Genomic DNA, 288,358 nt, shown 5'->3' on the forward strand with positions numbered 1-288,358 from the left:
TAATTTGAACAAATTAAATATTAATATTGAGCTAGAGCTACTTAGGTTGTAATCAGAATCAGAATGGGGTTTATTCGCCAGACATACATGTAGCAACTTAATAATGATATTACAATTTGAACACGATTTTACATGAATAGCAATTAATTAAGGATAAACCTTAATGCCCATGTTAAATCTAGCTTGAACAGATTGAATAGGCTACACGCGAAACACCGTCTGTGGACTGTGAGTAGGCTAATACAGTTGGCTACGTAGGCCTGTACTGAACTGTTCTATTTTCTTTGTCATTATCCCTAATGCCTCTACTGGCATAAAATAGAACCACACGTTCGGATACCAGCAAATGATTATGAATAGGCTATGCATTCTTGGTTTGTGTTACTACCTTATGAATGCTTGTTAAAGCATTGATGGTAGCTAGCCTACATTGATTTCTTTATTTTTGCTAAGAGTTGTGTGCTATCCCCTTATCGTAGTGTTTCTCATGGTAGGCTATGTCAAAAACTGGATCCAATACTTTCATAAGACATAGGCATACAAGTTAATCATGTGTAGGCCTGCATACCGTGGGTTTATGCTATTTGCCCACTTTCAATCAGTCGTCTGGTTGAAAACGAATCGATCTGATTCCAACTCCCACAGGGCATTTTACAGGTGAATTTTCTAATGTAATTTCTTCTCAACATTGATTTCACCCTGTTTGCCACCATTTTAATTAGTTTTCTTTAAATGCATTTGGCAGCACATAGTTGCATTGCTTTAGTTAGTAGGCAAAAAAAAGATAGATAATGCATCCCCCCTCTACATTTAGAATATTATGAAATCTTACAATAATGTGTGTAGCCTATGTTCTGTTTTACTCAGCATTTGCATTTATCCCTAACGGATCGGATACGGATATCCCGAGTGATTAATGTAGTGCCTGTATAGCCTACTCATTTGAAATGATGGTAGGCCTATGTTTCGATTGATTCGCTATAGTCCTGCTAACATAGCAGTTCTGCAAGCATCAGTGCGCCTGTAGACGCGTATTGTCCAGGACACATAACACACTATCGGGGGTAATCGCTTCGTAATCTGAAGACAGGCGCTAAAGCTTCTGTTTAAGTTCTTTGACCTGTTCATAGCCTCGATTCGACCGAAACGTTGCCGACAAACACCGATTCGCTCGATGAGGAGGGATCCCCAAGGAGGGTATTCGGTCCACCCGTGGTCTGGTGGGTCCGGTCCTACGGAGAATATGTGGGATGAAGTTGATTTGTCTACACCAGCGAAGTATGGCGCTGTCATTGCTGTGACAGTGATCTGTAAGTCATGGCCTATGGCTCTCGCTTCTGTTGTGGTGTCTGATGATTTAAGTATCAACAAAAGTAGCTTATTACTAATAGAATGTGGACCAACGACGACTGAAACAATCACACGTAAAAAATGTATCGCAAAAAATGTTAAATAAAGTACAAAAATGGTAAAAATCAGGTCAGGTTTTTCCGGAGCATTGTTATTCTCTGTATTTGACCGTGTTTGCGTGTTTGGGCTTTAATGTGTTTTTCCTGCTTTTTACGATAATATAGAAAAGGTTGCTGTTATTTTTCTATACAAAATATATGATTTATATTATGTATTTAGCCTATTATATTACAAGGGGTCTTGAAAGTTATTTGCAATACATACAGATACTTACACACACGTACACCACTACTGTGCACACAACAACCAAAAGCAATATTTTATCTAACATTTCCTTAAGTTAAATTCAACCCAACATATTCAACATTCACATCGTGCTAAAGGCAAATTTAGACAATGCAAGCCAAAGATCACTGGACCCAGACCTAAATGTGCCCATGCACATGAATATAGTACACTAAACCACTCAGACATTTTAGTCTACCTATATTGCATAGAAACATCACACCATCCTCTGACCAATCATTCACTGTAACTACAATGACACTGATACTGTGAAAGAAAATCAATCGTTTTACAACCTCATTGTTTGTGGACCCTCTGCCCCAAGGCTTTATTCTATTGAGAAAATGGATAGCTGGTGGTGTGTGTCGATGTTCAGTCCGACTGGAGGGCAAGACAGTGCTCATCACTGGTGCCAACACTGGGATCGGAAAGGAGACGTCCCGTGACATGGCACATCGAGGTACAGTACAGGTTGGGCTTAGCATGGGGCCGTCAGACAAACTCTCTATAAGAGGTGTGTGTGTGGATCTGAGTGTGGGTGTGCATTTGTTTTCATTGTTTGATTATATCAGTGTGTGTGTTCATGTGACCATGTAGATCCCTACATTGTATAAGATTATGGTATTATGGGTTATCCTAACCAGGCAATAAATCCATACCTAGAACAATCCAAACACAACCATCCATTCGTTATGAATTATTTCAGCTATTATCTCCCAAGAGAGAACAGCATGGAACTGGCTTTGGAATCATTTTATCATCAGAGATCGCCATAAAGCACTCTCTGAGATAAACCTCAATGGACAAACCATTTCTCCATGACTAGATTATCAGATTATGTGTGTCCTGTGCCATATTTCTATCAGATTATGGTGTGTTGGTTTTTGCGGGGGATGTGGGGCACCTTTTGCAGGACCTGGATTTGATTGGGTGGTGTCCCTTAATGTGTTCTCAGTATGTCAGGGGTGTGTGTGGAAAATAAGTTGCATTATTTAAGTAAAGTTGAATGGATGTTTTCTGTTAGATTACTGTGTGTTTAGAAGGGTGGGAGAGAATGAGTTAATGTTAGTATTAGAGTGTATGCAGTCGTATGTGTGCATATGTGAGTGTTTGAAAACACTATCAAAAACCTATTGCTGTTGTGGTCCATTTTGGATGCAGGGGCAAGGGTGGTCATGGCATGCCGTGACTTGACGCGGGCTGAGAAGGCAGCAGAAGAAATCCGCCGTTCCACGGGAAATGGCAACGTTGTGGTCCGCCACCTAGACCTGGCCTCGCTGTACTCCGTCAGGGAGTTCACCAAGGAGTTCCTCGCTAGTGAGGAGCGTCTGGACATACTAATAAACAACGCAGGTGGGTTTCAAGAAAACATCAGGTGTGCCTAATCTTCAAGCAGGGGACCGATGAGATTTTTGGTTCATTTGGATACTGGTTTGTAATTGAAAGTCACACTCATGAGCCCATCTTAAAGGAGGATGTTGCTCAGTCATCATTGTACTAGATTAGATATAACTTTAGGTTAACAAGTATACACAGTGATAATACAAGTGTAGACAGTAAATTCACAGTATTGCCTACAATAAAACATTTCAATGCACAACAGATCTGTTGTGCATTGACCTAATAGTGAGGTCAGAACTAAGTGTAAGTGTACCTGCAGCACTGGCTCAAGGACCTGAGTGTCCAGTACACAGACCATTGTGCAGTCTGATGGCAACTGGCAGGAAGGACCTCCTGAAGTGAGTACAGTTGAGTACTGTAACAGAATGAGTTTGTTCTTGAAGGTGCTCCTGTCATCAACCAGGCCTCTGTACTCCTCTTCATGATCTTCCTTTACACATCCAACAATTGAGTCGTCCGCTAACTTCTGCAGATGGCATGTCTAACAGTTGTATGTGAAGTCCGATGTGTAGAGTGAACAGGGCCCCCTGTGGGACCCTTGTGTTGCTGTGTGAATATTGATGGGGCGGAAGGAGTGGGGGAGGTGGGGCATGATAATGGTCAGAGAGGGAGAAGGGGAAAGTGTCTTTAGGGTTGCAGACGCCCTTGAGTGAGGGTGTGGAATAAGGGATGGGGAGGGCGTGGTTGCGTGTGGATGTGAATCAAAGCTGTTAAAAATATGGTTCAGCTCGTTGACCCTGTCTAGACCCTCCTCCGCTGGTCGTTTGGTTTCTTTGTGCCGTACAGGTTTACATCATGGAATGTACAAGGACTTTAAAGGTTTCTGATGAAGAAATTGCCTTTATAAATTATTATGTACGGTGTATGATGTTTTAGATGAATGTCAGGCAGATTGAACAGATTAGCTATTGTATTTGCAGTGAGAATTATGTAGATCATGGTGAGTTTATCTTGTAACTGCTGTTCATCAGGTGTGATGATGTGCCCTAAGTGGATAACAGAGGATGGCTTTGAGACACAACTGGCTGTCAATCACTTAGGGCACTTCCTGCTGACCAATCTCCTTCTGGACAAGCTCAAAAGCTCCGCCCCCAGCCGGGTGGTGAATGTGTCCAGCATTGCACACCGAGGGGGTAACTTGATTAACTTTATTTTTAAAACATTCACAAGGACAGTATTTTACAGTATTTATTTGTTCTTGTTCTAGTCCAATGTAAACTATTGGTTACATCTGATTATTTATTTGTTCATTGAACACAGGGACATAGGTTTGTTTTCAAATGTGGGAGAAAAATAAATAACTTTTAAATAGCTGAGGATAGGGCCGTTAAACAAATTTTCCGGTAAAAAAAAAGGTGCTGTTTTCAAAAAGTGAGTCGGACACTTTGCCCCTGATTGGACAAAATTATAATATTTAAATTAATTTATAAATTGATCTACTGAAAAAGATGACATGAAGTCTCTGTTTGCTCCAGGAAAGCTCCAGTTTGATGATCTGTTCTTCAACAAGAGGCCGTACAACTCTCTGGTCAGCTACAGACAGAGCAAACTCGCCAATGTGCTGTTCTCCAGAGAGTTGTCCCGTAGGATGAAAGGTAAACACAAAGACGTCACACACTGGTTAGTGGATATCACTATAACTGGTTTCACCTCCTTTAATTTCACCTCTGTAACCCTCAATGTCACCACCCTCCTCCCTCACGTCACCTCTGTAACATGTCACCCGCCCCCACATCCATATCTCCGTATCGCTCTCCCTTGGCAGGGACAGGGGTGACATCCTATAGTCTGCACCCGGGGGTGATCAAGACGGAGCTGGGCCGTCACGTGGAGAGCTGGTTCCCCATGCTGAGGGCCATCCTGTCGGCTCCCTCGATGCTCCTGATGAAGACCCCCTCCCAGGGGGCCCAGACCTCCATCTACTGTGCTGTCACCCCTGGACTGGAGCCCCAGTCTGGCTGCTACTTCAGGTAACCTACTGCCTAGGGAGTCAGGTGGCTGAGAGGTTAGGGAATCGGGCTAGTAATCTGAAGGTTGCCAGTTCGATTCCCGGCAGTGCCAAATGAAGTTGTGTCCTTGGGCAAGGCACCCTGTACTCCCTGTACTTGTAACTGTAAGTCGCTCTGGATAAGAGCGTCTGCTAAATGTAAAAAAAAATGTACTGCCACATGACCTGCTGTGTTCACAATTTGCCCAGTTGTGTTTATTTGTCCAGTTGTGCTCACTTCACATTTAATTCATGTGGTGTGTGTGTTTTAGTGATTGCGCTGTGAAACAGACAGCCCCTGAAGGAAGAGATGATGTAGTGGCCTTGAGACTCTGGGAGGATAGCGCCCGCCTGGTGGGATATACTGAGAAAAACTGAACTTTGACCCAAGGAACTCAGGGTACCGCAAAAACTCTAGCCGACACGCCAGGACTGGAACCTGAATCTCAATCCTCTCACCCACTACTTTAATCCCAGATTACTGTAAACTATGGCTGAATTTACATATAAACGAAGACTCTGTGACACTTGCCTCTATATTGCTACAGGTGAGACATTTTCCATTCTGTTACATTGTAGGTTATGATTCAGATAAGGGATAGTATATACATTTTATTGTAAATACAGGATTAATGCTGCCTTGACATAGGTAATTTTTAGAGATCTTTGTGGGTATCAGGTTGTTAGATGCCATAAAAAAACTTTTTGACATTGTTGGTAGAATTTGATATGGAAATAAATGATTTGTTTACTAATTGGTCATTTAAATAACATTATGTTGATGGCCATTAAAATGTCTGTTTTGGTGTTCTGTGTTCTTAATTAATTTAATGGAGTTGACCCCAGGTTATGGTAGAACATCAGTTCCAGGGACTGTAATACTGTGTATTTGTCATGTTTTTACCACCAGAGGGCAGAAAAGTCTGCCAATAAAACAAATATTTTCCATCAAGATTTCTGCCAGAAAATAAGGTCCTGGAGTTAAGATTTAATGTTACTAGAATATCCAAAACAGACAGAAATGTTTTCACTCAGACAGAAAATTATACAAAGTAGTAGACATTTTTATACTTGACGGCCTATTAACCACTTTCAAACAAAGTATGCGATTTAATTTATTTGAACTATTAGTTCAAATTAACACATCAACACATCAATTTCAACTGGTTTTAGTTGAAATGGTCATGAAGACTAAATGTGAGAATTAATGAACAACAAGCAACAGAGAGGCAGTAGTGCTGTTACTGTTGTGCTGCTTCATGCTGAAGAGAGGAAAGTCCATGAACTGTGAACCCAAGCCCTAATCTTGTTAAACAATCAGGCTCTTTCACCTTCAGAGGCTTCCAGGTCCTGTGGCCACCCTAACTGAGGAGCTTGACCTGTCACGATTGGTTAACCAGCAACAGCTGACAGAGGTCAAAGCTCACGTCAAAGATGAGTGGTCGTCGTGGGGCAGTGGGGGGTTTACTCTGCAGAAACCTTTGTCAAAATATTTTTCAGAGATACTGGCCACTTGTATGAGGATGCCCGAAAGCGAGACAAACAGATCAACCTTCTCTACTATTTAAAACCAAATCTTAAGTATGGAAAGCTACAAGCCAATAGGCTGTGGTTCAGTTTAAGTCCAGGAAAGTCTATTACATCGGCTTTTCGGGTGAACAGGGTGTTTGTTCTGCTTAGAGAAACAGTTCTACAGTACATTAAATTGCACAGGCTCGGGGCAAAATGTAATTTCCCCATGACTGCCTGACTGGAAAAACACTCAAACAATCAACAGTAAATCTATATGCAATTCGCTGAGCTCCACTCAAAACATACTGTATCACCTCATTATCCAGGCTGATGCTTGAGACAATAGAAAAGCTCTTATGTTATATATCCGCTGTTGGGCATTTAGATGCTGACCTCAATGCCTCTTTGCTCAACCCTAAACGTATGATATTCTCATTCAGGACCCTGGACAGTAGCCCACATAATGGCCTCAGATCAATGACTGAGTGCCATGTGCGGAGCCCCTCAGAGTAGCTGTATGCAAGTTCTCTCTGTTTGCATCTCTCCACCTCTCTCTCCCTCCCTCAGCCCCAGAAGGCCTATGTGTTCTGGGCTAATGCAGTCTGGTGGTGTGGGAACATTGATCAGGCTGGGGGGCATTAGTGAAGGTAATGAGGATGGCACCAGCTAGCCACTTACCGCTTACTTTTATAACCTCCTGTCTGGCTTCTGCACTCACCCCAACTCACCCATGTCTCCCTCATGTCTCCCTCATGTCTCCCCCATGTCTCCTATGTCTCCCTCATGTCTCCCCCATGCCACCCTCATGTCTCCCCCATGCCTCCCTCATGTGTCCCTCATGTCTCCCTCATGTCTCCTATGTCTCCCTCATGTCTCCTATGTCTCCCTCATGTCTCCTATGTCTCCCTCATGTCTCCCCCATGCCACCCTCATGTCTCCCCCATGTCTTGCTCATGTCTCCCCCATGTCTCCCCTATGTCTCCCTCATGTCTCCCCATGTCTCCCTCATGTCTCCCTCATGTCTCCCCCATGTCTCCCTCATGTCTCCCTCATGTCTCCCTCATGTCTCCCCCATGTCTCCCTCATGTCTCCCCCATGTCACCTCATGGCTCCCCATGTCTCCCTCATGTCTCCCCTATGTCTCCCTCATGTCTCCTTCATGTCTGTAGGGAGTCAGGGGGCTGAGCGGTTAGGGAATCAGGCTAGTAATCAGAAGGTCGCTGGTTCGATTCCTGGCTGTGCAAAATGACATTGTGTCCTTGGGCAAGGCACTTCACCCTACTTGCCTCGGGGGAATGTCCCTGTACTTACTGTAAGTCGCTCTGGATAAGAGCGTCTGCTAAATGACTAAATGTAAATGTAAAATGTAAATGTAAAATGTAAATGTCTCCCTCATGTCTCCCCCATTGAAGATATGAGTAAGATACATTTAACTCCAGTCTTGCCTCTGTCTTGTTCAGAGTTCCACGCAAAATATTTTGGGAGCAGTCACAGTTAAGCCTGTTCTATGTGCTGAAAACCTGTGAAAGGTGAAAGATGTACTACCCTTCTGAACTTATGTATGCCAATACAGCTGACCTAAATATTTGTTTAACACATTTTTACTTTACACACACGCAACACACTCAACTCGTGAACACACACAACTCAAATTTTCATACACATATCCAGTCAACATGTATTGGTAGCATGCAAGTTTACTAACCCATGTTATTAAACAATGCTGAATTTGATGTCCAACGAACCAATAGCACTGACGAAGTTCTGAAAACAGACCTGAAATAATCATTTATGTTTCAGCCATTCACTTGTGTTTGTTCTCTGCTATACGCCACCTTTTATTGGTATATATCATTGTGAGAACAGCCAATCTGTCTCTGTACTTTTCCTATGCTGCTAAACTCTCTTCAGGGACTGAAGCCAACAGCATGCAGAAAAGGAGACAACCTTGTTAAAGCACTCTAGAAACCCTGTTAGGCTAATTAGCTGGTACAGCTGTGTGAAAAATGTCAACAAACGGCGCCTCCCTCTACTTGAATATACTCATTATTCTTCCTCGTTTAGCTATGAGTGTGCTTCAAAGAGATGAATAAAGGGACAATTTACTCAAAAACCGTTGTCTCTCAGAGGCTTTTCCCCGTCAAAGGTCTAACAGCGAGATAGACTAGGATTGAGCAATGAGGATCTTTTGAATACAGCTATTTTGAATGCTTCCACAAGCGTCTACGCAGTCTGGGGCTGCACTTCAGAAGTAGACAAAAAGAGAGGTTAAGGGTGACCCCTACACACAGTGGGTGAGTGTCTCTCACAAGAGGCTAGGGCTGTAGGAATGTGAGACTGTGACCTAACGGGAAGTTGATGGCGACTAATGACGCACTTCAGCCCAGACACAGAGAAAGGAAGGGTGAGGAAGGAATCATGAGCTGGTGAAAGGGACACGTCATTATGGCTGACCCCATGGTGTAATGGTGAACCTCCTGGTGGGTGTCTCTGCTTTCCCCAACAATACCCTCAAGGATTCACTTGTGAGCTCACAGAGACACACACACAGACCCACATGAACAAGCCCAGTCTCACTTATGCCAATAAGCATGGCAACATTACGCACATTGCCATATAGGCCCAAGTACATAGGACCATTACTCTGGCATGGTGAGATGATTTGCCATCCACCACCCATTATGGAGGTCTTAATTTGGGCTTGTGTCATTTACAAGCTCTCCTATCCTCACCCACCCAGATTCCAAGGCCTCAGGGCATGCAGGCGCAGTGGGGTGCCAAGATGAAAGAAGGCTAATAAAAATAGCCTGAGGGAGAAGAGCCGGTGTGTTTGTTTCAGTGTGCAAGTGCCTGGGCATGAGCACTTTTGTCATGTAAATGAAGCTCATTCAAATCTGAATTTGTGAGAGAGGAAAACTCAAGAGATATAAGAAGTGAAATCCGAGATAGAAAGATGGAGAAAAGAGAAAGTTTGGTGAGGGAGAGAAATCGAAACAAAAATAAAAGGAAAATTCAGGAGAAGTACCCGAATAACCGGACCATAAAGAAAAGTCTCTCATTCAAGGGGACACCAAACGGCCACCTGTATTCCTGTAGTCTGAGAATTGACATTTTATTAATTATGAATTTCAAGTGTGTTAAAGCATCAAGTATGCATCAAAAAAGAGAGTGTGAAAGAAATAAAGATAGAGAGAAAGAAAAGGGAGCACAACAGGCTTAAGGTTCAAACAGAATCCATTGGGTGGGCCTTATTTCATTACAGTGACCTTTCCCTCAAAGGATGTAGCCACTCTGGGCAATTGTCGAAACAATGTTTGGGGAGATTGGATTTGGACGACTGATCGATTGGTGCAAAAAACACTTCAAAGAAGCTGAGACAGGACAGCTGGCCATGGCCTTTCTTTCTTTCCTTCTTTTTTCTTTCTTGTGTTTATTTTATTCCTCCTCTCTTCCCATCTCCTCAGGGGAGTGTAGTGTGAAAGGAGGAAGGGAGGGAGAGTAAATAGTATTTTGGATTTGTCGCTCCGTCCACATTAGCCCTCTTCTAATTCTATCATTTCTCTCTCTTCTCCCTCTCCAATGCAAACCCTATCCTTCTTTACGTCCCAGATTACCCAGATTTGTGGACATCCTCCTCCCGTCTCTCCACCCCTCTCTATCGCCTTTAAATGCTGTGTAGCACAGTGGTTGGTCTTGGCATCATGTAGCTACACCAGATGATAGGAATCCCTCTGGGCTCAGAGCCAGTGGCACACAGAGAAGAGGGGAGAGAAAGAGAGAGAAGGAAATATGTGAATAAATGTAGAACTGATCCACACACACAGGTTCCACACACATACACACGCCACACACACTAACACACACACACTGCTTGTCTAGTCTAGACCAGGTCAAGGAGGCAGAGCTGTCCTACTGTTAGAATGTTGTGTTGGTTTCAGAAATATGTACTGTCCATGCTGTTACCTTTCGCTTCCACAATCCCCCTGAAGGTCAAGTACCCACCTTTCTTCCCCCTCCTCTCCTCTTATTCTTATTTAATGGTCAGTGATGTGAAAGTACGGTAAATTACATTATTTATCCCCTCCTACGTTCTCTCCCACTGTTCTGTAATGTCCCTGACTTACTGGGTCAGATGCCTTGCATTTGACACTTGCTAAAGCTGGATTGCGAGGTTGATGATTGTCAGTTAATGGGGGAGGATGAGAGATGGAGAAAGAGGGATTGGAGAGATAGAGCTGGAGATCATGTCTGATGTGTAATTAAAGCCAGTCTCTGAATCATAGCTCATTGTTGTGTGTGTGCATGTGTGCTGTGCGGTTGTGTTTGTTGTACACCCACTCATGCGAGTGTGTTACACTGTAGCTCTTCGTGAAACATACACACACACCAACACATACATAAAAAGCCTATGTTTGAATGTTCGTCAGACACATTTCTGTATTGAGAAAGAGGGGTAGTGAGAGGCCTTTAACAGCAGATAGCCTGGGAGCTGGCTCCTCTTGTTGACAAAGTCTGCCAGAGAAAGACGAGGCACAAAGGTGTTCTTCTCTTTCTTTCTATCTACCATCTGTCGTTCCCCCAAACGCACATGCGGCGTAGTTAGTTTCTGCACTGGGTATCTGACACTATGTAAGTGTATGTGTGTGTGTTTGTGTGTGAAAGCATTTTGTGGTGTATCTGTGTGAGTGTATCTGTGTCCTAATTAAACTGTATAGTTTGGCAGTCTGTCCAGTGCTGGCAGAATACTTACCTTTGAGTGTATGGTAGTTTCAACAGAGGGAACATTCTACTGAAATTCCCTCAGCTCTGCAGTATCAAGCTACACTAAAATGGCTTTCTAACCATTTCTTCTCCTCTTTATGTCAATGCTGCTACAGATTTCTGTATTTCTGTTAAGTCACCAAAGTGAACAAAAGTTGGATGAAAGAAAAACGACAAAGCTACAGAAAGTAATCATTTGAACCTGCATACGACAACAATTTTGTTTTAGATCAAGACAGGGAATGTCTTAACTGTACTGGATATAACCTGTGAATGTCGAATGAGAGGTGATATTTTGTAATGAAGGTACAGGAAATCAACAGGAAATCAACTACTTTGGTGGGGGATAGTATGATGCAGAGAGACAGAGAGACAGACAATGGTATTAGTACAATCAGGTTGCATGCAGATTATGCAGATTATACAACATAACATGGATTAGGGTCCATTTACAAATGTGTCACAGCTGTAATACTATGAGATAGCCTTAACTGTCAATATGGGTGAACGGTGTCGGACATTGTCACTCACACATTCACGTGCACACATACCAGCACACACACTCACACACATCCACAAACACACATGCACACACAATGCCTCTTTACTGTGAGATTTATTAAAGAAGTAATTGCCAGTCTGAGTTTACCAGTCTGATAAAAATCAGACAGTCTGAGTTTGTAGACAACAATATGTCTCTATGGACTCTCATCAGCCAGATTCTTGTTAAGATAAACAGTTTAATTTATTTTATAGCTTAGTCATGGCAGTTTCCATCACATGTAACCATTTCCTCAATGATCAGCAGTGATGTATTTTTAATTCCCTTCACTTACAGCTTCACAGGGGGACCAAACAGTCTGTTTGTACATGATTCAGGAAGCTAGTTTGGAGTGAGCAAGATTCATCACGTCATGGGAAAGTCCTCATCGGAGCGTTGTGTTTGTCTCATGTTTGGGGTCTTTTTGGGAGAAACGAAACACTGATGCATTTTTAACATGGAATCAGAGCAGCACGTGCCAGTTAGTTTGATATTTTCAGTGAGAGCGGGAGAAATATTGAGATGGAGAGAGGAACAGGGGTGAGAGGGAGAAAGAGAGACAATCGAGATTAAGTGAGAGAAAAAAGAGACAAAGGGATGCAGCCGCTGTATTGATTAAAGAGGTTGTGATTGGTTACCTAACATGAAATAGCTGGCAGACATTTCCAGTGGCCTACATTGTTCCCTTTGATGGAATAAAGCCTGATCTCTTGGTCTCACCAGGGCCTAGCCTAGCAAAAAAAACTGACATTGCGCAATGTCTTAGGTTAGCCAAGCACATTCGATGGGTTTTTCTGTAATGTAAGCTCTAGCATGCTTTACATGTTAGCATTTACATTGCAGGAAATGTGTTGCATTTTGTACTGTTACTGCCAATGTTTTTCATTTGCTGTAATCAGGACTATTTTGAAAAGAGATGCTGGTCTTAATTGGACATCTGGAATAAATGAAAGCTCAATAAAAAGTTTTGAAAGATAGAAGATAGTTTGAAGGAGAGATATTTGGAAATTCTAAACTAGCAAAGTGCCTGATACAGTTCATCAGTGTGCAAAGTATATGTGTGTATGTGGGAGCAGGGACTCTTCAAAACAACAGATTATGTAACAGTGTCAAAATATAGATTACCCCCTTGGGATAGATTGATATATCACATCCTCTTCTCATGTAATATTAAGGTCACAAACTTAATCTTTACCACTGCTGTGGTCATATGATTTTCAAAGGACCGGATTGAACCAAAATGGGGAGTAAAGTGAGCATCCGAGAGACCGAGCAATTGCGGAGCTGTTTGGGAGGAACATGGCAGGGGAGGGCATCAAGGCTGGCATGCTCCGTGCCTGCGGGACTTTGTGGCACCCCGTGAGCTGACAGGGCAACAAAAGAGACAGGGAACAGGAGAGAGTCAAAGGGTGGAATGGGGGAGAAAGACAGACATATCGCCTGTCCTGTTCTAAGCCATACAAGATAAATAATGGGTGAGCCAATAGAAGATGGTTTAATTATAGATGGATGTCCAAAGGGCACAACCTCTGTCCAAATGTAAAAATGGGCACATACACATTTTATTTGATCTATGGTCATGGGACCCATTATCACCTCATATTACGGTCAGGTCAAGCACTTTGTGTAGCAGGAAATTTATTGCACATAATAAATGTAATAACAATAAATTATGCAGAGAAAAACATTGACATCGACATTTTGTTCTAATGAAACCATAAAAGGGATTAAGATACCGTGTAGAGAGTGAGAAAACAATTCAACGTTCTCATTAGTAGTAGGGCAGTGTAAGTGTATGTGTGCCAAACAGGTGTGTGTGTGAAAAGTATACAAATTACTTGTGTGAAATGTGCAGGTGTGCGTGTGTCCTCTTCCTGTCTCTGTAAATGTCACCGAGGTAAAGAAACACTCTCTCCTTTACAGACACCCAGAACATCTGCACACAGTAGGACTAATCTGAGGGTGAGTGTCTAATCTGAACAGGGACCAGCCCAATCAGGACATTTTGTACAAAGCGCACCACTATCTAATCCACAAACCTCTCACACAACGCAGTAGTGTGAGAGGTCCCATTTGAACCAGGGTAGATTTGAATGCCTATTCTATTGATGTGTTTTGGAGCTGTGACTGGACCTTCACTCCAACCATCGCGGCCGAAAGCATGGTCATGCAGCAACAGACTAGAGTGTTAGGGAAGGGTAGTGTTACACTGAATGTTTTATTGGCCCGTGCTAGATAACAAAGCACAACTGAACCACAGGGGGACAGAGGGAGAGAGAGAAAGGAAGATCAAATAAAAGAGGCAAGGAGAAAGATAAGGTTCAAGAGAATCTAGTGATTTATTAGTCAGATTTGTTTTCGGCTAAGGTACACTCAGTATTCCAGGAAGTGAAAATCAAGCACCAATTAAATGTCAGAGAAATAAGGACTACACATTTTACCCTATCAAACATTCTAGGTTTTGACATGTGAAATAACCATTCAGAAAGCAGAAACACGTAAAAACATTTGCTAACAATTCAGGATTTCTTTGTTAACACTCAGACAGTCTTGCACGGGTAGAATAACAGTCACACAAACACACATAGTCACATGCTCTGTGGTGATCATTACATGTTGGTTCTTCAGACATGGCATTGTTGCATGGAAAAGGTGACACACATCTTCCTCTCTCTTACCAGTAAGTAAGGACAGAATGACTTGAAGAGAAGTCAAACTTAAACAAAAAGACCACAAATCCATAGTTTGCTTGATGTGTCAGAAGATAATGTGACGTGAATGTAATTCAATGGAGATCCATACACACACACACACACACACGCACACACACACGCACGCGCGCGCACGCACACACACACACATCTTTACACATAGTGACTACCAGCAGACATCCAGACCAAACCACACAACGCTCTTCACAGTACGTTCTTAGCATTCCACACCCTGGGCCCTTCTCTAAATCATCAGTGTTCCCTGGGAGAAGCTGTTTATTTTGGGTTTCTAAAATTACAAGTCGGGAGGAAACCAAAATGCTCCAGTGCAATTGTATTGACTGTTTACCGAGGATGTGAAGGGAGCAAAAACTTTAACTCGAGAGACCCTAAGCTTGGTGGGAAGTGATCAGTGATGACATGTACGGTGTGAGGAATAGCCTTATGAAGATATGACAGCCTATATACTATATTTTATTCTAAAAATCAGTTTGTGTGTACACTTACATACACTTATATATTCAATAGCATGAGAAGTTCCCATCTCCAAAGAATACAGTAGTGGATATCTAAACTGCGTAGTAGACTTTGTATCAAGATCTTTCGTGAGCAGTAAATAGATATTTAATTCTATATAGTAATATACACATCTAGTATACTGTGACTTTTGGAACACAGGAGCACTGTAACCAAAAACATTTGTGGCCTTACAACTGTCTTGCTTAGGCCTACTCCTAAATGGCCTATATATAAAAACCCTTATTTCTGTTCCTCCAGTTGTGAGTCCTCAGAGGAAGAAGTGGAGTATTGCCCAAACGGGCATGGCTGAGGGAGGGTGGAGGGGGGTTCAAACTCTCTTGTTTTTGCAGAGTCAGCCCACTTTGCATTGAATTGTGGATTTTGTGTTTTTTTCCTCTTGCTGTGAGTCTTAGAGTATGAGTCAAGGGGAGGATAGTTCAGCTCTGCAGTCGATGTACTCTTTGTCCTCATGCAGTTTGTACAAGACTGGTGCAGAAATGACACTTTTTAGTTTTACTTGTGGAAGATAATTATTCAATGTAATCAGTATTCTTGGAAAATGTGCAAGGATAAGATCTATAGTCTAGATCTTAATGCTCCACTGAGTAAATATTATTACATTGTTTTTTTAAATAAAATCAATTCAATTATATTCATGAATTCACAGTTCACACACCAGTTTCATGTTTTTATGTTTTGTTTCGAACAATGTTCGATGTTTTGAAAGTTGTCACATGTCCCAACACTCATCATTATCACTTTTGTCATGAACAACAGGCTATCTTGAAACATCAAATGTATGCGTCATGATCACCAATTCAACTTCACTTCCTCTTAGAGAAAATAGCCCAGCATAGATGGCCTAATGTGCCTTTGACAAAGTTCTCACATGCTTATTTTTACTAAATTTTGCTAATTAGAACAGATCAGATACAACTGCACAATGACACATTCAACACCTTGTAGGCTACGACATGACAACTTGCTATGCTGTTTTCTCACTCTCATTGTGGCTGTATCTGTTGCACATTGCTGTACATCTAACGTGCTGACAGAATTTGTGGTACACTACAACACCAATCTCTCAGCAAACCCTACTCTACCGACTGCAAGGCCGGAGGTAGGGCTATCACATGATGCAGACAGAGATGGGTTTTAACCTCAGATAAATACTCCATGGGTGGTTGAACAGCAAACGGCCTCACAAGTTCTGCCGATGTTGGCTTTATGGAGACCATCAATCTTGGCTGCGTTGGCTAATTTGAAGGAAAAGGGAGCAGCGAAGGTACTGTAGTGAAAAGCGATGCGTCCGCCCCCCACTGCACAGCATGACCTTGATGTGGAGGTGCTGGGTTGGGTGGGCTTGAAGCTGAGTTTAAAATTGGGTTTTGGGAAATGGAGAAATAAAAGTCAACACATACTTAAAAAGAAATCTATGTTGACAGTAAATGTTTTTCAACCCACATTGTCAACTCAGTTATTTGCTGAGTGGAGGAGACCATAGCAACACTGAAGTTTAAACTTGATTATCACCACCCTCCAACTCCATTTCAACGTCCTTGTGGACTCCATTTAAACGCAAGTGATTAACAAGTGACAAAACCCTTGTCTCTTCTGGCTTGCCACTGCATAATGAGTCAATGGGGGTGGGGTGGTCAGCCCCCCTCTCAGCATCTGTCTATGGTTTTTGTCTCAAGATTAAAGAGAATGAGAAGCATCTCCAATCGGATTTCACACTGCAGAATTCGCCCCACCCACCCTCTGAACTTCAACTTCATCTGTAACCACTGGCTGATGAGCGCAGGCCCTGCTCAACATGACAGGTTCGTGGTTTTGGATAAAGGGGGGTGTGGAGGTTGCCTGGTTAATCAGGTTCCATCGTACATGGCTTACTTACTGCCGTGATGACCTCAAAGGTCAACCCACTGACACAGTATTGGATGGCGGGGTCAGGGTTTTACGAATCTAATGCTTGACTTTACCTCCCACCCAAATCCCCTCGCCAAGGAGTGACCGCCTCTTCTCCCTACAACCCCCCTGAATCCCTGTCCTCTGGCCACCACCCCCATCACGTTCTCTCTAGGGACCGTCTGTTGTGTCCAAACCCTGGTGCCCTACATTGGTGGTTTACACCAACCCCCACCCCCTTGCCCACCCATACCATCTGCATACCTCTTCAGCACCCACAAAAATGATTCCCAGACTGGCGAGACCTAATCTCTGCCCTGCCCTTCCTAATCCCATTGACAGGATCCAGTGGCTTGGCATGATCTCGACAACAGGGGCTTCCCTCTTTAACCCTGTCTCACTTTCCTTTTGGTGTACTTTCCTTTTGAGGAACATGGGAATTGTAGATTTGCGGATCCTCCAGTTCCTTATGCAAATACATTACGATCTGACAGTCAAACATTTTTGGTCTGTTAGTATTATTGAAACTGTCAATTGTAAAATGACTTTAGAACAAGCAGGGGTAAGATTAGAGGTTTTATAGGATGTTTGAGAACATCCTATTACATTTGTGTATGTTGTGTTCAATTTGATTATAGGATGTTTAAGAAAATCCTATTACATTTGTGTATGTTGTGTCCAATTTGATGATCAAACATTCACTGTCAGAACCTGAGCATTCAGCAACTGTTCAATCTTCTTATGAGAAATAATTTAAAATCAACAATAGAATGTTGAGGATTGAAAAATATTGTTCATATTTGAAACTATTGCTTTCTGTTTGTTTTTCTGATCCAATGTCGGACATAATCATTTCGATTATTTCCTCATGAAGGGTAAGCTTAGTTTGGCAAACACCAAACCACTAAAACAGCTTTGATATGTTACTTTCTGTTGCAACAAGAAAGCCAAAGGAGTCCTAAACATTTTTGTTTGTATACAATTAGCATAAACTAATGCCTGCTTTGAATCTGAGAGTAACTGTTGACTCTTGTGATCATAAAGCTTAGTCGTAGGGTTTATGAACACGAACACAATGTCACTTACAATGTCACTTACTGAGGGACTTGTTGCACTTGTTGGTTAGTTGTAACTTGTTGGTTAGTTGTAACTGAGTTAACTACTTGTGATTATATTATTGTTGCTTGCTTTCCTACAGGTACACTCTTGAGGTTCATGTTGTTTAATTTGTAACTTGTTTAACTACTTGATCTTATGTTTCTTCCCATTGGCACTTGGTTGCTTATCACAGTGTATGCTCATGTTCTGGCTTCCCGCAATGTTTTTTTGTGGCTATCTCATTGTTTATGATCATTGACCTCTGCACTTTTTGTAAAGCTCTCTCTTGGAAGTCGCTTTGGATAAAAGCGTCTGCTAAATGAATATATTTACGTTCATGTAAACAAATGTATATTTGTTTTCATTTTTTTGACTTTATCCAAACAGATACCTATGTTTTAAATATGTTTTTTTCCCAGCACTCATTGGTACTTCAAGCATTCCTCCCCTGAACTCATTGCATAGCTTTAATTTGGTTGAGATCTGGTTGAGAATCTCTTAAACTCAAGACATAAAGAGGATGCTAAATGAGGGCCTGTGTTGCATGTACTTGAATGCACTTACTGTATGTCTGCACTTGTTTGTGCTAAACACTTCATGTCTATTACTGCACTATAATTGCAGCCTTTATGTCCAAGACAAATTTCCCTAGGTACCAACAAAGTCATCTTTAATCTTGAATCATGAGTCATTCGAATGCACCACAAAATCTCTAACACTGATGCTCACAGGCGGTCTAAACAATGACATGAGTTAATCATGGGTGAATCAATGTGCTATGATCCAATCAGTAGATAATGTGGCCCTAACACGTCAAGACATCCTATCTCCTCTGCCAACTAGAGTGGCCCTGTGGTGCCTCTATGAGCCAATCAGACTAAATGTTCTCATTATTGCAGGGTCATAATATACGTACATGCACACATGCATATTGTACAGACACAGACACATGCATTCGCACACTCACACACTCAAACACACAAGCACACACACCCACACACAGACTCTGTCAGTCAGTCTATTCTGTGCTTCTGAGCAACAGGCTGACACACACACACTTGACTTGGTGACAAGTGATCTCTATTTATAGGGGTGACCTTTTCCGACGCAAGAATGAATGTCTGAAGGTGATCACTTGAAGCGTGTGGGCTCTGATCTCATGCGTGTCTGGGGATTGTGGAGGATGAGGGTTAGGGCTGAAAGGGGGGGGGGGAGATTATTGCTAAAGAGATGAGGCAAAAATAGAGAGAGTACGGGAAAACACAAAAATGGAAAATAAAAAAATCTGAATACAATAAATTGTTCAAACACATATCCCAAAACCTAAATTGAGCCAAAAAAGAACCAGCTCATTAATTATGTTGGCTTCCATTCACTTTTTTCAGACAGTCAGTTTGTCTGGACACAAACAACATGGGTTGTTTCACCCAACAAGTCCACACATATGATCTCAAAATATAGTTTATCAAAGTGATTAAATTCCAGTTGCGGTCAAATTCGATTTTAAGGATGGATTAATGGTGGATTATTTTGAGATTATTAGAATGCATGTGAAGAGCTACAGTATAACATATAAGGGGCTTTGACTTTGGACATTTCTTTCCATTGCAGGGGTCATTACTACTGTGCACAATGAACATGCCACTCCCTTAAACATGCACACATTAATTTTAAAGAGCTTTAGGTGCACGCACACCACAAACACCTGAGCAGAAAACAATCCTTAATAAAAATATTTTTTACACACATGCACACAAACCTTTGTGCTCTCTCCCTCTCTCTGAACTACACTCTCACACACAGTATTTATTTTGTAGCCCACGTAAGGTTATTTAATTTCCAGTGTCATTGTGTAAGAGAGTGAAATGTATCCTATCACAATGACAGGAGCAAGTCTGTAACTCGACTGCTGGTCAGGATTAGCGGGACTGTTCGGAGATTACTCTGACTTCTTCTGTTTTTCTTACAAGCCGTGGCTTGTATCCTTGGAGAGAGTGAGAGAGAGAGAGAGAGAGAGAGAGAGAGAGAGAGAGAGAGAGTGAAAGAGAGAGAGAGAGAGATAGAGAGAGAGAGAGAGAGAGAGAGAGAGAGAGAGAGGGAGAGAGAGAGAGAGAGAGAGAGAGGGAGATGGAGATGGAGATGGAGATAGAGATGGAGATAGAGATAGAGATAGAGATAGACATGGACAGACTCAGACTCTCTCTCAGACCGTATACATCATGATCAGCCATCCCCAGAACTCTGGGCATCAGCAACTGCACTAGGCCCTCCTTTTTACAGTGGAGTAAAGAATCTCTCTCTCTCTCTCTCTCTCTCTCTCTCTCTATCAGTCTCGGTTCAGACACAACATTCTGTGAAGTGAATACAGATGCTAGGGGCGCCTGGCTTGAGACAGAGCAGACACACAGGCCCCATTGAGTGAGGCCACGCTCACTGGCTCTGACATGCAGCATTCAGCACATGTCCAGCTGTGTAAGAAGGAAGGTCATACAATATATTATTCAAATGCATCAGTGGCACTCACGCATGCATGCTCTCACACATGTACACACACATACATACACACGTAACTCATTAACTTAACCTCCAAATGCCCCACTTTACCCAGTCTCCACTAACTCCCACCTAATCCCTAAAATGCCAATAATAACACGAATGACAGATAAGTGACAGATTTGACAGATAATTCAATTGGATCATTTATCCGCAGTAAGTGAGAGGCAAAAAAATATTGACTTGATTCATTATGTGTTCGGTCAACATAAAAAAAAACAAGCCCAAATTGACCACAGACTAGCACAGAATAAAAATGAACTAAACGGGGTCGCCTGAGTTTGAAAACAACATTATTCTGTCGACTGTGGTGACTAATATAAATAGGTGGGCTACATTAATTTAAGTTTTGTTTTTAAAATGATACATTATTTAACATATTAGCCCAGTTTTATTATTTCATTTTCATAGTTTCCACCACTGCCAACCTATGTCTACCAATCCTCCCCATACACACTTTGTATCCAGTATAATTACCACGAGTTTTTGTCACGATTCCCCTAGTCTGTATTTGAAGTTTTTTTTCTGCGATGACATCACACCAATATTGCTTGGGCTATAGATGGAGCTGTCGGGTTACAGAGAGTACTCGCGCCACAGTTGCAAATTCTTCATTTACACGAGTCTCAGGGAGGAGAGAGAGACTTTGTAGGGAGGCAATGTACACTCATCGGCGTTATTAGACACTGCCAATTCACTTCGGTGTGCACAGACAAGGCAAGCGAAAACAAAGAACACTCATATTTTGTTATTTCTTAAGGTTTTGCGAAAGCTACACGTTTGGGAGGTGTCAGGAATAAGTGAAATAAATATTGAAGGGTTTCCACGGGGATTTCACCCCGTGTCCCGACTTCGAAGCCTACGTCGATTTGACACCCGAAACGCATTGTGCAAAATTACGGACTAAAAACTGGGATAAGTCCGAGATAGCTGTCGACAGTTCTATCGTCCTACACAATGAAGAAGAACAATTCTGCCAAACGGGTAAGTGCTTGAAAAACGTTATCAGGGTAACTGAGTAATCATCTTTTGTGCTATAGGCTACGGCGCTGGCACACCGCATGCAATTGCTTATGTCCACGATACTTGATACGTTTCTGACTCGGTTACACTGTGGCCTCAATGAAGTGATGGATTTGTAAGACATGCTTGTTTTGCTTTAATTATTTTTTTAACTAAAGAACATTCTAAAGTTGCACTATTATCTCAAGACTTGATAAACAATTGTCCCTGTCTTATTGTGTGTGTGTGTGTGTGTGTGATAGCCTACAGATGCGGAGGTCTAGCTGCTATTGCATTAGGGCTGATTAGTGTGTTTTTAAACATATTTCGTATTTGTTGTTGTTGTATCACTGTTGTTGCACGCAACTGATGTAGGATCCGATGACAAAACTCTGAGCTTGAGAAAAACGGTGCGCGCGAGGAATGTGACAGCATCTACATGACAAAGGAAATGACAAGGGGGTTGAGTCGCCTTCACAAAACCTCTCTCCTCATTTTCTTGTCTGTATAGCTCCCCTTTTGAATCTAAATGAAGACCACTTGCCATTTCGTTTCGTAACGACCACCAATTTTTTGTCCTTTCATTGAAAATGCAGGGGCCGCAGGACACAAACCAGCACCCTACCCAGCCTGACAAAATCGGATGGCTCCGCAAGTTTTGTGGAAAAGGAATATTTAGAGAGATCTGGAAAAATCGCTTTGTGATACTAAAAGGGGAGCAACTTTATATCTCAGAGAAAGAGGTGAGTGACTGTTGTTGATGCCATCCACTTTTTGAAACTTTGTTTTGGAACACGTTTCATGTTTGTCCATGTCTATGTTTCTCTAAACACCAACGCTTAACTGCTGAGGTGCACCTTACATAGAACCAAACATAATGGCTTATGATATCACATACATGCATACAAAGTGCATAGGTAGCTTTATTACACGTATACTACATAGGTCTAAATGTCTTTAAAGTTGAATAAATGAATGTAGCACCGAATCATATTAACAGAAAGAGGATGTTTTCAACGCCTTGGTCAGGTGACAGGAGATCTGTCAAAGCAATAACCCTACATTTACATTTAGTCATTTAGCAGACGCTCTTATCCAGAGCGACTTACAGTAAGTACAGGGACATTTCCCCGAGGCAAGTAGGGTGAAGTGCCTTGCCCAAGGACACAACGTCAGTTTGCATGACCGGGAATCGAACTGGCAACCTTCGGATTACTAGCCCGATTCCCTCACCGCTCAGCCACCTGACTCCCTGGCACCCTACATGGCAATATGTTGAGCTGCAACTTGTATGGTAAAAGAGAGCAAGGAAGACAGAACAGATTCTCTAAGCATAACAACTGGGATTTTTGTTGTGGTGTGTCGCCATATCAAGACCCCAATTATAACTCTGGTTACCTAGTGACAGAGACAACCTGCAATGTGTTGAGGTGATTGCCCTAGATTATAAAAGGGTTGTGGGGGTATAATTTAATAGGAAGTCAGCCTCACTTAGGTGTTTGGTTCAATGCAGAGAAAAACTGTTTCTATGCCACTTCATGAATTAAGAGACAAAAATGTTATGATGTGTTTTCATTAATATACTGTAGTCACATTACTGTATACTACTACATTATTTATATATGTTGAGAGGTTTAGGCTTAAGATGCCTGGTTTAGGGTTGCTTGACCCGATATTCACACATATTCACATTCCTCTCTATCAGTCTTGCACACACACACACACACACACACACACACACACACACACACACACACACACACACGCGCACGCACTCACACACACACACACACACACACACACACACACACACACACACACACACAGAGTCACACACCGTCAACAGTTCTCCTCTGGATTGTTGTTGCTGTAGAGGTGCATGGGTATTAGAATTCTGCCGAGCTCAGCTGCAGCTTACTGAGGGATGTGTCGGCCGCTTCTTAGGGAGAGCTTTAACACCTAGATCCAATTGTAAACAGGACTCCAGGGATCACAGCAGAATCTGACAGACATGGAAGATTCCAGGCCGCGATGCAAGCTAAGATGACATATTCACACCTTTGATGGGATGTAACCTCCCCCCCTCCTTCCACTTCACTGACACCCCCAGGAATATGAAGGCACACGGCAAAGAGATTGCCTGCTTTTCCTCTAGTCTGTCCTCTTGAACAGGGGCCCATCCTAGCTGATCCGTAAAGAGGTTTCGGCCATGGCGTGTTACTCATGTATCAAAGACACTCTGACGGGAATACCCCATACGAGTTTAACTAAATAGACTCAACCGTATACAGCCTCTGGGACTCCCCTTCAGAGCAGGGGTGTGCTTTTATTGACGTCTGATAGCATGAATTTATGACTTTTCCCCATTTTACATTTGTCCGGTTGCCCATAAAGGTGCATGACGTTAGTGCAGGTCATAAATTCACTCTGTTTGATTTTACTGGCCATGTTGTGTCAGCAGTCTTCTGACAGAATAGTGAATGAGGTAGTGTGAGTCATACGACTCATCGACTCAACCTATAGCATCCAGCTGTAGTAGCCCCTCCATGCCCCCCTCATAGACCTAAGAAGATCTGATAGGGAAAGCTGAATCTGCTTCTGGCTGTATGTGACGTCATGTGTACCTGTCCTTGCGCTTTCAAATCTGGGGCTCTGGGTGCTGTATTCACACTGTGTGGTGCTTCAGCAAATGAACATCTACCCCAAACACTCACTGAAAACCAAAAGCAATCTTGTTATCGCCGAACGAAATCGCATGATGCAGGGCAGGTCCTCCTCATCAGCACAATATCTGTAAAGCTATCTCTCTTCAGATAGGGTTTAAAAACAAGGCAGGCAGCTTGTTAAACTGAAACCGTGAAGCCCTGTCTTTAACAGGGTTTGTGAGCAAAATAGTATGTCCTGCTTCCATATCAAGTAGCTAGGAGGTAACCCTAAGGTAAACAGCTTTCAGGACCTTTTAGGGACAAATGTTAGGACAGACCTGCTGTTCTGTGCCAGAGTGGGCATTGCAAGGTCGGGTTTCTCTGAGATCTGAGTGGAAAGGCCTCCCCAGAGTTGGGACAGCTGTGAAGAAAAAGTGTTGGCAAGAGGATGAGCTCAAGTTTCATCCTGACCATAATGGACAGCCTGTCTCAGACTGATTTGCATGCTTTCTTCCTCATCTTCGCTCAGTAGTGTTCTTGAAGACGTGGAGGTAGACAACTCCTACCTGCTCTTAGGGATGTCAATGGGGAACAGAATGTGTTTTTCAGACCTATGTTCATAGTTTCCACTGCATGTGGTCAGTAATTTCAGTCTTGTTTTTCACTTTGACCAACCATATAACCCCTCTTCAGCAGTGAAAGATATGATTGTTCAAACTGAAAATATGGAGCAACGTGAAGTTCCTTTTTGACTATTGTTCACTGTTCATATGAGGAAGATTCAACATCCCTCTTATATTTTGAAACTGTGTACTGTTCTGCTTTTTTTGGTAGTGGTAAGTGGTTGTGAAAAGAATGTCTGTGGCGCTTAGCAACAAACAGTGCTTTTTAGCAACGTACTGCATCTTGATCTTGAATGCATGTTGTAATGTGATCGGCAAACCTCAAACTACTTATCATCTTTGTCCTAAAGCTAAATTACTAGATCAAACTTGAGTTATTCCAACATTGTAAGCCTGTTTTGTCTGTCAATTACCAAACCAGACAAAATAAACACGCCTGTGATGGAGATGCTGGTGACCTGGGGAAAGGTACTGTGGTCAGCTGAATGTCTAATAAAGAACCTAAGGGATGCAGTGGGGGCTCACATCATAACAGAATCAAGCAACCCTATTTTCCTGTTCCGACCGGCTATGTTGGATCATTTCACTTCCCTTCAACGCATCCCATTGGGGACGTTGAAAATACCTTTGGCTGGTTGGCCACCCTCAAACAGTATTATCAGCCAGCACACACCATAGTTCTGACTCTTCTCAAACCCAGTCCAACACCAACATCGTTCATCAGACTTTTTCCTGTCCAGGTTATTATAACTGCGTCCTCAGTGGCCTCATCACCGACACTGTTGATTTGAGTAACTTGATCAGTCTTGGGAAGGTATGAGAAAGCAAGCATGAGAAACGTCTGTCTGACTTGCAGGTGAGGCCCTTGCATTCTGAACCTTGAGGAAATGTTGACACATCGTGTATCCCTATAATTAACCACGAGCTTCCTGCTCAGTGGAAGTATGTGATGACACGGACACAATCCTAATAGTTGTCTCGAAAATGAAGGTTAGCATATACAGTATATTACCCTTAAACCAAACATTAGGAGTGTTGTGGAAGCTTGCCTCTAGTGAAAGAAGAAATTTCACATGGGAAGTTAATGGTTGGAGGAGAGTAAAATTAATAGTTTGACGGGTGGTTGGGATTTGTAAAGATCAGAAAAAGAAGGGATGCTTCTTTTTGAAGTCAACTTCTTTGTACAACATTGACAGGGAGCGTGCCGGCCTAACTTACGCTAATGTCTGCCAGAATGCAGTTCATGCTAGGTTTAAGCATGCCAAAGGCCAGATCCTGGAAAGTATGTCATTGGAAGGCCCCTTTTTAAACATTATAGCCACGATCCATGATACAAGCCACATCCAGCATGTGGGCGTCTTTATTTATATTCAAGTTGTGATCGCTCGCTGTGTGTTTGTCTTTCTCTCCAACTCTCCTCTCCATCTCTCTTTTTGACGGGACAGAGATAATTAAATCTGTCTGATTGTTTAATCCCCCCCCCCCTCCTCTCCTCTCCTCCCTGGGTGTTTTGTATGGGATCCATGGCCTTGTGCCAGTTCGTCTGCAACTGCCGATCAGGGGTGTGTGTGTCTCTGTGTGTGTGTGTGTGGGAGGGGGGCTAAATGAGGATAGGGAGGGCAGGCAGGGGTGCTAGTTTCCATGCCAACCTATAGAAAGCCTTCAAAGCCTGGCACGGGGCAGACCTTGAAGTCCCCCCCCCCCAACACTGTCGGCAACCCGCCATCGCAAATCTAATAATGGTCTGGACACCAGGTGTGAATGAGATGAACAGATATATGACTGTCTGGAACAGACTGTACAATGAAATTTAATATGCAACACTGTGCATTTGCATCTGAGAGATATTTTTCTTGACATAATTGTCATGTTTTGATTATTTCTGGCTGAAAAATGTACCAATAAAGAGATAAAGTCACATCCCATGATAAATCAAGCTATACATTGCAATTTAATCCTAGCATAACCGAAAATCTCATCATTGCTTTTATTCCACTCCAGATATCTGGACATGAATCTTGATCTTTATTTAAGGAACGATTTAGAAGGTGGATCATGGTAGTGATGGCTCTTCCTTGAAGATGACTCATTACTGTCAGGTTATTAAATCTGCCTAATGACATGCTGGCATTTGTATCTTTGCCATTAAACTCACAGGGAGGATGATGGATCCAAAAAGGCTGTAAAAAGCTCATGGCACTTACCCTCATTTGAATGTATTTAGGTCACACTCGCCCATAGCCAAAACGTTAACGCTGCATTCAAATGCATTTTGTTCCCTAACAGGAGAAGTTACAGGCTTCTGGATGTTTGTGTGGTTTTAAGTTAAAAGATCTAGAATAGTTGAGCATTTTGGGCGAGGAAATTTACTGACTGGTGTATAAGGCACTGGTGTAGGATTAGGAATGTCCTAGTGGGATTGTTTTTGGCATGTTAAATGAGAGTTGTTACTTGGAGAGTTCATTAGAAACCCCTTCTATTTGATTAAAAAGGACTCAGTCTTACAAAACGGGAAAAATGGAACCAAAACAACATGCTCATATTTTCATATTTTCTGTTTTGGAGAAGTGAGATGTTTGATATTTGAGGAAATGACTGAGGTTCGAGTAGCAGTCTGAAAAATGGTTCTCCCTTTGGATGACACTACAACCTACCCGCTCTAACGTTCAGTAGAAACCACATCAGTATGACTCGCTGTCCTCTGGGTCTAACTCATATTCCTGTAATTGGATTCTGCTGAACCTTCTGTGGCATTAAACACCAGTGTATTCCCAGCACAGGCTTCATTCACAGCCCAAAAACAATAGCACATGCACACTCACACAGTGCCATACATTTAGTTATGAGGTTGTGTTTTTGCTACAGGTCCGGGTAACCTATTGGCCAAAACATTTATGGATTTTGCATTGGTTTAGTTTTGCATGTCTCATTAACATTTAAATGTATTTCAGAAGTTTGTTTGTGAACTCTTAACAGATCGTTCTCTCATGAACTTTGCTTGGATCTTCTGTAATTAAGCTCAAAGTAATAAAATAATTTGTAACTAGGTATGCCATTGTCAGTAGAGTACGAAGACCTGTGGTTCTTCCTCTGCGATTAGACATTGCTAACTTACTAATTCTCTTCTTGAAGGACTGAAGGAAGTGAAACTTGCTGAATAGATCAGAATCAGGACTGCAAAAACCAGGGGAGGTAGTAATTGGTTTTGAGCTGGACATTACTCCAGCCACTGTCTGGGAAGCCGTCGCTTCCCCGCGATTCAGCCGAATACCTTGGTGATTCACAGGGATGCAGTGACTCAATGCGATTTGAGTAGGAGGAGAGTTTTCACATTAGAAAACACTGAGCAGAAACAGGGTTTTGGTTCATTCCAAGGCACACGCACTGCAAGCTGAGCGAAACATCTGTCAATTTGAGTGAATAAATGTAAGGAATTCTGGTATGTTCATTGAAAATGGCCTAGATGTGGTTAGCCAACTAGTAAGCACTTCCCCATATGAGGATGCTAGCTTGAACATGTATAAGCCTCATGCCTCAGTGGACTGTGTCTGTGAGTCTGTTGTTTGTTTGGACAAGGCTGTGAATACTTTTCATAACTTCGGAGAGAGGAGAGAAAGAGAGAGAAAGGGAAGCCTTGAGTAGGCTACTTCTCTTCCTGTCAAGCCTCTGAAGAAACTAATCTCTCCCGCTGTGCGTTCATCCTCTACGCCTTGCGCCTCTCTCCTTCTTTTCCACCTCTGGTTCTGGCACAGTGGGAGCTCACAGACACTTCAGCATTCCTCTCTGAAGCATCTCACACTTTATTTATCTATGAATGCAAATACTTTGAACTCAAAGCTTTATATAGATAGGAGATTACAGATTTGAGCCTTTCGAGAGTGTGTGTGTGTATTTCCGGGTTAGGGTTTAGGGCTATACCAATGAGGGATGGAGTAAAGCCAGTGGAACACTTACGGTCCAGGTTGTAGCTTGTGCAGTGGAGGATGATCCTATTATATGACAGCCCATGGTCAAGCTATGTTGGTTAGTGACATGGTCAAACCGAAACCTTGCCCCAGTGGAAAAAGCTATGACCTTTACAAATGAATTGCACAAACCTGTGAAACAATGTATTCCCTACAGACTCTTGACTCAATGATGGTAGTGTGAACAAACTATTATCCCCACTGTCATCCTCCTCAAATGATCGACCTGTTAGTCAAGATTAGTGTACATTCAGGAGCTGGTCGAACTCAGTACACCTCAGAGATTAGTGTATAAATAATATAAGAACTACCCAGGGGGGTTGAACTGGTCCCCTGGCGAGATGCAAACATCAATTACCGGGTTAGAGCCACTATGGACTGTCATTGCAGGATCTTCCAGGGCTTTTAAATGTATCCAGGATATGTTCCTGGAGTCAGATGTATTTGTAAGGTAAAGACTTCTTGATGGAAACATGTTTGATGCAGTTGCATTTTCAGAAGGCACTCCAGAGAACTGGACATTTAAAAAAGATAGGGCTACACAGAAACCTTAATTAGATGCAACAAAAATGTGAGACATGCAACCAATAAATGGTTCCCAGCCCCAAGCTGTTGTTTTACTCTTTTGCTGTGGACAGTACATGGTGTGTACTGCAAGTTGTGGTTAACTTTGACAGAAGTTCCTTTCCTGGCCTAGCTTCCTGTGACCACAAACGGTATATGTTGTATTGCACATACAGTACCATTCAAAAGTTTGGACACATTTTCCCATGTGTCCAAACCTTTGACTGGTACTGTATATTGAAATATTCACTCCCATTTATGCCAGATTTTATTTAGAAGACAACTTTCAGGAATCCGTTTTTTAGAGGTTGTTAGCATTTTTGGCAGTGGCTCATCCTTTTTGGGGTAAGTGTTTCCTGAAAAGGGATGCCCCTACTTAAAGCTTAATGTAATAAAGGGTGCTCATAAAAATTGCATGACACCCCCCTTGGTTGGTGCGCAACGGAAAAGGTCCCCTGTAGTTTTGTCCGCACAGCATGTCCTCATGCCAGAATTAGCATCGACCATCTTTTGTTTGCGATGGTGGCTACTTGGGTTTCTCCCACCCAAGAGAAGCGATGGGGATCTAAATGAAGACGGCCAAGCCTTGGAATAGTTGCATGCCACAAAAGAGCTCAAACAAAGCCTGACAAGATGCTGTTTTCCGATTTGTTTCTCTGTAGTCTAGTACCACAGGCGTATGACATGCTTGGATGTTTTTCCAGCCTACAAAGATAAACCTTTGACTTGACATTAGTTCTTCTTACAATTGAATGCAAACCATGCTTGACAAACCCGATGTTTGTACACACATTACTTGGCACGCAGAAAGGCGTCCGACGTTTGGTCAACACCTAAAGGTGACATTTGAGGGGTTAGGCTCTGGTATTCTATCTGTCATGAGCTTGTCAAGCAGGTGTCTCCAGGAAAATTCCCTTATTACTTTCGAAGTGTACCAATACTTGCTTGGTGTTTTGTCACTAGTCACCTGACCACAACGGAACTCTTGAAGTATTGTATGACTAACCACCCGTTGGGTCGGATGTCAATGAGAGGCTAATTGCGACCTTCTCTGGTGTGCTAAGTGACTGAGAACGCTGACCCAGTATTGTAAAGTGTGGTGTAGGCCTATTCTGTCGTTCTTAAAAATCCTATAGCTCTGTTACCCGTTAGCCTACCTAACGTCCAACCTTAATCCTAAACTTTTACTGCCTTCACTAAGAGAATGAAACACAAAAATGCACACAAACACACGCACACACAGAGATAACGTGAAATCTGTTCATTACATACAAAGTGTACCTGACCTCCCGCAAAAAAAGGCTTTGCCCTTAGCATCCCACTATGACCCTGTTGTTGTCTAACCATGGTTCCAGCCATGCATGCACACTGCACAGGGCCAACACAACAGGGTTTGATCTGGCTTTGTCCTGCTCCACTAATGGAAATTGATTGCCACTTAGCAAGGGGCTCTTTGTGCCCGGGGGTGCTCTGCATGATGTCAAAACCAGTCCCAATGTGCATTTTAAAGTCTGTAAAAAAAAGAAAACCGGTTCAGAGAAAGGTTTCTGCGTGGTAAACACACAAGGGTGGTGTTGCTGTCCAAGTGTATGCAACCTTTGTCTGGTCTCCATCCCTAATACTTTGTCCTGTTGTCAGATATTGAAAATTAGGAGTCAAAAGATCTTAGGACAGGCCACCAGTAAAAACAACGACCAGATCAAACAAAATAGTTACAAAATCCCTTAGCACACCTGGCAGAGAGAACATTCCATCCATGTACTTGAAGGACATCTCAAGACACTGGGAAGACATTGATGCTTAGATTGGGATTGTAGAAGACCTCAGTGGGGTAGCAGAGGAATGATCATTGAGAGGTTGGGGCCCTTGAGGTTTGCGTCTCCAAAACAACTCAGGTCAGAGAGAGACAAGTCAGGAGAACAGCAGGAGCAGCCACACCACTGTCTCTCTTTTGGAACCCTTCCCTCCTTCCAACTGCCATCCTTCAACGTGTCCACTGATGAAAAGTGACAGAGTGTGATGAGGGAAGGGGAGGGGCTGAAAAAGAGGAGAGGGAGGGAGGGCAGTGTTAGGCGAGGAGGCAAAGCAGGATTAAAAATCAGAGTGTCAGTGCTGAGGGGGACATTTGGGTGAAGAGGGGTTGGGGTGAGGGGGGGGGTCACGCGGGGGTCCAATATCTCCCAAAACCTTCTGTCGAGTGCCAGCTACTCTCTAAATCACAGGCCCTCCCGCAGCCCCCCCCCCCCACACCCCCACACCCACGGCACACTCATACACCCACCCAGAGTAACCAAAACATGTCCCTTAACAGCTGGCCAGGGTAGCTGTAATCTTATTGGAAGTGTACCTCAGCCAAAACAATTATGTTTATAGAAAGTCAGGTGGCAAGGCACTTCACCCTACTTGCCTCGGGGGGAATGTCCCTGTACTTACTGTAAGTCGCTCTGGATAAGAGTGTCTGCTAAATGACTAAATGTAAATGTAGAAAGAAGCCAGAGGACGTTTAAGTAACAGGACATGGAAGTGCTAGTGTTCTGTTGTTTTGCACTGAATGAGGGGATTAGGGTTCATATTGTTTTCGGTAAGTACTTAATGTAAGTAAGTGACCACCATTCTGTTTACTTTGCTTTTCTGTTTTCCAAGCACATCATAGTGAGATTCCATGTATTTAATGTCATTTTTGGTTGATTTTTTAAAGGTTTATATTTATGAGTTTAGGAACATGTGGTGACAATATGTCAGTATGATGTGGTAACTCCCATAGCAGACTGTCTTTTGGTGGGGTGGTGGGGTGGGGGGTGGGTTGGAGGGCAGTGGGGTTGTCTGCCACAGCTGTGCCCTCATGTGGCAACTGCTGCCCTGTACCTAACCTCATATGGGAGTTAGTGGAGTCAAACATATAACCTTACTTGGTGCTATAGACTTCAATTACTGCTTTTGGTTTGCTTTTGGTTCTTTGCCTTTTTATATAATCTGTTGTGGCCTCAGTACCAATCATTGCTTTGCTTCTTTTCAAATCAACAATCAAAATGTCCTCGTATTCATCACACATAGTTTGAGTAGTTGTAATTCTGGTGCAGAAAATACAATTTGACTAAACATTTTGTTAAGCTTTGGCTACTTTCTCCTGTAGTTGTTGAGGGTATGCAGCCGTAGTGATGCAGCAGAAGAGCTTCAGGATCAGGGTGGGCCTACTGGGCACCACGCCACGTCGGCCCACCTGGGGAGGCTCGGAGCTTGTGACCCTTTGTTTACCCGGCGGCCACTGTGCCAAACTGCTGGGTCATAGCCACGCCACTGAGCTTGATAGGATTAAGTTGCCCCAGGGAGCCTGCGGCCAAGCTACACTGTGCTAGGCTAGGCTAACTGAGGCATATGCCTGTATCTATGTCCGTGTGCCCCAGTTGGGGTGTCATAGTGGGACTGTACCGATGTAAGGGAGTGGGGGTGTAACACAGACGTAAAGCCAGAACTGACCTTAATCCAATTAGTTAGTCGGCTGGCAGTGGTGAGTGCCGGCGAGTGGGCTTTGTTATGATGGTGGTGTTTGTTGGCAGTGTGTGCGTTGGGGGGGAAAGGGGGGCACTGAGATTAATATCAGCATATCCTAAGTACACACGTCACCCAAACAAGAGCCTGGGAAAACAAAGAGTGCGTGTATGTGTGTGTCTGGTGTTTGTAAAAAGTCTGCGTTATGGTGGATAGGCAGATTAAGAACTGTACTCAAAGAGCCCTAGGGTCAAGGGAAACATAAACTACCACTTGGGATCAATCAAGTAACCTGACAGGCTGAGCTCATCAGGAATTGATGGGTTTTTAAGTTCACCTTGCAGTGTTATTGGTGAGCTTGGTTGTATATTCTGGGAGCTGCTCACTGTGGTCCCGCCCCTACCGTGACCTTAAACATGTTATTAGTCCTGTTGCTGTTGACAATGCTGTGTTTCGCTGTGAGCTCACAGCCGACTACTTTTCATCCCACTGCTAATTCTAGCTTGCACTGTAGTTATATAGTAGCTCCCCCTCAGGGTTGTAGGAGAGCATATTATGGTTAGGGAGACCTATAATAGCACTGGCATGGACAAAATGCATGCCCTGCTTTCCAAGAAAGGGCAGTTATAACTGACTGGACCATCCAGCTAAAACAAATGGAATACATTAGTTATCAGGCACAAAATATAAAGTCCTGTCTTTCTCTCCATTGTTTAAGTGATTCAATTGATGATTCAATTTATGATTTGATTAAGTTGATTTATAGTCTTTCTATCCCAAAGCTCAAAATGTTTTCTGTTGTCGTTGTTTCTCCTTCAGGTGAAGGATGAGAAGAAGACCCAGGAAATGGTGGACTTGACAGACTACGAGCGCTCCGAGGAGCTGAGAAAGGCCAAAAGCCGCAGCAAGAAGAACCACAGCAAGTTCACTCTGCTGAGGTCCAGGACGCCGGGAAACAAGGTCAGTCACCGTGGGACTGGAGGAGAGGGGCCGAGGCAGAGGGATGGGGGGTGGGACAGAAAGGACATACACTGGGCAGAAGTGCAGATAGTGCAGCAGTTCTAGCAGGCAAGATCAGGACAAGGAACTTCTGTTCATTAAAGGGATGTCCCTGCTGGACATTCTCAAGCCTCAACCCTGCCACAGAGCTGTGTTGTGTACTTAGCTATACTATCATGCTACGTGCAGGTGTGGACTCTGTGGCAAAGGCTCACAGGTGCGCTGTCTCTGGGTAGTGGAAGGGTAGGTAAGAGGAGATTATCAAGTCAAGATGGATGAGCGCAAATGACTATGGACAGGACACCCGATGAGCCTGGTCAGGCCATGACAAGCCCTGTCAGTCAATCTGGCTGACATAGCTGATGTAACATCACTTTGTACAGTATGTTCCAATACACTGTTTTTTGTTATATAACTATAGGGCCCCTAGTGCATTGGCCTGGGAAGAATGGAATCTTCTGTCTCTTCTACATTGCTCTGTGCATTACAGCTGTAGGTTTTAGCTGGTCAGGATGCACATGCAAAATAAAAGGCAAGCAGGCATGAAGACAGGCCATGTCACATACATGCACTCAAATACACACCGATTTTTCAGCCATCTGAAGGCAATTCCAGAAACGCCTATTAGCAACTGGAGGCAGGAGGGTAGGGTGTCATGACAGGCTGCCAGAGGCAGCGTCTATGTCAGTGCATCACACACACACACTCACACACACTAAAGGAGCCGGGTGAAAGAGCGGCATATGATCAAATATTGTATGTGTGTGTGTCTGTGCTGGTCTGTACACTGTGGTGGTAAAAGGTTTCGGACATTTTAGTAACAAAGAGGGGGGTCAGATGGCTGAGCGGTTAGGGAGTCGGGCTATTAATCAGAAGGGTGTTGGTTCGATTCCCGGCCGTGCAAAATGACGTTGTGTCCTTGGGCAAGGCACTTCACCCTACTTGCCTCGGGGGGAATGTCCCTGTACTTACTGTAAGTCGCTCTGGATAAGAGTGTCTGCTAAATGACTAAATGTAAATGTAACAAAGAACCAGGAAATTGAAAACCACCATTTTATCTTCCACTCCCATTAACCACAAGCTGTGTAAACACTTTGTTGGCTCACTTTGTGTCTTGGGTGCTCCAACGTGTCAAAAAAACATGTCAAATACAAAAATAATAGACATGAATCAGACCAAAAGCAAAACCTCCCACCCCCTACTCAACCCCTCCATACTGATCCTCTCTTCCCTGTCCTTCTCCAGGTTCCAAACCTCGTATTCCTGGCTGTCAGTCCAGAGGAGAAGGAGTCATGGATCAATGCCTTAAATGCAGCCATAACCAGAGCCAAGAACCACATTCTCGATGAGGTGAGTTTGTCTCCCCACCTCTCCACTGCTGATCCACTGCTGTGGTACACATTCATTGGCGTTCAGGTGCTAAATATAGCCCTGTCCAAGTTTTTGCATTTAGATTACTCTCACTACTTAAAACCATATTTAAATGTGATCTTTTTTGGGGAGCTGTGATGGAATGAATCACTCTCCCCACCACACACATATGTCTGTGCGGATGGAGTGTTACGCACACACACACCCTGTCCCTCATATTATATACACATATATATATATATATATATTTAACAGATTTCCTGTCGAGGGTTTTAGCTATTTTTCAAGCTAGCTCAAAACGCCATCTGCATCCTGGCCACTGCGGACACACAGGCACTGTCTTTCTCACACACACACACAAACACACACACACACACACACAAACACACACTGTATTAATGACCAGTGTAGAAGACAGCATGGCAGTGGCAGATGTGACACTCTCCTCAGCAGCAGTGGCTAATGCTGATCAAAGCATCTCCCTCCAAGCTCGGGCTCCTGTTTGGGAATGGGTATGGATTCATTAAATACTGGGGGGGGGTCCATCTAATTCAGCAGCAGAGATTGGTGACAGCTTGACATAGAAAAAAAGACCTGCAAAACCACTTTTGGTCTCACACTCGTGTCATGTGAGAACCATGTTGATATGAGGACATGGGATCACATTTGGAGGCTTGTTGTAGTATGAGCTGGAGGTATGCGCTCAAGCGTGTGAATGCAAACACACAAAGACACAGAGCATTGCCACACTTTTAGAAACACAAGTGTTGTTGGTCTGCTAAATATTCCCAGCAGGAAAAGGTGCAGACAACTCCCTCCATGACTATGGTGCCCTTTTGCAGCTTTTCCATCTCCACACAAATGGTTCTGTCTTTCGAAAGCATAAAAACAGAGCGAGACTCGCCCGTCTCGTAAAAACACGGAATCATTTGTGGGTGCAGCGGGGCATGAGCAACGCAGCGTTTCAGCCCGCGCATCGTTGCACCCGTATACGAGTCCATGTTTTTGTTTTAAGAGGGTCAGGTCTCGTTCGGTTTTCGTGGTTTGCCATGTTGCTTTGAGACGGCGAAGTCGAACTCTGTTTCGAAGACGCACCCACGCGGCCAAAGTCTTCTGCACGCTGGAACGTTGAGACTGAGACGGTATCGGTTACCTGCGGAGCTCGAGTGTCCTCACCGCTCAATGGTTGTCAACATCAGAGGCGTGACTGTACAGATGCATGGGATTTCTCTCTATTCAGTTGCAGGCTTATGGAGGGGGGGGGGACAGAATACAAGACTCCTGTTATTATCCTGCTTTTGTCCTTCACAGCATTTAGTTTCCTAGAGGCGTACCTGAACAACACAAGCGACACAGAGCGGAAACAGACGACGCCTGAAGGCCACGCGGCTCGCTCTTCTGTAGAATAGGATGAAGAATTGGCTGAATTGGTTCACAACAGATCAGCTATGTACTGAATAGAATGTGACCTGTGACCTGTGACCAAACGGTTTTCCTGTAACGCTACAGGCACTACCAGACATGTCCGATCTGGATCAGGATCATATACAAAGAATCTAGATATGGATAGAACAAGTTTAGATTAAAGAACAAGACCGGATTATTGTTACATAAAACCCACTGCACCTAAATTGACCTTTGTCCTCTTTCTCCAGACAAATTGTACTCCTAGATCCAGTCTGTTGTTGTACAATACAGAGGATGATACGAGTGTATCAAACCCCCTCCAAGCCTGCTTGGACAAATCCGGACATTATCCAGTCGCTTGCTTTACATCGAAATCTTATCAGATAAGGAAACATATGCATTAGGAATGTCATGCTTTATCCATTGTGAGCATTAGTGGGTAAGCAGGGGAATCCAAGAACTTTATCAATCCCCTGAAATTACTCTGGTGGGTGATAGAAGGGCTTACATCATAGATGACGTACAAATTCTATTATTGGCAAGAGACGGAGGGCTTATGGAGGCGAGCACAGGATCGTCTATGTTTGTGTGCACAAACAACAGCTGCATGCAGTAATTACTGTCAGACACAAGAACCCGCCGACATTCACGTTTACACACTGTACATATAGAGGCTGGGTTCACTGTCCAAATCAAGTAAATCCCTTAAGAGCTTGGAGAATAAGTGGCACTTGCTCATGAGGACTCCCCACTAGCTTGTGAAACCACAGATCCCCTCACAAAGTCCTGTCCAACTGCATGAAACACAGATTAACACGTGTTCAGATAAAAGGAATCCCAAATCCCACATTTAACCCTAAATGACACTGAATTGAGGACAAAAGTCTGGCCTCTTAAGGCACACATATGTCGTTCAGCTCACAGACCCTTATACTCTGTGGTCATTAAATTCTTTACGCAATAATGATTTGATACATTAGACGGAATATTTACATACGAAATTACTTAACCAGCATAAGGCTCACTGTCACCAACTCATCAAGAAAGTGAAGATTCTATTTTAGAGGAATTCTGTTGGTAGATAAAAGAATTGTAGAAACTCTTAGCATTTTGTTAGTTTAGATAATGGTGGGTCATTGAGCATCTGATTAGCATTGGGTTAGTTAAGGTTTTGGCCCCATGAGGGGTTACGCAATACAGTGGGGCTTGTTTGTCCCAGAGAATCACATGTTCACACATAATCTGGAAATAGGTCGATAATCTAATCCATAAATGTACCCAGGGCAACATACACACAGAAGTCCCTGATATTTGTGTTGGAAGTTCAACAGCTCTTTGTTTGACCATGTTTCTATTTCTGACCACTTTCTCACTCTGTTCAAGGTTACGGTTGAGGATGACAACCATCTGTCCCATCTCACGCGGGACCGGGCGAAGATCCCCCACACACGGCGTCTGCCTACTCGAGGTCACATCATGGCTGTGGTAGGTCTCCCACTGCCCTCCTCGATCTTGTGATGGGTTGTCACGCTGACCTCCAAACAGTCACATGACCTCTGTCTTCGTTATGAAAGATCATTTTATCCCTGTGCCAAGAATCGAAATATGAAATGATACAAAAAGAAAGAAAAGGACGAAATATGCTTCGGTAGATGTGTCTATTGCTCTCACAGTGGCAGTCGTTAATGCTTTTTTCCTCCTGGCCTCTCGTCCAGGCATCCCAGTCCTCCTCGGATGGCATGCTGACGCTGGACCTCATCCAGGAGGAGGACGGCTCCTCGCCAGAGGTCGGGGGCATCTGCGACAGACCCTTCCGCGTCGACAAGGACAAATTGCACCTCACCCCCGACTGTCCCAGGTCCAAAACCGACGGCGCCCTCTCCGCCATGACCGCCTCCGAGGCCTGTGGGAAGTCCCACAGCCTGCCTCGCGAGACAGGGGTGGCGTGGGAAGACAAGCAGCGAGGGGAGGAATGCGGAGGGGCGGAGAAGCCCTCCCTCCACACCCCCCAGCCGGGTAAGAGGCTGACACCGGCCGAGAAGAGCCGGTGTGCCTCCATGGACGAGATCTTGTCGCACTCAGAGACGCGAGCCACCAAGCCAAGGAATGCCGGGATGCCTCATTCTCCGGCATCGGCCCCCACAGGAAGCTTGGTCCCCATAAGCCAGCTCCAGGACCTCATTTCCCAAAAACTGGAGAAAACTCAGGAGCTGCTGACAGAGGTGCGAGGCATCCAGAGCGAGGGGGACTCGGCAGAGCGAGGGAAGGCCAAGGGGAAGGACTCACCCACTGGCTCGAAGGGCTCGTCCGAGGACACCCGCGCCGAGGCGGAGAGGCTGCTGAAAGAAGCGGCGTCAACGTGGGGCCAGGCCAAGGATGTCCTGGAGGAGGTGAAGGAGCTGAGGGCGCTGTATCGCCAGCTGGACTCACCGACGAGCACTGCCAACGGCACCCCCTCCTCCCTCTCGCCCCACACGCCATCACACAGCGCCAAGCAAACTCCCTACAGGAAGAGCCTGATGTGACGACCGGATTGCTGAAAGACTCTGAACATGAGCTGATGTGAAAAGGACAAATCCTGCAGCAAAAAAAAAACTTCAAAAAAACTATAAATCATGCAAAGCCACAAAATTGTAAAGAATGTCTGTTGTTTCTTCCCCTTCTCTGTCTTACTGTTTCATTTTACTGATGCTGGGACTTTGCAAGGACTCTCGTTTCTCTAAGTAACTGCTGTGCCAGTACACTTTGTGAAGGATATAGGATAGAATTTAAGGATAAGGTAAACACTGCATAGGTTTGTAGGGCTGTCAGTTCATGCAGATGTATGGTAGGGACATGGTAAAGAATGGCCACTGGTGTCAATAAATAAGTGGTGGTCAGAACTGACAGTGGTAAATACTGGATGCTAGTAAAGACTGCTTGTCCTACGAACGGTAATGCTAATGTTACCATAAAGAGAGTAAATGCTATTCTTAAGGTGATCATTAGTGCTCATAGTCAACTCAGTAGTTGGTTTGGAAGCCCAGAAACAAGGGTGTTGAGGGGAGTCTGGATTTGGGACACAGTAACCACCCCTCCTTGTAGTCCTCCTGAGTGTCCCAGTCCTGTTGGAATGTGAATGTTTTCCTTTTTGGGGTTTCATAACGCGCTAGAACCTCCATTAGATCCTACAGGTTCCCTAAAATAAACACCGGCCACAGCAGTGTCTTAGCTAGCTTCCTCCACTTCCAGTGATGGCTTAATACACTGGTGCTCCTAAGACAAATAGCTAAATAGTATCACTTTGAACGTTTCCTGAAGTCTGTGACCCAGAAGAACTTAATGATATTGTATTTTTGTCTATTAACTGAAAGGTACGCAAAAGGTAGCCTTTCTGTCCTGTCGCCTATTTTTCTGTCATGTTCATGTAAAACTTCTGTGAAAAGAATTACAGAGTGAGGACCATTTGCACCATGCTTGTGGTCCTCACAGCCATTCCAGCCATTCATCTCAACTACTCATAAAGACTTGAGCCAAGATGGCGTCCATTGGCATGAGTAACTTCAGTGGCTGGTAAGAAGTAGGACATGATGATTTGATGCGGTACTGAAAAGAAGCAAGAGATAATGAAGTAGAGAATAATAACATAATTGCACTATACAAAAGAAGTAAAAAAAGACAATATGGTTGGCAAATAAGTCTTTCTATTCATAAAGACAATCTAACTTGTAAGGGTTTACAGGCTGTACAGTTTTTATATTGTTATACCGAAGATGGTTCTTCCTGCTTTGAAAATGAATGCCTCAACCAATCAAATAAACAAGTGGAATCCCAACTTTCCCTGCTTGCCAGTTCAACTATGCTTGTTTTACATCAGTAGATGGGTATGAAAGCTGGCTAAATTTATTTGCACAGTGCTGTGGCAATATGGCTAACTCTGGATGGTCAGACAGACGTTATTAAAACAGTGTTATCATTATGTCACAGTTATTTGTACTATTTTATAATGCTGTTGTAGGAAGTTTTTAAAGCAGGACAAAATGCATAGTTTGTTTGAGGGATTGTCAAAGTTTGAGATGTGTGTTACCACTTTTTTCACTGTTCATTGACCATCGAACTGTTCATTCTCAAACACCAGAAACAGCAGTCAAATTTTTTGTGAATATTGTTATTTGTCCTGAAGAAGGGATTTGGGGCAGTCCAAAATGGAAAGAATGAAAGGTTCAGGTTCAGGTTTAACCTAAATACACAGTGGGCCATGAAATAACAACTTCTGTCAGGTGATCAGAGTTGTGGTGAGATCTGAGTGTCATACTAAAACCAAACATTGCTGAGACAATTGCTGTCCCTGTCTTCTCCGATTGGATAGTTTTAAATATTGAATTTTGCAATTCAATCTGGAGGGACTATGTCTCTCGGCTGGCCTGGGAACGCCTCGGGGTCCCCCAGGCAGAGCTGGTGGAAGTGGCCGGGGAGAGGGAAGTCTGGGCCTCCCTGCTTAGGTTGCTGCCCCCGCGACCCGACCCCCGGACAAGCGGCAGATAACGAACGAACAAACAATTCAATCTATCTCAAAACAGCAAACAGCAGATAACCATTGCTGATCATAGCTGTTATTGCTGTGCTATGAGATACAGTGCCTCTTGGAAGAGCAACAGTACTGTTTAGAACCTGTTGTTTAGTTTGTTCATGTAGGAACTAAATTTGAATGTCCTGAATTGGATAGTTCAAGCTTGCCTTCTGGCTCAATGGATTTTTACCTTCCTGCTTGATCCTACCCGAATCTTTCTAATTTACACAAGTTTTCTAGAGATGCATGGCTAAAGATTGTCTCTAAGCCACTGTTAGTACTGGTGCAAACAAAAATGGCTTTGCACTGAAATCATCACCTCTGGGCTCTCTCGAGACAACCACTTGTGCAATTATAACAAACCACCTCTCTGAACAACTATAGTACAACAATGAATGTTTTTTGTTTGATATTGGCAACAGTCATGCTGAGAATTTTAATAAATAGCTTATAATTGTGTACGTTCTGTATGAATGTCTATCTGAAATTTGGTAGGTTGTTATGGCAGGAGAAGATTATAAATGGCAGCAATAATAGCATCCAATGCCAAAGACATAACATAATTGTAAGATAAACTGCTACCCTTGAAATGCATCAACATATATAATTAGAGTTTTCCGTGGTGACCCAGTTACATTTTGACAACATTTCCTACTCAACACTCTTTTCAAGAACATTCAATATAATTTTGTTGAACTTTTTGGCATTAAATTGCCAGTTAGCAAGATCCAGTGTACAATGCATTATGCTCTAACTGTAAAATGTCTTCCTCTCTATATATTGTTTTGCCCCATCATCAATTTTCCTTCCAACTTCTTTTCCACTGTGTGACATTGGATTCCTGACATCAGATAGTAGCTACCAGAGCCTTAAAACAGAGGATTGTGGCAAAGTTACTCAGCAGCTGTAATGGAGGTCTAGACATTGACAAACATCCAACTCCTGTGTGTGTATGTGACGGGCTATTTGAGTAACAGTGTATAAGGCAGGGTTGATTGACTGGATAGGAAGTTTAAAGAGAACATTGTACAGGTTGAAATCCTGATTGCTCAGGGTATTATTAAAATAAATGTGCTAAAGAAATAAAATCTGGTTTAACAAGCACTTTTCATTTTGGGCTTAAATTGATTTTGCGGCTTGATTAGTAATACAGACATATGAAAAAATACAAATACAAAGATAGATGCACACACTTATTTATATAGCATAATGATAATCAACATGCTCTATCTTGGGTGAATTGATTTTGCACCTCATGCCATGTGGCAGTAGCAGCTGCTATTCCTGCACAGGGTGCGTGTCTGAAAGCCAGGCTGTGTGTTGTCACTCAATGCCTCATACAGAGATGGTGGCACCTCATTAAAATGCGGTTGAAATGTCACACAGTTCACAGCTCTTCTGGCGGGAGGAGGAACACAACATTGAGTTTTGGCAACATTCACTCGCAATAAGAGAATATTAACATACACTGAATAGTATGTTCTACTGTATAGATTACTTAGAGTGAGTTTAAATTCAGGTTTGTACAGAAAAAAGAAACTTATGTCCGATATCTTCACTCTCTGACATCACTCTCTGAACCTTACTCGACAGATAATAATAAGGTTGCATTATAGGAAACCAAGAGAGAATTGGTTCATATGCCTTGCATGTCGTGTGCATAAACATACACACCCAAAAGGTTTTATACGAAAACATTCTTACCTGTCTTCCCTGATGGGCACCAACATAACAACAACAAACGTCAGCCACACACGGAGACACAAGCATGCTGAACACTCGTGCACAGACACAAGCATATACACAGTGTGAACACTCCTGAACTCCCTCAGGGAAGAACTGGTCCCTGTTGCCATCACACCAGCTCTAGCTCATTAAACACATAAAAGAAATCCCACTGGCTGCTTTAATTAGCCTGTCTCTGTTTGTCTGTCTAACTAGAGTCACATCCCAGATGTTAGCACTTTGTCCGACAGCGCGGCAGACCGGAAACTACTATTTATAAAGAGAATGTATTTAATAAGAAAAAGTATATCTGTGTGTTTTAGGCTACATTGCATCTTCTATACCAATTTAATATGTGTACTTTGGAATGTTTTTTGTGCTGTAGCTCTGGGACTCACACTTCCAATCTAGCAGCATGGAAGCTTACAGCTGAAAGCTCACTGGAGGAACTTCTCCTACACACCTCAGACACCCCCAGAGGAAGTGCTAGTCAGAAGGGCAGACCAAGGAACGCACACACACTTGTGTGTTTTTTTACTTGTGTTTTTTTAGTCACAGAGGGTGTCTGGAGCCAAGAGCTTGAGCTGATCATCTTCCCCCTCAGAGCACTGTCTTTCAAAGGGTGTGTCAGGGCTTTGTTCAGATCTTAGTGCTTGAAAGTGTAGTCTTTCTTGAGTCAGCGCTGGTTTTTCACACTTAAATGGGACCTTTTGTGAAAGTATATGTCTGTTTGGATTTCCGAGCAAGGTAGCAATGAGACCTCATCAAAACACTGACAAGGTCACCAAAACGTCCCCAACCAGAGGCTGTGTTGCTTCAATGTACAAAAGGTACTCCCAAACACACACACACATTACTAGTCCAGTAATTGCACATTTCTTGTCCTATTTCTGCGCTGCAGGAAGAGGACAGATGTCCTGCTAGGCATGCTGGGTAACGAGTGCCCGCTTTGGCAAAAATGCAAAGTGACTCACAGACTCTCTTTTGCATACATTTGTGTTGGACTCACAAGGTGTTTTGACTTTGGAATGGAAGCATGCCTTTCGGCACAAACAACTATCAACACAACCTCTCCCTGCATGCCTGGCATGGCTGGTTCCTTGAGGAGAGTGTGTTAGTTGAGGTTAAAACAAGGTAAAAATAGTTTTTCCACCTCAGAATAGCTACAATTCTGAGCCATGGAAGTTGTCTTAGGTCTGTTTCCTTTCCTGGTGAAGTGATGGTGACAGTTTTAAAGAAGACTGTGGCTCTGGCTCTGGCCATTAAGAAATCAACTGGATAACTGACTAAACTTGATTTTAACAAGACCAGTTGGTGTCTGGGTGTTCAAGAAGGCTTGTTCTTTAGTTTTACATAGCTACTTTACATAAATTCTTATTTCCTTTTACCTGCCTATTCAAACACATTTGATTGTACTTTGCATCGTGCCAGAAAGCAAAAAACATCATGTACCCTACCAGACTTAATTATAAGATGTAAGTTTAACACGTGCAAACATTTAAACGCATTGCACATAAGGACAACGTTGCTTTTGGCAATACTGTGTGACAATTCAGGGTGATTTGTTTTTGCTATGATCACCATGGAGATTTGCAATGGAGTCCACGGGGAGTGGTATATGGATTAGGGTGAGAGACAGAGAGAGACAGAGAGAGAGAGAGAGAGAGAGAGAGAGAGAGAGAGGGGGGGGGGGGGGAGGGGGAGTGGGAGTGGAAGGAAGATTGCAGGTCCAGGGGGACAGACTCACAGCTGTTGACTCTTTGTCCCCGTCTGACTCCGCTCCTCACTAGGGATGGAGCTCAGACTCTGGGCACTGGGGAGTGGAGGAGGGGTGGAGAAGGTAAGACATACCAGACAGACTTGGGTAACTTGTGTGTGGGAGTGTAGAAAAGAGAAAGAAACAGATGTCTGCAATGCACCAGCAGTTTCATTGACTGCTACATTTTGACCTGAAAGGTAGCTGTCCCACATGTCTGTCGGTCTCACCGCTATTTTATAGCGGGTGTGAAACGTTTTCCTGTCCTGTGTTTCCTGAAGAACACATGAGTTCTTCCTGCGCTACTGTCTCAATGGAAGGAAAGCACAACACACATTATGCGTTTCGCTGATGCGCTCCTTTCCTCGAAGCTTCCTTGCTTTGCCGTGTCAGCAGTCTGCCAGAGTCTAACAGGACAGCTGAAGCTCCAAGTGTATTCATGTATCCTGTTCACACACACACACAATCACCCTGTCCTCCAACAGCCCCCCCCCCTCCTCCATACACACACACACAATTCATTCCCTGGGGGCATGTTCTCACAGGTTCAAAACTCATTATAATTTTAAGGCTTCTATTGATCCTCATGACCTCTCCTCTTGCAAACAGCTTTTGAACTAATGATAAAAAACAGATATAACTCTGAAATACAAGATTCTTAGTAGGGAATTACAAAACAATATATATTTTTAAACTGTACTGTAAGTATATGGGATAAACGTTTAGTCTAATGTTTGAGACTTTCCACCTAATCCTCTCTGCCCGGCACACAGCTAAATAAATTCCAAAATCTCCCATCGAGATGAATGAATGATTTTCAAGTGCGTCCCAGATTTGCGGGTTTATGTTCTAGCCTGTGAGCATGGAGATGTTCTGCAGTAGGATGGGTAGGAAGACAGACAGGCGCTCCATCACAAAAAGCCCAGCATTGTTAAGTTGGGCTGGGGGGCTCCCATGGAAATCCTTCCCCTTAGAAACCCCATCCACACCATATAAGGCTTGAAACTGCTTGAGAGTTGCGATTCGCTGGCTTACAGATTTCTGGTGAGAAGTGGAGGGGGGTGAGTGGGAGGGAGCAGAGATGTGGGGTGGTGTTTGTTAATCATAGGAGAAGAGGGGGAGGGTGTTAATCACAAGAGGTCTGTATGTGTGTGTATGTGTGTTTGTGCATGCTTGTGAGAAAGAGAGAGACAGGGAAGCGTGATTGTGTAGTGTGTAATGATTGCAGAACGGTGTGTGCGCGTGCATGTCTGGGCTCTTGCTATTAAGGGGAAGTCAATGTGGATTAAAAAACAGAAGCACTTTGTGTTCATGGACATTAGTGTTACAAACAGTGTCACAGTGTGAACCTCACACTCCACCTACTGGACTTCACTGAATGTCAATGACTTTGTGTTGTGTGTGTTCATGTGGTGTGAATGTATGTGTGTGTGAGAGAGTGTGTCAGAGATTAATGGGGCTTGAAGGGGTTAGTTGTTGCAACACTTGCGTAGTGACAGACTTATGTAACTGCACTGGCAGCCGGTCTATTGATCAGAGTCCATAGATGCTGATTCAGGTTAGAGAGGCCTCTCTTTTCCCTCTCTCTCCAACAAATTGACAATTATGTGTTTACAAGCTCTCAAGTCCTGTATCCAACACTATCCATCATGAACTCACGCTCCCATTCGCACATTATGCTCCCACTCTGTGTCCAGTTTGAATCGAATGATGGACCTCTCGACAACTCAATATCTGTCTATTTCTACCTCTCTTTCACCTTTCTGTATTTCTCCCTCTCCTTTCTCCAGCTGACAGAACCTTGCCTCACACCGTTTTTCTGGAAACAAATATTCCTTCGTTTTTGTTCTTGTCTTTTCTTTCTTCGTTGTCAGGAACTCAGCAGCAAGTCCACTCCCTTACCTGAGAATGCCAGTCTCCGCCAGAGCAGAGCAGAATAGATGAAAACGGATTTTCCGTTTTCTATCCGCCTGTCTATCCATACACCTGCTGAATTCATCTGCCCATCCCTTCATTGTTCTTCTCTTTTATCAGCCTACTGTACCTATCTTTCATCTGTCCATCTAGCCACTCATTGTTTCTCCCTTTCTCCACCCTCCCACCCACACCCCTGTCAGGCAACTGTACACACACACACACGTTAAGTGGTGCTTCCTCCCCAACCTGACAACAATGACAGATCCGATGTCCACGATATGGCCTCTGTGTACATGCATTATTCAGAAGCTAGCACACAGCCCTAACCCTCATCGGTTATCTGTGACTACGCAAAGAGGGAGAGAGACAAAAAAAAGAGACCGAGAAATAGAGATGGATGCAATCCACAGGATCCTTAAGACGACATTTCAACACCAGGGGCCTCATGTATAAAGGATTGCGCAGCTTTCATACCAGAAGATGGCGTACGGCCAAAACTCGAAAAGTACCTACGCACAGAAATATTCACATGTATAAAACTGGTCATACGCCAGGTCCTGCGCACCTTTCCTTTATAAATCACAATCAACGTGAGATTGACCGCACGTGAACGACCCACTGACCCTGCCTTGCCTCCTCCCATAAATGAATATGCAGATTAACTATAAATGCGCTCCTGAGGTCATTTCTTTGTCTGAATTACCGTATTTCTTCAAATAAACGCCGCCCTCGAATAAACGCCGCACCAAAAATGAACGTTAAACGCTGTGGCGTTTATTCGAAGAAATACGGTGACTGTGAGATCGAGGTTCTGACAACAGAGGTGGAGGTGAGAAAATGTGTCCTGTTTGGCGGCCTGTCATCAGGTATTAGCGACTAAAGAAAGTCGGAGGAGTGGAAAACTGTCACTATTTGCGCCCTTTCTTGTTTTTAACCTGTAGCACTTTGAGATTTAGCTAAATGTAAAGTGCATTACAAATAAAATCATTATTATTATTATTATTATAGGGCCATAAATGCTGTGGGTTCAGAGAACCGGACCATGGCAGATTAAGAAGAAATGGTCCGATGTAAAACTTTAAATGAAGAAACGAGTGGTGGCGCATCGTAACAGCACGGCAGCAATAGGGTTAGCGTGACATGCATTTCCAGAGTGATTTTGTCGTTCGTTTGACACCCTAAAGTTTAACAGAAGTTATTAAGTGGTGGCGGATTAAACAGAAGGCTATATAGCATTTCCCGTTTTGGGTTTTGGCATTTTGATGTGATCATCCACATTAATGATCAAAGTTTTATTACCGTAGTTAGCCCAAATATGTTTTTTGAATAACTAACGTTATGCCTACGTATGACAGAAATTGTAGTGGAAACTTTATTTTGTAATGTTTGGTGAGTTTCGGCACTTTTCAGTTAGAATTCGCCATGTTACAGAGCCAGACAAGACTTTGCGGACGGTCCGCACATTCTCACGTCTGCTCAAAACTTTCCGTGACGGCCCGCACATTCTCACGTCAAGTAAATCTTTATACATCACAAAGTGTGCGTGAAAACCAGCGTACAAACTTTTTGCGCGTATGCAACGTTTATACATACATGAGGCCCCAGGTCTGCTCCGCTTGACTCAATTTGCTTAACGCTAGTTGCTACTTTCCCTACAACACAAATTTGTCACTCAATTGACCACTGATGTAGCCTCATGTCCCCCAGTCTAGTGCAGGATGCCAACTGAATACATCCATTAAATACTTGGGACAACTTCAAACAGTTCTTTCACACAGTACACACTATCCTCCACTCTCATTGATCATGTCATTGGGTCAAGACGGATTCTTTTAGAGATTCCCTTGGCACACGCCAACACTGAAGCACACACCCCCTCATTAGTGTCTTTGAAACTCCTTGAGACCAGAGGATCCTCATAAAGCAGACTTTGTGCCCGGACCCCTCGGTAGCCCCCAGGGCTAGAACACTATAGGCTTGGATGTGGCCCTAACTCTGGGGGCATGGGGGGCATCTGGAGAGGGATGGCAGGGGATGGGGAGGTGTGGTCATCTCTGGTCAACGTGCTGCAGTGTCTGGTTTATCTCGCCATGGGCTTCTGTCTGGGGAAGAGAGACAGAGGAAGCTTCTGTCTGCTGTTGGATGAGATGGATGGATAGGATCATGGTTGAGTTTGGTGGTGGTGGGGCAGGGGGGTCAACAGTGGGGTAGGCCCCCCCGACCAGATGTTCCGAGCAGACGTTCCACAGCCAGACACTGCTTGTCGGGATGGTGGAATGCGGTCCTGCAGGCAGGGTGATGAGTTACGATCAGTCGCAGGGGATTTGTCTCTGGCTAGGTCAGCTGATTCATCCCCTGGATGGGGGGTGACAGTGATTGTGTGTGTGCGAGGGGGCTCTGGGGGGCAGATATCTGATAATAGATGATGTGTGTGTGAGAGAGAGAGGGATCTATCTTGTTTACCAGTAAGGCTAACCCTCTTGGCTGAGCCGTGACCGTTGGGGTGCACCTCTTAGTGCCACCCGTTAAGCAGCACTGTATGCCTGTCTCTCTGCCAGCTACTGTTCACCTAAATTCACTGGCTTTGCTCAGTGTTGCGCTGGGGCAGGGATTAGACTGGATGACCTACCTTTTGTTGTACCGTGTGGGATTATACAGTATTAAAAGTACACAACATAAGGAACAATGTGATTAGAGTAGCCTACAAAGGTAGGCTGGAGAATGGTCCACCAGCAAACACCGTCTCCAAGATGTTTTTAACAGATTAAACCATAGGTACAAATAAATACCAAATGTTATGGGGAACGTCATTCAACGCTACCCACATGTAAATATATATTTGTAAAAGTTTTAATTTCGTCATCTTTGTCTTGTATTTAGTATGTCATTAAAATGTGTTGAAACACTTATTCAAAAGGAATCAAACTATGATTTTTATCTACAGCAAATACACTTTCACTCAGTTTTTAGAAAGTGATACATTTTCATGATATGTCCATATAATCTCCAAAACTGCTTCCAGCAGCCAATTGGTCCATGCAGTGGGAATTACTGTCTCCACCGCCACCATGTGGTCAATGCAGGAACTATATCAATTCCCAGAACAAGATTAGGTTTCTCAAATGTTTTGGTTAGTATCACATATTACAGTATAATATTATTAAAATGGTAATTTTAGCTATTTAAAAAATGTGTAATCAAGGTGTTTATTTTCCACTCCGCTTAAACCCATGGACTGAGCAGAAGCACAGGAGCAGAAACATAAAACATTGTTGGTCTTCTGACTGAACATCAGCCTAGATGCACATGATGAACTAGACATAAATTTGTAACAGTTCACAGAATTGAATTATTTTTTATTCAAAAACACTTCAGAAGATTACAGCACACAAACTTCAAACATTACTTTCTCAACAGCAGAGGACCAAAACAAAAAAGAAAGAACCACATTGAGGGTTGGTGTCAGAATCTTTACATCCTGACCTGTGCTTTGTGTTTATTAAAAAATAAAAAAACAGGACAAAGATATTGCAAGTTTAAAAATACCAAAGCAAATGCTACACACACACACACACACACACACACTAGATGAGTCAAGGTATATTTACATTGTTATACAAACACGTTTAAAATTATTGCGCCGTAAAAACAACAAACTCAAAATGACAAAGCTGACAAAGAAAGGATAGTTCGTTGCAATTGACAGATGGGTACAGAGTTGGATTCAGGTTAGATTTGAGATGACCAACTGGGTTCCCCGGATATAGTCAAGACCTTCTTAGAGATAGGGTCCACCTGAGCATATAGAAGTGGTCCAAAACTAACTCAGTGTAGCTGCAAATAAAGTATTGAAAACATTTGACCTCCTGGGGCTACTTGAGGAGTAAGAGACCTGAAACCTAAATAGCCCAAAGTTATTAGAGGCCCCCAGGAGTACATAGAGGGATGAACAATACATATATGCTGTTGTTTGACAGTGTAACAAAGGAAATTGATAACTAAGTGATTGGGACACACCATCAAGGGCATTGAGACTGCACAAAAAAAGTAACCCCTACAACACGGCACAGACACACAGAGGTCGCAAGTGTCTTGTTGGACGACAAAGTATCACAACTCACTACCCAGAATTTTCCATTAGTCCAGATCACTCAACAACACTTAATGGTCACGTGTCTACAAATAAGCCTAAGAGCTGACAAGACACAATTTTTTCATTTCTCTAGATATTTTGGGAGTCACAAGGATGGCAAACATCTAGACAGGGTTTACACTTTAAACTAAGTGGATGGGTGCAAATCTTTATCAGTGGGGGTTTTAAATAGGTGAGTGAGTTTGGAGTGGGAACAACTCCATTCGGCAGGGGCAAATATGCCACTACATGCGACCAGAACATATATATGCCCCACTATTTGAAAAGCTTTGAAAATTGAAAATGTCTAAGAGTCTACCTTATCCACATTGCATTGTAAATTTTGGAATGATCAAGAAAAAAAAACTACAACAAAAAAACAAAACTTTTGTATGGTATGAAGCATGTACACACACACACAAAAAAAAAAATCGACATGATATTTTTACAATACAAAAGATTTCGTTCACCATTTCCTGTTGTTCCGCAGCTTAAATGTGAACTCCACACACAGTGGCAGTGTGTTGTTCTGAGGAAGGCTAATCATCGTCTTCATCGTCATCATCTCCCTCATCCTCTGGATCCCGCTTTCTCTTCTCACCCTGGACACCTGCCCCATCTTCTTCTGGGGTCAAACACATTCATCAAAAGGCTTACAAAGTTGTTGCACTTGTGGAGATTTATGTGGACATGTAGAATTAATTATTCATCGTCCAAAACGATCTTGTACGTGTTTGACACTTTGAAATAACACTGCATTTATGCATGTCTCTGGATTCACCTAAGAAATCCAAATATACTTATATATGGCATTAGAATACATACCTCCATCCTCATCCTCTTCCTCTTCAACATAATCATCATCATCTTCCTCATCCTGCAGACAAAAACAAAATGTGACCTCAGTTTGGGTGTTTGAGGAAGTGGAATTTCTTATCCTTACACACCGTGAACACTTTTGTTTGCTTGAATGTGTATTGGGCGGAACTGCAGGACAGTCCTTGGTGCTTCATAAAGGACAGATGTCCTCGAATGAAGTGCATTTATTCTGTTCACTTCAGCATACTAACATGGTTAATTTGATAACAACATGTTGATTACGACAACAAAGTGAATCGATAGCTAGGTTTCTTTACACAACCCCAAAATGTGTGTGGCGTGATGTGGTACTCACTTGAATGCCTTCCTTCATCAGATAGGACAGGCCGACCTCCTCTTCCCCATCAGAAACGTCCTCATCATCATCATCTTCATCATCATCATCATCTTCATCGTCGTCGTCGTCTCCAGTGGGACCTGCAGCATGATCGTCGTCTGTGGGTGGGAATCGCAGGTGTAATCAGTTGAAGAAAAGGCCTCCAACACAGGTGAGCCACAACAGGAAACCAAGAGAAACCTTCACTTCAACTAGATCTCCTTGCATAAAAATCATGCCTACCGAGCAAAAAATACAAAGTTCTGCTATTTCCCCTTCTCGTAAGTCCCAGAGCACTCTTTACCCCCGCCTCCCGCTCGAGTCCCTCTCTCTCACCATCATCAGCCTCCGAGTCGGGGACCTCGTTGTCCTCCTGGTCGTACCCATCCAGGTAGGTGACCTGGGGCAGCAGCTCGAACACGCTGTCGCGGTAATCCTCCAGCTTGGTGATATCACAGCTGTACAGGTCCAAGCTCTTCAGGTTCTTCAGGTTCTGCTGTGTATGCGTGATGATGGATAGGAACCAGTCAGTCAGTGGGACAGGAACATTAGGTGACAGGAATCCATTTCTTTCAGCAATGAGCTTCGGCTAAGAGGCATTACAGAATACATGTAATATGACCATGTGCTGACACAGCAAACTGGGCTTGCATCCGCTCACTCAATTCACTTTTGTACAAGATCATACTTTGTCCCTGTTCTCAGCATCTCCTGATCAGCTTCCGCATTTTAAGTTAAGTATTAAACAATAAAAGTATTCAGCGACTGTCGTGTTATATTAAAAACCCTAAGATAAACTGTGTGTGGATGATGCCATGCTAAAATGTAAAGGTTGGGCGATGAACTTACCAGGGTCTCCAGGGTGCTCAGTTCCTTTATCTTGTTGCCACTCAGGTTGAGGTAAGACAGGTTGGGACACTTCTCCGCCAGCTTGTCCAGACCCCCGGAGATTCCATTATCACTGATCTCCAGCTAGAGAGGAACAAAATTGAGACACAAAACTAAAATAAATAGAGACCACTCAAAACTAGTCTTGCAAAAGTGGGGTGTGGTTATACCTAAATAAGCATTGAAGATATGCTTTATAAGAATTAACTAGTCAAACTGGGCACATCCAGTCTATACTGTAAGTATTTCATATGCGGTCAATTGAAACCATACATGTTGATGTATTGCAGGGCTGTAAGTGTTCTCACCTTGCGCAGTTTGGGCAGTGAGGGAAGCTTGGCTAGGGAGGTGAGGCCCACATTCACCATACTGAGTAGCTCCAGCTCCTTGTAGTCATCTGAAAGACCTTCCACCTCTCCATCACTAGTCCGACAGTTGTCCACCACAAGCTCAGCCACCTGCAGACCATGACATATGCTTTTAAAAAACGTTTTATAAATATCTGAGAAGTTTTAAGGTAAGTAGCGTAAAATGCACTTAAGAGCTCAGTGTCAGGAACAAGATGAAGCCCATTCCTAAACATAATTTATGTTTTATTTATGTTCATGTCCTGTCCTCCATCCCAATGCAGATAAATCTCAACATGATACACAATTCTGGTGGCATAAATAATATGTACATTAACATTATTTACACATTTGTTTGACTGTTCCTTGTACATTGCATTAAAAAGAAACGCAGAGCAGAGGCCTGAAGCACGAACAACCCTCAACTGGTCAGAGTTTACAACCATCATTTAACCGACGGACTATATGCAAAGCGGGCTGACACCTCCTTGCGCTGGTTAGCAGAGCGTGATAATACCAACTGGGTGACGTGAGACGAGTGACACTACAGCATAACGACAGCAGGGGTAACCATGTAAGACGCTACAAAATGTTATCGTTAGAGGGATTTAAATGGCTGGACGAAGATTCAACCGCAACAGTTTATTCCCCGGCAACTAACAATTTGGGTGCAATGTACATTATGTTTTGAACAGGCGGCCTTTTAGGTCATGTCGAAGGACGACAATTTGAGCGGCAACAAAGTCGCTGATCTTCACCTTGTGAAATGTTCGTGCGGGCGCCATATATTACTCATCATACACATATTTATGTGATATGCTGCCTCCACAGTAGATAGGCCTACTTTACGGTGACAAGTTTAGCTCTATACGTTCGTCGGAATACAGATATCCGTTGGTTTCGTTTGTATGCACTTGGTGCATGGCAAGCTGGACAACTAATGTATTACAATATATTATAAAATATATTTGTATTAGTCTACTTGCAAGCATTCCAAATCAGCGCGGTAGCAAACGTTGTTGTTATGATAGCATGTGAGTGGCAACTCCATTATCTAATCCGCAACACCACACATCGCCATTAGCTACGTGGAGAAGATAAGCACAACTCCATTAGCTAGCCACAGGATAGCTGCTAGGGCTACGAAAGGAAGCTCACGCGAGCAACCTGGCAAGCGCGAGTTTGGTGCAAGCATTCAGCACCTTACTATTAATGCAGAACACAGGACCAAATTGTATCGCAATGCCCTCGCGCAGCACACGCCAGGCCAATACCGAGTAATCTAGCAACCAGCCCTAATGTTTAGCTATTTTAACAAATTCCATGAGCATCGTCAGTTCGTATCCATGGTCGACTTCGCATCCTTCACGAAATTCCTTCAGAAATAATTAAATAAAGACGTAGTTGTGTACCTCGGCTGGGCTCTTGTTCCTCAACTCCAAACTAATCCTCTTCTTCATCTCCATTTCCAGGAGTATAGAAAGTTTGAAACACGACCCAAACAGAGGAAAACTGAAAAATAAAAACTGGAAAACTCAAGCACTCTTTCACGTTGCCTTATTCAGTCAATGGCTGATAGGTGATAACTAAACCTCCATGTTACCTCGCACCCAACCCCCTTTGCAAACACCGCCTCCTTTCTCATGAATATGAAAACATTCTACATACTAAGATGCTATTGATCAAATATTGTGCCATTCACTCAAGGCCGCCCAAAGTTATAATTTATGCATGGTTGGAAGTTATGATTGGTCAGTCTTGCGTATCCATGTACCACAACTAAGCCAATGAGATGGCCGAAAGTAAAAATTTAAACTCAGCATACGCCCCCTCTTTGTTCTTATTGGCGCCATTACTAAAGATCGACAGTTGAGGAAATATAGCCATTAATATGTTCACGATCCAAATATTTTATCATATGCACAAAATAACTCACAAGTGAGTTAAGTAACATACCTGTGGTTGCATATTCACTGGATAATAGTATTATCTCGTCATTGCTCACTACAGTATGTCCAAGTAAAAGGTAATGTAAATTAACCTTGTACTAGTTTATATAATTAAAGTTCATTTTAAAAGGATGCTAAGAAGAAAATAAATGCCTTCCGAGAGGGCAGGGCAAACGTTTTATTTGGGTGTACCAAAGTGTTTACCATGCAATAGAAGGAATCAGTTGTGTAGCCTAACACTAGGTGTCAGGCTACACAACGTTGTGTAAATAATTTATAAGAATACCCTAACCCTATACGATTATTTGGCATTAAATCAAAGAAAAAAACAGTTTATCCAATTTGAAAACTAGTTCATATTTTGCTGGGTGATTAAGTAGATAACCATTGAATCCTAAACACTGAATCACCCATTTCAATGAGAGACAACATGCAAAAATATGTAAGACCATACAGTTCAAATAGACAGTAATTTGTGAATTCAATGAGAGTTTAATGATCATTTAGGCATAGAATTATGTGGCCTATTTTCTTTATTATCATTTCAACCATATACAGCTAATACAGTACACAATTATACAAAACAATGTTCCCCAGGATCATGGTGCAACATAGAACAACCCATCGCTACATAATATACCAGTCCAAAAGCCACTGCACATACTCTCTGTATAAAGACTCTTCGTTCTTTCTGATGAGACCCACCACTGTCGTGAGTCAGAAGAGGGAACAGCAGTGGGCTGAACTCACGTCCATGGGGGGCCTCAGTGTGATGGTGTTAGAAGTGCTGCTCCCCATCCAGACTGATGGAAGTCTTCCAGCCAGAAAGTCCAGGATCCAGTTGCAGAGGGAGGTGTTCATCTTGTGCATGTGAATCATTATAATCTCTGTCATTCCTTTTCAAATGTATCCTGCCCACTGAAGCGGCTTGTCTGCTTTTTATTTTACACGAGAGAGAGAGAGAGAGAGAGAGAGAGAGAGAGAGAGAGAGAGAAAGATCTGCGTAATGTCCCTGTGGGGGTATACATAATGGCAATCTCTAGATTGATTACAGTGCATCTGGGATCCCTCATAATTTTTCCACAGTCTGCTGCAGCCAGTTAAAAAAAAGTGATGAGTGACTACTGTGTGTGTTCCTCATGTGTTACATGTAAAAGCCTGTGAAACACGATTAACACCCTGTATTTATTCACTCACACTCACTCACACTGTTGTGTCATCCCATTCCTGACACCCTGTCAGACTTTTGAAAAACAGAGACTTTAATTATCTAGAACATTGCAGGTCATACGCGCAGCAAAAGGAACATTACAATAATTTCAGACAGGTGTCCATCTGTGAAACCTTCACAGAATTGTAAGTACAAAAGTTCTACCTTTACCCCATAGTCATATTGTTGGTTTAGGTGCAACATGTCATGTGTCTAAGAACAGACACATACGGCCATGCATGTACCTTTACTGAAACAAGTAAGTAGACCAGAGCTACTTCCCTCCTTAATTGGGTGTGCTCACGCCGTCGGCAAGCACAACCATTGTTCTCGCACATATATATTTATTATTTATTTTTGCCCCCCTAAGGATCCGTCAATATTTGGACTACATAGACAACCTTGGTGTCAAAAGTTTAGTCTTGAAAGCAATTGAGTTGCTTGTATTTTTATTTACGTTCCGTTGCACGGTTTAGGCTGACATTTTTGTTGCAAAAAGTGCCTTGTGTCAACAAAGGGAACTCAGTGCTAGCCTACGTCACAACGTCAGCACATGTTAGCAACGACGCATGTATCGTATCGTGCCGTGGTGTACTAGCAGCGCATGTACAATTAAGCAAATCAAAACTTGCATGTACAGTAAGTAATGTCACATTAAATAATGTATTTAAACTTGTGTGGTACGTCGCTGTCTTCAATGCCACAGCCTAAACTTTTTGTCAAAAGAAACTTTCAAATTTTCGGCACTTTAGCCCACTAAATAAATGTAAAGCTTATTTAAGTTTTTGGGGGCATATTTTCCGTTAGCAGATGGTACTGTTTGAATCGCAATTCCATCTGAAATACTGCCGGTGACAATGTTGTTACAATAGCTTGTTTCAAAGGGGGTTCAGCTTGTTTCAAAGGGGGTTCTTAATGAATTATGCAATATGAGTAGGCTAAATGCTTGAAAATATCACTACAAGGGAAACATTTAAGGGGACGGACCCATCTGCAACCAACGCAAGCAAGCACACCCTTCAATTTCCGCAGAAATTGTACCTTCTCTAGTTGATGGCTTGTTTTACGTCCCTATAGAGACCCATTCCAGCCACCTGGACAGCAGTCCTTTACACCCCTCGACCTCTGACCTCAGTGTGACCTCTTCCAGATGTGGTTTACAGGAGGAAGTGAGGTTTTTACGGTCCCTCTCATTTGGTTCTGGCCCATGGTTTACCGTCAAAACATACAGCTTTGTCAACAGAGGAGTTACTATATGTGAATCTTCATGGAATGTGGTCTTTCTTATGGGAGCACAGAGATTTCCCAGAAAGTGTCTGATTTTTCAATCAGACAGGCTTAATGTTGTCAGTCATTGTGACGTTTTCTCACTAGTGACTGAGAAATGAAGGGTAGCCATCACTCAGTCACGTGACAGCAGTTGTAATCATCTGAAAGTGGCTGCTGACATCCGGTTTAAATGTTTCATGCATCCCATTCTTATTTTATGCTCAGAATATACAGGCCAAGAAGGTCCATGTGCTTCACGACATAATAGAAAGACTCACTTTGTATGGTGTTGCTTCCTCATAAAACAAGCATTTACGAGAATGGAGATATACACTTAAAGGTCCACACATCTACAGTTAAAAAAGGATGTCTCAGAGCTCCAAATCCTGGACAAGATGGAAATATATGTATTCTGTAATCACATTGTCAACAGCACATGCAATCTACTGAAGCTACACTGGAGAGGCAACTGACCCTCAAGTTAGTTCCAAGGTAGTTTCAAGTATGGTAACATCAAACACAACACATAAACCTTTGGTACACATCTGGTAGACTTTTTAAATGTCTCAATCTGGTAAGTAAAAGGGGACCACCGCACAATAGGACACCACATAGAGTGCTATTGTCCACAGGGTGTTGGAAATTATGAAAAGGTCACCTGAACACACAAAACAATAATTTCCCTTACAATATTTCTGGTGTGTCATTGCTAGACGGCAAGTCCTTAGCTTTCAACACGTCAACACCACAACCCCCCAACATGTCAACCAGAGTTGTTATTTATGCCCATTGCGATGTGGGACCATAGCAAGAAAAACAGCCCCTTCGTTCTAAATCCTATACCAGCACGTCACACACTGCCAGGTGTGTTACTTTTCAGTCTCCACAGACATTTAACAAGATAAAAGCTATCAAAGAGCAATTGTTGTTTACTCAAGAACACTTGCTTCATACATCAACATGCCACTGAACATTTTGCACCCTCAGTGTTGATTGTCTACCTCATCCATCATTCTATATTCTCAGGTACAGAGCAAATACATGGCAGCAGGGTTTTTTTTAACTTGTGTTTCTTCCTGTTAGGGTGATGTAGAATTATAAATATTTTTGGGCTGATAGAGGTAGAGATGAGAGAGTGAGTAAATAACTGAGTGAATGAAAGACAGAGAGAGACAGAAGGAGATCATGACCTAGACCATGAATGGTCAGAGGACACTGCCACAAGAAAGGGTTTGTGTCCAAATGGATCGTTCTTGTCCAGTCGTGGGGTGGGAGATATCATTAAACAGCAACAGTGTGAACGCTTGTCTTGCTGTCTCTAAGAAGTTCCTCATGTGACCACTCTTACCACCAAAACTTCATTAGACTCCACAGGAAACTCTCATTCAGAAGATGTCTGTACAACAAAACCCGTCTTTCACAGCACTGCGGTATTAACTGTTTGGTATGCACTTGGCAACCACTTGATTTAATATTTTATTTTCATCAAAGACAGTCCCTTTATTTCATCAACACAGCCTTACATAATACTTGACCCAAGCATCACCATGGCCTCCAACACAGCTACTGGTTAGTGTTTGTTAGCATTGAGAATACTGCACTCTGTTAACATTTTTTACCAACATCTCAGCACTTAGTGCTATTATTGTCTCTTTAACAGACGTCAAAGATTGGGTCATTTGAAGAGCAAGCCCTTATATTGATGGAAAATCCATCATACGCACAATGTGTGTCACACAACGTGTGAGGTTCTTTTTGTACAGCATTTGCGGGCATCAAGGAGCCGCTATTGAAATGCGGGAGACTCCCGGACCTTCCGGGAGACTTGGGTTGTCTGCCATACTATAGCGTTTGTCATAGTTTTTGTCTATCAGAAAATAGTGTGAACAAAAGAATGGTCAGAATCGCACATGTGCAACGTTACGCTGTGAGACCCTCATTCGAACGATCACATATGTGCGACGCCACTCCTTAACGGGTTAAGTACTTTATTTATAACTAATAAATACTGGGTAAAAAGACATAGTTTAAAACACACTGACAGATGACCACTTGCAAGATGTGCAGAGAAAGTCCCAAATGCCTTAAAATCTAGATCCCTGAGAGTAGGGTTACTATTGCTACAGGGGCAGTGGAAGCATGGGCTAGCGTCCGTCGCTCGTCGTCCCACACAAGTTCCTCGGTTCCCCCCTCTGGCAGTCTTGTTGCTGTCACTCGTCTCCAGCTCGGCGGCGGTGCTACAAAAGGTAACAGATCCTTCTATCGCGAATTCTACAGACATTTCTACAGAAATGGTGCACAAGTATCACGGGTTCTTGCTTTGTTCACTTCCCTTTACTTAGCTGTGGTTTAGGAACTGCCAACAGGTTGTCACAATAACTGAACAGTTGCTGTTGAAACCGATAAACTGACAGACTTCAAAGACTGATTCAGGTCAAGTGGCTAAGCATCCTGTAATGTTATTGCTGTGTGTGTATCTGTGTGAGAGAGAGACAGAGAGAGAGAAAGAGAGTGTATTGTTTGTGGGGATACTTCATCAAACATTTTTGGTGTCCTTAATCTACCTGTGGTGCCTGTTACAAAAACAAGCAGTCCCCCTCAGAGACAGCCTTAACTGTTTGAGCTTCAGTGATCTTCTGACATCATAACAGTAAAGTTATCTGAGAGGAGAGAGAAGGAGCAAGAGAGAGAGAGACACACACACATTTTTACCTGTTTGACAATAACTCTTTATATCTTATAAATGAATAGTCCAGAAGGAACACAAATGTGTTGTGAGGAAAAAGCTATAGTTTTCAACATACTGCTAATTACCCTTTGTCACTCCAAACCTGGCATCCTCATCAAACACTTCTGAGAGATACATTCTGAGTCACTTCTTTTGTCACTAAAAACAAGTAAGATACTAAACATTGAAATGAATCATTATATTTTTCTTGTGATTTCTCATGATAAGAATAAGTTATTGTCTTAAGACGAGAGAACGAAAACAAGTTGAAACAGAACATCACTGCTTGTTCCGGAAGAAGTTGTCCCTGATTTCTCAACCAAACCTTGACACACACCCCTACACATATGCATGTGCATATGCACTTACACACACACATGCGCACACACACAGAGGCACCTTCTTTATCATCCACAGTGCCACCAGTCAACAGAAACATCAAGGCACTCCTATGGGTTGTTCTCTCTGCGGCAACCCAATACTGTATGACATCATTTATATGCGACAAAAAAATTCCAGCTGTCATGGGTGCATGTGTGGACCAAGACATCTAGTGAAAACAAGAGCTGTGGCTGTGTCTTGGCCCTGGCCATTTTCCCATGGCAATTATCCACAAGTATGCTGTGCAGCAATGACGTTTTGCCAGCTTGTTATTTTAGGGTTAGTTGGGTGTGTTATTCTTGGAGATTGAAATTTCTGTATTTTTCACTGAGTAGGATGATCGCCAATTTGTTGAGTACCTTTATGCGATGCAGGTAGATCAAAACTGATATTGCAATCTTGCATGGTAAGAATTTGGGATCTAAATGGTAATCTCAAATATTGTTTTGAAATATTGCTGCTCCTTTCTTTAAAACATGCAGGTACCTGTAGTTTCAAACCCAAGACCTAAGCATGGAGGTCCATTGTTCCTTTTCACCCAATAAGAAGAAAATGTCTTCATAACTGGAACTTCTGTGAGGAGGTTTGTGGATGTTAGGAATGTCCACACAGTACATGTCAAAAAGAGAACCACAAATAGAAACTAATGTATGCTATCTAAAAACATCCCCTTAGCTTTGGATGTGTCTTTAGAGCTGGTTCCTCATTTCATTGAAATGAAAGATCACAAGACTGAAATGTAGGATCACCTAAGTGAAAGAGAATGTGCATGGTGTTAGACTCCACTTGCTTTGATGCATTTTTGTCTGCAGACAATAACTACTTTTTACCTTCACAACCCTCTATCCACTTGATCTTACTCCATGTGGAGGTGGTACAGATATTGTGACTCTATCCTAGGTGAAGCCAAGTGATTAACCATGTTGGCCTTCCCATACTAGCAAAATACCCCCCCTCCCACACAAACCCCCCTCCCACACTACCCCCCTCCAATACTAAACCCCCCTCCCATACTGCCCCCATTCAACATTACCCCCCTCTCATACCACCCCTGCTTATGCTGCCCCCGTCCATAATACCCTTCTCCAACACTGCCCCCCTAGGGCTAGGCAGTCATGGAAGTGATGGATAGAGATGCTTGCCAGGAATTCTTCCCTGCAGAGCGACAAACTGTAACCCCCTATGGAGGAGGACATGGGAGGGGGGACAATGGATGAAAGAGATTGTGTGTGTGTGTGAGAGAGAGGGAAAGAGAAAGAGCAATAGCGTGTGTTTGTGTGTGTAGGGGGTCTGGGCTGGGGGTACAGTGAATCTGTTTAATGTCAAGGAAGGGAATTAAACTTCCATATGGAGTGGAATGTGGGATTGGGAAACCCATTAAGGACGCAAAAGGATGTCTCACTCTACAGAATGCATTTTATGAAATAAATGTATGGAGTAAATTAAAACCTTATGAGCTACCAAAACAAAACAAACCCAGAAAATGTGTAAAATTATAAATTACTAGACCTTGCGTAAGCAATCAGTTTGCCAACTTCCAATTTTACTTTCACAAATAGAATTTGATCTTATAATGTCACATGTCTGTTGTCAAGCAAAATAGGATGGCTGAAGTTCAAATTCACTGTTCACTAAGGCAGCCCTACGGAGGGCAAGACTGGTAGGCATTCTTGTTAACATGTCTATGCAGCTCCCCTAACCTTCTGCACACTCAGAGTATACACACACAGCGGCACACACAGACAAATATACATGTGTGAATGTGAATATTTTTTAACTTCCTGTTGCACCATGAGATCCCAATATATTGAATCTGAGTCCCAGCCCCCAGTTAAATGTAAACTGACAAAAGTGCCACCAAGATCCACAATTTGATAATCTGTAAGGGATCGCTCTGAGGTTCAGAATCTGTGGTGGTTCCAGCTAGGATTGTGCAACAGATATATTTGAGAGTTTACATACTGACACTCCATTCAAATGCAGCATGTGGTGTGGACAGCGGTATGAACAGGTAACAGACACCACAGTGAAAGAGACACTTCACTTGAAGGGCTGAGTGAAAAAAAGGATAAACTGATCATTTTGAATGCACTGAATGGGAGAATGTGATGGGTAGAAGGATAGAAAGAGAAAATCTGTGTTTGTGTGTGTGACTCTCAGTAGTCCTCTTCTTACACCCACGGTCAAACTCACGCATGCCCATTACACAGCTGTGACTGTTTAAGACCATCAGGGGGAGGCTATGGGGAGGATATCTACACTCCTTTACTGGAAATCTCCATTCTGGAAGGCAGGGTTTTTTGGAAGGACGTGCCTCTACTAAGCGGAGGATAGTAGAAGGGGCTGGACTGGCTCCCAGACCTTAGCCCTTGAGAAATGTGTTTCTCTTCACTTCTCACTCTGACTGTTCATGTGATCTTTGGTCAACACAGGATGGAGGAATGCCAAAGCAGCACCTAGACACACACATACACACACACAAGTGGACAGAGCAAACTTGACATGTTGCCAAACTCCTGTTAGTCCTCACAGACAATGACGGCCTGCATTATAGATAAAATGTGCAGGTACAGCACAAATCATCCGTTTGTGTAGAGATCCAACGTCAGATTACACAACGACCGTAACGTGTCAGGATCTGTCTGTGGTGCATGTTTACTTTCACTGGTGAGTTCCAGTTTTAGCTGTTGGAAAATCTCTCACCAGCAGTACAAGAGGGGCGAGGGGAACAGAAAGTGACCTGTGTTAAGGAACTGAGTTAGGAGTGCATTTAACATTGCCTCTGGCTCTGGTCTCCAAGCCCCACCTCCCTGTCACACCAACATACACGCTTGTTCATTCAAACACCACTCCCCCACACTCAACACATAGGCAGTGTCTGCATTCGGTCTTCCATCTCCCACTCTTCCTCTGTCTCCCTACCAGCATGCACAGGCGACTGCTCTATCTCTGGGTGACTTGGGTCCTGGTTCTACCCTTGTGCTGGGGTGAGTACTCAATGACCTTTGAACTTTGCCCTGCTTTGAGGACCCCAGGGTTAATATCTGAGCGTCGCATTACTGGTATGGAGGGTTGCATGGTATACACTACAGCATCGATGTTACATTTATCGAAGCCCAAAATGTGAATGAATGGAATATCAGACATACAGAGAGGGGGTAAGGTTTTTAGTCAATCTCACACACAGGGCATTTTGAGGAATAATAAGCATCCATCTAGCACTCTGTAGAGTTGATTCAGAAAGCCACGAGCTGTGTTATTGTAACCCTACCATGAGCAGGGATGAGTTTTCTCAGGCACCAGTGGAGAGCTTCCGCAGGAGGGAATAATAATCAAGTCTTTCCAGCAAATCCCCTATGGGGATAACGTTTTTTTGTTCTTTGCTCCGTGAGGTCTTTATGCTGTGGAAGCTGTCCATAGACCAGTATAGACTTGCTTCTTTGGGAAAACTCGTCACACTTCAAAACCTTCTTGTTTTTGTTACTTTTGGCTCTGGCTCTCTTGTTGTTTGTCTTGTTTTGGCTGGGGTCCCCCTTGTCCACTGCAGACGTTTGTCTTCATTGGTTTTAGGGAGTTTGCAAGAAAGAAACATGCCAGGAAGTGGGAGAGTTTTGTCCCGAAACTGGTCGTTAGCAGTTTGGTCGGGTGATTCACGTTGCTGTTGGAGAAAGCACAGAGGAAGGTTTGGAAGAACAAGGCAGCTTAGCTATAAATTGCCAAAAGCTTTTAGGAGTTTATTCAGCACATTGTTATTTGTCAAGGTTTTTGACTGACGTTTCTTTTATTACAAATGTCATTGTTGTGTAGATTATTTTGTTACGTTTTTGTGAATCTCTACTGCAACATGATCTTTCATGAGGAATTCCACCTGATACACTTACTGCTCATTGTCAGACATACCTAGCCGTTTAAACGTGAAAGAAAACCTAATGGATTGCAAAGACAGGGATGCCTGAACATGCATGGGGTAATTCAAAGGTACGTTTTATAAATGGACATCCTGAATGTTTTCAGTCAATTCTCCCATTGTCCTTAACATGCCTTCTGGCACTTTTTAAGATGAAGATTCTCTTGACATGATGGACAACAAAGACTGACTGATGCAGAAGTCCAAGATTTTTTGCTCAATACTGTGTGTAGGAAGTCAGTTGGCTGAGCGGTGAGGGAATCGGGCTAGTAATCCGAAGGTTGCCAGTTCGATTCCCGGTCATGCCTACTGACGTTGTGTCCTTGGGCAAGGCACTTCACCCTACTTGCCTCGGGGGAATGTCCTTGTACTTACTGTAAGTCGCTCTGGATAAGAGCGTCTGCTAAATGACTAAATGTGTAAGTGAAGGCTTCAACAGACTCCAAACCATGCGCTGGCAGTGCAGAGATAACCAGCCTGTCCTCTTATCAGGACCAACTGTTTCCCTGTGTTTGGCACCCGTCATGTAGCGTATGATGTCATTACCAGGAACACCATTTTTCTTTAGTTTTTTTGTAAAGTTCAGAGACATGACCAATTGATCTATTTTCCCTGAATTAAATTACAAGTTCTACAACTGTCGGGCACTAGCCTTCCAAGTAAATGCAAGTAACTGTACAACATTTGAGACATAATGACCAGATCAAACATGTTTGGTGAATGACCTGAACACAACATCTAAGGTGTGGTGCTGCATGCTGAACGTCTGTCAGTGCTCCTCAGGGCGCTCCTCGTCTGCCTGTGGTTTACCATCACTCTGGAGATCTTATCATAGCTGAATGGAGAATTTATTAGGTGTAGTGGGGAAAGTGAAAGGCTGGCAGAGTCTTGGTGGGACAAGGTTTTGTGGAGAGTGAGAGGGTAGTGGTGGATGTAGGGGGGGCAGTGGTTGTCTCTGTGACAGAAATCTGACAAGGTTGAGAGGTCACTGTTTGCTTAACTCTGTAACAGGAATGCTAAGATCTGAAAGACACCATCTTTGGATGTGCTACATGGTCATGAATCCAGTTGATTTGCGAAGGCAAGTAGAGTTAAACAAAACCAAACAGTCAATATAGAAATGGAATTTGACTAATGGAAGTGTTAATTACACATTGTGGAGGAGCATGGAAAAGGATGTTGGGGCTTCCCAGCATGTAAACCTTATCCCAACCAGTTTGTCACAACAGGCTACGCGTTATCACAGAGACAGTGTTCTGTCTGAGCATTGCTGAGAGTAACCGCCCTTATCACCAATGAAACAGGTGAACTGAATCCTGAGGATACTGGAACACCAAAGCCAACATTGCTCTAAAGACATATCAATTTTATATACAGTATGTATATATGTACAGTATATACTGCATATGCACAGTATATACATGCAGTATGTGTATGTATTTATAAAATAATAAAACACTATCGGAAACCTACTGGATAAGTATATTTTAATTCAGTTAGTATATAATATCTGGTCTTAGAATTGACTACAAATAAAGGATATAAAAGGAATTATTAACTTTAAAAGGAAAGTATGGTTTTAAACATTAAGACAATAAGTGCAAGAACTATGGAACGCCGAGTTAGTCACAATTAAATAAATAAATAGGTAAATAAATAGATAAATACATAAATAAATATGGCTATGAAATAAAGCCTGAAATTAAAAAAGATGGCAATAAATATATAAATATAGCATAATATAATTATATTGTGACTAGCTCGGCATTGCATAAAGAACTACCAGAACAAAAGAAGTTTCCTGCCATTGAAATAAATCAAGGTAGGAAGCTAACTGCTGTTGACTTCTTGAACTACCTATTCCATGCCAGGATTCATATTTAAAAGCTTTGTTTGTCTAATGCTGTGTACTGGCTCTTCTTGTTTCTACATGTCCTATCACAGTGTCCTATCACAGTACTGTATGCACTTTAGTATTACAGTGTGAATGATATTTGGCTCAGAGAGTAACTTCCTCTTTTTTTTGTTGCATTTGTTGAGTTGAATACCCTGTGGTTGACATAATTGACTTTTCACTTTGTAAATACACATTTCACCCGGTCTAAGAAAAATATATAAAAAATAAGTACATGGACATCTTTGCTCCAAGTTAAAATGAACCCAGTAACAAGTTCAATACAAAGATATTTTCATAGGAGGTTTGCTCAATCTGGAGTTTCACAAGATGTGTGTTTGTTTTTCGGTCCAGCTAAAGAGTGAAAGCTGAAACTCATTGTAACAGCATATCTCTGTCTGTAGGGGCTTGTCTTCCATCCCTGCACACTACCCCCTGCTGTTCTCTGGTCATAATTAGTGATTGATGGAAGACATGTTCCTCCTTGTATTGTCCTTCTGCCAACTCCCACATGGATCCTCCTGGGAGACAAACCACCCTCACGCTTCCATTGTTCGCCTCGCTTTTTGGGAACCATAACTCACACAAGGTGTCTCTGTTCGTCTTGGGCAAGGGGACAAAAAAAATGCAGGCGCACCTGAGTGTTTATTGCTCCCCCAGGGCAAGCCAAACAAATGAGGTGGGATTCCCCGGACCCACCTACAACAAATCAGGGGCCCATTGTGTGTGTGCAGTGAGAAAATGTAATCCACATGTTCAACAGGGCATCAAATAGGTTTGAAACAGGAGATACTGAGGAGCACAATGGTGCTATCCAGAAAGACAAATAAGAGTAATGAGATGCAAAGTAACCTTTTGTTTCAAGGCTTGCCAGGTTGTTGACAAAAATGTGTCACTTTTTCCATCAATAGGAAACCAAGATGAGGAATACGATGACGTTACTCCAACGCCAGACTATGACTACAGTGCCACTTTGGACTACATATTTTACAGTAAGAAACTCTAAAATGAAGAGAAGTTTGTGAAATATATTTATTTGTTTCTATGTCAATTTCTACATACAACTTTGATGTAACTGTACTGTTTGCAATACTTTTTCCATCCTACTTAAGGTAATAGCAGCCAGCCAATTGACTACAGTTTGTTTGAAATAATAGGGGACGAAAATGAAGATGAGCCAGGCAATCCTAGGAATGAGGTACCTTGTGTTCATTACTCTTAAAGTGCACACATGGTCACAATGTTAAGGTATTCAGCACCAAGTGTGTCACAAAATTATAATATACAGTGTTCTCCATTAATACAGTATATTAACCTCACTATAGAATTCAAGGGACTCACTTCTAAAAGCAATTATTTAATGCCTGTAAAGTTCCTCACATCATTCCTAACTGCCATGTCATGATCCAAACTAGGCTGCTGTGATTGGCCAATCATGCCTAGTTCTGATCCTAGGATTGGCTGCTCAACAGATCTGTCGCTTAGCATGAAGGAGGCCGTTCAAAACAGAGCATAGGTAAGACACGCGGCTAGGGCATTACAACATTAAATTACTACATTATTACCACTACATGCCAGGTGAACACGAAAAGGAATAATCTTCACAGTATCTGTGTATGAGGGGAAACATTGTTAGTGGAACATTTCACGCATAGGGGTTGACACCTAACTACAAAGGTCAAAGGTCTCCCAACACTATGGCCAATACCCATATTTCACAGCCATAAAAGTATAGTGCTCTCTAGATGCTTAAGTTAAAGATTCAAGTAGGCCTGAGGGCACTGACGTAAACATTATTTATCACTTAAAGAAAAGAATCTCAATGTAAACACCATGAAGTGTTCTTTAATACTTTGGAGATAGTCTCATTACGTTTTCTGTGTCTCTTTCCCAGATATGCTGGATGTCGGACAGAGCAGAAGCCTACTGACTGACCTAGTATGTCCCATGGTTCATATCAGTAGTGCAACCAGGAAATGCAGCATGTGAAGTTTCTCAGCACGATGATAATACAACAATGGTTGTATGGACTCTTTAGGGCACTTTTGTTTTTGAGATGATATACATTTGTGAGTGCACAAATTTGAATTGTACTTAATTTCTAATAAGGATCCAATCGGTTTTTACAAAATTGAAGGTAAATACAATTGCCTTGATAATGCCATTCAAATAACATTTTCATTCGATTTAAAGCCACAACCCCAAGTCAACCAAATGTGTCACCCCACAGTACTTTCGCATACTTTGTATTGTCTTTGAGAACATTTTCTACAACATTTTTTACTGTTTATACAATAAATACATTATTCAATTTTATGTGTCATATTTAGTAATGCCTATCTTTTCATTTTCATTTCACCTTTCAATTCAATGTTCTTTGGGTTAAACAAAATAACAGCTGTAATGTTTTAGAGTTTTCTCTGCCATAAGTGATAGCTAGCTCTAGATGCATTAACACCTGGGTGCATTTTTCTATTCTCTGTGGTCAGTACTTCATAGTTAGAATGTAGGTTTTAAAGCATTGCAGATGTTAACTGGAAGGAGTCAAGTACCATGTGTATTGATAATAGGGTTCCAATTATCCTCCCATCCTTAGAAAAGCATTAATGCTAAAATTATATGTTTACCATAAAACAGAGAGGCCTACAGTGGGGTGGGGGTAGGATGTGTGTGTATGTGTGGTAGGGGGCATTACAGTGCTACTCAACAAGCTGTATTTATTTTATTTTCTCCTCTAACCTGACATGATTTCTGAGGCTGTATATTTTCCCATTCAAACACAAAGCCAAGGATTTGTCAAAGGGAGCGTATTGCATTCTGGGAAACGTACGGCCCAAGGCATGGTCAAAGGGCTGGGCTGCAGGAGAAAACCATTAGGGAGGCAGAATAGTCCTGACATGGTGTGATGCCTCCTTCAACCGTCATCTGCTGATCATCTTCACATGAGGGGGAGTTCTTGCCATGTACTGAGAAGGCAACTTGATTTTCAGGTGAAGAAATCAAATGAAATCCCACCGCATCAGCAGTATTTGACATGTTTAAAGTACTGAGTTCCACCTCAAGTAAAACGTCTATCCAAAAATGCAAAAGTGTTTCCTCACCTTTTTCTCCTCTCAATACTCACCCACCCCCAGCTCTGACCTGCCCAAAAACATGTCCCCTCCTCACACACACAACCTGTAAATAACTTCCAGCTGCAAAAGTATTAAAGTCAACACAAAACATCTGCGTGTCTCTTATACATCTCTATTTATACTGGCACAAACTCCCCTCTGAAGCACAGTCTGTCCACATGACTCGGGGCATGCACACTGTGGGAGAGCTCTGGGAAAGCACAGACCGGCAGATAAAGAGAAGGGAGTGAAAGGATTAGGGGTTTGCCATTACCATACAAGAAGATAAAATACAAGAGTTGTCTGCCTATACTGTAGGTCTACTAGTGTAATAAAACGTATGAGCTTATGTAGCACAGCACTATCAATACCAATATTATATAAAATTGTATTTGGTTAAATTGATAACTATGATGTATTCATAGTATGAGATACTAAGTCGTTAAAGAAAAGAATGATCTAAAAATGGTATGGGAAATTGATTGAAATCCACTAAATCAGACAGAATTTCAGAGACCCAATACCTGGAACTGATTGACGTCACATGGTCAACGCGGCCGCCTGATACGTGCCCATTGACATTACTGGGCTATTAAAATCATCTAAAGAAGGAAAAGATTAAACCAGCAAGAGGGACAGCCAAGAGATTAAGGCTGTGGGGTGTTCCCTTTTTATCGCTTTATATAACAGGTGCCGTAAGGATGAAGGAGTGGTCTATAACAAATTTCATTAATGAATTGTTCTGTTTCTTGTTGTATTAAGTAAAAATCAACCAGCCTACACACATCCTTTGTGATCGATAAAAAACGAGTCTAAGCGTCGAATTACAAGTTGTCATATAAAATTCACTTGGGTTAATGGGTCTAATCCAATTAAACCCAACCAAACCAAACATGTTTTCTTAGCGTCGTCTGCAATCTCCCATCGTCAGCCTGGGGCTGCAACAATGGGATTGATTACATAAAACAGATCCAATGAAGTATGTGGATGACGGGTGTGTAGGTGTCTGCTGGGCGACTTCCCAGTACTGATACCTAATTGAAGCTCATTCAGACGGAGGAGATCGACAACTAAACCTGCTGCTCCTTTTCAGTACCTTGGACAGCGTAGCAAGAACAGCGAGAAGTCACTTTACTGACTGCATTCCATCCATCACAGAAATGTCAAAATCAGCAGTTATGCTCCTTACTTCTGTTTACTTTTTTTACATATTATCTTCGACGTCAAACGTGGCTGCAGGATGGACTGATGAAAGGTTACCATCTAAGCATGAAGCTACCGAGGACACAAGGGAATTGGTGAGTTCTGGCATACAATTAAATCGCTGGAACCAAGTAGGCTACTTTAGAAGTTCAAAAAAATCCTCATGGTTATTGTACCTTCTGGCTCTGCGTGTAGAACAGACTTGATAACCGCAACACTATAATGAATATTAGGAACATATGTGGCAAATCAATCCAAAGGTGACAATTAGGCCTCTATCTGCTGATAGTGTTACCCCAAAATGTTTTCCTGTACACCTTGTATCATGTAGCTATTGTTGTGGGCTATGAGAACGCCAGACCAGTTCACCAGACCTGTTCTAGAAGCAGCACAATCCAGGACCAAGAAAGATCCGATGACCTAAATAGTGGGTAATTTTGTGGGTATTTTCCGCCAATATAGGTCTGTTTCAGTTAGTACTACAGCTGAGAATGTTGGCACTAAAATAATACAGTATTACCACTAATACTTATGGTTGTTACTGGACATAACCAGGGGTTTACTCTGTTTTTTTTCAGCTTGGTGTTCTTCACAACGTTCTAGAGAAACTTCAGAACAGGAGAATGGCTTCATGGGAAAGAAGACAGAGCCGCCTCCCTAGTGTAAGTCCAATAAGAGGTTATACGTGACAGATTCCTTACAGGTTATATCTCACAGAGGGATTTTCACATCTTCGACTGGTGAATAAATATAAACCCATTTTTGAATTTGTGGGTGCAACACAACATAACTATAAAGACAGATTTGTTGTGCCACAGACAAACAACAATGTTTCAAATTTAAAACTGGTAGCCCTATACAAAGTGAAAATGCACTATACTCACTACACTATAAAATTATTTCAAGATTGAATTACACACTTGTCATATGGGGGCAGATAACGGTTGATTGGTGTCTCACAATGTCTGTCTAGTTTTGGGGCTAGTAGGAACCTACAGCAACTGCTCGACACTACAGCAAGCAGATAGAAAAAGTATATTTATGTTATTTTGCTTTCTAATGTCTGTGCATATGTGTCATTTCCCCAAATTGGTTTGCAGTGTAATGTTGGTGATTTCTGCACAGCGAAAAAGGGACCACGGTTTGGCCAACTATGTGACTGTCCAAGAGGGTCAAAGTGCAACCACTTCTTTCTCAAGTGTTTGTGACTGATGGCATTTCATACTGGATTTGACTATTTCTGTATTGAGTTTTGATTGATATCTTTTATAATCTATCATGCAAGTGTTCTTTATATAATTTGCCTGAGAAAAGTTTTGAATTAATGTTCATGTTTACTTGATAAACTGTAGGCAAATACTTTATTACGTTTTAATTACATGCAACAACATTAAATGTTCTGTAGTACTATAGTACTCAGGTTAAGGATATGTTAACAAAGCATCGGGACTTTAGTAAGAAGAAACATAATAGATTACATCACAGCCTTAAATAACTATATATTGTTGTACTGCATTAACAGCAAGCACTTTGATCCGAACAGAAAACTTAGACATGAGAAGGAATTATACAGATGACTGATAAATAACACCCTGTTTAAACCCTCAATATAATCAGGTAAGACAGACACATCTGTATCCATAAACTATTACACCTTGGTATATACATTACTCAATAAGGCCACCACATGAAGAAATTAGATTAATGTGCAGTAAAATGTTCACAATGGTAAATGAGGTAGTTCAACTTTGGAGGAGACTATATGGATTCGATCTGCCGACGGACCTTCTCTGATGCAAGGCGGTCCAAGCCACGTTGACGGGCAATCACAAGTAGGATGAAGACAACCGTCAGAGTCATCATGACTCCCTCAAACCTCCAGAAGAGCTTTTCCTCATGTCTTAAAGAGCGACAGCTGACAGAACGATGGAGAATTAAGACTGATGCTAAAGCCTTGAGACTGCTTCACAAAGCTTAGTGGAGTATCATAGATTTAATTTATAAATTGTCATATAAATTCCAAACAAGTTATTTTCCCTGTAAATCCATTCCAAAGTGTTATATTTGTTATCACAGCTACCTATCTTTTTAAAATTCTAATCATTTTCATCAACTCAATGTTATTTAAGAAATCAAGGACAACAAGCCTACCTCTTATGTTCAAGTTTGTTAGACTTTGAACAGTTAATCTGCTCAATGAATCCAGTTAAGTGACAAGGTGGCCACGAATTCTAGGAGTGGGGTAATAAATAAATCATAACATTTGACAATCAAATAATATTTCTGATTTACACTTGAAAATAGATGTTTTTTCTTACCATCTGAAAAGGTGTACACTGGGCACACACTGCCAAAATTGTAAACTCCTCTTCCTGCCAGCAATGAAGGGATGAAGTGCTCATAGCTGCAATTAAAATTAGGAGTTATTCTTATCTGTTATTTTGCTGTTGGCCCGAAAAACCGTTGGGAGACGTACAGTAATTAAGAGTTTGGGGTAGGGAGTTAACTGTAGGACTACTGTAGCTTTTGAGTTGTAGATCCACTGAAAAACAGACAAAGGATAATATATTTAGGTTTAAAAAAATTAAAGACTGTAGGCCTACCTGTTGCACGTTCTTTTAATGAACGAGCAGCACCGTAGACACTAAGAAAGCACACTGGGTTAGAGACTAGGTAAACTCGTTCAGTCTGGTTTCCACGAACAAATTCAAGAGGGCCTACCTGAGCGGCAAGCAGATGGCACAGATCGACAACGCTAAAGTTGGTGAACAGCGCATTCTACTGGCCAAAGGGCAAAGGTACAACCACGAAACTGCAACAAAACTTCTAAAAGAATAGTTCAACAAAACATAAGCAAGTATTTCTAAATAATAGCAAATACCTGTCTTAATCAACGAACTACCAATAATATACTTACACTAACCATCAAAAGCATGCTGTACGAAGTCGTAACTTGTCTACTTTATGAATACACCGCATGCTTGCTCACACATTGCAAATTAAGGTAAATACAGTTTAGTGGCTTACCCCAAAATGAAGTGCTTGTATTACAGTGTTTCCATTTGACAAATGTAGATAGTGTTTTCACGATTTCATTGTAAGATTAGTCCGACTGATGTTTGCTTACAAGTCAGTAGCCATCTTGCATTAGGTGCGTTCGGCATGGACTGGCTTGCAGCGCCGCAGTCGGCTGCAGGCGGCTAAATTGAAACAGTGAATTCTGGTTAGACTTTTTGTCCGACTTGAGACGGCGCCGAGGCTAGGTCACTGTGACGTAGCATCAAAGTACCGTGAGATCGATTCGAGAACCGCCGGCTGTGTAGCCCATAGACAATAGGTGCGTTCGACTTCATGCAGCGCCGACGTCACCTGCAGCCGCCTGCAGCCCGGCTGACTTGAAGCAGCCAATGGCATTCTCAACGTCAAGGCAACCGGCTGCAGCCGTCTGTCGGCCTCGCCGGTGCTGTATGAAGTCGAACACACCTATATATACATGTATATATGTTCATGGTGTATCCGAGCGCATTTTCTAAAGAGCAACTGCACGGGTTCTAATGACGACACAGCTATTTCATTATTAGCCAGACTCACACACGACAACTTTGACGCGTGTTTTGTAATTATTCTAATTATTCTGTCACCTTCGGTTTCGCCCATAATCAAATCCGGACTAAACTGTTTAATTGAATAAAAATGTGTTGAAGAAAGGGTTTTAGTCCGCCTCTTCACTAACGGATTCATGCATTAAACGACCGGCGAGAGTAGCCACTTGCAGTCGGGGAGGAGTTAAAGATCTTGTAAAGATCATGATTTGCTTCTCAGTACATTATATACGTGTGAAATGAGTTCCTGAAAGCATGTGCAAAGCGCTAAAACAGTAGAACAGTTTCTCTTCCGTTTTCAGATCAGGTTTTAATGGGCGGGGCCAAAAAGTTAAAAACACATTAAAACGTAAATATATATATATATATATATACACATGTAACATTTATATATTTAGTGTCTCATTTAATTTGTAATTTATATATTTTGTATGTCAATTAGGCATTTCATTATATAATTAGTCGTTTATTTAAGCTTTGTGTTATGTAATTATTTATTTATCCAAGTATTTATTTATTTAGTTTTGGACCCTATAATCCTCCATAGCTAGCTAGCTAGCTTCAGGATGTCACCCTCCACCCGCAACTGCATCTTCCCTGGATGCAAAAAGTGCATCCAGGGAAGTCAGGTGGCTAAGCGGTTAGGGAGTCGGGCTAGTAATCTGAAGGTTACCGGTTCGATTCCAGGCTCTGCCATTTGACGTTGTGTCCTTGGGCAAGGCACTTCACCCTACTTGCCTCGGGGGGAATGTCCCTGTACTTACTGTAAGTCGCTCTGGATAAGAGCGTCTGCTAAATGACTATATGTAAATGTAAAAACTTCAGCTGCGCTGCGACACTATTTAATTTCCCTATTGATGAGGAAAGGAAAAATAGGTGGATTGATTTTGTGAAGAGCCACGCTGATGGAAAGCTTCGGATAAACTCCAACAGCCGCCTCTGCAGTGGATAAGAGAGTCTGCTAAATGACTAAATGCAGTGACCATTTCACAGCGAAGTAGTCAGAACAAGTAGTCTATGCCTAGTCATATTTTCGTTATCACACGATGACTGACATATTGTCACATTATAAACACCTCTTTCCAAATAGGCTTAATAATTGTATTAGCACTAAATACATTTAAGTGTATTGCATAGTCGATGATAGGTCACTTTTAAAATCATGTCATATTTTATAATTAAACCCTGGCCATGGATGCATTAATCATTGCTGTATTTCAAAGATGTCAGGTAAAAAGAAATGAATTAATTGTGACCCCCTGATGGAGGGGGAGGGGGGGTGGGGTCACTCTTGCCTGTCTTAAAAACTTGAGAGCCCTGCAGTACAATTGAATTAAATATTTGCCTTTATTGATAGACTGCGATAGATTAGCTATTGTTGAATAAAGGGTTTTAGTCTGTCTCTCCACTAACGGAAGTTTAATTGAGTTCTGGTATTTGTAGATTGGAGAAAGAGTTTAACATAGCCCAATAGGCCTACATTAAATGACAAATTTCAGTGCAATGGTTCGTGCAAGTTCTAATGCGAAAACAATAACATTCGCGACCATGCAGTTAGTCAACGATAAAGTAAGCAAACAGCGGTTGATCGGCCATGACTGAAGTCAACGTAGAAAACCACGAGGAGCTGGAATGTCCAACTTTACAGAGCTGTTTTTAACTCCTCCCCGACTGCAAGCGGCAAATCTCGCCAGTCGTTTCATGCAGAGCCATAGAAGAAAAAAATTCTATGGCTCTGGTTTCATGCAGCCGATGTCGAACACACCTTTTGTTAGTCGTCCGACGTCCGGCGTTAGGAAAGCTAAGCTAATGTTCTCTCATCGCCAGTAATAAGACTAAGACAGCTATGGAAATGAGAAAGGGGTTCCAGTAAAGTTGCATAACCACTCTGTTTAGGTTTTTATTTAGTTAAACTGCATGCATGTTAAAATGTTAAAACAATATGAAACCTTATATCAAACATTTTCTTGATCAACTAAAGCACATCTCTTTTTTTGTTGTTGCATTTTTAGATTCACAAAAACATTTATAGACTGGTTTGATGACAGTTTAGCCTTTAACATTTAACCTTTTTTAAACTTAGAACAGTATCAAAAACGTTTGCAACTTAGTACAGTATCAAAAAATGTAAAAAACAAACAGTATTCAAACTGCTGGCAAACCTGTCATTACCGTAGTTACCATTGTCCTGCACAAAAACAAACTATTTCAAACTGTTTTGTAAACAGAAAAAAAACTGATCATGCTAAACATTCCCCGAACAAATGTAAACAGTTGTAGCTCTTACATGAGAAATTGCATTTTTTATTTATCTTCAGAATTTTCATTTAATATCCAATATAGTCGGAACCGGCCATAGACATATAATCATCCAGCTGTGCATCCAGATTGCTCTTAGACATGGACATGTACTCGTCAAGCTCGTTGTCTAGCTGCTCTTTGGTGATGACCAAGGGTCCTCTGAAAGTGCCACAACCCCTGTCTCCAAAGGCTGCCCTGGCCCTAAAGCCTCCCCTCGTGACGGAGCTTCCCCTAATACCAAAACCTCCCCTGGTGTTGAACGCTCCCCTGGTGTTGAACGCTCCCCTGGTGTTGAACGCTCCCCTGGTGTTGAACGCTCCCCTGGTGTTGAACGCTCCCCTGGTGTTGAAACCTCCCCAATCTCCAAAACCTTGCCCAGTGCCAAAAACACCATGCCCTCTTGTGCCAGTCTGATCCAGACTGAGACCAACTCCTCTTCTTCCTGCAGAGGGACATAAGGAACGGTGTATTCTGCATGCTGAATAATGTGTTTCTTTCATAATCCATGTGCAACAATCTGAGGGATCTGAGGGCTCTCACCTCTTCCTCTTTGGTACCAGGCTCCTTGGGTTAACAGCGCTCCAGAGCTGGTCACAAGACCACCCTGCATCCTCAGCGCCGAACGCAGCTTCTTTCTGGCAACACTGTTCCAGCCATGCCTCGGACCCACACCTGCAAATTACAGAAATGTTTGACAAGGGAAGCGCTGATCATTAAAACTATTAACTCAAACTTTCATTGTAAAGTATTGCACTTCAATCCCTTATTTAGACCATGAGCATAAGCTGAACCAATAAGTCAAACAGCTAAGGTTAACCTAAGGATGAAACCTAAGGATACCAAAGGAACACTTGCTCTGACCAGTCCCGCTTACACACAGAAGGGAGTCCTACTACACATATACAGATTCAGATAACCTCATTTGTAAGCAGCATGAAAAATGAACCACATACACTCACTTCTAAAATTGAAGCCTGGTTTAAAGGCACCCTCTCTGACCCTCCTCCAACGGAACCCTTCTCTGGATGTGTCTGGCAGTTCCCTCGTGGAGAACCGTCTGCCAGCACCCCTCCACGATATGGCCCCCATGGGCTGGCCCAGCCTGGCCAGCACATTGGCTTTTCCCAGACGGTGCTTCAAACTCTGCAGAATATACCATTGGGGGGAATACATATAGGGGTCAAAAGGATTATATATGTGAAGGTATTTGATGTGGACAAGAGATGTAACACATGCCAACACATTTCCCTCAAGTCCCAACCAATAGGTCAACAGGTGGGGCTACTGCTTATCCAGACTACATGCATTGTTTCCCTCTTCCTCCACAGTACCCTATGCTGCAGGGCAACCAGTACTGATGGTCTGTCTTCCATCTGCAGGACCAGCTTTCTGTTCCTGAAGCTGGCCTCCTTCTGCTGCAGGTTGGCCTCCACTGCCACCTGGTCAGGTCGACTCTTCAGCATGATGGTGAAGCTGTCAGGGGCAACGGAGGGTGATGGACAGAGTTGAGGGATGTAGAGAGGCGAGTATGCCTTAAAAGTGAGTTGAAAGCTGCTTCAAGGAGTATGCATACTGCTAAGAGGGCAGAGGCCTTAATGAGTCCAGGACATTTGGGAGGTTGTGCATGTGGAACAGGCCTATGCCATTCCTCTGCACCGCCTCCTACAACTCAAAATGTGGTGGCTTACATTTCAGCAGGTGTGAAGGATTTGAAAGGATATGTATGCACCTGGTAAACACCATTTAACACATACATGTAAACTCAGAAGGTTTTGCGAAAACAATATTGTTATAGCGTGAGAAGAATAAAAGGCGATGAAAGTAAGCGCTGTATATTTTCTTACCGTTCATGGAGAGGGACTGTTGAAGTGCTGCTAAGCACGATTTTCTCAGCAGTTGGTGGCAAAGACATTGCGTCCTTGATAGTAGAACTAGGTAGCAAGAGATGGTAATATATTTAAACGTTTAAGGTGTCAGTATTTAACCACAGATGTCTCGCATGGTACCAGCTAACGCCAAAGCTAGCTATCAGGTGACCTAATTCTTGCTATTAAACTGGTATGAAGATACTGACTATGAAAATTCCTAGGACATTTTGGTGAACCAGGCGCTGTTTGCTAACGTAACTTTAGTTAGTTGCTAGCTAACATTAACAGCGTCAGAAAACAAAAGCTTTCTCAGCCTTTACTCACCTCCACTAATACGCAAAAGATGATATAACGCTAGCTGCTCTAACTTCAACCTCGTAAGATCTCCCAACCTCCTAACAATGACCAGAGGAACTAGAGCTAACTAGCTAGCTGGCTTAATTTCGACGCGCTGGATAGTGTTTAGTTGCTGACTGTAAGTTTCAAAACTACGGAGAGGCCGAAATGTCAAACCTATAATCAAACATTGGGCCACCTATATTTGGGCCGCCAAATATTCAGGGGAAGTTGCTAAAGGCAGGTAAATTTGTTGCAAAAAATGGCTGAATGACGTTGTGATGACATTAGGTATGTTCGACTTCATGCAGCGCTGCAGCAGACTTGTAGCAGACTTGTAGCAGTGAATGATGGTTAGCCTTTTTGTCCGACTTGAGACGGCGCCGAAACAGACCCCCAGCCCTTGGCTTGAGGCAACGGCTCCGGTGGATGAAGGTGGTATTGCATTTCCGGTTAGGCACTCGTTTTTTCTATTAACTCCAGTAAAAATATCCAAAACTATCTCCCCCAATAATTTTTGTTCGATTCTCGAACCTTGCTCATACTACTAACTCTTTCATTGAATAATTTTTCCAGATTTTTGCTAAGTTTGAAACCAATCCGAAATGGGTAAACTAGCACCCCATTTATTTGCTTACGTCAAGAAAAGTTGCCTGCAAATGTGCTCGCGGATACGAACAGGGCACGAGCACAATAGGGAACATTATTAGCCGATCGCTGATTTATCTGAGCTGAATGAGAACAAGGAGAAAGGGGTTGATGATCTAGTTGCCTGCCTTTGCTGTAGCCAGTTTTACAAATGGTTGCACACATACATGACGGTTGTTTGTAGTTTATTTACGGTATTTTAAAGCAGATTTAACCATTTTGTAATGTGCGACTCGAGTCCTTCCGCTTCCTGGGCACCATCCTCTCCCAGGACCTCAAGTCGGAACTGAACATCAGCTCCCTCACCAAAAAAGAACAACAGAGGATGTACTTCCGAGCCTGGCTCTGCCCTCCTACGTACTTCTGCTCAATTTGGATTTTGCTTCTGTACTAGGTCTGGGATTTTAGTGCATCAGTCGGTTTTCAGAAACAATTTGTTTGTAGGTCCAATCAGCGAACAGAGGGAGTGGCTGAGAACGATGATGTTGATGTCGTGCACTAGTTTGAGTTGTAGTTCAGTAATGGCGGCGGAGAAAGATGCGAGCGAAGCTATTCTGCGGTTGTGGCAACGCTGCCGAATATCCATAAGTTAAAGCCGGAGCAAGAACAATCCTTGCTGAGTTTTGTTGGTGGTCATGATGTTGTGGCCCTCCTCCCCACGGGGTTCGGGAAAAGTTTGATTTTCCAGCTACGGCAGCTAGCTCCGTGGTGAAGGAGTTGGCTAAGGCGAACAGTAGCGTGGTTATGGCAGATCAGAGTGGCTCTGGGCAGATCCAATATAGTTTTAAACTTCAACAGAGTACCCGCCTTCAAGGAAGTTAATGCTTGTCAATGGAGCGATCCCAGACCCTCTGTACAAATGAAATGTACGAGGGTCTGGTTAGGACCAGGCTATGTACTTCCTGCGGCAGCTTGTTAATGTGGGTGTGTACCTGTAATGTCATTGGAGTGTTAATGAATAAATCTCATTGAGTGAGCGCAGCTGGTGCTGTGTGTTCGAAGTCAGCCACGTTGTTGTGTTTACTCTGTGAACAGGTTATGGGCCCAGAGTAAGTCGAGATACACCGCCGTTAGTGTGCTGAAGTATAGCACCATGAGTAACACTAGAAGATCAGGAGAATCTAGCGGTCGCTGGTCGCGGCTTGTGTTTGACGGGGACGAAAAGAATTGGGAACTCTGGGAAACTAAGTTTTTTGGCCACCTCCGGCTGCAAGGGCTGAAAGGGATTATTACTACGGAGCCCGTGGGTGTGGAGACAGAAGAGGAAGCGGCCTCAAATGCTGAGGCATATGCTGAATTGATTCAATTCTTGGATGACAAGAGTTTATCGCTAGTAATGCGAGAGGCAGCCGATGATGGGTGCGCAGCGCTAAAGATTTTGAGAGACTATTATGCAGGTAAAGGAACGCCAAGAGTAATAAGCCTGTATACTGAGCTGACCTCGCTTCAAAAGTCAAGCAGCGAGAGTGTGACAGAATATGTTATTCGTGCGGAAACCGCTATCACGGCATTACGAAATGCTGGAGAGACTTTGAGTGACGGGCTGCTTGTAGCTATGGTTCTGAAGGGGCTTCCTGAGTCTTTTAAACCTTTCTCCATCCATGTAACGCAATCGGATGAGACAATGAGGTTACGAGGACATCGAAAAGATGCGTGCCCCAGCCGCTGAGGACAATGTGATGACGGAGCGGGCGCGACAAAGGGCTGCGAGTCCCGCCAGTGCAGGCCCAACTGAACGTGGAGCTGAACGGGCTGCAGCGGACGTGGTGTGCTATAGGTGTGGCCTGAAAGGACACATTGCCCGCGCTTGCCAGTGCAAACTGTGGTGCAGCCGCTGCAAAAGCAACACACACCGAGACGTGACCTGCGAAAGGAGACGGCGCCAGGACGCGACATGGAGGGCCACCGAGGAAGTGACAGACGAGTACGTGTTCCTGGTGACCGATGGGGCGGCAGGATTCCAGCCAAGCAGCCAGGGTGAGATGAGAGGCTTGCATGAGAGGCCTGATGGTCGACTGCGGGGCAACCTCCCATATTGTCACAGACATCGCCAAGTTCAGGAGGTTTGATGATGAGTTCCAGGCCGGGACACATTGCATAGAGCTGGCTGACGGCACAAGGTGCAAGGGAGTGGCAGAGCGCCGAGGTGATGCAGAGGTCTTCTTGATGGACAGCCGAGGACACCACCTCAAAACAGTGCTGAGACGGGCGCTGTACATTCCCTCTTACCCGCAGGACATATTCTCGGTGCAAGCAGCAGCTGACAGCGGGGCGACCGTGACTTTCCAGAAAGGCAAGGACATTCTGGTGCTCAAAGACGGTACGCAATTTCCCATTCATGTACATGATAGACTATATTACTTGCATACAATACCTGATGGATGTGCTGACCGAGTTAAGGGATGTTATGATCTAAGGATATGGCACGAGATACTGGGTCACTGTAATTTTGACGATGTGCAGAGGTTGGAAGGTGTTGTTGATGGCATGAAAATTGAGGGTCCAAGACACAAATCTCCATCTTGTGAAGTGTGCACCCAAGGCAAGTTTACGCAAACTAGGAACAGAAAGACTGATGCAAGGGCTAAAAGACCTCTAGAGCTAGTGCACACAGATTTGGCAGGTCCAATCCACACAGAGTCCAGAGAGGGGTACAAATATGTTGTGTCATTTACTGATGATTTTTCCAGTGCAGTGTTTGTATATGCCCTTAAGAGTAAAAGAGACACACTGCAAGCAACAGAGAGGTTTCTTGCAGATACGGCCCCTTATGGTAAAATTCTACGTATTAGATCTGATAATGGCACTGACTTTACAGGAAAGCATTACAAAACTCTGTTGGTCATGTAATTGCAGAATTCTAATGGCACTGTGTAGATTTGAATAGTCAAGAGATGGCGGTTTCAATACATTTATTTTGCTTGTACAAATTAAGAATTAACAAAGTACTTTGTGATCAGTCATAACGAAGGAGGTGCTAGCCACAGGTCGTTCGCAAGAGTGATGAAGAACAACCCTAAAACCCTGCCTTATATAAGCTTAGAACAAATGGTTCTTCTGATGGTCAATCCATCAATATAGCGGTCTCTGTGATTGGTCAGCACTGCTCAGTGACAGTTTGACTCCATACCAAGTGTCCCACAGTTCTTTGATGTGGCATCTCTCCCCAAACCAGTAGATAGTAAAGCCACAGAAGTTGATCAGTCAAATGGTCAACTGTCCTTTGTGTGGGCATCTTCAAACAAGTATTTAATTAACACCACCCATGCAACAGGAAGGGCCAGAGCAGCTTGATCAGTTCCCAGCTGTCTCTTCCTCCCCAGGTGACAAGAACTCTCCCAGGTCACCCAGACTTCCCGTCCCTAGACTTCACGTCTCCTAGTTAGGTGTTATAAAACTACAGGTGGCATTTCTACCAAATGAGTTGAATCAACTTTCACTGTATCAAGCTTCTTAACCAACTTTAGACTTCCATTAAAACACATTCCTCATATATAAAACACACACATTATAACTGTATTCCAAATTTCCACCACAGTCAGGAATGGTATTAGACACGAGACTTCTGCACCATATTCTCCCCATCAAAATGGTACAGCCGAGTGAAATTGGCGTACACTTTTTGACATGGCACGGTGCATGCTGATAGAGAGTGGGTTACCTAAAGGTTTGTGGCCTTACGTTTACATTTACATTTAGTCATTTAGCAGACGCTATTATCCAGAGCGACTTACAGTAAGTACAGGGACATTCTCCCCGAAGCAAGTAGGGTGAAGTGCCTTGCCCAAGGACACAACGTCAGTTGGCATGACCGGGAATCGAACTGGCAACCTTCGGATTACTAGCCCGACTCCCTCACAGCCCAGCCACCTGACTCCTGACTCCTCCTTACGCAGTGCATACAGCAGCCATAACCAGGAACAGGTGTTTCAACAATCGCACCAAACAGACACCAGTTGAGATGTTAACAGGGAGACGGCCCAATCTATCCAGGATGCAAAAGTTTGGTTCAGAGTGTTTTGCTTATAGACAAGATAAAAGAAAGCTGGATCCAAGATGTGAAAAGGGTGTTTTTATCGGTTATGACAAGAGCAGTCCAGCATACATTATCGATTTCCCTGAGAGCAGGAAAGTGCAAAAGCACAGGTTAGTCAAGTTTGTTTCTAAGACCTGTGTTGAGCAACAGACTCAGACCAGCATTGTGGATGATGATGGTGGTGATGATCTGGAGCCGAGGGCCAATAGGACTAGGCAGAATGGGAATGCAAGTCCAGTAAGCGACCAGGTTCCAGTCAAAGAGGAGGATCTGAGTAGCAACCCTCAGACCCAGACAGTGGAAGCTATGCCTGAGCCTACAAGGTACCCTGCTAGAGTGAGGAGGAGGCCAGCCTATTTCCATGAATATGCTTCTCAACGGGCATCTAATGAGGAAACTGATCAGGCACAGATGAACATAGATTACTGTTATAGAGTGACATGTAGCATACCTGTAACTTTCACAGGAGCTGTAACCTCAGACAAAGCAAAAGAATGGGTTGCTGCAATGGATGAGGAGATGCAGTCACTTAGGGAAAATAACACATTTATCCTAAGTAGCTTGCCCGAGGGTAAGAAAGCAGTGGGGGGTAGATGGGTTTATGCAATCAAGAATAACATGGATGGATCTGAAAAGTGCAAAGCACGTTATGTGGCAAAAGGGTACAGTCAGATGAGAGGTGTGGATTATGAGGAGACATTTTCCCCTACGGCCAACTTGACGAGTATCCGAGTGGTCATACAAAAAGCAGCACAAGAGAACCTGATTCTGCACCAAATGGATGTTAAAACTGCCTACCTGAACGCACCAATAGATCATGAAATTTACATGGAACAGCCAGAGGGCTATGACGTGGAATCTGGCACAAGTGAAAAATTGGTCTGTAAGTTGGAGAGATCATTGTATGGGCTAAAACAATCGGGCCGAAACTGGAACAAGGTGCTACATGACTACCTAACCAAAAACCATTTTGAGCAGAATCAGGCAGACAACTGTGTTTACGCATGGGAAACAGAACATGCAAAAGTGATACTTGTAATATGGGTCGATGATTTGTTGATTGCTGCAAGTGATAAAAATGTTCTCAGAGATGTGAAGGACATGCTTACAGAAAGATTCAAAATGACTTAGGCAAACTAAGGCATTTTCTAGGTATTGATTTTAACCAGAGTGACAACTGTGTGAGAATGTCACAAACAAAATATGTGGGGAACATTTTGGACAGGTTTAAAATGCAGGATTGCAAACCTAGATCGACGCCCTGTGAACCAAAATTTGACTATACTGATGGTGCCGAAAAGATGACTGATGCGAAAAAATATAGAGAGGCAGTAGGAAGCCTCATCTATCTGAACATCTGTACTAGGCCTGATATAAGTTTTGTGGTAAGCAAACTGGCACAGTATTTCTCAGAGCCAACTGTTGAGCAATGGGCCACAGTTAAACATGTACTGAGGTATCTTAGAGGTACGATTGACAAAGAGCTGTATTACAGAAAATGTAATGAGACACTGGGAATAAATGCATACAGTGATGCAGATTGGGCGGCCAGTAATGACAGACGTAGTACAACAGGCTATTGTGTAAGTCTAACTAAATGTGGTGCTTTGATTTCATGGAAGACCAAGAAACAACCCACTGTCGCACTGTCTACTTGTGAGGCAGAGTATATAGCCCTAGCCACTACCATACAAGAGTGTCTTTATCTTAAACAGCTGTTGGAGAATCTTGATAAGTGTCAGTACTCACCACCTAGGGTATATGAAGATAACCAAGGTACAATAGCCTTAGCAAAAAATCCCGTAAGCAGGCAAAGATGCAAAAATGTAGACATCAAGTATCATTTTATAAGGTCTACTGTAAATAACGGCACAGTTATGTTGGAGTATTGTCCAACTAATGAGATGGTAGCAGATATATTGACAAAGCCTGCAACCAAGAATAATTTGATTAAGTTTGCTGCATTTATTTTTGGAAGATGATGTTGAATAGGTTGACAATGTGAGAGCAAGTGGGGGTGTTAACAAGTGTGCTCTCAACTTGTATTATGTTTCTGTTTTGTTTCGTTTATTGATTGAATACTGACACCTGTGATTGTTAATGTGGGTGTGTACCTGTAATGTCATTGGAGTGTTAATAAATCTCATTGAGTGAGCGCAGCTGGTGCTGTGTGTTCGAAGTCAGCCACGTCGTTGTGTTTACTCTGTGAACACAGCTGAAGAAATTCAACCTGCCAAGGACAATGATGGTGCACTTCTACACAGCCATCATTGAGTCCATCCTCACCATCTCCATCACCATCTTGTACGCTGCCGCCACTGCCAAGGACAAGAGTAGACTGCAGCGTTTCATCCGCACTGCTGAGAAGTGCCATGATTACACTAAGTTGATGGGTGGGTGGTTGACGGAGACCCTATCTGCCCTAGTCATCCAATCAAAATGTATTTAGGGAGTCAGGTGACTGAGCGGTTAGAAAATCGGGCTAGTAATCAGAAGGTCGCTGGTTCGATTCCTGTCCGTGTCAAATGACGTTGTGTCCTTGGGCAAGGCACTTCACCCTTGCCTCGGGGGGAATGTCCCTGTACTTACTGTAAGTCGCTCTGGATAAGAGCGTCTGCTAAATGACTAAATGTAAATGTTTTTGTATAGCCTTTTTTACAAGCAATGTCACAGAGGGCTTCACATACGCCCATAGAACTGCCCCTCAACTAATCTAAACCCTCAAGGAAGACAAGGAAAAACTCAGTAGAGGAGAACAAATTGAAGAAACCTTGGGAGGAGCAATTCAGTAAGGGAACCCCTCCTCCAGAGACGGTTAGTGAAAGAGAGGTGCAGAACACAGGCTAAACATAGTAACGTGCAGTCGATTATCCTCTTCTGTCCTTTGTAGCGTCCCACACCTTTTTATGAATTGTAGACAAGCCTATGTCCGTTATAATACAGACTATTACTGTTATAGGAACACTGAAAAAATCCTTAACTGGCATCTTAGTACAGTAAAACAGATACATAGTGCTGGTTAAATTAGTTACTTTCGTGAATGACCACAGGGAAGCACGAGGGGGTGGGGGGAGAGAACCCCAACAAGACTGACACAAGGAAAACACGTGCAAACAAATGTTATGACATGTATCTGTACTCTTACAATTATGCAAGAACCTGCTTGGCAGTTTAGCACAACTTTTAGCTGGTTACCTCGTAATATTTGTTTCGACTGGAGGTGTTATGGGGGTGGCAGTGGTGGACCCAAGCGCACAACATAGACTAATGAAACTATGAGGTATGGTCCAGAAAGGTTTTAATTCCTGGGTTATTGCAGAGTGGAGACGGCAGTGACAAAACAGATGGGACAGGCAGGGTTGGCTGTGCAGGCGTTTGGCAGATTGGCAAAGTTGGCTGGTGATCCTGGAGGCACAGGTAAAAACAAAGTTAGCGAAACAAATGATAATATAACAAAATACTTCTGACTATATTCAAACCGAGAGCATGACTACCAAGGTAGACAAAACTATAATTCGACGAGGAACGATGTGAAAACCAGGGTTGATATACTGCAGGGCTGATGAGTTGATGGGAGACAAGTGTGGGGACTGAGGCAGTGTGTGTGGGTAATTGGGACTGGAGACCCTGGCAACACTCACCCCAGGAAGACACAGAAATAAACAAAAGACGCTGCTAGGTGGCAGGTAGAGGGCATGACAGGAGGTTAATCAACATGTCGTACATTTAATTATGACTTATGTGACTTGGTGTGAAAGTCAAAAGACATCGCCTGATAGCATATGAGAGTGGTGAAGACTATAGCCTCAGTGGTTTAAAAGCACAAGTAAACAAATCGTTAACTACTTTTTGAAAATTATATATCTCTTTTTCTGCTTCCTTCACTAATTGATGGTGACATGCTTAGCTAAAGTATATGTATTAGTTTTGTCACAAAGCATTCAAAGATAAAATAAATATATTTAATAAGTTTGTGAAAATATTCAATTCCACACACATACACATTTTCTCTCTTGAAGTTACCTCAGCTGGGTCCCACCTTGACATAGGTTCTGAGCTTCACTTAAAGCTTGATTCACTATCTCTCTTCACTAAAAAGAGGTAATAACACATTTCCCAAGCCCCATTACAGTATATATCTAGGTAGCACACAGCCTTATCCACCTCAGGAATCCACGTAAGGAAACAGGAGTAAGAGTACTGGAACAAACATGCCTGCCATGGTTATGGACAGTCTGAGGTCAAAGGTCATTGATTCAATAATTGAATTGCTGAGAAGGGAACTTGACTTAATGACAAAAAGGAGCTGACTGTTCTGTAAGAAAGACAGCAGGCTTGTTGGTCTAGTGTGTCAGGACGGGAGCTAGGGACCATGTCGGACATTCTTTCAGGCCTGTGGAGGAAGAAGGAAAGGAGGTGAAGAGAGAGGTGTCCTCAGCTCTGGACCTCCACAAAAGTGTCTTCTCTTGTGAATGTGCCTCCCCAGGATCTATCTGAGACAGAAACCACTCTTGTGGTCCCCTTCTCCGTTGACGATGCCACGGAATCACCCCCTCTGACTCCTCCTACTCCCGAGACCCTCCTCCTTAATCAGCAGGTCCCCCAGGCTTTGACTTCATTTAACCGTGTCACCGTTGGATTTCTGATTCCTACCAGGTCTGAGACTCCGCCCACTGTGAAGTATTTACTCTACCCCAACAATCCTCGTCGGGCTCCTATCACCAACTTGATCTCTAACGCAAAGAAGCTGCTGCAATTTTATGTTTATTCTTATGATTGACAGGTTTTTCCAGTGGCTGCTGCTCAAAGTCAGATGTGACTGTTGTTTGGATGTTTCACAAACATCACACACATACGCATGCATGCACACATTCACATAGGCATCATTTTGACATACACACGTCTGAACAATCATCACTTACACAGCACCCTTTCCTTACACTTCTTTTTCATATTACAGATGCTTCACCAAATTTGTTCTCAATAAAATTATCATCATTTTGGGGTCTCTTTGGTATTGCTTTGATAACTACTTGATGATTATTAATTCACTGCTTCATGTGGGCTTTCTGTAGTGGAGGTGGCCTACTTTATGAGGAGTGTTATCTGTTTCAAAAAGGTGCCAAAGTCAGTGTCAGTTGCAGATGTGGTGTTTTCTTCTAGGACTCTGATAATCTAGTCTGATAGTCGATCTATAGAAGTTGGATCCCTCTGTGTCAAAACCATAGACTGTACAGTATATGGTCAAAACACTTCCTGAAGTCACAGTTTAGCACTCTGTTTACTGTTGTAAAGGAAGTGACGGACATACTAACTTGCAAGATATAACATAATAATATGGATAAATAACGGATCAGCAAAGTTAGAAAGAAAACGATTTTAGTTATATAGTTAGTTTCTGATCAAACATTGTATTTTACAACAGCATTTATTGGACATCTAGAAGCTGGCAGCTAATCTACCACATGCTGTTTGCAGTAAACTGCAAGCCAACTCGCTAGCTATGGAGAATTATAGTAGTAACCTAAAAGGCTTGAAGTCCAATGATCAGTTTATTCTGAATACAAATGTAAGTACATCATCAAAGTTCTTGTAATATTTGATGAAAAAGTAGTTTTACATTAACATTTGCAGTTGTTGGGGAAAAGCTTAATGCATGAAGTGAAGTGTGCACTTCTCGAACCATTGCCAAGATAGTAAGCAGTGAACTGGCAGTTCTTTACAACGTAAACCTACCATACTACTCATGCTCTAACCCCATTGGCTCACAGAACTGGGCCATCAGAAGGAGGTCATGCTCAAACCCCTTTGGCTCACAGAAGTGGGGCATCGTGACAGAGGTCATGCTCAGTCATCATTGGCAACAGAACTCTAGTGGCATGAGGAAAGAGGTCTGCATTTGGACCTTCTCTTGTCGTCATTACCGTAGCTAACTGGTTAACCAGTTGATGGCGCCAAAGACTAATTTGGTGGCCTGTTAAGTGTGAAATCAGACATGATTAAATTATTGGTAGTCTGAAATTAAACGCGGATTGGCGTTTTGACTGCAGCAAAGAAGACTGGCAATAGGCAATGTTTTATTAACAATACAGAATCTTCAGAAATACACAAAAAATATTTAATAACAGTTTTTCTTGGGGGTCCTCAGGATGCTACTGGCCTTCTTGAATTGTAGACCTTGATCCCTTTCTGCATGGATGAGCGGGCATACTTAGTCAAGAGAGCTCCAGTTGTCTGCTTTTCTCCACACAAATCCCTGTTGAAAGATATTATAGTTTTTAGATTTTTCTGGGAGGAAAGATTTGTAAATATGTTTTAGAGTTCGTCAAATAGTCTTCATGTCACTGGGATACATTTTTATTGCCACATAGAGTATATCACGCCACTGACTGTATGTAAGGAGTGATGTCCTCCTCTGTCCACTTTTCCCTCATGGTGAAGAGGCGGTTGAAGCGCTCCAAGGTGTCTTCTGGTAGGTCCTCCACTCTGAGCAGAGAGAGTGTTTCTGGTCTGGAGCTCCGATCCACCAAGGCCAAACTCTGCAGAAGAACATCACAACAAACTCAGTGAAGTCCTTGTAGTTAACTCCATTTCAATTTGACTGATTCAAGTCCAAGCACTAAGCTACTTGAGGAGCTGAAGTGCTAATAAAACCAGTCTGTCTCCATCCAGACCAAGTTCCTAAGGCAGCCCAAACTCACCCTGAGTTGGTCCAGCCGGGTGCCCATGCCCTCAGGCACGCTCTGCTGCCACACCTCCAGGAACTCAGCCAGGTTGAATTTGACAGCGTTCTGCAGCAGCATAAGAGCTGTGGCCCGGCACACACTGTCCTCATCCAAGGCATAGAATGTCTCACCTGGAAACACAGAGAAATACCACCACTCAATGAAACAGGGATACACGTGTAGATGTCTATGAACATACGCAGGATTTTGTTTAATGGCTACACACTGATAGCCCCCCCTACCGTGTTCTGTATAGCGTCTCCCATAACAGTTCAAGCAATGCTCGATCATCTCCCTAGCAGAGTGAGAGAGAGGGTTATATTATACAGTAGTAAAATGCCTCATGGTTATGTGGTTGTTTCTGAGAATGAAGACTCATTGCTAGTGCTTGTCGTTTGTGAGTTTGACTGTTCATGATTCTGTGACTGCCTGGCTGATGTCAGATATTAAGAAGTGGATTAGATAAACTCACTCTATGGTATAAGTACAGACCACCCGCGCCAGCGAGAAGCTAGCTTTTCATTGGCGTAGTTGGTAGTGGTCACGCTTGCGGCGTCAGTGGGCAGTTATTAAGTGTGTGCCGATGAAGCTTGCGTGATCACGTCTGTTACAGAAGGAATCCTGCAGTTACCTGGGTTCAAGGGGTGCCAGCTCCTCCAGACTGACCCTGAGGGACACCTTGCTGAATGACCATGACTCAGAATCCACCAGCTGGGTCACATGTCCCAACAACTTCATCTCATAATCAAAATCCAACATCCTCCAGTAGCCTGCAGAGACAGAGGTAAACACTGGTACCTTAAGACTAAAAACCCTTTTTAGTTTCAAGTCATGAAAAATCATAGTGTACACACTCAATCCATTTAACTTCTTTCTTTTAGTCATTCTCAGAGGCTAATGAATGGCCATAAATGCTACAAGATCATGGGCAGCAGGGAAAAAAACATGCTCAGTGTTTATGAAGTGTACCATCTATTTCACAGGCATGGATAGTCTTTAGTTGGGCCTTAATCTCCTCTTCACTGGCCTGGATCCTCTCCAGTAAATCCATCATGGTGTACTATGAGAGTAAGACCGAGAGACAAGGAGTCACAACTGTGCCCGACATATTATCCATATGCTTTTTCATAGGCATAAAGAGTGAATAGGTGTATTGAATGTCCAAATAGTAGAACATAGATCCGGCAAGCAGGTGTTCTGTTGCAGGAAGTCTCCTTTTGTGACATGAGAGAGCCTAGAAATGACGAGGTTCCTAACAAACGAACCTTCTGCATGGTATGTGTGTCTTCTTCGTAGGCTGGCGTTGGACCTTCATAGGGGTTCTCCATCAGCAGTTTCTTCAGCTTCTTGAGCCTGGGACGTTGCTTCCGCAGCTCCCAGTAACTGTTAGATAAACCCCATATCTGCAGAGAGATCAGTATACAGTGTTGGTACAGTGGTTTGTACCACTGTACAAAAAGTGCATACTCGCTAGCCTAAACTACAGCATTACAACATCAAGTGACCAGAGGAGTCCTTTCTTGAAATGTTATAAAAACGTACCCTCTTGCTAGTTAAGTTAGTCTTAAACAGATATGTCGCTTGTTATCCAATAATACTAATTCAATGATGGTCCAATCAAAGCCAGTTTCTATACCTGTGCATGTACCAGTTGAGAGGTCTCCGAGTCTGCACAGGCAACTAGCTGCTCTGGAGTCTTGCAGCCAGGGACTAAAAGCAGGAGGTTGGAGGTGTCGGCGATCTTCAGGTCGTAAGTCTGGTCCTCACTGCACAGTACAGCTCGCTCGTCTTTGTCCCCCCGGATCACCAAGCTTCAACGAGAAGGATTACAATGAGATACTAACAATGTAACGAATGTCAAGAACAAACAAGAGTTGCTGAGTTAGCTACCTTTTTCCAGACTCTATGTGTTTACAAAGAGTGTCATCCAATTCCATTAGACAGTAGTCAGTTGACGAGATGCTGTCCCCGAAAGACAGACAATGAACTGTGCTCTGCAAATCCTCCTCCTTTAGTTTAGCAATTTGCAGGGTAGCCTGCACCTCCGCTAATGTTCTCATTTGGTTGAGTTTTAAATGTGAAAACTACACGTGGAGACAAAGTTTGGAATTACGTTGGTTCCCTCGATGAAAGTAGTGAACGCACATCCACAGCACAAATTTTCCCGCAATGTATACCGGATATCCTGAACATACTGTACTTGATGAACAAAAAAATCTGCCAATGAAAGACTAGATGACGTCACTTTTCCGCCATCGTTGTGAACCCTCGATTTGTATATCCAACTATCCGGAATCAGGCACCGGTTGACGGAGTTTAAGCCTGGCTTAATCGAATATGTCATTTTAAAATATAAATATGTATGAAATAGTAATACAATAAAAAATACATTCGTTTTGCAACATGATTTGGTAGAATGTGTCTCTTTACAATGTTTGACATTGGTGGCATCAGAACTCTGTTTACAAGCCGGCACCATCTGAGATTCATATCGAAATAATAATAGTTTGCATATGCCCCGCCTTATCGGTTGACTCCCCTTAATACTCCCCCAATCCACTGTCTTCTTTGCTTCACCGTGGTTAGAAACGTGCGTTCGACTGTTATTCAGGGAGGCGGGAGTAAACAAAATAGCCACGGATGCGAACGCCTAAGGAAACTGTCAAAAACAGATGTTATATAACAAAAAACTGTTTTCTTAAGTGTTATTGTATTATTAGTGGAAAAAAGTGCACGACTGAAGAAAATACGGGCAGAGACTTTTTCGGGGATATAACGGAATTAGAGCTGAACATTTCTTGTTGGTGTGAATTGGAGGCTATTTATTTTACCAGACACATCTGTTCCGGCATCAGTCCAGGTTTAGCCTTGTTGGGATGCCCTCCTGCAAGTCAACAACAACCAACATCGAGGAATATCCTTAAACAGTTTTTTCAATGGTACTTTCAAGGTACATTGTCCGTTTTTGTATTATTTCTAAAAAATAATGCTAATTTCGTTTGAAAATGCTAATATATGGTGTGCTATGCTAATTCATAACATGAGCGAATTTCAAGTTGGTCAGTGGAAATCACAGTTGACCATTAGTACTGACAAAAAATGAGTCATCTGGCACAATTGCGCTGCTCTTTTCAATTAAAGCCTGCAGGAAACCATTGCAGGGTCGTTTGTCTGCACTGTCTTTCATTTGACTGATGGGATTCAACAAAACTGGGTTCTCTTTCTCTGACAGTTGCAAAGAAATGGATGGGATTGGGAATACTATGCAAAAGAAGGCTGCGGAGCTCGAGCGCATGGCCGAGGTCCTCGTCACCGGAGAGCAGTTGAGGTAGGTGTGGCGCGTGCACCGCACTCCACCGCGTACCACTGCAGAGATTGGAACAAAGGAGGATGCTCCTTTCCAAATCGCTGCTTAAATACAATACATCGTATTTGCATTGTAGAGCATGAGGGTGGCCTTACCGCTCTATTTAATTTTGTCAGTGTGTATTTGCAGCTGAAAATATTTGTCCACAATTCAAGGTGGCATGCTTTGGCGTGATAGTGCGCCACAGCTATTTGTGGCAAAGTACATTCTGACAGCGTGGCCCACATAATAGCTCCTATAAAATGTTTAGTAAGATAGCCAGGGTATTGAGTAACAGAACCATTCGTGCTGGCATTGCAATGTTTGCTCGCATTGCCACTTTCCCTACAGTGTGGTGAGATAATTTGCTTCCTGGTCAAATCTGTCAAATAAATCATTGTACCACCAACTTAGCATTTTAATGGAGGACTAATTCACCAAGTGCACCCACCCTTACCAACTTCTTTTGCCACTCAACATTGACCTAAACTACACAGCCACTTTCTCCTTGCTAAATTGCAACCAAATTGTATGATTTTCTTCAAATTGAAAGAGTAAATGGAGCTCCTCTTTCAAATGCCGTTCAAATGACTTGCGATCCTGACACTGGTGTCAGATATACCAGACGTTTTGTAGAAGAGTTGATGGAGACAAACTTTCTATTCTAGATCATTCACCTCAGTTCAACTAGATGGATGACACATTACAGGACCAACAAAACATAAAAAACTCTCAAGGTCTCAAGTCTCAGTGTGTAGTCATCACACTGAGACTTGACTGCAGGTCAAGGTTCAGTTTGAAGCCATTTAAGTGGAATGTTTTGGCTGTACTCCATCTTTGAAAATGTTTGAATCATAATTTAAGCAACTAGTTCTAACCTTTCATTCCCCCTAGACTGCGTCTTCATGAAGGGAAGGTTATCAAAGACAGGAGGCACCACCTCAGGACCTACCCAAACTGCTTTGTGGGGAAGGAGCTCATTGATTGGCTGATAGAACACAAGGAGGCATCGGACAGGGATACAGCTATCAAGATTATGCAGAAGCTGTTGGACCAGAGTATCATCCACCATGGTATTCACCCCCCCCCCTTCTCTCTCTAACTGCATTTCTCTCTCTTGCACCCCACCCCCCCCCACCCCAACACGTCTTTGGTAACTTATGAGCTTTGACAAATGTAAACACATGGCCTCTTCCTCTTTCTGTGCTACAGTTTGTGACGAACACAGGGAGTTCAAAGACATGAAGCTGTTCTACCGATTCCGAAAAGACGACGGAACCTTCCCCCTTGATCATGAAGCAAAGGTGTTCATGAGAGGCCAGAGGATCTACGAAAAGTACGGTTCACCCTCTTTATAAACAAACTCTGTGACCAAAAAGGCGTATTTACAAGGCACACGAATGTTTTGTGGATATTGCTGTTTTCTCAGATCTCGTTGCATGCTCAGAATGATTGACAAGATACAACAATATATACAGTATGTTTTATAGTTATCTTGTCACTCATTCTGAAAAGTTACATGCAAGTCTTGTCAAAGCATTCTACTAGAGAAAAGTAACTAAGAATGAATGATGATATGTACTGTAAATTATCTGTAAATTGAAACTGTAAATGTATTCTAAATGATCAAATCTGCGATAACAGGAACATGTAGTATATCTCTACAGTATGCTGCTGTCATCTCAGATTATATTTAACTAAACAGTTTCTTTTTCTCTCAGAAACGTACGTGAGATTTCTTTCTTGCACTCTTATTACAAGAAAGGACAGCTTGAGGGTTCTGTTGCTCACCAGTGTTGGGCAACAGATGTAACATGTTTTTGGTCTCAGATCAAATGGCTTTCTATTTTTAGATGGTCAGGCTGTTTTTGTTATTGTGTCATGTTTTGTTGCGGCATAAGTTAATTGTTCCCATAGAAACCTTCCCCATGTTTTAGCTATATGCTGTGCCCGTGCTGACAGCTGAACCCATCTAGCACATTGTATCCCTTGCAAGTCCTTGAGGGGCCCCATTATTGTGCTATGAACAGACTTGTTGCATCTCACATCTGGTATATGGTGGTACATGTGTTGGTACACATGAGAGAATGATGATTGTAAAGATATTGTGGCTAGCTCAAACATGCCTAGCACCTCCTGTTTCTACAGGAGCCCTCCACATCCCCCTGCCTCTCTCTTTTTCTTTCTTTTGCAATGTGAGCAACTGGATGGCTGACGTGTCCTGTAACATATCCTTAGCAACAGAACTGGGGACATTTGAACCCGTTTCTAATCGGTTGACTTGAGGTGGGATGTCACATGGATATGAAAAAATCACAGCGCTAAACGGTTTCATACCGTCTCACTGCCATTGTAAATGAATGGGAATTCAATTCAGTTTGAATATGGGACTTGCAGATATCTACAGAGTTGGATGTAAGCTTCATAAATCTGACTGCTGCCCAAAGCTGGAAGAGAAGTGACATTGTTGCGTGTGCTGTATCCAAGCAACAAGGAAAAGTCTATGGGGTCAACGTGCTAGCACCCTCGCTTACAAACTATTGTCTTCCTGTCCAATGTGAAAAGGCCTGGAAGCCTTTTAAAGCGTTTGACAACCTATGTCTATTTACTCTGTGTACACAAGCTGTAGTTCTGTGTGATTGGTAAAAGCTTCTCCCGTGCCACACAAACAGCTAACTTAGACTTGCCAGACCTTCCCCCTCATGAGGAGGGTGGCCTCAGTTGAGTTGATGAAAGTGACAATTTATTGGACCTGTTCTAGATGATGACGTTTCCACGTGTTTCATTGCAAAGACTTCCAATGGACAATGTAGATGATAGCTGGGAATGGGCCTATTTTGTCCTGGATGAGACTGCAATACATTTTTGCTCAAGGCCTCTACACTATACTGTAGGTTGTGTCTGGGTTCTAATGCAGAGTATCTAGTTTTTGAAATATATTGTAATAAAACAGTAGAGAAAAGTTGGGAATGTCGGGACTCCTTTTAGTATGCTGATTTGTTAGTGTGTCTTGTCTCTTATTCTTACTTGTAAATGGGTTTTGATAAAATCTGGAATGAACAGGAAACGCAAACATCCAAAACGGGGATTCAGCTGGTGAAGTTATCTAGGTGACCAGGCTGTTAGACAGGCTTAGTAGGTCACTCCTGCCTTCCTGCCACTGAGATATCAAGGTCATTGGTTGTTGTCTGATAGCTGAGCTTGGTCACATATTGACAGCACCTTACAAAAAGACACAAGGGACATATCTCTCTGATATCAAATATTTACACAAAAGCAATGGCCCGGTTAATGAAAGATTTGGTGTGCCAACTGCAAGAGAAAGGACAGGGGGTGAGAGAACCATGGTCATGTTCTCCAGCTGTGACAGGTGCTAAAGCACTACAGATCCAATATGTTTGGCTTCTGTTCCATCCTAATGGAGAGAAAAACACATGTAGTGTTGTTTTTTGAACGAAAACTGTACTCTTTTCTGTACTCTGTCATCGTGTGTGTGTGTCTCTCTGTCTGTCTGTCCTTTGGGCACATATTTCCATGTGGATTGGCATCATGAACACAAAAATACTATAATAATGTGGAAAAAAGTTTCAATAATATCTAATCTTCCCTTGTACTGAACTTAGGCTATAGCATTTTATGTGAAGAAGGTTATATGCATATCCAATTGATGTTGCATCCATTACAATACAGTCAGTAGGCAGATTGCAGTTTGGCTTACACATACCTACCCTTTTTCTTTCAACAGGCTGATGAACACTGAGAGCAACCTTTTACAGACCAGAGAGGAAGAGGGCGGGACGTTTGAGCGAACACTGGTGGCCTCTGAGTTTGTGGATTGGCTGTTGCTGGAGGGTGAGATGGCCACCAGGGACGAGGCGGAGAAACTTGGGCGGAGACTTCTGGAACATGGCATCATTCAACATGGTAACACACCACAAGCATGACACACAATTAGTAGTTATTTTTCTAATAGTGGACATAGTGTTTTTGGAATGAAACACTCCTTTTTGTCTGATGCTGTGTGACACACACTTGAACTTGTGTGTCGATTTCAGTCCGGGGCCTCTGTAACCTAAACTGACCTAACCCATGGCAGGTCTGAGGTCAGCCATTTTCTTTTGGTTCTCCAAATAGCACACTGTTTTACTGACATGCTAATAAGTATAGCATGCTGAAAAACGTAATGAGGAACTACGATTATACCTCAGCTCATGACAACCAGTTACCACATATTGCCTTGTTTGAGTAAAATGTTATTAGTTTAGCCCTTTTTACAATTAACGTCACAGAAGGCTTCACATATGCCCAGAACACTGCACCTAAACCAACCTGTTTGAAACGCGTGTGCAGTCTCATGACCCTAGAAAACTTAATTTGAAAAACACGGGTCTTGTATCTGACCATGTCTGCAGGAAGGACAGCAGTGTCTATTATAATCTGTTTGCACACTCACCGGACCCTTCCATGATGGCAGCACTACTCTCTCTTTTGTCATATTCAGTCATTGAAGGTATTCTGGTAGTGGAGCTCTGGTTTCAGTGCTGAGAGGCAGAGGCAGATGATCCCTGCTCTCTGGCCTTAACCCAGGGTATCACCTCTGCTGACCAGAAGCGTGAGAAGATAGACTTACACGCATACGCATATGCATACGTTGTACACATTAGAACAAACAGGATGTACTAGCACACCGCGGCACATACTTACACAACTTGTGTTTGCACACTGAGAGTTACACACACAGAGACTTAGAACTATGTTAGACACTCTCCCTTGGCAGCTGTATCTGTGGCAGTTATTTTAGTAACAGTTAGGGAGGGACTTTATTTCTGTTCCAATCAAAAAACGGTGTCTTTCCTCCTCTCTTTCTCTCACTCTTTCTTTCTGCATGATCCCCCATCATCCTCCCTGTGAGGGAGCCCAGCCTGGCCATCTGCTGCCACAGGGATTAGTTCCTCTCCCATATTGTCTTCTCTCCTACCCTCCTCTCCTTTTCTCTCTTCATACGTTACATAATCTGCAAATAATCATCTTAATATATAATAATTCCCTTGAGACCTTTTTGGTACTTGTCTGACAAGAAAGTCTTCAGAGACACATTGGAAACTCCCGTTGTCCCCTCCACCGCGATTGAAATATGTTTGTTTAAGATCTCTGTAAATGGAAATTAACTGGTGGAGACTCTTCAACACTATGTGGACTTCCTGGGAGATACTGCCTTACTCTGAGGTCAGCTGGTAACAGCTTGGTAGGAGAGGTCATGTTGTGTAATTTTAAGACATCAAGGAAGGAAAAAACCTTAATACACTCCCTCTCATCTTATCTGTGAAATTCACTCATGATTGATACTGTCACTAGACACTCCAGGCCTCCAGATAAGGTATGTATGTGTGTGTGTGTGTGTGTGTGTGAGAGAGAGGCACAGAAAGGGAGCGATGAGGGCACAGGAGGTGAGGGATAGAGAGTAGGGAGTGACAGAGGAAGAGGGATAGAGTTAGAGAAAGGGAAAGAGGAAGAAACTGGAGTGGGAGATCTTATCACAGCTGGGGAGAGTAAGAGGGGCCTGTCACTCGACCCACGTCTGCATTCCGGCATTCCTCCACACACACACACACACACAGCACTTTCTGTGGTTGAAGTGTAGAACAATACCAGCCAAGCCTGGATTCATCCACATTGTGCTTGTTTGGTTTAGTTGACCTGCAGTATGGCTGCATTCCTTTATATACAGTCTCTGCACCCAGCGACTGTTTGTGTAGATGGACAGTTAACAAGCCTTATACTGTATTATATTATAAAGGTCGAACGATATGCGTTTTTTATTCTAACAAGTATTTGGCTAAGCCCTGTAACATGTATGGTATTATAATGTTAAAGCTTAGTTGTTCACCCTATGTAGGCCGACCGGAGAATAGTGGTTTGTCACATGCAAGAGACTCCAGTTTATCAGTGAGCTAACCAGAAAGTCAGCCAGCCAGTCTGTCACTATATTAGCCAGCAACCTATTCAGTCAATAAGTATGCCAGCCAGCCATTTAGACAGTTAGTCAACCAGTGTCTTTGAAGGTACAACGTTCTTACAGACTTTCAAAGTTAGTCTCCAAGTTGAGAGTAGCTTTGGCCCAAAATCTTGTCGCTGTCCTCTCGTTTGGAGTGTGTTGGGCAGTGACATATTAAGAGGATTAATGGATTCCTGGCACCAAGTTGTTTAATCTCTTTGATTGGAATGATTTAAGCTGTCATGAGTTTGATCGCATTCTATTTCACCCTCTTAATTACATATCTGTTTAAGTGTTTTTAAGTTCTGTGTACAGCCTTTCACTTGTACTTGTTCCATAATATATCTTATATGGGAACCAGTTTGTTTAGGTTGTTTGTAAGTCATGACAACTCTGACTCATGACAACAAGGAAAACAAGAAATATATACGAATATTTTACCTATACCTTTACCTTCAAGTTGGAGAGAGAAATGCATTTAATCATAAACAAATTGAACAGAGCTACTCTCTCTCCCTCTTAGTGACCAACAAGCACCACTTTGTGGACGGAGGCCTGCTCTACCAGTTCAGGATGAACTTCCGGCGGCGGCGGCGTCTGATGGAGCTGCTAAGCGAGCGCTGTCGCACCATCCCAGAGAGCCACGACAGCCCCTTCTGTCTCCGCAAGCAGAACCCTGAGGGAGGCAACACCAGCTTCCTGTCTGGTGAGAATAAACACTCTGGTTTTTTAGTTGCTTCATTCAAGTCGATGAATAGATTATATTCATTTCATAGGGAAATTCTTGCCGCTTTGCTGAAGAGATTCGCAATGTGCGCTAACGCGCTAGGGTACCGATAGTATCGTCCTCTCCATGCTGTCAAGCTGCTTGTGATAGTGACAAAAGCATTCTCTTGAGAGCATGCCTGCTATGTGTGACACCTACAGGTAACTTGTGTAGATGATCCAGACAACCAAACACCAGCACCAGAACTTTCCTCCTGGACCTCAGGTCACAGGTGTGTGGAGCTGATGACGGCTGGATGGGCTGCACCGCACTGCCAACACACTCACCCGCTTGACCTTTGTTCTAGAAACAATTTGAGGCATATTTACCACAAAGAAGCCATAAGGAGCATTGTTATCACACATAAAGATGGATAAGGGCACACACTTTACAAGATGTAAACTCTCTGACACACACACACACACACACACACACACGGGAAAACTCTCTGACATACTCATTTACCCACACTTAAACACAGGTGCACCAAGATAGCATGAGTAATATGTGAACCATGTGTGAAAGCCTGCACACATGGTTCCTTTGCTGCCTTTGTTGCTAGGCGGATCTCGCCGACACATTATCTGTTGGGCCCCCAGTGAGACTTGGCAGTACAGAGGCCACAGGTATTGCTTGGCAAAAGAGCGAGTGCTCTCGTTTCACACTGATTAGGGAGATAATTGCTGGTCATGAAATGCATTGGGCCTGTCTTAACCATGTTACCTCACTCTGCTGTAACATTCCTTCAGGCTACTGCCTTCCCACACAGTCTGTTTTTGGTGTTTCAATTATTCCTGTGTGGAAACTCTTTAATTGATGCAATGATTTTTGCTGAAAACATTTCTAATCAAATAAGTCGGCCTGGAAGCAGACTTTTTTTTACAAAAGGTGCTCTAAATTAAGCTCACATTTGCTTTATGTCACTGGGTATCATTCCTACAAGTGACAATTTGTGGCGGATTGAGTACAGCTCAGGTATTTGACCCAAATCTGGTCCATGCCCATATCTGGTGATAACCAGGCAACAGCACAGGGCTTGTCCTTCGGCCTTGTCTTTGGTCCTATGTTTGCTTTTACAGGAAGACAAACATTTACACTAGCTCTTTTTTCCTTCACCACCATCACTTTGACCTTCTCCGGGGAGAAGGAAGTCAGTTCTGTGCCAAGTGAGGGAATCTCTGCCACTTGTTCTGGGTACACGTGTGAATGCATTGCAGGGCATTGAACCCTTTTCAAGGACGGTGCTGACACAGCATGATGTTGAATGTCCTTGCATTTTGATAGACTTAAAAAGATAGTCCTTTTGATAAACCAGTACTGATCAATCTGTCGGTCTGTCTCACCCCCTCTCCTCCCTTCTCTTCCCCCCCTAGTGAGTCCCACCAAAGAGATCAAGATGGTGGTCGGGGTGCGTCGCAGCAGCATGAGTAGCAGCAGTGGAGGCAGTGGCTACTTCAGTAGCAGCCCCACCCTCAGTAGCAGCCCGCCCGTGCTCTGCAACCCCAAGTCAGGTAAACCCCCACTCTCCCCCAATTACTCACTCACTCACTCACACATTTACATTTAGTCATTTAGCAGACGCTCTTATCCAGAGCGACTTACAGTAAGTACAGGGACATTCCCCCCGAGGCAAGTAGGGTGAAGTGCCTTGCCCAAGGACACAATGTCATTTTGCACGGCCGGGAATTGAACTGGCAACCTTCAGATTACTAGCCCGAATCCCTAACCGCTCAGCCACCTAACTCCCCTCACACGTCACAGGAATAAAGTACCTGCTTCCACAGAGAGCCCCGGGTACTGTAGCCTCCGTAACTAATCACGATCCTCTGTGCTTCAGTTTTCTCTCACTTGCCTCCTTGCCAACCCCACCCCCGACACACCCTAGTTGGTCTAAGATTGAGGGCAGGGGATGAGCTGAGGCAACACGCTGAGGGGGGTTAGATGGCTGAGCGGTTAGGAAATCGGGCTATTAATCAGAAGGTTGCCGGTTTGATTCTTGGGTGCGCGAAATGACGTTGTGTCCTTGGGCAAGGGACTTCGCCCTACTTGCCTCGGGGGAATGTCCCTGTACTTACTGTAAGTTGCTCTGGATAAGAACGTCTGCTAAATAACTAAATGTAATGTAAATGTAACACGGTTAGCTTCCAGGATGGGTGGGGGTGGGGGTGAGAGTGACCTTGGTTGTTTTTTCCTTTGGACCAGAAACAAGCAGGTCTCTTGTCCTTGGCTCCTGAGTGGCTAGGCCTATTAGGTGTGGGGTAGTTGTAGTGAGCGGATTGGATGGGACTGGAGAGTGAGGCTGGAGAGGGGCAGAGGTCTGTGTCAATCTGTCAGCCTCTGTCCCCCTCTCTTTTCAGGTGTAGCCAGGGCTTGTTGCTGTTTTCTGGAGGGACTATGTTTCCATTCAACCCTGCGTTGACTTGACAGATGGATTAAAGGAAATGTGTATAGATCGATTCCAAAGCCCCACTTGGTTAAGTCCTGCGGTGGATCCCTAGGGTGTTTTCGTCATAGATATATATAAAGGCAAGATGTCTCGTCCGCGTTGCCGGCCAACGGAGTCGAACGTCCGCACATGGCGGCCATCTTGCAACAGTCAGCTCACTCACCCATAACATTGTGTTGGTGGTACATGTACTTTTTAAATAACCATAACTTGCTCAATTTTCAACCGATTTTTAAACGGTTTGGTTTGTTATAAACATCAGAGATGTAGTTATGCCACTGCATACTTGAATAGTATGAATAATTATGTTATGTTCTAAAAATCGGACAAGAAAAAATTGAACAAGTTATGGTTATTTAAAAAGTGGACGTTCTAGACTCCGCCGTAAGACATCTAGCCTTTATATATATCTATGGTTTTTGTTATCAGTTGCTGAGATAAGAACAACTTTGTAAAGAATGACTGAAAGCATTCCACAGTGTTTTGCAATGTTTTCAAACCAAACATTGTTGTAGACAGCGTTTTCCAATTAACTCCCAACAGCTCACATATTTGTCAGTGCCACATCATTCACCCCATTCTTTACTTCATATAGGCTTCTAGTTGCCCCTTCCTTCCCTAGGACCAACATTCTCCCAGGTCACCCGGTTCTACTACTTTAAACAACACTGCATTCAATCTTTTTTGTACTCAGTGCCTTAACTGAACTCTCACCCTCTGAAGTAAGGACTTGTGTGCAGACAGAACTTTATTACCCAGTAACGGTTGCTGTTGCAACTGTTTCAGTATGTGTGTTTGTGTGGGTGTGTAGGGGAGCATTCGCCTTCTGAGTGGGAGTAGCTGGCAGGAACACACAAGCCCTAAGGGATCGACAGGGAACAAAGCCAGCAGTGCAGACTGCTCTCCTCGCCCACAGGGAACAAACAGAGGAACTATACTGTGTCTCTCTCACATTCTCACACACACACACACACACACACGCACATTCACACAGGTCCCCAAGTGTGATGTGTCACTGGCTTCGGTACCATAGCAATAGCAAGAAGGTCCCTGCTATTGATAATAAATCAGGAAGTTGTGCTGGAAGAGATTGCCTCTAACACAACAGCACTTTGTCTCTGTCTTGGAGGGAAGGGAACCTTTCTTCACAGACAACAGCAACCCGCCACCCCCCCCCCCCCCCCCCCACCCCGATCATAACACAGACGAGTTGTAGCATCAGATACAGAGTCCTAGTATGCAATCTAGACATGTCGTGTCAGGCGGTGTCACCCAGACTTTATCCCTGCAGCTTGTCTCAGAGAGAGGGAATGAGAGGGAGGCAGCAAGAAAGAGAGACGGAGAGAGAGAGAGGGACAAAGAGAGAGAGAAGCAAGGGGCCTAGCCAATCAGTTGGCTTTCTGTCGATGAAAAGAGCTTTAAATAGAGAGCGGTTCTGGGGAGGCCTCTTGTGATCCGGTAGAGAGCGCACAGGAAAGCTTTGTGTGTCAGTTTGTTTCAACATAAGGAGTCGTTCGTGTTTGTTTTTCTTTGAAAGAAAAGAGGGCCATGGAGCCTCTCCCAAGAACATGGGGTACAAAACTGTACTTGAGAAACATTTGCTGTCAAAACATGATCTATGTCTGTTGCTTCATCTGGCTGAAAAACACCTTGTTTTTCAGGCTGCTACTGGCTCAAAGAATATTCTTGTTATTGACTCAAAGAACATTATCAGTTTGCTGCCACGGTTTCCAACCTCATTCTACAGCAGTGTTGTTGGAATGGAAGGCCGAAGCCAGATGATATGTCTCATTCATTTGGTGTCTGGGCCATGTTGGTGATATCTTGTATTTGTATAATGACTTGTCAATGTCAGTCACTGTGCATACATAGAGATAAGGTTGGATCAGGAAACAGACTGACATCTCTCTCTCTGTCACTCTCTCTCTCTCTCTCTCTCTCACTTACTTACTCATTACTCCCACTCTCTCTTTCTCTCTCTCTTAAAAATGTGTGATATTAGTGAGGTTTGCCAGTCGTACACAGTTATTTAGTCACGTGACAAGCTACACACTATTGAATGTTCATTCATTGAGTTACAGTGTAAATGTTCTGATTATTGGTAGATAGACTGTGTGGCTTACTGTGTGTGTGTGTGTGTGTCACAGTGCTGAAGAGACAAGTGAGTCCCGAGGAACTGCAAACCCCAGGAGGTCCCTACATAAAGAAGACCTTCACTGTAAGTTGTTCCTCCTGCACACACACACTCACATTTTTGTAGGCGTACATACACACTGAGCAATCTCTCTGTTCCAGCAAACTGCCATTTAAGATACATGGACGCATGCACAGACGCACGAGCTGAGACACTAGACACTAGGTCATATATTGTAGTCTACTTGTATCATTTCATCCAAAAAAGAACGTTTGAGACAGACAGATACAGTTATCAAATACATGCCGACACAGACCACTCCCATATGGAAGCAAATCGTTACCAAAATTCAAATGCAAATGCATTTCCAGAAATGCATTTGCTTTTTAAGAATGTGGTTGCATTATTTGACTCATAAATGAAATTAGTATTCAATCATCCTATTTGCATTTTAATTTTCTTCTTCAAGAGTGGGTTAGGGTTAGGGTTAGGGTTAGGGTTAGGGTTATCTTTCACTTAATTAAAATGAAAAAGAAATAGACATTTGAGATTTAATTTTCAAAACATGCCCCAGCAAATAGATACCAAAATTCAATTTGAAATTTAAAATTTGAAAATTAAAATGGATTTGGCTGTAAAATCGTGACCACAATTCAAATTCAAATGCATTTGCAGAAATGCAAAATGAACGAAAAGTCATCAGGTCAGCAGGGAGCTGAAGAAGAGCGGCTACTGACGTGACTCTGCTGCGCCGCTCAGAATGCTTTTTCGTTCATTTTGCATTTCTGCAAATGCATTTGAATTTGAATTGTGGTCACGATTTTACAGCCACGTTCTTAAAATGAAAATGCATTTCTGGAAATGCATTTGAATTTGAATTGTGGTCACGATTTTGCAGCCACGTTCTTAAAGTTAAAATGCATTTCTGGAAATGCATTTGAATTTGAATTTTGGTCACGATTTTGCAGCCACGTTCTTGAAAATGAAAATGCATTTCTGGAAATGCATTTGAATTTGAATTGTGGTCACGATTTTGCAGCCACGTTCTTAAAATGAAAATGCATTTCTGGAAATTTTCAAATTTTACATTTCAAATTGAATTTTGGTATCTATTTGCTGGGGCATGTTTTGAAAATTAAATCTCAAATGTCTATTTCTTTTTCATTCTAATTAAGTGAAAGATTGAGCACTCTTGAAGAAGAAAATAAAAATGCAAATAGGATGATTGATTACTAATTTCATTTATGAGTCAAATAATGCAGCCACATTCTTAAAATCCAAATGCATTTCTGGAAATGCATTTGCATTTGAATTTTGGTAACGATTTGCTTCCATACTCCCACGATTTGATAAGGACGCTCTCTGCATCTTACGCATGCAACTAGCACTGCCACATGAAAACAAATCCACAACCTCTGCAAGCCTAACGAATTGTTAGCAGAGTTGTTCACATTTTGTAGAGAATGGAAATGTTTGACACGGACTATACAAAAAATGCTTTTTGTTTTGCGATGCTAAGGTGCCTATGTTAACGTATTGGAAGTGCTAACAGTTAACGTGGGTGTATTTGTTTTATCTTTTCTGAGATTGTGGGCGACGCCGTCGGCTGGGGCTTTGTGGTGCGGGGAAGTAAGCCTTGCCACATCCAGGCTGTAGACCCCAGTGGACCTGCAGCTGCCGCTGGCATGAAGGTATGCAGCACCTTACTGGACAGTCCTGTGGAAGATCCCACAGTTCATTTGCCTTCAATCCATTTCCATTGAATGGAAGATACAAATTCGATAGCTTCATTGAAAGCTACATTTTTCACGGGGGGGGGGGGGGGGGGGGGATTTGGTCGCAATAGGCGGTAGGTATATGCCCAAGATACCCAATTTTGCATTCTATTCACAGTCTAGTCTAGTTGCTTTAACACAACAGGTGGGGTGTAGTGTAACTGTCACTGATTCGTTGAAAGCCACCTCCAATGGTGATGGGCAAATGAGCAAATTCCATTCCATTGCTTCTCAGTACATTATATACGTGTGAAATGAGTTGCTGAAAGCATGTACAAAGCATGAAAACTTTATCGCACTGAAATGTGGAGTTAGACCATTGAACAGTTTTTCACCCTTAATTTAACATACTTGTCTGTTTTTTTTCCATTTCAATTTGGATGGGTAGTTAACAACACCATCTTCTGTGGTGTGATGAACTTAAAACTCATTTTCAGTTCTGCTTTACAGCCACTTTAATGAATTTTTTTCCCCCTTCAAAACTCGTGTTAACAGAAAAACGTTCTGTTAACGTGGCTTAACCAATGTAACTATTCTATTGGACTTCATGCACTTTTATGAGGAATAGGTAACATGTGAGGTTGATTAAAATAAAGCTCTCATGATTTACAGTAAAAGTAGAATACGTCTTGACCCAGCCATAGGACTAGGTTTCCAGGTTATAGGGACCGTTGCAGATGGGGAAAGATTCAGTTCAGAGTTGACTGCATACTCTATATCAAGGCCTGACTTGTGATTAAACATTTAAAGTGACACGGTTTTACCATGGGTGAACTACTTAAGATGCTGAGTCTGACACTGTGGTGGGTTACAGCATTGACCGTCTTCATCTATGCATAAGTGCCTACCTATGTGTAAGTATAGCCATCAAAATGACAAATTGCCTTCGGTGAAAGGAACTAATAAAGTTTTATTGTATTGTATTGGCGCCTCATGTAGCTTAGCTCTGAGACACTACTGATCCTTCTAGCCACCACTACCGAGACACTACTGATGCTGCTAGAGACAAGCATACATTTAGAGCTGAGCAGATATCCTACAGGCTCTTAGCCTCAACTAACGGAGCAGTTACGCAACTGAATCGACTAATGTGCCGCTCCCATACTGTATTTACATCCATTTTAATGCTCCTTATGTAAGCGTAGAGTGCAGGTTAGTCAGACTGAGCCTCTGGCTTTCCAGTCTGTGGTAAAGCAGGGGCTTTGCTACTAAAAGGTACAGGCGCTCAATCAGTCACACATCCTGGTTTCGCTGCTGTAAATGAACTGGGATGTAGTTGCTCTGCGCCATAATTTAAGCTGGCCTCATTGGCTATAATGTAGAGGATGATTTAGGTATATGGACACAGAATGGGATGGTTATGAGTTTGGACCATTAGGTATGGGGATAACCTCTGTTTGATGCCTGTGTTTGAAGGTGGCCAAAGAGATTTCATGAAGCGAGTGAATTCTCCTGGCTAAAACTAGCTCACACTTTCCCCTGTGCTGATGATATGACTTAATGAAATTATGTTAGCAGTCATTTTATGCCAAGGCCCAGCAAACTTTGCAAACACAAAATGTATGTTGCTCCCAATACTTTTGGCCACGGCTGTAGTAGTGACACCAATGAGTGAATCCATTTTGGTTTCTTGGAAATCTCAAAATGTGCATGCAATGTTTGAGAAGGGCTCAGTGTTCTTGTTAGCTGGAGCTAAGCCAGGAGCGATAGTGACTGACCGAGAGAGTGGAGGCCAAAGTTTAGATCATAGTGCATACACTACACCACAATACTCAAAATTGTTTTGCAACCACAGCAATAAAACAGGAAAAGCATGTTATGTTTTTGCCAATGCTGCAGAAATGACGTGAGTCACCTCAAATAAGGCAGGCAGGCGTGGTCGGGTTGCCAATCTTTAGGGCTTGGCTGAGGCCCTTCAAAAATACATTCCTGACCTTTCTATGACGTGGTTGGTGAGATCAATTCACAAGCAGTTGGCTTACACCAATCCCCACAAGTATTTAAACATTCATTCTAGGTCAAGCAATAGCATGCTTTCTATGCAAATATGCTCATGTACATAACTCCCCTGTTTTGTCCAGCTCTCTTCTAATGTAAGTATTGGTTCCCTCTTTTCTCCAGGTCTGTCAGTTTGTGGTTTCTGTCAATGGTCTGAACGTGCTGTCTCTGGACTACCGCACGGTGAGCAACCTGATCCTGACCGGCCCCAGGACCGTGGTCATGGAGGTCATGGAGGAAGGCGACTTCTGAGGCCGGATAAAGAGCGCTGTACAGACAACAACTGCCTCGCCTCTCTCTCAGAGCTGACACACACAGTCAGCCTCTGCCGGCGTTCCATCTTAGTAACTTAGGTACACTGCCACCCGCTGGGCGGTGGGGGGACGGACCCCGGGGAGGAGCCAGATCCCTGCAGAGTTTCACTTCTCTGCTCGGGAGTTGGACAAGACCTCATAGAAACTCAACAGGCCCCATAGAGATTAGTTTTAACAAGGAGAACGTTCCCGCCATCAACCGCAACATCTGACCGTGGCAGTCCAGGCCACCTCCATGGCAACCAGCTGTGTGTTTCCATACATACTCACTAGCACACACCTTTGCTGTGTATCAAGCTCTTCGACTGGGTAGCTGGGGTTGTGTCTCCTAGGATGGTGGATACAGGAGGGTAGGAGTGCTCTAGACATGTATACAGACATGTAGCAACTAGCGACTGCTCTGGCCCCCTGCTATTGGTTTTCTGAAAGAACTTTGTGTATTGTACTGTGTCAATGTTGTCCTTAAATACACTAGTGTTCACCGGTTGCACCAGTCTTCAGGGGGAGAGTCGTGATGATCATTTTGCAGCTAGCCTCAGGTTAACCCAATATATAAATATATATTTTATTATTATTTTTAGTTTTAGTTTCCTGTTAGTTACAGTACAGCCTTTGAATCCTCTGTCTTCATTGTGAAACAGAGTTTATTGGACTGTTCTTTCCTGGGCCAGAACTTCATAGTTAAGTAGAAGTATCATAAATGTTTTATTTTATAAAGTCATGGTTTCCTTTAGCAACAATATATGAAAGTACAATACATCCTGATTTATCCAACGTATTTTATAAATGGCTATATAATATTAGTATTTTATGAAAATGAATACTGAACCTACATTTTAATAAAGATCTTTGGATTTTAGTGTGATTTAGCACTTAAATGATACTGCTCAGATCTGTAGTGTTGTTTTTAGATGAAAATGTTAAAACATAGTCAAGTATTGATATGACAGTACTGTATCATTCTGTGAGCAGTCCAATACATGAGATTTTAGCATTGACCATCCAGTCAGGATTACAGTAGCAGAGTACATTTCGTGGAACTGTAATCACATTCAGAAAATTACCTTGTGCGGTATTTCACTATATAATATAAAGTTAAATCTCTAACAACTGTAGATCAGTTAAAAAGTGTTTTAAGTGTCAATTTATTTCTATTAGAATATAACCTGGATAAAGTAACTGAGAAGAAGAACATCATAGATAGCGAAACAATGAACTAAGATTAAACTACATACTACTAGATGTTCAAGTGTATGTTAATGATTCATGGTGTTTGACTACCACAAGATGCAAGCTTGCCTCGTTCCACCTGATGTGCTTAAATGTTTAATCAGTTAAATGCATGAGTTAATATATGTTTGTATAGTGTTAGCATCCAATCTAGAATATTTACTCTATCCAGGAACTCTAGGAACAGACATTGGTGAAAGTTGCATGATGTCCTTGTGGCCCGCACATGTTTATTGTCCTATAACTAATGTTCATGTACTGTATGTCTTGTAAAGGATTTGCAGAATGTGACCATTAATAATCAAGGTTGGGTTCCCAGACCCAGTTAAAGCCTAGTCTTGGATTAGATATCCGTACAATGATGTTACGTCAATTTTAGTCTTAACTAGTTTGGGGGTCACAAGTTCCTGAACTGTTTTTCCGTTTTAAGGAAGAATATTCAGAACTGAATGCTATCCCAGAGTCCCAAACCAACCTCTAGCCCACTACCCACACATCATTTGTACTGGTGTAAAGATGATGGTTTAGCAGAGGGCAAGATTAAGCTACTACACTGCTTAGATTTCTCTAAATGATTTTAAATCTACACAAGAGTCTAAGCTAAGACTGTTTTGTTCTCCATCTGAAGACAGATCGGGACTCAGGGTCACTCACAAGTCACTAATGGTTCATAGTTCTCTGTGCCATGTGCAACTCTACAATATAAACTTGAAACATTTGCCTTAAGAACTTTGATTTGGCTGCTACCTTGGTGGTCATTTGATTCTCTTGGATCCATCCATGCAGTCTGTCTCTTTTTCCTGTTCTATAATCTCACTAACTCGGTGCTCACCTACTGAGGTCTTTCCTGACAATCAGTGATTCTCTTTACACACACAAGAGCACAATGGCAGGACAGCAACTGCAGTTGTCTATTGCTCACTGCTTCATTTTCACATTGGAGATATTGATGGCTTTTATTGATTTTTCTACCAATCATTTAAATCACTGGTTTAAAGAGATTGATCTAGCGCCTCCGCACACCCCTATATATACTATAGCACTTAATGAAACAATGACGTTAGAGAGTGAATGTCTAGGCAGAAAGACTAAGCTCAAGGTACCACTTCTGTATTTTGCAATGCAGCTAAAAAGAAGATTATTGTCAAATGTAAGTTCATACATGTTCAATAAAGATACTTTGATTAAACTCCTCTATTTTCTTCTTTTGTCGATTTTATAAGGATGTTCACACAGTGGTGTGACTCAAATATCACAGTATGATTTTGTAATAACGTTTATATGTAAGAATTATGTAATGACAGCTACTGTAGCGGCAACCCACCGTCAAATGATGGGGGCTTACTGCCACCGTGTGGAGAGAAAAAGATGTCATGTTCTTGTTTCAGCTTTTTCGTTTTTCAACAGCAGAGAGCAGCATAGATCAATTGTTCTATGGAAAACGTGATCAGTCTCTTCAGCTGTTAAAATGAAAAGCTATTCTTTAAACTTAACTTACACATTAAGGCAATCTGAAATGTTTATATAATAATGGTACTCTTTCTGGATATTGGATTTTTAATACCTACTATGTTTCTCCAAGTTGCAACATACCTGCAGGATTTTCATTCACCCCATTGATTATGTATGAGTCACGTGCAATTGCATCCAATTAGCCTCAAAGTAATCCCAAAGTAATTGTTTGAAATATCAGTCCATGTCATTCATCCAGCTTCCTGCGTGAGTATTACCTCATTACCTGAGTAAGTGAGTAGATGGATGAGTTAGTTAGTTCGAACTTTTGGACCAGTAACCAACTGATAGTAGAGGCCTAAATACCACACCTCACTGGGATAGGGTTAGATTTTGTACGAGTTCCCCAGCTCTCAGTTTTTAAAGCTGCGAACCATCCCCATTCCCCCAAACACACACCCACCCACCCACCCACACACACAACAACACCCCCTACCACACAAAATGTCACCCCATCCCCCAGGATGAGTGACAGTCAGGTGATGAATGATGTTTATCACAAAGGAACATCTAATCCATCTATCTGATAAACTGCATCTCAACTGCATCTCTTCCCCCCCCCCTTTCCTCTCACCTTTTTTGTACCCATCTCAAGACACACAGTTTATGTACGGTGTATAGGTAATAGAAATATAGCTACCATGTAATATATATAATCATATATATATATTTAATCAGTGTTCAAAAGGCTCAGTCCTATTTCACAGAACACGAAAGGGTCTCGGTCTTCAGCCACTCTGGCACACAACACACATGTTAATATGTGTGTATGTGTGTCCTTCTTAACCCACCTCCCCCACCCCCTCCCTCCACCCTGACAGCAGACGACTTCTCTTTCTTCTTTGAGAAAAAAGTAGCCGACATTAGCATTCGGTTCCCTAAACCCACCTTTCCTACCCTCTCACCCTCCATGACTGACCCAACTAAATGTCTAAACTCTTTTTCTCCCCTGTCTGAGGCAGAGATCTCTGACCTCATTCTCTTTCATCGCCCCACCTCTTGTCCCCTTGATCCTATCCCCTCCCCTCTCTTTCAAACCATCTCCCCCTCCATCATAACTTTTCTTCTCCATGTCCTAAACTCCTCTCTTACCTCTGGCACCTTCCCCTCTGCCTTCAAACAGGCTAGAGTTACCCCTCTACTCAAAAAACCCTCCCTTAACCCTGCCGTCCTCCAGAACTACAGACCGGTATCACTGTTACCCTTCCTTTCAAAAACAATTGAACGTGTTGTATCTAACCAACTGTCTAACTTTCTCTCTCAGAACAACCTGCTTGACCCCAACCAATCGGGCTTCAAGACTGGCCACTCCACAGAGACTGGCCCTCCTTTCAGTCACCACTGCCCTCCAGTCTGCCAGAGCGGCTTCCAGGTCATCCGTCATCATTCTGCTGGACCTTTCTGCAGCGTTTGATACGGTTAACCACCAGATCCTGCTCGCCAGACTTTCTGAGATGGGCATCACTGGCACTGCACTCCAGTTGATCTCATCCTACCTGTCGGGAAGACCCTACCAGGTTTCCTGGGGAGGCAAACTGTCAGGCCCTCGCCAGCTCTCCACTGGTGTCCCACAGGGCTCCGTCCTTGGACCCCTCCTCTTCTCTCTGTACACCACCTCACTTGGACCAATCATCACCTCCCATGGCTTCTCCTATCACTGCTACGCTGACGACACGCAGCTGTACCTGTCGTTCCCCCCGACCGATCCAGGGATCTCAGCTGGGATTGAGGCCTGCCTCACAGACATCTCCGCCTGGATGACCGAGCACCACCTCCAGCTGAACCTCGCCAAAACAGAACTTCTCATCATCCCGGCTAAACCCTCCATCTCCAACGATCTCTCAATCACCCTGGGATCTGCAACGGTGACCTCTTCATCCTCTGCCAGGAACCTTGGGGTTACCATTTACGACGAGCTCTCCCTCACTGCCCACATTGCTGCGGTCTCCCGGTCCTGTAGATTCACCCTCTACAACATCCGGAAGATCAGGAGATACCTGTCTGAGCACTCCACCCAGCTGCTAGTCCAAGCACTTGTCCTCTCCAAGTTGGACTATTGCAACTCGCTGCTCGCTGGTCTCCCAGCATGTGCAACCCGCCCTCTTCAGAGGATTCAGAACGCAGCGGCCCGCCTGGTCTACAATCTACCCAGACGCTCTCATGTTACCCCGCTCCTCATCTCTCTCCACTGGCTACTCATCATGGCCCGTATCAGATTCAAGACCCTGGTATTGACCTTCCGAGCAGTGAACGGGACTGCACCCGTCTACATCAGGTCTCACCTGCAGCCTTACACCCCCACCCGTCACCTACGGTCTTCTTCAGACAACCGCCTGGTGGTCCCACCGCTCAAGACTGCCCGGTCCCAACACAAGCTCTTCTCCTGTCTGGCCCCCCAGTGGTGGAATCAACTCCCCACCCCCATCAGAGACACTGACTGTCTCTCCACCTTCAAGAAAACGCTCAAGACGCACTTGTTCCGGGAGTACAACGGTACTTAGGAATGGTTCGCTTGACCCGATGTTAGTTTCCTCAAGGATCACAATGACTCTTGCTCAGAGACTTGTTGCTCTTGTGGTTAGTGGTAACTGTTAAAAAAAAAAAATACTCGCTGTGACATATTGTTTTTATTATTGTTGCTTGTTTTTTCCACAGGTACACTTGCACGTATAGCGGTTCATGTTGTTTAATTGTAACTTGTTTAACTACATGCTCTTATGGTTCTTCACTTTGGCACTTACTTTGGTTGTTCACAATGTGTGCTTCATGTTTTGGCTACTCGCAATGTTTTGTGGCTATCTTGTTGTTATGATCAGTGACCTATGCACTTTGTAAAGCTCTCTCTTGGAAGTCGCTTTGGATAAAAGCGTCTGCTAAATGAATAAATGTAAATGTAAATATGGAATCCTAAAAGCCAAAAACAGAATTAAAAAAATTGAAAGAAAAAAACAACAATTAAAAAATAAACTATTACAACTAAAGAACATTGACTGTAAAAGACTACCGGAATCTGACATTCTAGTATTTTACATTGTTCTTACTATAGTGACTGGACAGTCTGAGATAATTACCTCATTGACTGGGTCTAAACTGGGAAAAACACTCCCAGCCACCAATAGTTCTTGTTTGAACACATTCACACTGGCTCACTAATAGGAGGTCTTCCTTCGTAGCCAGAGGTGTGTCTGCAGACCCCAGCCCCTGACAGCAACCTAGCTACAATGTAAACACACTCACAGATAACACAAAGTTTGACCCACTCATTCAAACAAAGCGGGCTATTCATGGAACAGTGGACAATCTTCAGAGTTTGCTATTGCTTCAGTTCTGAGGAGCACGCAGTAAGTTCACACAAAGTTGAAACAGAGAAGCCGTACTGATTTAACTGGTCAGATAATTACAAGATGCAGGCAAATGTCATGGTGCTAGTTGAGTTAAGTGACTAGGCCCAATGATTAGTCCTCTATACATGGGTATTAAATGGCTTGTTATTTCGGACCATGTTGTTGAGAGTGTGAGAGAGGTTCCAAAGTCACCCTTCAGTAGAAAAAGGAAACAGGTGTCTCTTTACTGATGCATGCATGACTGAGAGATCGTTAAATAATCCATCTTCTAACTTCAGTAATTAAGTGAAATGGTAATTAGAGGGTGAGGAGAAAATGCAATTGAATTACTGTCCAGCAACACAAAATACTAAGAATGACATGATTTCCTGTGGAAATGTGGAATTTCTCCCATTTACTACACAAAATGTGATGCTTCGTGTCCTATGAGCTCCACTAAGTCTTCCACAAAGTGATAGTTTTCACTCGAAAATTATTTTCACTTTCAAAAGGTATCTCTCATGGTAAAAAGATGATTTTTTTCATATTCATTTCCCATTATTAACACGTTTGAGTACAAATTGAACTGTCTAAACTGGTATTGCACATTCCATTCTGTGTTACTTATATGACAGACTTCCAAGGGACCATATGGCTGGGCTCAGTGAACTATAGATAAACTCTGAAGACGCTCCTTGATTCATTTATTCATCATTTTTACAGTATTTGGAGGAATAATGGATGCAGCACTGCAGCAGTTCATCCACAGGGCAGGTCTGGTCCTCCAACCACTGGGCAGGACAGAAGTTCTCCACAAACAGACACACAGAGATTGTAGAAACTTGTAGAGGCTGTAAACACGTATATACACACACACACACACACACACACACACACACACACACACACACACACACACACACACAGATAGATAGATATAAAACATACACGCACAGAAAACGTACGCACTGAGACACAAAGGAACAAAAACGTCATTGTAGACCCAGGGAGAACAACTCCATAAATAAACATATATTAACATAAATATAAAAAACTAAAAACGTTTTAATTCATTTCAAAACTCCCTATTATGATGGACTCCATGTGTTTCACTGTGGTGGTCCTGACTCCTCTTTTGGTATCATATGGATGCATATGTAGATTTATACATTCACTTATTCAACCTCAACTGGAACGTTTGATGTTGTACCAGTCAAATATAAAGTCAAGATAACTACAACATTTAAGTTACGAGAAGACTACTTTAGGAAGCAATCAAACACACACACATGCACACACACGCACACACGTCCTGGCATCATTACCTCTTACACACATTCCAAAGATACATAATCTCCGTCATTCCATCTTGATTGATGATGTACAAAATGAGCTGATTCTTAGGCAGCAGCCAGCCGTTCATTCACTGCACTGCAAAGACAGACAGATGATGTGCCAAGTATCATGTGGACTGTCATCCCATCTGGTTTCTCTCATCCTGCAGGGCTGGGGAAGTGGGGGTGGGTGGGGGGTGGGAGCTGGGGCGTCATGGTGGGGGAGGAGAAGCACCACCAAACCTGATTACAGTGTCTGGACCCTGAACGCTTGATGGGGTGGAGAGGGAGGGCAGGTAGGGTACACCAGGTGCACTTCACAGACATGCCATGCTCCACTCTTTGGTTCCCATGTCTCACATTCCTAAGCCTGAAGCAAGTTAAGAGGTGTCTTCACCTTCCCCCCCTTTAGCCGATAAAATCAATAACTTCAGTATTGGCGTCAGAGCTTTCAGCTTGCTTTTACCAATTAGTAATGGCCCGATTAGCCCAAGGTCATTTGTTTAAGAAAACAATCATGGGTTGATGAGAGACTTTAATTTAAAACACAACCAGGCATTTTTGTTAGCTATGTTTACTGCTTAAACAGATGGTTAATCTGCACAGTTTTTACATCGTGGTCATTCACGTGCTAACATTTCTAAACGTCCTCGGTGTCAGAGCGCCAAGCGCATCAGAATGAACCGCGCACCTGCCACGCGATACGCTACAAGAAAAAAAGAGAGCATCAACTTCAGAGGTGCCTGGCTCGTATCAGATTCATGTTAGTAAAAAGAACAAAAGACAATTGAAGTGTTCTTGTTCGCGAATAGATCCAGTTATATATGTGACAAGTTGTGACGAGGGGAAACAAAAGTGCCTAAGGGATGTTAAATTGAACCCTCAGTCCGCGTCGTCCTGCACTGCAGCAATTGGTCGCATTTTTTTCAATTCTGCCCGTCCCCGGGATGAAATGAGGTGAAGTAGAGGTTTGGAATAGCTGGAGGGATGGGTGAATAACGACGAAAGAAACACCCACCACAAGGTCTATTCTAGACTGACGGAATTCGAACCGGAGAGGGACAGTCGGAGAGCCCGTAGAAGCAGTCACACTCTGGGGTAGTGAGAGACAGCTATACCGCGGGTAAAAAGCACGAACATTGGATTGATGACTTGTGAGGTATGGGTGATTGCCTTTTCATTCGTTTATTTATTGATTGATTGATTCATTCTATGTGACATGTTTAAGACTAGGTGTAAGCAAGTGACTGAACGACTGAATATTTAGTTTTTTCTAGGATATTTGTAGCATACCATACAATTGCCCTAAAACTGGCCTCAAATTATGTGTGGAGACCCAGTTAACTTTTAGAAGTTGATTTTTAAAATTTTAATAAAAAATATAGGGTCATGGCTTTTAGGAAAGGTCTTGCATTTTACACTTATAGCTCCTTCATTCACTTTCAACATTAACGTATCCTGAATTCAGTTTCTGTCTCTGAATTAGTTATGGACATTTGAGGACTGAAGGTGTGTCCCCTGATACCATTGATGTGTGCTTTTTGCGACATTGATAAAAGTCTACATTTAAGTTTTGGCAGAAACTTTTGGTGTGATTTCTTGAAACTATATGGCGAGGTGCTATGTGGTTGGCAGGAATGACAATGATGAAACAAAGTAACTGTTATATTTACATTTTTGTAGCAAGGACGTTCATTTTATGAGCGTTGACGTTATTAAATCAAGTTTAAATAACTCGCATGACTCAGAGTTATGCCAGAAAATGATTTCAAAAACCTAATTAAAATAAAGAATTGGACTACGATATGCATTTAACTAACTTCAGCAATGTGTCGATGTAGAAACAGTTCTGATTACTGATTTATCAATTAAATGATAAGAGTAGTGGAAAAGATTACTATATGAAGGAAGGGAGGGGCAAAGAAAGGAAGAAAAGGAGAAAGGAAGGGAGGAAGCAGGGAGGAAGGGAGGAAGAAAGGAAGGAAGAACAGAAGGAAAGAAAAGAAAGAGGAAGGAAATAATCCATTGCATGAAGGCTTTGTAAAGTATTCCCGTCTGAAAAAGTATATCTAGTGAGCGCCTTCTTCATTATTGCCCTAAGTCACAATGTCAGCACAGCCCTGAAGAGGAATGGCAGTCCATCTACTGTTTCAACCAGCCTGTTTATTCTTCCTCTAATGATGAGTGGCAGTCTGAAAGGAGCACTGCTTGGGCTCATTGTCAACAATGGCACTCAGGAAATCTTCTCTGGAGCCTGTCCATCAAAAGTTGACAACATCCTCCACTGTGTCCTAGACAGATTGGGTGGGTGGTGGTAGTGGTGGTGGGGTGCTCTCCTCCTCCAGCCCCACTCAGAGGGTGATGGAGTGGGGAGATGTTGCCCTAAAGTATGGGTCCAGTCCTAGTTCAGATGAGCTTGTCTCCTGTAGTGGTGAGAAGTAATAGCAGTAGAACTAATGACTGATTCTGGATCTTTGCCTCAAGGCAACAAAACCTTGTTGAATCTACAGCACGCAATGTCCACTGGTGAACTCTCTGATCTCGTTATCTATCAACCTTTTTATCTCCCTCTATCTCATTACCTCCCCCCGCCCCTCAAACTCTGGAAAGGGGTAAATAATCTCTTTCTGTTCTCTAGGTATAAAAGGATCAGTACAGTATCAGTGTGACGAGGGTGCTGGCTCTCGGACAATTGAAGATGTGGGCTCCGCTGCTTCTCCTGGCTCTCTCTTCTCACCTCCCTGCCCCTGCCCTGGGTCAAGGTACGTCCCAGCTTCAGCCTGATTCCCTGAAGTGGCTTCTGCTTCCTCTCAATCCTCTACTTTTGATGTCTAGGTTTGGTCCACCAACATCTTGTCTTCATGTCAAAACACTGCTTCACCCCACTGGCTTGTCTCTGTTTTGCTACCGGCTGTGCTTCGGCGAGGCTTAATGTTCGTTTCTAATACTTATGTTATGTATTGTTATGCTTGCTTATGTTCAAGCTTAAGAATAACAAAACAACTTGAGAAAACAGGATATTACAGTATAGAGTTGTATCTGATGACTGCTGTGATCAGACTGTGGATAATATCCATCAGCTTGATCTCCTCAAGGTGATTGTTCTCACTGTGGTTCTCTCTGTCTTAGGCCGCTTGCTATTTGTCCTGGCCTTGGTCTTGCAACACTGTGAACAGGATGTGGTAAACTATCCATACTGAGATAATATCTGAATGGCAATATGTGACTGGTCAAGGACTAAAGGGAGATTTAAACATTGAATTTCCCATGAGTGTGCTTGTGTATTGTGGCTCACATTCCTTCTCGGCCTTGGAGTGAGAGAAACTATAGATGGTCATGAACTATTTTAAGAAATAATGAAAAGAAAAACAAATCATATCAATCCCACAATCCCACACCAATTGAACAATATCAGCACAATCTAGACTGAGTATGTGTTCCGTCTATCATCTCCGGGCTTTGTGTGAAAGAAAAAAAAAAGTTTGCCGAGCAGTAGGGATCTTGGAGGGATTTGTTCTGATGATCCCATTTGAATATCAAGCAGGTCGCAAAGCGTAAAATAATTATTTTTATTTCAACGGTCACCATTTACGTTTTCCTCATCTCATGAATATAGTATTCCATGGTGTGTCTCCACTCAGTTTGCTTATCGTCTACTCTGATAATCCATTTTATCCTCCTTTTCTGCTGTGAGGTGTTGTTAGGCATCTCGACTCTACTGATTATGACAGCATCGTTAAGTGTAATGATTCACTATTGATTGGCTGTCTGGGCAGGTCAAGGCCGTGCTCTACCGCACAGCACCACATTAGGTCTCAGATTGGCTCATTTAAAAGCAGTGGAATTTTTTGTTTGTGTGTGTAAAATTGTGTGTGTACGTGTGTGTTTCCCTGTAGATTGCTGAATTAATGTGGGCAATGGGCGACTGATTAGTAATTAGCAGTTTTGACACAGAGACACAAAAAAGCGTCCTCACAGCAAATGTAGGGAATATATCTAAACATGTCTGTGTATAATTAAAGCACAAAAGCTGGATTCTTTAAAATCCAGCCTGCGTTTAAATGAAGGAAATCATTAAATAAATAAAACATTTTGCCAAGGTCCTTAAGACTGGAAAATGTGATTGAACAGCTCAGAGTAAACCTGTCAAACTCTACTGCACAGCGTACATGGGGAAGCTGAGGCCTACATTTTCATATACTCTCTGTATGGATTTTCATGTTGCTGAAAAGATAAACGTTCCAAGGCGATGAGGGCTTCAGCCAGGTACACAAGCGGAAGAGCGCTGATAAAAGACTTGGTGGATTTGGGTGACGTCTTATCTGCCAACACTGAGGCAGGAGTGTCCTCACAGAGCACACAGATAAACCACATCAAAGACTGGTACAGAGTCGTGGTGCACTGCTCTAATGAATAGATAGTGCGCGCGTGCACACACACCCACCCACGCATACAACTTCGCTTTTCAACCTGTCTCCGCAACAAAATGACAACTCAGCACTTGTCACACTCAAACTCGTGAGGAAAACACACCAGCCTGCACAAGCTGTCACAGACTTCAGGGTTCATCTCTGAGGAGCAAAAGTAAAGGGTATGCCAACTTGGAAGAGGGGTAGCTGGCAAAGAACCCATTCTCAGGGAGATTCACCTCCAGATCCCAGATTAGGAGCAGGTTTTTCGGTTATATTAATCCATACCATGAAGTTCCTGATCTCTCCATACTGAGAAAGCTCACACCCAAAGGTATTTGTTTAATTATTCACTCTCTTACTCTTGTTCTACGGGTCTTTTAAGTCACGTTTGGGAGACGCATTCCAACTCAACTCAAGCCCCCAGCCCCCAGTCCCTGAACCCCCAAGCCCTCAGCCCCCCAAGCCCCAAGCTACCCATACCCCAGCCTCCATCCCCCTCAACCCCCAAACCCCTAGCCCCCTGCCACTGGTGACAATACTCACCAAATTATTAGCGGTTCTCCGTCGACCCAATTCATATGCAATCACTCAGGCTTAAAGCGTGAATTTGTAGTGCTACTTATTCTTCATTCAGCATAAACCAAAAAGAGAAATTATAAGAATGATAGTTTCGTTATGCGCTTGGCTTTGAATTGGATTTTAGAAAGTGGCTCGTTTACGACGTTACTTTATGGCTACATAAAACATGCCTTGGCTTTTCGCGTGGGTAGACGTCAGCTCACAGGTGGATGGCCGAGCACAGGTGTGAAGCACAACACAGGTGTGCACGCTCACACAATGTTCAAGTTATGGAGGAGGTTGGATTGCCACTTGACAAAGGGATACCCATCAGGTTTGTGAGCATTGTGTCTCCCTTATTCACACTCCTCTCTTTTCCACAACCTCTTTCACGGCAATGCTATATTTCTGTTTGCCCAATTATCCTTATATGTCTTCACTCTGGTTATGATGGACACAGATTGATGGAAAATTGACCATTTGTCATCTTCAAGAATGTAGACATATAAAGATGACAATTGACGCTCCTTTCTCTCAGAGCTGGTTGATGAGGAAGCAAATGGTTGTGGTTTTTGGTGGGGCTCGGGTGTGATTAACAAAAAACCTTGGATTAACATCCACACTTTCAGTGTGGGAAAAAAGTGGTGTGGTTGTGGGGATTTAAGCCGTTACGTAAACTAACTAACTCAATTAGGTGAACACTTGACAATGACATGAATTAGTAGTAGAGTATTCTGTATTCTACAGCTGAGAAACAATTTGTCAACAATCTCCTCTCTGCAGCTACTTCTGTTAATGCCATCACCATGCCAGAATGCAAACTGTAGATATCAAGCTGGCTGTTTCAATGTCATTCTGAGGAGAGACTGTTGAAGTTTCCACTGTGACAGAAGGGAAAATATCATACGGTTCCTACCATAGATGGATTCTCCATGGAACTAAACTGTATAGATAAAACATTCGCTGATTTTAGAATCTGAAACACCTGCTGTCTTGGAAGGATTTGCAGATGATGTAATCGGCTTAGAGACTTCCATCTATTTGACAGAATGTATTGAGGGAGTGAGAGAGAGACGGTTGGCAGCACAACCTCGTTCACCACTGTGTCTTTGTGTCGTGCACTGTTTGTTGCCTGGTCATATTTGGTTCATTTTGTTGCAGATCTATGTGTGTGTGTTTGTTTGTGAGTGCATGAATGTCACTAACAAAGCTGACGTCTCACATTTGTTGCACAAACACCACAGGATTGAGTCTGACATATTCATCAATTTACCAGGTTTCTCAGAATGACACTGTGTTAATAGGACATTTTATTTTTATTCCAGTTCCAAGTCCGCGAAGAATACGGTTTAAAGAACTGGGAACAAACAAATTGCATGTCTCATGGAAAGAACCGAAGGGAGATTTTGACAGCTATATATTTATATACGTCACCAAACCAGGTAAGATGCACGATGATCTTTCATTCTCAGAACCATTTATTTGTTTAGGGGAACCCTCAGAATGAGATGTCCACCCCCTTAAGGGGGTGCCATCATATAAGGGAGAACCTTATTTGATATACTGTATGTAGATATGTGCTTCCTCACATAACTCTGTCAAAGGCTGAAACTAGGACCCAAATGTTTTCTGTCAGACCTAGAAAAGGTTCTACCCCAAACCTTTTTATTTTCCCTAAAGGCACAGGTTCTACATGGAAGATTCCTTCTCTCAGTGTACCTTTTCCTATGATGTCTGTGCATACTGCATTTTAGAAAATTAACTATTATATTCTCCAAGCGCATCTTACCAAAGACTTCCTCTGAGGGAGTAGGGCTTATATAAAAACTGATTGTGAGGAGATGTGATAGTCACACATTTCAGTGGGGAAGTATATTCACCTTGTTTGACTTTGACTTGTCATTCCGAGCCCATAACAATCTGGGATTAAGGAGTGATCTGGGCACTGATACTGTCACTGCAGGTTTTGCTCAGCATGTGGCCAACAGTGTGCTATCAGACCGCCAAACTGGCCCCTCGGTTGTAAACTGATACACTTTAAGAACAAAGAGAACAACAAAGGAATCGGACATATTTGTGATTCTTTGAAGGACATAGGTCTTAATCCTGAATGCTAACATGCTTCAGAAAAGGAACATTTCTCTACTACAGTATAGTTGGTCTCTTGCACAGAAGACATCTGCAATGAGAGACATTTAGCCAAGAGAAAGGGGTGACTTCTGAAGATCTTGCAATCTATGAATCTTTTCAATAGACATTAAAAGCTATATGCTATCAACAGTCTAATAAAAGCATACATTTAGGGTTAGCTTATTGAGTATTTGTTCTTTATCTACAGACTGTCTACTGTATGAAGGGCCTGTCAAAATAAGGTAATAATACACTTAAATAGTAAATAATATACTTAACCAGGCCAGCTAGCTTGGGCAGTGTACAGCCTACTCTGGCTACATGTGTTCACTGTGCCAGGTCTTCCGTATACTGGAACAGATACCAGATCCCAGATCCCAGCGCAGAGGCAACTGCAGTATATCATCAGGTTGATCATGTTTCTGAAGAAAGACCTGTCAGGATCAGTGAAGTGCGGTCTCCCTCGCTGGTTACTCTCGCTCGGTCTCCCTCCCTCGTTCCACTGGGGACCACCCAGTGGAGTTTTACAAACACAACTGCACACGTGTACGCACGTTATAAAAGTCTCGTATTGCATTTTCAAGTATGAGGGGAAATATCTCTGCATTGTACCTTTTGTGGTGATATTATAGAATGAGGTTAGGCACACTACTGTTCTGAGAATCTACATCAACTCTCTATGCTGTCTTGACTTGCAGACTTGCATTTACTGCTGTGTGTCAGCATATTAGCATGGATTTCTTTGCAATGATTCACGGAATCAATGCAGAATTCTAGTCTATTCGTATTTGTCTGGCCACTCCTGACTTGACACTTTCAACACCCCTCTGGAGCAGGTAGTGTGATTGGAGCTGATAAAGCAGGCCCAGTCTATCTGTCTATCGATCTCCACAGGGCTGGGGGATCTGAATGAGCCTAATTGGTCAATAATGTGACCTGAAGTCCACTACACAGTAGATGTGCTTGCCAAGGTCTAGATGAGAAGAATGGAGAGGAAGAGAAAGGAGAGGACAGGAGAAGAGAGGAGTGTGTGTTTGTATGTAACCCAAAATGTATTGTTGATTTTAAAGTTCTTGCTATGATTAGTAACTTAGTTATTTTCTCACAACAGACGCAACGCTGATGCGTGCTGCATCAGTAGCGATCACCTTTGGTTTTAGCTCTGCCCTCAATGCCCAACACACACAGCTCCAAACACACACACACATACAGACAGGCTTCTGGCAACAAGACTCCCAGTAGTCAGTCCACTGAAGTACACAACAATGCTTGACATTGAAACTCCCAGTGCTTGAGGGAATGAACCACTGATTGCTTTGTTAACAGTGATGAAACATGGAGGTAGTGAATACTGATGCCGTTCCTCTCTCATTCCTCTGCTTTTTGCACTGCATTACAATAATGGTATCTTGTACATTTGTATTTTTTGTAATATTTGTATTTTTGTATTTTTATATTGTAATTTACGGCAACTTATATTTTATTTTATTGTATATTTAATTCTATTCTAATCCCACTTAGTACTGCTAGTTTATGTACCCTTAGTATAGATAGTCCACATATTTAAATTTTAGGTATATGTTTATTGTATGCACCTTCCTGCCAAAGCAAATTCCTTGTCTGTGCAAACTTTCATGGCGAATAAATCCCATTCTGATTCTGATTCTGATTCTAATTCTACCAGGTGGGAAACAGAACGAGCTGCGCATTCCAAAAAGGGAGACTAAAGTGGTGATAACAGATTTCGATCCCACAAAGGAATACACGGTCAGTGTCATCGCCTTGAGTGGGAACCAGCAGAGCAAAGCTCTCCAGGGAGACTATACAGGTAGGGGACATCATCTACGTCTCTCAGGCATGGTGGCCTTTTTTTGTTGGATTGAAATGTGACTTATAAAAACGGTTGCTCCTGTTCTCAGTCTATTAAAGGGAGGTTTCCCAATGAATGGTATTCTATTCTTATCGACCCTATTCTATTCTATTCTGTTATTTGTATTCTGTTATGTTCTAATCTATGGGATTGGAACTGACTCCAGCTGACCTGACTGTAATGTGTGCCCCCTACGCCCCCCAGCCCAGGATGAAGACCCAGAGGGAGAGGATGTCCAGCCCCCAAAGATGAGTGAACCACCTGGACTTGAACATGTCAATGAGATCTCTGGAGGTATGTGTGTGTGTGTCTTTCTATTTGCAGGTTTGTTTCTCCCTCTCTCAAACACACAAACACCCACACACTTTTCAATACCATTCCAATACAATACATTTACTTTCATGGGATGTTAAAGTTAACAAACTTGCCAAAGTGGTTTACAGTAGGGAGAGGGGGAAAAATAAAATTGTGGCAATACATACAATGATAAAATATGTGCCTCAAACCAAATGTTATTTTTGGAAAAATTGTATGAATCAACAGGACAGCTAAAACTAATTTTGTAAATTTGGGGTTATGTACAGAAATTGTATGTATGGTAAAAATGATTTTTTTTAAGGAAGGTTAAGATGTAAGTTAAATAACCTTTTCAAATGACTGCTCACGGATAACCTTTTTTTTAGTTTGTTGCCTCTCTAGTTTGCTGAGACACAATGGGCTCATGACTCCAAATGAAAGGAAAGTGATTTAATTTCAATAGTGTAAAAACACATTTGTCTCTCTTTCTCTCTCTCTTTTACGTTTATTTTTTCTCTCCCTCTCTCCCTCTTTTCCTCATTGTCTCTCTCTCTGTCTTACTCTCTTTCTTTCTTTCTCTCTCTTTCTATATATATCTTTCCCTCTCTCTCCCTCTGTCTTTCTTTCTCTCAATCTCTCTCTCTTTCGCCCTCTCTCTTCCCTTCCCGACCAGCTGACTAATGGAAGTCTGTTTATTTGGTTGGCAGAAAAATGCCCTCTTTCGCTACTAAATATGTTCCCCCTCTTCTCTATGAAACGTGAGAGTGGAAAGGAATGCATTTGCTGAACTGGGTGGAGATAGTGTGCTATGTGCACCCCTCCAAGCCAAACCCTGATCTCTTTACCATAACGCAAGGGTCAGGGGGATCGATGGCCATCAGACGAAGACTCAGACATGAATCTTCCTGTGGCAGGGTCTCAGACACTAACTGGCGGTTCTGTGTGAAAGTCTTTGTTTTTACAGTATTGAAAGTCTCTTTGGCTGGCATTTCTTGCCATTAACTCCTGTAAACAGGGGTTTGTTACTGGATGGTAGGAGGTTACTGATGGAACGTAGATGCCAGGAATTGTGGGTACTTTGTAAGAGCATGGATGATTGAGTTGGGTTTCATTATCCGTTGGATCAATGTTGGAAAAATAACTTCACCAGCTGGGTCGGCCTCAGTCGTCCCACTCACATACAACTCTTCATTTCATGGATGTATTCGCTTTGAGATACTACTGTCGAGGGCCTTGTATCAGACTGAATTATATAGCTCACTGTATAGTCTGCAAGGCTGACTAAACTGATGGCCCTTGATGCAAAAACAAAGCAAAAACAAAGAACAAAGATGTTTGCTTTTAGCTATGAACTACTGATACTAGCCTACTAGCGTGCTTATTCACTAATTTGTGTCTAATTCGACACAAAGTTTTCATTAGTCGCTGTGACCAAAAATAATTCTATTTGGGGCTAAGAGGTCTATAGGTGAATCTTTCCAGACTTCCAAAAAACGTCTGGCTGGACGGGATGTGTCTGCTTCTGAAGCCACTCTCCCCACACAAAGTAAGAAAGGCCAGATGAAAGGAATGATTGGAAAAAGAGAGAAAGTAATAAAGGGAGGAACGAAGGAGGGTGGAAAGAAAAGGAAGGAAGGAAGTTTGGAATCGACGACATAAAGAAAGGAAGGAAGTACAGTACTTAGGGGTGTTTTAAGGGAGAGGTGTCACGGAGCTAGCATCCCGAAAAGCCATTAGTTTGAGCGCCTGGATCTAGTTGATGCAGCCTTGGGGCAGACTTTGTCTGGACCTGCACTAAGAGGCCTGACAGATCAGAGGGCACGTCTGTCTCACTCACAAGCATCCCATAATAGGTGTGGGGACTTGGGCCTGATAATGGTCTGGGCTGACCTGCTTTGTTAGGGGGCAGGACTGAGGGCCAGGAAGTACTTGGAGTTATTGGTTGTTACTGAGGAATGCACAACAGACAGCTGCTGACAAAGACGTTCCAAATCTGTCAAATCCGCTCTTTAATAGTTTTTATTGTTTTTGTTTTGTTTTGAGATTCGTTTTTTGATCATTTAGTGTCCTATGTCTGACAGTCATAAAGTCTTGACTCTCTTAATCTCTCACTGATTAAACAACTGTATGAAGTTTCCATGGAGATTACAGTAATTCAACAGCAGACTACCCTCTAATCACTGCTACCATATGGCTAATCCACACAGCTCTGTGCCTAGCTGGCCCAGCTAAACTGCTGTACACATTGACCATCATCATGCATAATCATGCAGCCATCAACATCCAAAATCATTAGGGCTGTAGTCAAAGAAACACAGTCATGACCCGATTGTGCTTATACAAAAGTTATTTTTTTTAAGCATAGTCTCTAAAATAAAATGTAATCAGTAATCAATGTTTTCAATATTTTGTTTTCACAGTAGAATATTGGTTTCCCTTGAAGATCCTTACATTATGTAAGTTCATGTAATCAAAGCAATTTAAAGGTTAAGATTTCTTCCCTGCTATTCTACAAAAGCATTTTTAAAGCAAAATAAAACTGTTATTTTGTGAAAATAACTCTTTAAGGAAAATTGTTGCTACTTTAATTCTTTGGGACAAAAGAAACAAACGAAAATATACAGTCAGCATTGTAGCCAGCAGTGCTTTTCGTGTCTTGTCCTTGTGCAGATGGAAGGTGGAGGAAGGGGTGATGTTCGTTATTACTGGTTGCAAGGTTGCCAGGTTTGTTAATGATAAGTGCCGGGGAGGTGTCTGGCAGGTTATTGTTTTGCTTAACATCCCTGACTTTAACAAACTGTAGGAGTGGCCCTGACCCCCTCCCTCTCCTTTCCCCCACCAGGTGCAGCAATACTGTAATGGTTCTATGACTTGAACATATTTTTCAAATACAAGTTGTGTAATCCCCCATGGGTTCTGTTTATACAGCCTTATTGAATAACCAATAGGTTATTCAATAAGGAGCCGTTTCATTTACACACACGAATGCACACACGAATGCACACACATATATAACCCTCCTTCGCATAAAAAGACTGGCAATCCGATGGAGTCCAGGGGATGGTTGAGATGGAGGGCGATGGGATTCTGTCCCCATCCATCTTCCCACCACAAGACACCATCCTGGAGTGCCCCAGCCCCATTATTCATAGCCCCCTTAATTTCTTACATGATCATTTATTTAGTCTTTGCCTCCCCAGTCGTGGATCTAATGACAGCCAAGAGTGTTAAAACCTTCTGACAAAACTGGAGTTTCAAACTACCTGACCCACAAGGTCAAGTGGGAGAGGGCGAAGAGAGAGACAGAGAGAGACAGAGTGGAGGAGAGGGGGGAAAGGAGGAAGAAAGGGGGGGGGGGAGTGAGTCAGAGAGTGAACATGAGGGTCCAACGGTGTGTGTGTGTGAGTGTGTGTGTGTCTGTGTGTAGGTTGGATGGGGTCATTATGAGACCACAGAGAGTTTTGATGAATAGATGGACAGTCACTGGTAACAGGTGATGTCTGGGGAGGTGGAGTGTGAGAAAGCACCTCTGAAAGCCAGGGACCAGCCTTGACCTCCAATCTTCAGCCCTGAGGGAACAACGCAGAAATACACCCGTAATATATCCAGTCTTTCTGTGTATAACAATAGGAGAACACAGTTAAATAGGTAATCCTATTAGTGGATCAGTTCAGTTCTTATGTTTTTTTTTTTTTGTAGTCCTGTTTAGCTATACATATTGTTTGTTTGAATGCCAGGAGATCGTGCAAGCTGAGATGCTGTGACTCCTCAGTTAAACACTATATCAGTATTCTGGAGGAGAAGGTGTGGGGGGGAAGTTAGAGTGGAGTGGGGGGGGGGCTAATCCCACAATGTGTTGTTACCCTACCATTCTCTGGACAAGGACTCATTATCCCAGAGGTCAATTATAATCATCATCCAAGATTCTTCCCCCTTTCCTCACTTCCTGTCTCCCCCTCTCCCCACTCCCCTTAACCTGTCTCAAGTGTTGTGACCGGAGAAGCAGACAGAATACAGAGCAACTGTTCCCACTGCAGGGATTGACAGAAAAGGGACGCTCAGCTTGGATGTTATTAAACACATTTTTCTTGCTTTAAAGGTTACTGTAGCTGTACAGCTACATACACAGAATGTGTCAGACTGAAAGTGTAGTGCCAGATGTTTTGTCAAAGGTTACTGTCATAAATGGTGCTTTGCAGCTCCTTCAAAAAAGGCTTTATTCACTCTTTGGATGAGGTTACATTTTAAACAAAGATAGAAACAATAATTAACTACTCTTTGGCTGATAAGAAACTATGGAAATGCAAATACAAATAGTTTGAAGTCAGTCTGTGCGTGTATATGTGTGTATGTGTTTGTGCCTTGGGGTGCTTGTGTGCTTGTGTATGTGACTGTCTGGTTTGTGTCTTAGTGTCCATGGGACAGAGGTTTGTGTTGTGGTAATATTGTATGAATGAGTGTGTTTTTAATGTATTTGCTAACATGTCTTTGAATGGAGAAGGAACACTTGTCCTCTGGATTTGTCACTCCCTGCCTTCCCTACAAAAATAGAAGTGAACTAGCCAGTGAACTTTAAACATGTTGTTTTTCAGGCAATGCTGCTTTCAAACAACTGCTTTCCTGTTAAACTCTGATTTCTGGTCTGTTGCCACAGTTATTTGTTGTGTGAAAACACTCAATTAATCAATATTAATCTCCCACCTTAGTAAAACCTGTGCATAGTTTAGTGTGTTTTTCTGCCCACTAGTAATATCACTTTAATAATGGTCACTCAAACTCCAACATAAATACATTATCTAAGCAACAACAACATAGGCCAACATCATCATCTGTAATAATCAATAAGGAACATCGTCTTCTAAACATTTTAAATATTTTGGAAATTGCTAATCTTTTTGAAAAATAGCCAGCCATAGCGTTATTTGAGTATACATGGCCTGTACCAATTATGCACATTATCCATTGCATTACATTACACAGGGCATTTTGATTAATGTAAGACAGTTAAAGAAGTCATTATTCTTTGACATTCTCAAGATCCCAGAAAGTTTTGCTGACTGTTTTTTTAACTACAGCAATCTCAGCCCCTGAGAAACAATCAGGCCAGAGGAAAAAATAAATAAATAACGTTGCAGATTACAATAAACTCCATCTGATCCCCAACAAAACGGAGGTCATCCATAAATCATTCTTGTCAAGGGGAAATACTTGTTAATAAAATGAAGTTTGAAGGAAAGGAAAGAAGGGAAGAAATGCCCTTAAACACATTAACAGGATAAAGGCTCCTTACTTTGAATGATTAAGTGGAGAAAATATGCCATCAATGAATTTCAGGGTTTGACAGAATCATTTAGTAGGAGTGGAGGGAGAAGCCAGGGCAGCGATATACACCGCCTGATGGATTTTCCAGTAGGGCAGACCCGCTGTGCCGAGCAAGCCTGTGTGACCCGGGGGGACAGGATTACACTGTAATCATTGCTGTTTTCAATTAGTCTGGTCTGGAATCTGTGTGTAGGCGGGACCATGCCCCCTCGTTACTGTTCTGTCACAGGCAACGGTCAGTGATATGACCTGACTGGTGTCTGTCTGTCTGTCTGTCTGTCTTTCTATGTCTGCCTGATAGTGTGCCTGTCTGTCTGTCTGTCTGTCTGCCAACCTGTCTGTCTGTCTGTCTGTCTATCTGTCTGACAGTGTGCCTGACAGTGTGCCTGCCTGTCTGCCTGCCTGTCTGCCAACCTGTCTGTCTTTCTGTCTATTTGTCGGACAATCTGTCTGCCTGCCTGTCTGTCAGTGTGACAGTCTGTCTGTCTGTGTGACAGTCTGTCTGTCTGTGTGACAGTCTGTCTGTATGTGTGCTCTTCTCTTTCTGACAGAAGAGGATGTGAGAAGCCTTTGTGCAAGTGTGAAAGCAGGGAACACAGTCAAGGACATTGTCACATTCACAGCCATTGTTTCATTCAATCGCTGACATAAATTCAATTGTCCACTGCCACACACATGGCCAGAAGAACTGAGTCAGACCTGAAATTGGAGAGTTTACGTGGCTACGTCATTGTCTGCACTGTGCAGTGTGTATGGATGAAGTTGACTGATTAAGTATGCATGCAGTGCTTCACAAAGACGGCCTTTCATTCTTCAGGCTCTGCCTTTCGGGGCATAGAAGAGGTTCCCAGAGGCTTGGCTTGTGTCATAGGCATCACAGGCAGGCCTCTTCACAGTGGCTCTTGTGTCAGACTGAGGGAGGACAGGCAGCAGCCTTGCTGTAGTAGCTGCTTCTGCATGGAGGCTGACTCAGGGTTCTGAAAGGATTTAAAAGTACCTATGATTTTCTGACACCTTTCTTTCTTTCTTTTTCTCTTTCTCTCACACAGACACCCACAGAACTAGCATGGTGTTTCTGTTAGTGTTCTGTACTGTACAGTTATACTGAATACTGGATCCCCTAAACCCACTCTAATAACTTGAACCAATTAGTATTCCAATCTTGAGACAAACAGCAGATTGTTCATTCTCAAAAGGCCCCCGTGTCTGTCACATGGCAAACAGCACATTCCATTCCAGTGTGGCGGCAAAAAAAGGTTTGGTCTGTTTTTATATTTGCTATTTGCATAGAGCCTATCCCTGAGCCCACTGCAAATGCCTTTCTGCAGTTTTACTTCTAATTAGACTTCCTTATTAGATATTATTTTTTGCTTGTGTTCCAGCATTCATCTAAAACAGTCAACGTTTTTTCTGAATTTAGCACAATTTAGCATTTGTCTGTTATTTAGACAGCACATACACCTGTTCCTATGTAGATCACCATGAACCTGAGGCTGTTTTGTGTACTTTTTGTGGTGAGACATGCAGACCTGTTAACTGAGTGTGGTTAAGGCCAGGACTTCCCCTGCTGTCTTCTCCAACCACTAGGTCCTTCAGAGCGCTGCAGCGCTCTGAAGGACCTTCCACTCACAGGATTACATTCTAAATCCCTTGTCTCCTTGACTGCATGGAACTAAAGAAAACACACTTTCTCGCACACACACATACACACACCTACACACACCTATAAAAACAAACGCACACATGCACAGTCCACCGCTCACCCCTCACCCCGCACAAACGCAAACACCACCCAAAATCACACCGTCTCTCACACAAATACCGACACGCACACAGTCCAGCCTGCTGTATTTGATGTGAGGGCTAGGCCCTGGAAGGCCCTGCTATTATCACCACACTAAACAACTAGCTGTCCTTTCATGTGCTGCTGCAGTGGTGTAGGGCACCAGCTTCCCATTGGGAGCAGTGAGCAGACAGAGGAGCGCAGAGCTACTGGGGCTTTTAGCCAGGGTCCCTGAAATTAGGCTCAGTTGAGTCACCGACGCGTCAGCCTTTCATATCTGGTTTTGCTGTGTCATCATTTAAGGGAGTAGGAAGTTTGGTGTTTAGTCTCTTTAACGTGTCTCTACGAGTCTCTCTGCCTTGCCTTGAGCCTGCTTTGTTGCGGTAAGTGATTGGAGGCTGAGGGAAATGATGGACAGCTTTTGTTCCCGGGGTGTGGTATGTGTTTGCGTGGGTGCATGTGTGCACGTGTGTGTGGTGGGGGCCCGTCTGTGTGTGTGTGTGTGTGTGTGTGAGGGGGGGGGGGTATGCGGGGGTGTGCTTGTGTCGCTGTTGAAATAAATAGAGAAGGTAATCCCCTTACCCCCCCATCTGTCTCGAAACTGAAATGTGCCGAGAGCCACAGGTACAGAGAGACCTTCAGGATGATAATACCATCAAAGGAGCCGCAAAGTCATTCATCCTAAGATAATGAATTTCCCCCGACACTGTTGACATTGATATACAAAAATCGACATTGTAGTTTTTTAATTGACTTCTTTTACGAGTCACCAATCTGGGGAATGGTGGAAAAACCGTCAAGGCGGCAGAGTTTCTATTCACAGCCTCAATCTCGACTGGCTCTCAAGCCCCAGGACCGACCGTACAACATCCATAGAGTGGAGTTTAATGATATTGTCATTGTCATGTCTTGTTCACGCCTCTCCCTCTCTTCTGTTCCCCAGAGCATTGTGTTGAATGCTGCGGCTGTTTGTGGGGAAACCCACTTGGTGATTAATCGTCACAGCAAAGCAATGCTGGAGATCAAGGGGATTCTGTTTTCACACCTGCTATTGTACAGCACATCACATTTGAGGAGCCATTTACAGGTTTAGTTTCCTGTGTTACGCTGCAATCTTCTTCACCCGACACAAGCTATAGGCCCTAGGGAGAGTGCGCTATAGCTGGGTTTAGCATGGCTAGCACCAGACCTGTAATCTCAGAGCTCAGGGAACATGGATGTCGGCTGCATGGCTAATGAGATGCAAGTAGAATTGAAGAGCTCTACTCTACAGCTTGTTTTTTCGAGTCTATCTGTCTCAAAGCTAACCAATTAGCACAATGTCCCGGCAGGCTAATCAGTGGAGATGGTTGGAACAAAATGGCACAGTTTGCTCACATTTCCAGACAGACTGAGTTGAATGACTATGGTGTAATGCTAAGAGACAGACTATTTCTCTGTTTGCTGATAATACGGAAGGCAAAGAAAGGGAGTACACTTGAAATGATGACGTTGACCTTTCATGCCCGGAACGTGCTGTCATCTCCGCTTGGCTGATTCCTTTTAGATCAACGTTGTTTTCATTAAAATGCATAACATTCTCATTTTGTTGGTGCTTTGGTATCCATGGAGTTAATCAAGCAGCCAGCTAGTTAAAATGTTGGACAGTTCATTCAGATTGTTAGAGGGCCAAAACATCTCACCATCCACCCTGCCAGTTTTTAGGAACCTGACACATAGCAACCAACATAAACTCCTCCAAACTCCAGCCAAATTCCTTTTAGAACAGTTTACAGCTCCAGGGGAGGCTGGGATGGGACATCAGTGTTCGGCAGCCCTCTTCCTCCCTAAGCTACTTCTGCAACCATCCATCACCCTGGAACAGGAGTGTGTGTTTATCCAACTCCAGACTTTATCCATCACTTCTTTGGCTGTCTCACTGACACAATCAAACGCACACATACAAACACGCACACACGTACAAACACACACACACACTCACTCACACGTACACACACACACACACACACTCTGTCTCATTAAAGCTCTCCTGGATCTGGACAGTCTTCACCATGCCAGACTCCCTATCTCGGTGGTCTGTGGTTCTTAGAAGAAATGGTCCACAGAACATGAACTTAAAATGTGTACATTCGCGTAAAGCAAAAACAATGCTTCATGTCATTAAACTGTGTTATAAATGTGCTGCTCTGGCAGCCACTCTTCTGCATGTTCAATAAAGATATCCTGATCATCCAACCTTAAAATGTGTGTCTTGTCTTACATTTTGAAAACCTACTTTTGTCATATTTCAAATAACTCCTTGGACTGTTTTGAAGCTGCACACAAAATACAAAAGAGTTTGTTTCCCTCAACAGTGTTTATCTACAGGATGTGTTTGGATTGAATGATGGTATGTTAGTATGTGCAGATACTGCACAGACATTGTATTGTATTGCATTCATGTCATGTATATGTCATATTCTGCCTCCTCTCCTCCGTGCTCTTCTCTGCTGTAGAGCCATTTGTGTGCAAGACAGCGGCCATTGCTGACATTGTCATCTTGGTGGACGGCTCATGGAGTATTGGCAGGATCAACTTCAGATTGGTCCGCATGTTTCTGGAGAACCTTGTCAAAGCTTTCAGTGTGGGCATCGACCAGACCAGGATAGGTGAGCCCTTGATTTCAAAAGCTTACTCTTGCTTCCTATAACTAAATGATAAGTGTAACTACTGTATCAGTTCCTGAGACTTCTATTTCTTGTTGCTAACTATAATTGTCTGTAGCTAACTCTCACTTTCTGCTTCTCCAACATAATCCCTCACAATTCACTCACTCTCATTACCTGTAGCTAACACTGACTAGCTGACTGTCACTTCCTGTATTTATCCCTCACTTCCTATAGCTAACTCTCACTTCCTTTTGCTAAATAGTGACATATCCAGGAACAAGATGTGTTAAATCATTGTTTTACATGAATGAACCCGAAAGTCAGTATGTGTGTGTGTCTGTAGGTCTGGCCCAGTATAGTGGGGACCCAAGGATTGAGTGGAACCTGAATGCCTTCACTACCAAGGACGCTGTGATTGATGCTGTCAAGAACCTGCCATATAAGGGTGGAAACACTCTCACAGGTACACACATTATTTTTCCAAACATGCTGTCTAAATGTGCCAAACATTCAGGTGAACCACCCCTGCCAATGTTAGTTTTTTTAGGAACATGATACAGTGACGCCAGCATGAATTCAATTTTATACGTGTACCACTACTCAGGCCTGGCGCTGACCTATATCTTGGAGAACAGCTTCAAGCCAGAGCATGGCTCCCGGCCCGGAGTTCCCAAAGTTGGGATCCTGATCACGGACGGGAAGTCCCAGGATGACGTCATCCCCCCCGCGGAGAGCCTGAAGGAGGCTGGCATCGAGCTCTTCGCCATCGGTGAGACACGCGGTGCTGCAGGGTCAAACACACATGCCTCCGGCCTCAGGCTAGAGATGCCCGCTGTTAGGCCACATTGTTGGTCTATCACATATGTTGTCAAGCCTTGTTTTGTTCTGGCTGACACATTTGGATGAAGCCATTAGAATTTCATCCTTCAAGGGTTTTGTACCACAGCGAATGTATCTTAAAGACCGTTTTATCTTGATGTGTACAGGACCACACACTCATTGTCATGAAAAACCTGCTCTCTGTCAACATATCTGATAGATTGAAAAATAACTTCTGAGAATGTAAACAGCAACTATCAAAACTCATTCCTAGACCTAATGTAGTCTCATCGAACAGTCACAACTCCAAGCATTTTTTGTTAGTAAGGCTTTGCAATGTAAGAAGAAAAAAAAAGCACATCACCGTCACCATCTTCTTCCCATGTGGCTTCTTCCTTTCTCCCTTCTCCCTGTCCAGGCGTGAAGAACGCCGACGAGAACGAGCTGAGGTCCATCGCCACGGAGCCGGACGACACTCACGTCTACAACGTGGCTGACTTCAGCATCATGAGCTCCATCGTAGAAGGCCTCACCATGACAGTGTGCGACGGCGTGGAACAGCAGGACAAGGAGATCAAAAATGGTTTGTCTCCCAGTCAGGGTGTAGGGACGTGCTACCTAATCTAATCTAAAAACTTGACGCCTAATCTAAAAACTCGACGCCTTCCTAATCTGCATAATCGTGGTCATCTTCACTTACGTTGGAGTACTGCTACTCTACACCTCACTTGGAAGATGGTCCACAGATTACAGTCCACTCATACCCTCTTACACAATAGATACACACACACACGTATCAGACTGTATCCATTAGCTGGTTGTTTATCTCTGCAGTCGTGCCCTCTGAGGAGCCGTCAGGCGCCCCTAGTAACCTGGTGACCTCGGAGGTCATGGCCCGGAGTTTTCGAGTCTCCTGGAGCCACGCCCCCGGCCGCGTGGAGAAGTACCGCGTCGTCTACTACACCGAGAAGACGGGTAGACCAGAGGAGGTGACAGTACACACCCACACACACATTTTCTTCTCTACACCTCCATTCGGTCATCCAGCAGCCAATGTGTGATGATGTGTTATTTATGTGACTATTAGTTTTTTCCTGTACACACTTTCACACTTTACTGTATTCCACTGACTTGATGGAGTCCAGATGCATGTGGGAGGGGGGCGGGTGCGGGGGCGCACAAGGAATCATTTCTAAATCCGCAGCACGGATCTCGTTAAGCAGATATCCTCAGATCAGATTAGAAAGGCCCAAGTGTGCAGTTTCTCTCCCAGTGCACTACGGAGGAGGACATTCTGTCACACGTTAATCCCTCCTACAACTGCTATGCTACTTATAACGGCCTACATTCTTTTTTTCATTTCAACCTTTTTTTAACCCCCTTACTTTCTCCCTCTCTCTTTACTGTAATCTCTCTTCCTCATCCTCGCCCCCTTTTGCTCCGGTCGTTTCCCAGGCGGTGGTGGAAGGCAGCGAGAGCTCGGTGGTCTTGCATCACCTCAGTGCTCTGACAGAGTACCAGGTGGCTGTGTTCGCCGTGTATGCTAGTTCCGCCAGTGAGCCGCTCAGAGGCTCAGCAACCACATGTAAGATCCCACGCCTGCCGCAGGCTTCCCACAACTCACACACGCGCTCACTCAAGGGCCGAATGATGAAGAAGCTGAACTGTCCTGTTGGCTGTGGTCAAACCTCATGTTCCGGCTCTGCTTTGTGTGTGTGGGGGCTTGTGTGTGTGTGTGTACGCATTTTCGTTTTTAGTGGCCCTTACCAAGGCCAATGGACTGGAGCTGTATGATGTTACCCACAATTCCATGCGTGCACGCTGGAGCAAAGCGGAGGGCGTGTCCGGGTACATGATCCTCTATGCGGCGCTGACCGACGACGGAGCCTCCGGCGAGAAAGAGGTGAACCTCTTTCAGCACAATTTGTTTCAAATGTAGAGTGCGTTACAAATAAAATCTATTATTATTATTATTATGAACCTCCCAACGTGTGTGTGTGAACAGTTTTGCATGAGTAATTGCAATTTTGTGTGTGTGTGTGTGTGCAGTTTTGTGTGTGCAGCTGTATGTGTGTGCAGGTTTTGTATTTGCAGTTGTATGTGTGTATCTGTGCAGTTGAATGTGTTTGTGTGTGCAGTATTGTGTGTACAGTTAGGCCGTGTTCACACTTGACTTTTTTGTTGTTGAAAAATGCGCTACCTTCAGCGCCTTTTGAGCGCCTTTTGAACGCCTTTTGGTCACCTTTTGAGCACCTTTTGAGCGCTTTCAGCGCGAGATTTCTGTAACCTTAACAACGGGTATCATACATTCTAGCGATACATTATTATCCGTTATTTTCCGTTGGTTACTTATTGATAGCTAGCTACTGTATATTTGCGTATCTTTTATTACTCATGTCGTATAACTCAGAGTAGTATGAAACGGCAACTAAAAGTGATTCGACTGGTACCTTGTCCATCTTGGTCTATTTTGGGGGCACCGGTAACTAAGGTAGAAGGTACACGCGCACCTACTCTCCTTGTCCTGATTGGTTAGCTGTCAGAAAAGCGCTTGATGTCACCCAGCGCTTTTCTGAAAAGTTGAGAAAATTGAACTCAAAAAGGCGTCGGACGCTGTGCTTTTTTAGAAGTTTTTAAAAGCCTTTGTTTTTTTTTGCCTTTTTCCTTTTCCCATAAGGTTGCATGTAAAAAAGGCGCTGGCAGTTGAAAAATGAAGTCAAGTGAGAACATGGCCTTATATGTGTGTGTTTGTGTGTGCAGTTTTGTGTGTACAGTTGAATGTGTATGCGTTACCGTGTGAAAATTCTGACCAATACCGAGGCGTTAGGGTTTATCTTCCTGGTAGACGTAAGCAATGCCCTCCAGATAAAGACATTAAAGGGTTTCAGCTAATCGAATCCCCTTTTGTCCTGCCAGGTGAGGGTGTCAGAGGCAGTGTCTGACCTGGAGTTGGAAGGGTTAACTCCAGACACAGAGTACACCGTGTCGGTTTACGCTATGTACGGAGAGGAAGCCAGCGACCCCATCAACAACCAGCAGACCACCTGTGGGTGACCTCTGACCCTCTCCTGACACACCCTGGATTCTACCAGAACCTTCTTTTAGGCCTGGACTCAACATTGGTTTCATGAATAATTAGCATCTGTAAAAGTACACAGGCTCATGAGTAATCATTTGACTTCCTGTATTGAACCTAACAAGCAATGCCTTATCAGACTCCATGTTATGCAGGATTTGATAGAACTGTTCAAGGTTATTTCTTCCAAAGCACATGAATAAGGTTTCACTTGACTTAGCATGTAAATCACAAGTACTTCCAAGCCACATAATTGTAATTACAAGCATAAGCAAGTCTTACTGGTGTTGCAACATGCCAATAGACATCAGGGGCCCGATCTTGCACCCAGCGCAATTGACTTTGTCAACGACGCAAGAATCATTCCTAGTTTGCACTCGACGCAAAGCTGATTTTTCCCTCCACAGACGCACGTCGAAATGACCTTGCGCTCCCGTGGGCGGTTCAGCGAAAAATGAGGCGTGTTCCGGCGCAAACGTTCCCTGGTGCTATTTTGCAGTTTCCGAAAAACAATTCCGCCACTGACCAGGAAAAACGTGGTCTAAAGTCAATGGCGCATTATTCAGATGCTATTTTAAGAGCGCAAGCTTGGTCCGTGCACACTGCTGGCGAGGCCAGGGTCTTCTTTCTGCGAAGCTACGTTACATTGTTTTGATTTATGGCGTGTTACATTTCTTCAATGATTATAAAAAGATTTTCATGAGAAATCTCTATGTATGTGAACATGATTTGTAACAATTGTGCCAATTTTCTCCCACGCCTGTTTAACCGAAGCTAATTTGGGTGGGTTTCTTCTCCCATCTCCATCAGAATCAGAATTCGGTTTATTCGCCATGTAGCCTATGTTACACAAACACGGAATTTACTGTGGCAGGAAGGTGCAAACAATAAACATATACGGGTCTTAAATTAAGTAAAAAAGTACAATAGTTAAACTAATTCCAAGAACCAAACAATTAAAAAAAGAAAATATAGGGTAGGCTATATAAAAATAAGAATAAGAATTTGAATGTGCAGCATGAGCGGGTAATTTAGTGCAATGAGAAAACTGCTCTTCCTTTCCCATACAATGTCACTTGTCTATCTGTTATGGCCCTGACTAGAACGTCGGTCTCCTTGGCTGTGAACCGCTCCTGGCGTGCGCCTGGCAAATCCGCCGTTATAATAGCAATCCGCCATGGAACAAGCGCTGCTCTTAAAGGGAATGTGAGATGACGCTCTGATTGGTTTATTGCACGTTACGCCCAAACCACACCCATTAGTAATGTAGCTACTTCGGACCTACCCATTTTAGATTTGCGCCAGGCGCAAAGTCATTTATCCCGCCGGCAAAATAGCAACCGAGCCGGAGTCCCGCCCACAAAGTTACTTGCGCTTTGCGGTTTGGTACTTGCGTTTCAGATCGTCAAAATAGGGGGGCAGGTGTGCTGGTAAAAGTGTGCTGGACACAAGCTCCATTCCTTGTGATGTTGAGTGTTGGCTGATTGTGCTCCTTTCGCAGTGCCCCTGACTCCACCCAGGAACCTGCAGTTCTCTGACATTAACCACAACTCAGCCAGGCTGACCTGGGAGGCGGCGGCGAGAGAGGTCAGAGGTTACCGCATCATGTACGTCAAGACAGACGGACTGGTGACAGAAGAGGTGATCCTCATGCTCTATACATACCATTCTCTCTCTCTCTTTCAATTCAATAACATTTCAGTTGCTTCATTGGCATGTTAGTAATAGTATGCATACATACATACAGTCGTGGCCATAAGTTTTGGCAATAACAAATGTTGTGTTTTGCAAAGTTTGCTGGTTCAGTATTTTAGGAAAAGGTTTTAACATGTTTATATAGAATACTGGAATACAATGAGGCACATTTCATATATTTTTAAGCTTTTTTGGGGCGAACATTTTCAATATATGCAAATAGTCCCCTCTTTTACAGCAGTCAATCTGCTCTTAAAATCCAATCAGAATGATAGAATGATTTCACCTGGCAAGAAATGTAAGTAAACCATTTTCTCTCCATTTAAAGTTCCACATTCTTGTGTACAATTTAGGAACAATTATGTTGTTTTGTTGTCTTCTATATTAAGTTCACATCCTGTTAGGAAAGGGAGCTCCACCTCTCCCTGTGAGCAGACAGAGCCTCTCCTCCTTGGGTAGTCTGGTCTGCCTGTGATGGCCTGTTTCTGTTTCCAGACTGTGCTCACTGAGTCTGTTCATAGGGTTGGGGTTAGGGTTTTCCTCGGTTTTTGATCAGACATAGTGGTCAGGTAGTCTGTCACTGTGAATTGTCAGTTTAGATCCAAATCAGTCTTGTTTACTTGTTTTTTATGGTTACTTCTTTCCAATAGATTTTCTTTGTCTTTTCTTGTAGTTTTCTCTTTCTCTCACTCTTATTTTCTCACTCTTCACATGCACTTTTCAGTTAAACAACGCCTCGAGGCGTTGTTTAACTATTCTTGTGGGGAGCTGAAGTCTCCACTTGTAAAAATAATAATAATTAAATTGTGGTTACATTTTCTTGGTTCACACAAATTCTGTGCTACTGCTATGGTTTTTAGGGGGTTTTAGGTTATGGTTGCAGTGACTGAATTGTGAGTTCCCACATGGCTAGCAATAAAAACTGTTGTGTGTGTGTGTTTTTATGATTCTATCCTCAGGTGGAGGTTGATCCAGTCACTTCCTGGTCCTTGAACGACCTGAACTCTTTGACAGAATACTCGGTAGCCATCTTTGCCATTTACGATGAGGGACAATCAGAACCTCTGACAGACAGCTTCACAACCAGTAAGATGACTTTGTTTTATTGCGCTTATTATTATTGCGCTTTAATTTTCACTGCCTGAGTCACAGACAGCCCTTATCATGAGACTGCCAGGCTCTCTCATTCCTGTTTGGTTTGACCTTTTGTCTGTATTTCACTCTAGCTGTTTTCTTTTCTTCCAAATTCCTCCTGCCCTCTTCTCAGCTCTGAGATATTTCCCACTGCCGTGTCGCCTGTGGGGAAAAAAACACTCCAACATCACTTAAAAATGTAAACTTAAATTACGTGGTGTTAAACAATTTAGAGACTTCGTGAAATTTCATGGCCTTACAGTGATGTTTCATTGCTCTCACCTGAATGGCCAGTGAAATAGAAAGGTTGCTCTGCAGCCATTAAACTAAAACCCCGTTTTACTGCATCCCTTGCTGATTCTGCACAATGTAGCTGTTTGTGTGAAACAATCCAACCCTCATTTTTGTGACACGGGGGGGGACATGATTCCTAAATTCGATTTTGGAATTACTTTAGCCTCTCTCCCCCCCCCCCCCCCCAACCCTTAGCTTCAAGTCACAACAAAGCTGAGTTTAATTTAGTTTGTTAATAAAGTTCAATCATTGGGCACAAACAATTAAACTTCAGTAACTTTTTGGGTACAAGCTATTAAAAACGACACTGACATCTAACATATTACAGAAGGCGCGTGAGGGAGTAAAGGGAGTTGGAGGGGCATGTTGGAATGTGATGCCCCATAAAACAGGTCAGTCCTTGTCCCGTCATTTCTCTCAACACCTGTGCAACTTCTCACCCCCCCCCTGCCCCCTCTCCCACCCCTATCAGCACCTGTGCCTGGGCCTCTGAACCTGCGAGCCAGCGAGGTCACCACCAACAGCTTCCGGGTCACCTGGGGTCACGCTGCCACGGACATTGCCCTCTACAAACTCTCCTGGGCCCCTCTAAACGGAGGAGACACCAAAGAGGTCAGCAGTGCAGTAACATCCACCTGTCTGTCTTTGTTTTTGAAGCAGACTGAAACGTTAGTGTCTGTTCGAAAACTGTTTGGGATGAGTTTGGCTTGAAGCAGTCGTTAAATGGATCAGAGTCCTCGCAGCAGCTACAGGGTTGTTTTTTCAGTTATTTTTGTTGGTTGTCAACATCACGCATCACCAGAGAGAGAACCATCTGGGTGTGGTCATGTGATCCGTGCTCTGAAATCGTGAAAGCCCCAGCTGTCTGGCTGCTAAAATAACCCTCTGTCCATCTAGTGTGACATCATCATTGCCCGCCGCTGAACTGTGGGCTGCCAGACTCTGGACTGTGTAGGTGGTCCAATGCACTATAAGCTTTAACGACAATCTGACTTTCCAAGCCAGCTGTTTTTTATAGATAGGAGCTCAGGTCGATGTGTTTACCTAGATTCACTGGAGCAGAAGAGAGGGATGGAGAGCAGGAGAGAGAGAGGAGGGAGAGAGAGACAGGGCAGGACAGAGGGAGAGAGAGCAGGAAAGAGAGAGTAGGAGAAAGGGAGAGAGAAGGTGTCAGACAGAGTAGGAGAAGGACAGAGAAGGAGTGAGACAGGGTAGGAGAGAGGGAGAGAGAGTAGGAGATAGACAGAAATAGTATGAGAAGGGGGCATGGAAGAGAAAGTCAAAAAAAGAGAGAGATGCATACTAATAACATGCCAATGAAGCAACTGAAATTGTATTGAATTGAAAGAGAGAGAGAGACAGAGAGAGAAAGAGAGAGAGCGAGCAGGACTGGAAGGTTCCGCCATCCAGACTAAGAGCATTTCAGTGAACAGTGAACATTGCACAACTCACAAACACACGTTGATGTTTTATGTTAACAGGCCTATCCTGTATGTACTCAAACATTCATAATGCCTTTAAAGTACTGTATATCTAAGAGGAAGATTCTGTCTCTCCAGGTTGTGTTGAATGGCAATACAGCCTCCTACCGTCTGACTGGCCTGAGCCCCTTCACAGAATATGAAGCTATGCTAACTGCCATCTTCCAGGACGAGTCTGAGAGTGCCACTGCGTCCGTATTAGAGACCACACGTAAGACCATACACACTTTCCTTTGAGAAGGAACCAGACCAGTTGTATTTGTCTTTCATTTGGATTTTTTATGTGTACTTCACGACAAAGTCAGATATTGTTTTTGTACCTTGGACAATAAGTTGACAAATGGAAACAGTCATTTCAATTGCTGTTATTGTATTATACTCAACTTCTATTGAATTTTCCATTTATGTGACTGTTTTCCCAGTCGCCAGGACGACAACGGTTGCTACCACAACCCCAGGTAATAAAGGCCCCAATTTTTGTAAAAAAGAATTACGACTGATTGGTTTATGGAAACGCTCTGTGTTTTCCCATGACTCCCTCCCCACCCTCCATTTGCCTTGCTGGGTCTCCATCTGTTCTCTGTTGCGTGGAGTTCCACACCGAGTAAACGCTGTTTGACTTCTTTAAACCTATTTCTGTTGAGATAATAAAAGCTGCTGGCTTTAACATTTTTGTTGCAATTTTGGAACTATATCATGATTTTTTGGATAACAAAATGAAGGGAAACCACACCTCATATTTAAGTGATGTGCTTCCTGTTGTGTCCACTCCATGGCTCTATCCATTCTGCATGATACACTGCATATATGTGATACTCTACATATGTGTTTCTTTGTGTCTGGTCTGGTCTAGTTGTGCGTCTGGGTGTGAGGAACCTGAAGATCAGCGACGAAACCACCAACAGCCTAGATGCATCCTGGGAGCTGGAGGACCCACTGGTGGACCAGTACAGGGTCACCTATACCAGCCTCAGGGTTAACCGCGCTGAGGAGGCTGTGAGTAGGGAGGAGGTAGACTGTCCTTGTCGGACGGACTGAGGGGCCTGTGAGTGTGGAGGTAGACTGTTTAACTAAGGGGGTCTGTAGGAGTCTGTAGAACAGGTAAACCTGGCTGCTCTCTATACTTATTAAAGACAGAAAGGAATGTTTTGTAAGTTAGAGTTTGTGAAGGATTTTAATTGAAATGACCAGCATAAATTCTACTGTACCAATGCACTGGAAAGGTTTTCACAGCACATAGCTATTGCACAGCACTGTAGCTACAGTATGTTGGTCAACTGTCGTTCAAACATCACACATATCATGAAACACCTTGTTTGTGCTCGTCCTTAATACAGTAATGCTGTAACAACTTTGAAAATATTGTCTGAATTGGGAACACTGGAAAGTAAATGTAGAAATCTGACTCTAACTAGACCCGAATGTCTAGTTAACAGTTGATAGCAACACTGTAGAAGAAAAATCCACCAATGTGAGTAATTATCTGTTTGCAGCTATAAACATAAATTTGGAGCCTGTTTGGTAGATTCACTTTAACTCAAAGCAAATGGGTAATTTGTGCAAATAAGGTCTCGTCCTCTGCCCTCCTGCCCATCTCTCTCCTTCTCTTCCTCCTCCCTCAATCTTCACAGAGCCCTTGTGCCCAGTAGCCTTGAGTGACTCTGATTTTAAGATCTATTTCTTCTCTCCCTCCTCTCTGCCTGTCTGTCTATCTCCTCGCTGTCTCTCCCTCTCTCTCCCTCTCTTCTCTCTCCCTCTCCCTGTTTCTATGTCTCTCCTTTTCTCTCTTTCTCTCATTCTCTTCCTCTCTCTTTCCCTGACCAGTTTTAATTTCCAGCTGGAGTCTGACCTGTCTCTGGCTGGAGCTGTGCAAGAGGGAGGGATAGGACATTCCATTATCTTTTCAAGAACCATTTAGTTCACTGAGAAAAGGAAAGCACACACACACACAAACACACACACATACAAACAAACAAACACACACACACACACACAGAGATGCACGCATTCAATCGTGCACACACATACAAGGCCACGCACACTCACAAACACGCTATAAAACAATCCATTGTCAATACTGTAGATTGAAGTCTTGTGAGGACGTATTTCTGAGAGAAAATTGGGGTGTTGTTCAGCCAACTGGCTGTCAGGCAGGGTTCAGCACCACAACTCCAATGGACAGCTCCTTTAACAGGAGATGAATGGCAGGACAGTGCGTCACAGGGTCTGACAGGACAGGTTAGGACTGGGATGGCATCCTTAGACACTGTTCCTCACCATTCTCCTGTGTGACAGAATCCCTCCAGTTGATCACTCTCTGTTTCTCCCTCTGTCTCTCTCCCATGGGCACACACTGTCTCTCTAGCAAGCAAACGCACCCCCCCCCCCCAAACAAAACATGCGCACACCCACACTCACTCACGTGTCCCGTTTGGCTCCCTCCTTCCAGATTGTGGTTCCAGGCCAGCAGAGGAGAGCTCTGCTCCAACCCCTGCTGTCAGACACCAAGTACATGGTGACAGTGACCCCCGTCTACCCAGGCGGAGAGTCGGGCGTCAGCGTGTCGTCTGTGGGATCCACGTGTGAGTACACACCCATCCCTCCCACTCACTGCTGGCTTATCAGTCCTTCCAGTCATGGCCTATGGCACCGAGAGTCCGTTAGAACCCGTCTGATCAGCTTGACGAACAAAAATGTAATGACAACAGTGTAAACAATCCGAGAGTGGAAAATGTCCACAGTAGCATATGTAGGCTAGCCTGCACATAACATCAGGTTTATGAGGTCTATGTGGGTCTCTTTTGGCTAGCCTTGGTTTAGTATGATGAGTGAAACTGGATCTTTCTGGGTTTGATTCACACTGGGACCATCTACTAACAGTTATGAAAGGCAGTCATACGCTGGATAGTTCCAGTGCGAAGCCCTCAAATATGTGTTTTTATTAGATTTCATGAGTTATTTCTTATGATTAGTCGGTATCATCTCTTCCTTACCGTTCAGTTTTGAAGTGTTAAAGTAAATAAAAGCCAGAATCTAAAGGGAAAATGCAATCCCCTTCGGAACGATTCCATTGTAAATACCCACCCCTGCCCCTGTAAAACGCCAGCAGTTCATAAATCACATGAAAAGCAAACACACAGATGACATCCATACCTCAGTTTTGCAGCTGTCTTTGCTCATTTCAAGCCTATGGTTTACGCATCCCTTTGAGCTGTAGACCATAAGCCTATTAAAAACCAGTGCTGGCGGATATCATCCAGTTAAGTTCTCTGTAGGTCCCTTTCTGCTTCTCTTGGTGAAGTATCATGATTGAAACTTGAGGGTTGTGGGTTCCATTCCCACTAGGACCATCTATACCCGATATAATTGCTACACTTAGCTTGGATGGAAGTCTTAACCTAATGTCTTGCCATGTATGACCTTATGTAGGCTGATATAAACAAGTAATCACTAACATTAACGTCTACTCTATCTTATCTTAGTGCCCCTCTCAGCTCCCAGCAACCTCAGGGTGTCCGACCAGTGGTACAATCGCTTCCGTGTCACCTGGGATACTCCTCCCTCCCCCGCCATGGGCTACAGGATAGTCTACCAGCCCACCTCAGGTACACACACACAGACACACGGACGCATACGCACGCACTCATGCACACATACTTCTTCTCAGATACCTGCTCCAACAAACCTGGGACCTTCCCACCTCAGGCAAATGCACCGCACACACATACACACACACGCACACAAACATACAGTACACACACAAACTGACACAAATCTGCACCATAAAAAAAACTAAAACACACTTTCCTATATTCTGTATAATTTGTCTGAAATGGACAGGCATGCTGTTCACATTAATGATAATATACTGGATACTGTTTCCACCTTTATCTAAGATATTTCCCAAATGCACACACACACACACACACATACACACACCACACCCTAACATCTTGGAGTGTCCTTTAACAAGATGAAGTTTTCAACATGTATATTTCCATGACTGCCAGACAGAAGTAGACCTAACACCATTACCCTGTCTGCAGTTTCCAATGGCTATATAAACAGAAAGGCTTGATTTGTTTGTAGTACAAATTGGGGAAAATATCCCACTGTTATGGAGTCCACATTGGCCCTCTGTTCTCCATTAGAAGCTGTGTAAATGGCTGTGTGGTTGAGCGGGCCAGGCCCTCCGCCTAGATTTACAGGCTGCTAAAACGCACAGGACAGGAAGCAGAGTGATCTCTCACCAGCGCCAGATTAGATGGCTGTCATGGTGAAGGCTCCATTCCTCTCTCTCCCTACCACCCCAGCACAATATCCCTGCGTCCTGAGCACATTATGTGTATGTGTGTGTGTGTGTGTGTGTGTGTGTGTGTGTGTGTATGAGATAACTTGCACTTTTTCACATTTTATTTCGTTCTCACCCAATGAAAGGAATTAGAGTATTTTGGTTCATGACCTAGATACATTAATACTGTTTTTGTTGCTGTGTATGTGTGTGTGTGTGTGTGTGTTTATGAGTGATTATTTGTATGTCTTGCCAATCTACTTAAATACTGCATGGTGACATCATTACTTAAATCAGTTGGATAGGCCATCAATCTGTGCTGTCTGCTTTGTCTTGCATAATGAGTTGCAGTAAATGCATACAGTCGATGAAACAAACAGTGGATGTGTGTTTGTTGTCCAGTTCCAGGGTCAGCTCTTGAGACTTTTGTGGGTGAAGATGTGAACACATTGCTGCTCCTGAACCTGCAGACGGATACAGAGTACAGCATCAAGGTCATCGCTTCCTACACCACCGGCTCAAGTGAACCCCTCTCTGCCATAGGCAAGACATGTAAGTATCTGGGGCTAGGGCTGTAGTACATTTCATGTAGGTTATTAAAGTGAAATCAGAAAACGCTTCTGGGAATTATATATTTGCCTGGAGCAAACTTTCTAAAAACAATCTGACTTGTTTTCCTTGAAGTAATTGCTCCCCTGACAGACTAAGGAGGACATTTATATTCCGACACTGCCATGGAAATAACCTAAATCCTTTGTGTTTATGAATTTTATACTAGCAGGTGCAACACAACCCAGAACATTCAGTTAAGCTTCTCTCGTAAAAAACAAATACAATTCCTGGCTTGTAGAATATTTGTGCAGAACATCTGCATGGGTCTGTATTCTACTATATGACCAAGTTAAGACAGTGTTTTAAGTGTTGTTATTTAGGATTAGGCTATCAATCACACAACCACACACACAGACGTGGACAGACACACACACTCACACACACAACCACACACAGGACCGGCCCTAAGGTTTTGGGGGCCCTAAACAAAAATAGTGTATGGGGCCATTTTGATTGGCAAAAGGAACCAATCGCGGGGCCCTAAACAAATATTTCGTTTGTTTATTGGGTCGAGCCGGCCCTGACCACACACACATTCTCAATATATTTCTTTACCTGCCTCTCCCTGCCTATCTCTCTCATTCTCACTCACTCACTCTCACACACAAACACACACATTCACACTATACTGTATACAGGTCATAAACCACAATACCGTCTCCCATGTGTTGGATAGATAATTATTCCTAATAAGGCCCAAGCTATCCCATTTATATAGCACTGAACTTTTTACACCAAGCTCTAAGAAATAATGTCTTACTTTCACCTCTGCCACAGTTCATATCTCCTTTTACAATTATATCAGCATATTCGTGGTAAGTCTCATCAATATTTAATGAACATTTTAATTGGACCTTTTAATAACTAAAGGGACAATACACTATTTTATATTTCTCTATATCAGGGTTCTGAAGCAGTCAGAAGCTGTCCATGCATACATACAGCTCATTAGTGTACTAGGGCTTGCATAAAGAAGTGATGTGTTCTATGCATTATTCATGCAGTATAGAGATAATCCTACTGACATATGTTTCTTCTGATTTTCTCGGTCATCATGAAAGAGATTGCTATTCACAGCCATGTGAATGAGACATGACTGTAGAGTCCCATACGGAATATATAAGGCATATATGTACAAGTCATATATGAAACCTATTAGAAATGGGAACAATTTCGTAAATTACATAGGTATGAAATTATATAAATGTCTACTCATAAAATCTTCATATATGGCTTATCCTCATATGTAATATGTATAAATCATATATGAAACCTATTAGCTTACAAATTAAGGTAAGAAGGTGTTACTGTAAGTCATCTAACTGCTATACCTGCCTCCGCAATTTTTGTTCACACCTTTGGACAAGCACATATGGGATTATATCATGACTTGTAATCATTATGAAGTGACTTTTTAACCCTTTCACATCTCTGCTGCTTACGTAAATGGCTTCATACTTGTAGTTTTGTCGAGTATGTACCCTTTTTTCAATGACAACTCAAGTTAATTTGTTGTGATTAATTACAGGAACATGTATGATATGTAGCTGCATAGATTTTCTGTATTTCATGAATTTGTGCTTTCCTAATCCAGAGAAATGTGCATGGGGCCCTTTCTTTTGTACTGTATGTAGTGGTGTAGGTTCTATGGTTATCCAGAGGACTAAATTGACTGCATCATCCTCAGATCTCTTAGCTTGGTTTGCAGACTGCATGGGGACCATCAATGCTATAAATAAATAGCATTTTTCTTATATATTTACATGTTAAATGATAATATGTTAAAATGATGGGATTTTTACTCTGTATAACTTGAGACAACTATCACCTCAGAATTCCTGCGCCTCGTTTATTAATTGTATGTTGCGGGACAAGTTATCCCTTATTTCTTAGCGTGAGAAATGTTTGAAATGCGTGAGAAATACAAGGTGTTGCGTGAGAGCATGAGAAATGGCTGAAATGTGTGAGTCTCACGGCGAATGCGTGAGACTTGAGAGTCGTGCGATGTGACGTTTTTTGTGTTTAAAATCCTCCCTGGCGACTCCTTCATTGTCAAGCCTTTTGGGGTTTTACTGTTTTGTCCAGTCGAGTCCTCATTAAAATGTTAGTTTGTTTTCACTTGCTACTTTTCTAAGATAGCGATGCGAGCTGAACTCGACTGCTCTCAATCAGACTGTCAGCTGCAGGTTAATCATCCGCGATTCATAGCCTCTGCTTAGTGACGATGACACATTGGCCAGGGCTCAGCCATAAACACTCCTACATTTATCATGGACAAACAGACATGGCTCCGTAATTCATTCATATTATGCTGTGGTAGCTAATTAAATTACATGTTTAATGCTTACTGTGATCAATTGTGTATTTAGGAAACCGTCTTGTCGGCTATGTCAGGGCCATCAACAAAATGCTTCCACTGGAATTCTGTTTTCTCTCCCTTAATATTACTCACTTGTACACTGTCTTTATCTCCCTCCCTCCGTCTCCAGTGTCTTTGGGGGTGTCTGGTCTGAGTACCTACCAGGTGCGCTCCACCAGTCTGTGTGTCCAGTGGCAGCCCCATCGCCAGGCGTCTCTCTACAGGGTGGTGATTGAGTCCCCAATCAGTGAGTACCCTCCGAATCCTGATTCCTCCAGAACATACCCTGATACACGACTTCAAACCTTGTGTGCTGTTTACGCCTGTGGGATTTTTTACGTTCATCCAGAATCCGGATGTTACATGATGCTACACTGTAGATACAAATCTACAGTTTATAACATTTGAAATACATTGTATAATTTATGATTTATTACAACATTGTAACAATGTTGTAAAATGTTCATTTAGTGCTCATTTTGCAACCCCCCCCCCCCCACACACACACACACACACTCACCCATAACATGGTGTAACCAACAAACCTGTTATAGTGACACAAGGGAGAAACAAAGATGTCAATATAGTTCCTGTGTCCTTATCTTGGCCTTGTCAACATGGTCTGACAGCAATCCTACACCCCTCCACATCACTTTGTCCTAGACATCCTCTCTTTTCTACTGCTCGTCTTTGATGACCTTGCACAATTTTATTCTCACGGACACCACACACGGGCTTATCCTCCAACACCCCCCACTCTCCACAGCCCTCAGTCTCCCGGCGTGAGGCAGGCACGGACCAGCAGCGCTCGGCTCAGGAGATCTGAGATAAGCTCCGATATTAAAAACAGAACCCGACTCTAAATTCACACGTGTCTGAGTGTGGTCAAATAAACCAAGCAGTATCTGTTACATTTACTGACCATTGTCTTATTATCATAGGCATCCTGTTGGCAACCCATATGGGCACACCATAATTCAATTAGCACTCATGGCTAATTCACTTTTGTTCGTGCACCTGTTTGCTAGGTGATTCTTGGCTGGGCTGACTGGCTATTAGAGCCGCTGGCTGACTGGCTGACTGCCTTGTCATTATACTGTGCGCATGTTTTCTAGGTAATCATTAAAAAATATTTTTAAGAATTGCACAGGTTAACCATGATCTTACTATTTTATTCCAGCCAGAACCTTTTGAGAGTTCATTGTAAGACCACGTCGAATAGCAGCATGGCTTAGAAAGAATCCTTTTCCATGCCATTTTGTAGCTTGATTTGAAGCAATGTGTTGAGGTGGTTTGGCAACGGCAGTTAATTTTCCAACAAGACTTTGAATGTTTTCCAGAAAACGTCCTCTCCCACTGTTCCTACCTACGGAGCAGTCTGGGTCCAGATTACATTCAGCAGGTTTATTGGATTAGAATTTCTGTGGTTCATGGTGACTTTGATTGTAAATGAGAAGCCAGACTCATAAATCTTAACATGAATGGGATGCCGGGACATACGATATGATCGTCACGATCTGCTCCCAATATCAAATTATTTTTGAAATTCCCTATTTTCGCACTTCCATGGACAAAAGAAGGAAAAGCTTTTTCCCTTTTCCCATAAGTATCCCATTCCTGGTAGTCGTATCAAAACTAATTACTTTCTCTATAGAGGAACATAGACTATAACCAGATGGAGACATGAAGACAGTGTGTGCTGAATGGTTTTGATACAGAGAAAGAAGAGATACAGGACTGAGATGCCTCTGCCTGCTTACCTGTCTTTCTACCTGTTTACCAGCCGACATGCCTGTCTATCTACCTGTTTACCAGCCTACAGCTTGTCTTTCTACCTGTTTACCAGCCTACCTGCTTGCTAGACTACCTGCATATTTCCCTGCTTGCTATGCAGCCTGTCTGTCATACTCTGGAAGGAGATCCTTCAGGGGAGATTAAGGAATTAAGATTCAGTAGCAGGGGAGGCAGATTTCCAAACTACATCATTTTGTTTTGATTCTCCTGACTGACTGACTGACTGACTGACTGTCTGGCTGACCGGTTGTCTGAATTGGTAATTTGTGATCAAATCAATGCAGCTCCTCTAGGGTCTAGTCCCCAATGGCTGGTGCTTTGTCATTAATCTAGCCAGAAAGACACCTTGTGAGAACCAGATGGCTAATTATAGCTGACTAATGGATAACATTAGTTTTGTCATCGACTCGTGTGGTGACACTGTTGACGCTAAACCACACAACTCTGCCTCCCTTTTCCCCATCCCTCCTCATACAGCTGTTCTTGATTATGAACCATTAAAATGTCAAGCACAGCCCTCCATCCCCAACTGTTCTCCTTCCCCCGTCTAACATTGATCAAAGAAAAACATTATTTTTGTGTAATTTATTACATTTTGCTTCAACAGTACAGCAATGAGATTATTGCTGATAAAATAATAATATATATTTTGCTTTTCAGATGGACAGAAACAAGAAGTCAGTGTTGGGGGCGGAGCCTCCAGGCAGTGTTTCTATGACCTGTCTCCCAACAGCCAATACCAGATCAGAATTTACACCCAGCTCCAGGACATGGAGGGACCTGCGATCATGACCAGCGACACCACACGTACGGAGCAGACTGGTTAAATACTGCACACCACACTCTATATATACTCTACCTGTATACTGCACACCACACTCTATATATACTCTACCTGTATACTGCACACCACACTCTATATATACTCTACCTGTATACTGCACACCACACTCTATATATACTCTACCTGTATACTGCACACCACACTTTATATATACTCTACCTGTATACTGCACACCACACTCTATATATACTCTACCTGTATACTGCACACCACAATTTATATATACTCTACCTGTATACTGCACACCACACTCTATATATACTCTACCTGTATACTGCACACCACACTCTATATATACTCTACCTGTATACTGCACACCACACTCTATATATACTCTACCTGTATACTGCACACCACACTCTATATATACTCTACCTGTATACTGCACACCACACTCTATATATACTCTACCTGTATACTGCACACCACACTCTATATATACTCTACCTGTATACTGCACACCACACTCTATATATACTCTACCTGTATACTGCACACCACACTCTATATCTACTTTACCTGTATACTGCACACCACACTCTATATATACTCTACCTGTATACTGCACACCACACTTTATATTCTTCTCTTCTCCTTTCATCTCTCCTCTCCCTCCAGCTTCAATGTCACTTAGCAGGTATAATAACAGGCTAATGATGCAGGCCATTGGTTAGCAGATGATGTGGAGAAAGCTCCTGCTTTAGGGACAAGAACAGCTTTCTCTGTGACTGGCTTAGAGATAAAGAGATGGATAGATAGGTCTGTCTGCCTTGGAGTGCTGCGGGTAGAAATAGGATTTTCTCTGCCATCTCTCACGGGAGCAATACACGCCTCTTATCAGGGAAAGCGATGTGTGTGTTTGTGTGTGTGCATGCGTGCGTCTGTTTGAGAAGATTTGAGAGATGCCGCACGACTGGTCCTGTATGAGCTAATGCGCGTCGGGCCTGTGTGCTCGTATTCATTTGTGTGCATGCATGCGTGTGCGTGTGTGTGCCGCGAACGACTCTGTCATCATGATTTATGTTCCTGTTGTATCTATGTCTAGTCCCTGCTCCCACCCAGCCCCCCACGGAACCCCCCACCACGCCACCGCCTGCAACCATCCCGGCAGCTAAAGAAGGTAAGAGAGTGTGTGCGTGTGGATGTATGTGTGTGTGTGTGTGTGTGCGTCCAGCTGCTTTCTATGTTCTCTGACCTTTGTCAAAGCCACACCACAGCGCTCCTGACAGCTAACCTTTCCCTTTCTGGTTTTCTGGGTTGCATATCATGAGGGGCTGTAAATATGTGTCAGCTATCACCAAAGTGAACCACATAATCAGATAATCTCATGGCTGAGGTCGCTTTTTTTATTTTTTTATGGGCGGGGGGTTTGGAAATATGACTTTGAGAAGCACGTCTTGTTCCTCTTGGAGAACAGCCCATCAATCTCATTAACCATTCGCCATGCAGCTCAAACCCTCTTGGTGCTGTGTTGACACAGCGCGGGTGTGCAGTCATGATCAGGGTTGCTGGAGCGGCTCTCTATCCTCTACTGACCTGCAGCTGAACCGTCTAACACATGCCCTCCAGACTCAACACTGTAGCCCTCCAGACTCAACTCTTGGGATTTGGGCCTGTTTTGTACCAGGACGCTTATCTGAAAAGTGAAAGGTGGTCTGTGTGTGTGTGTGTGTGTGTAAGGGTGATATATCACGGTCAGTGTGTAAGGCTAACAAATACACTGCATGTGTCCCTTCCTGGCTGTCAGTGTTTGAGTCCAACCTAAATAGTACATGTGCGCCTGTTTGCCTTGTCAGTTTGCAAGGAAGCCAAGGCTGACCTGGTTTTCCTGGTGGACGGGTCCTGGAGCATCGGCGACGACAACTTCCAGAAGATCATTCGCTTCCTCTACAGCACCATGGGAGCGCTCGATCTGATTGGTCCAGACGGCACTCAGGTGAGCCTTTAAGGATCATATTAGAGCGTGTTATGTGAACTAAATTTGATCCAGTTGTGCCACATATAAATGTACAGTAAAGCAGCTATGAGGAGTGGGTGCGAGCTGTCAAGTAATAACTGTTACCTGGCCCTGTGATTACAATAAATACAGACAGTTTGGAGACAAACACAGATTTTTTTTTTTGGTAATGATGATGGTTTATATATTTTGATAACTATTTCACCAAGCTAGCCCTCATCCTCACTCCCATCACTGTACCCCCCAGGTGGCCATTGCCCAGTTCAGTGACGACGCAAGAACGGAGTTCCAACTCAACTCTTACAACAACAAAGAGACTTTGCTGGAGGCCATCCAGAGGATAGCATACAAGGGAGGAAACACAAAGACCGGTGAGCAGTACAGCACAGGCCCACGGGCGAGCTATGTCCACAATGTACAAGATGTTCAGCTAATAAAGCTGATGATTTAGACTGGACCCTCTGAACTCATATGCCGAGATGTTCAAATCCGGTATTTTTCCGTCTCAAGCAATGTTAATTCTCGAGACCCACAGATATAGCAGATATTTTGCATCCAGTGTATGAAGATATTTGTTGACCGCTGACTTTATTCTAGCTCGTCTAGTCCTCACAGTTAGCCTGCCTCCCCTCTGCCTCCCCCTGCCCCCTGTTGTGTTTGGAGGTGGAAACAGGTGCTCACTTTGTTAACAAGACTGACTATTTGAGTTAGCTGGCAGCCAAGTTGCTCCCTGTTCCTTTAGAGTGGAAAGATAGGATTTCACGGTTTATTCTCCACACAGCCCTTGATGTCTCAAAGGAAATTCAATTTTTGTAATGTATTTTTTTCTCTGGCCGAGATGGTCATTCTTTATGATATCCTCATTTTAAAGAGGCTGATAGCTTTTTTTCTAGATATCAGAGGGAAATATTTTGGACTAGATTTTTCGGGGAAAGTCTTGCACATTTGATGAGTGAATTTGTATAACCCTCCGACCTGGTGTTGTAACAGACCACCTTGACGACATACTGTATGTTCTGATAGATCTAGAAACAGCTGCTTCCTTCTTCCACCAGGAGAGTGGAGGACTAACAGGAAATAAACATTATTGTTCCTTAAGGTCCTGAACACTGCACTTCTGAACAATCCCATACACTACCCACAATCCCATAGTTTCTTTCCCTATCCTGTGAAGTGCATACTGGCTAAAGCATCACTCAAACCCAATTCAACCTGTTGGATCTCAGTCAAGCCCTGAATACTGTACCAATTACAATCCACATTAACCCCAACAAACCGTACACAATAATCACAACAGGGGGATTTCAATGTTTGGAGCTGAAGTTTTCCCAAATGTTATACTAGGCTGCAGACTGGGGGAGCTGTGTTTGTAAAACTACATGAACACAGGTGTTTAGTAGGCTGTCTGTTACTTCAAATCAAATGGATAGCCCAATCACAAGCAATGCTACAGAAGGTTTACTTCCTAATTTACCTTTTTTCTCACACCAAATGTGTGAGCAACGGCCAGTCTTCCTCTCCAAAATACTCAATAATACCATGTCTTTATAGCCCGGCCCCTAGGATGGAAAATGTCCTTGGTGCTATGTTTATACCATCTCCTCCATCAACCTCCTACATGTGTTTGGATTCTTCTTGCAAAACTTGTTAACATCAAAATGTGCCCAGACTAAACCTTTAGGTACAGTCCTTAGCATTTATAGAAGGAATACATTCTCACACGCTTGACTAGGAGGGACACTTGATTGATGGTGTGGTGTTGAGCCCAGGACCCCTCTATCTGCCAAAACTAGGCAGGAACAACTCTTCTCTCTCTTCAGGGCCACTTTCCCTCTTCACGCCTGGCAGGGTTTTATATTTCCAATTTGACCCTGTTTAATATAACAACGTTTTGAAACAGATATAAGTCAGACAGTTTTAGACTTGTGGAGACTGATGTTTACCACCCTGCGCCTGTCATTAGTCTTCTTCTCTGACAGGAGCAGTGTAGTAGAACACGAGTGGAAGTAGAAAAGAGCCTGAAAGAGAGACTGATTGAGAGAATAAGAGAAAGAGAAAGAGAGAGAGAGAGAGAGAGAGAGAGAGGGAAAGAAAACCGTAGAAAAAGAAAGAGAGAGGTCGAGAAAGATGGACAGATGAAGAGAAAGATAGCTCTGAGGTAGTGAGGGAGAGTCAGACACCAGGAGGAGGCAGCCAGCCGGACCCCCGACTCAGCTCCCCTCAGATTAGAATTGATATTCCAATTGTTAAAGGCCTCCGTGATGCTCCCCCCCCCCCCCCCCCCCCCCCCCCTCCTCACCCCCTGTCACCCCTCCCAAGCCGTACAGGGCCCTGCAGTCACATATATTATTCAGAGGAAGGCCCTTGAAGGTTGTTCAGAGCTGCTTCAGGCTGTAAACTGGGCAGTTACAGAGATAGTACTCGTGCTGGCTGAATATAAGCAGTGCGGCTGTGATCCTCTCTTAATGTTCCTCTCCTGACAGGCCCACAGATCATGTGTTTGGGGCCCAGTTTTTGGGAGCACTTTGCCGAGAGGAGGGTCTCCAGAGACCCCCTGTGGACTGTTCTGTCCAACTAGTCACAATCCAGGCATCTGATAAGTCTGGCTGCTGCTGCTCTCTATTCGTGTTTCTATGTCACAATTGATTAATCTCCGTAGAAGCATTTTAGATGGGTATTTATCGGGAGCAGAAATCTGTAAACAAGCACTGGTTTGTAATAATAATTAACAATAATGTGTCCCCCCAGGTCAGTGACTGGGCTTAAGTGCACCGGTCTAACATTTGTATTCTCTCTGACTTTCCAAACCTCTCACCGTGCCTCCTCTATTCTCCACTCTTTCCTTGTCCTTGCCCCCTCCCTCCGTCATTCCCCACCTGACTTCCCCCCATGCCCTCCCCCCTGGCCCCTCCAGGCCGTGCCATCAAGCACGTGAAGGAGGCCATCTTCACTGAGGTGGGGGGGTCCAGGAGAGGAGTCCCCAAGGTGCTCGTGGTGCTGACGGACGGACGGTCCCAGGACGACGTCAACAAGGTCTCCAAGGAGATGCAGACCGAGGGTGGGTACCACCATAGCGATGGAATAGTATTTCCTGTATCTCCACATAATTCATTTGGCTCCTGAAACCAAAACTAGGCGTACTGTTAGAACGCAGAGCTGAGAATTTATCTTGAGATTCATACATTTCTGAAATAACCTACAAAAGACAAATAACAAAAACGGGTGCTCATGGCTCTGCAGGACACATCATCTTCGCCATTGGCTTTGCGGACGCGGACTACGGAGAACTGGTGAACATCGCCAGCAAGCCCAGCGAGAGGCACGTCTTCTTTGTCGACGATCTGGACGCCGTCAAAAAGATTGAGGAGCAGCTCATCACCTTTGTCTGTGAGGCCGCCACCGCAAGTAAGGACAACAGTCCATCAGTCCAGCTGTGTCCTCACTGTCCCCGAATGCATTGCATTCCATGTATTGGCCTCTTAAGGCTATTGCACACTGAGTCCGAAATGTTGAGGCTGACGATTGCGAAAAAACGCATACGAAACTTTCGCACTCAGTGTGCAAGGGCCTTTAATCTGAATATAAAGGATACTTAAAAACGTTTTGCTCACTGATGTACAAGACTGTCTGTCCGTGGTGAGACGTTTGTGTTTTGTGTTTGTGTTGCAGCTTGTCCCTCTGTCCTGATGAGTGGAAACACTGTGGCAGGTGAGATGTGTGGACTATACCACAATGCAATGGAAAATGGCACTGCTTGGTAGTAATTGGGTGACTTATCATATCTAATTGTGTGGTGGTAACAGTGGTAATGTTATTACAATGTAGATATTATAATGATGCGAATGATGATGACGACAATAATGATAATGATACTAGGGCTTATGTTGAGGATGAGGATATAAGGATATCTATGATGATGATCATGATGAAGAGAACAACAAGGATATTGATGGTGATGATGATGAGGATATTGATAATGATGATGATGATGAGGAAGAGGAGGAGGAGGAGAGTGATGAAGATATTGATGAGGACGAAGAGGAAGAAGACGAGGAGGGTAAATCAGATGTGTTTCCTGTACCCCAGGCTTCAGGATGATGGAGAAGTTCAACCTGGTTGAGAAGGAGTACAGCAGTGTGGCAGGAGTGTCTCTGGAGCCTGGCTCCTTCAACAGCTTCCCCTGCTACAGGCTGCATGGCGACGCCCTCGTATCCCAGCCGACCAAGTAGGCCCCTGCTCTCTCTCTCGACGCAAAAAGAAGCCTTTGATTGCCTAAAAAGCCTCCATCCTCCCTTCTTCCCACCAATAAGGTCCTTAATGACTGCCGATCATTAGTAACCATCCTCCCTCTTGGCCATCCAGACACTCTCTCATTTAGTCAGGGGTGAGATCACTAACTGCAAGATCTTATTAACAACAAGCACTTCGGAACTATCTTGTTACCGACAATGTAGGTGTCTTATTTTACCTGCAAAGAATGTTCCCATTCTTCTAACCCAGTTAAGTCTCCACTTAGGCTTTTTTACTCTCGTTTTCTCTCTTAAATACTACACTCACTTATACCAGCCTCCATTTACTGTAGCCAACATCTTGAAAACATATCTTAAATTTGAACTCACATATTGACATACAGTAAGTTCATGATGTATATCAATTTAATTTTATCACCTTAATTAATTGTTGGCCAGAACATTTCCTATTTTCTTATTTTCAGGAGCATTTCTTATCCGCGACATCTAACTGCTCTGTGCCTAAAACAGCCCTCAAGAGCCTGGACATTGTGTCTGTGTCCCACTCTGAGATACATATGCTTCAAAGAGTCAAGGGAGGAGCAGGAGCGAGTGGCTTAGCTGGAAACAAACAGAAGAACTCTTTGAGTCAGGAGCCAGAATCTAAACTCAAGGCTCAAGGTCTCTCCAAAAATCCATGGTCCTCGCCAACAAAAATGACCAGGAGAGGTCTGGGGCTCGGTTAACCAGATGTGAAGTAGTGGCGGGTGGGTGGGCGGAGGGGTGGGCGGAGGGTACTGGATGCTGGGGTGTGTGCGGCGTCAGTCCTATTCCCTGTGTTGACAGATGTACTTGTGCTCCCACTTGAGATAATATTGAACCAAGGCCCGCTTTCACATGTTGAGATGGGAGAGTGTTTTTACAGTGGAGAGTTTCAGCACCTTTAACGATTGAGGTCCAGTCAAACGGACACGTGTTAGCACAGAGGCTGCCATTTCTTGAGCTTTGTGTCTAGACCATCAGCCAATTATGTTGATAATGGTGTTGGTGCTGTAGGAATAGAACCTGCTGGGTGCCCTGTCATGAAATGCTCATAATAATAAAATGAAGGCACTGAAGAAGAACTTTAACTAATTAAGTTTGGGGGTGGTACCTTCCTTTAATAAAAACTTGTGACTATAACAACAGAGAGTCTCACCACAGTCTCTTGATAGCAACTCACCATGAATTTGCCCATAACTTCACAACATTACGTCACTGTACTACTGTACCAGGCGCCTAACAACACTTCCTGTCTGTGTGTGTCAGGTACCTGCACCCTGAGGGTCTGCCATCCGACTACACCATCTCCATGATGCTCCGCCTCCTCCCTGAAACCCCACAGGAGCCCTTTGCATTGTGGGAGATCCTAAACAAAAACAACGAGCCGCTCGTGGGCCTCCTCCTGGACAGTATGTACAGAATTCCTCCCTCCACCCCTTCACTTCCTGAGTCAAACAGGAAGTTAAATGACAGTCACTTCCTGCCATGACAGACCGCATGCTCTTGAAGGCCTCAAGATTAACAAAAACTCTCAGGAATTGCTCTTTTGAAGGGACGTTTTAGAAATACTGTTATGTACTAATAGGTCTTTGGAACAAGACTTTTCATGTGGTGATGTTAAAACCAGCGCTGGTTTCTTGCTGCAGATGGAGGAAAGACTCTCACGTTCTTCAACTACGACTACAAGGGAGACTTCCAGACTGTGACATTCGAGGGTCCTGAGATCAAGAAGATCTTCCACGGCAGTTTCCACAAGGTCTGGTCTCTCAGCCACACTCTTTCTCTAAGCTCTCCTCCACCTCTCCTCCACCTCTCTTCCATCCCTCTCTCCCAAGTCCTCAAGCATCAAGCCGATCATGCTAATAGTGTCTCGCTCTCGGTGAGAGAGCAGCCAGAAAATCTACCTTTTTAAAAGGAAATGAAGAAAACCCATCACCTCGGTCGTCTTCTTGCCCTCCCCTCCCTCTCTCCACTCCCTCTCCCTTCTCCCTGAGCTTCCAGCTGCCTGAAGGACTGTGAGAGCCCGTCCATCACGCTTCCTCTCTCCCCTCTCGTTGAGCCGGTCGGCTGTTGTGAAGGCATGCTAACATATCCCCCCCACCACCGTCTGCGTGGTGCGTGTGCACGCTCTGCTGTGGAGGTGCTCGGCTCTCTCTTCCATCACACGAGATGACAAGCAAGAAGGGGGTGGAGTAGGGTGCTTGGATAGGGTTGGAGGTAGGGGATTGCGGGGGTATGTGGGAGGCGGGGGGGGGGGTGGGCGATTGGGAGAGAAGGACATCCAGCTGTATTTTCCCCCCCATCACTCAAGGTGTCTTCATATGGTAAATCCGTGCTCGACCTGGTGCTGCCGGATGCTACTGTAGCTGTTTGTGGCTGGAAAGGGGGAAGGGAAAGGGGAAGGGGGAGAGAGGGAAAGGAAGAAAAGAAGAGATAAACAAAAAGAGGACAGGAACTGTTTTGATAGCAACACTATCTGGGAAGCCCAGCTGTTATCTGAAGGGAAAGGGAATATGTTTTCACCCCTAAGAGGGCCCCACCCACCGGCTAATTCCCTCGTTCCTTGTTGCCTTTTGTTGGGAAAAAAAATGAAAAACAGAGATGGGCAAGAGATAAAAGCTGTCCGGATGGACAAATGCAGCGTGGGACTGGTCCCTTTGCTGTTGGGGGTTCAGGCACTGCGCAAACTGTTGAACTTGACTCCTGGCCCCAGTGACATTGAAAAACATTGAGAGACTCGGTTTATGTTCTTTCCATATTCCTCTCAGGCTCAGAAATGAGAACAGAGGCTGTTATGCAGGCGTAACAGTCAAATCAGATGTTGGGAATATAGCTACCAAGCTCTTAGTGCTATTTAGTTTTCAATTTTCCCAGCAGGGCTCCGATAGATGCATTTTCTACAAAGATTAGCATAAGGTGTGCGTGTGGCTGTCAGTGTGAGTGTGTGTGTGTGTGTGTGTGTGTGTGGGGGGGGGGGGGGTGGGGGGGGCTACAGAGCTCAGGGGTGTGTTAGAGGCAGTGAACTGAATATAATGTCCAATATCTGGTAACTGGTAATGATAAACATATTCTATCTAACTGCTGCTGAAAACAGACAAAGCTCAGGGTTGATCTGGCTCTCACTACTGAAACTGGAGCTGACCAAGCACACGCACACACAAAATTATCATAAATTAATCTAAACAAACCCCTGCACTAATAATGCATCTCATTCTGTCACGTATGTTTGACCAAAAGAGGCTATCCATGTTTATGCTGATGTCCTACCACTGGTCTGTGTGTGTGTGTGTGTGTGTTTGTGTGTATGTGTGTGTGTATCATTATTGCACCATATAGCAGAATTTCACCTCGTCTGTACCTCACTAATGGAGGTGAGCTGGGGTGAATATGCTAATCCCTCCACTCCACTCACCTTTCTCTCCTGCCTTGGGCATCAAGGCAGGAATACATGGAATACATTGAGGGAAATGCTGATGTCCAGTTTTTAGAAGGGCCTTCACTAAAATCTCTGGGAGTTTACAGGGTTACTTTCTGTCTCACAAAGATGAGGTCATACCAATTAAATGCACCTGAGGTGTAACCAGAAACACCTGAAAAGTTTGAGCTATGAAAGTCAAGTGCACTATAGTGTTGATACTGTGGATAGCAGAGTGCAGGATTTTTATGGCGTTCTTCCTTGTGGAAAAATTGTTTCATTAAGTTAGGCAGGGGGAAGATGCAAACCTCTCGTTTTATGTAGTTAGGAGAGAAGCAGAGTCATGAATCTGGCACCTCTGACATTTTACACACACACACACACACACACACACACACACACACACACACACACACACACACACACACACACACACACACTCACACATGCACCCACACACACACACACATGCACACACACCATCAGACCCACTGAACCACAGAGAATTGGGTTTCAGACCAAAAACCCATTAAAACTGAATCACGGACGTCACTAGAGAAATGGATTCTGACGTTGGAATATGAACTTTGTCTAACTCTGGATTATTCTTGTGGTGTTAGCGGTGTCGGAGACAAACCTATTACTGGAAACATGATTTTGATGAGGTTGTAATTCTCTGCTGACAGAATAACATTGGGAACTGCAGAACGCTACACCAGAGCAAACAGACAGTCTACTGTTAGGATGAGACCACTGTTTGAAGCGGGATGAGGTGACTGCTCATTAACACGGATGAGCCCTTCCATGTACATCAATGTCCCTTAAAGATATTTGGAACAAAGAGCAGTGTGTCCTCTGAACTGTAGCAGTGTGAAGATGTGTGAAAGTTCTTAGAAGTTGAATGCTACTGCCGGATACATTTGAGAATGTAAGGTTATATTCTGAAAATACTGGTGCTAGCATTCCTTTGTCAGTAGAGAGCCCTCTCCCCACATGACCTATAGATGACACTAGGCTTACGTAAACAAACTGACCTAGGTTGACCATTATCATACTAGAGGTGCAATAAACCTTATCTGTGTTGAGTGAATCATATGGTCAAGCCTAGGGTCGGAGAACTCTGTAAGTTTCCACGTGCACGTCTCTGGGATCGATCATATTGACAGCTGATATGCAGGGGAGGAGGCTTCTCACCAATAAATGGTCTTACCTGAAGACTTGTGAACCAGACAAACTTTGTAGCACAATGGCGTGTGATGTTTTTGTCTCCTTGTGGGCCGGCCGCAAGCAATAAAGCTTTCTTAAACTTGTTCACCGACTGACTGTGCAATGCTTGATAGATTAATATTTCTGACAGCTACCGAGTGGTGGGTGACGTGACATCCCATTTCCTTGTCCTGTCTCCTCTCCTCCTCTCGTCCCTCCCTCCTGTCCCCCACAGCTTCACGTGGCCATCAGCAAGACGTCGGCCCGGGTGGTTCTGGACTGCAGGGTGGTGGGGGAGAAGGGCATCAGCGCCGCTGGCAACATCAGCACGGACGGCCGGGAGGTGTTGGGACGCATGGTCCGCTCCAGAGGGGCCGGGGACAGCTCTGCTCCGGTCTGTACCATCTCCCTGCTCATCTCACTTTGGGCGGATTTCAATTGGGAACCTGACTTTGGTTGGTTTACGAGTCCCAATCCCGGCCTCTGTGGGTGTTGGGTCACAGTAACTGGGGTCGTTCAGATGTAAGGAGGGAAGGGTAGAATCTGCAGTGGTCCTCGAACACATGACCTCGGCAGCCAGCACACTGGAAAAGTAAGACTTGCCGAGACAGTGATAATGTGAAGTGACCTTCATATCGTCACCGTTCACAACAACCCTAGGCCTTGTTCTCCTTCCACCCCGGTGACCTGTGACCCCCCCAGAGTTATACCACAGAGCAGCATGAGTCTCTGTTAGGAATTCGAACTGTCATGTAACATGATGAATCCCTTGCCAATCCCTTTCATTGTCTATGTGTGTGAGGCCGGAGGCCCTGAAATTATTCAAATTTGCCTCAGCGATGGACTCATGGAAAGTGCTGAGCACAGGGATTTCTCATCTTATGAGGAAAAGTTTAAATTTCGTTCAGTCAAACATCAAGTAATACCTCTAAAGCTCGGAAGCAATGTAATCTATCTTTTCTTAGATTTTCCACCAGATCCTGAGGGTTCCTTTGTAGTATCTTTGCACACTGTATATAAATGTAGTACGTGTGTCCGTGTGTGTGTGCGCTGGCGTGCGTGTGTGTATGTCTCTGTGTGTGTGTGCGTGTATGCATGTGTGTGCATGGATGTCTGTGTACGTGCGTGTCTGTATGTGCGTGTGTGTGTGCGTGTGTCTACTACAGTTCCAGCTCCAGATGTTTGACATCATCTGCAGCACATCGTGGGCTGGTCGGGACAAGTGCTGTGAACTGCCAGGCCTGGTAAGAACCAACAAAGCATTTCCGGCTCAGAATCTAGGGTCAGTTTGCAGTGTTTGCCCACTAATGATTAAAGTTAGTGTCTTGTGTGGAAACGCTAATTCCAGAACAGTGCCTGGGGCCATTTTAAGCCTGTAGCCATAGTCTGACAGATAGAAAGCAGAGAAGATCAAAGTTCCAATTCCACAAAAGAACACCCTTCAGGCTCTGTGGGTGAGACACCCTGACAGACATGACACACACACACACACACACACACAGAAAAAGGAAATTGGAAAGACATGTTGAGGATGGACCTAGACGTTGAACATCAACAAACTGTATTCAAACCAAATACGTTCAAAGTTTACTTTCGGCCCGGGAGCCTGTCTGTCAGCCACACACACACACACACACACACACACACACACACACACACACACACACACACACACACACACACACACACGCACGCACGCACACACACACACACACACACACAGTCTTCTCGCTCAGCGCTCACAGACCTATACATGTGGGTCTCCAGGAGCACTTTCTAGTTATTGGGAAAGGGACAGGACAAGAAGGTAATGATAACTGTGTTTATGGCAGACCACTGGCCACCAGATAGCTGTGTGTGATGTATGGGCCTGCCCAGAGCTGAGAGTGCTCTTTTCTTCCCCTGACAGACTGATGAAACAGGGTAGATAGGAACCTGAAGCCTTCCAGGCTGCGCGCACACACACACACACACACACTCACTCACTCACATACTCACTCATACACATATGCACACACAAAATACCTATAAATTGATGTTTTAGTTTTGTGGAGATTTTTTGGGGGGGTTGAAGATTGCTCATTGCACCTTATTTCAAACAACTTTGCTGTCCGTTTTCCATTTTAGCGTGTGGAGGAGGACTGCCCCGCCATGCCCCAAGCATGCACCTGCTCCCAGGACAGCAAAGGCCCTCCAGGACCCTCCGGACCCCCTGTAAGACTCTGTCTCCCACTTCCTCACTCTTATCTCTATCCTTCTGTACTCCTCCTCCTCATCATCATCCTCCTCCTCATCCAGCACTCATTCCATTTACCTCTCTGTCTCCCTGTTCACACTCCCAAAGACAAATGACTGCAGTGGAGCTATTTCCCTGGCCTGTAGTCTGGACCTTTGGACTAAATAGGACATTAATAGTGAATTTCTAGTTTGGGTCTAGAGTAAGACCTGATCTAATCTCTGCCGTGGTGGCGATGGAGTGTAGGGGAGGGAGGCGTGCATGCGGGGGTTGAGGAGAGGGTGTAGAGTGGGTCATTTTCTCTCATGCTGCAGGTGAAACCCAATAGTGTAAATAAATGAACTCAATTTAAGCAGCACTGTTGTGTAGGTATAGGACTCGGGGTAGGGGGGTTTGGGGGGGGTGGGGGCAGAAGCATAAGGCCTGGCTGTATCAACACCGAGATGTTTGAGAAAGTCATTATATGGAAATCGATTTATCAAAGCAGATTAGGCAATAGACTTCCATCCACACACACGGATATATATATATATCCAAACCCACATTCCATCTGTTTTTTTTCCCAGTCTCTACTGCCTGACTTCTGTTTCAGACATCCAGAAGATTAAATTGTATTTTCTCTCTGCATCCTCTCTGGCCATCCTCTTCATCTGTCCTCAAAGCTCCAGTGTCCTCCACCGTCATCACAGCTATCATCTGAGTGCAGGGTGACATGTAATCAAAGGCACCTTCAGTAACTACTGAGTTAAATGTCTTACTTCAGGAGCTTTTGGTCAAGTGCTGATTGGAAACAGGCCTGGTAGATGGAGTGGCTGCCCCTTCATCACATCTGCTATGGCCCTGCCTCCACAGGACTCTGTCCTGTCAAGTAGGAACTACTTGACAGCCACCCTCGTCCCCACAGGGGGGCAATTAAAGCAAACACAGGAAGAGGAAGTCAGCCATATAGGACAATTACTTGCAGATGCCTTCGGCAGTGCTGAGGAGCCAGAGAGCTGTAGAGCAGGCATAAGGAGGCCACTGGGGGTCAGTTGGGGGTCAGCTGGGGGTTACTTATCCAGAGCGACTTACAGTAAGTACAGGGACATTCCCCCGAGGCAAGTAGGGTGAAGTGCCTTGCCCAAGGACACAACGTCTTTTGGCACTGCCGGGAATAGAACCAGCAGCCTTCGGATTACTAGCCCAATTTCCTCACCGCTCAGCCACCTGACTCCCCATATATACATACATATATACTGTATGTATACTGAAATGCTTTAAAAACATCCAAATCAATATTACCAATCAACAACATTATGAGGCATTTACAGTATGCATTATATTCCTAATGTGAACTACAGTATGAGTAGCGTTATAGTCTATATTTTGTTGCCATATGTACTTACATTTGTTACAGCCTGGCTCAATCATAGGGACACCACATGCCGAGTTGTAGGCCAATCAAATTATGATCATCAAATTTACAACAAATCGTCCGATGAGGCGTGACGGTCAGTAAATCAGTAGTGTGGGTGAGAGGATGACTGGTTAGTCTGTAATGAGAAATGTTGGAAGGTGTCAATTAAAATCCATGGGCATCAGCCCAAGCCCCACATGAGGCTAACTGAGCACTCCACCACTGAGAGTAGTGAGAGCTGGAGAGAGTGAGCGAGCCAGTCAAGGATGGCTTTATACGTCCTGCAGTTTCCCCAGGTGTGCCCCTATCAGCAACCCTCCCTGCTCCCCCCAGCAGCAGGCTGCCTGGAGGGACGTCACACATGATATAATCATGTTTATCTCTGTTGTGAACGTGTGTGTGTGTGTGTGTGCGTGTGTGATCCAGGGAGGTCCCGGAATCCGAGGAGCACGGGGAGATCGCGGGGAGCAGGGCAACACGGTAATGTACACAGTATGCTCTCGTATTCACTCTCAAGGGCTAGAGTCAGGTCTCAGGCTAGCATAGTGCAGTATCACGCACACAGGGACCACCCAAGGCTGGGACTCGCAGACACACAAAGGGGTTTCCAAAGAATAGCTCCGAAACAGTGGAACAAACGTGCAGATTCAACAGTATACTGCATATGCATGAAAGGGGTGAATTCCGTTTTTCTTGGAGTGGCCGTTCTGTGTTTTTTCTTCTTTTCTTCACACCGAGCAAAGCTTTGCCATGTCATTATCTGTCTCTCTGCATCATAGCCAGCTTCAGACATTGTAATCTCTGGAACGGTCGAATCATTCCATCTCCCTGTGGTTTATTTGTGCATTTCTGTGTTTTTTGAGGTTCTGCTTTTGTGGGAGTGTTCTGTTCTGTTACTTTGAAAAGCTCAGGGTTATTTCTTGTCTCTCTCTGCATTTGTCGATGCTGAAAACCCAGCTTCATGCATTCTAGCAAAGTTACAACAGATGTGCAGTGCCATAATAGGAGCTGGGGACTTTGCAGTCCAACATAAACCTGACCCTGGCTGGTATAATATAATTAAAGTTATACTGGCAATGGCTAAATCAATTTTCTAGAGCACAGGGCACTCTTATGTAAACTGTAAATGCTAATGACTGCCCCCAGAGCACAGACAATATGGCAGACTGGTTTGGACTTTGGATCAATATGTTATTTATTTGAGGCACCCTTATTTAAATGTGCTGAGCGTAAGCATCTTAATATTTGTGTGTGCGTGTTTGTTTGTGTGTTTTTCACAGGGACTCGCTGGTCCTTCAGGAGAGAGGGGTCCCCCAGGCCCTCAGGGCCCCCCCGGTCCTCAGGGGCCCAGTGGACTCTCAATACAAGGGCCTCCAGTAAGAAACACTACAGCACAGCATGGTCAAGTGAAACAAACAAACCCCATACAGTCAAAACGTCTCGCATAGACGTATCCCATATCACCTTGAGTTTCACATGGTGTCTGTGAGTCCGTGTCTGGTCAGTCAGTGAGTTGTTCTCCTGGCTCGTGTCTCTCCCTCAGGGTGGTCCGGGGGAGAAGGGAGAGCAGGGAGACATCGGTGCTCCTGGACATCAGGTAAAACCTGCTGTGCACATGCACGCACACACACACACTCACACACACGTGCAAACCTGCACATGCACGCACACACACTCATTCTTCAACTGTCTCCAAAACAATACCGAAACCTCATTACCTCCCCTTAGTCAGAATCTCATCTCTACTTTCTGGCTGAAAATGATATATTGCAGAGTTTTTGGATTGTGGATATTTAATTCTCGCCATGCACAGCCAGAGGCTTGGGAATTAAACAGTGCCTGGCAAAGAGAGAGGTGAGGCATGGGGGGAAGATGAGGCCTTGCACTTAACTGGCCTCTAGCAGGTGGTGCCATCCATGGTGCTGTTGCTAGGTGTCTGCTGTACTTACTGAGTTGCCCCCCGTCACTGGTGGTCTAATGGAATCACTCAGATGAGCAAAATCATTTTTCGAGTTACAACATCATTAATGACCTGACCTGCTGAGAGAGAGAGAGAGAGAGAGAGAGAGAGAGAGAGAGAGAGAGAGAGAGAGAGAGAGAGAGAGAGAGAGAGAGAGAGAGAGAGAGAGAGAGAGAGAGAGAGAGAGAGAGAGCAGGGTAGAAAGGTGCAGCGGTGGTTACCATTGTTCCCTAAGTGGCTTGGGGCAGGGTTTGGTCAGTGCCGGTTTTGTTCCATTGAACAAGAAGAAACATGTATTAGTCTTTACATCATGACACGCGTGTACAGAGAAGCAACAAGGAGAAACACACACACACATGCAGACTGAGAAGAAGGAGTGAGAGGGATGCTAGGAACACCAGATGGGAAAAAAATATGTTTTGGTTACAGTTGTTTATCTTTTATTCTTCCATTCTTTTGCTTTTACGTGTATTCTGTGCTACAACTTCCCGAGGTTAATGGTGCATTCATTATGTTATACTCATGGTCACAAATTAACTTGTCTTTGTTTGTTCCACAATGTTGTTCGAACGTAGTTCGACCCACAACACCGTGTATACTTTCTGGGCCAATGCCCAGAGACAAGAACTTGGTTAGGCTGTCCTAAAACAGAGTGAACCCGCTGGCTAGCTGGACCACCAGCTATTCCTCCAGTCCAGCCTCACCCAGGCACTTATCATGAATAAAACAGTACAGTAGCACCTCTGCCTCATACACAACTGTGATACAAGGCAATAAGGTATTTTGTCAGGAACAGGGAATACAGATGGGTGAGGAATATTGCACCCTCAAGGCCTTTCTGTAATCTACAGCGGCTGCAGAGAATATCATACGTTTGGAACATCCATTACAGGATTCCATTTCTCTTTCTCTCTCATCCACTCCCTCTCCCTGTAGTGCTCCAGATTGCAGTAAATACAATATAATCCTGTCATGAACATTCCCCTCTCAGTTTCAAATTGACATTGAAAAATGCATGTGCAGCCACTCCAATGAATAACAGTGTGTGTGTGTGTGTGTGTGTCTTTTTTCTTGTAGTTTTAAAGTTATTTGTGTGTGTAGGTGTGTGTGTGTGTGAGTGGGAGGCATTGTGTCATTATGGTGTCAGTTAGTGTCCATTAATGCTTTGTGTAGTGTATCTGTGTGTGTGTGTGTTTGACTGTGTGGCTCACAAGGGTGTTTGATTTATACTTGGTTACCTCCCTGATCTCTCCCCGATACATTGAGTATCTCTGCTTAGTCCTTGTCCTCCAGTCTTCCGGGCTGATTTATCAAGGATGACTGTGGCAGTTTGTCCGAGGCCGGGCAGAGTAACCAGGGCTAATGTCATGATACAGAAACACTCAAACTGGATGCACCCATGTCTTTTCCACACACAAAGCCATATTTTAGACACTGTGTGTGTTTGTGTGTGTGTGAGAGAGAGACAGAGAGAGTCTGTGTGTGTGCTTGGTCGACAGGGCAGATATCATTACGAGCGTCTTGAAGACAAGGTGCTAGGAGTACCTGGCCCTATATAACACCACAGCATTAATCACGCCTGGCTTATCCCATCCCATACATTACACCCTCGCTTTTACTACCTTGCTTTACGAGGCTGTCTAGTAAGGTTGCAGCAAAATGATGAATCTTACCCAGCACCCTATCTACAGTAATAACTATGTATAAAATGGAGGCTGGCTGCTGGTGTGTAACTGTTACACATTCACAGATGAATGGAGTAGAGAAAGTTGTGAATGTTGTGAATCAAGGATGTTATTAGAACCTCCTAAGTCACACCCCCTTCTTTCAAAAACCTTGAAATGTCTTCTCTGAAAGGTCTCAGCATCAATCATTCCTTTCAGAATTCTTCTTAAAACTTCAAAGGTATCATTTCTTCTGAAGCTACTACTGAGGCACGCCCTGTTTGTCAAAATGCTACCAATTAAAGGAAGTAATGTGAAAATAAAACAACCTAAACATACTTTTCCTTTTGATGTTTAGTAGGTCCTGCAGCTGTGCTGACACAGTTTGGACTGTTGTAGGCAGTGTGCATACACTGCAAACTGTTAGACAGACTTTGTCTTCATACTGTGGAAGTGCACCTTTAACTGATGCAGCAGGTTCTTATTAGTCTGCTGGTCTGTTATTTCTTCCATTGTGCAGAGGGAGTCAGAGTTAGGAGTCAGACAAGCCAAAAAAAGCCTTGCTACTGTAGCTTCCATAATGTGCTATCAGAACTGGCACTGAATGTTATCTTGGCACAATGTATGACTTTGTACGTACTGTACACCTGTACATCCAGAATATGACGGTAGTTATAATACTGAAACCCAGCACTAGATCCTTGATCGGTTGATTGGTTACAGATGGTTGCTGATGAGTTGAGGAGTCGCTCCTTTACTGACTGGCAGGCCTCTAAACTTCAGACCAAGATGCATGACTTTGTTACTCGGTTCACTCTCCTTACAATACAGTACGTCCTTTCACGACAGATCACTGATGCCTTCTCTAACTTCACGATCATTCAGAATGCACTAACTAATGCTTATTTTTTTACATGTCTAGGGTGTTCCGGGGTCTGCAGGCTCCCCTGGTCGAGACGGCCCAACAGGACAGAGGGTAAGACGATATATAATAACTGGCATTCAAATATGATTGCAGAATGTTTTAATTATTTATGATGTTGTTTTTTCCTGTAAAACAGTACAGATTGCTCTGCAACCTGCTCTGATGCTCTGAGAACAAGCCCCAACATGCTTCCTTTCAAACTGCTATATGAGCCTGTCATTATGTTTCCTTCCTCCTCAAGTACGACCGTGTAGACAAACAACCAGTGCTGTCTGGAGCTTTGAATCAGAGAGGTTAAAACTGAATCCCACCAATTAATCCCTGTTTGAGACTAGGCTTAATGATATGACCATATGCCTTTCACTGTCTCAGGTCTCAATCACAGACTACTTTATTATTGCTGAAGTACTTGGACAGATATGGAAAGATACACAGAAATGGGATTTCCAGTCTGTCATTCCACATGGTTGAGTCATCAAGCAAAGGTCAGAGGCTTTCCTTGGCCTGAAGGAAAATACAAGGCCCTTATCTTCACAAACTTCCTCAGTGTTAATATCCAGTACTCAACCAGTTATCTGCAGTTATATCTTTTGAAGATACAAACTACAGTGCGCGCATGTCTGATTGTGATGACTAAAAATAGATTAACAGAGGTCTTAAATCACTGTGTTGTTTTACAAGAAATGGATGGGTTTATTAGTGCTATAGTATGCCATAAAATAAACAATTATGATGATTGTGAGATAGATAATAGAAGTTTCAAAACCCTGTGTCACTTTACAACTGATGTATGCATAGATAAATGCCAGAATATTCCATTCACAATGATGTTGATATTAGCAAGCTGCCAGTCGTGCTGGAGAACCAGACTGTTACTGCTCACATCTGTGTAATAAAACTATAAACAGAGACAGAGTTTTTAATAGTGCCAAATCCCACTGTCTACTCATGGTTACATTTGAGAGTCATTTGGAAGGAAGGAAAGCTAAAAATCAGAGCTAGGTCTTGTCGTGGTAATAAAATAACAAAAAAAGCATCAGAAATCCATTTTTCTTTTAATGAACTTTTCATTACAACTTTCAACCTCAGGAACTTACCTAGGACCTTAACCTGCAGAGAAAAGTACACCATGGTCAACAGGTGGTCTGTTGGTGTGTTAGCATGAAGCCTCCAGGGTGTTGATGACAGATCCCAGTTCTGTGCGAGGGTGAAGCCTCCAGTCTCCAGGGACCTCGAGCCAGCTTGCAGGCCCAGATCTGGGCTCTGTTTCGGAGCTTGGGCGGGGGCCTCCCATCCCATGCAGTGTGTTGTCCCTCCCTGGCTCCGAGGTTAGTCTTGAAGTCGCAGTACTAAACCGTTGGAAAGAGAAAAGCTCACGAGGATTTGTGTTAGGTGACTTTGGCAGAGTTCTTTCCCTAATAAGCTTGTTTTGAAGTAGCATACTGTATATTCGTTGGATCTCAGTGCAGCTGTAGGTCATTTGGATGTTGTAATGCCAGTCAGCTTGTGTTGTGTAGCCAGCTGTTGAATGGTGTGGCGTTGAGAGCATGCTCAGTATGTGACCGGCAAAGACGATGCTGACTGAAGCCAGCGCTAGGAGGTCAGCCAGAGGAATAAAACCTTGCCAAACACCGTCACAAATCTAGGAAAGTCTGGCTTCACGAGCAGCTGTCATGTAAACAAACTCGGACGCTCACCGGACTTCAACGCCGTTGTCCCATCCTCTGTCTTCGAGCTGCCGAGCTTCGCACCTCCTTTTAATTCTGTACCAACTCTGCATCAAAATATAATTGACGATTTAGTAAACCCCTGCTATGTTCCTGCTCCCAAAGGTTAAAAGCACTGTGATGTCTCACCCAGAAATAACATCCACTCCTTCCTTCTCCTTCTCTCCCCAGGGTCTGACAGGGAAGGATGGGCCACAGGGACAGCAGGGCCCTCCTGGACCTTTAGTAAGTGCTGCCCCCCCCCCCCTCCACCACCACCACCACCATGCAAGCCCTTATTCCTATTTCTTCTATTATAATACAAAATATGACAAGCCCATTTTACCCTCAATTGGACAATTTTAACTTAATACTTGGAATTAGGACAATTTGTCGTGTCTACATTGTAGGTGCTATGTGTGTGTGTGTTGAATACAGATGATCACTGGCCCTCTCCCCCTCTGTCACAGGGAACCCCAGGGGCCCCGGGAGTACCGGGGCCCAATGGACCAGCAGGGTCAATAGGAGACCAGGGGCCACCAGTAAGTATCCCACCTTTGAATTGCAGATACCTAGGGGGCTGATTGCTTTATGGTAATATGTGTAATGAGACCAATGGATCTGGCCAACTGTGAGCCAAAGAAAACACACTTGGCTTTCAAATAATTTCGAGTCACTGATCTGTGTAATTGACCCAATTCTGCACCTCGCCCTTGTGAGTTGCCTGGCACCTGTCGATGTTTTATAATGTGCTGCATGTTTGAGGTGAGCTCTCACACACATAGGCGACTGGCCTTGCTTCTCTCTGTATGAGTGGCTTGGTCATCAGGGTCTTAAAAAAGTCCTAAAGAGGTCACTACACCCGTGGGACCAAGCCAGGTCTGAATGATGAAACCTCATTGCACTTTATTTTCTCTTATTCCTCTGACATGTCAGTGACTTGTCAGAGTGTGAGAGGATGAGAGACACCAGAGGGAGAGTGCTGTAGAGGCTGGAGATAGTTTGTAGTCAGAGAGGGAAGCCATGGTGATCTCACCCCTGGACCCCTCTCCTCCTATCTGTGTCCAGTCCTGGCACATCATATAGAACACATGCTCAATACACACACACACACACACACACAAATGTTTGGTCAAAGACAGCGATCCATGAGTCCATGTTTCCCCTCTGAAAGCCCTGTGGTTAGGTCCAACTGTTTTTATGATATCAGCATAGCAAAACGGCCACAGTATTTATTTGGAGACTCTTTCCTGCTTTCCCATAGTATTTGCTCAGATATGCGTCCATTTTACTTTATGTGCTTGGCAATATTGGACAGAGCTCGATCCAGCAGGTCATAAACTCACAACAGTCTCTGTGTGTCTCTGAAGGCACTGACGACATTTCCGAAACACTTGTGCTCTTATCTTACAGCTGTTGATTCAGAGAAACTAGCACTTTTGAATTATACAAAAGGAGGACCGTGAATCCTTCTCTCACCCTATCCAAACCCTGTGTTTATTCTCGTTTCAGGGCACTGCTGGTACCAAAGGAGATAAGGGAGAACGAGTAAGTTTTCCGACCATTTTTCCAAACGGAGTAAATATTCCAGCTGAGTGTAACAAAACTCAAAACTTCAACCAGCGTCTCATCGTAGTTTCGGGTAAAAAAGTTTTCTCGAAAGATAACAAACTGTCGCAGACTAGATGAATCAGCAGCCAGCAGTCTGTTCATACACCGCCAAGCTCCTCTCACAGCCCCTCGCTGTGCTTTATAGCTGTTAATGCAGCCTCCTCGAAAGCTAGTAAATTAACCCAGCCATTCAGGTACACTGTGTGATTTTCCCAGCTTTTACATGGTGGTAGATGTTAAATTCCTTTGACAGAACCTCTTAACTTGACCGCTGTTCGACTGTTTGATTGCTGGCTGCTGTGGGGTATGCTCACTGCGAGGGTGCTAAAGGTTGAGGATCGCTATTAAACGCCTACGCAGGCTTGTGAGTGTGACAGACAAATGGTGTGCGTGTGCCTGTGAGAGACCACTCAAGTGGAACAGCGGTGTAATTCTGTGATGTTTGTTTTGAAGGGTGACATGCAGTCACAAGCTGCTGTCCGCTCCATCGCCCGCCAAGTGTGTGAGCAGCTGATTCAGAGTGAGTTCTCCACTTGTGTGTGGATGAATGCTTAAAACTCCACATCAAAACATTGTAAAAAATTTGTTAATTTTTTTTTGGGACAATATCATTGTCATTTCATGTTTATTAAGGTTGCAGGCTCGCAGCACAATACACCGTAACGTAACAGAGTGGATGTACAGTAACTGCTCTCCATCCTCCAGGCCACCTGTCGCGGTACAACTCTGTCCTGAACCAGATCCCCAGCCAGGCAGTGTCGGTGCGGACGGTGGTGGGTCCGCCAGGTGAGCCGGGCCGGAGAGGCTTACCAGGACCCCAGGGAGAGCAGGGCCCTGCAGGCAGACCGGGCTTCCCCGGAAGTAACGGACAGAACGGCCGGGCAGGGGAGCGAGGTATGGATTTAGAGGGTACTGTGTGTGTGTGTGTGTCTGTTTGAAGTCTCTAACCATACTGTACTATGAGCCATGCATGTGCCAGTGCCAATTTTACTCAAAAGAAACACAAAAACTGAAAACCTCCACAGAAATCCCTAATACACTTTAAACAGTATTAACTTTAATACTTTTTAAGAGCCATAATAAGTCTGATTGTGGTAGGCAGTACAGAGGGCCCAGGCCGAGAGAGCTTGTGTCTAGAACAGTCTGATGGTCCACACATCACCACCTAAACACACAAACAACATGTCAGGTGGGTGTCAAACCCAAACCACAACCACAGCCAGTCTGACTCAGCCGGGCAGGGTTTGGATGTGTGTGTGTGTGTGTGTAAAGAGTACACAGTACTGAGACGGGTTTTCATCCTGTCTGTGTGTGTGCGTGTGTCTGTGTGCCTGTGTATGTATGATATAGTTTAAGGTTTATACATCTCTGGTTCAGAACGTTTGACACTCTGAAAACAGAGTAGAAATGTATGTCTTGTGTGTGTACAGAGTTGATGAAAATGGCTTCATATTTTTTATCAAAATATTTCAAACTATTGTAAAGTACTTTGTGAGAAGTCCACTTAATGACATCATAAAAACTAGTGCACAACCTGCCAGTTCATGTTTTATTTGCTCTGGAAGTGTCACGGCTGTACTGAGGACCCAAACGCACGACACACAAGGTTTAGGACGTGTGCAGACTTTTATTGAGAGAAGGATGGAGAGGACGGTTGAGGGTAACTGGTGGATGGTGGAGCGGGGTACCGGTAGGACTGGAGGAGGTGATCTGGTGGTGGAACAAGAACAAAAGGTCAGCACAAAAACAGGCATAGACTGGTCCAAAATACGGAAAGCCAGGAATACAGACGTGGGGGTCGGTGATTCAACAAACTGGCGAGTAGTGGGTGACAATCCGGGGTTTAAGAGCTGTGGTGGTGATGAGGGAATGAGCCGCAGGTGAGGTGAATACCGGGAGGGAGTGAAGAAGCGGAATGGATGACTGGACCTGGAAGAAACGGACTAACACCCGGTCTGGCCTAGGCCGGGGACATGACAGCACCCCCCCCCTCTACGGGCGCCACCAGGCGACCGACCGGGAGAAGCCGGGTGGGCCCGATGGAAGGCTCGAACCATCTGCGGGTCCAGGATGCGAGAGCGTGGGACCCACGAGCACTCCTCGGGACCATAGCCCTCCCAGTCCACAAGATATTGAAAGACCCCGGCGGCGTACATCCAGCAGCTGCCGGACCGTATACGAGGGATGGCCATCGATCATGCGAGGAGGAGGCAGGGCCGGAGCCTGTGGGCACAAGGGACTAGAGGACACAGGCTTGACCTGGGAGGTATGGAACACCGGGTGCACCCAGAGGGAGGCGGGAAGTCGGAGACGAACAGCACAGGGGTTTACCAGCCTCTCCACCACAAAAGGTCCCACAAAGCGCGGTGCCAGCTTCCTAGAGTTCACCTTGAGGGGCAAGTCCTTCGCCCAAAGCCATACCCTCTGCCCCGGGGTATAGGTAGGAGCAGGGGTGCGATGCCGATCAGCCTGCTTCTTGGACCGAGCCGCCGTATGGAGCAGTTCGGAGCGGGTGCGCTCCCAAACTCGGCGGCAGCGGCGGATATGTGCTTGGACAGAGGGAACTGCCACTTCCTCCTCCTGGGCAGGGAATAGTGGAGGTTGATAGCCCAGAGAACAGTGGAAGGGGGAGAGGCCAGAGGAGGCATTGAGCAACGTATTGTGGGCGTATTCCACCCAGGCGAGATGTGAGCTCCAGGAAGATGGGTTAGCAGTCTTGACGCAGCGTAGAGCTGCCTCCACTTCCTGGTTCACCCTCTCTGTCTGGCCGTTGGTTTGGGGGTGGTACCCAGAGGACATGCTGACCTTGGCTCCCATGGCTGTGCAGAAGGCCTTCCAGACCGGAAGGTGAACTGGGGACAATGTCCACCGGGAGGCCATGGAGGCGGAACACATGGGTAACCAGAAGGTCGGCAGTCTCCTTGGATGACGGACACTTGGGTAGGGCAACCAGGTGAACAGCCTTGGAGAAGCGGTCTACCACCGTGAGGATGGTGGTTCTTCCGTCAGAGGGTGGAAGACCGGTGACAAAGTCCAAGGCGATGTGGGACCAGGGTCGGCCGGGAACTGGTAGAGGGCGTAGGAGACCCGCTGGAGGATGGGTAGATGTCTTGCTCCGTGCGCAGGCTGACACAAAGGAGCGTGTGTCCGCTGTCATGGTGGGCCACCAGAATCGTTGACGTGCAAAGGCCAAGGTACGGGACATGCCTGGGTGGCAGGTAAGGTGAGTAGAGAGCGCCCATTGAAGGACCGGGGTCCGGACTGCATCGGGAACAAAAAGGCGGTTGGGTGGACCAGTGCCAGGGTCGGGTTGATGCACTTGAGCTTGAGTGACTGCCGACTCGATCTCCCACGTAACCCCCGCTACAAGACAGGAGGGAGGCAGTATAGGTTCCGTAGCAGCCTCTCCTTCATGGGGGCCATGTAGGCGAGATAAGGCATCTGGCTTGGTATTCCGGGAACCGGGACGGTAGGTCAGATGGAAGTGGAACCTTCCAAAGAACAAGGCCCACCGGGCCTGGCGCGAGTTTAGGCGCTTGGCCGTCTGGAGGGAGGCAAGGTTCTTGTGATTGGTCCAGACAATGAATGGCTGGTCAGCCCCCTCTAGCCAGTGGCGCCACTCCTCCAACTTCACGGCAAGCAGTTCCTTGTTGCCCACATCATAGTTCCTCTCAGGAGGTGTCAGCCTTTGTGAGAAAAAGGCACAAGGATGTACCTTCTGGTCGGTCGGTAAACGCTGGGAGAGCACCGCTCCCACTCCCGTGTCAGAGGCAGCCACCTCCACAATGAATTGGAGAGCAGGGTCCGGCTGGGTTAGAATAGGAGCGGAGATGAACCGGGACTTCAGCTCCCGAAAAGTGGCCTCTGCCTCCGGGGTCCAGGTGAACTGAGCGGCCGTGGAGGTGAGGGAAGTGAGTGGTGCAGCTACACGGCTGTAGTTCCAGATGAACCTCCTATAAAAGTTGGCGAATCCGAGAAAACGCTGAAGTTGCTTGCGGTTGTTGGGGGCTGGCCACTCGGCCACAGATGCCACCTTGGCGGGGTCCATCTCCATCCGCCCCTTGGCGATGATGTGGCCCAGGAAGGAGACAGAGGTGACGTGGAACTCGCATTTCTCAAGCTTGACGTAGAGCCGGTTCTTCAAGAGGCGTCGGAGAACCTGACGCACATGCTGGACGTGTTCGGTGAGGGTGCGTGAGAAGACCAGTATGTCGTCGAGGTAGACGAACACAAAACGGTTGAGCATGTCCCGGAGAACATCGTTGACTAAAGCTTGAAACACCGCTGGAGCATTGGACAGTACAGACGTGGGGGTCGGTGATTCAACAAACTGGCGAGTAGTGGGTGACAATCCGGGGTTTAAGAGCTGTGGTGGTGATGAGGGAATGAGCCGCAGGTGAGGTGAGTACCGGGAGGGAGTGAAGAAGCGGAATGGATGACTGGACCTGGAAGAAACGGACTAACACCCAGTCTGTCCTAGGCCGGGGACATGACAGGCAGAAGGGTCTGGCCACCCTCCCATTCAAACTGATTTCCCTCTGACCAGTATCTGGTCGGGCCGATCAAAACATTTAATCTGAAAATGGAGGGGTTTAATACAATGCCTGTACAGAGGAGCGCCTTCATAAACAACCAAGATGACGTCTTGTTTCTCTGATTGGTTGTATCTGTCCAGTTCTGTCCAATTACATCCAGAGGCATTTTGGTTTGCGCCCGTTGATAACGCCCCTTGGAACTCAAAAATGAACTGAGATGTTCCATCATTTGTGAATGGGTCTAGATAATAGAAATAGGAGGAAACAAAACAAGCTGATTACACATCCATCTGGTTTGTGCTTCGTCAGGTTTGGTGTTGTGAAAGCTAATTGTTTGTTTTATGCATGCATCTAGGTCTTTCAGGAGAGAAGGGAGAGAAGGGGACCCCAGGAGTGGGAATGCAAGGCCCCCGAGGACCCCCAGGACCCCCAGGTAAGGACCTACACATAGACTGAGCTAGTGTCTGGTTGACTGACTATCTGTCTGGCTCAAACATACACACATAGCCCTTGGGACCGGATAAACAGTATACTGAATTATGCTGCCATTATTGCTGTTGCATTCAAGAATCCCCATTAGAATTTCACCTTAATAACAAACCAAAAAATCAATTTTAATCTTAGCAAATAATAAAAAAGTGATTTGATTTAGGGCGTGGTTCTTAAATCTTTCACATTGTCAAGACTTTGAGTAGAAACCTAGTACTTGCATAGATTTTACTTCTTGCAGCTCAGATAAAAAGTCAACAGTAGACATTGTTTTAGATTGCTGTTAAATCGATACCCGATGCTCAAAAACTGTCTGGAACTTCTTAATGACTAAGCAACTTTTCTAAAACAGTAGGATTGTGGCTTCTGGAAGAGTTTTAGTCTTTCAGTAGAACAAATAATAACTCCAGCCGATCCACAAGTTACTGGCAATTGAAAACTTTGAAAAGATTGGTTTCATATTTTCGGTGACCACTAGAATGACTGCACTTTGGACACAAAGCTCACAACTGTAGTTCTGTATTTCTGTATTTCTTTAGTTCTCTATTCTGGGAGGTGTGGAAAGAGAGTGTATGGTACTGTAGAAACTAGACCAGTAAATCATGGGAAAACAGATTTAAATGATGAGCACAGAACCTCAGTGGTCGGTTGAAAGCACACAGCGACCATTAGGAACGCTCACTTTCAGACGGCAGATGGGGGGTTTGGCTTGATTGTGTCTCCTCCCTACAGGGCTCCCTGGTGAGGGCAGGACAGGCAGCCAGGGCCCTCCTGGTCGGCCTGGTAACCAGGGAACCTCCGGGCGACCCGGCACCCCTGGCTCCACCGGTCCTGCGGGAGCTGCAGGGTACTGCGACCAGAACGCCTGTCTAGGTTACAACGTAGGAGGTAAGGAATTCTACATTTAACTGAAACGTCTTTACAGACAGCCTACTAAACAGACATCTGGCACCAGTTACCCTTACTAAAAGGATGTCTACAATAAATAGAATATTTTTTTAAATTAGATTTCCCATAGACATGTTGACTTCTGTCTGGGACTGGCACTTTACACATATAGTAGGGACACAGTATCTGGAATGATATAAGGAATAACCTGGCAACCCAGTCAACCCTCGAATCGCTCTGTCCACTATAATCATTATCCACCGCTTCAATTATGGAATAAGAGGTAGTGGCACAAAATAGAATTCAGGGTTGAGCTCTAAGATGATACAGGTAGAGCTACTGTTCTGAAACAGGTCGTTCGTAACATCTCTCTCCACAGCAAAAGAAGAGGAAAACTAATTCTAATTGAATTGTTACACATAGAGACAAAATGACTGGACAATGATGCTCTAATGTTTTTACTCTCTAAAATAATTCAAATTGTCTGGCCCAGCCCTGACTTTTCATCCAGTAAAACATCTATTCGTAGATGGTCCTAGTAGGATTGAAGTGGTCATTGTATATACAGCATGTCTGTACACTGTTCTAGCCATCTAAGGGTAATGGTGAAGTTTGTGTTCTTGTGAGAACTTTATGGGGAACTCTTCACCATTGGGCTTTAACAGGGCTGACCATGTGTCTGACAGACTTTTGACAAGGCATCCTCACAGTTTAAAAAAACTCACCAGACCTGATAGATTCTGATCTGCCTTCTCTAGAATTTTTTGAATCAATGTAAAAAACCTAGAACCCACTTAATAAAAATTAAATAAAACACACAACATATAACACAAAGACTCTTGCACCACACCACGTTCCAATCCAATCTTTCAGACGTAGAACAATATAAACTACAAACTGCGAAAACGATGTGCGAAAACTATGTGCTCTCTGTATGTGTATACCAGTGAGCGCAATGTGTGCATTACTTACAAGCCTCTCCATTTTAAGTGCTGAACATCTTTATTGGCATTTTCTTGAATTAAGAAAATAAATAAAGAGTCAATACAATCTAAGGACATATTGTCCAAACCGGATTGTTATACTCAGTTTCAGACATGTATTGAATAGTAGAATCTTACATTCTGAAATAGTAACCGAAAGTTCTTTCTGTCTGGCCTAGGGTTGCATGTTGAATGCAATGTCTGAATTATTTTTGCACTGATAAACGTGAAATGTTTTTCTCTGTTTCTTTCTATCAACCCCAATCTTTCTCCTCCACCCTGGCCCTGACTAAAGGCCAGCAGGAATATGAGAATGACTACTGAGGACCATTCTCCACACTCCAGCTACTCCTTCCAACCTTCCCGCCACCACCACATGCACATACCCCTTCTTCCCCTTCTCCCAAACCAGTCATGCTAACTGGTAGCAGCTCTGTGGTGTAGCTCCTTGTGTGTATGTTTGCGTACTTGGCCTCCTCCCTAACCCCCAGTCCTTCAACGCCATGATGACCCAGCGCCTGTGTTTCCCATCCCTCATGACCCCCTTTCTCTGTGCGCCGTGGCTGCCTTGTGAATCTGGCAGACATGAATCCCACTAACTCTCCCCTGTTGCTTGGCCCTCTTTCCACACACACACACACACACACACACACACACACACACACACACACACACACACACACACACACACACACACACACACACACACCCTGCTGTGCCTTCTATTCTCCCCTGGCTATACCCTGCTGTGGGTTCTATTCCCCACTGGCTAACCAACTCACACTAACCAGCCATCTACCCTCCACTAATTTACCCATGTCAATCAGTGGTGGTGGTGGTTTAGGTAGTTATAGTTATCACTATTCCAAACTGATCCCAATGTTCCCTTAGTCCAACAATTGCCTCACGGCTCCTACCAAGGCTATAACCCTGCTGGTGCTTACAATGAGGAAGAGGAGGATGAGGAGGACGGGGAGGAAGAGGCGCAGGATCCGTACAGAGGGTACAGAGGCTACCCCCCTCAGTACTATCAGCCCAACTACCCCGGCCCCCGCCACCCTGGCCCCGCCCACTCAGGCCCCTTCAACCCAAACCCCTCCCACTCTGAGGACACAGAGCTGAGGTCGCCGGGGATGAGACGGTTCTCCCGGGATGTGATTGGACGGAGCAGTGTTCCAGACGAGACCGAGGGGGAGGAGCCAGTAAACTGACAACCCTCTCACCCGCCTCAATCTCACCTGTTATATCTGCAACAGGATGAACCAAAACCCACTTCCCACCCAGTCTGGAACGTATGGTGTAGTCCAGTTGTCGAGAAACATCCCTATTTCGGTGTTCCAGTCCAACTGGTTAGATGCTGTATGCAGCCCAGTGTTTCTCTCGACCTCTGTATGTTAGGACTGCTAAAGGGGGAATCTGAAAGTGCCTGATTTATGCAAATAGTGCTGGGTAAGTGTATAAGGGAGGGGGGATGTGTTCATTAAATGACTGATCTTTTTGTGACGTTGCATGCATCCTTTGAGCCAGGTTTGACAGTGTAACTAGATTGTGTACCATTTGGTAGTTTAGTTATTAGCTAGCAAATATAATTTTTTTATTTGGGGTCATGATTTGATATCACTTGTACAGGCTTTTTTTAACAGTAGGTATAATTTCAGTCTCTATGCTTGTTGACTGTCCTTGGTCCTTGTTAGTTGTCTTCTCTTGTCAAGGCAACTTACACTATTTGTAAAGTATCTTTCGTTTAAGTGAAATGACTTTCAATCGTGTCTTCTACCCATGTAATGTACAATATGTCAAAGCAGATGTCTTTCATCCAAGACAAATGTAATGTTAGGGTGTCATATTTAGCTAGGAGTCCATTCAAGAATACAGAATCACAACATCTAGTAATATCCTTTCTGTTGATTCGAGGAGGTCGTGGAACGAACTGGACAAATGTGTTTCGTCTTCCCATATGTTGTTGTTGATTATGCAACGTGTGGCCTGGTCACTATGGAGTTGTCGTCAAAACGTTAGGCCTGTGGTCTAACACCTGCTGAGACTAACTCGCAGCATGGGGTACAGGTGACTGTGGAATGTCTCACCGCCAATCCTGGGAAACCAGGAACTTATTTATTTCAACTTTTATGATCTGTTTTTATATCCAATAAAACTGTAATACAACAGTTATTTGCTGCACTGTATTTCTATGGTAAGAGCAGTTTTTATACTACAACGCTATGTTGGGCATGACTTGACAAAATCTTCCTGAAGAGAGATGGCCCAGTGAGTAAATGGTCAGGGTAGATTTCCACAATTGTTTTACTGCAGGCCTGCAGACTTCACAAGCCTACGCTTGCATTACACAGGTCCCACAGAGGCATCTGAAATCAATTAAGGTCGAATGGCGGTTGTATTAAGACAAAGATCAGACTTCTGAAAAGACTGCAGAAATGCTCTTTGGCAAACAGCAAGGGACAAAGACTCTTTTCTGTTTAATATTCTTCGGCTCGTGTCAGAATGAGGCAGGCAAACCGCACGCGTGCACTGCTGCCGGGCGTCTCAGACGATCAGGATTTCACCACAGAATTCTTTTTGACATGTTATCATTTATTCAAAAAAAAAAAAAGAGAAAACTAAACAATAGGCAATAAACGGGTGGGTTTCATTGGTATGGAATCGACACAACACAACAAAATGTAAATCAAAACATTGCTTCACTTGTATATTTGCTAGCGTACATGTCGACTTTGTGTAATATCAAAATAATGGTACTGTAGGGCAATGATGCCAGAGCTACAGCGCGAACTACATGAACCAGAGGTCTGTGATAAGATGACATCACTTCATCCTGTAGTCTTTAGGCCTAAGGAGACAACAGAAAACAGACACATAGTAAACACGTGACAACGATTTAAGTAGAACTGCTTTATAGTATTCCATAAGCATATGTATGTATGTGTGTGAGTGTAAGTAATAAGGAGCGGGCCCCATATCGAACACCCAGTGTGTAGTTCCCCCGTGAATGTTAACTAGCTTGGTAATAGGGGCTGGGGTTAGCTTGCCCTTGAATACCACACCACCTCTCCTGAGAGCTCGGACATAAACACACCAACTGATTGTTTCTGAAGATTAGGCCAGTAAACAATGAAAACACCTCGTTTATCATCATAGAAACCTTCTGACAGGACAATATACTGATCCCTGATTGAAAGGAAAGAGGGGGGGGGGTGACTCAACAAGGCATCTTGAAGCAGAGAATCGAGGTTTGGAGATAATGAAAAGAAAGGGAAAAAAAGAGGAGAAAATGACTCAAAGGGTTGTTCCAGCAGGGCGTGGAGCAGTAATTAACTCCGACGGCACAACATTTTTATATTTGAAAAGTCCCTTGGGTTGAGAAGGCTTAAAACACAGCTAAGGCAGAGACAATTAAATCAAATTGAAACTTGGAAACTTTTCTAGATCCTCTGGAGCTTATTCCTGCCTGCCTAACGTTAGGGCAAACGTAAAAGGTCCAGTTAAGCTGTGGCTGTCATAGCATATGAAGTGTTCACATTAGGCCTATTACTATGCCTGAATACAAAATGGCGAGAGATATGTCCATTTCGTCTCCCCCTCAGATTTTTCTTTTCACTAATAGGTGAAGATTTCATATATTTTCAACAGCCAATTTGACTGGGACAGTGGTTCCTTTTGTTTTCCTCTATATGCATTGGACAGAAATCCTGTTTTTCTTCCTAGAACTTCCTTCTCCAAAATATTTTTTAACTAAGGCAAGGATAAAGGACAAAAGGAGTCAAGGACTTCTGCACCCCTGCCACCTTCAGTCGGTGACTACTGTCTTTTACCAGTTTTAGGTGGCCCTCCATCGCCCCCACCTGTCCCCTGCTGGCCAGTGCAGCCCCCTGACGGAGGCAGGCGGGAGGAGGTGAGCAGCAGACTGATTCGAAGGATGACCCATTTCCACCGCCTCTTCCTACAACACATCGATCACCCCCTGACATCGCAGCAAGCTCCTCACCCCCTTGCCACCACTGTCGCCATGCCAACAGCCTAGCTCTTTAATCTGTACTCCACAAAGGACATCTGGAGAAAATGATTCCCCCCCCTCAATATCACCTCAGCGACAGGTCAAGTTAAAAATAAGTTGGGTTTGTAAGGCAAAGATAACACAGCAAATCTCTTGACTTTTTATCAGAAAAGGGGAATTTTTAAGAAGCTTTGACTGCTTTACAGTACCAGTGACTGGCTTGATTTCTTAGCTTCCGCTGAAGGTTGTAGGGGACGAAAGGGGCGGGGGTCGGGGCAATAGGCTGTGGAGACACTTGGCATGGGCGCTGTGTACAGACAGGGCAGGACTGGCCATCCCTCACAGTGATGGAGGCTGGCAGTGCCACGTCTGGCCTGGGCACGATGCCCTCCCTGCCACACACCGACTCTCCAGAGACGTAATGGCAGCCCTTCAGTACATTATACTGCTAGGGCTCATGCACTGATCTGCCTTCTGGTCTAGCAGGAAACAGTAGCTTCTCTAAACCAAGTTAATGCAGACATTCATGCTGATTCATTCCTAGTACGACTTCTGTTTTCTATTTTTAACTACGCAGTTACTCTGGCAGAACGAGACGATGTGCTTGTGCCTATACTTCTGCAGTCACGGGGCACTTGAGTCAATGACAGCCAATGCATTCCGTTAAGAAAGGGTGAGATTGTTATTTTACCGAGCACTTGCATTTCTGTCAATACTGGATCAATACACTGACATTTATTGTGGCCAATAATTCGCCCTTTCCTTGTTACAGTCTCCAATTTTGCAAAATGTTGTAAATGAGTTGCTTTTTCTCCAAATGACTATAAAGTGGCACCTGAACATAATGCATATTAACGAACCACACATACATGCCTACCTGGGCTTGAACATTTTATGATGTAAAATGCCATGTTCATGCCCGGGGCTTGATATGCTCGTCCTTCAATGATGCCGTAAATGGATCCAGGACACCATTTCTTCTGTTCTTGGTTTAAGGTTGCTTACAGCAAACCCACTGAGAGAAGGCATCAGCTGGAGACAGTGTGTGTGTGCATGCGAAGGACTTAGGGCCCACATCGAACATGTAGTTCCCATAAATGTTAACTAGCTCTGTTATACAGTTTAAAGTGTCATCAAAAGGTTCAACGAGACTGCGGTATCGTCTGTGCTCCCGTCGGCACACACATAATTTACACCCACATGTCTGCAACCACTCCACGGGATTGGGTTTCTGTTCTGCCGTCGTCACAATCGCTTCCGATACAACTTTGTCTGGTTCTCGGAGGGGGAGGTAAGACGTCTGGACCTGACCAAACATTCCCTCTTTATTCACATGGGCAAAAATCCCAAGGAGGATGGACAGACACACACACATACACAATCCTTAGAAAAATAGGATTTGTTCCCCTTGATATATCACTGGAAACATATGCAAGTAATTTCAATATTAATAGTATGCCGTGAAGGCACTTGTGCTGATTATAGACACATAATTTAGTGTTTTTAAGTTTAATGTAGACAGCACAACTTTTGATGAGAAAATGTAATTGTTCCCCCAAAAGTTGATATCTCCACTGATTTTCTCCACTGTTTCCTCAAACTAACTAACTAAAATGCAGAACGATTGGTCTTCAACAGCTTTGTGTGAGCTTTTCTGATACTAAAATCATCAGCCTTTTGCCAATTTCTCACATCAATTTTGAGGGCGGGCAGTTCCAATAAGATAAACAGCATAAGCTGGAGCAGCTTCCCATCAGGGAAGGGGGGGGGTGGGGGGGTGGGCGGGGGAGAGGGGTGTTCTGAACCAGACGCATTAAAAGGAGTATAGTATAAACAACAAAGTAGTACAATGTGTGCCTATATGGTTTGGTCGGACCAAAGAACAATTTCTAATATATTTGCTGTATCACAACCGATATCAAAACACTTTGGCTCTCGAATTGTATTTCCAGCCACCACTGGAATTGTGTTTTCCAGCCACCACTACCCAAGCATTGAGTAGTTTTCAAGATAGACATCCTTTCATATATTTAGCATTCTGACTAGCTCTATTTCTGCACATTACTCCAGCTAATTCACTACCTCAGATTGCTAAAGGATAAGAGGATTTTTAAAATTTCATTTCACAAATTATAAATGACCCTCCATAGACAAAGCGATGAAGTCATTAGCGGGGTGACAAGGCTGCAGGAAGGGGCATTAAAGGGCAGGGTGCCGAGCACCTTAACTGAGGATATGCTAGGATAATCTTGATGAATGGGATTTTAATAACTGTTACTCATGCCAAGAAACAGATTAGACGTGAAGCCAGCTAGCTTGCCACGACTAAAGCGTTTCAGAGACTGACAAGCCAGCTCTAATGAACTCCTTGCTGCTATCAGTACATCAACAACTCGCCTACGGACATCGAGCGACAGCTACTTTAGAATTACATTTGGTTCCTGGTGTCTGATTTGACATATAATTTATTTCTCCCGGGAAACTCTTTCCATTGTTTAGGCCCTTGCTGAATTGGTGGGCAATGGCCAGCCAGTTAACATTCACTGCATATTAAGCAAGCTAAGTTAGCTAGATGAAATCCCAGATTTGTCACATCCCTGGATGAAACATCAATTCTTCAACCAGGAGGAGGGTCCTAAATGTTGCCAATGCAGTCCAGTTGTTTTTGGAGGAAATTGTTTTTCCGGCTAGAAAAGTTAGTGACCAACGCCTGTGTTTTCACAAGTCTATGTGTTCTGCATGTCAGCGAATGAGCCTGTGTGTGTGATTACGCATGCGTGTGTGAGAGCAAAGCGTGTCTGAGAGCGTGTGTGTGTGTGTGTATGAGAAGGTGTGTGTGTGTGTTGGAGGCTACGTACGGTGTCCAGAGCCTGGGGAAGGCGTCAATCTCCTCCTGGCTGTACTCGTTGAGTTTGCGTGGGATCTCTCTGGGCTGAGGGAGCTCCTCTGTCAGGTTGGCCAGGATGTCCTCTGGGAGCTCCTACAGGGGAGGGGAGAGGTTGGAGGTTGAATAGGGTGGGAGAGGAGTGGTTAGTGGAGGAGCAGGGGAGGGGTTAGAGGAGGAGAGGGGTTAGAGCAGGGGAGGGGGCAGAGGAGAGCTTAGAGGTAAGGACAGGGGAGAGAAGGAGCATGGGAAGGGTTAGAAGATGAACAGGGAGGGGTTAGTGAGGGGCAGGGGAGGGATTAGAGGAGGATTTAAGGATGGGGTTAGAGGGGGAGCAGGGGAGAGGTTAGAGAAGGGGAGGGAAGAGCAGGGGAGGCCAGGTGGGGTAAAAAGGATCATGGGTGGAGTTAAACCAGGTAGGGGTAGGATAAGTTACGGAGGCTTACATCTTCTGAGAAGAGGTGCAGTCGCTGCATCATGGTTCGTCTGGCCAAGTTTTTAGGGAGCATTCCATAGACAGCCAGCTTTACTATCTGGAAAAGACCCAAAGAGTGATTACTCTTCCCACATTTTAGAAAAGACCAACTTATTCTGGCCTCTGCAACAAAACAAATAAGAACAATGAAAATTCTCCACACGACTGCAATTCAATGCAAGAATGCTAGATAAGAAAATCGCCAAAATGTGCAAATGTCTCATTCACTCCTGGGACATTTCTTGGCATCTTTCCCCAGTTTTAATCCTTCATATGTATATAATAAACACCACCCCTGATGGCTTAATCAAGGCTTTGCCTATAATTTCTGACCTGCTGCCTTGATGATGGATGAGTGCTGTCTGGGGAAATAATCACTCACCATGATACCAAGGGGTGAGCGTCTGTGTGTGGTCAAATGCAGGGAGGGGGCTCACCCCGAATGTGATCATTACCCACAATTACCCCTGATAGATTCCTACCCTGCTGGAATAACTCAGCCAGGGGATGGGCATCCATCTCATTAATGGAGGCTAATGTGCCAACCCAAAGATAGGGTTGGGAAACAAGGGCCATGCTCTGGGCTGTATAGTATGGCAAGTAAAGGTGTATAGCTTTGCTGAGATCCTGCAGGCACAATTAGATCTACATACCGCTTTGGGATCTTTCAAATGGAGCTGGGTGGCTGTGACTTGTTTGAATCCACCAGGATACCTTTGAGGGGCAGAGGAGAACACAACCGCTTGAATCACATAAAACACTAATCCAGACAAATGTATTGTGGCTACACCTTATAAACTGTAAGTCAATTTAATTGCCCTGTCATCGTATATACACTAATTCACAGGTTTGACAGAGATTTGAAATAACAGGGTAATTCCCTCAGTTTCTATGTAGCAGTTCTGTGGAATAACAGATTACAGTTTCAGGAGGAAGTCAAACATGTTTTCAAGAGGACCTTAGATGAAGTGCATTAGGTGGCAAATCAGGGTAAAAACAAAGTCGACAAGCAGCATACTTACAGCTGCTAGACAAAGGAATATTGAACTGGGCCACAACACGTAGTCTATGTTCAGATAAGAAAACAACACAGTAAACATTACCCAGAGTGAGTGGAGTAGACTTTCTGTTCCCACTTGTTCCCAGAGAAGGCTATATGTCTAGTGTTCATAACTACCACATGGTCCCCACAGTCACCTGGAGAAGAAACACACACAGTTGAGAGAAAGGCTTACAAAGTATACACCTTGTATCCTCCAAGTCCCTTTCCAGTCTATCCAAAAGCCAAATGACAGGTAGGTAGAAGACATGCTTTAAAACGGGCTGGAATAAATATGCAATACAGAGATAAAACACAAATAAAGACCAATTATTTTTGGATAGCTTTTAACAACAGTATGATATCAAATAAGAGGACAGACAAGCTCTAATGCTGATAGTGCTTGTGATCTTTTATCACCACCATGTGGTCATTTTTATAGTTCCATTACAAACGGGACCTGGCTCCATAATGCTTGTGAAGGACACTGTTTATCCATTACTAAACGTATGCAGTTGTTTTAGATAATTATAATATTAATGGCAATTTGGGACTCACTTAGTGCGTGGTAAATCGGCTTGTGTTTGCCCTTCAGCCTGATTGCACACATGGTTGCAATCTTCCCCGGAGGCTGCATCCTGGCGTCGATCAGGTACCACGACCGTGCAAAAGTGGCCCATTGCTGAGTAAAGGTGTAAAACCAATCATACACAGCACAAATCACTCACAACGCAATCATATTCAATCATCTTAAAGGTGCTAAGCCTCCTCTACACTGTAGTAGTCTACAATTACAAAGACCATATCACTCAGACAACATAATCCTATGCTCAACTAATTTAGCTAGAAAATGAAACAGCGACATATAAACTCCTAAACGGTTTCACATAATGAATACAGTATTACCTGGGCAGATTTGGTAAAACTCGACATTTCTGGTTATAGTTCCACCGGGCACATCCTCACAATTTGACCCCCAGCGTGTCAGTCAGTGCAATGTTTGAATGGAGTCGAAACTTGAACTGCGTTAAACTTTCGTTCCTGTGAAAAGCGTCTACATACCCAGTAAAACATGGGTATTATATATGGGTCTTATATTGTAATAAATTTATTTTAGTATGTATATTTCATCATTCATAAATGCGTGTAATAAGAGAACAATTATTTTTCATATATATTCCAAATGTCAGGTTAAACGGCGTTTCCATACGGTTGTATTTTGAAGTAACTCCATGACACTACGACGGAACTTCACAATATTTGGTAGTCGCTCACTTCCTCTTTACGGAGCGGGGAAATTTAACAGGATAGCTTGCTAACTAGATAAGGTAGTAAATCAACTAGAGCGCAGAAATAATATTTTTAGGTTACCATAAAACCAATGATTTGACGAGATGGACCGGTACGTGCTGGTTGTGTCTTTTAACCAAGAGGACAATAAATGCTCGGATGGTTTTAGACGTAAGTCACCCACATTGATCTACTGCCATGGTAGCAATATGCAAGCGAGGCTTTTAGCAAATATCTGCATACAGACAAAGCAGTATCTGACACAGATTACGTAGTCTACTGTAGCAGGAATGTACTACTTCACTGCGTAACCCTAACCCGTCTCGATAGTAAACCATTTGTGTACATATTGAATTTGATGAGCATTACGATGTAGTTAACCAAGTAAATGTAAAAATTGTCCTTTATTTATATCTAGCTTTGGACGTTGCCAAGCAGATATATAATAAACTTGGTGACATCTCAAGTCGTCATTCAAAAAGGAAGGTTTCTCCTATTCCAGGTAAGGTCATTTGAGCTCAGTAAAATATAGTTGACAGAATGTATTGAAGATACGCAGTTCACCCGTATCTTGTCTCTGCAGCATGCTCTCTCAGTGGAGTTCCAGCATGTCAGAAGTGGTACTTTGGCATCCAGGTATGCCAAGGAACATCTCAGGTAAGATGATGCTGAGGTGCTGCTACAAGTTGTGGTGATCAGTATAATTACACAATTCCACCTTTTAGGAATTGCATATTTTGTTCCTGTTTCTTTCCTGTAGTACTGCAGTGTGGAGTGGGAAGAGCTTGGGGCAGGACTGCAGAAGAGCGACAGCGAGGAGGAGAGTCCCTCTGCCTTGGAGGCGTGTCTAAGTGCCTTAGCAGACCAGGAGGAGCCGAGCAACCAGGCGGACATGCCACCTCTGACAGAGTGAGATGCAACTGCTCACTGCATGACTGTCTGGTCATGCATGCTGGGTCACCTGCATAGCAGTCATGCAGCACAGATATAACAAGCAAATCATCAAGGTCTCAGAATACCTTGAAGTTAGACTAAGTATCCGTTGTTGCTCCAGTTGTGGAGCAAGATTGCTTTGATGAACAGAATATCACCTATTTTACTCATTTACAACTCCCCCCCTCATATTTCTCTTGATTCGAACATGCCAACTTTGTCTGTTCCATTAGGCTGTATGAAGAAGCCGCAGAGGGACTACACCTGCTATCCGACAAACTTCCACCTCCAGGTAGCACAGCATTTCTCTCTCGATAAATACAACTAGACTATAGACTTTACAAACAGACACGCATTCAGAAGGACAACCACAAAGACTACCACACAAACATTTGACATACACCAACATGAAATGTGTTCAACTGTTTCCTTGTGTGCCCTCCCCAGGCAAGGCCCTGCTGGATGTGATCCTTCTCCAGGTGGATGAGGAGCCTCCTGGCCTGAGAGACGTCCTCCCCGTGATGGGCGCTCTCAAACAAATGCAGGCCTGGCACTCTGGCAAGGTGACCATAGTGACAGAACACACTGTCGGGTAAGGGTGCCTTTCTAACTAAACACATGTCCTGTGTGTTTTATATGACAGTAAGACTTTATTTATTTATTATTTTATTTTTCTACAAAAAAATCCTGTCTTGCTTTCATTAAGGTCGTACACTAGTTGTGAGTGACTTGGATGTTCAACTATTAATTTTTGAAACTTTATAATTATATGTAATTGCACCTGATCACACCAGATTTTTCTCAAAATGTGTCGTAAGATTTTGGCTTAGAAATTCTCAGGAGTAATAACTGCCTTTCGTTTGTAGATTGTTCAACCATTCTCAACACTGTGAATGTGAAACATAATGTTGAAACCTTTTTTCCCTAGTTGGCAGAAATCAGCTTCATACCTGTCTGCCAGCTTAATGGACCCCAGTGCTGTAGAGAGCTGCATTGACGAGAATGAGCTTTGGAGAGGAGGGCTTCTCATCAGAGAGAAAAAGGTAATATCGGTACACCTTGAAAACGTTACTCTGTAGCGATTGTTGCCTATAATTATAGTTCCAAACTATTTCTCAACTGTGGTGTAATTATATATCAATACCACCAGGGGGTGCATCATTTTCATATATCCTTAGCGGAGATCTAGAAGAGATGTTGGGATGTCTTAACTAATGTTAATGTTTCAGTACTGTAGTGAAGGGGTGTGAGTGTGTAAAGTCATTCCTAATCCAAAAATCTGACCTTGAATCGGATAAGTCCTAGAACATTTTGGGGTCGGGGTTTTAAGTTACAGACCTGATTTTTGAGTGGGCCAGATGATTCCCAGGGGTCAGGCCATCTCACTGGGTCTCCAGCCTAAGCTCACCAGGCCCCAGCTGAGCCCTGCAGGGCCTGGGAACCAGCTGTCAGTCCTGTGGCCTGGCCTGGCCTGGCCCTGGACCCCTCCTCTCTGATGACTCAGCTTTGATTGATCACTCTTTCGGGAGACGTAGACTGACGGCGAGAGCACAGCTGATGTATACCGATATACGTGCTGTGAATAATTTCCCCTTCCTAGTAGCCGGATAGCTACATCATGTTTGTTAGGGGCACAACGTGACGACAATCAAAACTTTATTTTTAGTTGCGTCCTTTCAGAAGGTAGACAGAAGGTACTCACTGTGTGAATCCCCTGGAACTAAAAACCGACTCCCATGGGTGTACAGGAGTGCCTGACAAGAGGACACCCTGCTGTATAGGAAGGATTATAATCACTGCTCGAAAGACTGCTGCTAACCCAGATTCTATCCATCTAATATTGCTGCAGACCTTGGCTGATTTGCAATGCAAATGTAAAAGACATGTAACTTCCTTGAGTGGGTCTACAGACATGCTATTTCCTACTCCTACTGCCACCCCTCTCCAGTTCGTCAGTTTTGTTCTCTTTTATTATGAAAATGGTAGATAAAGGTGTAATCTTTCTGTGTCTGTCAGGGTGTCGCAGAGCTAAGGTTCCAGGGCTTCTCTCTGAGATGTGGAAACGGACAGGCCTGGAGCAGCCTTATGACCTCTGACCCTGAAGCCCAGAACAACACCGACCTCAAACTCCACCCAGAGGTAACGAGCCTCCTAATGAAACTCTACCCCCTAGTGTGTGTGTGTGTGTGTCTCGTGGGTGTGTATCTTTTTAGGTGTTGAGGTGAGGGTTCACTTGGCAGGCTGTAACCTTCAGATTACTAGCCCGACTCCCTCACCGCTCAGCCACCTGACTCCCTTGTTTAAACAACAGTTGTAGCAAGGCCTGAAATATCCTTTTGAAAAATCAATGCGCTCAAACGGATGAGAAGTCTATTACCGCTGAAGACTCGAGGCCGCTTTGATTAAACTCTAGGCAGCCTGCTTCACTTCACACCCTAGATGTCATCAGTAAAGGGAGAGTGCGAAATGTTGTTCTAATGAGTTTTTGCGCAAACGATTAATCACATGCACTCACACTAGGGGTGGGCGATTGGTTGAAATTGATTTTCAATTACGATTCCAACAATGATGAAAACTAAATTATTGAGAGAAAACAATTTTTGTGCTGAATTTTGTTTCAGCGATGCTCTCGTTTAGTCTTGTTATCAATCCAGTACACCTCTCCTTTACAGCCGTGCGCTTCCTCCTCCCTAAAAGCCCAAACTCACTGTCGACCAGGTTTGCTATGTGCGTGCTACACCCCCAGCTCTTTGGTATTGGTTGTTGTGACTACAAATGCCTGTCAATGGGGAGTGCGGCAGTACTGACTGGTGTCTTTCAAGGTGAAGGTGTTCAAACAAACACCAATACAAAATGAGTTCTCCCCTCCCTTAAAGAAAGCTGCGCTCTGTCGGATCCTCCTTTTCTTCCTCTAGCTGGCAAACTAAAGCTGAGTATCAGCTTGGCCTCCATCCTTATCAGGATTCCCTGAGATTCTTAAGACATGAGATCGGCTTTCGTAATTTCTTCTGGATTTATAATAAATAATATAAGTGTTTTACATGTATTTAAAAATTACTTTGCTGTTGAATTATATTTAAAAAATCCACAGTAAAAATTACAAAAAAGTTCCATAAATGCATGATGTATCCAATGTTGTTGAGTAAATAGGATCAAATAATCCTGATGTCATCATTGACCAAAATAACTGTGATTATGATTTTTGCCATCACCGAGCAGCCTTAATACACACACACACACACACACACACACACACACACACGCGTGCACAAGCTTGCAATCTCAAGATGGATAAACTACCGTATATGACTTGCCCTTGAGCCATTTAAAGCCCCCACATACACCACACACACACAAATACAACACACACACACACTTTGTGATTCATACCCACTGCCTCCTGATTGGCGTCGTTAGCGAAGCTGTGTTTCCCGCCATGTTTATATGATGCTAAGCGCTGCTGTGGAGTCTGTAATTGTCGTGAGATGTAACTCAGCGTCGCTGTCTCCCGTGGTTACGGTTTAGCTGACGCGACGCCAGCCATCTGCTCCTCTCCATGCTTCCACCTGACTGCCACTGAAACGGAGTAAGAGAGGGGGAAATCTGCACCGTCAGTACTCTGGAATCCATGTTGTCTGACTGTGGTATGGTGAGAATGTTCAGTAATGTGAAGAGGACCAGTTTAAGGAAGAGGTTTGGGTTCTGAGGGTTAGCTGTGACATTTTTCAACGTTTCATTTCACCTTGCGGGTTGGTGTGAGTGGATGTTGTGTGTGTGTGTGTGTGTGTGTTCGTGTATTGTAAGGGCTTCTATCATCACCTTGTGATATTAGGACAGCGCCCCACCTTGAGCTCAACACTAGTCTGATAATGAACAGAACTGCCACAGACTGTAATCACAACCCCCCCCAAAAACAAATTTACAAAAGAGAACTGGATTCCACCTTACATAAAACCTTGAAATAACGAGGTCAACCTGCGGGTCTGATTAATAGTAGATGTTTTTGGGAAGATTAGTTGAAAGTGTTTGAAAAGAAAAGTATTTGTTGTTTTTCTGAAACTTAAAGTGTTAGAGGTAGCAGTCTTTGGATCGATGAATTTCAATCTCTTCACAGTGACCTGTGAACAGTTCCTCGCTTTCGTTTGGGAAATCGGTTTTGGGGCTTATCCCGACCTCTGGGAAAGGGAGCTGATTGGGTGAAAGCCATGCCAGCGACTTATTAAACCTCGCTCCGCTCTCTCTCTCAAACACACACACACATACACACACACAGACGAACGCACAGCCTGTTAATACCTGACACAGTGGGTGAACAAAGCTGACACTGTTGGGAAGCGGAGGGTCAATAAAAGTACAAAACATGCAAACAGAAGTTTTACCACTGTCACTCAACCCCTGTGACACTGGGGCATCCCATTTTATGGAAGGCCACATTTCCAATAGGGAAAGCCAACCTGTAGATTCTATAGAGTTCTGCATCGGTCACATGGGAAAGTTTACTCTCTGTCTTTGTCTGTCTCTCTCTGTCTCTGTGTGTACCTCATTTTAGGTGTACCAGTACTACCGGCCTGTCCTAGACCTGGTCCAGATGGTGACCTTGTCTGACCTCCCCAGCTTCTTGCGTTCCAGCACTGAGTTTGAACTGTATCCTTCCCACCACCATCTCCACTCCTCCTCTTCTCTCTTCTTGTGCCCTCAATGTGCCTTCAAGGTTGAGGAAGTGTGGTACTATGTAGACCTTTTTTATGTTATTATCCACCAGTGTTGGTCTCGATACAGAAACACTCAATAGATACTTTAGTCTGAAACACAGACAGTCACTTATTTACAGAGCAGACATAACCTTGAACCAACTTTTGGGTACGTTGAACCCAGTTTGCTGGGTAATGATTTGCTACTTGTGTCATGACTCGGCTGAACATTATCAACAGGACCTCTAAACAGCTGTCCTCTAGCTGGCCTTTATGGACGGATGTGTCTCCACTTCGTGCTAGGGTACTGTGTTACGTCACAGCTCCTTAACTCGTAGCACTAGGCGACTTTCCAGCAAATCGGTCAAAGCTAAACTGTTTCTGGACCAGCTCAGACCCTTATGTGGAAAGGTAGAGTGAACCTCTCTTATCATCCTATTAAAACATCAGTCATTCACAGTAGAGCCTGTGTAAGGTGTAGTTTTGAAATTCAGGTGGTCCCATTCTACAGCGTGTGTGTGTGTGTATCCAGGTGGGGGCGCTGTTCTCTCTGTCCTGTGTGGTCAGCAGCATGGTCCAGCCTCCAGCCAGCCAGCTCAGCTCTCTGAGGTGGAAGGAGTTTGTGGCCCAGGGTCCTAAGACTCTGCCTGGTAGGTGGTCTGTGTTTCATCTCCTCTGGACCTGTCTGCGACGGAGCCCAGTCCACACACAACAAATGAAGCTAAAGAAAACTACAATTGACAAACGTGAATTCTGTATTAATTTAGTATATAGGTTATCTATAAACCAGGCCTGTCTTTTTCTGAGACCCTAGATGAATGTTGCTCTAATTATACAAATAGAACATTCTAGACTAATCATCTTTTTTTGGTCTGCGGCAGTTCCTGACGTCGAGGTGAAGGGGGAGACCGCTCACTACTTCCTGTTGGTTCAGGGGTCAGAGGCTGGGGCCTGCAGGGCCCGCATGATACATTCGGCCAATCAGATCAATGGAGCTGCTGCCATGGCGACAATCCATGGCCTATTGAGAGAGAAGTCTCTGTCGTCTTCAGGTGAGAGGCTGACAACACAACAGACTTGGATGAAAACTTTAGAACTGTATGTACAGTAGTAACTTTTAACCAGGAATGATTTATTTGCAGAAAGGGTTTCGAAGAGGTTTGAAACTCCACCCTAGCCGGCTGTAGCATCCTGGGCTCTGTTTGAATACTGTTATCATACCACTTTTCTTTGTTCCTGCCTAGCACAGGGAAATTCCTCGTCTGACTTGGCCGGATGAGGAACAACTGCGCAGAGCACACGTTTCACCTACCCAGTTAGGGTTCGATCAAAGATAATTTCAAGGAGGACAGGAAGGAAAGAGATTTCCTAGAGATTTCAAAAAGAAAGAGAATTCCTCTGAAAGCCCCCACAACCCCCTCCCAACCCCTCCACAGTTGTAAACCACATTGTTGACTGAATGACTTATGGCCTGACCAGTAACGGACCGCAGAGGTCTAGGTCTTCCGTCGGTGTCTAATGTGGGCTGCTGTCAGGCTGATCTACAGCCCTGTGGGGCAGGCATGGCTCAGAGGCCTCCCTTTGTTGGGCTGATTTACCAAGCTGGGCTCTGCACTTTCTCCTCAGAGGGATGGCTGGAGGGATGGAGAGGGTATAGACTTCTACTGATGTCCGTAACCAGCTTCTCCTCCGTTGCTCAACACGGTGTTCTTTCTTCTTCTGGTGCTGGAGTTGTAAGACAGTCTCAATGCAGTAGCTTCTCTGACTCTTCACCCCCTGGTTGCTCAGATGAATGGCAAAGGCCTGTTAGAAAAGGCAGCCTTAATCCTGGAGAGAGAGAGACACAGGGGAAGGCAAAGCACCGTGCTGTAACACCTCTCTCTTTCCCCTCACTCTTTCTCTCTCACTCTCTGTAATGCCACCTCCCGCTGGCTTCAGATGGTGAAGTGTGTGTGAATGAATGTGTGTGCCTGCGTGAACACGCACGGATACGGATGCGTGCTTGTGTAATCGGAGCAGAAACTCCAGTGCCCTTCAAGGTCTTCATCTAAGATGGGACAGTGTCTCTTTATGGAACAGAGCTTCAAAAGAGACGCTGTCTTCTTCAATGTAACACTTCCCTTAGAAACATTTCTCCTGGGTCTTCTCCCTGTTTGCTGTTATGTGAGACTGTCTTATAACAAGCTGTATTGTTAAGTAGGTGTATTCATTGTGTAACTATTCAGGTTAAATGGAATGTCTATATCCTCAGAGACTGCATGACCCAGCCCAAGGTGGCTACATAATAATGTTGGTTTGTTTATATTCTTACTAGTTTAGATAGATGAATAGATAGTTTGATGTTTTGTACATACTTATGTCAGTAATGACAACAGAACAGTATTATGACTCGAAATAATGTTATCAGTGACGGATAAGTATCGGATCAGAGGCAGTCGGTGTTATCTTGACAAAGTTGCCTAGAAGGCCAGAGTCTCTGCTGTCCCTGACTCATCCTCCTCTCCCCCCAGCAGGTGAGGTTGCTGACTGGCTACGCCCCCTGCCGCGGCTGACCGGAGACCAGCTGCTTGAGAGGGAGAGGAGCGTGATGAAGATGCAGACGCTTGTCCTGAAGGAATGCCTGCGTGAGTCCACCAAACCTTACACACACACACACACACTCAAGTTTTTTTTCTATCTTAGTGGGGCCCGACCATTCACTCCCATTAAGAATTGTGTTACTGCCAACCACTAACCCCTATCCCTAACCAAACCCTTAATGTAATTCTAACCCTAATTCTAAAACCCCATGAAAAAAGCATTTGAAGTTATAGGGCCCAGCAAAAAGGCCCCACAAGGTGTATTCATGTTTCACTATACTCGTGAGGACATTTGGTCCCCACAAGGGTGGTTAAAAAAGACCACACACACGTAAACATGAACCGCCAGTACTGTATCCCTGTTCTGCTTGTGTGCTCAGGCCGCAGGTTGGCTGGCTCCCAGACTCCCGGCACCGTGCCTGTCAACGACCTGAGGGCTCTGCTGAGCCTGGCCCGAGAGCAGTACCTGCAGATCCACCAGCCCGGGCCGCCCTCCGCTGCCCCCTGTCTGCCGGAGCAGCAGCAGAATCAAGCTAACCCCTCCACCACAGCCACCAAGACTTCCGGTAATCATTTTATTTTCTGCTGTCACCCGCAAAAAACAAAATTCACAACACAGTTCAAGTAAACATGCGTGCAGGCAGGGTTGGATAATAGTGCTTTTTTTTTAAAGACCACACCCAGTATGTGTATACGTAAGTAAACACATAATTACACCTCTTCCTGAATGCTTTAACTGTTAAAAACAGTTTTGCTAAAATCCACTAAGAATGAGTTGATTAGCTGTTAGACCTAGCTGCAGATCTCAGTGCCTCTGTTTAGCCAGCCATCTGTTTGCTCGGGCAGAGTCGAGGCAGCGCTCCAAGACATCCGATTGGCCAGAGAGGAGCGTTCTGAAGAACCTTGAGAACCTGCAGAGTCGGCGCCAAAAGAGAAGGTCAGTCTCTCACGTCGTCATTCCACTTTCAGGAAGCTTACATGTTTACAAAGAGCGTTTTCACACACACTCACACACGCAGCTCTCTACTAGAGCATGGGTTTAGCACTGTATAAACAAAGTTAGCAGATGCTATCATGTCAACTGTCAAACCACAAGTTTCTGTGTGCCAATGAATCTAATGGTTTAACTCTGTACCCATGTGTGCGTGTGTGTCTGTCAGATTTGGTCTGCTGTCGGGGCCTGGCTCCTCCGACAGTCTGCTGGGTCCTAAAGACAGCCCCAGGGTCGCCTCAGCCACGCTGGACGCCAGGGAGCTGCTCCGACACTTCACCCCCGACGGCCTGCCCACAGGAGAACTGCAGCCTCTACAACTCAGAGTACAGGGGTACACACTTGCTAGTATACACACTAGAGACCAGCTTCATAGCTGCAGAGTTTTAGTTTACACTCTACCTGTATGCGACTCCATATTTAGTACACACATTTTTGACACTCTAACTGGTACACACACATTCCTTCCAAACTGCAGAGAGATGCCTTACAAATACATACACATCATCTAGTACACACATGTCTTATCACAGACACCACTTAATACCTGGCACGTATCGACAGGGAATACCTGTACCCTAGTGTGCAGAAAAACATATCCGACAGGTCGGTCCTTTATCTAAAATGTAATAATTGGTCTACTTTGTGTCCAGCCACTGGAAGCTGGGAAGTCAGGTTGATCACTGATTGAAAGGATGAAAGGGAGAGAACATCATGTGCCTTAGCAGTTTTGAAAGGGCTGCAAGCGGGTCATTCATCTGTCACTATCCCCTCAGAGAAAGGCCTCCATTCTTCTTCACAGGGAGCTGTGCCGTGAGCATGAATTAGACACTCAGACATGCAGTCGTTTGGATTTCATGCGCTTGTTTAGTTACGTAAGAGACAAAGTAAAGAGTTTGTGTAAGATTTATTACATTCTGAGAGCTACAACTAAGGGTGTTTTGTGTTTCTAGATTGCAAATGGAGCAAGGCACTCACAAAGCTAATACTTAATTTCTGTCTCCAGTTTTAGGAGTTTAGGAGCTCTGAGCTGGCAGAAAATGTATAATCACACGTACATTTGTAATTCTTTTTTACAGTTAGCAATGTCAAAGTTAAGTTTGTGTCTGTGTGCAAACATGTGTTTTTGACTTTTGAATTATTTGTTGTTGTCTCCAGGGGAAATGCCTTCCAGCTGTCTCCACACTTGACCCCACGGAAGGTGACCCAGCTATCATTCAGCAAGGCAGCCAGCTCCCACTACCACGGCATAGAGTAGGTCCACCTCACCTGCCGACGCCCCCAGGCAGACCCGTACAGGCGTGCCCTGGCCCTCCGTCCAAACGCTTCCATTTCAACAGCCGTTTCATGTTTCTCCCCGCTTCCAGGTTCTGTCTGGACAAACACAAGGCACTGGAACGCGACTGGCTCATGGTCAAGCTACAGTCGCGCCTGATTCGCTACGAGACCCAGACCACCTGCACCAGGGAGCCCTGCCCGCTCGCCTTCGCCCTCAGCCCCGCCCCCTCGCCTGCCGTGCTGTCAGAACCAGGCAGCGTCCCGGACGGGGAGTCGCTGCTGCTGCAGAACGCAGACGTGTCCCGCCTCAAGCGCCGGTCCTGGGACACAGACCCTGCTGGTTACCCGCGCAAAAGGTCGCGAACCCACGCTTGTGGCCAATAGGCTGTTGGTGTTTGTAGGGTGTGGTTGATATACGCTTCCTCACATGCAGACTTGGCTAGAGAGATCTGGAGTTTACCAGCTTCGTGTCTGTGTATCGTTGGTTTATTGGTAATAGGTTCTGATTCCCAGTGTGGGATTAGGCTTACTTTAGATATGTGTAACACCCGTCAATCAAGCACTCTTTTCAGGGAGGATTCAATAATCAAGAAGTTGTTTTTTTTTGCCTGGTCTGACAGACACTTAAGTGACTCCACAGCACCCAACGGTCTTAAGCTTGTCTCTGTATTAGTCTTAGCCCATTATCCTTAGTCACCAGCAGTTCCTTGTTAGCTGCTGCTTGTAGATTGTTCAGGTGATTATTCCGGGTCAGTCAGGTTTACCTATCTGCACGCCAGAGAGAAGGATAAGCAGGACTTATCACCAGGATTGTAGCAGGACACATCCTCCTTCAGAGAAGTGTGCCGGGGAAGTCAAACTTGCGATAGTTTTGCATGTCTCAAGGGAATGAAATCAGAAATAACACAACAGCGGTGTCTCTGTTTTCAAGACTGCTGCCTGTGAAGCACGCATACTCTCTTTTTCTGTCTGTCTGTTGTTCTCACTCTCTCTCTTACTCTCTCTCTTACTCTCTCTCTCTTACCCTCTCTCTGACTCTCTCTCTCTTACCCTCACTCTCTCTCTTACTCTCACACACAGAGACTAACTCACACTAACTGGCTAACACAAGCCTGTGTGAACATGTGTGTTGCGTGCAGGCTGGTCAAGTCGGAGAGCAGCGAGTGTCTGGGCTCTCAGGGAAGCAGCAGCAACACACACCCCGCCGTCCGGGCTCTGAGGCAGCAGCCAATCAGGACCCAGTCCTCCTCGTCCTCTTCCTCTCCTGCTTCGAGACGGGCCCCCCTCCCCGACCCTCCCCCGGGGCCCCCATGCCCCCGCCAGGCCCGCCAGCCTCCGCAGGGAGGAGCGGGGGACCAGACCAGCAAGGAGTCCCGCTCTCAGAAACACATCAGGGTAACCCCCCCCTCATTTCTCATGCTGTTTCTTTACGCTCCTGGGGACAGGATAGCACTTTTGCTTGTTCTTGATGAGAAAATGTGAAGGAGATTACCACACCAGACTGTCGCCACACCACACTGGTTAACAAAGACACACACATATAGACACACACTGTTCCAATCCAGCTGCTTGGTATCAAGCAGAATGACCTTGGTTTGTTCTGATAACTATGCAAACAAGTCCTATCAACTAGAAGTAGAAAAATATGAAGCCCCGTTGATAAATCCAGAATTAACTGGTAGTTATTTTCCAAACAAAAAGGACCAAACCCCCACACACACAAGTTTTTAAAATTCAGTTATTTCCTGTTTGTTGGTAAAGATGCTGAGGGAGGTTGTGGCGAAGACACTGAACCAGCACGGGATCACAGGCCAGCACGAGCACTTCAGCGCCTGCAGTCAGAGGCTGTTTGAAATCTCCAAATTCTATCTGAAGGTCAGTCTCACTCACCCCCTTTAAGACGTCCCCCGTTTGAGGGCGTGGGTAAGGGGGGCAGTAAAGCTACATCGAAACTGTCCAATGGAAATAGAGTGATGGCTACATCGCTGTCCTTGTTTTCTCTTTTTTTGTCTCTAACCTGTAGCTTTACCTTCCTTTACCAGTACTTCCACTCTCCTTTCTCTTACCCTACAGGCTTGTTTTATCAAGAGAGACATCCTTTCTGAACCTATCTGTAGCCTACAAACTCATAGTCTGTCTCTCTCGTTCCCTCTGTATTTTTCCCGCCTCATTTGCACTGTGCGCGTACATAGACACAATGTGAAACCAGCCCGTTTAGCTCAGTTATGAGGAAGTCACGCGTCTGTCCTACTCTTCCAGGATCTGAAAACCTCCCGAGGTCTCCACGAAGAAATGAAAAAAGCTGCGCGCAGCAATGCCAAACAGGTGCCACAACCAGCAATTGATCTCAGTATATTGTTTTTTACTGCAACAAAGGAAAAGTCAAATGAATGAAAGAGACAGAAATGCCTACGCTAACCCCTAATAAGCAGGAATCGTTTCTTGTGTTCATGTAGGTAATTGACTGGGTTGTGGAGAAGGCCTCAAAGAAGTGAGAGAAGGGAAGCCGTCTTGACAGTTTTTCAACATGTTTTCACACCGCGAACATCGACTGAAACTTCTCGTCTCCACGGAAACACCTGCCAAGTCAGTTGAGATGCGAAACATATTTGCATTTCTTTTAAAGAACCTCTGTTTTAGGATCTTTTATAACGATGACGCTAATTAGCCGTCACATTTTAAAGTTGGTTATTCTCAAGGTATTTTAATTATTTATTTTTTGTACATTTTCCATTTAATTATGTTGTGCATGTCTTTTTATCCGATGTGTTTTAAACCACTGTGTTGTTCTGAAAACCTGTATTTATTTCTGCTATTCACATGACATTCGTTTATTTGTGGTCATTTGTAACTAAATAAAATGTGGTAATAACCTTATCCGGTTGTTAGGTTGTTGTATACGTGTTTGCTACTGTACATTATCTTTGATAGCATTATCAATGCAGTCTATTAATTTTAACCACTCAACCATGAAATAAGCACCCTAATGCATATTAAACTCATTCTGAAACTGCATACAAAACAAGATTTAAGAAAATATCAGTAACTGGATAGGATGACATCTTTACTGTCGTCGCTACTGCAAAATGACAAATTGCCTAAAAAATGTATCCATAAAGTAGCTTTCTTATTACACAATATGATGACAAAGATGGCATATGTTGCCAGTAAACTACCAAATAACAACAAAAGTTGTATTGTGAATGCCTGGATTTAGTGAATCTATAGCCCAGTTGAGCCAAACTGGAGCAAGGCAAACGGTTTGCCCTTACACCCTCTGAAACCACTCCACGCTCAGCAAAAGACATGCACGTGTGTTTACACGGCACATCAACCTGGTGTGTATTGTAAGGCTTACCCTGGATATTTTATAACAACTAACCATTACGGTCAACAGACATGGTATTCAAACTGGTGTACGATTACAAAACAGCTGACGTTACAAAGATTATTCGAAAATTTAAGGATTTGAGCTTTCATCAAAGTCCCTTGATCTCACCATGTTGGTGGACCGTTTGTGCTGTGCCATCTCGACACATATTTTGCACACACATTCACACAGTTAAATGCACACACCATCTCTTTTATCACTTGGTTTCCATGCCCAGGAAGGGTAGAGGGAGGTGAAGAAGGTGGACTGGGGGGGTGCTGGAGGGTTTGAGGGGTAATGTTGGGACTTGGCAGCCAGAAACATTCCTGCCCAACATAGGGCTATTGTTATCCATTTGAGAAAAAGAAGGAAGAAGGATGGGAACTAGGGGTCTGGACACTAGATGGCTCATGCTGGAATGTCATGAAAGACCAACATGCAATCATGCTGGCTGGGATTTTTCTTCTGTGACTGTACAATTCTGGTTGGTTATCATACAATTCATTGTTTGTTAATTGGTGAGGGACTATACATATGTCATAGGTTTACAAATTTGTTGTAAATTGGATGTCAACATCCAGGGAGTCAGGTGGCTGAGCGGTTAGGGAAGCGGGCTGGTAATCTGAAGGTTGCCAGTTCGATTACCGGCCGTGCAAACTGACGTTGTGTCCTTGGGCAAGGCACTTCACCCTACTTGCCTCGGGGGGAATGTCCCTGTACTTACTGTAAGTCGCTCTGGTTAAGAGCGTCTGCTAAATGACTAAATGTAAATGTAAACATGTTACTTTCACCTTGTATTTTTAAGTAAATACCAGTGGAGATAATACCATAGTCTCTAATTATTGTGTGTTCAGTAGTGAACTACAGTATATACAGTTGCTAACTGTATTGAACCCAAGACCCTCTGAGGCTACACTTGACAATCACTTCTGGTGGAAGTGTGCAACAGCCTGTCTGAACCTGTCAGCTTGTCAGGAATGCAGTTGGAACAGTCTGAGATGAGACAAAAGGCATCTGACAGAGTTGCCAAGCCCCCTCCTCAACCAAACCCATACAGTCAGAAACACACACACACAAACATGCACACACACACAGACACCATGTACCCAGGCTTTCGTGGGGGCCCTCAGCGTCCAACAAAGACCATGCTAATTGCTGATTGGAATTCCTACAGACCTCTCTTGATTTAGAACTTTGACATTCCCAGTCTTTCAATGCCACTGTGTGTGTGTGTGTGTGTGTGTGTGTGTGTGTGTGTGTGTGAATGGCCCCTTCTGAATTATGGCTCTGAGCTATGGACAGGGCCTCTCTTACACTCAACAATAGTTTGTGTGGCTGATACTTTCTCATTGTTCAGACCTGGGCATGTAAACACACTGTTGTAGCCAAGATAGATGGATGTGTGTGTTTGAGTGTATACGTGTAGGCATTTTGCAACTTGCCAAATTTAACTCTTTGTTTGAAGGCGACCAATGCTTTTTGGGGAAGGTGTTCAATAAAGCCATAGGCAGCTTAAGAGCACTTATGAGTTTTGGATGGCTTCAAAAGAATTCCTTCCACTTGTCTCTCAACAACGGAGAATAATGAACTGCTGCCACTGCAGACTCTTGAAAATGTGTCAGTGTTTACTTGGTGTTTTCAAGGTCTGTTGTTGGTTTGTTGGTGGGGCTTTGTGCCTTGTGATGTTTCCATCTATTAAGACAATACTTCAATGACACACAGACAAACCAATACAAATTTTAAATATGTATTTATGTGCATTAACCAAGGTTAAAACTAAACCTTTACTAAACCTATACTTCTGCATCATAGCTGCCAAAGGCATCAGACAATTACACATTTCAAGCAGCCTTTTACAACACGCTAAATCTTCAGATTTTAACAGTAAGTGCTGAATTAACAAAAAAATGTAGAATTAGAATTGGATGGCTGCTAAATAATACTTCCAGTATATTTAGTACCAAAACAAAAGATTAGTGTTCTTTTACAGTGTAGGATTTAAACAAAACACTTAAACTGTGTCAATGATTGTTTACGGACTCACTGTGTGTCATTTCATTGGTGATGCATGTGTTTCTACAGATAAACAACTGAAGCTGTTGGACGAGTGACAAGGACTGTAGGGCTAAGACTTTGCCGTTGGATCCAATGTACCAGACAAACTCAACCAAGCACAGATTCCAAACCATAAGTCTGATACAGACCCAGTGTCTAGGTGGGGTTGTCTGTTCTCCTCTATCCCTTCTGTCTGTTCTTCTCCCTCTCTCCATTCTTCTTTGATCCAGGTCTGGAATGCCCCCCCCCCCCCTCAGGCTACCAGGCCGAGCCTGGCGATCTTGGCGGACAGGAAGGAGTGTAGGATGAAGACGATGGGTTTCGGGCATGAGTGGAGGTCCAGCTGCTGGAGAGTTCAGAGTGAAAACATTACAGGATTACATCATGCATGTAACACCTTGGAATTCTTCATAGATAAATAAAGAGAGCTAGTTGTTGTCTTTCCATTTACTTGGTTGAGCGGGTTGGCCAGACACATATTAGACCTGTGTCTGATCAAGCCTAATCCTAAACACAAACAGGATAATCATCTAAACTCATTACAAGCAATTCAATTTCATTGAATTGAATTATACAGTATGTGTGGTTGGTTCTGCTGTGCACCACTACGTTAACAGGGTGAACGTCCCAACTTGACTACTTGGCCAACCACTACTTGGTTGTGCTCACATGTCACATAGGAACAAGGCTGTTTTATGTGCACAGCGACCAGCTGAGCAGGATCTGAATACAACCATGAATCATATCCTGCCTAAGTAACCTATAGGGGATTATGTCCGTGGAAAATGTGAAGTTCCACTGTTTGCATGTAGTAGCTAGAGCACTTTTCACAAAACATGAGTCATAGAGTTTTCCACAGTAATAATTGAAACAACGTGTTTCTGCTCCTCTGTTTCATACAGCACATGTACATGTGGCATGATTCCATTTGTGAGCTAGATAATTAAGAACCACTGATATACTCATTTGATCGACCCACACTCACAATTTCCCCCTCTTTCCCTCCAAAGTCCAGGAAGAGCATCCTGACTCCGTCGTCGGAGGACATCTTGAGCTTCTCGAAGGGGTAGCTCAGGAGGGGTGGGATCTGGCTGCTGTCCCCCGGGAGCCCCTGGTCTACCTGGTCCTCCCCGGGGTCCTGCTGGAGCTCGGCCAGCACGGAGAAGCCCTGCTCATAGTGGATAACCAGACGACACTCCCTCCCCTGGTACATGCAGCCTGGGCAGTGGACAGACGGCAAAACAGTGGGAATCGTCATCACAAAGCAGAAACCTCATGAGGATGAAAGAGTTAAGGAATGATTCGATAATCGGCGGGCGAGTAAGCAGGTGAATGAAAGAACAAACTAGAAAAAGACTGAACAAACAAATATGCGTGCGATTCTCGATTGCAGCAGGGCTGTACAATCCTAAAACAATGTTCCCACAATGTAAATATCAAGTCGTCACAAGGCACATGTGTTCCTTCCTGTACCAGGTGGCTGAGCGGTGAGGGTATCGGGCTAGTAATCCGAAGGTTGCTAGTTCGATTCCCGGTCATGCCAACTGACGTTGTGTCCTTGGGCAAGGCACTTCACCCTACTTGCCTCGGGGGGAATGTCCCTGTACTTACTGTAAGTCGCTCTGGATAAGAGCGTCTGCTAATTGTCTAAATGTACCAGACGTGGTTGTGTTACAGTTCGACAAACGACACACGTGACTTGTAAATAACATCCCAATTTACAGTAGGCCTACACTAAGTGTTGAGTCATCGACTCTTCAACTATGTTGAGTTCAAATACAGTATCCCTTCCAGTCCATGTCTTTAAAGAATGCTCTCTCTCACCTCTCAAGGGTATCCAATATCCCTATTCCCATGCTTTCAATTACCACCTCAGCACAGCTCATCTGACAATATCTCTGTTGCTGAAAGGAGGATTTACCATCTCCATTCTCTGGATGTCAACACACTACTTTTGCAACTACTTAACGTTTGTCCTGGTAAAGCTCAGCAAATCACTCCCATGGCTGTGTAGTAGCGCGGCTTACTGTTTGCACCTCTTCCTTCTCGTCCAAAGTCTTTTGTCCAAAGCCAAGCCAGACCGCAGCGCTGATAACAGGCACAATGCTGCTTCGGACGACTTTGTCTTCTGTGTGTGTGTGTTTGTGCACGCGTGTGTGTCTGCACGTGTGAGGGTGTGTGTGTGAGTGAGAGATAGTTTTAGACTATTTTCTCTCACTAAGAACTTACAGACGGCTGAAGGGCACAATCTAAATAAAAGATTGGGAGTCTTTTCCCAAACAAGAAGTTTATGACAGGTTTCAGGTCATACGTTTTGTTTTTGTTGAGAGTCACAATATGGATATCCTACCCTAGTCTCTGGTGCCTGTCATCCTGGTCCCTACCTGGTCCATCCCACCAGAGGGGCTTCACACACAGGCGCTTTCAGCCTAGAACAAAGAGCCTTCTTTCAGCCTCGTTCGACAGCTAGAGAGGGGGGCACAGACCTCCTCCAGCTAGGAGGATCAGGTTGGGTTGCTATGACGACCAGACTCCATAAAAAGATTATTTACGGGCAGAAACTTATAGTTCTTTAATCCGAGCTCACCTCAAAAGCCTTGTCTCAAATCACCTTCACTGGCTCTAGTTAGAATAAAACACTGTTTACCTAGGCAACTGATTGTTTGTACAGCACTGTATGTGATGGAATTATGGGCCTAGTTCCAATTTTTTTTATTTTCCTTTAAAAATTTCCCCGGACCATTATGCAGTGAAATCTCACGTAGAGGAAATATTAGTAACATTGCCAATCATTTTAATAAACATATAAGACTGGTCTGACAAAAGAGATTGATTATTGAAAGATTGTGATTATTAAAACTGGGGAGAAATTCTGGAATATCATTTAAACAGGAATATCAGTATGTCATTACCAGAGGGGGATACAAAAAAAGGTTGGTTGGAGGGAAGAAACAGAGCACATAAACCTAAATAAATAAGGAAATACTCCGAAAAATTTGGGGAGGGGAGAGAAAGAAAGAGAGATTGTGTACAATAGTGTGTTTATAGTGAGGAGAAAGGACCCTGAGGGGGATAAACTAGAGGAGTTCCCAGGCCAGTTGGTTTACCAGAGCCCAGTGCCCACCACTGACACACACTGGCATTCCATTCTAAAAATACACCCTTCTTTGTCAATGTTTCCCTTATGGTAGAGAAAGCACCAATGTCCACTTTTTTACCTCAGAGAATGGGACTGGGGATCCCTGTTCTCTTGTGACCTAACCCCGCTAAAGAAAATGATAGGTATGTACTGCCGGTTGTTAAAATGAATGTGACTTCAAAGACAGTGGCCTTGCCTCATTTACTGTGAAGAATGTGTATACAGCGAATGCGTTTGTGTACGTGCCTATGTGTGTGTCTGTGTGTGTGCGTGCGTATGTGTGTGTCTGTGTGGGTGTGTGCTGCACAGGTCAAATATATTTGAGGAAGACCTACTTGTTGTGACTTCCTTGATCATCTCAGCAGAAGCGTGGCACCCGGTCACAATGTGCCTGGTCCACAGCGATAGGTCCTTGCAGGTCTCCGCCCTGAAGAGGTGAGCCTCAATGCCCAGCCTGGTCCCCGTTCGCGTAGCAAAAGACAGCTCCAGACCTGGCTGGGGGGAGCCTCGGTCTGGGCCGGAGTGGACCAGCCTGAGAACACACATACAGAGTCACACTGTAAGACATCATATCTCAAGTTTACAGACGTCAATATGGTCAACTGTAGCGGCGTTGTGTGTTAGCCAACCATGTAACGAACGAGGTGTTGCCGTTCGTGATACCGTATAGATAGCAAGAGGTTTGTGTACTGTGTTTCTTATTACATTAGCCTGCCGTGTGGCAGGGCTGTGTGTATTACTGTAACTGCGAAGCTACTGGCATTAGCCTATGTTGTAGGTATTGATATTAGATGTAATTGACAACTAAGGTACAGTGTACAAGCAGTAGGCAAATTTGTTAATTTTATTTTCTGACTGCTGGCTGGGGAAGGACTTTCCAGTTTAGTGGGCACACAATTCAAAAATTCAGAATGACTATTAAAGATGTCTTTAGGAGGCCGTCATTCATTTTGGTGTATATCTCTTTCAGTCACTTTATGACTCATTGCAATTCTACAACATAACAGAACTGAAAAGAAGATCTACAGTCAAGAAAAACAGAACTGTCCACTCATTAGAGAAGAGCCTGGCTATTGTTGAGTTTTGCTAGCCATCTTCCTTGTATCTTTACCTCTCACACGTAAACATGTTAGTCTTTGTCAGGCAAACCAAACTAGTGTCTGGTTTGCCCAAACTGTGTTTGGGCAATCTCATATACAGTACCGCCGCTCCCATAACGCGCACTACGCGCTGTGCGTAGGGCACCAAGTCCTGAGGGGGCACCAAAGAATTGCCAACGCAAAAATCATCATAGTACTAATAATTATAATGCCGATATTATCAGTATATAAATATTAGGCACCTTTTAGGCATGTATGTCATAAAACAGGCAGAACAAGAGATATATTTAATTGCTCAAAAAAAGTTACGATGGTGCCCCCCCCCCCCCCCCCCCCAAAAGAAAAACAACAACAAATACACACTCAACTTCCCAAGCTCGCCTTGGGTGCCCTGTCCTATCTCAGTGGCCTGACGAACTTTGACAGTAGGGTCAACTTTTCGAAAATGGCCTCAAAAAGACAAGAGGAGTCAGGGGCAGAAATAAGAAAGAGAAAGAAACTGCGAAATGATGCCCGTGCATCACTTTCAGGTAAGTCCATGTTTAATCATTGTTAAATACGGGAAATGTGCTGCTAATTTAATGTTTAGCCTATGCATACACCTCGAACTAGCTGACGTTATTGCTAATGTTAGCACATTCAAATATGTTAGGTGCAAGCTAAATTGAGATTTTACTGTTAAACATTATCTATGCATTTTACAATGACGCCAGCTAGCTGTTACTTTACTTTACATTCTATGATGCTTTAGAAACGTAAGGGTGGGGCTGAAGCATTAAGAGACAAAAATACATCACCTTCACTAGACAAGGTTTTACCAATTGAAAAACGGCTGTTTATTTTACATGAAGCTCCAAAACTATTTTGCGCTCAAATAAAGGCCAACATTTTTCGCTCGCGCGTGTTGCGCGCTCGCATTACGTTGGGAACTCCGTAACTAGCATCACATCAAACACAGAATGTGGATGCATTGGCAGGGCAGCTGTGGTGGCGTATACGGGGGCCGGTTCTGGTGGGCCGGTCTGGATCAAAGTCCAGGGCCTATTTTTACTTCCAGTCCGTCCCTGCCAAGCCCTGATCAACCACCCTCAACCAGCTGTTTAGGGACAGATACACAGCAGAGAACCATCACCTCTGAATAGGTGTTACATTGTGATGCTGCTGTTGTGTTAGGCTATTGGTATTGAGTTATATGTTTGGTAATAAAAAGTTAAACTGGCAAAAACTATCGTTTTTTTTAGGGGGGGGCATCATAAAGGAATTATGCTTAGGGCACCAAAATGGCTAGCAGCGGCACTGCTTATATATATATCTTATATATCTTATGTCATTAGTTATTTAGCATGTTAGCTTTACTCCTCACATCCACAGACTATCAGGGAAAGGAGTGTATTAGCATTTTAGCCTACCGTGTAGCTAGCAGGGGGTAGGCGTGTGTAGGGCTATGCCAGGCCTCCTTCATCCTGGGAAGGCTGTCATAGAGGAGCAGATCCTTCTCTGTCACCACCACCAGTACTGGCTTCCAATGCTGCTTTTCACTCTCGGTCTGCAACACACACACACACACACCAGATTTATGTTATTCTATAGGGTACACAAACCTTGGTAGACAGTTTGGGTCTGGGAATCAAATACGCTTAGTTGTGTTCCTATATGTATTTCCTCAGCCGTCAAATAAAAACAGCAAATTATCTTTCTCAAAAGACTGCCCACTAACTCGGGTAGGTTTTAAAGTTTGTGAGCAAAGACACAGGGTGCATATCTCTAAGGCAGCTTTGATTGCATTCTGGCCAATAATGCCACCTTATTCGCTAAAGGCATTGTGTTGTAATGAAAAGAGACTTTCCCAGTACATTTTTTCCACAAAAGATGAAATTGGACTCTAAACATAGACCATAACAATGCAAGGCTCGCTCTATTGTGTTTGTTGTTCACTGAGTTGGAAGTAGATTTATAATGAAGTGTGGTAAAGCTGTGCAGATACCTTAGAGACATGATCAACTTTAGATGGCTCCTCAAAGGCTGTCTAGACAGAGAGCTAGTGAGTATTGTTCAGCAACAGCAGTATTGGTAAATGTATAGTGATCCAATTAGGAAAAAGCTTTTGACTGAACCTAAATTGAACTCCAAATACAACACAGGCTTGCACGAAATAATATACCTAGCATAACAATTCTCATTATAAAAGCTTAGCTGTAGCTCAATCCATGGAATCATAAGCCTATTGGTTCTCTTTGAAGTTCCTAGTCAGCTATGAGCACGAAGCTTTAGGTGTGCATAGCCCTGTAACATCATAGCCATACATTGCCATGCTACATACAAATCAAGAAACATGTTAACACACAGGCATGTTTACACACACTCACACATGCACGCACACATATACACTACCACATGGTAGTGAGAAGTAGCAGGGAAGCTGAAACGACTGGTCTATAAGGAACGGGAATGCACAATCTCCTAGAACTAGTCTTAAAACTTCAGTTACAGAGAGCCAACCGGAGGCATGTATAGTAAATGACTCCTCTGCTCTTTGGCTGCTGGGTCATCTCTCATCACCAAGCAGAGCTTTTAAACGTCTGCTCACCATCCTACAGCTAAAATGGAGACTCTGGCAGGGTGGTACTCCCTACCCCCCACCTCCTCCCAGCCACAAACGAGACCTTGTTGAAAGCTTTCACTTCACAGCAACTCGGCCGGCAACGCTGGCCAGGCCACCCCCACGACTGAAGAGCTCCTGGCCTCTGGCTCTCATAATTATTCATCAGGACAGTAGCTGGGAGGAGCAGGGCTGGAAGCGGACGGCACAAGGCAGGTCGGTAATAAGAGACGCTAAGCTAAGAGAGACAGAGCCTCATTAGAAAACCCTGGGAAGTGCGGTGAAGCTCCTTCACAGCCCGCTGAAGGCCCCGTCCGGCAGAAGAGCCCTGTACATCCCTGGCTGCCCTTCCAGCCCAACTTGGCTAATAAGAGAGTGATGAAAAGAGGATTTAGAGGGTAGGGGGAAAAAAATGCCACCGATCATGCTGAGAACACACGTTGGATCAATAGCTACTGGAAGGGTGCTGGACTGGATGCTTCCAGAGAGAAACCTTGGCAGGCCAAGTGCCAAGTCAGAAGTTCCAAAGACTGTCTGCCTACCATGTGAATCTTAAGTTATTGTGGATTTGAGTTGGTTGAAGTAGGAAATCTTGTCAAGGGTTTGGCTGTCTCACTACAGTGCTCCTTCCTCATTTATTTAAAGGCTGATATGACAAGGAGAGGGATACAGGGAGTTTCAGTGGTTTCTGGAGGGAGAAGGGTGTACAGCTTTGAGAAAAAGCCTGGCACAGGAACATCAGCACTAATCATTAGACTGAAGCACACTTGTGTTGAAAAACCTATCATCTTTGGTGGATTTGATTATATTCAGTATGGAGACACCCAAATAGACAATGCCTACCTTCTCAGCCAGCCAACCCAAGTGTCGGATTTCACGACTCCCGGCGATGCCCGTCCTGCCTGTGTGCCCCTTGACCTCTGTGATGACCTTGGTTGCCAGGTTTGCAGTGGTTGAGTGCATGGCAGAGAACCAGGCCTGGGCAGAGTTGGTGTCGGTGCACCTCAGCACCACTGTGTGCCTGGCATCAGGAGAATGCAGCTCCACCTGCCTGGGACACACAGACGTGTTTGGGTCACCACACACACACACACTATAATATGCCTGAAAATAGATGAACACACAGATAGCTTAAAAGGACTGACTGTACAGTCCGATGCAATCCCTGAAGACATACAATCTCAAGCATGTACAGTAAATGCCTGTCGAACATGATGAGGGATTTTTTTTTAACTTGAAACCTCGAGTCAACATTGATTTCGTAATTGCTTGAAAGCTTGGATACAATCCATTTTCACCTCAGACCCTTTGACCCTTTGAATGATTGAGATACTGTTTGTTGATGGTTATCCTGTTGATAGGGAGACCTGGAATAACCATTCTTTAGATTAACTCCAGGTGCTCCCCGATGTTAAAAATAGCAGCCTTGAGATTTAGTAGCAGAAGCGGCCAGATGTAGTTTGGCTCTGGAGTGTTTGCACAAGGCGCAGACTGAGAGGTTCCTGGAAGGGCCCCAAGGAGCTCTCCACCTTCCATCTCCTTCCCCTCCCCCATTGTCCAGTCCCTCTCTCTCCTACTCTCCGCCTCCTGTCCTGCTTCTCTGCCCTTTACCACTCCTCCTCCTCGACTCCATCCCCCCCTTCCCCCCTCCCCTTCAAACTCTAACTGCAGACCATGGGAGGGAGGGGAGGGGGCTCCAATATGGGAACACTCATGACTAGTAACTTTGAGTTTATGGTGCCTGAATTAGAACAAGGAGCATAAGAATCCCTTACTGCCCTTTCTGGTCATCGACTATATGTGTGTGTGTGTGTTTATGTGTGTGTGTGTGTGTGTGTGTGTGTGTGTGTGTGTGTGTGTGTGTGTGTGTGTGTGTGCGTGCGTGCGTGTGTCTGTCTGTCTGTCTGTCTGTCTGTCTGTATGTGTGATTACTTTCTCCTAAATTTTCAATTGAGGAATTACAATATCTGAAGTAGATTCAAAGTAGGCTGATTTAGTCTTCATAATAGTGACAGACCTAAACAGACTTGTATTCCAGTCTGATATACTGTATATTTTCTTATTAAGAACACATAATTATATCAGTGTTCACAAGTTATATGTTTAGTGCCATCAGTGGCTGATGAGTTCAACAGAATGTATATATATCCCAGTCTAAACAAGATGGGACACTATACCCTGACTGACACATACAATAGAGTACTGTATAGGATGGAGATAGCAGGGGGTAGGCTGTAAACCTCAAGGAGAGAAGGTGCTTCTCTCCTCTCCTGTTCTCTTGTCTCCTGTTCACCCTATACTCCTCTTCCCACTACCTTATCTCATCCTCTCTCCTTTCCTCATCTCTCCTTTCTTTACATTTATTCATTTAGCAGACGCTTTATCCAAAGTGACTTCTTTAACCTAAGGTCGTAAGTATACGACTGCAGATACAGCAGTAATAATGTGTTGCTAGCAACAAATAACTAAACAGAAACATTTTGTTTTAAAAAGTCTTGTAAATGTGCCTCTCATTAAACAGGTTGCAGTGGAGGCCATTTTAGTGATGACATTTCTGTTCATGATGTGGTTAAACCGAGCTCTGGGCCACACTTTTATATATTGAATTTTTACAAATGAAAGTTCACCCTTGCAAAACGGTATTAAAATGTACGTGAGGGGACATGAAGGAACTGAGGCATCAAACTTAAATATTTTTGTCGCATGTTAGCTGAAGATTCTAACAAAGAGCTCCTCAGTGATTCCCTCTGGGACCAAAATCACTTTAGGTTTGGGGCCGGGTTTTAAGCAGCCCTACAACGTGGGCAAACTCCAAAATCATTGTAAACGTGGACTTTGAAGTTGTCCTATTTAGCTTTGAAGTGAGAAAGGTTGACCTACTGAAAAGCGCAAGAGACTTCAAACATAGATGAGCAAAGGAGTAGAGCGAAAGAGGGAGACACTAGATGACATATTCAGGACTCAAGCTGTGCTTTAATGATTGTCAAATTTGCAGACAATTATACACAGCAGATTCACCTTGTGAATAGAGCCACCCCCCCCCCCCCCACCCCCGCTGCTATTTATAAAGCTGAGTAACTAGGAAATTATGAAGAATTATCTAATCTTTGCCACAAATGTCTCACTATGAAAACAATTCCAAAAACAGGCCAATCTCGACACGTCACGGACATTAATCATGTCAACGGAAAAGCCAGAGACAAAAAAAGAACTTCTTCGCTTCATCTCAATGTATTGTGCAGCATAAAATCTGAGTTAGAGTTAATTAAGTTATGTATCTCTCTCTCATTCTCTCTCTCTGTTTCTATTCCTCTCTCCTCTCTCCCCACCCCCTCCATAAACAGTGAACTTGAGTAGTGAGTATCGTGGGTATATCCCGACAGGGACTTGCGAGGGTTTTTACAGTAAGCAGCCAAGTGAGTGGTCCAGCAATGCTGACGGAGGAAGAAACAAGAGTCGGCAGAAGAGATACAGTTGCAGAGGACCAACAAAGGGCGTACAGTACAAACCAGGATTAAGATATGTATTTTACCTGTTCTCTGGGTCAGGGGCGGCCATCCCCCGGGTGATGTAGCACATCTTTAGAGGGATGTACCTTCGGTCCCCTTGCAAGGACATTGTTGGGGTGCAGGGGGAGTCTCTGGGAGGGCTGCCCAGGCGTGGGGACTCTGGTGGGGGGGTCTCCCACCCGATCTCTGACACGGGGGACCCCTTCTTCACGTATGGGGTGGCTTCACGCATGTACTTCACTGCAACAACAAAAAGGCTTTGTTCTTTAGTGAATTATATGACAGAGGTTGTCTGGTTGGGGTTCATGGTTTTGAGTTTGTGTCTGCTGTGTGTGTCTTTTTTTGAGTTTGTGTGTATTGTGTTATCAGGTTTTCTATAGTTTGAGAAGATATTGGGACTCAATGCCACCACTGTTAAGCTTCGTAGCATCCTATAAATCGCCCTATGGGAACACATCCAGGTGTAGGATTTGATCCTAAAACCTTAGAGGAAGGCAGTGATCTTGGCTGAAAGCCTTAGAGCCAATTAGCAATATTCCATATGACAGACCTAATCTGTCCTTAGCGCAAGGCTTTGACCATGTGATACTTCCTTCAAGGTATTCACACGAGTTTATGAATGCACTGCATTAACCATATGAAAAAACACAATGCAAAACAAAACAAGAACTAACAGAATGCACCCCATAGCTATGGTGGTAGTAGTGTTCCTTATAGTCTTCATACAGATCATTCATACCCTTATACCTATAGGGATGCAATAATTATAGATTTTGATGGTACGATTATAGTCTGAGGAATATCACGGTTTCACGATTATTATGCATTAATTTATTTCACAACATTAGGGATTTATAAAATGACATGAACATTCTTAAATGTGAGGTTTTATTGTACATTTCTTTGGTGGCTTTTGTTTTTAACAGTTGCTGCCTTTAGAAACAGAAATCATAGTTACCAAATAATACAGTACCAAATAACTAAAACATAATGACAACCGTAAATTAATGAATGAAACTACTTTTGTAGGTGCACTTCACAGGAGTAAATCCTGGTGCGTAGCTGAGATGAGTAGCCTAAAATAATAACGCGGATTAGGCTCATTTTCGTAGCCTACAGTGCAGTGCAATATAGTGTGTGTGCCTGCAACAAAACTTAAGGTTGTGTTAAAAACGATACACAATAATAACATTAATTACATTCTATACTTTAAAGCCTGTATTTGCAAATTAACAAACCAAAAACAAGAAATGTACCTTATGCAGATGGAAGGTAGGTACACTATAAACACACGCGATGATAAATCATATACTATCAGCTAGCAACAGGAGAAAACTCTGGATTAATTTTATTCACTGTGCAACTGTTGTTCATAGAAAAATAATGTAACATAATGTCCCTTTCTTAGAGTGAGAACAGAAACACTCAGTCGGCCTTTAAGATTAGCCTACAAAACCGAGACATTATTAATCGCGGTAAATAGTAAAATTGGTTAATCGCTGCATACCTACTCATACATCAATTATTCTCACTGATAGGGTGTGATGTCTGTTCAAGTATTTATTCTGGAAAAAAATCTATATAGGCTAGTCAGTTTTTGTAAAAAAACATACATGTCCAATGACTTTCACACCAAAACAAATCCATATACATACAGTATATTTGTTTCGCAAACAATTATGTGAAAATGGTGGATTTAGCATTTATCAATGAAACACAAATCGGTAAACGGCACTTTATTTTAAAGTGTAGTTTAAAAGGCTACTGTACACGGCATAATTACTGAAAGATGTCTTTTTGAATTAAAGTTTGAACTAGATCATCACTATTCCGAGAGAAAACTGGCCCAATGAGGTGACCAGCCTTTTTAATCTGCTGTATATGGGCTTGCTGTGTTAGCACATCAGTCAGGCCTGTATACACAGAAGATCTGCAACCTCAATAACAGGGAATTCGGCTGCAAATTACGGGGCACTGACATCAGGCACACACACACCCACACACTCTGACATGATTTCACATCTCATCCTACAGTACTACCACACAAAGACATAGTCACCCAATCTGAAAGTAAATGAGGTCAGGATTATCTATATTCGTAGATTTAGTATGCATGTATTGTCTTTCCTGTAAATCTGAGAAAACAGACTAGATATCATCTGGCAAACGTAACTGAAAACATGCTTTTGGCTGAAACAATACATGACATAAAGATTGACAGCCCATGATAGAAATGTACTGCTGAATCTGCAATGGCACATTATCTAGTTGGAGTGGTGTCATTGGTACATTTATCCTCAGAATGTTTCAAGGCTGAAGTCATTAAAGCAGATGGGTAGTTTTCTTTTGCCTTTCTCTCTAACTCTCTCTCTCTCTCTGCTAAAAATAAAAAGACCTAGAGCATTTTAATAAACATGTATCATACAGTGTTGCTTTGCTCCAAGAGTTATCGCTCTGCTCTGTTCTTCTGAAGGAACGACATGGCAATAGCCTGTGATATTAATATAATGATGAGATGCAGAACTCAACCAATCCCAGTGAGGTAAACACCCAGTCACTTGCATATGTTAAATATGATTAAAAAATAGAAATGTTCCATTTCAGCAGAGGAAAAAACATTAGGGACAGGGTCCATATGTTGATGATTATCACAGTGTGTGTACATGTCCCCTGTGTAAATGTATGCAGTTCTACAGTATTCCCCAACAACAGTGCCTGAATATGTTTCTCTACAGAGTCTGTTGAGCTAACTCATGATAAATGTGGAAACATATACTTCAATATACATAAAGTCTTTCTGATTACAGAATGTGAAACAAACTTTTCTACTACCTGGGAAAGTTACAGAAATTCTTCTAAAAGTGTAAGGAGGGTTTTGTTTTTGTTTTTATGTAAGACAAACACATCTTCTCACCCACACATTTCCTTCAGCTCATGTAGTGCACGTGATGTGGAAGGGACGGTCATTAGCCACACTCTGTCATCTTTATAAAACCCTTGTTCAGGGAAGCCGTTGCAGTCGAGAGTGAAACGTATTAGTGAACTTCAGCTGCTCAGATACACATTCAATGACAAATCCCAAAATTATTGGAGTAATACATTCCTTCTAAAGTACAGTACAATCCCAAACAGAGGAACCTTTTAGAATTTTGTGTTTCCCTCTAAAATAACAGTGAACTCTCTCTCTCACATCAGGCGTATTCAATGGCCGAGCCTTTGTGCACCCCTTCTAACCAGTCACAGTCATTAGAGCTTGATAGATTTGTGAAGAATGAAACTCTTTGTCAGGGAGCACAGGGGGGAAAAGAGAGAGAAACACTCCTCATTAAATTCAGAGAGGAAAAGCAGTGAATTTGACAAGTAACCTCTGGAGGAGGAAAATAAATAAACTTCTCTAAAAATCTGTAATTGCAACACGGCCCTCTTTCTTTACGTCCTTCAGAATGGAAGCAGCGGAACAGCACAAATGACCTTTGGAAACAGAACTTCAAGATATCCTTTTCCACAACTCAAACTGTACTCAGTTAGCCTCACCTTACCTAACCTCGGAGATCCTAGAGTTAGAAATGAACACAACCATGAATCAACAACATCTTCAACATTTCAACATCCAACCATTCAAGTAAACTATACACATATCAACAAAGCATTGTTTAGTTTTTTAACGAACCCTCTTCCCATGAATGAACGTCAGAGTTCCGTGGGAGTGAGAAACCACGTCCAGGCATGAACAAGCTCAAGATACGCTTGAAGGAAATAGATCTTTAATCACACCTGCTGCTCTAAGCATCTACTTGGCCAGGTGATGACAAGGTAGTGGCAACAAAAAAAAGCTATGCCACAAAGACAATGCTGGTTACCTTGAATCAGCCAGGCAAGTTGACTGAAAACATGACCCAACACTGCACTACTGCTACAGTAGTACCACCAAGCAGGAGCGGAGAGGGGTTCAATACCTTGCTTGATGACACCTAGCTGGTCCTGTCCCACCAGCAAGCGTCTGAACAGCAGCCAGATCACCACCATACAGGCCTCACAGCCTAAAAGTTTCATAGTCAACTCACTGAGAGGTGCCCAGGTGTGGTGAGACGACTTCCTCTCATGACACACTGCCAGTCACTTACTGTCTAGCCTAAACAGGCTCTGCACCTCTCACAGACCAGCACGATGACACACAGGACAGTCAGGCCTCAATGCAAATGCAGCAGAGGTGGTTTGGTGACCACAGTGAGTAGTCTTGTCTGAGACTGGGGAGATTTGGGAAGATTTGAACTTTCCATCTGAGCCAATGTTGGCTGAAACCTAAGTTCAATTTGGTACAAAGAGGTCACAGGATGGTGATTCATTTACGGATGATTGTGAAATGAAACTTGTGGATACCTACTAGTGCGTTTGTGTTGTGTGTATTTGAGAGAGACACAGAGAAATAAAGACACTGTAAGTTTCCTGTCCAGTCATGCAGTAAGCCATGTCCTGTGCTACAGTGGATGATGAGTTTTCCTTGTGTTGCAAACAGCAAAACAACTTCTGTCCTTGGGGACAGGGACTTCACGTTTCCACATCTTTTTATAACTCGGTTTTACCAGGGCTACTTGTTAAACTGAGTGTATTACATTCTTACTAAACTGTGTGTAGGCCTATTGTCTGTTACCACTGTGCATCCCGATAACATTTCATTCAAATGGATTACCCTTACAGTCACAAACACAGAGTGTACAGATATTACGTTTTTCATCTTTACTGCTACAGTTTATGAAGAGGAGATTTCAAGGCTCATAATTATACATGTTGATAGCCTCTTATCTACACGGTCTCTTAGGTCGCTGCAAGGACTTCCTCTTGCTGCGATAATCACTGAAGCTCAGAGGAAAGTCATCGTGGTGTTTATTCTTTATAAAAAGAATCTCAACGTTGATCTTTGAGCTAGTAGATATAGCTGGTGATGTGCTGTATAACTCGGGATCGTTTGAAAAACAAAAATTATATGCGCGGGTGGGATTGTGTGTACAGTTTTTCTCAAATCATAGCTCAACATTGTCAATGCAAGATTTTCTCAGAAATCTCAAGTATTCAACACCTGCACATTTCCCGACATCATGGGATTTGATTCTACACTTTCTATTGAGTCGCCTTGGCGGATATGCCAATGGTAATGGTTTGCAGTGTTTTTAAATCATTATTCAAATAAACTTATTTAGATGTTTTGGTATAGCATGACAAAAAAGGCTCTGTATCTAATACTTTACCCACATGTTTCTGCATACAAACCTTAAGACAAAATAGACTCACGTAGGCCTATTAAATATAATTATTGTCTCACCTTCTAGTGTCACCTCTTTCCCAGCTCGTTTAAGCGCTTGCACCGCCTCGTCGTGCGTGGCATCCCGTAGGTTTGCCCCGTTAACCGTCAGAATAGCGTCTCCCACATACAACGCTTGAGTTTGATCCGCTGCTAGACCTTTGAAAATCTTGCTTATTAAAATAGGCATTTTATTCTCTTTACCGCCCTTGATGCTGATCCCAAGTCCCCCGACCTCTTGTTTTATGACTTGGACACATCTTTTACGGTTGGCGATCGCTTCTGGCACTTGCTCCGGTAAATCCGTGAAAGCTGTCCGCACCGCAGTTTTGGGACTGCTAGTGGGACCGGGGTGGCTTGTGTTGTTCCCGTATGACCCGTTGGTGATGCCGTTTAAGTTCACATTCTCTCCCAGATCCTCACAACTCAACGTGAGGGCTTCTTCGTTCAAGTTGACCAAAACTTTGTGCCATCGGTCCTTTACCAAAACCTCCAGAAATCCACTTTTATGCACTCTGCGCCCAGAAACCGCTGTAGCTACCGCCATCTTTGGCGCATTCTTAAAATGCCATGTGATTATTATACACTTTCACTCAGGACTTTGCCCCAGAACTTCAACAGTTCAAGAGTGTTCCGTCCCGTTCAGCTCTTTCTGGCACGTTACCACTAGTCCGCTTCAACAAGCCCCATATCCTCTTTTGGGTGGAGCAACTCCGTTGGGCAATCCCACTGTAAGCAAATAAGACATTTCTCGCGCGCTACCGTGTTAAAGTGATATTTGCAATATTTTCATGTGAATTAAAGTCGACTTTGTGAACACAGCAATACCACAATAATAAAAGCCCAATAGAGGCCAACAGCATGCTGCTCATTCAGACGTCGACGCGCAAGCAAAGGAATGCGCCCATGCTGGTTGGGACAGCTGAGACTTGTAAAGAGTTTGAGGTGACCGACTTGGATCTCTCAATGTCAATGTTATTCCAGGTCTATTCATTGTTTTGTGCCTACAGACCTATAGCGCATTGTTTTGACGTCAAACATTCGATGCAGCGTCTCTGTCTTTCTAGTCTGAACAACAGTAGAGTAAAATATAATGATAGCACACTAGTGTTTTAAAGGGAAGAAGGGACACTCTCGAGCAGTATATTTGCGCCATCTTATGGTGATTGAGGAGAGACGACGGATATCTAAACATCACTCCAGCATGCAAATAAACATAATGAGTTGTATACTCATGGGTTCTGATTCTGTACGGAAAACAAGACTCTAACATCAACTCAACACAAACATCAACTAACATTTTAGGCATATACTGCTATTAGGTTAATTGGGGTGTTCTCTCATTCAATATGAACCGTATAGGCCTCATTGTGGCCCATAGGGTCCTCATTTACAAGAGGACCGGCTTAGTTCTTCTTAGATATCATGCCAATTTGGTACTGTAGTCTGTTTGGCTGAACTGAAAAGTTAATTGTTTCACGGGAATAAAACACAGACAGATTCCTATTAATATCAAGTAGTGGCAATGTAAGAAATTCACATATTGAATTGGGAAACAAGCTAAATCTATCCTGGAGTCTTCAAAGTCTTTGCCCTCTCCATATCCCCTGGGTCCTTTGTACTCTCCTCCTCGTGAATTATTCAGTGATTTTCTTTCTGTTGCAGAGGTATAAATATGTGTTACTCAGCTTGTGTGTAACAATTATTAAGTAATCAGATAATTTCTCTCCACTTCTGTTGTCAAAATTGATATCAGATGACTAGCTAATTAGGAAAATGAAAATGCCCTATAGTGAATTTGTATCTGGTCATGGACTTGACACTGCTTTGCAAACTTAAAACTTCATAACAAAATGAAGGCAACACTAAAGCATTAATGATGTAGGTATACTAAGTCATATAGTAGGAAGAAATTAGAGAAATGTGAGATTCCAAGAATAAGCATTTTAGTCTAATGAGGCATCGAATGCCTTATATTTTTATATGCGAATGAAATATCAAACAAAACGTAAAATTCTTTGTTGTGGTAATGACCTAGCAAACAAACAAAAACACTGAAGTTCATTATCAATAATTCATTTAGGTAGAATGCAGTCAGGAAATATTCTTTAGCAAAAGGGTACAATCATTATACCACCTATCTACAAAGTAGTTTACCCTGAGGTAAAAAATGTAATAGTTAGGACCCCATCAGGGAGTCAGGTGGCTGAGCGGTGAGGGAAGCGGGCTAGTAATCCGAAGGTTGCCAGTTCGATTCCCAGTCATGCCAACTGACATTGTGTCCTTGGGCAAGGCACTTCACCCTACTTGCCTCGGGGGGAATGTCCCTGTACTTACTGTAAGTCGCTCTGGATAAGAGCGTCTGCTAAATGACTAAATGTAAATGTAAATCTCTCATCATAGGGACTAACCCCCCCCCCCCTCCACCCTTCCCCTTCAGTACTCCTCTGTATCAACTGACTCATATGTTTTATGAATTGTATCCATTAAGAAACACAGTACACCAACACCTTATGGACTACTCCATGATTCCACAAGGTAAATCCAGCACAGGAATCCTGGCCCACGGTGAATGATCATGTTTTTGTCCTAGGAAGAAAATAAAGATTTCAAGTCAAATGTATAAGTTAAGATTGCAATAAATCTATCTGGTTTTGTTGGCCAGGCTTTATGGGTGATCCACTGTGGAACTACAATTGAGAGAGAAGAAGGATGGAGGAGAGATGTTTATTAAAAAAGAATACTGAAACATAGCTTGCCTGTTCAACAGTATCTTGGTGTTATAAAACAACAGGAAACATGCATAGCTCATTAAGAAGGCAACATGAACATGCTGCATGTTTAGACTCTCTCAAGCTAGTGAGTGTTAGTTAAGAGTCCCTATAGTGTTACCAGTCCCAAAATGTAAATTATTATTTGAAGGACAGTACATCAGTTTTGAAATGGATTCCTTGGTTCCTCTCTCTATTCTCTCTCTTTCCCTCTCTCACTCTTTATCTCTCTCTCTCTGTTACACACATGCACACACACTGCAATTCATTCACATATGTTGACTCTAAGTAATGTCTTACATGGTTGCATAACCAAGTGTTTAACTTATCTATTGTAAAGTTTACACACGTTTCAACAGTGAGTGAGCACATAACCTCCCCACGCTGCCTTGTGAGGCACAGCAGGGCAATCTCACCCTGGGGTGAGTTTGTTTCGACAGTGATGTCATGCAATCATGCATAGGGTCACGGGGAGCAGAGAAATGCTTCGTCTGCAGTCTCCATGGTTCATCCACGAGCACCTCTACCGAGGTGGAACACAAAGAGGTGATGATGGAAGAGAGAGGGACGAGGCCATAGGGAAGAAGGGAGGATGGAAGGAAGGAATTAAGGAAGGAAGGAAGGAAGGAAGGAAGGAAGGAAGGAAGAAGGAAGGAAGGAAGGGAGGAAGGAAGGAAGGGAAGAAGGGAAGAAGGGAAAAAGGAAGGAATGAAAGAAGGGAAAAAGGAAGGAAGGAAGGACAGAAGGAAGGAAGGAAGGAACGGGAAATGGGAGGAGGGGGAAAGAGGGAGGAGGGTCTTATGATTGTAACTTCTCCCTCTGCTGTCTGTGTGCTATGAACACAAAGAGTGGTCAGTGAGCCAGGCTGACTGGAGCCTGTTCAAAGTCGGTTCATCATGTCACCCCTCTCCTTTAAAGAGCCCTAAGCCCTCTTTTACTCTTTCCCTTTCCCTCATCCCCACTTGACTCTCCATGTCCTTTGCTCTTCGCTGTCCCTCCCTCTCTCTCCAGCCCTCTATGCCCTGTAAAGAGAATCCCTCTGTTCCTCACTGAGGACACCACAGCGGCTCCAGTGTTAAGTGAAAGCAGGCGACTCTATACAACAATTGCATGCAGGGCTTCCGTCATAGAGGCAGGATGAACTGATTAGGGTAATTAGAAAGGAGTGTGTGTGTTTGTGTATAGGGGGGGGGGGGGTATAGGCTTGAGGTGTAGAGGGTCCGGGTCTGTTGGGTTTATCTGCATACAGGCTCGGGGGAAACCTCACGACCTCTGTCCGACTAACATAACGACAGACAGACAGACAGATACAATATATAGACAGACAGACCGAGAGAATAATTCAAGGATAACAACAATATGTGTCTGTCCTGGGTGTTAACCTGCTTTCAATGTTCTTTTTTCCTTCAGGTTGTTAAGGTTTCCGAACCCTGAGTAAAACCACACCGTTTTACGTAAGTGTACACTGATGTTGGAATGCTGCAACAGCCTGCAATCCACAGTCCATTGCAGTTAACAATCCCCATGTAACTTATTTAATTCTGTAGTTAAGATATTAGATTAGTTCATAAACCTGGAGAGGCCAGTTGAAGCCCACCTTTAGTAGACTAGTTCAGTGCCAAAGACACACCTTGTAGATTACACTCACTGACACGTAGTTGACATTGTTGAATACAATACGTTCTTGATCAGTGATGGGGTTCGTTCAGGGAGACTTCTACAGTGATAACCTGGTCACTTTAATCATTGTTTTTAGTTCTAGTTGTAAGAATGCTTGATTCCTAGTATAAACAATTCTAAATTAGACTACTGATTGTTAGTCAAATGTTATTCTGCCATTACCGAGGGAGTAATTTCCAAGCTCTGTGACAGATTGATTGGAGTCTGAGTGTCTGAAATCTGCAATTTAATAAACTAGATATATTCTGATGATAAACCTTTCAGAACTCACTTTATTTAAGGTAATTGACTGTGCTTACCACAAACTCTGTTGTACACCGCCAAATAGACAAGTTTATATGAACTGCATCTAAGTCAAATAAACTTTATACGCCATGTAATTATTCAAGTCAGTGCCCCTTTAGCTGGACTGACAGGAATTGACCACACGGGGGAGTAACATGTCTTCTGTCTTACCCAAACGGCAATCGTCAGTCACAGTCATGCTCACGAACATCCTTATTTGTCTGTTTGTGTCTGGTTGTCAGTGCGCTTTCCTTGTGTTTGACACCATAGAAACCAAGAAACAGAGACCAATCACAACCCCACCCCCAAATCTGAACAAAGAAGACTGAATTTGCCAAACGTGGGAACATTGAAATTCAATTTGAAAGAAAACAGGCTGGAAAAACAAGATGTTTGGTGATGCTAAAGGCGCAATGGCGTTTCCTCTGTGTGCCCATGGAGCAGGCTGGGACGGTTCTGTAAGCAGACATGACTGGCACACCCCACCAGCAGACACATGCGACCACTCCTCCACACACTGTGGCACATTGTCACAGCATTTTTCCCCCTCATAGGATATCTTGGCTCCCCCCAGTCTTCTCCCCCCCCTCCCCTTCCCTGCCTTCCCCCCCACAAATGTCCAGGCAAGCAGCTGTGGAGTTCTATGAAGTCAGACAGCCCCCAGAATGCATCAGTGCACTCGGTAAACACACCAGTCCAAAATGCCATCTTGAGTGGGGCAGCTCCGGACACGAGTAGCTCCACACAATGACACGTGCCAATGGAATCCGTTCAGAGTAGCTCCTTGATCCTGTTCCACGGATCTGACATTATCATTTACACGCTTCCAACATGTTTTAATCCAGATCCAGTTCCCCGCTTATCTATCTTTTTTTTTGTTTTTTTGCTCTCAACTAAACGGAAGAACCTGTGTGCAAGGAAAGGCATCCCTTCCAGAAGGCTCTGCTGTCTTGCCGGGCTTTCCTTTGTTGCGCTGAGTCGTCATGGTTCCCTCAGTCCTCGTGTCTGGTAGGATGATGTCAGGGAGTGGTTTCATTTGGCAACGGAGAGCAGTTGTACACTTGCAAACCCATCTGTGGCATGCTTCTCTCCGGGGGTGAGGTATCAGAGTAGAGAACGAAAGCAGCGGCAGACCCCTACCAGCCCCTCCCCCAGAAAACCCTCCGCCCCCCCCCCCGCCCCCCTCCAATTACCTCACTGGCTCCAGACGGGGCTGGGGTTTGTCACCTTGGGGAGGGGGGGATGGGGGTGGCAGTCTCTCAATGTACTTTTTAATGCAGCATTAAACAGCTTTGGGCGGAGGAGCCTGGCTTCAAGCCTGTCAGAAGCTGACTCTCTCTCTCTCTTTCTTTCCCTCTCTCCCTGCTCCTTAGAACCTCAAAGGAGGCACCCCCTCTATACATTCTCCACATCAGGAGCAACAAGGCTCACCTTTAGTGTCAGCCTTTAAAATGCTGTATTTGTAACAGTCTACAAGACACTTCATCTATGTGGCTCTTCTCAGTCTTTTCATACATACATTATCTTCACGGGAGTCAGATGGCTGAGCAGTTAGGGAGTCGGGCTATTAATCAGAAGGTTGCCGTACCAAATGACGTTGTGCCCTTGGGCAAGGCACTTCACCCTACTTGCCTCTAGGGAATGTCCCTGTACATACTGTAAGTCGCTCCGGATAAGAGCGTCTGCTAAATGACTACATGTAAATGTTCTATCAGGAAACAGGGTGCAGTATAACCAGTGGTGATTTTAGACCCTTTTTAGGGGTGCTCAAATATATTGTTTATTATCATTTGATGCTGGTAGTTCATGAAGAAAGGGACATACTTTTTTTATTCATTCAATATTTTGCATAATAATACATAGATGTATTAATTGTTATCTAGTGAAATTAGGGATTTATATTAGCAAGGGGTTTAGCACTTTTGCAAGGCACTGTTTTCATGTCACATTCTCATTGGGGGCTGAGCACCCCTAAAGGTCTGATCTTAGAAACACCCCTGAGTATAACCACAACTACTTAAATAGAACCACACATACCCATCTCAGTGGTTTAAAAGGCAAAACAGGGAAGTGAGAAGACCATGTTCATTTCCTCTCTCAAGTCAGTCAGAATATACCATTAGACAGTTGCTTCTTGCTTTCCTTTCTAGCCCTGCAAAGCTTGAGCTGAGATAGACATGTTCTACCTTGCTCGCCCTCCCCTCTCTCCCTCTCCACTCTCCTGTCAGAGAAAACATTGGGGTGGCTTCACTGAATGTGTTGGGTCTAAAATAACCCACTGGCTCGGCCAAAGAGAGCAGGCTGAAAGGTCAAGTCAGAGCCAGGTCCCCGAGTCTCAGTGCTGGCTCAGAGGGTAAAGGCACCTGGAGATGATGGTTCTGGATGCCAGTTGGTGTCCGGTGCTGCTGGAATAGAAGCCTGCCTGGAACCTCCTGGTTGGATGGGGTTCCCTGGCTCCAGGTGGGGGTGTGTACAGGGAGGGTTTGTGTTGACACAGTTGTAGTCTCTCCCCTCTATGTCCAGCTGCATGTGACTCTGTGTGTGTGTGTGTGTGTGTGTGTGAGACAGAGAGAGAGAGAGAAACATTTACATTTAGTCATTTAGCAGACGCTCTTATCCAGAGCGACTTACAGTAAATACAGGGACATTCCCCCGAGGCAAGCAGGGTGAAGTTCCTTGCCCAAGGACACAACGTCAGTTGGCATGACCGGGAATCGAACTGGCAACCTTCGGATTACTAGCCCGATTCCCTCACAGAGAGAGAGAGAGAGAGAGAGAGAGAGAGAGAGAGAGAGAGAGAGAGAGAGAGAGAGAGAGAGAGAGAGAGAGAGAGAGAGAGAGTGCGAGTGTGTGTGCATGCGTGTACATGTTAATCTGTCAGTGTAGACAGGTAGACAACTATGTTCGGTCATGTGTCTCTGCATGTGATGTGTGTGTTGATACTGTCTGTCTCAGGTTTGTCACCTTGGGGAGGGGGTGGCAGTCTCAGGAGATGGAGCTGGTTATGAAATGGGCCGTTACGAGATTTGTGACTGGCCGTTGCAAATACACAGGTTGATGGATGGATGCAGTGTATGTGCTTGTACTTTGGATTCACTGCAAGTGACAAAAGAAAGTAAGTAAAGAAATGCAGAGAAAAGAAAGGCAAAGTGCAGTTCAGGTTGTTTCCATTAAAACCTCAACAATAATTTCAGAGCTTTTCATTTCTATCTTGGGAATCAGGCCCACAACAGAGAGAAGCTTTTTGAATGTTTATTAATATTATTACAGACACACCCAGCTTGCATTGAAGGAGATACACCCAATGCTGTTTTCCACTGTTTTATTGATTTCGATTTCACTCTTTCCAAGAAGTTTCATAACGTTAACAAGTATCAACAGAAATGTGGGGTGGATTGTAAAATGGTGGCAGGTGGGAAGGGGGGGGGGAGCTGTAAGATGATCACCCCCAAAAGGATTGGGTTTCTGAATATTTAATGTAAAACGCCATGCATCAGTATGAACGGAAGCATCAAAGAGAATGCTGGTTATCATCTTGATTGATGCTCAATAGTTGGCACAGCATTGTATGTAGCAACCCCAAGATAGAGTGAGTTTTTTTGGTAGAGGTGGTCTGAGTGGTTTGTCTGCAGGATGTAAATACCATCACCTTGTAGACGTCTTGTATGTTACAAGCTGTGACCTCTGTGGTCAAACATGCCTCAGATACCTCAGCTCTGGGTTAGTCCAGGTGGAAATAGACTCCATTCACACAGACATGACTACTAACCGTGTGTGCGTGTGTTTTTCTGTAAAGCCTAGGGTCTTTCCTTTCCCCAGTCCCACCACAAACATTTTCCCCCTTCACCAACAGAGGCTCAGTGTGGCCTCTGCTACACCAACAAGACAACCTCTCTCTCGGTTGATGCCTACCTTACGTCACCTTCCCCTACATCAGCTGTGGAAGGGCTTGAGCACACACACACAAGGACACACACACACAAAAGCTAACACACATGCACACTAATACTAACACGCCCTTTCGTTCTCAGTGAGATTGGGATCTGTAAGTTGCTGCCTGTACAGTCATGACATAAGAGTCAAAACATGTCAAGGTCTTTCTGGTAAAAGGGATCGAAGAAATCTACTTTTGCCTTGGATAACTACTGCCTCTCCATAGTTAAACATGGACGGTATTACAAAAACATAATGAATCTTCTTAAACAGGAACAACTTGCTAGACCGTCACTCATCTGGACTCAAAGCCCAACGCTTGACAGAGACGACTCTCCTGGCAAGAACAGAGCTTCTGACCTCTCCATACATCCTGATTCTCTACGTCATGTCTACAGCCTTTGACATGTTCATCCACCAGCTTCTCATGTTCATGCAGGCTGATGGGGGTATTGGTGAAACCAGTCCCTTTCCTAGTTCAACTCCTACATTTAGTCATTTATTTATTTTAGTCATTTTCTCCTACTGGTCCACCTCAACACGTTTTCCGCTTATCATCCAGATTGCAGTCGCTTGTCTTATTTTCAAGTGCCCCAATGACTCACAAACCAGTTGCTGAGGTAACTCCACTGGCCAGTTGATGTGAGGATCAGGAACAAAACCCTGACCCCTACCTTTTCTGTTGCCAACAGGCCTCCAGCACACCATCCTAGAACAGGCCTCCACACTGCGCTTCACTTTTTGGATGATGTTGAACTTCATATGTGATGTTATTCTTATTGTTGCACGGTCCTATTGTCAAAATTATGTAATATTTCAGTTGAGATTATGTTTTTGTTTTACTGTGTATGGTAAAAGACAGACTGTTCCTTGGCGCAAACCACTTTTAGAAATATTGTTAGAACTGGTCCTTGATTAATGAGAAAAAAAAAAAAACGGGAATTTGGTTCTGATCTGGGCTCACTGGCTTGGTGGTCTTGTTGTCATCACATCATTCCTCATTGGGTTTTCATCACCTGCAAGGTGAAAAGTTTTACTTGAATGCTTTCAGCTGGATCTCCGTAATCATTAAAAGCTCATAAAACATCCTGGGCATTATTCAAACGGTTAGAGTCTTTAGTGAGTGGTCTTGCTGTTGTTTAGTCTAATAGTGTGCTACATCTGTGTCAGAACAAGTTGTATCTTTGGCTGAGTAAAGGGGGGATTTTTGGAAAAAACACTCTTGAGACCGAGAGAGAGACAAACAGTTACAGACAGTGACACACAGATGGGCTCTACTGCCAATGGTGGTTGGTTGCCATGGTGTTTGTTCCTCTGGCCTTCATCCATCCCCGTCCTCTGAGGTGATGCTGTAGGTGGACACAGAGGCTACGTTCAGCAAGCGGAGGGATTGTAAACATCTGTTGGTGAGAGGCTGTGGCTGTTACAGCCCTGCCGGGCAGCAGGGGAGTCCTGAATGGACCCCTGTTCAGCCAGCTGATGTAGCTGGTTAGCTCTCTGGGAGAGGGAGGTCAGGAGGCAGGGGAGGTTGGGAACTGGACGTGAGGCCAAGGTGGAGTTGAGAAGGAGGAGGTGTTGTGGGGGGTGGAGGAAGGAGGGGTGCAGGGTGTGGTTGCTAAGAAGGATGAAGAGTGGATGAAAGCAGTGGGAACAGGAAACTGAAATGGCGGAGGGTTGGAGAGGAGACACAGGGGAGTAGGCGGGAAGGAGGAGAAGGTGAATGGAAGCAGAAAAGTTCATCACTGGCCAGCTTCACTGTACTACAAGTCTACATAACTACGTGCGCTCTACATTCGCAGTGGCATGATCAGCAGGTCAGGGTGCATGGTTGTTAAAGTTGGAGACATCCAATATAGTTTTTACCTCAGCAAAGTTTCAGAACTTTTTCAGTCAATGCTGATAGAAGCCACGCTTGAGGTAGGCACGAGTATCACGAGTCCTGATACTGGATATCCCCACTTCACACCTTATTGAGCACAGTGTGTCAGACATGATTACTTAGTACTGAAATAAGGTAGTCTGCACCATGAACACCGGGTCTCTCTCTCTCTCTCTCTCTCACTAGCTATCTAACCCAATGAATATAGCAGGTCTCTCTCTCTTTCTCGCTAGCTAACCTTATGAACACAGCAAGTCAGAATCAGAATGGGATTTATTCGCCATGAAAGTTTGCACAGACAAGGAATTTGCTTTGGCAGGAAGGTGCATACAATAAACATATAGGGACCTAAAATTTTAATATGTGGACTATCTATACTAAGGGTACATAAACAAGCAGTACTAAGTGGAATTAGAATTAAATAAAATATACAATAAAATAAAATATAAATTGCCGTAATTTACAATATAAAAATACAAAAATACAAGTCCTTAGAGTTAGTGTGGTCCCTTCCCAGCGGAAGGGAAGAAATTGTTTTTGTGGCGTGAGGTATTGGTCCTGATGGACCGCAGCCTTCTGCCGGAGGGGAGTGACTGAAACAGGGAGTGTCCAGGGTGGGAGGAGTCGGTCACAATCTTCCTCGCTCGCCTCAGGGTCCTCGAGGGTAGGCAGATTGCAGCCAATCACCTTCTCAGCAGTGCGGATGATACGCTGCAGTCTGCTCTTGTCCTTGGCAGTGGCAGCAGTGTACCAGACAGTGATGGAAGAGGTGAGGATGGACTCAATGATGATCTGTGTAGAAGTGCACCATCATTGTCTTTGGCAGGTTGAATTTCTTCAGCTGCCGTAGGAAGTACATCCTCTGTTGTGATTTTTTGGTGAGGGAGCTAATGTTCAGTTCCCACTTGAGGTCCTGGGAGAGGATGGTGCCCAGGAAGCGGAAGGACTCCACAGTGTTGACTGGGGAGTCGCACAGGGTGATGGGGGTGAGTGGGGCTGTATTCTTCCTGAAGTCCACAACCATCTCCACTGTCTTAAGAGCATTGAGCTCCAAGTTGTTCTGGCTACACCAGGTCACCAGGTTGTCAGCTTCCCACCTATAGTCAGACTCATCCCCGTCAGAGATGAGCCCAATGAGGGTGGTGTCGTCCGCAAACTTCAGAAGTTTGACAGACGGATGACTGGAGGTGCAGCTGTTGGTGTACAGGGAGAAGAGCAGAGGGGAAAGGACGCAGCCCTGAGGAGATCTGGTGCTGATGGACCGGGAGTCAGAGACTTGTGTTCCCAGCTTAACGCACTGCTTCCTGTCAGACAGGAAGTCTGTGATCCACCTGCAGGTGGAGTCGGGCACGTTCAGCTGGGAGAGCTTGTCCTGAAGCAGGGCAGGGATGATGGTGTTGAAGGCAGAGCTGAAGTCCACAAACAGGATCCTGGCATAGGATGCTGGGGAGTCCAGGTGCTATAGGGTGAAGTGGAGGGCCATGTTAACGGTGTCATCCACAGATCTGTTGGCTCTGTAGGCAAACTGCAGTGGGTCCAGGAAAGGGTCTGTGATGGCTTTGAGGTGTGCCAGCACAAGGCGCTCAAAAGACTTGATTACCACAGAGGTCAGGGCGATGGGTCTGTAGTCATTGAGTCCTGTTGTCCTTGTCTTTTTGGGCACAGGGATGATGGTGGAGGACTTGAGACAGGCTGGCACATGGCATGTCTCCAGGGAGGTGTTAAAGATGTAGGTGAACACCGGAGACAGCTGGTCAGCGCAGTGCTGACCAGCTGATTTGATTTTTGTTCCAAACCTCCACCCACATGATCCACACTTAGATTTTCTGTGATGTTCTTTTCAGATTAGTCAGGACCAACAAGCTAAAAACATGACTGTACAATATGTGCTTGCTTCCTAGTGTGTCAGGGATTTGGGTGTTCCAAAATGATTGATAGGGATAGGGAAGCAAGCCAGTACAAATAGAAACAATGTGGCATTTTTCTCATTGTCTGTTTTATATTTTATGGAGATTTTAAAATTACTGATTGAAATCCATCTGGCTTTGGGTAAAAACAAGTCTTCATGGCACAACTTTTGTCTGAAAGTATTTATGCTCCGTAAGTTGGTTTTAATGCGTTTGTTCAGCTTGCTAATGTAAACTTACCTAGGCTTAGTTAATCAACGGCTCCAAATGAAAGCCTACAGGTCCAGCATACTGTACCGACTCTATCCCAACACTATACTTAAGCACAAGCGCTCCCTCTAACATTCTCTCTTCCCCTTCTCTGACACCTTCTCTGACACCTTCTGTGACACCTTCTCTCTCTCTCTCTCTCTCTCTCTCTCTCTCTCTCTCTCTCTCTCTCTCTCTCATCCCCTCCTATTTGGAGATGTTCCATCTATGTGTGTCTTAAGACATCTGTTTCAGCCCTCTGTCAGCCAAGAAGACGATCAGTAACTATTAGACTGTTAAATTTACTACTTTCTCTACTCACATTGTAGTTTTGTAGTAAACACCCATTCATAAAGGGCTTTATATGCTTGCTTTGAAGGAGTGTTTAAATGTTTTTCCTTGATCAAGTAATGAGGCTTCAGACAATTATCTAATGACAGCCAGGTTAGGAAAATATAACGTGTTTATAGCCTGTAATTTGTTGATACTCTTTGGGACGGAAAAAAACAGAGTTATACTTACCATAGAACTACACACTAAAAACATGTCACCGGTGATTCCTAATCCAAACACCGTCCTGGTTCTAGACTAAAGTTTTTATTTGTTGATGGAAAGTAAGTCATTGTGTGTGTCCAAATGTTAGAAGAAGGAGTCATGACAACCTGGTCCCCTTTGCTAAAAATATATAATTGCTAATAAACAAGGCATTGTGGTATTTATCAGTGGATTAGTCAAGTAAGACAACAGAAGATTTAGGTTGAGTATGTAAAACATCCAGTATCATCCCACAGAAAATTCCAAAGTGTTAGTTTAACACCAGGATAGTTTAAATATCTCCATCTCAAAAGAGTGGACGTACTAAAGTAAATATACACTCAATAAGTCAAATGAAAACTCAAGGCATTAAATTATAGACTTAATACACCATGTATAGACTTCAAGGATGCTATTTGAGCCTCGTCATACCCAGAAAGGCAAGCTAATTGCCCAGTGGTTGGATTAATTTACTGTATTGGACCACAGGTCCTGTGACACAGAATGTTCTATCTCATATAAAATGTTACTACCAAAAATGTGTTTCTGGGTAAAGGCAGAAGAACAGACAAACACACACACATACACACACACACCTTCAGTAATATAACTTACTTTACACACACACCTTCAGTAATATAACTTCCTTTACACACACACACACACACACACACACACACACACACACACACACACACACACACACAAGCACACACACACACACCTTCAGTAATATAACTTCCTTTACACACACACAAACACACACACAGGATAATTGAAGGACATAAATTACTCCAGTCCAGCAGTGGAGAACACAGCCAGACCCTGGAGTGCAACAGTAGCCTTCACCCACACTCAAGCCATCTGAGAAAGTACTTCAGCAAAACTCAGTGGACTTCAGAGGAAGCATCTAGATGCTTTGAACCCAGCCATCTCTCTATAAATGTAACCTGTGAACTAAAATCTTTTACATGCACTGATGACACAATAACTTGATGAATGGACGTTGATAAATTCTCTGAGGCACCTCAGTGAAGTACAGTTTTCTGGCTGTGGCTGGGGAAAATGCCCAAACAGCACATTCACATCCTATTCAGATAGATGCACATCCGATTAATTGTCTTGTCAAAACATTGGGTCATCAAGGAATGACAGTTAGGTTCAGCCACTTGAAATCCTCCCAGCACATCAGCGACACAGAGCACCAGAGTTGAAGGTATGGAGTGGCACCAAGTTATTTGTTTGAAAACCCCTTTACCTCTAATAGAGTGGCGTACGTTCTTTATGACGGATGTAAACACTCTTCCAGATGTGGCTGTGTGACAAGATAACTCCAGTAGTGTTGACTATACATTACATTTCATTTAGTCATTTAGCAGACGCTCTTATCCAGAGCGACTTACAGTAAGTACAGGGACATTCCCCCCGAAGCAAGTAGGGTGAAGTGCCTTGCCCAAGGACACAACTTCATTTGGCACGGCTGGGAATCGAACTGGCACCCTTCAGATTACTAGCCCGACTCCCTCACCGCTCAGCCATCTGACTCCCCGCTATACCAGCTGCATAATGTTTCTTTGAAACAACCATAGGCACTTCCCCACCCCACCTTGTAAACACTGTCCCTCAAGGGTGTGTGTGTATGTGTCACGGAAGTGTGTGCATGTGTCACGGGTGTGTGTGTGTGCTTACACTAGTGTGAACGGTGCAATTGTACTGGACCCTGACGCCCCACCCTCTTCCATCAAGGCTGCCTATTTTCGGAGTTGCATTCACAGAAAAGAGGAGGGACCCGCTAGATATGTGAGCAGCCGCAGAAACCAGGAAGTTTCCTTGTTCGTGTAGCATCTGGAACATTGTGGATCTACAGCCTCCCCTGGCACCCCTAAATCTCTGGCCCATAACAGTCTGTCAGACCGGCAACCCAATATTCACCATGTGAATGAGCTGAAATGGATAGACGCAGGAGGGTGTGGTGGAGAGTGGTGTGTGTGTGCGAGTGTTCGTATGTATGTGTGTGAGAGAGAGATTCTTGGAATTAGGCTGATCCTTAATTTTTGATCTTGTTTTCATGATCGTCATTAAAAAAAGAAACACAGTGTTTTACACTACTCTTAGAAATGAGGGTTCCAAAAGGGTTCTTACTGAATTTTTACTCTTGGTTTAGGATTAGTCTTATTTCATGTCTAGAATGCTGGCTGAATGTAATTCAGATTAAATTGTAATAATGATTTGTAAGATATAATTTCACATGGGATAAAGTACAATGCCAGTGGGCCCAGAACCACATATAGGATTTGAAATCATAACCACACCACTTAGAAAAACATGCAGGCTGAGATACAGATATCTTAACCACCACACTACCCACCACTACTCACCCACTCCAACAAAGAATGCTTCGAAGAGCAACTTCCACATGGCCACACTCCTCTAGAAAACAGTGTGATGTTTCAATATTGATTACTTTGACGTCTCTACAATTTGAGTACCTGCTCTTGATTCTGAATTAGTTTAAATCCCTTCACTTTGCTCACACATTGAGTGATCACCTAACTAGAAGTGGAATCACCTGTCAAATAATTGATACAAGAAGATGGATTAAGCTGACAGATCAGAAACTTCAGAGATTCTAGGTAAGATGAATCTAATATCTTATTTCAGCAAGCTTGAGTGTTTTGGGTTTGGGTCACTGCACAAACGCTTTTTCTATTGAGATGCTATTATGCATTCTCAGTGTCCGCGTTGTTTGATTAAAACTAGAACATAAAAAAACATCCAAAGCATTTTGAATTGTACCATCAAACTGATTTTGTTGTTGTTGAGGAATGTGGCCAAAATGGATGCCCTAGTAAATCAAAAATATCATCACTCCAAAAACGCCAAAACCTTAACCACAGCACCACAATACAACAGGAAAACACTGAAGTTCAGAGAAACATTGAAGGAGATGATCACAAAGAGCCCCACATAGAGACAGCCCCCTTTTTTTAGAGACACAATTAGAATTGAAAACAAATGTTTCGCTTTTTTCCTCAAGTTTCAGAAATATCTCAGATTATCTCAAGTGATCCAAACAAGTGTGGCTAAAGGTATTGTGGAACTTTTAAATTCTTTTTTGCTGTTGTTTTGTTTGCAGACGTCTTACTGCGATATCTGGTATTGTGAGATCACCTTGGCATGATGCAACTAATGGTCTTTTTTCTCTTCCCTTTCTTCTACAGTATGTTACCATTGCTGGAGATGACATGAATTCACTTGCTGAGGACAGCCTGACATGCCTGAGTCATATCTGTCATGTTGCTGATTCCTATGCTCACTTTTGACCTGTTCCACATGGGACCTACACACCTTCCTGTTCGGTTGGCATATTCTCAGGAGTCTCCCCTCATCATCATTGTTCCATAATTGTATGTTTTTTAGTAGTAATTGCAACATACATAGATTGTTTAAATGATGGATGACCACAATATAGGATTTATGGGATTAAATCCTTTTATGTTGGCAATAACCATTGGAAGGGTTCTCTCCATAGAAACTCTGATAGAGGGTTCTGAGTGGAACCTTTTCTGGACGGTTCTAAGTATGACCCTTTGTTTGATCCAAGATACAACCCATTGAAACCCAAAAAGGATTCTGCTATGGGAATGAGTATAAGAGCCCTATGTGGTTCTAGTTAGCACCTCTATTTTTAAAAGCGATACTCAAGAGACACCAGGAAAGTTGTCACGGCTGTCTTTAAACAGGAAGCATTTATGTTGGGAAAGTGGGATTTCTGATTTCTCCACATAGCTTAGGGGTACAGCAGCTTAACCAAGACTACTTTTCCTGTCTCTCATCGTCATGTCACTGCAAACTAGCGACTCTGTTTCTACGGACTGCAAACAGGGCACAAACTACAACTCCCAAACCAACACACAGACACGTCCACTTTCTCCGGAATACTAATCAGACACACCAGTCACCAATGCCAACCACACCACCCTTTAAAGGACGGCTGTTTCCGTTTAAGCCCTTGACTTTGATCTTTGCCTACCCTTTGGATTGTTGTATTGCCCATTAAAATCTGTCAGACCTGCATTTGCCTCCGTCTCAGCCTCCCTAACCTGACACTCGTTGGCTTTCTTATCACCTTATACGGCACATTCCATGATAATAAAAAAAAATCTGAACTGACAGTTTCATGTCATATTGGACATGAAAATGTTGGGTAAAAAGTGAAATACTTCAGTTGGAATCTTACATTGCCATCTCCTGAAAATCTAAGCTGATGGGCATCAGAAATAAATTTATTCACAATTCATCCCTTCTGGTTTCCTTTCTGTTGAGGACAGTGTTCGGTGGAGGCATGACTAGTAGGCTCTTGGCTAAGAACTGCAGGTAGGAAGACAGGCGTGAATTTCTGAGAAACCCAGATAAAAGGCTGAGGTGTTTGGTTTACTTCTTGTGATCTCATCAAAACTAAGATGTGAAACTAAACTTTGTTTGACTTGTGACTCACCATGGACTGAAATCCACTTCTGAAATGAGCAGAATTGCTTACTGATTTCCATTTAAAGATTATACTACAAAGATAGAGATCTTTTTAATTAGCAACGCTTACATTTTCTAAACAGGAACATTGGTCGACAATGAGGGCTCGGTTATAGGAGACCTGTTAAAGTATTGTCTAAATATTAAAGCTTTAATTTTGGATAGGTGGATTCTGCTAAGTTTAGCTACTGATGTGTAATATATCTGAGTTCTGATGATTGCAATATTATAGTACTGGTGACTGTACTGTACAGTGACTGAGTTTGCTTTTGTACCACACCGATCAAATGTTGTAATTTCCCATTTGTATTGGTTTATCAGAAGTCCATGTTAAACGTGTTTTGATGTGTTCTACTCACTACAGTGGAGTTAATAATGTGTCTAAAATTCAGCTATGGGGTTGATACAATGTATTAACTTCCATAAAAAGATCCAATTCGCTGTTGACTTCCTCTCAGGCCACTGTTTGGTCAGATTGCTATCAGTGTTAGTGTGTGAAAGTTACAGTTTAGACATGGCTTTGACAAAGGCTGAAGAAAACATTTCTTTTGGTGAGTTAAACCATATCAAGTTTATTTACATACTATAATATGTTTCCTGAAATACAACACATGTATTCAAAATGTCAGGGGTTATTGTTCATGACTTCTAGACAGATGGTATGTAAAAAGACATTGAATACTTTTTGGGGGGTTGTTGATTGTGATAATCATTTTTAAAAGCAGATTTTGTCTGACCTAGTTTTACTAAGTTTCTGTCAGTAGACAGAACATTGTCAAATTGACTCAGGAATCATGATATTATGTATGAAATTACAACTCAAAACTTATAATTAATATTTAGCATTTATGAATAGCTTGATTAAACTGTATTTTTTTTTTTTACTTTCGGGTGAAAAGTTGTGGGTGAAGGATTTTATAAATATTATTTTCTAGAGTTGATTAAATACTCTTAGTGACACTTTGACATGCCCAATTATGGGAACCAGTACAGTGACCGCAGTAAATATTTCAGACAGTGACTGGTTGGTAGTATCTAGTTAAACATACATAATGTGCTTTCTTTTGTTTTCTCCATTCTTTTCTGTTTCCCAAGACAGATCTAGGTAGGTAACACTATGTGGTGTTAAGATATCAACGTAAATACAAATTACTTTAACTATAGATAGTGTAAATTGCCCGTGATGAAATGGGTGGTACACACACACAGAGATTCCTGGAATTATAGATAAATAGTGCAGTGGCCGTGATGCAGCTGGTGATGACAGGTTTTCTTAGTGCTTTGGTACCTATATTTCTCAGATCACAATTGAAATTCTAATAATAATAGTAATTAGTGCTGTCAGTTAAACGCGTTATTAACAGTGTTAACGCAAACCCATTGTATCTGCGTCATTTTTTTTTATTATTGCGAGATTAACGTTCTTTTTAGCCTAGCAAACTTTGGCGTTTTTTTTTCACATTCTGTTGCAACAAAGACTGATGTTAGAAAAACTACAACACCACACCGGATCTAGATAGAGTTTGGGTTTGCGAGCCGGCTAAAGAGTATGGAAGCAAATCGTGACCAAAATTCAAATTCAAATACATTTGCAGAAATACTTTTTCATTTTAAGAATGTGGCTGCATTATTTGACTCATAAATGAAATTAGTAATCAATCATCCTATTTGCATTTTCTTCGTCAAGACTGCACATTTTATGCCATAATCAAAAAGAAAACAGAGCGGACATTGCTTTTTCGTTTTCTTGTTCTGCCCGCAAAGAACTGCCCATAATTCGAAAACGAAAAAGCATTCTGAGCGGCGCAGCAGAGTGACGTCAGTAGCCACTCTTCTTCAGCTCCCTACTGACCGAGCTACCCATCTTGTTCGGTAGGGGGCGGTGTGCACATCTGCATTGCATTACATTGCAAATGTGCCGGGAAATTTATTGAATTGCCGGGTCTTTAGAGGACGCATCACAGACTGAGCAACTTGATGTCAAACAATGACTAAAACAGTGGCAGAGATACTATTAATGTGTAAATCTGTGACGGCAGAGTATGCAGCCAAGCTCTTTATGACTTGTTCTACTCGGTCACGGGCAGGGGCGTCTTAATAGCACTTGAGGCCCCTGGGCTATGGACTTTTTTTTCATTTTTTGAGGCCCCCCACACGCTAATCGCACAATCGCACGAGTTGCTTGTATTGTTATTTACATTCCGTTGCACGGTTTAGGCTGAAATTCAGTTTTTGTGGTAAAAAGTGCCTTGTGTCAACGAAGGGAACTCAGTGCTAGCCTACGTCACAACGTCAGCACATGTTAGCAACGACGCATGGATACAACGTGCATTGCTGTTGCACAGCAAGTATCGTATCGTGCCGTGGTGTGATAGCAGCATTATACATTTAAGCAATTCAAGACTTGCATGTACAGTAAGTAATGTCACAATAAATTATGTATTTAAACTCACGCTTGTGTGGTGCGTCGCTGTATTCAATGCCACAGCCTAAACTTTGTCAAAAGAAACGTTGATTTCTGGCGCATTCAAACAATCCCCTCAGTGAAGTTTGGCTAGCAACAGCAGCTAGGCTAGCTTGCTCGTAGCACAATTCAGCTTCTCCACGCAGGGCTCTAGACTGAGACCAAAAAGTCGCGTTTGAGGGCATATTTTCAGTTAGCGGATGGTACCGTTTGAATCGCGATTCCATCTGAAAAATACTGCCGGTGACAACGTTGTTAGAATAGCTTGTCTCAAAGGGGGTTCAGCTTGTTTCATATTAAATGGACCCATCTGCAACCGACGCAAGCAAGCACTCCCTACAAATTGTACCCTCTCTAGTTTTTGTTACATTTTGTTACATTTTGTTTAGATAAGGGGGAGGGGGGGCTCCCCTGCCTCCACATACAACACCAGATGCCACTGTAGAGCAGAGTAATGACATCGCGAATACGGACGTTTATCATCATTATTATTTTGTATTATTATTAAGAGGCCCCTGATTGGTCGAGGCCCCGGGCTTAAGCCCAGGTAAGGCCGTGCATTAAGGCGCCACTGGTCATGGGCATCAGACTTAGATATATTATTAGATTCTACCTGCTCAGCTAATTCTAACAGTGTTTGCACAATTTGAGGGAGTGCCATTATGTGTGATGCGTCCTCTAAAGCAGCGGTCCCCAACCTTTTTTGCGCCACGTTTTTTTATGTACATAGTTATAGCATATTGATATTAAAGGAGTAGCATTGCACATATGTGATCGTTCGAAAGCAGGGCCCCACGTCGTAGCGTCGTACATGTGTGATTCTGAACATTCCAACCGACTGTTTTCTGATAGACAAAAACTATATGACAAACGCTATAGTATGGCTTCAAATTTTACAATTAGTAGGCTAACAAGTAACACTAGCAGGTAGTAGCATTGCTACGAGTATTATGCTAGGTTGCTAGGTAACGGAAGCTAATTAAAGCTTACCGCTTTCATGTAAGACATATTTTCACGGACCGGCAGGGACGGACTGGGAGGAAAGATAGGCCCTGGACAGCTGCGCTGCTAATGCGTGCACATTCTGGGTCTGATGTGATCCTAGTTAGTGACTTCCACACCCAATGCGAGCGCGCAGAGCGCGCAAAAAAATAGTTTAGCTGATTTGAGCAACAAATAGTTTTTGGAGTTTTATGTAAAATAAACATAGTTGTTCTCGCCAGGCAAAGAAAGCTTAATAGTTATTTTGGTAACAGAAATCTTCCATAATGCAGACTTACCATAGCTTACTGTCAACTGTATATTCAAACGAAATGCCAAGAAATTCACACTGCCTTCAATTTACATATCAGTGTAGAAATGTGGCCTGTGTTTTTTATATGTTCAACCTACAAAACCAAACGCTTATTAATGGATATAACATGATCTAATAAGACTTGGAAATAATGTAATAAATAAAAGCTTGAGAAGTGTGTCTAAAATATACTTTATTTAACATTTGCCTTTGAAAGGGGCATCTTAACAGAACTAGGCCTATATACAAGACGTTTCCATCAAATATAAGTGGGGGTGAAACATATTCACAGAGGACCTTCATTGTCCCACAAAAGCAGTCTGGCTTGATGACACGATAAAAAAAAAGAATAATGGGTGTGTTTAACAAAAGCTTCTGAAGGCAAGACTAATCATATTTATATCATTTCTTATTGTGGTTAACTTATATGGACAGGATTTCTAGGCGCAGCCAGGGCGTTGAGGGGTTCCGGTTTGGTGACCTCAGGATAGGGTCGCTGCTTTTTGCGGATGATGTGGTCCTGATGGCTTCATCGGGCTGTGACCTTCAACCGAATGCGAAGCGGCTGGGATTGGAATCAGCACCTCCAAATCTGAGGCCATGGTTATCGACTGGAAAAGGGTGGAGTGCAATCTCCGGGTCGGGGAGGAGATATTGACCCAAGCGGAGGAGTTCAAGTATCTCAGGGTCTTGTTCACGAGTGAGGGAAGAATGGAGCACGAGATCGACAGGCGGATCGGTGCGGCGTCCGCAGTGATGCTGGCTCTGCATCGGTCCGTCGTGGTGAAGAAGGAGCTGAGTCGAAAGGCGAAGCTCTCTATTTACCAGTCGATATACGTTCCTACTTTCACCTATGGTCACGAACTGTGGGTAGTGACCGAAAGAACGAGATCGCGAATACAAGCGGCCGAAATGAGTTTTCTCCGCAGGGTGTCCGGGCTCTCCCTTAGGCAGTGGCGCCTTAATGCACGGGCTTACCTGGGCTTAAGCCCGGGGCCTCGACCAATCAGGGGCCTCTTAATAATAATACAAAATAATAATGATGATAAACGTCCGTATTCGCGATGTCATTACTCTGCTCTACAGTGGCATTTGGTGTTGTATGTGGAGGCAGGGGAGCCCCCCCCCTCCCCCTTATCTAAACAAAATGTAACAAAATGTAACAAAAACTAGAGAGGGTACAATTTGTAGGGTGTGCTTGCTTGCGTCGGTTGCAGATGGGTCCATTTAATATGAAACAAGCTGAACCCCATTTGAGACAAGCTATTCTAACAACGTTAGACGGGATTGTTTGAATGCGCCAGAAATTAACGTTTCTTTTGACAAAGTTTAGGCTGTGGCATTGAATACAGCGACGCACCACACAAGCTTGAGTTTAAATACATAATTTATTGTGACTACTTACTGTACATGCAAGTCTTGAATTGCTTAAATGTATAATGCTGCTAGTACACCACAGCACGATACGATACTTGCTGTGCAACAGCAATGCACGTTGTATCCATGCGTCGTTGCTAACGTGTGCTGACGTTGTGACGTAAGCTAGCACTGAGTTCCCTTCGTTGACACAAGGCACTTTTTACCACAAAAACTGAATTTCAGCCTAAACCGTGCAACGGAATGTAAATAACAATACAAGCAACTTGTGCGATTGTGCGATTAGCGTGTGGGGGGCCTCAAAAAATGCCATAGCCCAGGGGCCTCAAGTGCTATTAAGACGCCTGCCCTTAGAGATAGGGTGAGAAGCTTGGTCATCCGGGAGGGGCTCAGAGTAGAACCGCTGCTCCTCCGCGTCGAGAGGGGCCAGTTGAGGTGGCTCGGGCATCTGATAAGGATGCCTCCTGGACGCCTCCCTAGTGAGGTGTTCTGGGCACGTCCCACTGGGAAGAGGCCCAGGGGAAGACCCAGGACACGCTGGAGGGACTATGTCTCTCGGCGGCCTGGGAACTCCTCGGGGTCCCCCAGGAAGAGCTGGTGGAAGTGGCCGGGGAGAGGGAAGTCTGGGCCTCCCTACTTAGGTTGCTGCCCCCGCGACCCGACCCCCGGAAAAGCGGAAGATGATGGATGGATGGATATTGTGGTTATCAGTTAAAGTATTAATCTTCGTCTTTGCTCCAGATAGACATGTCAACAATCTATGTTCATGTTTAACATAATATAATATTTGCCATCATGTCATGAACGTAAAAACGTTCTTGACAGAAAAATCAAATCTGTTTTAAAATAACGGGATTAACAACATTTCATGTATGTGTGACAACCATTTGCTAAACTTGCTACAACAGGGCAGGCAACTCAAGCCATTTCTCCCTGTGCTCATTCAATATGGCTCATTCAGCTCCAGGTAAATCGGCTATCGGCCAATGTGAACTTTTGTGCTTGTGCCCTTTTAGTATCCGCGAGCACATTTGCAGGCAACTTTTATTGACGTAAGCAAATAAATGGGGTGCTAGTTTACCCATTTCGGATTGGTTTCAAACTTCAGGAAAAATTATTCTATGAAAAAGCTAGTAGTATGAGCCAGGTTCGAGAATCGAACAAAAATTATTGGGGGAGATAGTTTTGTAAATGTTGACTGGAGTTAATAGAATAAAAACGACCGGAAGAGCCGGAAGTCTAACAAGAAATGCAATACCACCTACATCCACCGGGGCCGTTGCTTCAAGCCGAGGGGCGAGGGGTGGGAGCTTGGCAGTTCCTTGCGGGCAGAACACGAAAACGAAAAAGCAATGTCCGCTCTGTTTTCTTTTTAATTATGGCATAAAATGTGCAGTCTTGAAGAAGAAAATGCTAATGCAAATAGGATGATTGATTACTAATTTCATTTATGAGTCAAATAATGCAGCCACATTCTTAAAATGAAAAAGCATTTCTGCAAATGCATTTTCATTTTCAAATTTTACATTTCAAATAGAATTTTGGTATCTATTTGCTGGGGCATGTTTTGAAAATTAAATCTAAAATGTCAATTTATTTTTCATTTTAATTAAGTGAAAGATTGAGCACTCTTGAAGAAGAAAATTAAAATGCAAATAGGATGATTGATTACTAATTTCATTTATAAGTAAAATAATGCATACACATTCTTAAAATGAAAAAGCATTTCTGCAAATGCATTTTAATTTTGGTCACGTTTTGCTTCCATAAAAGAGTAGTAGGCTAACCATAAATATATATAAAGGGTAGATGCCTCGTCCACGTTGCCGGACAACGGAGTCGAACGTCCGCACATGGCGGCCATCTTGCTACAGTCATCTCGCTCACCCATAACATTGTGTTGATGCTACATGTACTTTTTAAATGACCATAACTTTCTCAATTTCCAACCGATTTTGAAACGGGTTGGTTAGTTATCAACGTCAGAGATTTCGTTATGCCACTGCATACTTCTATTCTATAAAAAAAAAACATAATTATTCATAAGTATGCAGTGGCATAATGACATCTCTGACGTTGATAACAAACCAAACCGTTTCAAAATCGGTAATCGCTTTTTCTTCTAAAGGCTGCCATCCTCAACCTTTTTGGCGCAGAATTCACTGAGATATAAAATTGGAAACTGGAGGCATGTTGTGTAAAACAGCACCATGTCAGCATAGAGCGTACAGATCCGGAAGTGATGATGTCTGTTTTAACGAATACGGAAGTGTTTTCCGCATAACTCCTATCTGATCCACTTTTCCATGTTTAAAAGAGCATTAAAATGAGAAAAAATAATGGGACAAAAAGAAATCAAGGGACATTTAGAATAGATAAAAATGTCAAATTAACTATGACATTAATGCGATTAATCATGACTAAATATTTTAATCGTTTGACAGCACTAATGGTAATATAATAATAATATTGATGAATTTAGTTATGCATGAGTATCGACCATTGGGGTTTACCTCATGAATCAAGAGCTCAAGTAATGCATAGGCTTGTATACTGATTTGCTATATTTATATTTATTTAGTTCAGAACGTGAAGTCACAAATCTTTGTCAAAAATTGTTTTTAAGCCTGCGTAACCATGATACATAAATAAAGTATTTGTGTTGTAGTATTGATTGGCTTCATTTGCTAGCTATTAACAATTTTGTCTCTTTGGAGTTGTATAGGAAGGATTTCAGGGAGTGACTTTCTCCTTTCTCTTTTGACTGCAGCAATGACAACACCTGGTGTCAGCCTGGTGTCCAGTGGTGTCAACCCAAACAACTCAGAGAACTTCTCCAGTGGTGTCATCCTGTTTGTCTACATCATCACCTTCCTCATTGGGATACCTGCCAACATCCTGGCATTCTACACTTTCTGTTGCAAAGTTTGCCATAAACCAGCCCCGATTGACATTCTACTCTTGAATCTCACCCTGTCTGACATCTTATTTCTGGCCTTCCTGCCATTTAAGATGAAAGAGGCCATGGACAACCAGTTATGGAACCTGCCTCTGCCACTGTGTCCCATCACAGAGTTCATGTTTTTCACCACCATCTACACCAGCATCTTATTTCTGACTGGGATTAGTGTGGAGCGCTACTTGAGTGTGGGCCACCCTACTGTTTACAGAAAGCCAGGTCGGACGATCTACGCGATGGTCACTAGCGTGGCTTTCTGGATCCTCTCCGTATCTCACTGCAGCGTGGTCTTTGTAATGCACTACTCCAACACCTCCAACACCGCCAACACCAGCCAGGCACGAACAAAGTGCTATGAAGACTTCTCCCACAAGCAGCTCAGCGTCCTTCTCCCAGTGCGCCTGGAGATGTTCCTGGTCCTTTTCTGCTTCCCCTTCATCATCTGCTGTTTCTGCTACATCAGCTTAATACACATCCTCTCAATGAGGCCCAAAATCAGCCGGCGTCGGCGACTCCATGCCATCGGTCTGGCGTTAGGCACACTCCTGGTGTTCACCCTATGTTTCGGGCCCTATAACGTGTCCCACATTTATGGGTTTTGGTGGAAGATTAGTCCACCATGGCGGGTCAAGGCCACCCTGCTGAGCACCTTCAATGCTTGTCTGGACCCCATCATATTTTTTCTATCTTCATCTGATGTGAGGAGCAAGCTCATGCATTGTCTGGAGAGTTTCAGGGCTGGTCTGCATAGGCATGATCTTGATAACAAACCTGAGGGTTCCTAAGTATTTTTGATGACTAATGAGACTGTGTGAATGCAAAGTACATGATAAATAAAAACAGTTTTTGATTGTTATTGTACACCACCTCACTTGGACCAATCATCACCTCCCATGGCTTCTCCTACCACTGCTATGCTGACGACACGCAGCTGTACCTGTCGTTCCCCCCGACTGATCCGGGGATCACAGCTAGGATCGAGGCCTGCCTCACAGACATCTCTGCCTGGATGGCCAAGCACCACCTCCAGCTGAACCTCGCCAAAACAGAACTCCTCATCATCCCGACCAAACCCTCCATCTCCCACGATCTCCCACCCCTTCATCCTCTGCCATGAACCTCGGGGTGACCATGGATGACGAGCTCTCCCTCACAGCCCACATTGCTGCGGTCTCTCGGTCGTGTAGATTCACCCTCTACAACATCCGGAAGATCAGGAGATATCTGTCTGAGCATTCCACCCAGCTGCTAGTCCAAGCACTTGTCCTCTCAAAGTTGGACTACTGCAACTCGCTGCTCGCCGGTCTCCCAGCATGCGCAACCCACCCTCTCCAGAGGATTCAGAACGCAGCGGCCCGTCTGGTCTTCAATCTACCCAGACGCTCCCATGTTACCCTGCTCCTCATCTCCCTCCACTGGCTTCCCATCACGGCCTGTATCAGATTCAAGACTATGGTACTGACCTTCCGAGCGGTGAACGGGACTGCACCCGACTACATATCAAGTCTCTCCTCCAGCCTTACACCCCCCCCCCCCCCCCCCCCCGCCACCTACGGTCCTCTTCTGACAACCGTCTGGTGTTTCCACCGCTCAAGAGCACCCGGTCCCAACACAAGCTCTTCTCCTGTCTGGCCCCCCAATGGTGGAATCAACTCCCCACCTCCATCAGGGACACTGACTGACTCCCCACCTTCAAGAAAAGGCTCAAGACGCGCTTGTTCTGTGAGTACAACGGCACTTAGGAATGCTTGGCTGGACCTGATGTTAGTTTCCTCCAGGATCACAATGACTCTTATTGAGAGACTTGTTTCTCTTGTTGGTTAGTTGTAACGGTTTTAAATTCTTGTACTCGCTGTGAAATATTTTACTGTTGATTGTTTTTCTACAGGTACACTCTTGCACTTTTTGAGTTTCATGTTGTTTAATTGTAACTTGTTTAACTGCATGCTCTTATGGTTGTTCCCTTTGGCACTTATTGGGTTTTTCACAATGTATGCTTCATGTTTTGGCTGCTCGCAATGTTTGGGGCTATCTCGTTGTTTTGATCAGTGACCTATGCTCTTTTGTAAAGTTCTCTCTTGGAAGTCATTTAGATAAAAGCGTCTGCTAAATTCATAAATGTAAATGTAAATTTTATTAATTCTACTGTATACAAATTATTCAGCAATTTGTTTATAACTTTTAGAGAGATTCTGTGTACATAGACCTCAATCACCTGTGGAATATTGTTAAGTACCGTATTTCTTCGATTAAACGCTGCAATGTTTATTACACAATTATAATTTTTGGTGCGGCGTTTATTCGAGGGAGGCGTTTATTTGAGGGCGGAATTGTAGCTACAGTGCGGCCATAGACAAACAAAGAATATACAAACACAAAGCCTATAAGTGTCTCAAATACAAGTGTCCTACATTGTGTAGAAATCTGAAGCAGCATGCCGAAATGATCTTACATTTTAGCTTTCAAACAGAAAGCTGTGCAGAAAGCACTCACCAGCAGCAACAGATCTGTAGCACGCAAACTTAGGGTTGATTTATATTGTACACTTACTTTACTTGTGTAATAAATACTGTGTTTTAATTTAACCAATTAAATAACAATTTTCTGATTTTTGGATGCAGCGTTTAATCGATGGCGGCGTTTATTACACAATGTTTATTTTTGGTTCGGCGTTTATTCGAGGGCGGCGTTTATTTGAGGGCCGCGTTTAATCGAAGAAATACGGTATTTAACATATTTTTTCTGCACTATTGTAATTAGAATTTGAAAGCCTATGTCAGTATACATTTAATCAGATAGACTCAGGAATCATGTGATCTTGTAAATAATCCCCCCAATAATTCAGAAATAAAAAAATTGACAATTTTACTATCAGATCTAAAATGTAGCATTTCCAATGTCAATTGCTGATAGATTGTGAACGTATAAAAAGCTATTGGTGTCATATATTGGTATCAAGCCTCTATTTACACTGTATTTACAAAGATTATAAAGTAATCTTAGGAAGTAACTATGTAGGTACATGTAGATGCTGACAGGCATGAATGCAAGTCAACATTCTCCAGTGAGTGGGAACCAAACCACAAGACAAGATTGATGATCACTCATTTGGAACGTGTGTTAGAACATGGTGTCAGATCGTTGTCAGCATAGCAGCTGATGCAGTTAGAATATAAGCAGCTCTTTATTAGCTTACTCTTCTTGATTCTCTGAGTCAGTGGTTTTTGATATCACAAAACAACCGCCACTGGCAATGACAATGGTGAAAACAGGGACTAACGGATTATTAGTTCTAGAGTAAGATAAATAAACTGGCCCCATTTCTTTGACTTGGACAGGAGAGGTTTAAGGTGGTTTCGAGGGTTATTGGCATGCAAAAGATCCAACTGTATAACAATGCATACAACCATTCAGATCAGACCTATGAGATTGTGTTAAATGAATCACAGACTACAAAAGGTTATTTGAAAAGTGCTTGGGATTGGCTGTCATTTGTACTTTTGTATTGTATTGTATTTGTCATTACATACAAAATGATTACAAAACACACTCACAGAGAACAAAGAACACAGTTATTTTCACAAAAGTTCTATCTATTCTGGAGGTTTTGTACAGACAATAACATGAACTTCCTTTACACATGATAAAGAACCTGTTCTGATTTAGGTTATTACCATAATTACTTCTTTATTAGACACGTTTAGGATTTGGATATCTTCATTAGCCTATGCTCTGACACAATGGTCTTATATGCTGTAGTACAACCATTTTGCGGAAATTATTTTGTCAGGGGTGCATGAATGAAACACAATCACAATATGGTTTGTATTGACTTACCGACCTCCATTCATTCCTCAGTAAAACATCAGTGATTGCTGATTTGATATTTGGCAGTGAAGAAGCACAGTATTTTACATAGTTAACAGACCCATGTGTAAGATCTCCCATAGCCTGTTTCAGATACCTCCATGCTATTGACATAATGTTGACTTAATAGATATGATAGTCTTTTCCATCCAACCAGGCAATCAGACCTGCTAATTGCTTGCAAGCTGCACAAATCGGGCTCATGGTTATATATATGAAAAAATATTTATTATTTTTGATCCCTTGTGGTAACGTGAGTATGCTGATATCTCTTCTACAGTGCTTCCAGGAAGTCTGTGCAGCACTTCCTTGACTCATTTCAGTATCTGGACTGACTGTCAGCGGTCTTACAGCACTTTTAGAGTTGATTTGGTGCCATACAAACTGAACTGTCATTGTGAAGTGTGTGAAAGCGTGTTGACGTCTTCCAGCCACAAGTATACCCGGAAGCGGACTGAGATTAGCCACGTCAATTCCCAGAGGCCTCTCCTCTGTTTAAAGTCACGGGTGGTCGACCCTGCTTCTAGGCCTGCTTCCATTCTCTTCTTCCTCTCCTCTACTTAACCCCATAATTACATAATTAGATCTATTAACTGGGTGTAATTGTTTTTAAAAACTCCCTCGTGTTGCAGCCACAATAATGGCTGATGTTGTTATAATCCAGACTTGGTGTTCACCAGAGATCAGGGGGCGACCACCCATGACCAGGTCGATTTTACTCACCCTGGAACACTTCCCCCATCAAACAACAGAGCTGTGTAAATGACAGGCATCATTTACATTGCATTCTCCTTCAAACACAATATGAGCAGTGTAATACCTGAGTCATCCTGAGTCATATGGGTTTCTCCCACTCATACTGACTGTGTATTAGACCGGGCTTTGGCCTCCAGCTGTTGGAGTCTGTATGGAGCCATAGTTCCATCCCATCCCTCAGCAGAACTCTGTGAGCTGTCTCATGTGGAGCCCACAGCTGTTAGGAAATAGCGTGTGTGTGTTTGTACGTGCCCCTATGAGTGAGTGTGGATTGTATGCAGTATTGTCAGTCACCCATAAGAGGACGTCTTGGCCTCCATCTACAGGTTTATGACCAAGGGTATAAACTGTATTATTCCTATGAATGGCCTGTGTCTTTTAACACTAATGACAACGATGAGTCATTACTCAGAGGAAAGGGTCTTACCATGTGGGTCCTGTTTGAACTTATCCCCACTGGACCAAACAATCAGACCATTAGGAGAAAACACATGCACATGTTTACTGGTGCAAGAGCTCAGCCCCTCGAGATAAAGCAAGCACTGACTGGATGCACATCTTGAGTGCAGACTCCATGCCATTCAGTTTGAGAATGTAAAAGGCTAGCATTACAAAATGCAGCCCTGTGAAACAATAGTCTACTAGGGCCAAGTGTAGTAGAGGTGGTTTGGAACCATATTTGGAACTACACTCTACAGGTCTTCACAATAGTCCTGTCACAGACATGTCATCAACAAACCGCAAGAATTCGTTTTTGGTTCAACGACTATTGAGTTATGCTAACAGGACAGATTTATGTAGGTGAGGAACCCAGTTTTAATTCTTGTTTGGTCATGCAAAATAAGGCTACTGCCACACTCATTCAATGGTCCTGGGAACCTTTTTTGCATGGCCACATACAGGAGTTCTTGCAGAACATTTCAGAACACTTGTATACACAAATATACTGTATATTACACTCAAATATACACACATCAGAGAAGAACTGTGTCCACTCAGTGAGTTGTGTCTTTCATCAACGAGACCACACCATGGCATCTCTTGTTCTGTTCAATAACAAAACACCAAAATAAGCATAGTTTGTGATCTTTGCTTTGTCTTATAGTATGCTCCCTGTATGTCAATACACCAGATTTTTGCTGCAACAAATGTGAGTTGACTGAAATGATGATATTTCCTTTTGCGCAAAACAGTTATCCAGACAATCGTTGACCTTAGTTTGCACGGTCAACTGAGGTTGAGCTCCATTTCATGCACCCAAAATAAAAATCAATTTGGGAAAACTGTGGCGGTCAATTGACAGTGACAAGCATGCCCCAAAAGAAATGAAAAGAAGCTTTTCTATATTTTCATACAGGGGTTGCATACGACTACACATTTAATTTTAGTTGAACTTAAAACAGAGATTCAAGATGAGTTGTAACTCAGATGCACACGCATCTTTCTTTTAAATCATATTATATTCCAATTCCTACATTGCCATTGTGTTTCTATGAAGACACGTCCTTCAGGACTAGAGTAGGTGTTCTCTATACAGTAGTCACACAGTGTTCTCAAAGACTGCTGTAACACACCATTCCGTTATTCAGCCTACAGACTCAGCCAAGCTAAAAGCCTCTCAGGACAGTTGCATCATTCAGAGTAGATATCCTCATGGTGCATCTATTAACTGTCTCGCTACCACCATCTCATGGACAGCAGCCCATGTCTGTCAGAAGAAACCATGCCGTCCTGCCTTAGCCTGCGGAACATAACAGAAGTTAAAGACATTCCCGCTCCCAGCCGGCTGGCCGGGGGAATATGTCGGCTCCTAGCTCAGCTGTGATGGATCTGGCAGAGGCGGACATGGCGTTGGCTGCTGACGCACTCAAGACACTTGGCTGCAGCACTGCGGCCCACATGTGCCGTTCTGCAGCAACGATGGTGTCTCACATACAGAGGTAAAAGAAAGATATCGAAAAAAAAAAGATCTATCCAATGGCAAGTGAGAGACTAAAAATCTATCTTTTCTTTCTTTCCATGACTGAGAACATTACTGTGGTTTTGACAGTCTGGTAACAGTGGTGCATGCCTACTGTACTGTACTGTGCTGTTGTAGGCCTGTGTGTAAATGGTCTGAGACAAGGAACATGTTTGGAGTCTGGTTCTCTGTGGACCACATCGTTTAGTTAGCAGCAGGTGGCTAAACAGCATGGTGTTACAGCATGTCATGTACACTGACTGATAGTTGGGCGTAGTTCTGTGTTGTCTGTACTGGGTTTGAAGGATGGAGCACAACGTTAAAAACTGGGACCACCCCCCCCCCCACACACACACACACACACACACACGCACACACATTATAAGCTGCAGCAGTTCCCATGCTGTGATTTATTGGCTATCTTTAGCTTGATTTAAAGTTGGACTGTGTCTTGTAAGTTGGAGAGCTTCAAACTGCACGTCCATACGGAATGAGTCTAGACGCCTGATTTCACTGGTTTATACTGAGCTCGGTGTGTATAGTAAATAAAAATGTCTACCATGACAACCCTCCACCCCTGACAGAGCCTGGAGAATAGCCCTCTTTTCTCATGTTCATCTGTTTCTATTGAATGGACAATACAAACAGAACACACCAATGAGCAAAATCCATCTACATTAGCCTATATATGCCAGCTCTGAGGCTATACTGTGGACTATCATGATACATCAAACCAGGAGAATGTCTGTGTTTGAGGTCAACTACAGATCTAGGGTCAAATTTATTTTAAGGATTCCCTCAGGGCTTGATGTTTAGAAACCTACTGACAACACTGATTCTAGATCATTGTTCAATAGCAACTCAACAGTATATTAGGTAGGCTCTGCTTGTGTTCATTGGCATGTGTACATGAATACTACAAAGCTACAGTGAAAGTGTGTCGGATTCAGAGACAATCAATAACGGACAAGCACAGTAAAGCAAACATTTTGTTTTATTTGGCACAAAACACAAAAGTGCTTAATTATAACACTGCCCATGATTGTTTGGCATAATACAAAGTCAATCTTCAATACCTGGTCTCATCCTCAGCCATATATCTTGGTTCTAATTTGTTTGTAAACTCTAGATGTTCAGATAGTTATTCCTTTGACATTTCTGCATGTTTTTTTAGGACAGGAACAAAAAGGGGTATTGCATACTTGCTTCATAAAATGTTTGTGCAAAGGTCTCTTTTTGATTAGAATCTAATTTGCTTGAGTAAGACTCCTCAAAGGCAGCAGGTCATTAAAAAGGTACTAACTTCCTTCAGGAGCTCATGCAGTAAGGCTTAAGGTAAAAGAAATGTCTAGATATAATATTCTGAGCACATACATCTATAAACCACAGAATGTTTTCATAAATATGCTGGTTTTCTATCCAAGTACATTTAAACACAGGTTTGTCCCCTTATCCCTCACTCCCCTAGAATTGCATTTTTTGTTACCATTGCAGACAAAAAACCCAGCTCTTCATTTCACATTTTTGGTCAGATACAAAAGTCATTATCATAACAGTCAAATGCACATTGCCTTTCCATTTTATATAAAAATGAATGAAAATAGAGACTCTTTGGTGGCTAAACAAAAATATAATAAAAATGTCTATATAAAAATGCATTACACAATACAATATGTTATTAATAAAGTCAACTGCTACAGCAAGGCCAGAAGGCGACAAAATCCAGCGTTGACTTTTATTAAGAACGGTGTATATAAAAAGAACAAAAGAATTATAAATTATTTAAGATGAGAGTGCATCTTCTTTGACTGCATCTTCATCCTAGTATACCATTCATACAATGCAAACACAACCACTGAGGTATTTTGTCTTGTCAAATGACTCTGTCAAGCATTCTGCTGCACATCGGGAGTGAGACACAAAAGTGCATAGGAAGTATTAAACTAATGTCCACCCCATGTCTAGAAACCATGATGTCACTTAGTGTCATTAGGTGGAGTGTCAGTGTCATTTCTAGGACTCTAGTTCCAGACACAGCAGCAGATACCTCTCCCTTGGCCGAGTGACTTCACGCCACCCGCCGAGACTCCGCCAACGAGCGGTCTGAGATTCTTCACTTTGTAAACGTTGAGAGGGATTAGTGTCAGTCGAGAATGTCCTGTTGCTCACGTCATACGTCGATCACCATGTCGTACTGCTGTTCTTTCTTCCTCTTACCGCACTTGTTGATCAGCACTATGTACAACGTCAAGAGCATGACCCAGTAGCTGGCATACACTATTGCACCTATGATTAAGACTATTTTCTCGAACTCTGGGAAGGGTTTTTTGGTGTCTTGGATGACTGTGTAGATAAGGCCAAAAAAGAGAATGGTAAACCAGACAGATATGGGCACAAGCCCGATAAAGTTCACCACAATTGTCTTCCTCCCCGAAGTCCCCCACCCGGCCTTGTTTATGGTTGCTATGGCGAACATTTTGGCTGGAAGCAGGCTGGACATGTATAACACTGAGTAGAAGGACATGAACACCATAACTATGTTGCCCCGGAGACAGCTGGCGAAGGACGATTTGATGAGTGCCACGGCCTGTACGATGAGCAGGAAGAGAAGGATGTTCCATAGCCTTCCCTGGTAGAACAGCTGGATCGCCGTGGCAATGAGGAAAAAGGGGAAGAAGCCGGTGATGACGGCCTCATAGGTCATCCACAGGTGGTGCTTGTGGAACCACATGGCGTTATACAGCCACTCTCTGAAGTAAGACTTGCTCCAGCGCGTCTGCTGGTTCAGCCAGCGCAGGTAGGTGATCGGGGTCTCCGTAAGGCACTTGGAGCGGGCCGTGTACTTAGTGGCATAGCCCAGGCTGAGGACACGGTTGGTGAGATGGCGATCATCGCCAAAGCTGCAGTGACTGCCCATAAAGGTCTGGTTGTACCAGTCCTCCATGAACTCGTGGAGGAGGGAGTTCCTGTACATCCCCAGGGGCCCGCTGATGCACTGGACACAGCCGAAGTAGGACTGGCAGGCCCGCTCGATGTTGAAGGCCATCCAATATCTCACACTACTCAGGAAGGAGATCCACGACTCATACTTGTTCAGGATCTGTATGTAGGAGACAACACAATGTTTCTGCTACATTTTGTGACATATTTAGGTCCTTTTACCTCAGTTTAGGAGTAGGGGCCATTCTAAGTTGGTTTGACACAGAGCATGAATGTGCAGGCTGTTCATTCAAAGCAGAAAATATTTCCCTCTCTCTATCCTCTCTTCACTCCTCTTGCGTTATGGTAAGAGCACCAGAACATTAAACCGATTGGCGAACCGTACCTGTACGTCTCCTCCCACGCCCCCAACCATGGGGTCCTCTTCCAGAACCTTCACCATCTCAACAGAAGATGCGGGGTCCAGCATGGTGTCCGAGTCACAAACCTGGCAACAAACAGGAAACGCTATCCTGTGAAACCCACCGACAATCTCACACTCTCCCACATTATACAACTTAGCCTTTAAACTAGGGCAATAGATCTTCTTACAGACACAAAGGCTCCATTAGAGTGTTCTGCAACGGAGATTATGACTGGTCAATCCAGATATACAGTCACCATTTAAAATGTCCAAAAATAATTTATGTGATTGCTTGAAGTGTTGGGGTGATATTATTGAGATTTAGAATTAGTAGCATTTAGAATTTATTTAGAATTAGTAGCATTAGGCAGAATGTACAGGAACAATACATTAACATAATTATATGTTAACAAAGGTAAAGCCAACACATAAAGCCTTTTAGACTTATCAACACAGCTGCAACGATAATGTGTCATGTTTTATGAAAAGCAGAGAACACCCTTTGGCATGTCATTAGTCAATTTGTGTAAACACTGCAACCTGCTTGTTTCCTAGACAACTAGTTCCAAACAAATTGGAAGTAAATCAACAGAATCATATCATCCAAATCTCCTCACTTCCTATAAAGGTTATTTTATTCCTAAATGGGAAATTATGCTATTAAGTGAGGTCAGTTGGGCCTTTGTGTGAAAAGCTCTTTGTTTATGGGAAAGGTTTAAGACCTTTTCCAGACAGGAATTGGTCAAATTGGGTGTTTACTAATGACAGCTACAGTCTATTGTCATGTGTATGATACAGATACCCTGGTGTGGCTATATGATTTAAGATGCCACTTTGTGGCTGGTCATAATGTGTTAGTGTATGTTAGGATTCTCTTGTGAATAGAAAAACATTAGAAATACTTTGTGTAATGTTTATTTAATCAATACACATTGTTCATGTTACCCGTGTCTTTCTGGCATCCCTGTATGGGTGTTCCAACATCCTTACTCATGTGTTCAGAATTAGTTCAGGTGTAACAGCATCAAGAGCTCTGGCTGGTTTCATACTGTTAGTTCTCTCTGTCAGACCATAAATGCCTGAAATCCCATGCAACTAAACACAGAACTTTTGAAAACAAAATGGAAAGCCCAGTTAATCTTTATGGTTTAGTAATAAAACAGTGATTAAGCAGCATTTGCAGCTGCAATGAGACAGCTTAAAGACAATACAAAAACGGTACACAATCAGTTCTTTATATAAAATGCTAAATGTTCGCATGATACTGGCAATCCAGATTCAACAACAGGTGTTCTATTAAAGTTGGATCGAAAGTAACAGCCCAACAGATCAGCTATGGGTTTAATGTGGTTTGATGATGATCCGTTTTTATCCAGAAGGTCCCTTTATTAGCATGCTGAGCTAAAGCCACTGCTTTTGCTCAGGGGCCAGTTCAAGTCTTGAACTACAGACCTCACCGCACGAGTCTCTATTTTATTAAACACTTTACCATACTTGTAGTCAACCAGGTTGTTTGAGGACATCTGTTTCAATGCCTCTACGCAGACTCCTTCAGCTAGAGACAATACAAACTTCACACATTTTTATGGCATTGCATGTCACCCTAGCTGGATCTCAACTCACATTTTTTGGCATTGCAAGCGACACACTCCTGCTAACTCAGTTACAGACACAGCGAAACGTTCATCCTAAAGGCACGCCTTGTCTCCAAAGCAACTTATATTAGTACTTTTTGGAAGGATTGAATTACAGAACAACTGAAAGATCTGAATGTACCCAAAGTCTTGATGATGACTGTCCATGTCTAAGCCTACAAAATTCATTCATAAATGATAAACAATATATCAAGTTATTGTGAAAACTGGCATCTTGATTAAAGTAGCCAACAGGACTTTCTGACAGTCTACCAGGACTCTGGCAGAGTAGAACATCTGCCCTTTCATTCTTATTGAGGCCATTATCCCTCATATAACATAATCTTGGGTTGGAGAAAACCCCCATGGTGAAAACAACCACACTGTGCAGTGTGGGTAGCCACTAGCTAGCTATCAGACTGATCAGCTCAATGACAAGCTCAGCTCAGTCTCTGCTCTGGGCTTAGAACAGAGGTCAGAGATGCAATTGAAAGCAACGGGTTGGAGAGAGACTCTCTGACAAGGTTGACACTATTGGTATTACCTGTTCAAATGAAGCACAGGTCTTGGCTTTCAAAAACAAGACTCATTCACTCACTGCTAGGCTTCTGTGCTCAGCATGTTTAGACTGTGAGGCTTAACGTGTTCCAGCCGTGTTAGTGTTTGTCCTTTGGTACAGTGCAGATGATGGCTTCATTAGTGATGTCTTAGATTAATACTTCAACATTCACATGCAGTGCACTTAGAATTCTGAGAAGCTTCTGGGGAAACTTTATTAAGTCATCTAATTTCTCAAGTAAATAAAAACACATTTGTTGGATTGTATGAATTGTTATTGAGTTTGATGTCAGTTTGATGAGTTTCCACTAATGTTATGAGTATTCAGTATTTGTTAGGTTTACAGTGTATAACCAATACCATACCAACCTAGTTGTGAGTTGGACTACTAATCTAGAGGAATCTGACTGAGAGCAAACATGTAAATGTGTAACACTGAGCTGTGCTGTGCTATGAACAGAGTGACTGTTGCCTCCCGATTTACCCCCAGATACAGTACACACACACACACACACTCACATGGCCACCATGCCTCTAAAAAAGGCACAAAAGCCTCTTTGTGAACCCCATATTTAGCTTGGGCACAGCCCCCCCCTCCTCAACCCCTCACTCCCTCTCCCCCATCTCTCCCCTACATCACTCAAGCCAGCCCCCCCCTCCCGCCCTGCCCCCCAAATGCTCAGTCTTACCTGCACATAGTCGACGCTCCTCCCCAGGGCTTTGAAGGCCGTGTACATGACCTCCCTCTTTCCTCCCCACTTCTGCATGATGCAGACACATTTGTTGGCGAGCACCAAGCGAGAGACCTGCTGCAGGCTCTCGGCGTAGGCCTCCTCTCCCTCCTCCGGCCCGCGGTGGTGATAGTTGCTCCTCCAGACGTATGTGGCCGCCTTGTCCCTCCCCATGATGTCGCGGAAGATGTCCATCATGTAGCTATCGTCGTCATTGTTACCATCGATCACCATGATGACCTTGATGCCCGGGTAGGTGAGCCTCTTGACCGAGATCAGACACTTCCTCAGGTAGTTGGGGTCTTCCTGGTAGGCGGCGATGCATAGCGCCAGGGACTTGGTGAGCTTGATGGGCGTTTCCAACGAGCGTCGCATGTTGCGGTGCTCGAGCAGAGCAAACAGGCTCTGGATGAAGAGGTGCACGACCAGGATAGCGCCGTACAGGCCGAAGGAGACGTGGTTGTGCGCTGTGGTGAAGAACTGGTAGCCCATGATGTAAGCCGTCGAGATGCCCACCAGCAGAGAGATCCCGAACATCGTGGTTCCAAATACCCTCAGGTACGTGAGGACTTTGTCACATCTCATCTGAGAAGTCAGAACAAACAGAAATCAGCCTTGAGATGACAGTGGAGACACACAGTAAGAGGCCATTAACATGATATATACTCTATGAGGATATATTATGACAAGCAAGACAAAGGACTTTGGTTGATAAACAAAGGAAGCCATCGTTTAGTGGTAGGGAATGCTTGCATCAGGACTTTCCAGACTAAATCACACCACTGTAACGCATCATTTGTAAACCAAACGTTCCACTCAAGCCCTGGATGCATGGTTAACGACAACAAAAACCAGGTTGAGACAGCAGTAGAGCCCCTTGCCCCTCCTTTCTCCCACCATCCCAGCTTCTCTCCCCCATCCCAAAATCCCCTGCGCTAAATGTCAGACGGAGCTCTATGACTACTTGTTCCAAGGCCCTTCACTGCGGCTGCTCCTCCATCTGCTTGGCAGACCCGGCCAGGCAGAGCACCACCCTCTGACATCATCTGTTTATATCTCCGTGGGAAGACATGAAGAATGAAAAAAGGTTTTATTTGCTCCGTCTCCTCACTGAAGAACCTTTGTCACAGAGTGGGGGAAGGTGCTGGTGATATCTGGCCCTCAAGACCTCCATTGCCAAACATGTACATAATATCCTCTCGTCCCAGATCCTTGCTTTGGGAAGTTCCATGTCCATGCAAATCAGTGTTTTACACAAATGAATGTAAAATCAAACTCCAAAGACAATGGACAGCCTTCTGCTGTTCTTTCCTGTTCTCTCATTCTCCAATGAGCCTAGATTTATTATTATTATCTCACTGATATCTAAAGGTGATGAATGTAGAAAACTGACTATATTATATTCCTGTTCTGCAGTTCTCAACATCAAGCAGGTTTTTGGAACCAAGAAAACCACTGGCTCATTCGACACAGAATCAAAGCGATTTAATCAGTGGCACGTGAGCGAGGATCCTAACGTCACCCCAACGTTTACAAGACCCCTGGCTCCTGCTCCCTGAACCTGCCAAGACCCTTCCAGAGCCAGCTGGATCACACAGACTGAGGTGATGATGTCTGAAACCTTGGAGGAACGCACGTCCCAAACAAAGTCTGCTTTACAACCTTGCTATTAACTCAGTGTGAACCTTAAACTACGTCAACTGCAAGCTAGTAGTTGCTGTACGAGTCAGATACGTACTAAAAAAGATTTATTTAGTTATAGTCAGCCAGACAACAAATGAATCAACCAATAGATCAATTCATTTCCTCCTGAACTGTTTAACGAAACATTGACAACATGAATACAAGGCGTTTACAGTCCTAAGGGCAAGGCAGGGTTGGGGTGTATGTTTCTGTGGGGTGGTGGAGGGGAGGGGAGGGGAGGGGAGGGGAGAGGGAGTGAGGGATCGAGTGAAGGAGGGAGGGAGTGACGTTGTGAGTGACCTTTTTGAAGTCAGTCCCACCAACAGATTTCAAATGATGTCACGTCCCAGTGTCTCCGGGGCCTCGCGGTGTGTTGACCTCGCGGTGTGTTGACTGACGCACTGTGGCTCAGGGAGGGTCCTCCCCTCTGCCTGAGATAACACAACACCACTGCTGACCGATGTTCAGTGATCTCAACTGACTCTGTGCCTCTACACACACTACAAAACCCTTGATTGGGTTGACTGGGCTGTCTAGACCGAGGGGCATAATGCCATATGGAGCCACAGTAGGATTGCTCGCCCCTACACCCTCTATGCAAGGGGGGAAAAGCTGCTAAATGTGTGGTAGCTGTTACATGAGAGAGCCCCAGATATTTATGCTGGGTGTCTGCGTATCTGTGTATGCCATTAACTCTTCTGTGGTTGTGTCTGGCCGAGAGCCAGCAGGGGTATGGAGAGCAAGGCGAGCGCTGCAGGGAGAGACGACTCAGCACATGTGAGATCTGGAGAGTTGAATCATGCTCAGTGGGGAAATCTCTCCCAGCTTTGACGGCACATGAAATACAACACTGAGACCCAGACTCTGTAAATCTGAAGCGGGGCCAAAGACATAGAGATGGAACAGAGCTCGGAGGACGGGGAGGTCCACGCCTGTGCTGCACGCCACTGATGTCGGCTCGATTATGATCCCACGGCGAGCAACGCTTGTAGATGAATGTCGTTAATCAGTCACACGGTGCATTGCTGTGACGGAAAGTAACACACACCTTGTGTTTTAGATTCAGTTCCAGTCCACTAGGAGGATGAATGGGGGAGGAATGGACAGACAAGGCTGTGTACCTAGGTTATCATGTCGGCCTTTATGATTGAGTCTGACCTGATATGACTGAAGGGAAATGAGGCTTGGATTAAGTCATGTGTAGCCTTAATGTATTAGCGCCTAACCCTAGTGACAGAGAGCTGTATGGTACTGTAGATCTGTAAAATAGATAGATAGCTGGAACACAGCTGGAGTGAGATGGGAGGCTTGGTCCATGTGTTCCAGTAGTGGGTGAAAGGGGAGTCTCCTTCTTGCTGAGCAGCATTTAAAATGAAGATGTCCCTCTTGACATCACTAATGGCAGGATGTCCCTGCCTTACAGCTAACTGTTTCCCAACACACATATATGTAGAGAGAGAGAGAGAGAGAGAGAGAGAGGAGAGAGAGAGAGAGAGAGAGAGAGAGAGAGAGAGAGAGAGAGAGAGAGAGAGAGAGAGAGAGAGAGAGAGAGAGGGAGAAAGGGAGAGAGAGGGAGAGAAAGAAGGGGAGTGAGGTGGGGAGAGGGAGAGGGGGCAAATGAATAGACGGAGATGTGGAGGAAAAAGGGAGGAGGGGAGAGAGAAGGAGGGGGGGAGAGAGAGAGAAGAAAAAGAAGAGAGACCAGAGAGAGGGACGGCTTGGGGAAAGGAGTAAAGAACCCATCTGCTGGTTTACAGTTTGTGTTGTGTGCTCAAATCTTCTCAAGCCTGACTAAATACTGAATTACTGCTTACAGACAGGCTCAGTGAGTATCTTACTCTATTAAATGGACACATAAACACATGAACCCACATGATGTTCGATATATTATTAATTGGGTAAGAACTTAATTGGTCCTGTTCCTACAACAGGGGAACACTGGTTTGGTTTATTCTCATTTGACATTGAACAAGTCAATGCAGTGGATCAAATCAAGTGCACTCACATTTGAACAGTATTTGCAGTATGACAGTATTACAATCTCTACTTTTGAGATATTGTAAAAAGAAGGCCATTATATCTGTTCATAGAAAGACAATTCAAGTGACACACTATCACTTCCCCACCTCTGCGGAGGTTGTGGAGGTTTCAGGGTCAGCCATGTGTCCTCAGCAGGCTAGCTGACATCATTCCAAGGGTGAAAACCAAACACACACTGCTCTGAAGACTGGAGAAACATTGGCATTCTATATCAATGACGAAGTTCCTCAGCTTTCATGTGGTCCTATTGAATTCACCCTCAACCAGATCTTACTTTTGTGGAGTACGAACGCATTATGAGAACGAGAGAAGGGACATTTTGGCTGGGGTGTCACAGAGGTGGTGCGACACCACTGTTGGCTTCTGGGTATTCTATTGGCCAGCTCTTATCATAAATAATCCTAATCTCTCTCACACTCTATCTTTCCATCCCATCCGTCCTCCTCTGCCTCTCCATCCATCTGGTCTGGCCATCTTCGGCCAGCACCAGCTGCAGCTGAGCAGCTTCCTGGCTTCCCCTGCACTTCCTCTTAATAACATGATAACACATGCTTTTTGACACTCGCCTTCATCCACAAAAAAATTGCAGCGAACACAGTGTTAACACAGCGTCGCCCAGTGGGAATTGAAACCCAAAACCATGTAGTGTAAATCACCAAACTTTGAACCAGCTGATACACATAGGACCACAAGCTTCTGCTGGGCTCAGCTTTCCAGCAGTAGGCAAGGAGCACATAACTGTATCAGATCAACTATTATGTAGAGCACATGCCTTGTGACACAGGCTGTGCCACTTTAATGCGACACTTGGTGTAGCAGGAGTTCCGGGTCTACCCTAACACGATAACGCCTCTGACATCTCTCTCTTTATTCGTTCCTGTACTTCCTGGTTCACAGCCTCCAGGGGTTGAAACGACAGGCACGGTGCTGACTGTGCAGCCTAATGAGGAACAGGCATGGGACGCTTCCTGTGCTAATAGAAAACTGTTCTCAACTCATTGGCCAAAGCTCCCACAGAGCTCTTGATTGCATGCAAATATGCACACTATTACAATATCCTGTACAAGTATACTATAGAGATTTAATTCAAGGCACTTATACTTTATATTGTATTGCTCGAAGTAAGCTGCATTTATCTGTGTGTGTCTATGTTGGGATGAGTCATCAGAACACTTCTACACACAATATGATAAATATATATGCACATCATATATACCATGATCTGTAGATGTGTCAGCTATAGCCTGGGTTAATTTCAAGTTGACTATAGTCATCAAGACAAAATAACAGTGCAAGGACTACGCAATGATATCTCTGGATGCAATTACTACACAATTTTCTGAGCTAAAGGTTGTCTGTCTGGTCAGCATTCTAGAAAATTTCACAAATTGTGACTCACATATTCCTAATGCTAATGATAGGTTATTTCTAACTTTCACACTTGGAACCTAATTAAGTCCTTTCTTTTAATTACATTTAATTGCGTGTGAATAAAGGTAGCCTGCTACAATAAATGTTCCTACTCAAGGGAGGCCTGGGAGAGCACACTAGGGATCAACTAGTAGTGGTTGATTAAGAAAATACTGTATATTAGCCTACAGAATGTAGGCCTACTCATTTTTATTCTCCACTGCTGCATCCGCAGACTGGAAAAGGTGTTGATCAACGAAATTAAACAGCGCGCGTCCCTACAGCGAGGAATGCAAACCCAATCCCAGTCGCCTACCGCCTAATTGGCTCATTGTATGCGCTCATGACGTTCTGCTCATGACGTTGTGCTACATTTCATCTTCACTGTGTGTTAAGATGCAGACAGTACTACACCAATGTCTGCGCTCAATAGAGCATTGTTGAGCGCGTATTGCCTATAAAAAGTGAAATCCAGATTTTTTTCCCATGGACATGACCGAATAATACAGACCTTGTTCACGTTGAATTGAGACTAAAATGTAAATACATTTTAATATTTCCTCAAACACAATACTGAATGAGAGTTTTTGTCTCGTCCAATAAAGTAGGTTGTAGAGTTAGGCTAGGCTACAGTAAAAAGCGTGATGTTCAGTCCCTATATGTTCAATAGTTCAGTCTGGCTCAGCAGTATTTTTGCATTAACACATGCAATGTGTATTAAGCACAGACAATACCATGTCTTGGTATTAGAATGCCGACACACTCCGTATTTTAAAAGTTTCATTCATTGATATGAAAATCGAAATGATCAAAGTAGCAGAGTATTTGCCCAAAGTGGATTGAAAATAAAAGAGTTAGAAAAGTTGAGAGTTAGGCTATCAGCTGACGGGTCATTGAAGTAACTTTGTCATTGACATGATGATGATGGCATACCTTAAAGCAGCTGTCGAGTCCTGACGTCCCGTCTCTATGATGGATGCAGTTAGCTTCTGCGTCGCTTGCAGCGCTCCACTTGGAGAAAACTTCTCTTCAACGTTTCAAGGTACACTTTTGCAGTAAGTCTCATGAAGCCTCTTAAAACGGTCCTCATCAGAAAAATAGGTTTGTGCAATTTCCAATATCTCTTTTTAACTCTTGAGTACATTCAAGTCTCTTTAACTCCTTTTTTTCAATGAAGTAGTTGTAAAATGTCCGCATTTTAGATATTTACTAATGATTGAAATCATTATGTCAGTCAACATTGGCAGTGTCAACAATAAAATAGAAAAAGTGGATAAAAAATGACATCCAACAGTAGTCAGTGTTGGTGAGAAAAGTTGTCATTAATTCAAGTTTTTCAGGCGTACAGGTTAAAATGATAAACTGCCGAACAACAGTACTTGTAGCCTACTGCCTTTTCTGCATCTAATTTCTTCCAGACGCCTGCACTTTATGCTTCCTCCTGCAGCTACAACATTTCCAAAGGGTCTTTAGCAGGGAGAGATGTTGGAGTTGTTTTAATAAGGGGGGAAGGTAGTGGGACAAGGAGGAGCAACTTCTAGAGGAGAAAAAAGTTCCCCGTGTAAAACCCATTCAAACTTCTGAGACTGGATGGGGTAGGGATGTACACGTGGGTCAATCAATTGACCTGAGTGTTGTAGAGAACTTAATCTTTGCGGAATCAACTGTTAACTGGAGATTTTAGTCTCAGGTCTTACAAAGGCCAGAGATTACAGGTATAATATATTATAAATTCAAATAATTCAATAATAAAACACCTGCCAGGTAAAATATGTAAAAATATAATAAAACATTTTGGACAACATAACATGTAAGGATTTATATATATATATATATATATATATATCATTATGGATTATGGGAAAAATAAAGATTTTATCCTTGTACAATTTAAGTCATGTCATTCATTCTCTGACATGCTGTTCACTGATTGGTCAGCAGGGTGTGCTATATAATTCTAAACCCAATGCCAAATCCCTTGACATGAGATACTGTTGATCTACTGTGGTCATTCCCCTGACCTAGAGATAGAACTCATAGAGCTCTAAATGCCGTGTTTGCACTCAACTATTCATAATGACCACTCACTTTACTGTTTCAACTATGAAATATACATTTGTTTTGGGGCTGTTATTAAATATGATCAAAATTATGAAAATCCTTTTCCCCAGTCTGTACCAGGTTAGTCAGTCAGAAAGAAGATGAATGTTAGGGTGTCCATTTTTCATCTTGCAGGCTATTTATTTAATATATTACTAATACATAACCCTGTCAAGCTCTGAAGACACTTTAAGCCAGCCAAAGACCACTACTATGGCCTGCTAGACAACAGCACTTTTCCCAGTTGTTCTTTCTCCATGTACTCATTTGACCAGGTACACAGCGACTTACACAGTCTTAGCCAGGGGAGCTATTGTGTGTCCTTGAGGGAAACGGGTGCTGTACGTTCAGTACCTGTGCTGGTCAGGAACCTTGGTTGAATGATCTGTACACAATGAGGATTGTTCTCAGAGTCTAATAGTAGATGCTTGATGACAGAGAGACTGAGGGCTTGATCCCTGATGAATATATGTATGTCAGTCTTCATTATGAACTACATCCCACTGGTTACTTAGATTTGCAAAAAGCCAGTTTAACACGTTTGGTCCACAAGTGTTTGATCTTGAATTCACTTTAACCAACTACTTAATCACACAATGACCAACAATGTATTGATTATATTTTGACGCCAGTTCTACGTTCTCAGTGACAGTGTCAGTTCCACAATATAGATAGGAGTCGCAATTGATACCAGCTGTTCCATAACCTAAATCCTCCAGAATCATGGAATAGATTTGTTCTCTTTTCTCGAGGGCGTTGTAAGTTCTGCAGTGATTTTCTTAGATTAAAAGAAAATAGTCCTCCCCCCGCCCTAAAATGTAATCACTCATGCCAAAATAATATTTAGCAAGGGCATAAGGTAAATCTTTTTCCGTATCATCACTGTGTAATAGATTCCATTCACTTGAGAGACATCATATACAACTAGTGTATACAGTTTGGATACAATGCACGATAAGGTAATAGGAACAATTACAATGCATGGAGGAAATACAATGAGCACTCATGTACTACTCTGTCTCATAGTACTCATGTACTGCTGTCCATTCTTTTAAGTATAGCTGTTACTCGAAAGACTGCAATAGAGCATGAGAGAAAGAGAAAGACTAGGGTAGTGATTTGAATCTTCAGCTCTTACAGTCAGGATGTAATTAAGGATTATTCTGACTGGTTAACCCCCCCGTCCCACCACACACAAAGACACACGCACGCACACTTGCACAAACACACCAAACACCCATCTTCCCAGGATTACCAAGCTGTTTCGAGCTACATCAGAGACAATAGGGTGGGGTGAGACTAATGGGTAGAAATTTGACCTTTGAACTCTGAAGGAAAGCACCTTCCCGGCAAGAAGCAGTCTCACATTTTCCATCTCTAGGTCTCTAGCTCCTGCTGCTGTGCTTTCATCTCTGGTTGGCACTGCAGTTCTCAGCCTACGTGGCTCCTTTCACTGAAGCACAATTATCATTGGATAATCATATTTGGGGAGGACACTTGGAGAGAATCAAGATACTAAAGACTGGTTGTGTTGATTGCCTGACTGACTGTCTGAGTGGCTTTAGTCCTGTGGATGAGTGTGTGTGTGTTTTGAGTTTCTAACATGTGTTTCAGACACAAGACGGAGATGAAGATACCCCTCCCCACTTGTTGATGTTTTTGTTTCCATGGCAACCGTAGTGGGATGGGCCACCATGACGAACCAGAAATGCTTTATTGATACTACTCTATTGAGCTTCAATAGCTATTACGATTGCCAGCTGACACAGACTAATGTGGCAAATGTGCAACTTCAACCACTGAGAGTATTTTACAAATTGTATTACAGTCCATTGCACAGTCACAAGAACATAACATTGGGAACTTATTGCCTAATGATAGCGATGTACTTTCTGGAGATGCAGACTTTCACAAAGAATCCACCCATCCTCAGCCTTATATAATCTCGTACCATGACCTTAAGATCTCAAACCAACCAGACCTCAACTGGAGGAGACTGGCATTTAAAGAGGTCCTTCGAGGGCTCTTATCAACTGGAAACAGGCCTTGGTCTTTTCACCTGAGAGACCAAGTTTAAACCTAACTCAAAATATTCCTAACAGACAGCATATCTAAAAACTCATGTATACTCATGGGTCATTATATTTATAAAACAAATATGTTTCGATAGCCGCATGCAAATAGCTTGCACCAACTTGCAATAACATATGTTATAGTGTCTAAACTACATTGTGCAGTACAGTTCTTCCTGCATAATTAATCAAATGGGGAGCATGCTGCCATTCTCCCCTCTTTTTTCTTCCAGCCTGACCCTAACTTCTCTCCGTCTCGGCTCCCCTATACATAGATGCCAGTCACTTCCGGGTTGAGACCTATCCTAACCTTACCCTGACCCTCAGCTTGACTTTCGAAATTCACGAGGACAAAGTTGCAAACTCTTTGAAGCCCGAGGTCACACATAGAAGTGTCATTAGTGGACATCAATCACCTTTGGTATCAGTTTCATACGGCACCATACAGCTAGGGTACTTCTGGACTATATACCTGTATGCACACACACACGCACATTGGTCCTTGCCACAGGAGAGAAAAAGTGAGATGAGAGAAGTCCCTCAAATCACAGATATGTTCACTGTCAGGACACTAACATATTGATAACCATTGATTGCTATGGAAAAAGTATTTGACTGAAATATGCTCTATCTAAAGGGGAAGCTTGAAAGACAATCTGGACGAGCTGAGGAGGATTGGCACAGGATGCAGGTACACAGAAAGGTTGTTGGTGTGTGAGCACGTGCACCCCTCTCCGTGAATCCATGCATCGCTTCTGTCCCCAATAAGGGAAGGGCCTACACCTGGAATTGATTGCAGGCGTCTGACGTTGTTGGCTGAGGACATGACGTGAGACTGAGTACCCTGCCTGAACTAGCTTTGCTCCAGTTTGTGAACACCCTGGTTATTGTTTATACTGCAGTGGAGTGTTGGTATGCTATCCTGTATATACAGTGTATGTTGTATTTAAGGAGAGAAAGAAAGAGGGAAAGAGAAGAAGAGGAGAGATCATTTAAATGCGTTATTCAACATCTTCTGCATGAGGCATTTCATCTCATGCTGAAAGGTGCATAGTATGAAACTGCTGTCTTTAACAAATCTATGATCAAAACCACTGCATAAGGAGCCCATGTAAAGAAACAACTGTTTGCTTGGCGGGATGAACTCAAATTTCATTTTACAGTCAATGCCAACGCACACCCCTGTTGGCAGAACGTCACAGTCCCGAACATGCGTAAACACTAGTGCTGGCTGTGGTAACTCAATGACACCAGGGATCTGGTGTCTCAACCTCCGATTTCTCAACAATAAGTGAGAACATGTGAGCTTTACCAATCTTCCTCTAAGCTGGTCCAGTTGACACCAGCTCTGAGTTTCTTTCTAGGGCAGGGGAAGGGAGAACTCCTGCTCCAAACTCATAGAGAAAGAAAACAAACCCATCGGTCACTGTAAAAATAAACGTCTCCCTCACCAGTATTTATTTCTGCTGGTACCAGACGACCAGGTGATTTACTCTAGCTTGTAAAACCTTTACCTGTTTAATTGTAGTGTTACAATAACTGACCTTTAGGTAACACAATCTAATGTGTTTCAAGTGGATTTGTTGATAAGCTTGCAGTGAGAACTTTAAGGCCGATCTTTTAAATCCCCAACCACTGTTTATGTGGTGCTACATGAGTTTGACTAAATCGTTTAAGTCTCAAACCACAACGTCTCACAAATCGAATAGGTCATCAGAATTTAACCTTTACATGAAAGCGTCTCCCAAAGGAATAAATGTAAACGTGACCTATGTCTACAGGGTTACTAAAGGTGCTCAGTAAGACTCAAACTAAGTAGTTTGATATTAGTGTAAATAAAGGATACCTCGCCAGCTTACTATCAGGAGGAAAGCATCCCTTTCTGAAGTAAACGTCCTGTGCATGTGACTGAATGGTCCCCAAGTTTAATCCTTGTGAAGAGTGACATTTTAGTTGTAAAAATGCTTTTTGAAAGCGTTTGTTGAAAGTTCTACTTTCTAAACCTGACCACAAATGTCTTTTCACATAATTGCTGATCTGGACCTGGTCATCAATCTAGCTATTGGAAGATAAAATGGAGTAAAATAAGTTAAATGCTTCTTTATGTGAAACCGCGTGGCCATTACCTTTTCTCTGGATCACCCAATCTGGGTGCATTGCTCAGGGTCTTCAAATTCCACATCATCCAGTGACAACTATTTAATCCTTTGTGTAGTTTCCCCCTAGTGTTTTGTGACACACACGACACACACATGATCAAAATGTTGGGTGTGGACGTCTAATCGGTAGGCTCTTCTATTACTGTTCATGGTGATGATGTGCATGAGAGAAGATACCAGGTCGAGGCTAGTGATAAGTCAGGGGTTACAAAAAATGATGGGCCAACAATTGTTGTGGAATGTGAACAGCTTCAGGGATTGCCAATGTACCTTTCCATCCTAGCTGGAATCATTTATCAAATGATATGATATACTGTATTAAGCTGGCCATTGTGGAATCAAACTAACAAAGTAGTAGTAGAAGAAGAAGGCCCCTTTTGTCTTTTACTCCAATGATGTTCATTCAAATCCCTGACGATGAATAAATGCGTTTTTTTTCTCTTGTTTAGTTTTTTGACAGGCCTTGATTTTTTTCGAACACTGATGTGAGATTATATCTGACACAAAGACTATCCAACCATTCATACAACTATGTGTGCACACAGTAATGTGAGAGGTTCTTGCATGCTTGTGTGAGTCCAACAATAGACCTCAATTTTGTTTCCATATTGTAAAATGTGTGTATGTATGGTGTGTACACACAACTAACAAAACAGCTCAGTCATGGCTTTCTGTGTGGAGAGACGATGCAAGTCACTGATAGGGTCTGCTGTGTGTCATTTTCCAGGTCTGAGTAAAATGGGGAACACATTTCGAAAGCCAAACTGGTACGCATCAACCCTAGTAACATCTTGCATCCGTTATTGTGCCTATAACGCTGAGAAAGAGACCATTGTTGAAGTTAATTGTCCGACCATAAGCACAAGCTCACGTCTTGCAGGAAGGATGGGGGAGTGTGTGTGTTTGTGTGTGTGTGTGTGTGTGTGTGTGTGTTCTCAAGTTTCATCCTGTTACTCTCAAAATCATTCTCTTCTTGTTCGATCTAGTATTCCAAGTATCATTACCAACACAGCAACCGTACTGCAAGGGTGAAAATGTGTAGTTGGTCAATTGTTGTTGAAATGAAACAAATAACTACAATGGGTTTTTGTTTACATTGCACACAGACACACATGTAAGGCCCAGTATTACCGCACGTCCAAAATAAGTAGATATATTTTCTGTTCAGTAGGTACAGTTGAAGGTTAGGCCAAATTTGGCTTGGTGAGAAATTTGATTGGAGGCAATGTGACTGTTCTAGTTTACTGTATAGCAGACTACATCTGGATTTAGCTGTTCATCACACTTTGCTATAATTACATACTAAGAAAGTAGTTAGTAACTCCGAAATCATAGTTATCAACTTGCAGTACATGTCACTTATTGTAGTTACTGTTGTCGTTGCTATGCTGCTATGCTAGGTTGATGAAAAATGCAACATGCAGCACATATTAGCAATCGTTAAGACAGTTACAGTATTAAACATGTTTCCTGTTTCTGTTCAACCTTTTTTATCCAGACATAATCTTATGATTTTACAATACCTGACGTAAAGTACAATTTAAAACCAGACCAGATCAGTATACCTCTGATCTGATTAGAGTACTAACAAACTCTTATTTGATACTGTTTCAAGCCTCACATGTATACTTCAGTACAAATATTTTTGTTTTCTGGAATTCTTTAACCACAATTACAGACTAGCCATGGACATGCTGACCTGAACTATGAGTCTTCCTTCATGCCAAGCTGAGGTTCTCGCCCACTTCAATTCTATCTCTACTGAATCATTATTTAAGCTAATGGGATCTCTGAAACATGCTGCCTTCTCCAAACTCTGTTCTAGACATCTGTGATGCCAAACTTCTTATTTTTTGCTCCAATCATGCTTAATATTATTGATTATATCCAAGTCCCTGCTGCTTGTAAACAAGCTGTCATTAAGCCCATGCTTACAAAAATATGTGTGTGGATCCTGGAATTTTTTGTAACCACAGGCCAATTTAAAATATTTTATTTCTTTCAGAAATAGTTGAAAAAGCTGTGGCTCAATGTATCACTGGTCATCTCTTCTTATATCATTTTTATAAATCCCTTCAATGTGGATTTCTTTCTGACCGCAGGACTGAAACAGCACTTCCCAAAGTATTCAATGACTCACAATTCATTTCTGACACAGGCTCTATCTCCGTCCTGGTTCTCCTAGACCCTAATTTGTAGATCGTCTTACCCCCTATCACCTTCTAAGGATAGTACAGCACAATCTCAAAACACTGGATATTTGGTGGTTCCCAAAGTCGAAAATATAACAACGAGGGGCTCTCCTACATAGAGCTCCTCTGGAACAGACTTCCGTTTTCAATCAGGGAGGCTGACACTGTCTCAGTGTTTGAGGCTACATTTGAAGGTTTTACATTTTAAACCCTTTTTTTTTGTCAGTCCTAAGGCTGAACCGCTGCTGCAGCTGGGGAGGACATCCTCCTCTTCTTTCTCTTCCTCCACCCCACCACACTCCACCTTTCTTGTGTGGGGGCTGAGCCATGAACATCTGCCATGTGGCAGGTTTGCCAATGTTTGGAACTAGACGGCAATGTGGACATGGGGTTCTACCTGACTATCTTGTAGTTTTATGATGATTCTGTACTTTCCAGCCCGAAGCTGACCACTGCCCCAAACAGTTAAGCACCATTGAAGGCCATTGTCAATGCTCTGCAAATTCCGTACTCTGAATGTGACTTCCCTTTGGACTCATTTTCAAATTGTAACTTTTATTTGTATTCTTATTGCATTTTTATTGTTCTGATGCCTTTTTTTCTGTCTTCTTTGAGGACTTGGACACATACTGATCTGTGGGCATCTGGGAAGCCCTTTGTGACACTGCTTGTGAAAAGGTCTGGACATCCAAAATTTGATTTGATTTACTGAATAAACTGGTAGAATGGATGGATTCTTTTTTAAGAGCACCCAGAGAACTAGGCTCTGGTGCCAGAACTGGTCCTCACCATTCTCTCCTTCACCTCACCAGACCCACATACACACACCCCTACAGCCCAGAACCAGATATAATAAGTCTCCACAGCAAATAATCCAGGGATCACTGACTTCTGGGGCCCATGTTGGGTGCTGATGATGTCATCAGGACTCGGCGAACGCTGGGCCAGGGGGAAGCGAGGGCGGGTCCTCAGGGGCCTCCGTCGCCGTCACCGTGGCGATACCTGTTGGCTGACGCCATCAACCCCTGACGACCTCTGACATCATCACAACTGCTAATTGGAATATGGGGGAACTCCCCTGCTAGAATCAAAACAATCATTGGCTTCTTTATGAGACGTTTTCAAGGAAACCTCCAGTGTTTTGAGAGAAACATACACAAAGGCTGTGGAGACGAGATCCAGAATATCATCAAAGAACCCAACCTGTGGGAAAAAGAGAGGGTTGACAGAGTACCCCGCTACACATTCCGAATACAACTGTCAAAAATGGGACCCGGAAATTCACATTGATCATGAGCCTTAATACTTCCCCAAACATGAATCCTCAGTATTTTGTATTTTATATCAGTAAGTGTCTGACTAATACAAATAAATAATAACAATTATTTCTAAATCAGGGGCTCCATTGAGGTTTTACAATATGGACGGGTTCTCCAGACAAATCAACACATGCCTATTAATTCACTCTGTCATGGTCCAGGATCTGGGAAGTGTGTGTGGGAGTGGAGGGTAGACAGCCGTATTGTGCGTTCTGTACCACAGTCATGGCCAACGTTCACATGCCAGAGCAAACAGGGTGTGACCACAGAGCATGACGTTCAGGGTGGGGTCTAGTTGAGCTTGCATTGGTTGGAAGGGGGAGAAGGTTTATCCAGAAACGTACCGAGAGCAGAGAGCTGTCACGTCTTTCTGTGATACCACAGTCATTATGCTGCCTTAACAGCCCCCATGACATCATCAGACCGACTGGATCTCTTAGAGCGTTTTCATGGCAACTGGCATGACACACACTAGAGCTAAAGTATGTGTGTGTGTGTCAGTCTGAGCTCACTTAATGAAGTGTACCCTATTATACACTATGCCTGGTTGGCTGGCAGGGCTTGATGAGATTTTCCAACAGGCAGGCTCACCCTGAAACTTGGGGGAGCGACTGGAGGATTTGGGTTTGGGCAATAGTTCGGGTTTGTGTTGCGGGATTTGCTTCTTTTCAACTGATTTTATAACTAAACGTTTTAGTCAGTATGTGCAAGAAGTGTCTGACTGTGTTATTATACATTAAACATTAAACTGGGTGCATGTGTGTCACATTTAGGATGTTAGAAGACATACGCTAAACATCTGCAATATTGGAAATGTGGAGCAGAGATGGTCTAATAAAAGATCTACCTAAGATATGTCACCAGCCTTTCAGCAATGGTTTACCAAAAACCATGACATCATGCCCCTTCTTGAATCAAACATGCACAGTTGTATTTCAGTGAACCAGATCTGCCTTTCGAGGACCTCTTTCATTGAAAGATTTTGTGCTGAAAGATGTTGAAGATACTCAAGGCGCTCATCTCTGAGTTTGTTTATATCATATCTCTGCTCATTCCAGATGGATTCCTTTTTCACGATTTCGATCCAACTTTTCTTAAATGGGGCCTGTCAGCATAAACTATCTATACACACGTCCCTAGTCGCCACAAATCCATGCTCGGGACCATTAATCACCCATGAACGGAGAAAAAAAGAAGAGAACCCTGGTGTGTGTGGTGGTAGCGTGAGAGGCTTCCAGAAGGTGACCGTGAAAATAAGCATCTCTGTAGAGTTCACATCGCAGGGTCACAGTCAATCAGCTGTGTGTTAGCGCTAGCTCTTTGGAGACTCATACATTAACCTAATGAGCTCTTCTGACAAATGCTAGCCACTTAAATACTCAGTCACATAACATGTTAATTGCACTGATAGACTCACACAAGCAGAGGCTAATATGTGTGCTAATAGTAAACCATTGTCCAGTCAACAGGTAACATGTTGCATTGTCCATTTTTAATCAACTAAGCCATATGGAGCCATTCAGTTTCATACAGAGGTCCACTGTGCCTTTAATCACCATGATAAACGTACAGCTGTGCAAGCCAGTGGACAGGTCTGGCTCAGTTCCAAGGGTTAATTCGTCTGACCGTTCAATGTGAGGAGACCCAAAAACCTGTCAGTGTTAGGGGATTTTCAACAGGCCTCCCCGTGACTTTTCCTCCACATGTTCATTTCAAGCCTCTCTCTCCCTCCCCTAGCCCAGGACCCCCTCGTCTGGAAACTCTTCCTGGGAGGCCAAATCAGTTTGAAGGGAAAGCTCACCCCCTGCATAGACATCTGCCGCTTGCTACCACACAGTGGCTCCATCCACACCTCCCTCTGACTCTCCTCCCTCTGTCTCTCTCTTTGTCCAACATACACACACACACACACACACTGTCTTATACACACACACACACACACACAGTGAGACACTGCTTCTAGACCTCTCTCTAAGCCTGGGCAGTGAGAGGAACAAGAGACCCCAGAGGGTAGGACTTTATGGCACAACAAATATTGTTAACCTTTCCCACAACATAGACATCAGGCTTTGATACTGTAAACATGCCTGGTAGGGTGGACGTGACTGGCACAAAGACACAGGCAGTCTGTTAGGATCACTGCAGTGGTTTATCTTCAGACCCTCACTTTGAAACAACTATTAAACAAACTGGTATTGTATGAATAGATGTCCTTGTGCTGTATTGCTTGAGGTCAAAAAGGAGGCCTCTTACTGGAGCACAGTACAGTACAGTCTGGGAAGCACAGTACAGTTGACTGGCTATGGGAACTGTCCCCATTGTAGTCTATTCATTTGTGAAGTCAAATATTGTGTTTGATATGTGATGGGAGTGGGACACATACATGCTAACACCTATCTTACAGTCTTCAGCTCGCCCTGCTCTGTGAGTCATGTATTATTAAGTATTCTTGTGTTTAATGTTCTCTACATGAACAGTTGGATGTATTGTTTAGTAACAAAGAGCTCTTAAGGAAGACCACCTTATCAGGACAGCATGGTTTCAAACCACCCCTGCTGCATGTGTAGATAGTTAATATCACTTTCAGCCTAATATCACTTTCAGCTTAATATCAGATCAACATCACAGCCTTTGTTAGCAATATTCTAAGTGTTGTATAAGTACTGTACTTGACTTAATGGACTGACTGTATGTTTGATTATCTCGGGAGAGACCTTTCAGCAGCATTGTGAGATAAGTTGTGTTTGTTGACAGTGTCATATTGTTGCACTGTACTATAGTGAATGAGCCCTGGGAATAAATATGCTGTTTCTGAAAGTCTATTTATTGACACTCTCAAGTTGGTGGATTCTTTTTTTCAAACTCTTTCACTTACACTCAATCAAACTCTTTTTTTTCAATCACATACAGTGTCTGCACATTTATTTTCAGAGTCCACAGCTAAACAGTTGACACAGTGAATTACATTGAGTTGTGAGTCCTGAGAAACACTGCAAAGACAATATTCTTGATAAATGAATGATTGCATGTAAAGGGTGATTTAAAAAGAACTGTGTAAAGAATAGTATATTTTTGGAAATGTATTGATTTTTAAAATCAGTTTCTTAATGTCTCCTTAATTTCATCATTGGGCTATTGACTGAAGTTTTAGGGGTGAGCAGTTTTTGTTCCTTCAAATTGTCCCTGCATGGTTGTTTGGACAATCTCACGTGGCATCCATGATTTAATGAAGTCCTTCTATTCTGAGATAGACATCTCCTTGAGTAACTCCAGTAGGGTTCATCACAGGTCTTGCACTGATGGCCTCCTCGTGTTTTGCCCTCAGCATGATTCATTCATGATTAGCCCCATGCTATCGTTTCATGCTTAATAAAGTATGTCAGTCGAGCTTCCTCGTCTTGTTTAGGTTGGATGGTTGCTGCTGTGTGTCTTGTACGTTGATATTGAGTCAGGGCATTCCATTAGCATGAAGTGGTGGTGTGAGCTTACACAGATTCCGTAGCCTAGCGGAGAGACCTGCACTTTTTGGTGTCTCTAAGACAATGATTCACCAAGACTGTTTCATGCTATCAACGACTGTCAATTTTACCACATCCTAGAGGTCTGGATTTCAGTCAATAGTAGCCCTCGTACTCAGTTTGAAACAATAGAAGATGCATCTGGGCCAGGGAAGTGTAGGTTTTGTGGAGTAGTTTGGTGTAGAAATGTTTTGTTAGCCTTGGAACCTCTTTTTTAGTTTAATGCTTAGGATTTTAAACAAACAAAAACTGATACATTCCATTTCGGATCCAAAACATTCCATTATTTTGGATTCCAAAAAATGGGGGTTTCTCAGTGTCTATCCACTCATTTTTTGAATACTACTGTGATGGCTGCTTGGTACATGTAAGAGAACAGCTTCAGCCATCTTACAGGCCAAATCTGTTGATTTTGGAAAGTTACCATGGTCACACTTGGTTTCACACCTGGGTGGAAAAACCATGTTCTGGGATGACTCAATAACTGTTCCGTTGTAGCACTGGCAGTTCTATTTGATGGTATACAGTATCACAGTGCAAAGCCTTAACCAATTAAACCTAAGATGCATTGATTGCTAAAAGAAAAGTTGTCAAACTGTTTGGACACGCTCAGTGTGGTTGTGCTGTGGATCCTGGGGTGTCATGTTCTTCTCCCTCAGAGGGTGTGGCGTGGAGGTCCTTGTGATTACAGTCTCCCAACACTGCGCCTGCTGAGACCCTAGCCCCAATGACCACACACATGGACACACACACACACACACATCTCCAAGGGTCTGGCTGTAGCATTAAGCACCACTTGCCACACACACACATACACACAATAGTGACTTCAGCTGTTCAAAATAAACACACACATACTGTATAGACGCACACACTCACACAAGCAATCTCTTTCACTCCCATTCTACCAAGAAAAGGGGGCCTTGTTAGTAAGGGGTATTTCTTAACAGCCTCATTCCATGTGACCTGTCACCTTACCTCACCAGTCAGCAGAGACAGCCAATTATCTGGCCAGCCTTGGACCTAGTACCAGAACAAAATTCCAGATAATGCCAGGACCTGCCCTATTCATAAACAAGCCTGAGTTTAAGCAAGCCTGAAGAACTGACTACAATATTGTTCTCTGGCTGACTGCTTGTCGTATTTCAGGATAACAAGTGCTTTTCTTCCCCAGGCACTGCTCTTAATGCGAGGGTCAGATCCTGTAATCAAGCCAAACAATTATAAACACAAACCTGAAAGTTGATTGGGCTGATAGGCTTCTTCTCCACTAGTATCAGAGTTTATAAGATGCTGTATAATTATCCCAGGGGATTCTTGTTTTTAATACAAACATTTGTATTTGATACTATCAGTGTATGGAGAAAATAGCGGCAAATGGTACATGTTGGTCTTGATGAATGGATGCTAGTAAGAAGATGATTTCCATGTGTAGAAAAATCTAGAAGTGATGATGTATTCATTTAGCAGAGGGATTCATTTCCTGTAAAACCTTTGTTTTTACTTAACGTTTCCCTTAACCAAACTTTTTTATAATCATAAATAATTTGAGTTTGCAAATCAAAATGTCACAGCTTTGTGTCCCCTTTATATGTCGCTTTGGATCAAACTGTCTGCTAAATCTATGCAGTATTCTTTCTATATTATGATTTGGCCCCTGGTGGCAATAAGGGAAATAAGGGAGAAAATTATCTATTTTTGTTTAAATAAATCAATTTATTATCTTATTTTGTTGTGACATTCCAATGAATTATCTGATTGTACAATTCTGAAATCAAACGTGACCTCTGGAACAAGAAAACAGGGAGGGAATAAAGCTGATAAATTTAGCCACCATACAAGAAATTAGGTCCAGTTTGACTGCCAAGCAGGACTCAGTTGAGACTTCCAGCCATAACTATTGTAGTCCTGTTAGCTGAACCTGTGGAGATTCCTGTATGGTTTACCCATCAGCTAAAATTTCATATTAGAGATTAAAGTCCCACTGGGGACCACCCAGTGTGAGTGGATAACCTTTAAATTAATCAAATAAAAAAACAAACCTGACCTCCAACTCCACTGATGCACGAGCAAGGTTTTTTCCAGAACATGCCAAAACCCCTAATATACTGTTTTACTCCCTTTTACTCTACACAGTCTACATGGTGAAGCTTACAGTTCATGTTCCTGCAGCTCTCACCTCCCACAGAGGCTGAGAGACAATAACAAAACAAGGTGGGTGTTCATGTTGTTGTTATTTCAGTCTTGTAAACAACCATTTGACCCCACTCAGTAACCCCCCCCCCCCTGCTGTGTGACATCCTGCCAGCGACAGTCAAGACCTTTTGGAGCGTTCAGCCTCCCCAGGAGGAGCACCTGGAGCAACACTCTGCTCCCAGAGCACACACCGTGGCACTGTGGCGGGAACAAGCTGCACCTCATCATGGCCAGGCTCCGCTGTGTCACGTCACAGAAAATGCTGCCGTCGGTCGCGGCACCTCGATGGGGATGGGGACTCTTGCACAGGATGGTGACAGGATTGCTGCACTTCTTTCTCTTGTACATACAGTATGTCAACCATGTTTTCATCCCACGGTGATCGTAACCTTGACCATATCCTTAACCCTTCGATGGTCATTCAGAAAACCCCCAGATGTGTGACCCAGACGCAACATTAGGGTCAGGGTAAACTAGCAGCAGATCCTGATAAAGATGTTATTTCCAACAAATGACTATTTTTGTCGTCGTAATTTCCCTACTGACCGGCGGCAGGGACGTCTTCATGGTGACACTAACTGCTCAGTCTTGGAGCAGGTGTCTCCACATTCCCTTGTGGGACAGAGGCAGGAAGCAAATGGCAGAAACGCATATAAACGTTTGACCCATAGAGGTGGTTTCACGACTGTGTCTAGACGGCAGTACTAGTTTCCCACAAGTGTTTCAGCAAACACTGGATCTTGGAACGTTGAAACTGGATCTTGAATCAGTTGTCAAAAGGTTTTGGTGTGGCCAAATATTTTTTGTGGTTGTGAGTACTGTAAATGGAAGTATTGTAGAACCTAGAAGAAAACAGTGCCATGGTATGATTTATAATGTAAGATGTTCATTTAAATATGTGAGATGTCCTCGACTTGTAAGACTTTATATACGTATCTTTTATCTGGGATAGTAAACAACTCTCAGCAACATTTCCCATTCTTGCTCTCTGAATGATAAGGCTACTGCACTGCACATCATGGGCTGGGGGCTCTAAAAGGGGATGACAGAACTGGGTCATGGTGGGACCGGGCAGAGAGTAGGCAACGTCCAAGAAAAGTGAAACTCGCTAAATTGCTCAGCTCTATGGAAGAAGGTGACAAAACCCTGTTTCACAATGAGCTCTGTCTCCTCAGGTTGCACTTCTTGCTTCATGGTTGATGTTTGCTTTTGCGCTTAGAACCGGAAGCCAGAAAGCACTTGTAGAGTGCTGGCCTTCTCCTGAACCATCCATCCTGTCTGGACAAAGCATTAAAATGGACATGTTAAACTGGGTTCTTTATAGCTGGCATGTTTGGCTCTTGGCGATTTCTCACAGAGTACACCTTTCAGGCCGCATGTTTAGGTTAGACTAAAGGGAAGTTCCCTCCCTGCAATAGGACAAAAACAACAAGACTACAAAAACTACAACTACTGTACTCTCGAGGACAAAAGTTACACAATTATAAAAGCCATTCTCAAGGAGAGTTCAACAGATAAAAGTCTTGAAATAGAAACCACAGAAATAAAATCCTGACCTGGTTTGCGTGTATAATTAATGTCATTGTTTGCCGCTCGGTGAGACTGAGCTACTGAGATGGTTGCTGTTTTTAACGTTAGAGTAGGCAACAAGAGTAGGCAACTTTCAACAAGACCATAACAGCTATGCCATAATTATGTGGTTTGTTTCACCACCAGAAGGATTTGTTACGAACACTAAAGATTCGACCCACACACAATCATAAAGCCCACCACATGATGGTTCCCACACACCAAACAGTAGCTCTGTGGCATGCCTTGCATGTGCACTACTTAAGTCCCATATTAACATGTGCAAAACTCCCATAAAACATCTCTGCAACTATGTGCATAGCACTGATTTAGCTGTGATTTTAAAAGTGGGTGACAATGTATTATGCAACTCAAAATGCGGATCTGATCTACAAACATTCTAATTCATGAAGTATCAGGGAAGTGGTTGGGTGTGGGTTTGATTGCTGAAAGGCTTTCGAGCATCTATAAAGTTGTCTTGGTGTTTAAGTTGACATATGATGCTCAACTATATAACCAGAACAACTCCCTTGTCATCTGGTCTGTGTCTATATGCTGTCTCGTGGAAGCCTGTTCATTTCTTTTCTACATCCGTGGAACAGGACACATAGCCCATGAAATTCCTCTTCACACTCCTTTAGGAGAAGACGTGTCTGTATGATGTGGTAATAAATTATCCCTCTTCAACTGAGCTGCAAAGAGGGGAGTCTCCTGTTACCACAGCAGCTCGACCCAGAACACGGCTGTGAGGGTGGTGGGTCTGGATATTAGCGCTTTTATATAAAGAGGATTTGGAACTTTGCTTCTCAGTTTACATAGTCAGGGCCTTCAGCCATCTGTTGGAAAAGGAGCCAAAATCCAATCTTTCTCTCTCTTTGTCTGTCTTTCTCTTTCTTTGTCTGTCTTTCTCTCTCTCTCTGTCTTTCTTTCTCTTTCTCTCTCTTTTTCTCTCTAGGTGCAGAACAAGGTCCAGAACATGTTCTGGTGGTGGGTTGCTCAGTTGCTGTTCTTGCTGTTCTTCAGCCATTGCTGTCAAGGTTGATATTACGTCTCACCTTTGCCAGAACTCGCTCAGTCCTAATACAGGTCAGGATTGCAACAGTGTTGTTAAATCAGCAGTATGGAACCAGACTGTTGGTCTGTTGTTTGGAGAGCGGCGCTGCCAGATAGAAGTGGAGGAAATAACGCTAACAGAGAGTGATTTTGGAACAACACACACAGAAAACTCACACAGACATGCATGAAGGAATGGTTGCTAGTTTGAAGGGTGAAACCACAGGCAAAAAGATCTCTCTTTTGTCTCTGCATCTCTCTATATCTCCTTCTACTTATATTACACCAAATATGTCTTGATGGTCACACCCAAATCCTTTATCCATAAAATATTTACCACAATATTTACAAAACACAACCTGCCCAATATCAAATGCACTACAGGACATTTGGTTCTGGGTGCAAAAATATTATTGATGTTTTAGTGTCTTCTTGGTGACAAGTGAAGCCACTCACAAAACTCCAATGTTGAGGAATGAAACTTGGTGATTGGTGTTGAAATAGTTTCCTCCACCAAAATTCAATGCAAGATGCAGCGATCCAAGCACAGAGTTGATTTATTGGTGTGCACAACCAAAGTCTCTCACTGTCCTGGCGGATCCTGTTGTTGACACCAGTTTGATGTGACATTTCACATTCATATTCATCTTCACATAGTTGTGTTTTTAATCCTTGTATTGTCAACAAGAATTTCCTGTTTAATAAAATCCTCATAAATTTTACTGAATGTTATTTTGCCGTCATTAATCAGAGTGCATTCATCTAAACTCCTAAAAAAAGGTTTGGTAACGTTATTTTGGTCGATTATTCCTCCCCTTCAATAATACCAATTGGTATTGTATGTTATATCGTTGGAAAGCCTGATTAGTCACCTTTACAACGAGGTACAACTTGTAAGGATCGTGCATTTGTGAAATGAGCAACACAGCTAACCGTGTGGGTAGTGGCCCAAAAGAATTGCCAAAATCCCCTGCAATATTCTTCTGTTGGTATTCACTCTCATTTTGAGCTTCAAGTGGGATCAGCTTGGGCGTGCTGTACGTGCCAGAGTGACCAACGCAGACATGTTGTCTGACTTGTGACAATTCCTGGTTGAGGAATGGGATGCCATCACACAGCAGTGTGTGACCAGGCTGGTGACCAGCATGAGGAGGAGGTGCCAAGCTGTTGTGGCTGCATATGGATCTTCCACACGCTACCGAGGTCCCTGACAGTGTAAAATGAATAAAGTGTAAAAATGGGCAATATGTGTTGTTTTTTCCTTATTACTGTGGGAGAGTTCATCCAATCCACCAAGCAACTCAAAACGAGAGTGAATACCAACAGAAGAATATTGCAGGGGATTTTGGCAAAAGATTTTGGGCCACTACCCACACGGTTAGCTGTGTTGCTCATTCCGCGAATGCACGATCCTTACAAGTTGTACCTCATTGTAAAGGTGACTAATCAGGCTTTCCAACAATATAAAATACAATACCAATTGGTATTATTGAAGGGGAGGAATAATCGACCAAATTAACGTTTCCGAAGTGCAGAGGCATTCCAGTGCAGGGAATGCCTCTGCTGAGCTGAGCAAATGAAGTTCAGGTCAGGTCTGACCAGCATTGCTCTTCCCAATACACACTCAGTCTGCTTCTCTAGAAACATATTTGTCAATGTACAGCATTCACCAGGTGATGCTCAGCTGCTGTCAGTAGAAGCTAAAACACTAATCACAGTGCATCACATAGCTAAAAGGTGTCGTACTGTAAGGAGCAATGTGCTAAATGGGTAAAAAAAGGGTTCTGATCGGTCAGCCACTCTCCCGACGGTTTTCACCGCTGCTTCTC

General features: G+C 43.6%; 12 protein-coding genes and 2 long non-coding RNA genes across 20 annotated transcripts; 7 read left to right on the forward strand and 7 right to left on the reverse strand.

Annotated features, from left to right (window-relative positions):
- Nucleotides 1-1,174: 1,174 nt before the first annotated feature.
- Nucleotides 1,175-5,716, forward strand: si:dkey-23o4.6 (retinol dehydrogenase 12). Its single transcript, XM_067237524.1, has 7 exons — nt 1,175-1,310; nt 2,021-2,155; nt 2,857-3,048; nt 4,068-4,229; nt 4,572-4,691; nt 4,862-5,066; nt 5,356-5,716. Exons 1-7 carry the CDS (start codon nt 1,175-1,177, stop codon nt 5,459-5,461), a joined length of 1,056 nt encoding a protein of 351 aa, XP_067093625.1. The 3' UTR covers nt 5,462-5,716.
- Nucleotides 5,717-21,375: 15,659 nt separating this feature from the next.
- On the forward strand, nt 21,376-41,759 carry plekho1b (pleckstrin homology domain containing, family O member 1b). 2 transcript variants are annotated; one of them, XM_067238748.1, is made up of 6 exons: nt 21,376-21,670; nt 22,285-22,431; nt 33,794-33,934; nt 35,219-35,323; nt 38,135-38,236; nt 38,467-41,759. In XM_067238748.1, the coding sequence occupies exons 1-6, from the start codon at nt 21,644-21,646 to the stop codon at nt 39,274-39,276; spliced, it is 1,332 nt and encodes a 443-aa protein (XP_067094849.1). In that variant the 5' UTR covers nt 21,376-21,643; the 3' UTR covers nt 39,277-41,759. The 2 variants fall into 2 exon arrangements, with proteins under 2 accessions (XP_067094849.1, XP_067094851.1); XM_067238750.1 differs by lacking the exons at nt 21,376-21,670; nt 22,285-22,431 and adding an exon at nt 32,038-32,066.
- Nucleotides 41,760-50,039: 8,280 nt separating this feature from the next.
- On the reverse strand, nt 50,040-54,850 carry LOC136944018 (acidic leucine-rich nuclear phosphoprotein 32 family member E-like). 3 transcript variants are annotated; one of them, XM_067237559.1, is made up of 7 exons: nt 54,673-54,850; nt 53,222-53,371; nt 52,875-52,997; nt 52,362-52,521; nt 52,005-52,144; nt 51,656-51,707; nt 50,040-51,449 (listed from the first exon to the last, which is right to left on the reverse strand). In XM_067237559.1, exons 1-7 carry the CDS (start codon nt 54,724-54,726, stop codon nt 51,370-51,372), a joined length of 759 nt encoding a protein of 252 aa, XP_067093660.1. In that variant the 5' UTR covers nt 54,727-54,850; the 3' UTR covers nt 50,040-51,369. The 3 variants fall into 3 exon arrangements, with proteins under 3 accessions (XP_067093660.1, XP_067093658.1, XP_067093657.1); XM_067237557.1 differs by having other exon boundaries at nt 50,040-51,452; XM_067237556.1 differs by having other exon boundaries at nt 50,040-51,455.
- An 8,806-nt stretch (nt 54,851-63,656) lies between these two features.
- On the forward strand, nt 63,657-68,921 carry LOC136943997 (uncharacterized). Its single transcript, XR_010876731.1, has 5 exons — nt 63,657-63,784; nt 67,510-67,590; nt 67,711-67,796; nt 68,014-68,114; nt 68,493-68,921. It is a non-coding gene; the product is annotated as an uncharacterized lncRNA (long non-coding RNA).
- Nucleotides 68,922-72,692: 3,771 nt separating this feature from the next.
- LOC136943998 (uncharacterized) lies at nt 72,693-74,043 on the reverse strand. 2 transcript variants are annotated; one of them, XR_010876733.1, is made up of 4 exons: nt 73,942-74,043; nt 73,518-73,635; nt 73,233-73,318; nt 72,693-72,829 (listed from the first exon to the last, which is right to left on the reverse strand). It is a non-coding gene; the product is annotated as an uncharacterized lncRNA (long non-coding RNA). The 2 variants fall into 2 exon arrangements; XR_010876732.1 differs by lacking the exon at nt 73,942-74,043 and having other exon boundaries at nt 73,518-73,914.
- A 2,734-nt stretch (nt 74,044-76,777) lies between these two features.
- Nucleotides 76,778-79,044, reverse strand: LOC136944848 (chromatin target of PRMT1 protein-like). The gene is made up of 6 exons (XM_067238766.1): nt 79,010-79,044; nt 78,662-78,748; nt 78,149-78,290; nt 77,777-77,960; nt 77,358-77,489; nt 76,778-77,259 (listed from the first exon to the last, which is right to left on the reverse strand). Exons 2-6 carry the CDS (start codon nt 78,727-78,729, stop codon nt 76,844-76,846), a joined length of 942 nt encoding a protein of 313 aa, XP_067094867.1. The 5' UTR covers nt 78,730-78,748; nt 79,010-79,044; the 3' UTR covers nt 76,778-76,843.
- Nucleotides 79,045-89,517: 10,473 nt separating this feature from the next.
- On the reverse strand, nt 89,518-92,599 carry dscc1 (DNA replication and sister chromatid cohesion 1). Of its 2 annotated transcripts, XM_067238466.1 has the most exons (10): nt 92,321-92,599; nt 92,067-92,241; nt 91,696-91,833; nt 91,400-91,490; nt 91,062-91,200; nt 90,673-90,725; nt 90,407-90,561; nt 90,096-90,244; nt 89,862-89,961; nt 89,518-89,576 (listed from the first exon to the last, which is right to left on the reverse strand). In XM_067238466.1, the coding sequence occupies exons 1-10, from the start codon at nt 92,488-92,490 to the stop codon at nt 89,553-89,555; spliced, it is 1,194 nt and encodes a 397-aa protein (XP_067094567.1). In that variant the 5' UTR covers nt 92,491-92,599; the 3' UTR covers nt 89,518-89,552. The 2 variants fall into 2 exon arrangements, with proteins under 2 accessions (XP_067094567.1, XP_067094568.1); XM_067238467.1 differs by lacking the exon at nt 89,518-89,576 and having other exon boundaries at nt 89,769-89,961.
- Nucleotides 92,600-93,019: 420 nt separating this feature from the next.
- On the forward strand, nt 93,020-111,618 carry deptor (DEP domain containing MTOR-interacting protein). Its single transcript, XM_067238640.1, has 10 exons — nt 93,020-93,380; nt 93,663-93,758; nt 94,671-94,849; nt 94,989-95,112; nt 97,522-97,700; nt 100,295-100,477; nt 101,911-102,048; nt 105,131-105,201; nt 106,704-106,808; nt 109,014-111,618. The coding sequence occupies exons 1-10, from the start codon at nt 93,367-93,369 to the stop codon at nt 109,140-109,142; spliced, it is 1,218 nt and encodes a 405-aa protein (XP_067094741.1). The 5' UTR covers nt 93,020-93,366; the 3' UTR covers nt 109,143-111,618.
- Nucleotides 111,619-119,261: 7,643 nt separating this feature from the next.
- Nucleotides 119,262-185,436, forward strand: col14a1a (collagen, type XIV, alpha 1a). Its single transcript, XM_067237519.1, has 47 exons — nt 119,262-119,365; nt 122,899-123,015; nt 125,388-125,531; nt 125,778-125,867; nt 135,471-135,623; nt 135,967-136,086; nt 136,228-136,392; nt 136,861-137,025; nt 137,277-137,431; nt 137,898-138,027; nt 138,200-138,345; nt 139,359-139,488; nt 141,020-141,159; nt 142,173-142,299; nt 143,114-143,253; nt 144,201-144,333; nt 144,545-144,580; nt 144,976-145,118; nt 146,572-146,704; nt 147,605-147,727; nt 148,816-148,965; nt 151,515-151,631; nt 153,839-153,985; nt 155,068-155,142; nt 155,819-155,958; nt 156,227-156,350; nt 158,894-159,037; nt 159,220-159,384; nt 159,649-159,687; nt 160,066-160,204; nt 161,517-161,659; nt 161,897-162,006; nt 165,107-165,265; nt 166,038-166,115; nt 166,999-167,085; nt 168,930-168,983; nt 169,784-169,879; nt 170,047-170,100; nt 173,050-173,103; nt 174,951-175,004; nt 175,229-175,300; nt 176,271-176,306; nt 176,823-176,889; nt 177,075-177,263; nt 181,260-181,337; nt 182,126-182,281; nt 184,156-185,436. Exons 1-47 carry the CDS (start codon nt 119,302-119,304, stop codon nt 184,473-184,475), a joined length of 5,601 nt encoding a protein of 1,866 aa, XP_067093620.1. The 5' UTR covers nt 119,262-119,301; the 3' UTR covers nt 184,476-185,436.
- Nucleotides 185,437-185,892: 456 nt separating this feature from the next.
- On the reverse strand, nt 185,893-192,670 carry mrpl13 (mitochondrial ribosomal protein L13). The gene is made up of 7 exons (XM_067238302.1): nt 192,581-192,670; nt 192,233-192,356; nt 191,739-191,832; nt 191,289-191,349; nt 190,607-190,693; nt 190,135-190,256; nt 185,893-186,112 (listed from the first exon to the last, which is right to left on the reverse strand). The coding sequence occupies exons 1-7, from the start codon at nt 192,605-192,607 to the stop codon at nt 186,088-186,090; spliced, it is 540 nt and encodes a 179-aa protein (XP_067094403.1). The 5' UTR covers nt 192,608-192,670; the 3' UTR covers nt 185,893-186,087.
- Nucleotides 192,671-193,068: 398 nt separating this feature from the next.
- Nucleotides 193,069-206,244, forward strand: mtbp (MDM2 binding protein). The gene is made up of 22 exons (XM_067238281.1): nt 193,069-193,135; nt 193,383-193,466; nt 193,548-193,621; nt 193,725-193,873; nt 194,131-194,189; nt 194,345-194,489; nt 194,826-194,940; nt 195,914-196,036; nt 198,447-198,541; nt 198,933-198,999; nt 199,121-199,238; nt 199,470-199,640; nt 201,102-201,212; nt 201,548-201,733; nt 202,014-202,104; nt 202,328-202,492; nt 203,317-203,412; nt 203,526-203,792; nt 204,576-204,831; nt 205,198-205,311; nt 205,696-205,761; nt 205,893-206,244. The coding sequence occupies exons 1-22, from the start codon at nt 193,069-193,071 to the stop codon at nt 205,929-205,931; spliced, it is 2,658 nt and encodes an 885-aa protein (XP_067094382.1). The 3' UTR covers nt 205,932-206,244.
- A 2,870-nt stretch (nt 206,245-209,114) lies between these two features.
- Nucleotides 209,115-225,236, reverse strand: sntb1 (syntrophin, basic 1). 2 transcript variants are annotated; one of them, XM_067237987.1, is made up of 7 exons: nt 224,529-225,236; nt 219,232-219,448; nt 216,543-216,750; nt 214,510-214,646; nt 212,336-212,532; nt 209,847-210,079; nt 209,115-209,204 (listed from the first exon to the last, which is right to left on the reverse strand). In XM_067237987.1, exons 1-7 carry the CDS (start codon nt 225,052-225,054, stop codon nt 209,115-209,117), a joined length of 1,608 nt encoding a protein of 535 aa, XP_067094088.1. In that variant the 5' UTR covers nt 225,055-225,236. The 2 variants fall into 2 exon arrangements, with proteins under 2 accessions (XP_067094088.1, XP_067094087.1); XM_067237986.1 differs by having other exon boundaries at nt 209,115-209,207; nt 224,529-225,235.
- Nucleotides 225,237-250,182: 24,946 nt separating this feature from the next.
- Nucleotides 250,183-251,154, forward strand: LOC136943946 (free fatty acid receptor 2-like). Its single transcript, XM_067237435.1, has one exon. The coding sequence runs from the start codon at nt 250,183-250,185 to the stop codon at nt 251,152-251,154; it is 972 nt and encodes a 323-aa protein (XP_067093536.1).
- A 6,805-nt stretch (nt 251,155-257,959) lies between these two features.
- has2 (hyaluronan synthase 2) lies at nt 257,960-269,581 on the reverse strand. Its single transcript, XM_067238216.1, has 4 exons — nt 269,285-269,581; nt 263,177-263,803; nt 260,278-260,379; nt 257,960-260,052 (listed from the first exon to the last, which is right to left on the reverse strand). The coding sequence occupies exons 2-4, from the start codon at nt 263,801-263,803 to the stop codon at nt 259,123-259,125; spliced, it is 1,659 nt and encodes a 552-aa protein (XP_067094317.1). The 5' UTR covers nt 269,285-269,581; the 3' UTR covers nt 257,960-259,122.
- Nucleotides 269,582-288,358: the final 18,777 nt, after the last annotated feature.

Source organism: Osmerus mordax, chromosome 6 (assembly GCF_038355195.1).
Source record: "Osmerus mordax isolate fOsmMor3 chromosome 6, fOsmMor3.pri, whole genome shotgun sequence".
Lineage (NCBI taxonomy): Eukaryota > Metazoa > Chordata > Actinopteri > Osmeriformes > Osmeridae > Osmerus > Osmerus mordax.

Bases quoted from the DNA above. Each gene is read 5' to 3' on its own strand.
- si:dkey-23o4.6 (XM_067237524.1), top strand. From the start codon at position 1,175: ATGAGGAGGGATCCCCAAGGAGGGTATTCGGTCCACCCGTGGTCTGGT. The intron at 1,311-2,020 runs GTAAGTCATGGC...CTCTGCCCCAAG, and splicing joins CATTGCTGTGACAGTGATCT to GCTTTATTCTATTGAGAAAA. The intron at 2,156-2,856 runs GTACAGTACAGG...TTTTGGATGCAG, and splicing joins CCGTGACATGGCACATCGAG to GGGCAAGGGTGGTCATGGCA.
- plekho1b (XM_067238748.1), top strand. From the start codon at position 21,644: ATGAAGAAGAACAATTCTGCCAAACGG. The intron at 35,324-38,134 runs GTGAGTTTGTCT...ACTCTGTTCAAG, and splicing joins AGAACCACATTCTCGATGAG to GTTACGGTTGAGGATGACAA. The intron at 38,237-38,466 runs GTAGGTCTCCCA...CCTCTCGTCCAG, and splicing joins GAGGTCACATCATGGCTGTG to GCATCCCAGTCCTCCTCGGA.
- LOC136944018 (XM_067237556.1), bottom strand. From the start codon at position 54,726: ATGGAGATGAAGAAGAGGATTAGTTTGGAGTTGAGGAACAAGAGCCCA. The intron at 52,998-53,221 runs GTGAGAACACTT...GTTCCTCTCTAG, and splicing joins CACTGCCCAAACTGCGCAAG to CTGGAGATCAGTGATAATGG. The intron at 52,522-52,874 runs GTAAGTTCATCG...ACGCATACACAG, and splicing joins TGAGCACCCTGGAGACCCTG to CAGAACCTGAAGAACCTGAA.
- LOC136944848 (XM_067238766.1), bottom strand. From the start codon at position 78,729: ATGTCTTTGCCACCAACTGCTGAGAAAATCGTGCTTAGCAGCACTTCA. The intron at 77,961-78,148 runs GTACTGTGGAGG...TATATTCTGCAG, and splicing joins TGGTTGCCCTGCAGCATAGG to AGTTTGAAGCACCGTCTGGG. The intron at 77,260-77,357 runs GTGAGAGCCCTC...GTCCCTCTGCAG, and splicing joins CTGGTACCAAAGAGGAAGAG to GAAGAAGAGGAGTTGGTCTC.
- dscc1 (XM_067238466.1), bottom strand. From the start codon at position 92,490: ATGAGAACATTAGCGGAGGTGCAGGCTACCCTGCAAATTGCTAAACTA. The intron at 92,242-92,320 runs GTAGCTAACTCA...TTCTCGTTGAAG, and splicing joins CACATAGAGTCTGGAAAAAG to CTTGGTGATCCGGGGGGACA. The intron at 90,726-91,061 runs GTAACTGCAGGA...TCACTCTGCTAG, and splicing joins CTGGCACCCCTTGAACCCAG to GGAGATGATCGAGCATTGCT.
- deptor (XM_067238640.1), top strand. The intron at 94,850-94,988 runs GTATTCACCCCC...TCTGTGCTACAG, and splicing joins CCAGAGTATCATCCACCATG to TTTGTGACGAACACAGGGAG. The intron at 95,113-97,521 runs GTACGGTTCACC...TTCTTTCAACAG, and splicing joins GGCCAGAGGATCTACGAAAA to GCTGATGAACACTGAGAGCA.
- col14a1a (XM_067237519.1), top strand. From the start codon at position 119,302: ATGTGGGCTCCGCTGCTTCTCCTGGCTCTCTCTTCTCACCTCCCTGCC. The intron at 136,087-136,227 runs GTACACACATTA...ACCACTACTCAG, and splicing joins GGGTGGAAACACTCTCACAG to GCCTGGCGCTGACCTATATC. The intron at 159,688-160,065 runs GTGAGATGTGTG...CCTGTACCCCAG, and splicing joins GAGTGGAAACACTGTGGCAG to GCTTCAGGATGATGGAGAAG.
- mrpl13 (XM_067238302.1), bottom strand. From the start codon at position 192,607: ATGTCGAGTTTTACCAAATCTGCCCAG. The intron at 191,833-192,232 runs GTGAGTCCCAAA...TTTCTTCTCCAG, and splicing joins GCCGATTTACCACGCACTAA to GTGACTGTGGGGACCATGTG. The intron at 190,257-190,606 runs GTAAGCCTCCGT...CCTCCCCTGTAG, and splicing joins TGCACCTCTTCTCAGAAGAT to GAGCTCCCAGAGGACATCCT.
- mtbp (XM_067238281.1), top strand. From the start codon at position 193,069: ATGGACCGGTACGTGCTGGTTGTGTCTTTTAACCAAGAGGACAATAAA. The intron at 202,493-203,316 runs GTACACACTTGC...TGTTGTCTCCAG, and splicing joins CTACAACTCAGAGTACAGGG to GGGAAATGCCTTCCAGCTGT. The intron at 204,832-205,197 runs GTAACCCCCCCC...TTGTTGGTAAAG, and splicing joins GCTCTCAGAAACACATCAGG to ATGCTGAGGGAGGTTGTGGC.
- sntb1 (XM_067237986.1), bottom strand. From the start codon at position 225,054: ATGGCGGTAGCTACAGCGGTTTCTGGGCGCAGAGTGCATAAAAGTGGA. The intron at 214,647-216,542 runs GTAGGCATTGTC...TGTGTGTTGCAG, and splicing joins TGGGTTGGCTGGCTGAGAAG to ACCGAGAGTGAAAAGCAGCA. The intron at 212,533-214,509 runs GTAGGCTAAAAT...GTGTGTTCTCAG, and splicing joins TACCCCCTGCTAGCTACACG to GCTGGTCCACTCCGGCCCAG.
- LOC136943946 (XM_067237435.1), top strand. From the start codon at position 250,183: ATGACAACACCTGGTGTCAGCCTGGTGTCCAGTGGTGTCAACCCAAAC.
- has2 (XM_067238216.1), bottom strand. From the start codon at position 263,803: ATGAGATGTGACAAAGTCCTCACGTACCTGAGGGTATTTGGAACCACG. The intron at 260,380-263,176 runs GTAAGACTGAGC...GTTTGTTGCCAG, and splicing joins GGAGCGTCGACTATGTGCAG to GTTTGTGACTCGGACACCAT. The intron at 260,053-260,277 runs GTACGGTTCGCC...TCCTACATACAG, and splicing joins GCGTGGGAGGAGACGTACAG to ATCCTGAACAAGTATGAGTC.